At 41.7% G+C, this 287,758-nt stretch overlaps 6 protein-coding genes and 1 non-coding gene across 14 annotated transcripts; 5 read left to right on the forward strand and 2 right to left on the reverse strand.

The window, feature by feature from the left end:
* The first annotated feature begins 11,615 nt into the window (after positions 1-11,615).
* Positions 11,616-42,800, forward strand: B3GALNT2 (beta-1,3-N-acetylgalactosaminyltransferase 2). Of its 4 annotated transcripts, none has more exons than XM_050894316.1 (12): positions 11,616-11,742; positions 22,449-22,596; positions 23,922-24,022; positions 25,142-25,335; positions 26,710-26,805; positions 31,138-31,248; positions 31,932-32,010; positions 33,295-33,478; positions 35,163-35,288; positions 39,126-39,285; positions 39,705-39,761; positions 40,153-42,800. In XM_050894316.1, exons 1-12 carry the CDS (start codon positions 11,616-11,618, stop codon positions 40,225-40,227), a joined length of 1,458 nt encoding a protein of 485 aa, XP_050750273.1. In that variant the 3' UTR covers positions 40,228-42,800. The 4 variants fall into 4 exon arrangements, with proteins under 4 accessions (XP_050750273.1, XP_050750275.1, XP_050750276.1 ...); XM_050894318.1 differs by having other exon boundaries at positions 11,616-11,718; positions 31,929-32,010; XM_050894319.1 differs by having other exon boundaries at positions 11,616-11,718; positions 22,503-22,596; positions 31,929-32,010.
* On the reverse strand, positions 41,542-72,490 carry TBCE (tubulin folding cofactor E). 2 transcript variants are annotated; one of them, XM_050894315.1, is made up of 17 exons: positions 72,450-72,490; positions 71,588-71,721; positions 69,627-69,711; positions 59,057-59,245; positions 57,875-57,963; positions 57,083-57,182; positions 54,014-54,116; positions 48,659-48,735; positions 48,299-48,394; positions 46,804-46,868; positions 46,649-46,713; positions 46,020-46,172; positions 45,127-45,280; positions 44,486-44,554; positions 43,337-43,396; positions 41,887-41,978; positions 41,542-41,635 (listed from the first exon to the last, which is right to left on the reverse strand). In XM_050894315.1, the coding sequence occupies exons 2-17, from the start codon at positions 71,685-71,687 to the stop codon at positions 41,543-41,545; spliced, it is 1,590 nt and encodes a 529-aa protein (XP_050750272.1). In that variant the 5' UTR covers positions 71,688-71,721; positions 72,450-72,490; the 3' UTR covers position 41,542. The 2 variants fall into 2 exon arrangements, with proteins under 2 accessions (XP_050750272.1, XP_050750271.1); XM_050894314.1 differs by lacking the exon at positions 72,450-72,490 and adding an exon at positions 72,185-72,241.
* A 5,662-nt stretch (positions 72,491-78,152) lies between these two features.
* Positions 78,153-99,081, reverse strand: GGPS1 (geranylgeranyl diphosphate synthase 1). 4 transcript variants are annotated; one of them, XM_050894321.1, is made up of 4 exons: positions 99,038-99,081; positions 94,231-94,323; positions 84,931-85,001; positions 78,153-81,066 (listed from the first exon to the last, which is right to left on the reverse strand). In XM_050894321.1, the coding sequence occupies exons 2-4, from the start codon at positions 94,295-94,297 to the stop codon at positions 80,305-80,307; spliced, it is 900 nt and encodes a 299-aa protein (XP_050750278.1). In that variant the 5' UTR covers positions 94,298-94,323; positions 99,038-99,081; the 3' UTR covers positions 78,153-80,304. The 4 variants fall into 4 exon arrangements, with proteins under 4 accessions (XP_050750278.1, XP_050750279.1, XP_050750281.1 ...); XM_050894322.1 differs by lacking the exons at positions 94,231-94,323; positions 99,038-99,081 and adding an exon at positions 83,229-83,402 and having other exon boundaries at positions 84,931-84,990; XM_050894324.1 differs by lacking the exons at positions 84,931-85,001; positions 94,231-94,323; positions 99,038-99,081 and adding an exon at positions 81,462-81,481.
* A 713-nt stretch (positions 99,082-99,794) lies between these two features.
* Positions 99,795-190,787, forward strand: ARID4B (AT-rich interaction domain 4B). The gene is made up of 24 exons (XM_050893220.1): positions 99,795-99,824; positions 100,960-101,021; positions 129,985-130,095; positions 134,928-134,993; positions 135,581-135,671; positions 139,883-139,962; positions 142,272-142,363; positions 144,690-144,828; positions 148,553-148,632; positions 150,012-150,085; positions 150,939-151,084; positions 156,958-157,030; positions 158,070-158,164; positions 159,286-159,383; positions 159,595-159,862; positions 160,882-161,054; positions 170,721-170,969; positions 177,558-177,642; positions 178,509-178,701; positions 181,093-182,304; positions 184,234-184,344; positions 187,114-187,329; positions 189,447-189,593; positions 190,614-190,787. The coding sequence occupies exons 2-24, from the start codon at positions 101,016-101,018 to the stop codon at positions 190,742-190,744; spliced, it is 3,936 nt and encodes a 1,311-aa protein (XP_050749177.1). The 5' UTR covers positions 99,795-99,824; positions 100,960-101,015; the 3' UTR covers positions 190,745-190,787.
* Positions 190,788-195,926: 5,139 nt separating this feature from the next.
* RBM34 (RNA binding motif protein 34) lies at positions 195,927-204,060 on the forward strand. The gene is made up of 11 exons (XM_050893211.1): positions 195,927-196,025; positions 196,358-196,477; positions 197,041-197,183; positions 198,288-198,507; positions 199,095-199,154; positions 199,741-199,784; positions 200,246-200,329; positions 200,532-200,595; positions 200,694-200,736; positions 202,389-202,507; positions 203,250-204,060. Exons 1-11 carry the CDS (start codon positions 195,927-195,929, stop codon positions 203,556-203,558), a joined length of 1,305 nt encoding a protein of 434 aa, XP_050749168.1. The 3' UTR covers positions 203,559-204,060.
* A 341-nt stretch (positions 204,061-204,401) lies between these two features.
* Positions 204,402-212,533, forward strand: TOMM20 (translocase of outer mitochondrial membrane 20). Its single transcript, XM_050894950.1, has 5 exons — positions 204,402-204,529; positions 209,691-209,737; positions 210,451-210,532; positions 210,818-210,960; positions 212,124-212,533. The coding sequence occupies exons 1-5, from the start codon at positions 204,406-204,408 to the stop codon at positions 212,166-212,168; spliced, it is 441 nt and encodes a 146-aa protein (XP_050750907.1). The 5' UTR covers positions 204,402-204,405; the 3' UTR covers positions 212,169-212,533.
* LOC127015361 (small nucleolar RNA SNORA14) lies at positions 205,328-205,462 on the forward strand. Its single transcript, XR_007766339.1, has one exon. It is a non-coding gene; the product is annotated as a small nucleolar RNA SNORA14 (small nucleolar RNA).
* Positions 212,534-287,758: the final 75,225 nt, after the last annotated feature.

The following is a 287,758-nucleotide window of genomic DNA, read 5'->3' on the forward strand; positions in this document are numbered from 1 at the left end:
CAGCTTATTACAGTATTGCAAACAGCTTGCTTTCTGTTTCCTGTTGGCATCTGAGGTCCTGAGATTGAAACATTTCACAGTAGTTTTGAGCATCACTAGTTATAAGAGCTGCGTTTACAAAAATCTAGTGTTATTTTTCAGAAGAGGTGAATGTCGTTGTTTTGGACTTAAGGTTTTTCTCCAGAATTTTTCCTGAAGTAGTAGTGAAGGTGTTGGACCCCTTATGTTTTTAATAGCTGGCTCCCATATTTGTGGTTTCTTTCATTGGTTCATAACTTAATCAGGTGAAAAAAAATTGTAGCTATTACAATGGTTTCATGGTTCTAGTTTTAAAAAAGAAAACACATGGAATACTGTAAATTGTGTATTTATTTTAGCAGATGTCTATAATATATCTGAAGAAGTTGAACTGTATAAGCGTAACTCCTTAGTGGAAAACAGGACAGCTTTCTCTGATATCATTGGGCCTTATTTACCAGTTCCTGGAATGAATATATACTACTGGCAAATTGTTAATTCAAAAGGAAAAAAAAGGGGGGGGGGGGGCAGGGGGATACCTGGAAGATCAGTTCAAAATAATTGTAACAGCTTTGGATCACATAAGAATATATGCCTTTATTCAAGAACACCGTCAAAATATTGACTCTCTGAAGAGAATGGCATCATCTGGTTTTTTTATGCCAGCTTGATCCACAAATCAACATTTAAAAGAATGTTCTTTCCTCCAACTCCTCCAAACCATAAAATGTCTTTGTCGTTATATTTTTTTGCTGCTTTGACCTTTGAGGTGGTTTAGGTAATCTGCTATTGATAGTTGAGTTTCATGCTCAAACACCTTGCCTCAAACTCTACACAAAAATATCTGAAAATTCTTGGACATTTTTCTAAAAATAAATACATATTATATCATGAAGTGTAGCATGATTTTGAAAAAAAAAAAAGCCCTCCAAAATGTGGCTTTGTCTCACAGTAAGGTTTCCTGTGTAGGCTGAAGCAATGAGTTTTTATTTTCATCAAACTGCCTGATTTGATTCCCGCTAACTTCAATGAGAACAAGACCAGGCCTGTTACCTTCCTAGCGTTGTACTCTCTCTCAGTTTTATTTCATATGCCATTAAGCTTGTTGCTTTGTATTTCAGGCCCAGAAAATAATGCATGCTCCCTGTTAACAGTGTGAGTTGGAGCTGTCATCTCACAGAATGAGAACTTTGGAACACAACTTGGCTTCAAGGAGTTTTTGACGTATTATTAGCAATCCTTTCTTCATACCCTAGTGCTTGCTGCTCTGATGAAATGAGACTTCCCAATGGTGCATTAATGGTAAATTATAATGTATCGGTTGCACTTGTGGGACCAGCTGTTTTGCATTCCTCAGACTGATCTCCTTGCTTTACCTTGAATTTAAAATGTTATAATTTCAATACTAAAAACTATTTCCCTCCTGTCTATTTTCCTCTATGTACCAAGTTCCCCTTCTTTGCTTCCTACACCATGTATTAAATTAGTAGCAGGGTGCTTGGCTGGTGCTGATAGGCAAGATTTTTCACCTAGCCTCTACAAAATTATGGTTGAAGGAGGGGGAAAATGGAGGGAAGTTTAAATTAAGCTATTCTAGGTCACACCATAGATTAAAATAGATACAAATTTTGCTGTCAGTGACACAAAGGTGAGTACAGGAGGTGTTGCCAACTGATTCGGAAGGACGTTGTAACAAAGCGTTTTTGCAGTGACTTACAACAGGATCAGCTCCAGCATAAGGGAAGCACACTTTAAGAACAACGGTCTGTAAAGATGCATATTACAGCCTGGAACTTTAGTATAGCAGTCATTTATCCAGTTGGATTTCTGATATCAAAGGAGTAACAAAAGATGTACTTTGGGAGGACCTGATTATATAGCTTTTCCTATCTCTTCATTGTATAGGGGTAAAAATCTGTATACATAATTCTCCTAGAAAATGCCATGGTTGTGGCTCTCCTTTGGGTCTGCATCAGAGTCTGGATTTGTTTCTTCAAGGAGACTAAAGAAATCTTGGGGAGGAGTGGTTCCTAAGAAATAGAGGTTTCTTGTGCTGAAAACTAATAATACTTGAAGTCATTAGATTGACTTAAATAGTACTGTAATGTGTGAAAAATAGTGGGCAAAATTACCAGAATAAGTGCTATACAAAATGTTACAGGCACCTGCATATTTAATCTTTAGGGAGGATGATATTTGGAATAAATATTGTACATTTGCATCTAATTGAATTCAGCTTTATAGCACTATAAATTAAGTACAGCCATAAATACCAGAACTGGTATGGGAACAACTTTTCTGTCTGTTAGAGGAAGATGTATGTCTGAGTTTGTCAAGTACATTTACACCGCTCACACTTGTGAACAAACAAAACGAGCAGCTTTACCCTAAAATAGGGTCTTTCCTTTCCCAAATTCCTGTTACAAGTAGAAGTTGCACAGGATCGTCTATTACTGCCACCTATTGATAAAGCGATAAACAGCCGACTGAAACAAAAAAAAAAATCAATGTCAACTGGAAATGACTTCAAAGGGGGATTTTAAATTAATACACATACTCTCAGAAACAGAGTGCCAGCAATTCTGTTTTCATGGTCTGCATCCGGTAAGGTATTGCCTGTCACTGTGGTACTGCTGGGGTGTGGTTCAACCTCACACTTCAGTTCCAAACTTCTCAGTTTAGGAAAAGACAAAAGTCAAATACATGGTTTGGTTAAGTAGGTCAGGTGTCTAGCTAAAACACACTTAAAAATTTGTGGAAATCTTTGAGTGCATCAGTGGGAGTTGCTGTGTACTCCCTTCTTGAATTTCATTGTCCAGTTTCACGTGAAACTCAGATGCCTGTTCCTCATTGCCACCGTGCCACCAGTTATGCCACCACTTACGCTTTTCCCTTTTGATCCCTTGAGCAGGTGATGTGACTGCTAATGGCAGTAAGGCCTCTAGAGCCGAGCGGGCCCCCAGCACAGTGAGCTGCTAATAGTCTCTCCTGTTTGCCTTCCTCTTTGCAGAACAATGCAACAGCTTTCATGTGCCTGACAGCTGCACTATTCCTTCACAATCAAACTTTGCTCCTGGCTGCTGAGTTTTTTATTTCAGGGTGGGGTTTTTTCCAGTTATTGGAGTCTAGGCCAAATACTTCCTCGTATGGCACAGCATAAGTATACAGCCAGAACAGAGCTTAGGCCACTGCTTACGCTTAGAATAGCATTTTACAGAAAACGCACTAGGCATGGCATAAGGACGTGTTTCAAAAGACCACCCATTCCACAAAATCTATTTGTTGCGTCGCCTCTCACTGTACCATATCCTGTTGTGCCTTTGAACTTTAGGCTGCGTACATGAGCCCTTCATTCTTTGTATAGCATGCTCTAAAGAGATGCGCAATTTTTTTCAGCGAAAGGAAGGAGTGAGCCAAACTTTTATAGAAAAGAACTATTGTGACTTTTTAAAAACCTTTCAAGTAGCAGTGACTTGAAAGATCTTTACAGTGTAACAGCCTCTCTGACAAGTGTGGCTCACATGACTTTTGGCTGTAAAACTATCCCTAACTTTCTTGTTGCAAAGCCTGTTCACTACCATGGTTCTTGTACTGATTCTTGTCTGAGAGGTTCTCCCCTCTGGAGAGCATACCAGCTTTTATCCTACTCATCAGAACACAACAAACAGGTTTCCAATATATATAATCTGCAGTGCTGATATGAATATGTTAGTCATATCCTTAAAAGATCAAGTGAAAAAACTTCAGATGTGGAGATTCTCATGAAAAAATACCTCAACAGAAGCTTTGAGACTATAAAGAATGCTAGAGATAATAGCTTCTCTGAGGTCTTTTCTTCTTTCTAAGACAGCACATGCATGTTTTGTTCTGGGAGTTTGCTTCAGACTCTGGAAAATAACTATAGAGAACAACTATGAAATACCTATTCATGAGAAATTAGAAGGCTGTAAAAGTGCTTATATTTCTTTACAGTTCTGCCCATACCAGCTAAACAAATACTTGCAACACAGATGTGAACACATTTGAGGATATTTAAACAGAATCTGAATAAATGCAAAAAATACATTAAAAGATCATTAAAGAAGCTAAGTTAAGCACTCATTTAAGAAATGTCAGAGTTAAATTTGCTTATGCATCTTCCATTTGCCTCTCTCATTTGTATGCACTACTACTCCAGATTGCCATTGCAGGAATTCCCACAAGGCACAGTATAGGCAATGCTCAGTTAATGAGCAGTTACTCGATACTATTTTGGTGTCTTTATTCATTGTGTAGCCCCGGGCCTGATTTACTCACAAATTCTGCTTTCAATGTAGAACTGTTCCCTGATGAGCTTCTCTGTGGTGCTCATCACGGATTGCTTCACAAAGTATCTCCACAGTATCCTGGAGGAATGCAAAGGTGGAGCTATTCCTATCTTACAGTGGGAAGCCGAGGCAGAGCCTGAACAGAACGGGTGAGATTGTCAGTACCTGCCTCTTCAGGGTTGTTAGGTCTTTCAACATCTGAAACGATGTTTCCATTTGCTCAAGCTTCAGCTATAAATCCTCAACTCTACAAACTGGAGTGACTTTTGCAAGTCAAATGCCCAGAAACTAAGGGAAAAAAGCAACGCGAAATGTTTAATTTCATGATTTTCCTGGTATCGCACAGAGGCAATGACAGAACCCAGTTCTCCCAAGCAGCAATGACCCTTAGCCTTGTAACGCTATTTCGTGGTCCCACCTCATTCACCTCGCATCTTCTGCAACAAGTGAAGCAGCCCTCTGGTGCATTCTCCAGCAGAGCACATCCATCCTAAAGCAGAGTAAGCGCCATGAGGGGAAAATAGCACCAACTCATGTAAATTTTTTTTTAATTAAATATAGCCTGAATATTATCTGTCCAGTGATAGATAATAATGAAATGATAAATAATATGTGGCCAATCTGCTTTGTAATTCCCCCAACAGCTTAACTCTTTACCAGGCATGTGATTAAAAAGTGTATTTGCTGTCGTACGTCTCAGCAGGACTCCCTATAAACCTTATTCTCTTCTGTACCCGCATCCTGAAGTCTTTGTGCCACTTGTTAAAAATAGCTGTATACTAGCTGCACATGAAGTAGCTAACCGCAATAGCTGGCTGTTGCCTGATTATTGGATATTTGGTGGTGTTCCACATCTCTACAAGACATACCCCTGTTTGCTCTCTGAGTTGTGCCTGTCAAGATTTAGCTGCTACCATACAGGCAGTTTTGAGTCCATTTCTATTTTTGAGTGTCATGAACTGAGTTGACAAGGAGTCAACTAAGACTGTGAAATTTATTATTGCTGTATTGGTATGTTTGGATAACTGTGATGTCCTGCAAGCCAGTTGTGTATGGTAGTTATCAACTCTTGTGCAGGTTAGGCTGGGTCTGATTAAAAAACAAATCCAACTGAACACCTTCTTCCCAGAAGATGACAAGGATATTCTAATTTACTCCTCTCTAGAATAAGGGATGGTGACTTGGTCATCCACCAGGATGCTCAAGGACCACTTTGTGAGAGGACATGAAACTTGAAGCTCCACCTTTCTGTAAAGGAAAGTGAGTTGAGGAAAGTTGGGTTATCTTTGTCTGAATACAATGTCAGAGCTGTTTTGGTTGCTAGGTTCTTGCAATGCCAGTGAAAGGAAGACCCTACAGAATATCCCTGGACCTCAGAGAAGTCAGTCTAAACTGTGGCTTCTGCCACAAATCAGAGCCATGTGCCAAAACTGTTAAAACTTCTGCACAGAAAACATGGGGGAAGAAGAGCAAGTTAGAACACTGGTTTGCTGACCTAATTCAGCAAAACTTAAAGCCACTGCTCCAAACAGACATGAGGATGCAAAGACTTCATTTAAAAAAAAAAGGGTCAGCAAAATAATAGGCAAATAATTTTAGACCAAACAAGAACATTTTTTTCTTAATGTTCTTAGTTAACTTCCTTAACTGGAAGTTAATTTGGAAAAATTAGCTGGAAAAATTATGGAGAATATTATACTGGGTACTATTGAAAGGCATTTAAAGAATAATGCAATCATCAGGCACAGTCGACATGGGTTCACAAAAGGCAAGTCCTGTTTAACTAATTTGATATCCTTCTATGATAGGGTCACCCGCCTAGTGGATGAAGGGAAGGCAGTGAATGTAGTTTTTCTGGATTTTAGTAAGGCTTTTGATACTGTCCCTCACAGCATCCTTCCGGACAAGTTGTCCAACTGTGGGATGAGCGGGTTCACGGTGTGCTGGGTGAAGAACTGGCTGAAGGGCAGAGCTCAAAGAGTTGTAGTGAACAGGGCTACATCTGGCTGGTGACCGGCCACCAGCGGTGTTCCTCAGGGCTCAATTCTAGGGCCAGTCCTGTTCAATGTATTTATCAACGATCTGGATGCAGGAGTTGAATGCACCATTAGCAAGTTTGCTGACGATACCAGACTGGGAGGTGCTGTTGACTCTCTTGAGGCACAGGAGGCCTTGCAGAGGGATCTAGATAGATTGGAGCATTGGGCTATGATTAACGGGATGAAATTTAAGAAGTCAAAATGCCGGATTCTGCACCTAGGACGGAGTAACGCTGGGCACAAGTATAAATTGGGAGAGGAGTGGCTGGAGAGCAGCCCTGCAGAAAGGGATCTGGGGGTGCTGGTTGACAGCAGTCAATGAGTCAGCAGTGTGCCCTGGCAGCCAAGAGGGCAAACCGCATCCTGGGGTGCATCAAACCCAGCATAACCAGCCGGTCAAAAGAGGTGATTATCCCGCTGTATTCAGCGTTGGTGCGGCCTCACACCTTGAACACTGTGTGCAGTTCTGGGCCCCACAACTTAAGAAGGATGTTAAGGTCCTTGAGTGCGTCCAGAGGGCGGCAACAAAGCTGGTGAAAGGGCTGGAAGGAATGTCCCATGAGGAGTGGCTAAGGACTTTGGGCTTGTCTAGTTTGGAGAAAAGGAGGCTGAGGGGTGACCTCATGGCTCTCTCCAGCTTCCCAAGGAGGGGAAGTGGAGAGGGAGGTGCTGCTCTCTTCTCCCTGGTATCCAGTGATAGAACACGTGGGAATGGTTCAAAGCTGTGCCAGGGGAGGTTTAGATTGGACATTAGGAAGCATTTCTTTACCGAGAGGGTGGTCAGACACTGGAACAGGCTTCCTAGAGAGGTGGTCGATGCCCCAAGCCTGTCAGTGTTTAAGAGGCATTTGGACAATGCCCTTAACAACATGCTTTAACTTTTGGTCAGCCCTGAATTGGTCAGGCAGTTGGACTAGATGATCATTGTAGGTCCCTTCCAACTGAAATAGTCTAGTCTATTCTAACTTTTCAGAAACTATTAAATGATTTTAGCTGGAACTTACCAAACATTGCAGTGTGAAACAGGTCATTGTCACTGCAACCCTCAGCCCAAAGAACTAAAGTGTGGAATAGCTTCAAGAGAGTCCATTCTTCAACTGGGAAGCACTGGGCAGCCTTAACAACAAAAAAAATCAGTGCAACTTATGACACCCCATCGTTCTCCAGGTTCAGAGCTTCTTACAGATCCCAGCTACAGGCTATTTTATGATCAGCTGGTATGAAGGGGTTGCAAGATTAAGTTCCATTGCAACCATGCCCTGAAGCGTTTAACCATTATGATGGAAAGAGTCAAGTCCATGTGGTTTCTCTGAAGGAAATACTGCCTCCTTGACCTTTTTAGTTCCTTGAATCTCTTAATAAAGGAGAATGTAGAGTAGAATTGGTAGTCATACCGTATCTGGATTTTTTTCAAGTGACCAGTTAGTAAGTCTCCCTTAAGAGATCGTTAAGGAAGATTGCCATGGGCAAAATCTTGTTAGATTCTTGCCTCCATTCAGTGTACAAATGAGCACAGGCTTCGCGCCACACCGGCTGCATGCTGCGTGCTGCCCAAAGCTTTCTAATAGCGTCTCTCTTCATGCCTGTCCATCACGGTCCTTAGAGCTGGCTCGTCACATACCATTGACTTTTCTTTGCTGCTGCTAATGATATGAGCTGGCAGGCCCGTCAGCAAGCCAGCCCGCTTTCCAGAGATCAGTTTTTGCAGGATTCCCTTGTCTGTCCTCAGGAGACCCCAGTGACACTGACGGCATTAATAGCCCAAGCCGAGGAGTCTGGGAACTCCTCTGCATCTGCACTTCATCCGGATTGGAAAGCCAAAAGGGGGGGCAGGGAAACATCTCTTCTGTTTAGGAAAATAAGCAAAATCTATTTCTTCTAAGGATCCTAAGGAAGGTAAGGAAAGGATTGATAATTCCTCAATACAGACAGTGAATCTCTTTAGGTTATGAGCACTGGAAAAAAAATATGACACACTCTCAGGATGCAAATTTACAACCCTTTAAACTCTAATACAATCCTTCGTACCCTGATCTGTAATCTCTTTTAATATTTTTTTCTTTAAATAACTGAAGGCACGATGATTTTGTGAAATGTAATGTATCAGTATTACTGCAAGGTGTGGAGAAAGTTAAGCCCCAAAGCCCTAAAATGGAATCTCTCACCAGTCCTTCCTCTGCTTTCAGATGGAGCACACAGAGATCAATAAAACACAACTCTCTGGGGACGAACTCTGCTAAAACACACGCAGCTCTACCCTGCTTCTTGCTCTTCTCGTCTGCTGCTAGTGTCCTAAAAAAATCCCAGTCACCCACTCGGGGCAATAATTAGGTGAACAAACATTAAAAACTGAATGCTACAGACTGGCTAGCTGTGGTGCGTAACTACAGCTCTGGTATCCATCACGTCTTCTCTGTGTCAGACAGGAGATGCTTATCCAGAGACATTATGCAAATTTAACAGAAGCATCTTAAGTTTGCAAGCAGCCTGGGGACTAAAATTTCTGTCTCTTCTGTCTCCAGCTCTTATGCCCAACATGTTGTGCCTGTACTACACTTTGTGTGCCAGAGGTACCACCTGAGTTTGTAATGTCAGAAGAGTAAATCTGCTCAGAAAGCGCAGAATGAAAATGGTGTATTTTTGTATAAATGATACCTAGAATTGGCATAACCCAAATCAAATCAAAATTTTCTGTCTTCCAGGAAAATAATTCAACATTATCTAGAAGTTATATTCCAGATCCATTTGTCTTTTTGTAGTATACGTATTCATGATTCTTAAATCTCTGGAAAAAAATCTCATTTTTATATGGGCCAAGACTTTTCAAAAAGTGTGCCTAAAACTTAGTGCCTTGAATCCGCGTTTAGACACTCTGATATCAGCTCGCTTCCTCAGAATACTAGTCCTCATAAAAGCCCTCAAGAATGCAAACTGAAACTGCTTTGCTAACAGGAACTTCTAAAAACCAGGTTAATGGATGGGTCTGATCATCTCACGATTTATACACAGGTGCACACTTTCAGTGTCATACACAACATGAGAAGTACCACTGCTTGCATCTTCTACAGATGATGAAGCCGGGAGGCTTAGGTTAAATCTTTGGCTTTAAAAACCTTGCAGAGAATGTGATAGAAAATGGAGTAGCAAAGGCCAGTCCTCTACAACTAAACTGTATTTTTAACGATTTCCTACATGACTAACAAAAATGAATATATATATCCTTTTGACCAAGATAGCCTGTTTCTGTAATGTGGAGAAACAGATTTCTCCTGTGTTGTACATTATATAGTCTTCTATCCTTGAGCATGGTAGGTAATACCATATAGAAAGCAAGATACGAAAGAATTGGTTCCTCTGTTCTGTCTGCAAGGAAGTAATCACTCCCAGACATGTTTATAAGATCGATCCCCATCAGTTCACCTGGCCTGGGGTAATGCTTGGGGAGAGAACCTGACATGTTGACTACAAGGAATATAGGCAAATATAGAGTAATATTAGCAGTTGGACCAGTTTTTATTTCTGCAGCTGAACCTGCTGAAAGGCAAGTCAAATGTAAATAGTGATTAATAACAATAGCATTTTTTGTGTAAATGCTTTCCCTAGTACTATTATTTGCTGACAAGTACACACTCAATTGCATATTAAATATGTGCAAGTATGCAAACAAGCTAAAGGTGATGTATTTCCAACACATTTTCCTTTTGCTGTTTAAACCCAATATATAAAGTCATCGGTTTTCCTTCTAATATCTCACTCCAGTTGATGAAAAATGAATCTTAATTAAGCAGTTTGAAAGGACTTCAAGCATTTTCCAAACACTTTTCATGGCTTGGGGATTTTAAAACACATATTTTAGTCTTCTTTTCATAAAACCTCAATCCTTTCTTTCAATTATACTTCATACATATCAGGTTCTATTACTAAATTATGTGTTTCTGCTAGAACAGCATCAGCAAGTATTCATTTAAGCCTTACGGCTATTACACATGAACTTCTAGTTTATACATTAACTTCTAAGAAGCCTCTGCTTATTTATCCATATCACTTTTTCAGGTAGATTCACCCTGCAGGAGTTCAAGGGAACATTTCTCTTCGTTATCTATGTTCAGAGGGACCAGAGACAAGTAACTTCTCAAGGTGCCGATAATCTCGTGCCCTCCTCCATCCAATCCTATTTAAACCTCTTTAGTCAGCATGGTGTTCTGCAGACGGTTGCCCTCTTAGCGGGTCAGTCCGTAGCCACCCAACTTCTCAAAGTGGTGGCTGTCAGTAAGATGCGAAGCTGAGCTTGGATTATTAACATCTCATAACGTACTTCTGCAAGAACAAGAATGCTACCGTCGATTCTTGGCCGTGATCCAGTCGCAGTTAAGGATACTTTGATTGTCTAAAATCCCCTCTGGAATTTCAGTCGAATAACACGTTCCTTGCTGGAATAAAATACTCCAGGAACAGTTTGCAATGCCGTTGCAGTTCTCTGCCGAAGCGAAGGCACTCTCTCCTCTTTATTGGACTAGTAAAGGATTGTTCTGGAAAGCTATTTTGTGACTATACAATGACTTTTTAGAAGGGGCATTCGGCAGATAAGCGTTGTGTTGCACAAAGAACGATGAAGCGGGGGAAGGGTTTCCCCTAGCCGGTGCCCCGGCGCAGCCCCGCGCCTCAGCCCTCCGCCCCGCCTGGGCCGCGCTGCTCAGCAGCGGGAGCCGCGGGCACGGCCAGCCCGGCGGGAGGCGAGGCCGGCGGCTGGGGCCCGAGGGCAGCCCGGGCGGTCACAGGAGAAGCCCCGTGGCTCCCCGGGGCGGAGCAATCGGTAAGGATAACGTGCTGCCGCCGCCCCCGGCGACTCTCCCCCTCCCCCGACGTCTACGCTTCCCTGCCGTGCCAAACGTGAGGTAAAGCCGTGCTTCCTCGGCATTTCCCCGCGGGGGAGAACGCCCTCTCGGCTCTCCCCGCCGAGCAGCCGCCGCCGCCCCGCCGTGCGCGGCAGACCCGGCCCGCTCGCCTCAGCCTCCCGGGGCCGCCCCGCCCCGCGGCATTGTGGGGGCTGTAGGCGGCCGCCGCTGCCGCCCGCGCCGCCGCTGCCCGCCGGGGCTGGGGCGGGACTGCAGCTCCCGGCGGCCGCGGAGCCCGGCCCGGCCAAGCGGCGGCGGCGCGGGGAGGAGCCGCGGGCGGCCGAGTCGGCCAGTCGCCCCGGCGCCGCTGGGAGAGGCCGGCGCGGAGGGGAAGGGGCCGGCTGCGGCGGCGGCCAATGCGAAACTGGCTGGTGCTGCTGTGCCCGTGTGCGGTCGGGGTCGCGCTGCACCTCTGGCTGCTGCTCAGCTGCCCCGGCGGCCCCGGGAGGCACCCGGCAGGTAGGGAAGGGGCGGGCGGCGGGGGCTGCCCGGGGCACACGCACCCCGGGCGGGCAGGGCTCCCTCACCTCCAGGAGCCTGGTGAGGAGAGGTCGGGGGCCGCGGGGCTGGCGGGGCAGGGTGCTTGTGGGGCTGGGGGAAGGAGGGTGCCTGGGACCGCGGGTGGCTGGGGCAGTTAACGAGGCCGGGAAGCGAGGAGCCACTCGGCGGCGGCCCCGGGGAGCGGCCCGGGCGTGCCGCCGCGCGGGGAAGGGGGGAGTGGGGATGGGGGGGGGGGGGGCGTGGCCGTTAAACGGTGGGGGCCGTCCGCCTGCTGCCTAACGCCGTGGCGGTGCCGGCGGCTCCGGCGTTTCCCTGGCTGTGGGCAGCGCTTCTACCGGCGGGTCTGCCTGCCGGCTGCCGGGCGAGGAGGTCTCGGGGGGAGAGGAGGGGCAGCCCGCCGGGGAAAAGCGCCCGGAGTGCCTGCCTGGGTTCGTCGGGAGGTGACGAGTCGTTACGCCGAGCTGCGGGGGGCAGCGCTGGCCCTGCGATTTAAACTGGAGGTACCGACGGCGGTCGCGGTGCGAGGTTGTCGAGGGCGCGTCGCAGGTTTGTGTGGGGCAGCAGCCCCTTCTGGACGCCTCCCGCTCCCACTGAGGTGTGTGGGGAAGAAATTCCCAGCGATTTCAGTTGTGTCGCGTGATTCCCAGTCCTAGGAATAGCTCTTTGCACTGTGCCGTGTTTGCTTTAGTGGTCTTTAAAACCCCTATGGTGCAAAAAGCTATTCATAGAGTCGGGTACGATCCAACACAAGTGAAATCAGACCCCTGAGGGCTTACGTTGTGCTCCTCATAAAACGAGTTGTAGTTTTCACGCCACAACTCTGCATGCCTGGTAGAAACGGGCATCTGTTGGAACAGAAACTTTTGTCAGCTACCCGTAGGTGCTGTTTGAGAACATTAAGAAATACTCTACAGGACATCTGAAAAAATGATAAGGAAAAAATGGTGGTTTTTTACTTGAGATCTGCTTAGAACTCTGTTTAGCGACCCGGTAGCCTGTTCACTAACAAAGCCACACGTTGTGACCAGTGCCTGTTGCCTGTGCAGAGTGTACACAACTGTGAGGAAACGAGAGTCTGCTGATTTCCAGTGGTAATTAATAATGCAGGTGTGAAAGAAGCAAGGTTAGTGCATTTGCGTAGTCTGAAGGCCGCAGAGTTGTATGGGTGTCTCTGTGTCTGTATTCTGGCCATTGCACACTTGAATTATAAAAGAACGGGAGTTCTAGTTGTTAGCCTGAAGTGCGTTTGAATTGTCTGGTTGGTTTTGTTCCTCATCTTTCATAGTGCTGCTTTTATAATTCCAGTGCATTAATTTGGAGTTGGAAGTGGCAATGGGGAATCTCATGATGACCTTCCCTGGAGAAATGTGTTTTCCACTAACAAACATTTCTGAAGAAAATCCAGACATTTCTCAGTTGGGGAGGGTGGGAAGAAGCTTTGCTCTTCAGAGATTCACTGTTTCAAGCAGTTGTTATTGGAGTTTGTGTTTGTTACTGTGAAACTATGTTGCATTGGATAATGTTAGGATAACTAGGATTAAAAAAAAAAGTGCTTTTTTTTTTAAATACTGAAAGAGTAAGTGTACATTTTGTTTGTGCAAGGGTTATTTAGTTGTAACCTATTCAGTAATGTATTCACACTGAGGAGAGAAAAACTGATGCCTCTTATAAAAAGAGAACTTCCATCATCCGTAGGAAAATGCTCAATACTGTACACGTGCTGTCTCTTTGTAGGCCTGAGCCCTGCATGATAATTTAAGGAAGAGTATGCCTCTCAACCTTAAAAGTACTGTGAAATGTACAAGCTGTAGGTATGGCCGCCTTGGCAGAGGAAAGAAGGATGAGCTAAGGGACCTCTTTTATCTCTGATGTCTTCTGTGTTATATTTTTTTATTCTTCAGAGTGTTTTAGGAACATTAATGAATCTGTATACAAGAGTAAGAAATGTCGCTATTTATTAAAAGGCTTCTTGAATCTGCAACTATTTAAGAGGATCTGGTACTGCCTGATAAAGCCGGTCTTGTTCTATTTGATTATTGAGTAATCTCCCCCCCCCCCCCCCCCCCTTTGTTTACTGCTCCAGCGGCTCTTTATTACCTATTACCTGGAATCACTGGTATGAATAAAAGTTAAATCTGATCATGGGACAGTGTTTTACAATAGCCATGGCATAAAAATGCGTTATTTGTGTATTCTTTGGTATTTCTGTGTAGCATCTGTGTGTCTCAATAGTTGTGTAGTGTCTCAACAGTTGCAAAATTAGCTACCAGTGGAGGTCAAAGGCAGAGTGAACAGCAATCCTGGTTTTTGAGGAGTTTAATTCCCCTCTCAATAGTCATCGCGCGCGCACACACACAGAGAAATGGGAATTTGTTAAAAAGTTGATAACCTGTTTTAGTGATTATTTACCTTGACATCATTGACTTGCTAACACAAGACTGGAATAGACATCTCTGGCCATCAGTTCTGCTTACTTTTCCTAATAAGCAACTCCTGATCTCTGTCTTAAAATGGCAGCTGGGCAGCCTACATTTATTTAGTGAAGGTTTGGGGTGGCTTTTTGTTTGTTCACTTGGATTCCTAGCAGTCTTACAAAGAGGCTGTTCCAGAAGCTTGTTGTCCTGATTAGAAATGTTTTCTCATTTCTGGCCTAAAGTTACTTGCAACTGGTTTATGCCCTTCTGTTCTCAAGCCTTTCAGTTAAAAGGGTCTTTCTCCTCCTTCAAGTGCACCTCCATCATGTAACCATAGAGATCAAAGGTATCTGTTTGGAACCTTTGTTTTCTTAAGCTGAGCAATTCAGGTATTTCTAACTTCTACTGGCTAAACAGGCTTTCCATTTCTGGAAAGCAGTTCATTTTTGTTGTCTATCGGTCAGATGACTTTAAATGTAAACAGTGTTCCAGTCTTCACTCATTCCATCTACTTCTCTTCCTTTATTGGAAGCACCTCATTTAATAAAACCTTCTTTTTAACTACCCCATGTGAAAGGCCTGTGGTCTGCCTGCATGCTTTGGCCCTCGGTTGTGTCTCTCCCTGTGCAGTATTCTGACTTTCTCTGTGTTCATGATCACTTTCACCTTGGTGTCACAGAAGATAGAGTACACTTCTTGTAGGCGGTACTCATTAACTGGAAAAAAAGTAAATAGGATCAGTTCAGAGACCAAAGGCACTGGCCTTTGCTTCAGTGTCCTGACTTAGGTGGCTCCCTGCTTTCTTTTTGTTCATCAGTTAATGGGACTGTAATTCACACTTCTGAGCAAGACTTGTGCAAGAACATGCTTTTAGGTTTAATTGAAGTCCTTGTCTAACTCGTTACAAACAAGTGCTATCGAAAGGAAGTTTGTGGGTAGGAAGCTTTCGTTAATTTTTGTAAAAATCTTAGATAAATGCTAATTATAAAATGACCTCAGAAACTTGAGAAAGAACAGACAGACCTGCTTTTAGCACTCCAGGTGGATTCATTGCTAATTGTGTGTTTTAATTGATGGCACAAGTCTTATTGAGTAGGAAATTACTCACTGTAGGGCTTCAGTTACAGTGCCTGATCAGAAAGCCCCACACATTCAATGTAATGTGCTGCTACTTTGCTGATGCTAATGCCCTTTAAGACGTTATTCCTGTTACATTTCTGGGGGTGTGTGGCAGCTACAAATTGGCCCTTTTGGTTTTGTTAGAGTCAATCTTTTACTAGTGAATAATTATGCAACAGATTAAAAAACGACCATTTTCTAGAAACTGCTTGCATGCCATCTGTTGTCCTGTGGTTCAGGATGTACTTCTTCAGGCACTGGCCTAATGAAACTGTATACAGAGTTGGTTAGGCTGGCGTTTAGTGATCTGCCTTGCAGAATTAGGGCTGTGTCCCCCCCCCCCCCAGACTAGCCTGTGTACATGACGGGTGAGAGAGACGGAGGGAGAGCTTAACCTGCTTTTGGCTTTTCAGTACTGAAATAACAAAATGTAGAAACAACCTCGGAGGTTATGAGTGATGCCATGCTCTGTAAGGAGAAATCCTGCCAAAATGTGATACTTTCTTAAGAAAAGGTGTGGTCTGAAATCTGTTAAGCCTGTCTGTCAGGGAGTAGTATGCTTGGTCACAAAGTTATTTCATCTTTTGTAGGCACGTGAAGACTAATAGGCTGGTGGCCTTGGAAATTGAAACCTTCCATCAACAGGTCAGGTTTGGCATTGAGAGTAGCTGTGCAGTTCTGCCTAAAATGCCAGTTGTTCCCCAGCCTTCATCTGTGAGATCTTACTATAACATTGTTTTCCAGGGATGGGCCATCCCCAACAAAAAAAATCCCCTCACCTTTGATGGGCATGAAATAATTGACAAAGAATCTACAACGAAGCAGACAGTATTTTTCAACTGAATTGGGATTTTTTTTTTAGAGTTTGCAGTTATTCTGTGGACTGATGTCTGAGACATTGCAAATTACTAACAAGCAGCACTGGAGTTGCATTTTGTGTTTTGGCATTGGAGCAGGGGGCAAAGAGTACCCGTTCTGCCAGAGCTGGAGAGCAAGGCTTGTGGCTGAAGGAAGCTCTTCACCAGTTGTCTTCTAAATTGCCCCCCGAGTAGAACAGCCAGAAGGGAGCAAGTAGCCTTCCCTGGGAGCAGGCTTTTTTTCCATGGCATCAGGTATTGGTAACTATGCAAAAAAGATTTGCTTTATTCCTTTTGTGTCTACGCTTCTGATGCTTTGGCCATTGTTCCCAGATTTGTCTAGATGTGTGCAAGTGTGGTATCATTAATGGTGTTTAGAGCACCATCATCCCACCAGTATTACTACTGTCACTTCGCAACTCAGAAGGACCCTGCTGTCCTATTTCTTTAAGGGAATGTTGTTGATGTAAAAAAAAAAAAAAAAAAAACCAACTCTGCTTACAGAGATTTTCCTCTTTGAATCTGTAAAGCTTGTTTAAAAGCTTGTCTAAAGGCTTGCCTGTCTCAAGGAGTACTGTGCTCCTGCAGAAACCAGGAGTGCACATCTTGGTGATTTTTAGCTCTCGTATAAAGTAGGTGCTGCAGGGGAGTCATGTAGCTCTGCTTGCAGAGAAATGTGTAATGTAGATGAGCTATAGCAGATTACTTTAAGTGAAGAAGAATAGAGAGGGGGAAAGAGCTGCTTTTGCTCTTTGTTTTGTTCTTTTTCTGCATGTGTCAGCTTTCTGTGAATACAAACCTTTATATTCAGTTAATTCCTTCCTTCGTGTTTGTTTGGATCTTTCACAAAGCAGGACGGAAGAAAAGGGCATTAAAAAACAGGAATATGGTTGCAAAGTCGCAAGAATAGGCAGAGATAATAACCTGGAATGTGGGGGGTGGTGGTTTTGGAGCGGTGTTGTTCCTTTTTAGTCTTATCTTAAGAAGTGGATTAGTTGAGAAAATTCCAAATAACTTCTGCCTGGCCTACTTAGTTCTATTCATTGATTTTTATTTTTTTAATTAAGAAAAAAAAATAGTAGCTGCATGGGTAGCAGAAGATACAAAGCCCAGCCTTCTGTGGAGCTCACTTATTCTAGCAGTCTCCAGTGGAGGTTCTCTGGTGCCTGATAGTGCAGGTAAGCCTACACGGCTGTGTTTGTCAGTGCAGGCACTAACGACGAGTCTTTTCTCTGTCCAGTCCAGTTCCCTGAAACGTGGGAACTTAATCGCTTTGGGGACTGCACACTATGTTAAACTTGACTGAAAATGACTGGCAAATTTAGTAGTTGGTAGGGGACTCATCAGTAGAGATATGTGCAACAAGATCATATTTACCTTGTTTGTTGACAAAATCAAGCTAAATGATCTCTCAATCTTTTCATCTTTTTATAATGACAGTAAATATAATTAACAGCTTAACTTGACATTTTACTTGAGAATCAGTCTCACAGGAAGAAGAGATGCTTGTTAATCTTTGTAGTTTGGGATTTTGAAAAACTTCAAGAGCTGTGTCCTGGTTTCAGCTGGGATAGAGTTAATTTTCTTCCTAGTAGCTGGTACAGTGCTGTGTTTTGGATTTAGTATGAGAATAATGTTGATAACACTCTGATGTTTTAGCTGTTGCTAAGTAGTGTTTATGCTAAGTCAAGGATTTTTTAGCCTCATGCCCAGCCAGCAAGAAGGCTGGAGGGGCACGAGAAGCTGGGAGGGGACACAGCCAGGACAGCTGACCCAAACTGGCCAAAGGAATATTCCATACCATATGACATCATGCCCAGTATATAAACTGGGGGGAGTTGGCCGGGAGGGGCAGATCGCTGCTCGGGAACTAACTGGGCATCGGTCGGCGAGTGGTGAGCAATTGCATTGTGCATCACTGGTTTTGTATATTCTAATTCTTTTATTATTATTCTTGTCATTTTAAAATTATTATTCTTATCATTATTTTCTTTCCTTTCTGTCCTATTAAACTGTCTTTATCTCAACCCACAAGTTTTTCATTTTGATGTGGGTTCCCCCCCCCCCTCCCAATTCTCTCCCCCATCCCACTGGGTGGGGGGAGTGAGCGAGCAAGCAGCTGCGTGGTGCTTAGGTGCCGGCTGGGGTTAAATCACGACAAGCTGTTGACGGCTGCTGAGGTGGTTAAAATCTGACTAGGGCCAGCAGACTGCCTGTCAGCAGTGACCTCTTTCCATGGCCAACTCAGCAGGAGACACACCTCTGCATCTTTAGCCTTGTCTTCTACCGGCACAGCTTTGTGCTCTATATATGCACTTGTTTACCTTTTCCTGTGTCTCTCCCTAACTTTGATCTCAGTCAAGCTTGACAGACAGGTGGAGGTCCCAAAGACCAGTGTTTTCACCAAATTTCATGAAAATTGGTGACCGAGAATCCTGTGAAAGCTTACTGCAGCTCATACTGAGGTGAAAAACTGTATTAATAGAAATACATGTATGGTCAGACATCAGAGAATTGTGTGGGAGCCTGTCCTTACAAATATCACAGCCCAAGAAAGCTTCAGTAGGAGCTTGTTATTAACCATGTGACACAAGACTCTGGCAGACTGGACTTCAGTAGTCTTAGAGCTGATGGAAGTACTCCTTACAGTTGCTGTACAGAATTAAATGGATCTCAGCAGCTGAGAGAGGGCTGCTTCCTTTCATGTTTTTGTAACTTTTCCTGTGGGTTAACAGCCTCAAGCAAAACAGCAAAGTGAAAGCAATTTTGTTCCTGATGCTAAAAGAGTGTAGGGTAGGTATTGCACATTTGGCTACTTATGTTCCACTGAGAAGTCTTGGGCTGCGTGATGCAACCGAGATGCAGCTTTAAGACAGTAAGAATTCAAAAGCAAGGCAACTAGTGATAGTGTGACCTTTGAATTGGAAAGGCTTCCTCTCCTTCTGCATCCCTTCAGTTAGCAACGCTTTTAGGGTTTATCGTGGAATGTGATATGTAGCTTTTTTCTTCTTCTTTTTCTTTTTTCTTCCCTCCCCCCCCCCTTCACAAACCACAAAATTTACAGGGTTTTTTTGTCTTTGTAATTGGAAAATTTAAAGGCTTAATTGTCTTGCACAACCAGTTCCAGGTAAGAGTGATATAGTATGTATTTTCTAAGCCTGTTACCAATGCTTAAAATTTTGGCCTAAGAATGCACAAAAATAGAACATAAGATAAATAAGCTTAGTCCCCAGTGGCAATTATTGATTGCTTGTATAAATTGTTATTGACTTGGAGGTCAGCAATGTTTTCTCTTAAATTATGCTGTGTCAGAGCATATATATGCACATATCTGAATTATCCTTATAAATGAGTAATAGCCTTAGGGTTTTTTTGTCCCCGTGCCTCTCACTTTATCTCCCATTTTTTTAATAGTGCTAGTTCAGAGAGAGACACATGAATCTCTTTTCCTGAAAGTTTAGCAGGTGTTATTCCTACTTTTCCATAGGAAGTGGAAACCTTTGCTAACAAGCAGAGAGCTTATTCATTGGGTTTTGTGAAAGTAAGCTTTCTTTTTTTTTTTTTTCCCATTTTCAGTGGTTTTAAAAGTAAAAAGGCATAACCCTTGGGACAGAGAAGACAATCTTCTGACTATAGACCGCTGTAATGCTACCTTACTAAGCCTGAAGTTGGCCTAAAACAAGAGAGCTGTCTGTTCTAAGAGCAGTAGGATATGAATTCTGAAGCATCTGTTACATTAATGTTGTTCCCACGTGAATGGTTCATAAGGAAAAGCTTCACTCATTTTAAAATATAAAGTAATTAAAAGTATGTATATTTGATTTGAGTAGCTTATTTTTATGTTGGTTTTTTTTAATTGATTCAAGCCAACTTATGCTATTCTGAGTGAAGTCACCCCATAGACTTCTGCTCTTAGTTTTATTTTTCTTTAATTTTGATTTAATGAAATGGTTCTGCTTCTAATTAAAAGTGGTATCTTAAAAACCAAATCTGTGTAAACAATAGCTCATGTGCAGTCTACAGACACGTTAGTCCTATGAGATTTATATTGGAAGGCTTGCGGTTAAGGCTGCAGAGGCTGTTTAAAGAATAATCAAAGGATGGAAGAAGAACAAGTAAAGAAAAAGGATGTGTGAGAAGGAATTGTGAGACTACAGAGGAATTTGCTATAAAGCTGTAGTCTTATAAATATGTGGCTGTCTCATGTACCTCTGCTGTTGTGGAGACCTGGCGGATCTTGGCTATGTAATGACCTCTGAAGACATACAGAGCCTCTGGATAGTTGGTATTTACCAGCATAAAGGAAAACTAAAATTGTATTTCGATTGAGCAATGTGTTTGATTTACGAGTTTCTTCAGATGTTATGTAGGGCAGTAGGTTTGTTGCTCTGTTAGCGAACAAATCGTATTCCTGAATCTTGCAACCAATTCAACGTATGGTTGTTATAAGAGATGTAACTGTTGACTTCAGTGAAAAACCGAGGGATGGAACTGATGGCTTGCTGCTTGGATTTTTAAGTTGTTCTGAGCATAAGTTGATGTAAACTTCTCTTAATGGGTTAATGTTCAGCTTAAGTTATTGATAAGCTTGTAGCTGTTGTCAGTACAGATTCATTTAAATAACTGTGGAGCTTAACCTTTTTATAGAAAATCAGCGTTTGCATGCTTAGAACCAAAATATTTAGTGGGAAATAGACTGGGAAAGGTTTGCCTGTGGAAACATGTTTCTCTACTTTCCCTGCTCTTGTACTGTTCTGAGAATCAATTGCAGAGCACTGTTTTTTTGGCTTTGGGACTAGGGAGTCAGGTGCAAGCCATTATCAATAGCTCCTAAAGCAATTAAAAAAAAAAAAAGTTCTGAAATATCTTGATGTTGATTCAGCACAGAGCAGAGCAAGGCCAAGGCCTTTCCGCTGCATGCTGCACTCTGAAGGTGGAATATAAGGCTAGATGGATGTCTGTCTGGTGTGATTTGGCACAGCAGTTCTTGTGGCAGGTCCTGTGAGGTCCTAGGTTAGTGAGCAGTGGTAACAAGACCCATCTATCTTCTCCGTTTCAAAGTGGAGAAAGGGGATGCTGGTACAGAAGGCAGAATCTGGATTATAATTCAACTCTTTCTAGTGGGAGTACACAATACAAACTTGGTGATATTTTTGGTCTCTTTAAAATCAGATTTTAAAAAATCTTGTCTATACTGTATGCAGTAGTTTAGAGGGCCCTCACTTTTACATTTGTTTTCTTTATTTGCAGCCTAATGAAAAAAAATAGATGAGAGAAAAGCAATCCTTTGCTAAAGCTAAATATAAATCTCTCTTAACTCTAGAATGTCTGATAAATTAAACTAAGCAAATTCACTTTAGCTACCTGCCTGACTGTTTGCAGGCTCTAAGTCAGAGCTTCGCAGGCCTCTGTCTGGTCATACTTGAAATCAAGTCCAGCTTTCATGATCTCTAAATGAAAACAGCACAAGCTAAATCATGGATTACAAGTATTGGTGGTGACATCCAGCTATGAATAAAGCCAGAGCATTCCCCTCTGTAGGGATGTAATACCTTCTGTAAAGGCAGAGTGGTGTTCAACTTCAAAAGGTTAGAACCGATAGGCCTTGACATACTAGATTGACATGGTGAGGCAGAAAGGTGGTCCAGCAGTTTTAAAAAGAAGGGGGGAAATGGGCATATTTCTGAATCTGACAGGCCTTGTTTAATTTTTTTTTTTTCCTAGGTAGAATAATGGTGAATTCTAATAGTGAAGGCCTGGTACCAGTGATGACAAGCCCGCAGGCTTTAGGATAAATCATGCTGGAGGAGGTATCAGTGAGCAAGCAGAAGGCCCAGACTGTCTCAAGAGTTTTGCAGAGGAAACAGTAGCACAGTGTCTTGCCCACAAGGTTTCTGATGGCTGATAGGAAAGAGAAGCCCAGCAAGAGCATGTTCGCAGGGGGCAGTTTGCTCATAAGACAGGCAGGCAAATATTTAAAGAATGGAAGATGCTGTCAGTCAAAAACAAGGCTTATGTTCTTGCCTGCTTTGTGAGTCAGTTTCTTAGTTTTGTTTACCTGCAGTGACTTACTTAGTTCATTGCAGTAAAGTTTTCCTAGATTGCTAGTGAAGGTTTTGGCGTGTAGAAAATGTTTCCCTGATTCTGAACTAAGAATGCAATAGTAGTTCTGCTTCTTGTTTTTAGTGTTTCAGGTTCCCAGTACTCTTGCTTTTGAGATACGGTTTAATTACTGCTTGCAACTCAGTTTTGTGGTAATATATGCATATAATAAATCTTTGTCACTTTATATTTCTAGGTCCACTGGCCTTCTTTCCTCAGTGGAAGCTGAAACATTATGATGTTATTGTAGGTGTTTTGTCAGCTCGACACAATCATGAACTGCGCAGTGTTATAAGGGATACTTGGTTCAAGCACCTGAAACAACATCCTGCACTGAGCCAACGGTAATCTCAAGTGTTTTGTAATTTGGGGCTTGGGAGGGGAAGACTATAATGCTTAAATATCTTGATTTAATCCTTTTTTTTTTGGAAAGTATTTCCTTTTTTTGCTTTATTTGTGAGCGTCTTGTACTCTGATAATTTTTTTTTAATCTGCTTAGTAATATATAAGAATACTTCTTGTTCTGGGCTGTAACTATTTTTTATATAAGGAATAAAATGTAATTGACTGTTCACTGCTGTTTGTTTTTGCAATTAGTTGCCACTGTTCATTAGTGATGTATAAGACTTTCCCTTTTTTCTGTTGCAATGTACGCTTTGTATGGTATGCAACTTGAAATGCTTAGTAATCCGGGATACTTGAAAGCAGGTAGGATTGCATTTGGTGAGAGAACCACAAAAAACCCTTACAGCTGCCTCAACTGTAAAGTTCAGATTTATTTCCCACTGAACCAGGTGCACCAAACTGCTGCAGTGTGAGTGACCAGCAGAACCCTTCCCGATTGCTTGCATAGACCTGACAGTCTACAGACAGCTCTGTTCTTGCTGAGAAAGTTCTGCTGCTGTTCATTCCTGCAAACATTGTCATCTTGATAGGCCTCACATCTCGGTACTTGCCTTGCACTGAAAGCCATTTACCATTCACAAATTTGGTGTCAGCATGCAGTTTGGAGGGAAGCATAGCTACTTCAGTCATCTAAAAATGTGACTTCTCATAGCTTATATGGAGTTCCAGGAGGATATGTAGCTGCTAGGTGAAAGATTAGACTAAGGTGGACCCTCTTGCTCTTCGTACTGCTTGTTGTCTTCTGACCGTGGCGCAACCATGACTGGGGCTGGAAAGAGCAACCTGTTGTTTTGCTACAATGCCACATTGAGATATTTCATTGTAATGGATAGTCTGGAGTCCTTGTTCCTCCTTTGATGCTATGTGTCTTTTTTCTTATTTTTTTCATTGCCTTTTGAATGCAGAATATTTAAACAATCTTGAATTAAATAACAAAGCCAGACAGGGAAAGGCAGGTCTTCAGGATCCTTCAGTGTTGCCTTAGGTCTTTTTCTGTTTAGCATGCTGGCTGTCTTGAATCCCATTCCTAGTTGCAAATCTTCCTGTGTCCTCATTATGAAATGTAAAATGTTAACGTGGGTTTGGAATTGAGCCCCTATGAGGCGATTCACATGGTTGCTCTACATGCAGACTCTCACTGCTGATTTTTAAGGGGTTCAAAATCTTAATCCTGTGAAAGACAGGCCGTTGTGATGAAATAAGTTTATTGAAGATGGAGGGAGGAGGGAAGAGAACTGGTGTTAATAAAACCAAATTATTTTAGTGTCCTTGTGAAGTTTATAATAGGTGCGCATGGTTGTGCTGTGCCAGTGGAGGACAGAGAAGACCCGTACTCCTGCAAACTTCTGAACATCAGTAACCCAGGTATAGAAGTTAACTTTTAAAAATTCTATGATCTGAACTGGAACTAATCATCTTTTCTGAGAGTAGTTTGGGGTGCTTAACTGAGGCAGCCAGTCTTGAAAATAAATGCTGCCTAGAACTTGCTGTCTTAACAGTTGCATAATCTTCCTGTAAGTACCATGTGCAGGCATGAAAGGGAGAGATCTTTGGGGGTGTGAAGGGGAGGCCGTTGACTTCTAATGGATTTGCATTTTCCTTGCATTGGGGGAGAGTCTCTCCCATATAACATACGTTTTTACTCGATCCCTGTGTAAAATGAAGTTGGAGAGAGTCGGAATGACCCAGTCTAGTGTCACATGTGAAGAAAGTAGCAAGGCACCAGAGTCTTGAATGTCAGATGGACCTCTTTGGTGACAAAGTGAATTCTAAGCAAGGCTGGCTGATAGTTTTTTTCAGATTCCGCTCTAGAGAGAGAACAATTAAGAAATGTACCATGGGGAAAAAATGAAATGCTGCCATACAAAAATTCCTAACTAAAACTGTAAATTCTTCCTGTCACCTTTTTTTTTTGTATTTAATTTTTGCTCTTTAATTGCAAATTAACTAAGGACTGCTTGGCACTTAAGCCATGATTCACCATAAAATGAAACTTAAGTTACTTTCTCCTTGGATGGCAACATGCACTGCTTAACCAATCTCCTAAGAATAAATGGTACCTCAGGGCTTAGGGAGGCGATAATGCCAAAAAGCAGGCAGCCAAATTAAGTGGAGGTGTATGCCATTTTGATACATGAATAATTATTTTAGTATGCTAATATACAGATATTCATGCAGTGAAATAGCATTTTTGTCTTCACTCTGTGGATTTATTGTGTTTCTAGTCTTTTCCCTGTGGATATGTAGGCATTGACTTGCAATTGCTGGTAGCCTGCAGATTGCTGCATCACTCTGAATTTCTCCTTGCTGCAGTCTGCAGCCAGTTGTATTTTCTTCTCCTCCAGTGTTTGATTATCCTTATGCGCTTGTGAGCTGTGATAATTAATCAGAATGCTTTGCGTGTATGCAGTGTGCTTTGTGTGTATCCAGTTCAAGAACTATGAAGTCGTCTTACATTACCTCTGTCCTTTCTTTTTCATACAGTTTTGAATCAGGAAATTGAAGCATTCAGTCTCCCTGAGGATGTACCTTCTGTGCTATCTGAAGACAGAATTGTCAGTGTGAACTTTCGTGTACTTTACCCCATTGTCATTACCAGTCTTGGGGTATTTTATGAGGCTGATGGGGTGGGTTTCCAGAGGAACATCACTGTAAAACTGTACCAGGCAGAACATGAGGTAGAGTATTGTAGTTACCTTTTGAAAGTGGACTAAAGCATGTTGTCTCTTTGTTGTGGATTAAGTTCTTACAGAAAGTGACATGCTGTGTTGATGACTTAGAAGAGAAGTACTTAGCTGACAAGCATATGAATTATATTTTTCTTCTGTTGCATTGTAAATTCTTATTTCACAGATATATATACACAAACACACATATCCCGGATGAGGAAAAGATGAAATTCACAAAGTAGTATGAGTTAATTTAAATGTCCTTTTGAAAGAGCACTTATATGTAATTCCAAGACACAATTTTGATTGCATTTGAGGTTCTGAAGTATTGATAGGTATTAAGGAATAAAAAATAAACTGCTGAATATATTTAAAACACATTTGATGCCTTCAAGCAGAGAGATGCAGGACAGCTGTAATTTTTTCTTGTCTGTCTTCTGGCAAGACATTTTGAGATTTCTAGAAACTCGTATTATTTATAGGTATTATTTACAGGTAATAGTCAAACTTCAGTGATAATTCCTCCCACTCCCAAGCTATTATGCGTTTGATAGAATAGCTTAGTGCTAACCTGGAGGAAAAAAAAAAAAATCATTGAGCATGATTGTTGCATTTGGTATATTGCATTTATCTCTACCAATAACTTGATAGGCCAATTTCAAGACTTCTGGCTATGCTACAGTAGAAAGAATTTTAAATTTAAACTAATAATTAAAATTAAGTACAGAAAATATACTGAAGTATGGCTTTTATGATGAACTTCCGAAGAGTTAGGTTTATAATAGCAAAAAAAAAAGTATACTGTAATCAGGTTTGTGTTTCCTAAATGGTAGAATTCTAAATGTTGAGAGCCTAATAACTTGATCTGCATTAGCTTTTTAGTTCCAGTGAAGGAGAAAAATTAGTATCATAGGAATGCTTGGGGACTGTTTTCAGAAGATTGGGAATCTGGCAATGCAGCATCTTTATGTCATTTGTTATTATCTAAGAGCCATTTGGTGGCCTGTGTAATATAGTAGCAATAGAGTTTTACGGGTCAGCATCCTCTGTTGCAATTAATAGCAGTCAGCTATTTAAACAGAAGACAGAAAGTCTGTAAACTGGGAGATGAGTCTGAGTCCTCCAGATGATATGCTCTGTTGGTTGGATTCTAGTTGAACTTGCACTCTTGTTCCATTGTTGCTTGTTTCCACCATATCAATCCAACACTTGAATTCTGTGGAGTCTGAGACTGTTGTGAGAATAAAACTTTCACTTAGTTTTATACAATCAATAAGCCTCTTTCTATTGTAACTGAGATGATCAAGATTGCATAATCTCACACCACTTCTAATGTGTGGTTTGTTGTTTGTGGTTTTTTCATTTTCTTTCTGTTGTTCACAGGAAGCTCTCTTCAGTGCTCGCTTTAGTCCACCAAGCTGTGGAGTGCAAGTGAACAGATTGTGGTACAAGCCAGTAGAGCAGTTCATTTTGCCAGAGGTATGTGCAGTATCGGAACTGCCTGCAGTTCTTTTAAGTCAGCTGGAGAGACTGACTGATAAAACTGGCCTTTGCTTGAGGCAGAAAAGGGCAAGTGAAAACCTCTAGAATGTTAGTTGAGGGGATATGCTGAAATCCAGAATTTCTTTTTCACCATCTCATTATCACCAGTAGTTATAAAGCAAAAGCCTGAAAAATACAAATTGAAGAAAAATTACATTGACAAATAGTAGCAATTTCAGAAACCTTTTCAGTTTCTGAGTGAAAATTGTACCTGCTTCAATTCTGTGGGAGAGTTTACCAGAGAATGGGATGCTTCTTTCTCCCTCCTGCTTTTTCAGACATCAGTACACAAGATAGGGAGGGGAGGATGGTACAGATTTCTAGGGAACAGCTGGAAAAGAGGTTTTTGCTTCTGATGTCTTAGACATAACAGCAAGATGTTGTGTGTTAAGTTTGCAATGACAGTATTAGTTGAATAGTTGTAATCAAGAAGCTCTTACTGAAGGCTACTGAGATTTTGGTTATTCCTTTTCTGGCAGCACTAGTAAGGAATTTTTCGTTCATTGAACCATGCAAGGAAAGAAGAATTAGAACTTCAAGAAGATCTTTAGTAGGGTCTATCTGTACTATACTAGGTGGAGTATGTAGCGCAGAAGACTGACATTTGAGTTTTTAAAACCTGTCAACATCCTATGGCAGAAGTGGTTTTTTGGCTTTTTTTTTTTTTTTTTTTTTAAGGGGCGCCCCTCAGAGATTTGGGAAAAGACTGCTTTTTGGACAGTAATGAGTGTTAGTGTTCTTGCTTGTCCTGAGATACCATTAGCTAAGCTAACAAGGCAGAGTCTAAAGTCTTTTTTTTTTTTTTTTTTTTTTTTTTTTTTTATCCTTTTTGGGATTGGGGCTGCAGTCCAAGAGTAGTGTTTTGGTATAGGGATATACAACCTACTTGTGGCTGCTTAGGAAGGAAGGTGATTAAACACAGAAGGAACAGAATATAGGTGGGAAAAACCCTGATATTGTTACAGTGAAGATTTAGTGAATACAAGTTGACTCGGAATGAGAATTCTAGTTCAGCAGACTCTCCCAGGTACAAGGAATTGTTCCTGGTGGACCCATGATCTCTCACTAGATGTCAGCTGCCATTTTAGGCTGTTTCCCTTCATTTAAATATTCTCCTATATGACTGGACCCTTGCTGTTATTTCTGTAAGTTGTCTTTGGGTCTGGGTTGTTTTGTTATGCAAGAAATTAAGTGTTTTATGAAAGAATGGAGCAAGAGAAGACTGAAGGGGGAGGAGAGGACATTTGGGGCCAGTTTAATCCCTGATTTATTCCCCTGGCTCTGTAAGAACGAATGCATTTGGAAACCTGCTCTTTTTAAGGGGAATCTGCAGCTGATTAATTGGTTTTTCATCTTAAACAGTTTTTACTGAATACTATGCAAGTTTGTTATGCTGGCAGGAGACCTTTCGGGTGAGCAGACCTCTTACAGTGTTTTGTGCATATGTTTTGACAATCTAATTTGATACAAAAATGATTCGGGGTTTTTTACTCTTTTTAAAAGAGTATTGGTTACCCAGTAATTTGGTAGTATAACATGTAAGCCTTTTCCCTGTAAGACTTTGTTCTGAGATACTAAAATTCTAGGCAGTTGTAATTTTGCTATAAATGATTGCATTTTTCCTGAGAGGCAGATGGGAAGTATTTCATTTAGAAAGGGGATATTAGTATTCATATATTTTTTTTGTGCAGGCTTCCTTAATCTGATACGTGTCATGTGCTGAATGCTTACAGGATAACATGATGTTTCTAATGTAGATTAATAGGGGTTATGCACAGCATGTAGTCTTCTGTGATACTTAGGATGCTGAACCATACAAGATGATTCAGAGGAGACAGAACGCCCACGTGTTCCTATCTACTTGTTTGAGAGCAGTAAATTTAGTGAACTGTTTAATTGTCACAAGATGGTTTCTGAGACAACATCTATTCTCTGCCTTTCCACCTTCAAGAAGTAATGGATTGTACAGACTGCTGAAGAGCTTCATTCATCTTCCAGCTGAAGTGCTGCACTTTCTGCTCATCTTGGGGAAAGGGAGGGAAATGCAGCATTAGAATAAGCATCTGGCAGGCCAGATTGTGAAAGACAGAATTGATCATTCAGCCTTGGAACGACCGACAGCGCAGAAGAGCAGAACCACTAGCAGATAACTAAAACTCACACAGTGGCTCTTACAGCCAAGTCTTAGCAATGCACTTATTTTGTCAAAAAGCCACAGGCCGCTTGCATGAAAATGGGGCTCCATACTATGCATACTCTGTATTACTAATGGGGAGTAGTTGGAGAAACAAAAAGCACAGCACTGTTTAACATTAGGAAAGGAGTTTGGCAGGGCTGCATTATGTCAGTACACCTGTTCGGTATTCACTGTAAATGCCACTGCACTCTGGCAGCAACAAGGCTGGAATTTAAATGGGGAAAAACAGATGATGTAGTCTCAGGTGTGCCACTAATGTTTTGCTTTAAGCATTTTCAGGCCTCAGCTTTCATTAAGCGGCTTAGGGTAATAATAGCTGAAGGCTAAAGTCATTAGAAAATTTGCTTACAAGTCTCTCAACCTGGAAAATAAATGATAGTTTGCAGCTTTAGGATGCCTTGCACTGAGGTTCACTGGTAATAACTGATTAAGACTCTTGGTACATGTTTGAAGTCAGTATCAATAATAGTCAGTGGTGAGAATTTTAATGTTTCTGGTTGCTGAGGAGGGAAAGGACTCTCAGGCTTGCTAACAACTTACCAAAGGCTGTGTCTGTAAACAAGGCACAGAAGTGGGATTAAAGCCCAGTCCCTACAGCAAAAAACATTGGAATGGGAGATGACAGCCACTGCAAATAGGGAAATTGAGCATGTGGGTTTTACTGTGCAGGGTGTTCAGGGGTTCTGCCACTAAAAAAAGTTTTAGTAGTGGTCCATTTGTTTTGTTAACTGACAGGTAATTAAACAAACAAGGGGGAGGTATTGAGCATGCAAGTCAGGCTTGAATAAACACTGACTAGCTCCATTATTAGATTATAAAGCTGACATTATAAATAATAGGTGGGAGATTTCTGAAATACGCAGCTGTCATTAAATACTGAGACTGCTGCAAATGTTAAGACCTACTTCGAGGAAAGCAAAGAATTGAGCTGAATTCTAAGCTAGACTTCATGGTGTGTCAGTAAGTGGAGAGTCTCTGGAGAAGGTTTCTGGAGTACCAGGAAGCTAAAATGGGGAATAGCCGAGAGGTTAGTACAAGTAAACAGGCTTTCTACAGCAACAGAGATGCATCTACAAATAGTTGAAACAAATTGTTTCTCTGTTCCAAGGTCCACACTAGCTACCAGTGTTTTTCCTATGAAATTGGGAGAAACAAACCAGAATGCGCTCCTCTAGCAGTCAGGAGTATAATAACCCTACAACTACTCTATACTACCTTGTCAAAAGGGTGAAATTACTTTAAAAAAATTAAAAAATATAGTACTACCAATACTCCTACCTGTACAACATACCGCTTGTCCCTTTGCATGTTCTCAGGGGTCTTCAGGAAAGTCTTATATAAAATGGGTAATAGTTGGACTGTTAGGTGGATTAGTTTCAAGTTGAGATGAAATGCTTTCAAATGCAAGAATTTACACACACACACACATATATAAAAACCATGGAGTGACATAACTTAAATAGACAGTTAAAACCAGAAAATTTTAAAGATATTCACTTGTCTTTCTCCTCCTTTCCCTACCAGCCAAGATGCGAGGTCAGAGTTCTGTGACTCTCCTACAGTAGCTTGTGACAGCTTTGCCAGGATAAAGGTGGCTGCATTTTCCTTTGAGTTTTGCTGGTGTCAGGATTTAGTCTCTGATCTCTGGTTTTGGCAGATAACTAAAAAGCAGCACTTATTTCCTAACCTGTTTCAACGTATTCTCTTTGTCATGCAGGATTTTATAGTCGATTTTTAAAAATTCACTTTAGGTCACCTTTAAATGCCATCTTAATGATGTTAGAAAGCTAAAGCCTTTTACACTAGACTTCTGTTAAAAGTTTAATGTTCCTAATATAGAGATTTATGATTAGTCTTAAAAGCATGATTATGTGTTACTGAGTTCTGCAGATGTATCTCTTTTATGTGTAACTTATTTTTATTGAAGTGTAAGTAAAACATCTATGTTGTGTGTTCAAGCTGTATGTTGTGTGAAGTTGACTATTTTAAAATTAAAAGAACCCCAAACTGTTTGATTTTCATCCTTTGAAGTCTTTGAATACCTGCATAACAGTGTTTTTCTCTCTTGCCAGAGTTTTGAAGGTACCATTGTGTGGGAAAGCCAGGATCTTCAGGGCCTTGTTTCAAGAAACCTTCATAAAGTGATGGTGAATGATGGAGGGGGTGTTTTCAGAGTCATTACAGTGAGTCACCTCACCTTCCCTTCCACCATGTTTCTATTTTTCGTATAAGTCTTGGGTATTTAGCATTTTGCTTTCCTGTGTTTCGCTGTAAATCGTTAATTCAGCTGGGCTTCTCCTGTTGTCTCAGAGGGGAAGTTTGCTTTGCCTGGGAAAAGGACAAGGGCATGCAAAAAATGATGCTAGTAAAGTGGCGTTTTCTTTTATTTTGAAGGGAGTAAAGTTCACCTATTGTCTTTGTCAGGTGTGAAGCAGTATCAGTATATCAGAGATGGCAAAATGTGGGTCAAAAATCCTGTGCTAAAATCCCAATTGATGGGATTAAGCCTGTTTTTTTGCTTTTTGGCAGTGTGTCTCTTTTCCTGTCAAATCGTTGCTTGCTTCAACATGCTGTGCTGTTGTAATTTAGCCAGAATAACTTTACATCTTGCTCTCAACTTTGAAACTAATTTTCTAAAAGTTTCAGTGGTACCGCTAGTTTTAGGTGAAACTTCAAAAAATGCCACAAAACTTTACGGTTAAAAATCTTAGTCTTAGTCTTTCATTATGCAGGTACCTAAACCAGAAGACCTTTAAATTAATTTCTCAGTTGCCAGAAAACTTCACACCTTAAAATCATAGGGAAAAACACATCAGTAATGAGAGATGAACTAATTTATTTCTTTCCATTAATCTGTCTCTAGCAGGCAGGGGAAGGGTCACTGCCACATGAACTCACAGAAGGTGTGGAGGGAATAGCAGGTGGTTTTATCTACACTATTCAAGGTAAGTCTGCAAAACGTAGCATCACATTTGATGTTATGATAAAACAGGAACTTTAAATTACATTTCTAAGGTAAAATTCATGCTATCTCTATGAACTTGATCACCTTAAGTTTTCTTTTAGTAGAAACAATTCATTTCTTTCTGGTTTTTTATGCCTAATGTCAATGTCCTGATGTGGTTTCTTTGCTTGCCCTTTGTCAGCCACTCCAATTGACTTGCATCCCTTTGTCTTTTAACAGAAATACCATTTGCATCTAGACTTTCTTCTCTGTCCTTGTTTTTTGTTACCCAAACCGAAGTTAAAAAATGTTGTGCAATGAAATCTTTCCCTGATAATTTTCACATTTTTTTTCCAGTCCTGCTGCTGTTAGAAATACTGTGTCATGATGTTTAATATTAACTACTGACAAACAGTGACTACCTTATGTAGCCTGCTTTTCCACCCCTGTTGTTGCTATTTTACACCTATTTCAGCAGAATGTTCAGAGACTTTATAGGAGCCCTTTCCAATGTCTAAGATTTTGGCCACGTAGCACTATAGTTAATGTATTCTTATTGGTCCATCATAGCCAACATAAGCAGTGACTTTCAGAGCGTTATTCCTGTATTTTTGTAGCTAGGCCTGGCAGATATAATTGGGCAGTCCTGTTGTCTTGTCATGTGTGTAGGAGCCTAAACTGAGGTGTGCTAAAGCCCTTCCATCCTGTTTGTCAAAAAGTTCTTCAGTACCACAAACTACCTCCTTACCAAGAAGTTCAGTATTCTTGCAATATTTTTTTAGCTTTTAGCTGCAGTCAGTTATGTGATGTGGTTCAGCAGGGACCACCTATGCTACATCAAAGCAATGCCAATTTGATTATATTTAGCATAGGATTTGTTTTGTTTGTTTGGGGGTTTATTTTTTTTATGCTAGATATATATGCTTAGGAGTAACTGATATAACAGTAGCCTTGTTACTCTGCCGGTAAGAGTAATAGTGAAGTCCCAGACAGCTCTTTATATTAAAGAACCTTAAGAAGTTGAATCTTTTTATTACTGAAAAGGAAGAGAATACTTTTTTACTTTCTGTATCAGACCTTATGCAAAAATATATTTCTTTCTTGTTCTGCAACTTTTAACATTTCATAGAAATTTTTAGATTAATTGTAGGATTTTCATAACCCCATTGAGTTGAACACTTCTTCAGATTCATTTTGTCTGTATGTCGTGTATGATGCAAGTGAAACATGTGAAATAGTATGTAGGTATGTATCTTTGTTTAATGATGGGTGCTGTTTCTTTCAGAAGGTGATGCTCTTTTAAAAAGCCTCCATACTCGCCCAGAAAGGTTTACAAGTCACATAAAAAATCTTGAAAAAGAAGATGCTTTATTGAAGGAAGAAAGCAGTACCTATGATGATATTGCTTTTGTAGATGTTATTGACACTTACAGAAATGTTCCAGCCAAACTGCTGAACTTCTACCGATGGTAAGTTGAAAAGAAAGTATTTTCTCTTAGGAATGTTGCTGTTTGTAGTGCAAGATGATCCAGCATGTTACGTTATCTGACAGGTTCCATGAAATATATACCTTATGTGATTTATTTCATTAAGTTGTATTTCTCACAGTTTTGGGGGCGTGTAGTGAGTAAAATAACAGGATCTATATTTCTTGAGTGTTGACCCTTGGTGCCTCAAATAAGCATGAGCTGGCAAGACAGGCTTCTGCTCTAAGAGTCCAGGTGTGAAAATTTTCATGTCTCCTTGTAATTTCTTTTAACTTGCTTCTGACTGAAAACTAGCAGCTTTAGCCTTTACAAGCTGGCCAAAAGCCATCCTTTAATACTTAGTGTTTCAGTTTGTGGCCATTGACTCGTCCTGTCACTGGGCGCCACTGAAAAGAGCCTGGCTCCATCTCTTTACATCCTCCCTTCAGATGGGATGTATATACATTGATGAGCCCAAGCCGTCTTGTCTCCAGGCTCAACAGTCGCAGCTGTCTTGGCCTTTCCTCGTAGGAGAGATGCTTCAGTCCCTTAATCATCTTGGTGGCCCTTTGCTGGACTCTCCATCCAGTATGTCCATATCTCTCTTCTACTGAGGAGCCTAAGACTGCACTCTGTACTCCAGATGTGGCCTCACCAGTGCTGAGTAGAGGAGAAGGGTAGGAAGCTTGTGTACAGGGAGGACGGAAGGTTGAGAGGAAGAATTTTCATAGTGTATTACATTGTCTGTGGTGAATCTAGTAAGTTATTACCTCTAATTTGCAGTTCTTTCCATTACTCTGAGACAACTGTTTCAATTAATTGATGTTGCTGTGGAGTAAGAAATATAGCTGACAGTTTTAGTTGCTTGCAAGATTATGCACTTATTTAACAAATTTCATGGTTATGAATGTAACTGAAAAACTAAACCATGCTTTCAGTTCTAAAAAGGGAGTTTAAATGTCAAGACTTAGATCTTTGTGATCATTTCTTACATGGTAGTAAATTTTTCAAGGTTTAGTAATAAAAGGCTTAAGGGAAAATGCCTTTCTTGTTAAGAGAAATTACCCTTAAAAACAATGTTTGTTAATCAACCCAGGAATAATCCCTAGAATCTTAAGCTGCTTTGGTTATTTTACAAGTGACAGATATTCAACTATTTCAGACCATTAAAGATTACTTTTTTTCATATTTGAAGGGTGCTTTACTGAGTAAGTACCCAGTTGTTTCCACAGATGTTTCTTACAACCTTCTACAGTTGTACTGCCCTTGAACTGTCTGTCTCATCCTGAAGAGTAGGCTACTGACATGTAGCCACTGGCTTTTAACAACTGTGCTGCCATTATCAGCAGGGATTCATATCCTTCCGAGGTCAATACTGTTTAAGACAGATTCATTAGTAAATCCACCATCTGTCCTGGAGAACAAAACTTCAAGTTTGTTTTCTTCAGCTCATACACAAATCCATGTTGTAAGATCATCATAGGATGCAGCTGCATCTCCTTTCTGTAGGAGAAGCAGTCAGCCTTGGTCAATAGCGAAAACATTTAAAAGTCAAGGGTAGGAAAGACATTCCTTCCCTCTTCCTTCCCCCTCTGCTTCCCAAAAAACCCTTGCAGGGTGTTCTGTTGTGTAACTGTAGTTTGTGGGCTGCAGCTCAGCATCTCATCGCTTTTCTTTTTGGCTACAGGACAGTTGAATCAACGAGTTTTGATTTGTTGCTGAAGACAGATGATGACTGTTACATTGATTTGGAGGCTGTTTTTAACAGGATAATGCAGAAAAAATTGGACAGGCCAAACATTTGGTGGGGAAAGTGAGTTGTTTTTTTTAACTTGTCTTTAAGAGATACCATGTCTTTAGTGAACAGTTTATTGCTTTAAGTCTGTTTTGGAGTGCGTTCCCCTTTTCTGCCTATGGAAGCTAGTCTTAAAAAGCAGGACTTTTGTATGTGTAGAACTTTGAATCTCAGAAAACAGAAATCAGTCCTTTACAATAGCTTTCCAGAGTGTGCCCTTACAATGAGTTGAACTTGCTGAATATCTTACCTAGTTTTAAAATGTGTTGTATATGTCTTTGTCATGGAATACTTTTATTTACTTAAGTACCAGCAGTACAGTAAAGTTAAAAGGCAAGTACATACTAGAATTGTAAACGTTACTTTTTTTGAAGCCACTGTGATTTTTCGGTAATGGGGTAAACAGGAGAAACAACATTGCCTTTATAGTCTGCACTTTATTTTGAAGTCTGTGAATGACAGACATTGCTACCCGTTTTGCTGCTGTCTGAAATGGTAGATCTGATTCATGGATACTTGAGTGAAGTTCCCCAGCCTGTACTACACTTGCGAATAACTAGGAGGATCAAAATAGCCCATCTCTTCCCTTCCATCCATGGAATGCATTGCTACACTGGTGTAACGTCCGATACAGCAGAAATGCTACGCTGCTGTAACATTCAATATAGCACAATGGCACAATGTGTCTTCCTGTTGCCATCTGCTTACTGAAGAAAAGCTGGCCTTTGCTGCTAAAGGTGTCTTGCTTCACAGATCTGGTACTGACTGTTGCTTACTCGTAAGGTGATTTAATAAGGCGTGTGGAATAGCTGGCTATCTAGTGATGATCTCAAAGATCTGAGTGGTGGGCATGCGTTCTCTAGCCTGTACAAAACCCTTGATTGCCTGATGCCTGTGAAATTTTCTTTGGACTACCTTTACCACAAGGCAAGGCTAATAGTGAAGGTAAGATAGGTTCATTCTAGCAATGTAGAAGGTCAGGAACTTGATGACAAGATGGAAACGAACTTGCAAAAGGAAAAATGGCACTATGTATAAGCTGCCTGGGCTGCTGTTCCAGCTGATGTAGGGAAAGCTCTTCTGGAGTATGTTCTTGGCTGTAAGAGCTGAGGATGTGATACCAAAGAGATTGCCCTCCTTCTGCCTGCTGTCCCTACCTATGCAATGGTAGGTGTCCCTACCTTTGTGTTGCTGCCTACCATGGGCCTGCTCCTTGGCCAGAGTTTTCTCGTTATGTGTTCAGCTTTGTGGGTAACCACTGAGTGTACAGGAGTCTTCTGAGTGGTTTAGGGGGATCCTTCCAAGCTCTCCTACGTTTCAACTCCGTGACATCTTGTACATTTAGACTTGAGTATTGGTGAAAGTGCAAATGAAATGCTGTTAGGCTTCTCTGAGAGCTGGTTCTGGTGTGTGGAGACTTAACTTCCTGAGCAGAAGGTTAATACATCTGGCCCTTGAGGTGACTTTGTTGATGGTCTCCCTTCCTTCTGCTCCTCTGAGCAGGTGTCTGAGAACTCAAACTTTGCGTTCTTCACCTAGACCTTACTAAGCTCTCTCTAGTTCAGACAAGTTTCTTGTTGTCCAATATTCCTTATAATCTGTTAATGCTTAACTAATTCCTCTATTCTTAAAGAAACTTATCAGAGTTTTTGTGGATTCTGAAATTATCAACTTCCTCTGGCAGAAACCAAGGATGTGATCTCAGTGAAACTGGGAAGGGAATGCTTTGGATTGAGCAGTACTTACGTGTGCTGTCAGTTAATAGCCCTTTTCTGATGCCATTTCATATTGTGTGGTGGTTTTATTCACTAATTTAAAATCACCATTTAAAAAGCTTATCTAGCTCATCTAGAGCATTTCAGGACTGCAGGCTGGAAAACCAAATGGTCCAGGTATCTTACTTCAGAACTTTGGCTCATCTTGGAGAGAATATACTTAAATTACTGCTGTTCTGTTCTTTTAAAACTGCAGTCAAAAGATTAGTCACCCTCAGGCATGAGAGAGCTGTCTTTGACAGATCACCGATCATGTCTGCAAATGACCAAATTTATGATGGGGTAGAATGTACCAAGCTGTTTCTGAGGGAGACTGAATCGAATACGAATGCTGTAAATGAAAAGGCAGTTCACTGAAGTTGGCTCATCTACCATGCTGTGGAAAGCAGTGGGAGTTCAGAATGGCACTTTCTCTTGACCTTAATTAAGCCAAAAAGAAACTTCAGGTACTTGAAGTTTTCTGTGAATATATGTTTCATTTGTAATATGAACCTCCCCTTTTCCTGGGGTGTAAGATACGCTGTTGAGTGTAACATGCTTCATAGTAACATATTTCTAGGTTTGCCTTAGAATAGCCATTGAATGAGCTTACGAGGATCGATAATGCTTTCTTCTGCAGAATGAAAAATGAGTTTTGCCAAGTCTTGCTGTAGAAATGGTGTGTTAAGGTATCAAGTAATTTTATTAGGCTACTGACAAAAGGAAGTGACAAGTCATGCTGGGAGAGAAGAGTTGGACAAAACGTCGTCTTTTTGTATGTCTGTGGAGAACTTTATGTAGGGGTGACGTCTTCAAGTGTAAATTCTGTAATAGTCACAGTCTTCAGGTAAGGCAAGTGTGAGGTGTAGTGAACAATGCTGAAATCACTACAGGAGTATAAAATGATTAGCAAAGCAGGTGCCCCTCAGTCTGGAGGGGCATGTACCCTTCCTGCTGTGACTCGCTAGAGTGGAAGATACTGAGTCTAAAGTGAATTCAGGTATCAGATGTGACTTTTATCTACTTGGTGCTTTAATATGTCAGCTTCAGCTGTGAACGTGTAGAGTCTGATAACAGATCTGCCACTCAACTGTAATTCCTCCCCTACGGGGCTGTTGTCTGAGGTGACAATTCTTAGTAGCTCACTAAAGCTTTCAGCCGCTTGTGCTCATGATCGAATTCGGCAACGCTTGAACGTTTGCAAGAAGGGGGAGAACCTGCTGCATTGACATAGTTATGTCACTTAGCTGTGAGTGCATGAAGTACTCCTAAGGTAAGAGGAGTGTCATGCCAGCCTGTTCCTGAACAGGAAAAGCAGGGCGTTTCTCACTGCCTGACAGAGCAGTTTAACAGGGTCCGTAGTGCTGCGTGGTGCGGCAGCGTGTTAAAGCTAGTTATGCCACACTGCCTGGGGACGGGAGTCAGTGTGGAGAGACTGTGCAGACAGAGAGAGCACTGCTGGCTTTCTGCAGGCCTCTAGTAGTAAGTACAATCTTCCTTAGACAAGACGACTGCCAGGAAGGTTTTTTGTAATTCAGTGATGGCAGCCTTTGTTGAACATCCACTTTGTTGAGTTTCATTTGGAAAACAGCTTAGAGAAGGTATATAAAAACCACTACTTTGCCTTGCTTCCTGGTTTTTAAGCAGCCACTAGTTTTATCAAGAAAATGGGTTGTGTAACATCACTGTAACTGCATGCCTGCTGGCAGCAGTGACTTTGTGTTGTGTTGATTAACCAAAGGGGGTTGGACACAGACGTGCCTGTTACAGAACATAGGTAAGGACGCTTGTGCTTACCTGGATTAAAGCCCAGCAGCGGGCGCAGACATGCTGAAGACCTGATGGTCAATGTTGCATTTGTTTCTGTTCTGAGAACCTTCTCTTATTACCCAAGATTGAGACCAAACAATAGCTGCACTTTCAGCTGTTGTGTTGGATTAGATGTGTGCCCTAGAGAAATAAGGCTAGGAACTATAATTAGGATCACCTTCTACTTCTTCCTCTTAATATTGTTTATTATCAGTTACTTCCGTTGTTAGCACTGTTCATAGGTTTCACAGAGGCCTTTGTATAAACACCTCATGTCTAACATGGTCTTCAGTTTCAGACTAAATTGGGCAGTTGATCGAACTGGGAAATGGCAAGAGCTGGAGTACCCAAGTCCTGCATATCCAGCCTTTGCTTGTGGGTCTGGCTACGTCATCTCCAAAGACATTGTTCAGTGGCTGGCAAGCAACTCTGAAAGATTAAAGACGTACCAGGTAGTAAAGCGTTGGTTCAGTTTTTCTATCTTAAACTGGTCTGGGGAGCAGCATGTGTACTGGATGAGTTGGAAAGAATATTGCTCAAGTGTTGGGTTCTCCTGGTTAATGCTGGCTTTTTGCAGTGCTTTTGGTCACTACACTTAAGTATCTGTTCTAGGTCAAAGCACAACCGTACTGGACTGAGAACCTCTGGAGCTGTAATCTTGGTTTTTGTACTCTCTTCTTTTAAGAACAATGTATTATCACAGGAAAGCTGGGAGGATTTATTTAACACCTCTAAAATAGTCAGACATAGGTTTTTGTAGTTCCCATTTTTTACTGCGGGTACAGGATGCAACTTATTCTAGTTCACAAAGTCATGTTTCATGCTTTCCTGGTGCTAATATCTGTATTTCTTTTTTAATGTGTTGTCTCAGGGTGAAGATGTGAGTATGGGCATCTGGATGGCAGCTGTAGGACCCAAGCGATATCAAGTAAGTCTGAAGAAATTCTCTGATCTTATGGAAAGAGAATATGCCTGTTGCTCCAAGTAGCATAAAATAAGGGAAATGTTTTTTCTTTAAAAAAACCCTGAAACAGCCATTGGATTAAAATCCAGAAAAAATTTGTTAAGATGTATTTAAAAGAAAAACCACAACAACCCCACAAACCAGCCCCCTGGCCCCCCCAGCAGCCCCCATCCCCACCCCTCAAGTTCTCTGAATAGGTCCAGCAGATCAGAGAGGGACATATACATCTAGTTGGTGACCTTTGTGTGCAACGTTTGTTGCTAGAAACAATGAAAACCCGATTCTTGGAAGTAAAGATTGCTGAAGACTAAATTCTTTATAAGAAAAACTATTGAAATGGTTCTCTCTCTAACAGGATAGTCTCTGGTTGTGTGAGAAGACGTGTGAGAGTGGCATGCTCTCTTCCCCCAGTATTCTCCACAGGAACTGAGCGAGCTCTGGAGATTGAAGGAACTGTGTGGAGATCCTTGTAGATGTGAGGAAAGATGACGGACTTGCCTTGGAAAACAGGGTAGCGTACAATGATCATGGAAAAGTATACATTTGGATTCATTCTTGGAACAATAAGGAATATTAAGGTATCTTTTAATGTTGCATTTCAACTAAAGTATAACAATATTTGCACATCCCTTTTGATAATTACAAGTGGACTGATACTATTCATTTTCTATAGTATAGATGTTGATCTGACAAAAACCAAAATGTTTAAGATAAAAAATTTCCTTTTTATAAAAAGTCAAAGAAAGACCTACTTGTAATTAATAAATGCACATAAGAATGCCAACTAGCCTGTCTTTTGTAAATTAAAGTACTACTGATTTAACTCAGTATAGAGCCGTACCAGGACGCAGTGGAGAGCTGTGCTCAGCACCAGGGCATCTGGTACGTCTTGCTGCAGCAGGTTCTGTGCTGTCTGAGGGGCTGCCCTCATCTGTGCAGGGGCTGGGACAGCTAGGGGTTATGATTTATGTTTAGTTTGTTTATACCATTGTCATTTTAGATAAAAACAGTATCGAAGTTTGCTTATACCAAATCTTGAAGTACTGCAAACTTGGCCTGACTAGGAGGGATTTCTGATAGCTCGATGTGAATCTGAGGGTACACAAGTGGAAGTAAAATAAGATTGAGGAACAGAGCACTGAAGAATGTAAAATAACTAGCAATGCCTTGCAGTATGCTGAGAACTTATTTATACTGTGGTATGTTAACGCTGTAGGGTAGAATAAAGCTCTGTCAGATTTTGACCTTAAATAGTCTAAGGCTGTGTAGATACTTCGACAATTACTGCCATTTTACTTTTGTTTGCTTTAAGGTCTTTGGAAGTAGGTGAAAACAAAGTAGCCTCTTTCAGTGCAGCACTAATTTTGTCCTATTATAAGCAAAGACATCACAACTAAATCATGTACTCAGTTCAGTAAAACAAATTCTCACCGCTGCAGTGGGAAGGTAGTATAAAATCTTGGCAAAAGGGTTACCTTGAGTTCTATTTAATTGAAGCATTTAAGCACTGTTTGGTGTATCTCAAGTAAGACAATTCAGCCAAAAGCAAATGCTTTCATGGAGACTGATGATTAAGTGTAGGAGCTGAAAGTATTACTGTATAGCCCCCTGGTGCCACATATGAAATTCACATTCTCCCATACGTGTGTTCAGGCACAGGCCGTCCATACTGTTTGCGGGCAGTCTGTAACTCTTCTGCAGTTCCAGTGTTGGCTTTTCCTTCAGTCTATCAAGAGAGTACCTTCTCACCACCGTACTAACACACAGTCTCCATTTTCTATTGAGTAAAACTGCAAAGGCTTTAAGTCATTGTCTAGTTCAACTTCTTTTCCTTCCAGCTAAAATAAGAAAGGAAAAAAACCTGATCAGACTTAAACTGAAATCTGTTCATGTAAACCAAATATAGATCAGGCAGTTGCAGTCAGGGAGGATCTGTCATCTTACAGGAACGAAATTAGGTCCTAGATTACAGCATGAAGACTGCCCCCCTGAAGTGAAATCAATTTGATTAGGTAGTATTTTAGAACATGCTATTGACCTTTTAGCAGCATGCAGTATTTTCTTGTTGAATTACCCATTTTTAACTCACTTTTGAACTTTCGTAGGACAGTTTCAGTTCTGAACCAGGAATTTTAAGTAGGCGATACAGCAATCCTTTGACCCTCTGAATAGTCATAGACTCTGTCAAGGGGAAAGAAAGAAAAGTTTTTAGAAGGATGCTGCTACCACTGAGCTGTAGCAAAGTACTAGCGTTTCAACTATACTTGCTTATAGCAACAGTGAAAGGCTGTATTGCTGCTTCAGTTCTAACACTGCAATAATGTCTTTTGTACCTGAAACCATAACTGCTAATATCAAATTGAAAAGGGTTTAATCTCTGGTGGATAGGACAGGATATGCTACTACGGTTTAAGTGCTTTGATCCCATATACCAAATTAAAGTGTTACGGCTTCATAATTTACCTTTTTTGAGTTCATATTTACTACATGCTAAACTAAGTGACCTTTGGGACACATACCAGCCAGGTTCTGACTACTTGCATCTGGCGACTGTTCCTTGAAGTTTTCATTACCAGGAATTGGCTTTCCCAGCACAAATAAATGAATGTCACTGTGGAACTAGTACCATTCTTAGAAATGGTATTACATTAATTAGTCCCAAACAACTTGCCAGCAGAGTTGTAGAGCGGTTTATATTATGAAGTCAGTTACACGAAGGGATATTTTTTGTAATGGATCTTGAATGAGTAAATGTAGTTTGTTCCAGAGGTGATACCTGTGTTTGCAATAGAAATACTCAGTATTTTGGTTGAACTTTCACTTCTTTTGAAGCTTTATCTAAAGGCACAGCAATAGTGAGTTATTCCTGTAATACCACACATTGTACTTAGACAAATATTTTTCTATCAAACATTTTTGTAAAAGCTGTATCTATCTGATTTTATGCAACTTGTGATAATAAATGTGATTTTTATTTTAGAATAAAGCTTGAGTAAGTCTTTTCTCACAGACTCCATTCTGACACATCTTTCCAAAACATCAGTTTCATTTAGAACAAAGTCTATTCATTCTAGTCTCACTACAGCACTAAAACTTCAAAAGACAAATTTGATACAGGTCAGAATGAGATTTCTAACTTAATGTATTAGCTATTAGACCTCAATATCTAGAACTGCAGACTACACAGTTGGCTCTTACAACTTCATATTCTTGTTATTTGGTTAACACATCCACCAGATTTCATACCAGTTAATTAGCCTTTGATTGCCTCAGACACATTAATCCCCAAACTAGCAGCAGAGGTTGTTAAGACAAGCATCAACTTTCAATCTTCAAGCTGGACTGAAAGTAAGTATGAAGGTCAGAAAAATAATGACTTTTTCAAACAATTTCTACCTTTGTCATTTCTTTATATGACACAGTCTTCAGGGGAGAACCTTCAGGAGCTGACAAAGCCAGAGGCAGCTGCCATTCTTTAATACAGTTACTTGAAAAGGAGCTACAAATGAATTGCTTAAACACAAGCCAAGACTTCTTACCTGGTAGCTTTTTCTCTACTGGCTTCTGCTCAGGTTTCTCAGGACATTTAATTGTCAAAGCTTAAGGAAGAACAGTGAGACATTAGTGAATGAACGTTAAGTCCTGTTCTGTCAGGAGCACAGAGGCTTTCTAGTCTGTTTTTATTATTACAAGTTGTTTCCCCCAGCTCAGCCTGATCTTCTAAAAAAATCAGGATGTAGCCTGTATCTGAGCAGCTAAGATAGTACTGAGTCATTCTTGAAAACTTAAAAGTAATTTTATTAAAATAATCAAGTTTTTATTCACCTTTGGTAAATTAGGGAAAATACTTTAAAAGTGACTCCCTAATACTTAACATGGATTTTTGGTCAAAAGGAGTATTTACCTAAAAATGCTTAAGTTCTAGTTAGCTTTTCAAAATAACCTGCAGTAGAATGGAAACTGCTTACTCAGTTTAAAGCAGGTTTTTGACCCTCAATACCTCAAAAGCACCATACAAGCACATTTTAAGGAAGCTAGTTATTAGCCTAATTCATTTACAGAGATTAAAAAGTTTGTTATGTCTAGCCAACTAGATTCCTTGTTCTATTTAGTCTTCCACCTAAATGCATTAGAATGTAATGCCTTAAAATACTATTTTGCCCATGGAGTAAAAAAAGGTTCAGTTCTTCTATCAACTGGGAAACAAAGCTAAGTAGTGAATTTGTAAGTAAGTCTGGGATATAACCTAGTTTAAATATGTAGACAGCCCCAAATACCAAAGCTACCCATATTTTTCTTGACTGTCCTGAAGTTAAGAAGCTCTTAAAAAAACCCCAACCCTATCAGAAAACAGTGCAGGTATTGAGGTTAAAACCTCAAATGTCTTCTGTAGAGAAGCCATTCACACTGTCAGAATGGAGTTTGATTACCTCTATTCTCCATGAAGTCTTAATTAAGAAAATCATTCAGCTTGGGTTGAGGGGGAAATGAGAGAGAGTACACAGGAGCAGGTATCTAGTCAAACTTATTGATACACACAGTTCAGAGAAGCAGAATTACAAGCTGGAACTCTGTGATGTCTCAAAGGCTTTTGAACCTTTCGTTCTCCATATACACCCAGGAAACACTAAGCTCGTAAAATATTTTAAATGCAGAAGACACAATTTTGACCATTTCTGGCCTCTTACTCAGAAGCTGATTTTTCAGAGTCAAAGGCTGCAGTCCCTTCAGTTCTCCTTCTTCAGGTGCACCATATTCTGTGAGAAGGAAAGTGCACATGGACATGAACCCTTCAAAGACTAAAACTCAAGAGTAGATCTAAGAGCACTGTGGTGGTGGATCAGGCACGAGCCTGCTGCCTCAGTTCCCTCAGCAGCTAGGATACTGAGTATAGAAACTGGTAGGCTCCTGCAACGCAAAGTGCTGCAGACATGAGCCTTGATCAACTGCTAGAGCATTTAGGATAGTGCACGGGCACATGGGATGGGGTAGAGCAGGGGACAGGCACATGGAGGTGCTGCTTAACATTCCCACTTTAAGAAAGCTGCAGGTGGAGAGAGCTGCTGCCCGCTCACCAGTAGAGTTATGAGGCAGATGCTCACAGGTGTCATCCCTGAGGCAGCAGTGCCTGGAAGGGTGCAGTACCAGGCGGCTGCCCCACAGAAGCAAGAGCCATTCGCATACGGGCCTGCCAACGGGTGGGCCTTCCTAAGGCAGTAGAAGCACATGGAAAAAGCATCAAGGGGAAGGGAAACTGAAGAGAGACCGAACCAGTGCTACCATAATGCCGGAAGTGAGGAAATGCTAATTTTACTGTACTTGTACTCACTAAGGCAAAGCGACGGGTATCTGGGATGGGCAGCAAGAAATTCTTCACTTGGTTTGTTTTTCTCTGGGTTCCAATTCCCACCAGCTGCTAACCAGTCATTTCCAAATATTTTGCGATAATCAAGCTCTGCTCCTTTTCTTTCAGCAGGAAGGATCTGTACTGACACAGGAATGGCACGTAATATAATTATACAACTTTCCAGAGAAGAAAATCTAATTAATGACACTGACTCCTTGCTCTTACTTAGGTGTCCAGTATGTTTTAATGCTACCAAGAATCTTACAAACCCTATCTCTGACTACCGACTGATCCATATATTCAGTACATTTTAAAGCTATTAAGAATCTTACAACCCCTACCTCCATGTACTGACTGATGCATAAATGAATATCTAAGCAAAGATGTTACCGTATATGATGACGCAAGGATGTTTTTTGTAGCTGTGGAACAGATGCTGCTTCTGCTCTCTTTTATGATAAATGTTTGCTGAAAGTTTGATTTGGTTTAGATAATGCTATTTTCCTATTACAGAAGGCAAATGCTTGTATTACTGTCACTGAAACACATTCAACTATGCTGCTTTTTCTTTTTTTTTTTTGGCCAGAGTATGTTTTTTGTTAATAGTCCTGCAACTTCAACACAACTCGTGCACTTGAAAAAAACCACCATTCCTCCATCTTGTCCTAGGCCCCACTGAGTTAGCAGCGTTCACAAACAGGGCTGGATCTTGTAGCCCTGCTGAGTACCCCGTTGACTAGGTGATGGAATAGTTGGCACTTTACTTTTCCTGCACCCAAACAAACAGCAATCTTAAAAGAAACTCAAAACAATTCCTCAGGCAGTGATTTAATGTTTTTCCCCAGACTCATGCAATTTGTTGAAGTATCACGTACCTCAGACTTGTTCAAAACCTCCAATTGACTTATCTTGGCAATAATTAGCTGTCTCAGGGTCTCTGGGTTCTTCTCTGTGTCCATGAAAGGGTTATTGTGACACTGCAGTGACCGCAAACTTGGCAGTTTATCAAGCTCATTGATAGATGACCACTGAAAAGGAGGGGAACAGTCTTTTGAGGAAACATAAAACATACTTCATTTCAGAACAATACACAGTAACATTGACTTTTCCTGTACAATGACCATGACTGAAACTACTCTTTTGGTCAGCAGAACCAAGTACTTTCATCCGGTTCATTTAGCTAAGGAAAAGACTGCATTACATTTAATTAAGTAAAAAATAAACAAATGAGGAACTACTCAGCATTTTAGATCATTAGAATTCTGCGAGAGGAAGTATGAGGTAGCAGAGGGATATGACTAGCTACCATAAACATGTTTAACTGAGACACTAGGAAATGTTTTTAAATTTTTAAATTATGCCTCTGTGTTGATCAAAGTATTCAATAGTTACCTCAGGATCTTACACATACAATCAAAGAAATTTTAAAAAAGCAAATTGCAAGTTACTCTTAGACAAAGATACACATATTTATAAAATGTGAAACTATCACAATCTAACCTACCTGTGATATTTTATTGTCATTTATCGCAAGGCGTTTTAGTGAAGGAAACATTTTAGTCTTGCATCCTAGGAAAAAGAGTAAATTTACAAGACAATAGTGAAAACTTTAACTAAACAGAATTATAAAGCTATAAATAAATTACTACTTCTACATACCAAATCCAGCATCAGGAAAGTGTATAGAAGATATTCCAGTGTTTCTAAGTATTAGCTGTTCTAATCTGAAATTTAATAGATACAATGATTACTGTACATGGCACGGGAAGTTTTTTGTAAAGAAATACTACCTCAAATGTTTTTTTTTTTTTAAACAACGATCTAATAAACTTTTGCCATGATGCATAATTGCTGACAAATGAACAGCAGCTTCACAGACAGTACCCAGACTTCAGCGGAGTGTTCAGGGAATAAATTTTTCAGAGAATAAGTGCAATAACTTCAAGCTTTCAAAATGGCTCCTGGACTTAAATGGTGTGATTTTCCAAATTATTTTTTTTAAATAGCTTGTAGCTATTTAAAATCATGGCTGCTATTTTGGTGTACAGTGCAAGATAATAATTCCACAAATTAGCAAAACTATTGTATTAGTCCCACAATTTTGCAGTCACTGTAATTGAAGTGCTTAAGGAACACACACCTACTTTCCCTGGATGGTAACCCCAAAGCAAGGAATCATAGCTCAAGCCTGTAACTACCATAAAGATGCTACTACTGAGAGTGCAGTAAACCAGAAGAATCTGTGTAAAGCATATTACCACAGACATTCTTTTGAGAAAGTGGAAATACATTTACCCAATACCGTATGGGAATTATACTGTTTGGGGTTTTTTGTGTTGGTTTTTTTTTTTTTTAAATTTTGAAGAATGTCTCTTTCAAAGTCTCTAAGCTACCCCAAAAAAGCACTGAAACTTCCAAAAGAGAGTGCCTGTGCAGAGGATGTGCCACACGCTTCTACCAGTAGAGTAACAACAGTAACCTTCCCCACAGTTAATAATCAAGAGCAGATAACAGAGATGGGGAAGAATTATCACCATGCTTTTTTACCTCCCTCCAACCCCTCTTTGTTTGGCTTTCTTTACAAAGGACAAATAAGTAGGCACCATGGGTGTAAAGTGCTCGTGGCAAGCGTCCACCACCAACGATCTTTAGTGTGTCAGCCTCAGGAGTGACACCTTCCAACAAACTGCCCAACGGCTTTCTGCAGGCTCAAATGACCCTGAGATGGCTGTGCAGCTGCTGTTGAACCTGCATTACACCGTCATGGTCAGAAAACTGTTCCTAAGAAACGACTTCCATAGCTCCTTTGCTTTGCCATTCCACACAAACTCTACAGTCCTGTCATCTTGGATAAAAACCTATGCATACTAATATGTAAAGAACTTAGCAACATGGTAAATCAGTTTCATAAGTATATGATGAAAACCTAATAACATACAGCTTAAGAATGTGGTACTATACAACAAAAATAAGATTATATTAAAATACCTCAATTAAATAATTCAGTTACTCTCCTCAGGAAGGCAAAATGCCTCTATTTCAAGATTCCATAAATCTTCCATGCAACATCAATACTATCGTATTTCAGCCAACAAAGACTATGGAGATGAATATCCAGGACAAAGAATTTCCAGCAAATTTGTTTAACAGCTACCTGGGGAGATGTGCTATTAGATGCAGCTGATTTCCATCCAGCAACTGGTTGTCTGAAAGGTCTAACAACTTCAGAGTCTGCAGGACATTATCAGGCCTGCCACATTGGAAAAAAAGAAACACAAACACAGAACATTTAAAGTTATTTGTTAGTGACAACACTAGTTTTCTAAGTATATAACTGCATGCAAATAATTGTGTACATTTATATATGTTTTGAAGCACATCACGTGAAGTCTGCATCATTCATTTTACTATTATGTCATGGTGATGTAAATATTACAGGAATGTAACTTTATCTGCTATATAACTTTGCAGTACATCAGTCACAAACGACTGACTTTTAAGTTACTCATCTTACCTGTCCAAAACTGTAATATTATTAGAAGTAAGGTACAATTCTTCAAGTGCTGGCCATCCTGGAGCACAAAGAAGAACCTAAGAACAAAACTTCATTTAATATAACAAAAGTTGGGAAAAATTATTCCAGAAATTATACTTTATGCAGATTTCCTCAGAACATGTTCAGAACAAGCCATAGCTCCCAAAAACAGAGAAACAAGTATTACGGACTGCCTAGCCCTCCCTTTCTTCCAGCTGGGTCTTTCCTGTGTCTGGATCTACCAGCACAGGTGACATCAAAGGGGTTCTGCACAGTCACAGGACTTGCAGTTCCAGGCTTGAGGCTAGTAGCTGCCCTACCTCAGACTGCGTGACCTGGAAACTGAGTTTATTTTATTCAATAGGGTTGGAGTGATCAGATTTTCCCTATGATGAGGTGAGGAAATGGCAGTATATACTCAACTGCTAACAGTTCTGGAACTTCTGCACATCTCATCAGGTCTGACAGACTTTTAAAATCTCTTCATTTATCAGAGCTTGAAGGCTTCATACCTTCATGCCAGCACATGAAACCACTAAAACCCAAGAATTGCATTAAGTCAGCACATATCCTGAAGTTTTCAAGTACTCTAAAGAAAACAAATTAGTTCAAAAAGGCTACAAATTGAACAAAGATGCATTTGTTTCAAATCTTATGTCCTGAAATAACATAAAAATTATTATTTTACTTTATAAAGATTTATTTTTTACAAACATCTACAGCAGATATCACAACTTTTAAAAATAAACACTTATTACAAAGCAATAGAAATTGCTGGCATAAAACACAGTTTTGTTTGCAATTGTGACAGTGTCAAAAATTTTGCAGTTTTAGCAAATGGAGTTCCATAAGCAGTGGAACTGACTGGTTTTCTACAGATTTGTGCCTGTGAGTCGCAAATTATTTTTTCGCTGTGGTTCTTCTTGTGTGTATTCTCCACAGTCAAATTAAGTGTGGGCTCATCCTGCTACTCCTTCCTTGGTTAGGAAACTTAGAGGGGCTCTTTCCTCCATCTACATTCCTATTTTCTTGGAACTTGTAGGTAATAAATTATTTTTGAGCCCCCACCTCTTTTCAAAATGTGTTTGTAATTGGCTAGCAGATTCAAAGTTTTTGAGATGCAAGAACACAGACATACACATGCACAGCATAATTGCCTAAAGCCTGTTTTTTCAGGAGGTTACAAAGGTTACAGAGCAGTGAAGTTCAGCAATCTGGACAATCAAATTCAATTTGTTATGTATATAGCTAACCGATTCTCCTATAAATGTCCACTATCCTAGACACCGAAAAGCCTCCTTTCATCAAGTATTCTTCATTCTCTCTGTTACAGCTGTATGAAGTTCTACAGCTGGATGTATATATAACTGTCTCATTATATATACAATACGATATATTAACACTGAGATCTCTTCAAGTGGTGGCATGATTTGGGTCTCAACTGCTTCACACCCAAAAATATGAAACATCATCCTGCTGCCATATCTGCAACACATGTAAACTTATGAACTCAGATATAACAACTTTTCCTGCTCCACAGCAAGAGCAGGAAACACCAATATTTTATCTCTTTAATTTGGGTAGCATTTTCCTATTTCAATAAAACAGACCAAAATAGTTTATCTATTAGTGATGAGGAAGCATGAAAAGAAGCCTGCAGAGTCAAGAGAAATTAGGTGCATGTTCACTACAGAGAACCTTTGGGGGATTCCCCCACAAAAGCCCTGTGTTGTGATGGATGGCATAGAAAAACTGCACAAAACTCAAGTATCAGAAGACTTTTTAATAGACTGACCAAATGACTAGAAAACTGCCAAAACCAAATGATAGTCACATCACAATTCTAAGAAACTCAAATTGCTGAATTTTCAACTATTGCTTAAAACAGCTTCCATACAGGAAAAAAGTTCCCAGATATGACACTGAATTAACACTCAGGAAAGATGGGGGGCTTGTTGTGGATAGCTGGTGGGGAGGTTGGGATGAATAGCCAGTGGAGTAGCCACTGCTGATCAAAAAAGAAAAATGGAAATCCAAGACCTACTGCAAAAGAAATAAAGACAACAAGAAACAATTGTCACCATGTAAGTCCATGATGTTCCTATATTTTTACTCTCTTTATCCCAGGAAGCAAATGGGAAAGTGTCGTGGTTTAACCCCAGCCAGCAACTAAGCACCACGCAGCCGCTCCCCCCTTCCCCCTCCCAGTGGGGCGGGGAGGAGGGAAGGGAGAAAAAAAAAAAAAAAAAAAAAGGTAAAACTTGTGGGTTGAGATAACAACAGTTTAATAACTAAAGTAAAATAAAATATACTACTAACTAATAATAATAATAATAATAGTAATGAAAAGGAATATAACAAAAAAAAAAAAAGAGAAATAAAACCCAAGAAAAGACAAGTGATGCACAATGCAATTGCTCACCACCCGCTGACCGATGCCCAAGCAGCGATCCACCCCTCCCGGCCAGCTCGCCCCAGTTTATATACTGGGCATGACATTCCATGGTATAGAATACCCTTTGGCTAGTTCGGGTCAGCTGCCCCGGCTCTGCTCCCTCCCAGCTTCTTGCACACCTGCTTGCTGGCAGAGCATGGGAAACTGAAACATCCTTAACTTAGGATAAGCGCTACTTAGCAACAACTAAAACATCAGAGTGTTATCAACATCATTCTCACACTAAATCCAAAACACAGCACTATACCAGCTACTAAGAGAAGAGTTAATTCTATCCCAGCCGAAACTAGGACAGAAAGACACAAAGAAGCTTAACAAGAATCATCAAAGCTATGAAACGGAGAACAGCTGTTCTCAGTTACTTGCATATAAGATATTGGGAATTATTAAATGAAATTATCAGGCGGCAAGATCAAAAACCAAAAATGGTATTTGGTTTACAGCACATAATTAAACTGATGTTAAAAGATGTGGATATCAATATTTTCAAATGGGTTCTTAATACAGTTAGATAAATCATGAAACAAAAAATCCACAAAGATTAATTAAATACAGATATATAGTCTCCAGCTCAGGAAGCCCCAGAATTCTGGATTACTTTATAAGAAGCTCTTACCATATGCTTGCCCTTTGCCTACAATTTTTCCCAACTACCTGCTACTTGCCAGTGTCAGAAACATGATCCTGCACCTCTGCTCTAACCCAGATTTTTCTTTTACCCTGTATAATAGTAGATTATTTTATAAGTGTAAGATCTTAGTTTGAAAACAGAATGACAAATATAACATTATGATCTAAATGCTGAATAAGAAAAAATGGTTTTGGAGCCATAAACATGAATTCATTACTCTCAAATGCATTAGTTAAATTTCTAAGTCAATGGTTTCTAACTGTAAGATATTTCACAGGACATCTTGCTCCCTTGGAGGTTATATGTTATGTTTTGAACAATCAATCGACAATTATAGAGTAATAAGCTCTTTTACTGATATATTAATAGAAATCTCAGATATATTTAGATATATGCATATATTAATGAAAGAACTTTTTGGAAAACTGATGCTCAAGGCATGTAAATGTGGAGTTATGCATAATTGCATAACAGTTAAGCAGTCCCTCTACTGTGAAAAATATTTCAAAACAGAGGAACAAATGAAAAAACCCCACAAGTATTCTCTTCTTTTTTAAAACTATCCCCATGGCATATATTCTTACATATGGCAATAAGTTATTTTGAAATGCTGTTCACCATTAAATTGGTTTAATTTTAATTAAAAAAATTCTAGGATTTTCAGACTTTGCTTATAGTCCCATTGACAATCACTATATTTCTCTTTTGCCTGGATCATATTCATTATTATTTTCTATTAAAAAGTTGACTTTTCAAAGTAACTCCCCATATAGCTTAAGCAGTAACATTTTCAAGTGGTTTGTTCACAGAGTATTAATGTCAGGTAGGTCCCTTTATTTCTTCCCTTTTGTTTGGCTGCCCTGGAGCACCACTTCTAAGCACACGCTTATGTCTCCCCAACTTATAAGGGAATGAATTGAAAAAATTTCAATTTTATAAAAAAGGTTTCTGAACCAAACATGTCTTTACCGCCTATGATGAATCGTCAGAGCAGAGTGTCAAAAACAAATGCAAAAGCTACATAATTTTAAACTGCTCTGACTAACCTGGGACTTTCCTCTGAAACTCAGTTACCCCTAGAGGACTCTAATCTGCCTGAAGCAATGGCTCCGACCAGCCCTTCAGCCACCCTGGTATGGGGGAGAGCTGCTGGCAGCTGCCAACATTTTAAACACCACAGATTTACTCTGATGAGTACTAGACGACATTTAAAGTGTTTGTAGCCACTGAATTCTTCCATTCGCTTCACCGTTCATATTGCTGCTGTTATGGAAGGATTATCAACTGTCCTAGCATAAAGCCCACTGATGGTTTAAGAGCACAGTGAATGGAAACTAAACAGAAATATAGCACTGACCCTCCTCTAGCCCTGCTGCAAGAGAAGAGAATGAAGCAGCTTCTTTCTACTTAACTCAAACGCCAGTTTTGGTAAGTGCTCTATTACTGGATAGTGGCTGGCAGCAGAAATCTGAAAATTCAGGTAATTTCACAATGCAGTACATACAAAATCTGCCCCTGAGAAATCCAAATAATGGGCTGGAATTTACAAGCCATTATAAGTAACATGGCACTACTGAGACGTGCTTCATAAGGCCCATCTCTGAAAAAAGGCCCACTGCTAACATATGTGACAGCAGGACTTCATTCTTAATAAGACATCATATTAGGGGAGAGTCATTTAAATGTCTGCATGTTTTAGTCCCTGAAACAAGTGAGAGCTTTGTTTATTCTGTGCTGTATCTGTGTTGCATATAACCAGGCATCATGTGTTTCAAGAATTGTCAGTAAGTGCAAAGATACTAAGCCAATCTCCTGCCGATGCAAAGTGATGCCAAAACAAGTACTTTGTGTGATAATGACATACGTTCTTTCCATTTGCGTTTGTTCTATTGCATGCGTAAAAATACAGATAAACCTTTAATAACTACAAGGAAACAAAAAGTCTTCATTCGCACAAATCTTTGGGACGTGAAGTTATATTATACTCCAACTGCTTTATCTTGACTTAGTAATTTACAAATGTAGATGAAGTTAAAACGTTTCTTATTAGACTCCTGTGCCAATATACTTCCTACATTATGTAGGAACCAGGTTAGTTAATACATAACTAATACAGTTACGCCACAGCACCTTTTCTAAGGATGATTACATTTCAGTAGAATAATATCATGCATAAATGTTTATTGTGCTTTCCTTGCCTCAAAAACCTAACAATATAAATAAAAACAAAACCAGGAAAGGTTATTACCTCTGTCCATGTTATCTCAGTTTGATTAAGTGCCAGAATCCTCAATTTTGAAAATACACTGGATACAGAAGTTGATATAGATGGAAATTTCATTTTGTTTTCACTGTGTAAAAAGAATAATTATTAGCATAATGAATAATTGCATTTATTTAAGTCACTGATTTGGAATTACATATTAAAGACAAAAACAATTTACACAAAAAAATTTAAAAGTCACTGCCAAGGTGTCACATATTTTAAAATATTATAAAATATCCTTCTAGTTACATTCAAACGTACTCTTTCCTAATTTACTTTCTTACTTCATGAATGCATATTTATTCATCTGTGGCCTCCTTCCCCCCTTTTCCTCCCCTAAGTTTTGACTATGAAAAGAATGATTTTCATTAACATTAAATGAAACAAAGTCAGATTTTGGGCTTAAACTCCTTAGTGTCAATTGAAAATAAAGAGCCTACATAACTAACCAGACCCCAGTAAAACAAAAGGATGTAAAATCCACTCTCAATAGCAAAATATCACTATAAAATAGTTAAGAGTCTCAAACTGCAGTCTTCAAATTAGTTTTCATTACTCACCCCCAAACAAAAGCTTTTATTTCTTTTCTAAGGACTGATCTACCTGCATATTATGATTAAAATCTCTCAGTGTAGTTATACTTACATACTTCTGGGTTAAATTTCCCCATTTAAACAAGCTCTTAGAGAGCTGGTGGATGGCTAATCACTTTTATTCTTCTTCCAACATTCCTTGCACAAAAAATTCAGTATCAGACTTACCTGCTAATGTCTTTTTTAAAGTAAACAGAAGGTTAAAACAGTAAAAAACAAATTCAGACTATTTCAGTTTGTAGTCATAAGTGTCAAATTCCAGCATCAATCCCATTTTGCTTTCCAATTTTATCACAAATAACTTCTGAAAACCCTTCAGTCTAGACTACACTTCTCAACAATGAAAACTGAAAAAAATATTCTCAGTGAATTAAAATAAATTCTCTGTATTCTCATGCATGCTGATAATAATAAATCATGACAACATATGCTCTAGGCAAAGTTAGATTTACAAATAGCATCCAGGTTGCAAACAGCTGTTCAGTGCTAAATATTGAAGAAAATGGAACACCTACAACTATGTAAAAAATACATTTTTGTCACATTAACTGTAAGAACAAATACAAAAACTGGGGTCACATTTTATTACATTAATTTGGTATTTATTTCAATTTAGCTTACAACACTTCCAATTGTTTTAGCTACATTGTGTGTATTGTACAATGAAGGCTTTGGAAGCTGCTAATCTCAACACAGATCTCCAAGACTCTAAAAAAACAGTTGTATTTTGGGTTTCTGCCTTCAGTCCTTTTGGCCTGCTGCTGTCTTCAATGACTAGTACGACGTCCAAAACACCTGAACAACTCTGCTTAAAGAGTCAGCAGTCAAGGTGTTAACCTTGACAATAAAACAAACTTCCTAAAATTGCAGCTATAACATTAACGTCTCAAAATCAGTGGTTTAGGCTGCTACCTATTTACAAACTTTAATCCACTATATTAGTTCACATCAGAAAATTATTCCGGCATGTGCCAGCTACAGTGTATAGGTGTGTACTAGAAATGTTCTTTATTTTGAAACTATTTTGTGAATTCTTTCTTGTTTTGATGGAATTGCAGCTTTATTTAACAATATCCTCCCTCCTTTTTCCAATGTCATCACTGTAAAAGAGATTTTCCCCTATGTCTGTCACCATGATGCACAGTTCTTATCAGCACCACTTCAGGACAGGAATAGACTGGGTCTTGGGATACTTAAGGTTTGGTTAAAACATTATGGATATTTTAGTTTGGTGTCAAGACACTGTTGGTAAAGCATCATTCTTAAACAAAAGTGGGCTCCTAAATAAAGACTTGCCTGGGCAGTCAGAATATATCAACAATAATAAAAACCAGAGACGAAGTCTTAAGACACTTGGAATGACTTTAAAAGAAAGTAAAAATATGTTTACAGTTTTTCTATGCAGAAAAAAATTTCTAAGCTCATGAAAAAAACCCAAACAGGTTTGCAAATCCAGAAGGCAAACAGATAGCTACTGCTAAACCTAACTAAAGAATGCTAAGTGAGATTTTTACGTCATAAGGATGCGTTACTAGTGCTTTCACAGGCAGGCTGCGAACTCCTCCAGCAGTGCCACCTCAAGGTCTTGGCTTCTTCTGAGGGGCCCATCTGCCAGCAGAGTCCCCACACCCTGCCAGTGCCATGCAGACCCTACGCACAAGTATCCAGAGAGTCTGACCTGCTGCACATGCACACAGCAAATTTGGCTGTGTCTGCTGTGAAGCTGGACTCCTTGCTGTAAACCAGACTCACTGCACACGTGCAATGTGGATGCATAGACATGTTAAGTCAGTTCTGCGATGGGGCAAACTAAGCTTTAAAATCAAGAGAATTAATTGTCTTATATGTCACAGAAGTGTGTAAGGGCATCTTACGACACTGTAAACCTAAGTTTCTATACTCCCTTTTTCCTCAGTTCTATAAAAGTACTCTGAGTAATTTTTTTTTACCTTCAGTCTAACTGCTTAAAAGTCTACAGCATCCTGTAAAAATCTGTAATGCATTTTAATGCAGTCTTCCTAGCCAACAAGCCAATTTGCATAAAAATGCTGAAATCTGTTATGTAGAACACATTGACAAATGCCTAAATTGCTGTAAATGTTTAATGGCTGAAATCTGTATTCTATTTTTCAGACAACTGTGATTTTTCTAATTTTACAAAACTCCAGTCAACATCCATCTGTCCCAAGCACTTCTCCAGAATTTAGTTTTACATAGATGCTCAACTCCTAGGGCTCTAGTCTTTCCTTCAAAAGGGATGTCTGAAAAATATAGCACACACACGAGTTGTTTAAGGACAAAATTAAAAAAAAAAAAAAGTATTAAAAAACGTAGCTCCCATTAAAATGAGTATTGACGCATCCAGTTACCTTTATAAAGCTGACCCCGTATCTAAAAGAGCCTCTTCTTTTTTGTCCCTACCCCAAAGGAACAGAAACCCAAATATGAATATTTATACCTGATATTAAGTGTTTCCAGATTTTGAACTTGAGAAGCAATAGCTGTTACTGTCTCCCAAGATGATATCAGATTTTTTGATAGATTTATATGCCTGATATCTGAAATTTCACGTTAAGAAAAAGAAACTTATCTCAAATCTGAACTTCCTTTTTCAGAAATTAGAATTAGGGTTTGTTTTGAATCAAATAAACAGAAATAGATTACACTTGTTTGGGCTAAGAGATACTACTGCTCAGTTACAGAAAATTTTATTTTGATTTATGGTATGGAAATGGCTTATAGTTTTATAAAAGAGCTTAACTTTACAAATCCTAAAATGGATTAATTTCTGTATTGACAAGAACTCTTACCACTCCTTATAAATGAACAAATAACACCTGCTTTGTATTTCTGTAACATCGCTACAACGCGCAGTATATCGAATACATTATTTATTAAATATTGGAAACCTCTGGTGCCTACAGAACATATCAGTGGTATTTTTATGGGGTTATCTATTCCAGAGTTAAATTTAAAAAAAACCCCATTGCTGGAGCCTTCTGAAATTGCAGTCACAGTAGCAACCTATGACAATATTTCTATTTTTATCCACAATTTGTATTCCCTCTCAAAAATTGTAGGCATCTACTTTTTAACTCTGTAAACATGGCATTAAGCTTCTAAATATAAAGTGCAGTTTTAAACATTTTTTTAATAAAAGGATACAAATATCATTCATTGAAGTGAACACTTGGAATGCTAAAATATGTACTTTATTTGTGGTATCATGCAGTATAGCAAAAAAGGATACTAGCACACGTTCTGCTGATTTCCTCTTTCTGACCAGCATGGCTCACTGCACACTCACGCACTGAGATATCTACCAGTTGGTTCAGTTGGCTAAATGAGAAAGAACATTCTGTTAAGTAATCTTCAAACAGAAATAGGTACGTTATATAAATACCTGGTTGTTACAATTAAATAATATCCTTTTCATACATAGTGTCTCCTTCAGAATTAGCAATGTGCAGATTGCTACATTGCAGTGTCTTTCTTACTCAAAACCAGACACATCTCCTCTATTTTTTGCCTTTACATTGCTACTACAAAACAGGTCTGGTTGAATCACAACCTCCAGCCCCCCCCCAAAACCCAACCAACCCTCATCCAACTGAAAAAAAGAGTGATAAAACAGACAAAATACAGCTATGCAAACTGGAATTTAATTAGAGGTTCCAAGTTAAACAGGTTTCTTGTAATACTTTTTGCAAGAGGTTCTAAGTTCTTTGGCATTCTTTGTATCACTTATCAAAAAAGACCAAAAAAAGAGTATTTTTGACTGCTTAGTTATGTTCTGGGAGACAAAGGGAGAATAGTTGTGGAGTATCAGCTCAGAAGGAGACTGCCACCTACTGAACTGATACCTCTCTACTGCTGAAGGTCATTAAAACTGCAATCCATTACAGGTCATTAAGTTACTTCCTTTCTTACCCTTCCAGATAAATGAACATGACATGAATTGACTGAAAGACTTCTTCACTAGCAGTACAGTGACTTTCTGCCTTCCCTCTCTTCGTTACAAAGTCATTACTGATATGAGTAAACAAAGATGAAATAATACTGTACAATATTAAGAAAATATTAAAATACATCTATTTAAAAAGGACCATGCATGTGTATAATGATTGCTAATATCACGATAATTTATCTCACTCATTCCTCCCCAAAGATCATCACCTCCTACTTTGTGAAATCAAAATGAGCATTGTGAGCACTGAAACTTAACATAATCCCAGTTCCTATCAGTAAAACAGGTAAATTATGAAGCCACAATAGGAAGACTTCTTGTCTCTTCCACCAGAGCAGTTTGGCTTACTTTTAGAGATATGACAATATTATACGCAAGGCAGCCAGCTTCCTTTCCTTACAGCTGAACTACTACTTGACTAATCAATCGCGGAGTGTATCTTAGATTTTCATATATAACACTTGCCTTTGTTGTTCTGCAATAGAATCCATGCCAACAAATTCCACAGTTTTCTTTCCAAATACTAATGTATTCTCTGTCCCATGTTGAACATCTTGCTCATCATTCAATCCGTACCGATCCTTTACTGCAGTAAGAAAATCTACTCCAAAATTTGCCTTGTTTGGCCGGATAAACGATCCTCCTCTAGGATGCCTAGAACAGAACAGCCAGGAAAACGTGAAATATGAAGAATTATCATAAAAATTACTAGTCTCAAAAGTACTAATTATTCCTTTTTTAAAATACTGGGAACCAAAGCAGTCAAAAGGCAATTCTACAGGCTAACTTTAGACATCACTGTTCCCACTCAGTGAGACCAGGTAAGACTTGCAAAGTATCTTTGATAGTATTCGACCTAACAAGTTCACATTGTGAGATGCCACGAGGACTGAAGCACCAGATCTCCAAAAGTACTTACACATCAAAATTACAATGTCAGTGCCATTATTAGAAATAACTGCTCTGTTGTTTCCAAACTCATTATGAACTCAGTTTTTCCAGAAAATTAAGTTTCTACCTATGGATAGACACAAAGTTACCTAAATTATACAACAAATGTGTCTGGAGTCTTACCACAGCATAAGGCCCACAGGAATACTCAGAATAGTCATTGCCTCATTATATTTGACTTGAATAAGCCACTTGTAATTCTAAGAGAATGCAGCCTTGTCCTTCCATCCACACAAATGACACAAGATGCAAATTGTACCACTTGGAACTCTTACACAAACTCAAACTTTTAAAATTCTGACACTAAGTTGGTAACAATTTTGAAACTGAATATTCAACAGAATCATCCAGCTAATGTATGTTCTACACAGTCCTATGGAGTTTCTCAGTTTTTCTTGAGCACTGAAAAAACTTTATTGCATGACAATTTCTTGCCATACAATTGCTTTGACAATTTCTGTCAAAGTTAGCAAGGAAACACAGTGTCTAGGAAGAACTGGCAGAGACAAGTTGTGGGAATAGTATCACAGAGCAGATGGAAGATCTGATAGGAGGATCAGCCAGAAAACAGCAGGAAGAAAATTGGTAGTTATGATTACCTGTCTGCCTTCCAGCTGAGAAGAGTACAGACTTTAGTTGGAAAGTACCCAGGAGGAAGAAATCACTTATGTAAATAAAACTCCTCTTTTCAAAACAGCATGTAAACATCAAGTGGCTAATTAGCAAACCATAATATAAACCACCAATGCTACGGAGTTCAAAATTCTCTCAGAAAAACAGTAACTAGAGACCCTGAATCCTATGGAACTATTACAAGTAGATGGAATAGCCTGGGCACCACATATTCACATTTTTATTAAAAAATCAGTACTGGAAGTTGCATATGCTAGTTTCATTCATTAACATTTCTAATATTTAAGTACTCTCATATCCTAAAGAAGGATCTGGGTAGAAACTAGATATTATTTACTTTAAAAATATTTTCAGTCTAGTTTTGTAGTGACTAAGTTTAGAGTGCAATGATTACAAAACAAGCAGAAAGGCATACTCTTAGAGAATGTAAATCCAGTGTGTACTTTAATGTTCAATAAGCATTTTCAATTCTTTAAATTTTTAATCCAGTAACCTTCTCTTAAGTCTTTTCTTCCATTCCTTTGAAGTTCTTCATAGCTTGCAAACATCTGGCTAGTTTAAAATGTTAAACCTCCTCAAACATAAAATTATGTGACTCTTTCTTAATGCCACTTCTTAAAATGGTAAATCACATTTTCACCATCTTAACTATAACATCTCTTATCTGCGAAGTATATCACTTTTGCATTTAAGTAAGTCAAACAGCTTCCTAGATGGCAGATAGTGTAGGATTCTACTTGGGGCTCTGGAAAGAAAACTTGTACTCTTGTGTATCTGTAATTCACCCTAGGTCCTGCTGTATGTTTATTCTGACATCTCCTGTCCTTTTTCCTATCACCTTGATTCTCCCCATTTTGTCATTGCCATCCCTCTGTACTCAACAGTTCTGCTACTTTTCTTCCTCTGCTCTTCCCAACCCTCTCACCAGAGCTCATCTAGACTCCCACATTTGCATCCCTCCTGTCATGCCATTTATCCCCGGCGTAACCAAGCCCTTTGGGTCTCTCCATCACCATCCCCATTCCTAAGCCCATTTTTGTCCTCTCAGGTCACCATTTCTATTGGCATCTCCTTCCTCATCGTCTTTGCAGAAGCCAGTTCTATCCCTAGGAAAAAATGCAAAGGAAACTAGCTACCTTGCCCATTGTCATTTGAAGCTATAGGAAAAGTATGGTGCATTTCTCTCTCAAGATCCTTCTATTTTTTGTTTTGATCATAGCAAGATCAGAGGGTTTCTCTCTCCTGTTCCTATCACTTCCAAGCACTATGCATGCTATCTTATCTAATGTATACTTGTTGTGGTTTAACCCCAGCCAGCAACTAAGCACCATGCAGCCACTTACCCCTCCCCCCTCCTAGTGGGGTGAGGAGGAGTGGGGGAAAAAAAAAAAAAGGTAAAGCTTGTGGGTTGAGATAAGAACAATTTAATAACTAAAGTAAAATAAAATACACTACTAATTCAGAATAATAATATAATAATAATTGTAATGAAAAGGAATATAACAAAAAAAAAAAAAAAAAGAAATAACACGCAAGAAAAGACAAGTGATGCACAATGCAATTGCTCTCCACCTGCTGACCGATGCCCAAGCAGCGGTCCACCCCTCCCGGCCAACTGCCCTGAGTTTATATACTGAACATGACGTTCCACGGTATGGAATACCCCTTTGGCTAGTTCGGGTCAGCTGCCCTGCTCTGCTCCCTCCCAGCTTCTTGCACACCTGCTTGCTGGCAGAGCATGGGAAACTGAAAAATCCTTAACTTAAGATAAGTGCTACTTAGCAACAACTAAAACATCAGTGTGTTATCAACATTATTCTCACACTAAATCCAAACCACAGCACTGTACCAGCTACTAAGAAGAAAATTAACTCTATCCCAGCTGAAACCAGGACAATACTCAAATCCATTCCACAGCCTAAGTTTCTTTTTCAGTTCCATTCTATTAATTTGATCTACTTTTTCAAGAACTGTCACAGAGAAGGACAGAAAAGGAGACTGCAACAGGAACCTATTTTCAGGCAAAATGATTGTGTGTTCAAGGAGAGAGGTCACTTACCTGTAACTCGTTTTCCCTAAAATATACTGCCTGTATTAACTTTCACACTAGGGAATATGAACTGTACAAGCCATATGTACATATCTAACAACTAACGTTCAGCACCTAGACTCATGAAAAAGCACACCTATTGGCAATCAGTTGCCATAACTGGGAACTAAACAGATAAATCCTAATCCAGAGTCATCCAGCATGCATATCATGAGATGGAAGAACCTGCGGACTACTGATCAACCTGACTTAAGCTGAACATTCAGAACTCCGAGAACAGGGATTTTGCTCCCATGTGTGTAAAATGTCCTGCAGCCAGGACAATACACTGTACAGAAATGAAGTGGTAGAAGATATGCCTCAATTTCCTTATGCAGAAAATCTGGAATATGCCCAAGTGGGGCTCTGACAAACAGCTGGCTCTGGTTAATACTGACACTTCTTACTGACTTTTAAAATAGAGAGGTTGACCCCAATCTCAGAAGTCAGCTTGTAGGACACTTCCTCTTCATGATTCAGTAGCCTGAGGCAATACGGCCCATCTGCTAGCATGCCCAGGACCCTTGAAAGATATCCATTAAAATTTAGATTAGCTATCAGCTTCCACTGGTTAACCATTTCCTTGAATAAAGAGGAAATTTGGCATCGTTCTTCTTTGCTAATGTAAAACAAAGTGGTAGCACTGCTCATCGTTACAGGTACATGATGGCTCTTCATACACTAGAGAAACGTCACGCACATAACACTTCTCAGTACCTGAAGAATAATGCAGTAGTACATAAACTGTGTTCTGCCAACAGTTACACACTTGAGCTGTCTGACTGCAGAAGCAAGCTTCTGAGCCAAGGAAAGAGATCTCAGCTTTATCAGCCTTGATAGTAAAGGTGGATAGAAGGGCTTCTTTGCCCAGTACCGGCTGTTTGCAATGATTATCTCAAGGCAATTATCATCATGACCAGGGCACACACACTACAAAGCTCATAAGGTGTCATAAAATATAGCCGGTTGACTCCATGCACATCTTTTCTAGATAGGCTCTGAACAGATCTCTTCCTTTTAGGGGAAGGTGCTCAACAGACCAGTCTTCTTTTAGAAGAAACTACACACTGCAGTAAAGAAAACCCTTCAAGTTTTAGAACAGTCTGTGGAAGCTGTGGCATCAAACCACGCTTATAAGTGACACCTAACACTAATCTCCTATGGTGCATCAAATTCCTGACTGCGCAGCAGAACCTTTGCAAACATCAGTAAGTACTTGAAGTTCTTTCAAGTTTACCTTAGTCAAACAGACACAAAAACCAAGTCTGAGCTTTCACAAAACAAGGAAAGAAAGACAGACATCTACAGTTCCAGATGCTATCTTAAGGTTCTGCTGGTGCATAGGACACGTTTGAATAGTGGTTAGGGACAAGAGTTTTGTTTCAACACTGTTCTATTGACAGCAGAGAGCAGAAGTCTCTGATGGGTGCAGTGACACACAGTGAAACAATCAAAACTTCCTAACCGAGACCTTCTGAGGCTAAAAGGAATCTTGGGAACGCATTCTCCTCTTGCTAAATGGCAATCACTTTTTCTTCATAGACACTAAAATGGTATTGACATCTTCCTGTATTTGAAGAGTTTGTTTGTGCTCTAAGTAGATATTCCTGAAGGTGAATCTGTCATTCTTGAAAGAGAGATAGTCTAATTTAATATAAACAGATCTTCTTTTGGGCAGGAACACAAATTTCATGCAAACAGTAACATCTGATTGGTCACAATTGCTGTCTTTAAATTTAAAAACAAGTCCAACACAACTTATAAAACTCACTGAAGAAGGAAAAACTGAAAACACATAATGCCTTTGCCAGGATAACTTGGCATTTCAGGACTACACAAACATCGACGTTCCCACCAGAAGAAAACCTAATATAACAAAGGGGGGAAAAAGGCCACAAAGACCTGAGAAGCAATTGCAATTCTGCCAGGCTGAAAACATCACAGAAACAAGCTTTACTAGACTTCCCTCTGTTTCTCTGGCTTGCTGTGAAAGTCAAACCTGGGGAAATGGATCACAATTTAGTATGGTCAATACTTCTAGTAACAGTATCCGCTGAAATATCAGGATTCCTCTGGAAGGTGATCTGGGAAGAACAAAACATTCTTTTGTGGGGGGGACGACGTGTTCCTAGTACTCTAAATGTGTGATACAGCAGAATGTTACTCCCATCTTGTGAGGTAAGCAGAGAAGTATGTCAGCTACTGCCGGGGAATCCACACATCTTCCCCAGCAAAATGGCAAGGATAAAAACAGCTGCTAAAATAGCAATGCCTGTGTAAACACTATGCGTGAATGGAATACCCAAAACTGACTGAGAGGAGGGCTAAGGAGGAAGATGACCCTTCTGCCAGATTAAACGGGGGCAGAGAGGACTCCACTTGATGGGAAGCATAAAAGAAGCTTGACCATCTGTAACTGTGGGGAGAAAGAAGAGGGTACCAGAGCAGCAGCCAAAAGCTGGTTGATGCCATCAAAGTCACCCCACCAGCAGCACATCTCTGCCTAGGCCAGACAGAGCTGTCTCCTGGTCAGATGCCGAGGTGAGCCCATGCCCAGCAGTGACAGACATCGTGGGGAGCAACATATATGCCCCACATCTCAGTGTGCTTGTGTGACCTCTGGGGTGCTTTCTACCAGCATGCACATTAATAGACTGCAGGAAGCAGTGCAGGTACACAGAAGCTGGAGCACCCATGTCTCCCACAGGAGGTGTGTGCAGCTAAGGCACTCACATTCCCAGGGGAGGTGCGTGTGCTTGTAACCCACATCTCCCAGGGGAGCACATGCGTGTAACTGTGTGAATGGGTCTGTGGGACAGGAACTTCTCTGAAAGCATACTCATGTTTCAAAAGCTGTATATAAATTTTAACAGTATTTTAAGGCTTGATTACTCCTCATTTCTCTTGAAGGACTGTAGAACACAGCTTATTTTAATTACATGACACACTACTGCAACTGACAGCTAAAACGATAGCTTCCTCAGTTATTAGGAAACAAGACTTTATTATCAGGAAAAAAAAAAAAAAAAAATCACAAAAATGCCACTAGAGTATGCATTGCCATTTCCAGCTCATCCAGAGTTGATGAACATGCTCGTGATGTCAGTATATTTTGAAGTACGGCTGTTTTGTTCTTTGGTTCTCATATTCTTAAGAAGCTTAATTAGCACCACATAATATATGACCCAGATAAACATACTGCCATGAAACATAAAAGTTTAGGTCGTATTTCCAAAAAACTTACTACAAAGACAACATACAGCTGTTACCAGACCTACTGATTTACCCAAACAAGGACTACAAAGACAATCTTCTGGTAACGTGTAGTGATTTAACCCCAGCTACCAACTAAGCACCACGCAGCCACTTCCCCCTCCCCCCTCCTAGTGGGGTGGGGAGGAGTGGGGAAAAAAAAAAGTAAAACTTGTGGGTTAAGAACAATTTAATAACTAAAGTAAAATAAAATACACTACTAATTCAGAATAATAATATAATAATAATAGTAATGAAAAGGAATATAACAAAAAAAGAAATAACACGCAAGAAGAGACAAGTGATGCACAATGCAATTGCTCACCACCCGCTGACCGATGCCTGAGCAGCGATCCGCCCCTCCCGGCCAACTCCCCCCTGTTTATCTAACAGGGGTTCGATTCCCCAACATTTTTTTTTTTTTTTAATATACTGGGCATGATGTTCCGTGGTATGGAATACCCCTTTGGCTAGTTCGGGTCAGCTGTCCTGGCTGTGTCCCCTCCCAGCTTCTTGCACACCTGCTTGCTGGCAGAGCATGGGAAACTGAAAAATCCTTGACTTAGGATAAGCACTACTTAGCAACAACTAAAACATCAGCATGTTATCAACATTATTCTCACATTAATCCAAAACACAGCACTATACCAGCTACTAGGAAGAAAATGAACTCTATCCCAGCTGAAGCCAGGACATAATGAGAATCTCAAATTCAGTTTTAGTTTCCTTATGTGATCTCATTTTGAAATGTCACTCTGAAAGATTTACTATTTTTTTAAAAAGCATTCTTGTCAAAATTACCTTAAAAAGAATTTAAAAAATGTCCTTTCATTGCATTTGTTTATAGTACAAGCTACTCCATCAGCTGCTTCTGCTCATGAGAATTCAGGGAGTGAGCAAAGTAGGCTTGTAAGCAAAGGATACTACCGATAAGGTTTGAGGAAAAAAAACCAAACAAAAAATAGAAATTTTATATAATGTATATACATATATAAAAATAAATAAAGAAACATAATTTCCCCCCTGCTCTGAAATGGTAGTAGTAAAGAGGTGACATTTTAGGTTGTGATTTTTTATTTTTTAGCATCCTTTTGATAAAATAAGGTAACCATTTTTTACTTAAGTTTGCCTACATCTTCAAAATTGATACATGAACTACAAACCACAGAAAGTTATGTCTGTGAGTCATGGTTGACTGCTCGAACTGTTACTTATTCTCTTAGACTCCAGAAGGACTTTCTCTGATTGGAACAAAGCAGAGTATAAAGAACAGGTATTGTAAGAACAACATGTTTAAAGATCACTACATTTAAATTTCTTATGGGTATATGCAGCTTCACTCAAAAAGTTGATTCTTACAACAAGAATTGAGATCATTATGTGAGATCTCATCTCCTGGGAGCACACTAATGGTTTCTAGAAAAGCAAGAGTCTATACGCATGTATATAAATATTATACACACACAAATGTAAAGCACTCAAGTTTCTGAAAAACATCCGCAACATGTTCAATTGCTTCTTCTGTCCAGAGAAATTAATAATGGCCAGCCAATTACTTTTATTATTTCTCCTACAGCAGAATATAACTAGCTTCAACTTGGAAACTGCTTCAATTAAATTCAAAGCATTTAAGCAGCAACTTCTGCTAATACATTCATTCAAAAGACATGGTTGCTCTAAGACCATAATTTCCAATTCTGTAGCTAAGAAAAATCCAACAATGCTGAATTTTTTTTCTTGCATTAAGTGTACTTATCCTCCTTAAGCCTTGCTTTATTATTATTAGATACAAGGCAAAAAATACCCAGTCCTCACAGGTGGGTTTTTTTTCTTTATTTATTCTTCTAAAGAACAGATTTTGTTTTATCATCTCATTTTCTGATAATGAGGTCTCTAGGGCTTCCACCTTACACAAATGTAGAAGTTAAGAAGATACAGACTAAGAACTCTGATTTGCACTACTGAATGTAATCTACCCCTTCCCTGTTTATGCCTGTTTGGCTACAGGTAAGAGATAGTATTCCCAGAAAGGATTTCAAAACAGCTACTTTTTAATTTTGAATTATTTAATAGATAATTTCTTCCGCTGATTCAGTCTGAGACCAACTTTCATCTGAAGTGATAATGAAGTATATTCTTTAACAAGCCCTGAACTGCTGTCAGGTCTCAATACAAATACAGCAGCCTCCTTTGCTACCTCAGGGAATTCCATTTGTCTCCAGAAGAGCTTTTGGCAGATACAAAACTAGACCTACTTTCCCCACAATTCAGAAATAATAATTTTAATCTCTCTTTTTTTTTTTCTTCTATATGACATTTTACAGCAACAGTTCTAAGTCCCTTCCATAGCATATTCCTATATTCAGATAGGAGAAAGTGACAAGACTCATCTACTCATAAAAACTGATATGATCGCAATTTTTACAAGCGGAAAACACACGCTCAAAGGTTAGCAAATGCACGCACTGTTACTACATGCTTTTAATTATTCTTTTGGAGGAAATTCTCACAACAAATTTTCTCTGTTGAATCATCCATTGAGAGCAAAACAAAGTACATGTACAAATACATCACCTCTGGCTCTGGAAAAAAAAATCTTTGAACCATGACTAGCCAAAGCTAGGGAGCCTGTGGAAAACTGTTACTACATACTTTTCTTGTTCTTTCACACTTCTCAAGTCATCTGCTATTAGCCAATGTCAGAGGCAGGAAACTAAGGAAGACAAATCTTTGGACTGACTTCATCCAGCTATTCTTGTGACTTTCATTTACATGCAAGTTGAAAAAAAAAAAAGATTACTTGCTTACCCTCTCATCGATGGCTTTAACTTTTTCAAGATAATTAACATGAGGAATTAATTTCAGAGAAAAGTCTTCTTACATTTTCCAACAAACCAAAGCAAAAACACATCCAAAAGCAAGACCACAGACAACTTTTAATTTATTTTCTTGGTTTGTCACTTTCTTTTACATTTTCAAAAGCCTTCTATTAATTCTGAGTGCTCACTGTCACAGGATTTGATCTATATTAGATTCATTGCACTTGAACGAGCAGTTGAACAGTTAGGAACAAACTGTAATCAAACTGCCCTTTTACAGTTATTACCAGCCTTGGAAAGTAGGAGGTGGAAAAAGACCTAGAAATCTCTCCATTTCATCTCATTAACATAAGACTGGCTGTGATCCAGTGGTCAAAACAAACATCCATGTAACACCACATCCTTTCTCCAAAAGCTGCCAATAGAAAATGGTTGGGAAAAATACGACAACAAGGCAAGTATTTTAATGATATAGCCACAGAATATTCTCTCATCCTTCACCACTTCAATGCTCAGGAACTTACTGAGCTAGCAGACCTTAGTATTTAAGGGCCATTGATGACTCTCCTTCTATGAATTCGTCCAGTTATTTTTTTTAACTCACAAACTTTTAGCTGCTGCAGTGTCCTCTGACATGGAAATCAACAGCTTGCTGCTGTTAGCATCAACCCCAGAGTCCTGCATTCCCCAATTTCAAACATGTTAAGTGCTCTAGTCTTTAAATTTAAATGTAATGCACGTACATACTTAAAAGAAACCCACACAGCTACACTGTGTTTTGCATGTATTAAATGCAAGCGAACATACTTAACAATTCCTCAGTGATAGAAATATAATCCATATTATTATCAGGAACTTGGTATTTTCCCTTAACAAGATACATGCAGTCATCTTAAGTCCAAATCTAAACTGCATTTGAGACAGTTAATATGGACCAATATTTCACTTCAGAATTACCTAAGGAAGGTAAGTAGGACATACTGATTTCCTTACTAAAGTAGAAGGTCAAGACCTACTAAAGGTAATAACATCCAAAAGTCACATTTTATTACATACCTCTGAAAACATGACTTGTATTTTCTAAGTATTTACCATATTCTAATCCCTGTAACTGGATTAACAACAACGCAACAGCCTTTATGGCATAGCTAGGCACAGAATTCAGATTTATTATCTTTTTAATATTAGCCAACTGATAACAAAAGGGTTTGCCCTAAAAATTGCAAAAGGGCATTTTCCCATGACCATCTTGTCAATACAGATGACATGCCAACACTGTGATTCAACTCACCTGCACTTAAAATACTGTGTTCCTTCATAGGTACCATCATGCTTTCCTCTCTGAGGATCATCCCATTCCACGCCAAGCCACATTCCTGAAAAATATGGTAGATACATTCTCATATTTATGGCATCATAGCCATATACATCATGGTTGGAAGGAACCTCTGAAGTTCATCTTGCCTAACCTTCTCTCTCAAAGCAGACTGTCACCAACACTAAAACAGGTCAGCCAGGTAAGTCTTTACCTAGCCAGATCTCGAAAATCTCCAAGGAGAGAAAGATTCCAACTTATCTGGGCAGCCTGTTCCAGTGCTGCATTACTTCTGTAGAGAAAAAGGTTTTCCTGCTGTCCAATTTGAACCTTTCCAGCCACAATTTATGGCCACTGTCCCTTATTATATAATCTAATACTAGTAAGAAGAATTTGGCTCTGTCACCTTTGTAACTGTCTGTCAAACAGCTGCAGGCAGCTACCAGATGCCACTTTATCTTCTCTTCACCACACTAACCAAGCCCAGATCCCTCAACCTCTCTTCACAACACACATACGTGGTCTATGCCCTTGACCACACTGGCAGCCCTCCACTGGATCCTCTTGAGTTTATCCACATCCCTCTTGAATTGGGATGGTCCCAAATCAGATATGTTATTCCAAGTGTAACCTTATCAAGAACCCCTGCCCTGAGAGGGGGATAACAGCTTCCTTTGATTTGTTGGCCATGTTCATCGTTCTAAGGTAACCCAGTACAACACATATCTTGCTTGTGACAAGAGCTCACTGTTGGCTCATATTCATGACAGTATCCACCTTAACTCCCAAGTCCTTTACAACAGACCCTGTGGGTGGCTAGTGCTTCCCAGTCTGTGCTGATACATGGGTTTATTTCACACTACATGTATAAATTTATCCTTCTTGAATCTCTTAGGCCCAAACCTAAAGATCATAAAGCTTGCTCTGGATTGCAATTCTACCTTTTGTCACATCAGCCAGCTGAGGGTAAATGCTGTTCATTATCTGAGACACTGATGAATACGTTAAACAATACAGACCCCAGCATTTATTTCTGTAGTACTCGCGCATTACCAGATATCAAGTCATTTCCACTTTTCTACTTGACAGACCTGCGGACTTTCAATCCACTTAACAGTCCATTCATCCGGCTTGTATTTCTCCAGCTTCCAAATAAGATTCTTTATAGAGACACTGTTAAAAAAACTTATTAAAGTCAAGGAATATTACATCCCCAGTTCTCCCTTTGTCCACATTCCCAGTCATATCATCACAGAAGGTAATTAGGTTTGCCAAGCACAACTTGTTCTTCTCTACAATTATCAAGTATTCCCAGCTACAAGGGTAGGACAAGTCTACAGTTCCCTAGTCATCCTTCTTGCCTCTTCCAGAACTGTATGCAAGGCTAGTCTCCTTCCAAGCATCAGCAATCTCCCCATCCTGTCACCACAATTTTTCAAAGATGACATATAGCGCTCTCACAATCAGACTGGTCAGATCTTTCAGCAAGCTGGGCTGAGTCTTATTTGTCCCCATGAATGTCTTATCTGTCCCCATAAATTTGAATATGTTACCAAAGGAGCGCCTAGTCTGTTGATCTGCTGCTGCCTGTCCCTCTCCTTCCCAGATTATCCCAGTACACAGAGATCAGGGAACAGACTGTTCATGAAAACTAATAGAAAAAGGAAGGCACTAAGATCTTTCTGCTGTAAGAAAAAAATGTAACCAATTTCAACCAAAAGTACTTCTTACACTCCTTTTGACAACTCTGACTTCTAAAAAAACCCAACAACTTATCTAGATTAGAAATTGCCATATTTACACAAGAACAATGAGGAAAAAAAAACATTTGTAAATTGCCACATTCTACTTGACAATTTTTTTTAAAATTAAGAACATAATTAGAATTCTGAAAACAACCATTAAATGTAAAGGTTATTTATTATTGCAATGTTTACCTGCTGTAGGAGGAACACTGCCAACATAGCGCACAGTTGCATACTCCGTGCCACACAAGACTCTTCGACCCAGCGCATCAGAAGGCACCCAAGCAGTCATCCTGGGAAAACGGAAGCCTGAGCTACTCACAGACCTGCAGAGACAGAAGCAATACCCTTAACACACGCAAGTCACTGCTTTCACAAGCCCCCTACCTTGAGTTGCTTTTTTACTGCCTAGCAGCATGCTGGACTCCTGAAGCTAAGGTTTGCCTCAGCCTCCGCGCTACTGCCTGCAGCTCTCACATGCCCTCAGCACTCCCACTGCCGCTGCGGGAGCGACCCCCATTACGGAGCAGCCTCCTCTGGTGGTGCTTTCAAGCCACGGGCCGCAAACGGCCCTCTGCCCTCCCAGCGGCGCTCTCCGGCAGCGCCGGGCACCTCCGTCACGGCACCGCCAGCGAGAGACCAGGCAGCCGCCCCCCACCCCCGCAAGAGGCCGTTACGGCGCGCGGGCTCGGGCGGGCAGCGCGCGCGCGCGGCAGGTACAGCCGTTAAAGTAAGCCACCGCCTCTCGGCCGCGGGCGAGGCAGCTGCAGGCGGAGGCAGCTAACGCACCGGGCGGGAGGAGCAGCCCCGGGCCGGGCCCACACGCCGGCTCGCTCTCTTCGCACCCGCGCCTGGGGACGAACCGCCGACACCAACAGCTGCAGGCACAGCCGGCCCCACCAGCCCCTCTTCCGCCCTGCGCGGACTGACAGCTGTCAGTCCACCCCGCCTGGCCTATCGGCGCGCTCCCATTAGCCCCAAGCCCCCCCCCAGTGCCGCCCTAGCTTGGCCGCTATTGGCCTACCCCCATCTTCGACCCCGCTCAAGTCACCACCTTCACGGGCAATCGACGTGCGGCGTCGCCGCCGTAGAGCTTTCTGGGTTCTGCAGTTGGTCGACGCGGCCACGCCGCGCGGACTTGCCGCCCCTGGACTACAACTCCCAATATGCCGTGGGGCGAGAAGAGGGCGCTCTGATTGGGCGAGCAGGGCCTGCGGCGCGGCGCCCAGCCTCAAGGCCGCCGGGGCGGGGCTGGGAGGAGAGGCTGCGCCGTGCGAGCTCGCCTGCCGGGGCGGGAGGGTGTCCCGGCCCTTACCGGCCGCCGCCGAGGGGATTGCGGCTGCCCCGCGCGGAGCGCCGGGTCGGCGCTGGCAGGCCCCGTGCGCGGGCCTTGGGGCCGGGGGGCCTCCACCAGCCTAGGAGTAGCCGCCGATTTGCGGTGGGCTTGTAAGGAGGCAGGGACGTCCCCCGAGGAGACTGCTGCCGTGTTGGTGTTTTAAAGCAGCGCGTGGTAGACGAGCCATACAAGTGCAGTCTGATATCGAGCAAGATATTGTTATAACTGATTCAGCATGTGGCTCATTAATGATTAAAAGAAAGCAATGGATTCAGCATGGAGCAGCACGGGTTCGCAGGACCTGATCTTGTCAAGCTACGCTGGCTGGGCTTCTTTGGGATCACACTGCCGGTTTGTTCGATTCAAGTAATGTCAGTGAAATCTGACTTGCGTAGCATGTTTAGAAGCAAGCAAGCAACATACATTTTTCTGCCTAAATGCAAGTTGTGCATTGAACAAAGGCAGTAAGGCCACATTTAAAGGCTGGGGCGCTCTCCCAGGAGACAGCGACTGAGGAGAACGTGGGCAGACCAGTGAGCAGCAGTGAGTTCCCCTGGCGCAGCGTCTGGCCAGGAGAACTAGTGTGCTGCTTGGTTTTACATAAGCAAGCATACAGAACAGAGAAGCTGTATTACCTCAGTATTTGGCACTGCTACAGAAATTTAGTAAGAGCTCTTCAGCTTCATAGAGACAGATATGACAAGATCTAATAGCTTTCACACAGTTCTGTGGTTATAAAATCAACGTATCCTAGTTGACATTTTCCACATTTGTTCATCTCTGATGTGCTTCATATTTCAGAGTCTCACAACAACTTAATCCAAACAATATCATTTGAATTTTGTGACCACAAAGGCTGAAACAATCACGATAGTAAGTAATCAAGAAGCTATTTCAGTGCTGTGCCTCTGCTTCTATTACATTAAATAATTCTGTACACTCTTTTGGCAGGCAGCATATTAGTACTCTTTGCTCTGATTCTGTGATATTGATTACAGAAATCAAGTACAGGTATTTGGTAGCACTAGTATATTCCAATCAAAGTAATCTGGATAACACGTAAATTCTTTGGCACGCTGATGGCTTGCATCTTCAAGCAACAGGCTTTGAGGGGCATGCTTTACTGCATGGCATAAAGCAGCAGCTCCCCAAAGGGGCATTCCAGTGAGTATCTCCGTGCCTTTACCTTAGAGTCTTCCGTTGCCAAAGGTAATGTGTTTTCCTAGGCCAACTAATGTCTTTGGAAAAAAAATAGATACTCTAGTCCTTCTTCCGCATCTTTGGTGCTGTTGCTGTCTTGTCTGCATTCCTGAGCCCATTCATCTCCCACAGAGGGCACCCTTCGAACGATCTGTTCCAGTCTTGAATGATGCTGAAGCTACATAGATAGTGGTACAAGTATGACAGCAGAAACAGCGGCAGTAAGCCCTCTTGCTCTCCTTTTCTGACTCATTCACTGTTCCCGAGTACAAATCTGAGAGCATGCTCCACTTTGTTTGACTGCATGTCAGGAAAGGTGTTGAAAACAAGAAAATACTTTTCACTATCTTTCTGACCCTGTCAGCATGTTTGATAGGTAATTCAGCCATTCTCAGAATCTATGTGCATGTTGTTGAATTTGTGCATTTGGTATTTCTAAAATGATAATGAGAATAGCATAACTTACTGTTTATTCTTTCTATTTCTTTGCATTTCTTGTTTCTTCTGTTTTAGCACTGTAATCAACAAATAGCTATAGTTCATCCAATGTACTTGACAAGAAACAGGACAGTCCCAATGCCAATAAAACAACTAGACCAATTTAACATTTTCACCTTGTTACCTAGAATTGCAACTTCTGCGTTTTATAAGCACCTAAATGAAAAAGGATTTAAGTTCAGAATTTATTGAACATTCAATTTGGTTGATGTAAAATATAAGAGATTAGGTTTATAAGCACAGTTTTTACATTTCTGGGAATAGCAATGACAATTCCTCCGTATGGTTTTTTACTTTGACCTGTACACCCCATCCCACCCCCAGAAAGAAGAGAGCATAAGTAGCAATAGGTTCTTCAGTTAAAGCAACAGAAAAACTGTAGGAGTTAGTTCCATGTTTCACGTATTAACTCTGCAATTATCTGAAATTCTATTTTTAAAGAACTTTGTGTTTTTTTCCTTGCAAACACTTCTATTTTTTTGCCTTTTAATTTGTTCACATGGCCTTGGTGTCAGCCTGATTTTAATAACTTAAGTTGGTGAAAAGTTGTTATGCCTCCCTCAGCTAACAGAAGTTCACTGCAGAATAACATATACTAGATTACAGCAAGAGAACAGGCCAGTTTGTGTATTCCAAAACAGCATAATCAAAAATGCATGTTTGCCATTTTTCCTTTTTACAGACTTCAATAATTTACTGAGTGATTAAGTAACTTATACCATATGCTCCAGAAATAACAACTGAAACATTATGAAGAGAGTGAAAATAATATACTGTGATCAAGAAAAGATGCAACTGCTTACTGACAGCATATAATTCATATACCAACAGAGTAGAGAGTATTTTCATGCATTGTTTTGGAGTTCAAAAGCAGAAAATTATCTATGATTTCCCTTCACATCAGAGTTAGTCTTCCACACAAATTCATGTCAGGTTTTGCAGTGCTCTCCCTGGAAGCGTCATGTTAGGCCTTCTTGGGGTATCTCCCACAGTTCTCTATGCTGTAGTAAACCGAGATGCTCAGTAAATGCCTTTTCAATGAGCTAAGTGAGAACTTATTTGTTCCATAGGGCACACAGGTGAGGAACACTATCAGGATTCATGTGGTTTAACCTGCATCTTTACTATAAATTTTGCAGATAATATGCTTGAAAGTGACTTAATAAATCATGGATTACTTCTAGCCACACCTCACAAAGGTGCCTTCTAACGTAATAAAAAAAAACGCTGCAGAAAAGGTGAACACTGGTGCTCAGCTATGATAAAAAGTTATTCAGGAAGGAGGTTAACCTGAGGTAACAAGTCAAGTAGGCATGTAGCAGATTATGTTTCCCTGGCTTCAAGAATAGAAAAATTGTTAAAGAAAAATACAGTAATGAAACAATGTACTCTTTATCTGTACCTTTAATCAAAACCTTAAGATAATATATGCAAGTTATTTAAATAACTATCAAAATATTTTTTAACTTTAATATCTCTTACATTCTATTTGGAAAGCAAGAAAGGAAGTTCAGGGAAACTAACCATGCTCTTTAGCCTTTCCTAACAAAGTGAAGGAGATGCTGTAAAATAAGGTGAAACTACATGAGGCAGCCTCAGGAGCCTAAAATGGGTTTTCTTATTCTCTCAAATCCTTTCCCTGGCTCTGCTCTTGCCTCTGTCCACCTGCCAATTCTGACATTCATCAGGCTCTTGCTGAGTGGGGTAATTCATTAACCCAGACAAAAATTAACTCCTCTCCCGCAGGGCTAGTGAGTTAAGTTGTTTCACAGAAAGGCCTAACAAGCATTACCACCAAAGCAAAATAGGTGTTGAAAGCAAATGGGTAGCAGAGAGAAAGGAGCTCAAGCTATATAGGACAAAAATAATTTATGGCAATATAAAATATGTTACAGGCTTTAGCTTCTCGGAAAAAAGTTTCTGGCATTTCAAGATTGCAGAAAATCTTGGATTACTTTTGTGAAGGCATACGATGAGCCAAGACTTAATGTTTCAAAAGCAGACCCAGACTATTTTGTTTGTCCAGGATCAAAAACGAGTTTGATGGTATTGCGCACGCTATGGTATTAGTAGCAGAGTAGAAATATAGCTGAGAAAAGAATTACAATGAAAGTACTGAGCAAATAATACCAAGAACACAGTAAATATCAAACCTGAAATGTAAAATGATAAGATTAAGACAGAACAAAGAGGAGCAACAGATGCCTATATAGCTCTTGCACATGAATAAAAGCCTGGCCCAATTCAGTGGTAAAGACATATTAGAGTTCAAACCAGTTTTGTATAAGAAGGTGAAAAAAAACCCAAACAAACCAACCCCAACCACAAATCCCATGTTTTTATACCATGTTAGCATTTTAACAATAACTGGGGAAATAAGCCATTAATATAGGAAATTTCCATAGCACATGGAGGCATTTAGATCTTTAATAATTAGCAAAATCAACCATAAAGTTGAAAGCATAAAGAAGTATCACAGCTACTTCCCCACTGCCATTAACATTTTTGGGCTGTTTGTATCAACAACTGGCCAACACATACAAAGTTGCTCTTAGTGGGTACCTGAACAGCCTGAGCTCAAAGGGAGAGGTGGAAGACAAGCTATCTCCTCAGGAAGGTCCTAAAATGATGCAATTTTCACTGTAATTGATGGGGATAACATCAGCCCTTGAAGAATGAGAGAGATATGTCCCATCCAATGGCTGGCCACTCAAAGACAGACAACAGCATTCATTTACATCCAAGCAAGCACACAATCAGAAAACAGGTTAGGTAGAGGGAAATGCTGGAGGCTGATGAGTATCTTTATACGCACTGCAAGAGCTAAACCCCCAAGAAATGCACTGGTAACCTGATCAAAGTAGAACTTGTTGGCAATGGTAGGAAGATAATAAGGGTAACAGTTCTGGCTCAGAGGGACCCACATTGAAACCAGCAGCCCCTTTGTTTCCCCATGGGCATTTCCACTTTTCCACATTTCCAACTCAGATTTCCATCCCACAGCAATGCATCTCTTGTGAAGATCAGGAAAAAACCCTACTTCCTGTGTTGTGGGAGGCATAGCAAGAGAGAGCAGCACTTACACAACTAAACTAATCCTGCAGCCACCGGAACTCTCATGCTGCTTTAAGGAAGTTATTTTCCTAACATGGCTTAACACCAGCAGCTTGTACCAGAGCCAATATTGGAGAATATTGATGAGTATGCACAGTCTTATCTTATGGCACTGAATATAAAATCTACCTTGACTATGGAGCATCATCACTGGTGACACTTAATACTTAAAGATGCTCTACCTGCTTAACAGATGAAGGGGAAAGATCCCAGCCTCTTGTAACTCCTGAATACATCAAGAAAAACCCTCAGAGGCCTCAGTTCATCCTAACCAAAGTGAAGAGCAACGATACTCTGCTTCTGGGCCTTTTAAGATATACCTTCAGGGTATGCTTTGAATACTGGTATCAAAAGCCTTGAAGGCAGAAGAGTAAGACAGAGCTGTATGGTTTCTTGTTGGTCCAGCTTGCTTTTCCCGGGGTACTTTCTACCCTTCTTACCCATTTGTGGTTTAAAGGGCCTGCAGCTGGAAAACTTCCAATGTACTTACTCCTAAGTTAATGGAGGCACATTCTACAAGATACGGTATTAGAATAAATGGTATTAGAATAAATACTGGGGTGAGTTGCCAGAATGAACCAAAGTAGTGACGACATAGCAGAAGCCTCAGATGGTAGAGAAGTTTTATACAAAAATAAGAAAGCTACCTCATCAGGAAAGTTTGATTACACAAAACTGTTTACATCCAGCAACAGAGCAGACATGAAATGGCACTAAGTGCAGTTTGCATTGTATATGTCAGTTACAATATCCTAATAGGCACAAGGATATCTTTTACAGTAAGACTAGGAGATTCTCCTGACACAATAGTTCTTCCAGTGCTCTCCCCCATTCAACATCAGCTGCAACAGTGCTTAGAAACTCCCAAGACATGGCACAAGATAAACATTGTGCTTTGCTGCAGATAGTATTTTCTCATAAAACATTAAAGACTTACAGGTTTACTACGAAGCACTGCAAGTTATGAAAAAGGAATTCAATTCACTGTCATTAACATTAAAGAAAAGACACTTTTCACCAACTTTAAGCTATTCAGTCCTGGCAACCAGGTCCATTTAGTGAAAAGGCTATTATTCTGTGCCTAATCACAGAGCAGCCAAAGATTCCTCATCAGCATGCAGATAAAAGGGATAGGCTATCATCCATAACTACATAATGTCTCTGACTGAAAGCAGTCATCCAGAATTTTTTCATGCTTGATCACTTTCAGAAGAAGCTTAAGGCTGCCCAGGGAAGACATTACAGCAGCCTTCTTCAGTTAGTTTTCTCAGTGGGTTGAGACCATGACTCTCCCTGCTTTCCACATACAGTAAATGAACACCTGCATAAAACTATCCTTTAGCTGTCAGAAGCCAGATACCTCTGGCCATTTCTTTTGAGAGTGTGCTTGAGCTAACACCACTGCTGATGGCACCAGTCCTACCTTTGATCCAAATCATTACCTCCCTACACCAAAGTAATGCTTTATGTGGCTGTGAAGACTAAGGGAACTTAACCTGATTAAAGCCAGCCCAGCCAAGAAGAAACAAACATCTCTGCTTACATCTTGTTCACCTTTCATATATATATTTATATAGATGAGCAGAGGGTTTTGTCACTTATCAGCCCACCCCCCTCAATCTTGCTATCTGTTCCAGTTCTATTTCAGTATGTCCGTGTACATAGTTTTAAAGCACTATTTAAGCAATTAACAAAACTGAAGTGGTGGAAACTGAAGCTTGTAGAACAAGATGCTGTACTTTGTTTTAGCAAAAAGAATTACAGAACTTGTCTCTTTGGAGAGACCTATAACATGCCTCCAGATAGCAATTCAGAACAGGAATGCAGTATGAATTATGAATCAACTCCTGGAGAAGCCCCTCTCAATTATAAGCAGAGATTAAAGAGACCTATACTAATTACAGTGTCCTAAAGTTACCTGGTGTGAATCCCACTCCATTTCTAGTAGCAGCTTACTATGTTGCTATTTACAGTTACATGTATGAGCTCTAATGCATAGATTTAAGTTCCTGGCCACAAAATATTTGACAGTTTAAAAATCTAAAACAAGGCAATCAAAATTATTCACTGCAGAGCTGGAATCAGCAGCAAATTTATGCTTTGCTGATGCAATGGAATCTTTTCTCTAAGGTACTTAGAAATCTTTATAAAGCTACAATTTCAGACCAAACATTAGTCTTATTTGCATATAAAATACTATCTTTTATAATTTGCATTCCCCTGAATGTATGCCAGAAGCTGGATAAGATATTCACTTTAGAACTTAGTAAGCTGATCCATCTGATCTTCACAAGTCTAACTTAGAAATATCACACAACAGTTTTATGTGCATTGTGGTTGCAAGTATCTTTTGTTATTTAACATGGTACATTTTGGTTTACTAGAGCATTGTTTGAAAATGCAAAATACACTCAGGTCAATCTGATTTAATTTAACACAGAATTTCAGCCAGAAACCTACAGTAGCCTGGTTAAAGATATGAGAGTATCTGATAATGCTGATTGTATAAAGATGATCACATTTAGATTCAAAACTTGTTTCAGTTCTAGTACACCTGCTTTAACAAAGGCATCTGTAAGCAGTTACAGTTAAGACTGTGTAGATAATAGGGTATATATTTCAATACTCAGTGACAAATTGTTTTTAACAGTAATTTCTGTAACATGGGTACAAGAGAAAGACTGATTATCACACCTCTCAGACAGTCTGGTTATTTTCCCATTTTAAAAAGAGTTTTAATCCACCCCCAGGGGTTAAATTTTTAATTTTCAGTTTCTTTGAACATTTTGCTCAGCTGTTCAACTAGTGCTACAAGCTCAGGATTTCCCCCAAGTGATTCAATTTGTTTATAGGCTTCAGATTCAAGCTGTTTCAATGTATTCCGAGTGTACTCAAAGGAACCCACATTTTCAAGGTAATGTACACAGTATTTTTTTATATCTATGTTCTCTGTCCTTTGACGTAAAATGTTTTGCACCTGAGTACTTTCAGGTCTTGACCAAATTGCATGAATGGTTGGGAATGAGAACTTGCCCTCAGTTAAGTCTTCACAAAAACTCTTGTTTTCACTATATTCTTTGGAGTGCAAGTTGGCATAGTCATCTCTTATTTGGAAGAAGAGGCCAAGTGTGTTTAGAAGTGGCTTTAAGTCTTTTTTATAATTTGAGAACAGCTGCATGAGGCCTACAGCTAATCCAAAGAGACCACCTGTCTTTTGCAGTACCATAGCTTTATATTCAGCTTCTGTAGGACAGGTGTAAGTATCCCTCCAGTAAATATCCAAGCCTTGACCTTTATGGAGTTCCAGAAGTTGACGGGTAAAAACTTTAACAGCATCTGGATGATCAAGGGTTAAAACCTTCTCTAAGCCAAGGAAATACACATAATTAGCACAGTTGATTACAGATGGAATTCCATAGATACTGTGTGCCACTGGAAAGCCTCGTCGTAGCTTTGAGTTATCTTCAATATCATCCACAAGTAGGCTTGCATTGTGCAACATCTCTGTCACTTCAATGATAACCTATTACAAGAAGAGAAAATTATTAACTCTCCCACTGTAATTTAACCTCCAGTTTTGCAAGACTTTATTTAAAATGGATAAGGTTTTAACAAGTGATATTCTCTATCACTGAGGTTCCCCTTTAGACCACTTGCTTTTACTATTAATACAGATTTATTATTCTCTTCATCAGCCAGTTTGCTGGAAGTCCTGGATCATGTGGTCTGTCTTGTGTAATGTTTTCAGATTCAGAGCAAACTTACTGCCTGAAGTGTTTCCACTTATATGCTCCTCTTCATGTTGCTATAGTTCTAAAATATGCCATTGTCTAGGAGTCATGCAGTAACTGTTATCAGAAACATGAATAGAGGAAAAGAAAAGCAACACAATGTTGTGACAAGTTTAGATTCACTAACCTGAGATCTCCCAAAGTCAGTTCTTGAGAGTGTCAGGTATCATCCATTAACACATTTGTCTTGTAAACCTTGTTTTGGTAAGTGGAGAGAGTTCATCTTTCTTTCCCCACACTTTGTATAGTTATCTTCAGTACTGAGCTCTTAAAGGACAGACTATTCTCTCTGAAACATCATTTGGACAATTCTTGGCAGAAAGGCAACAGCTACAACTTCTTTTGGGAAGCTTCCTACACACTTACTACTTGTTACTACGTAGACCAATATCATACACCACCTGAGGTACGCAATAAACTGTTCAGAACATCAAGGTTGTAGCTGACTACATTTGACTAAAAGTGAACCTTAATTCCAAAGCAGGACAATTCAACAAGAAACAAAGAATGTTTTTATATATACTATATACTGTTTTTATTGCAGTGCTGCTATGCAAGGAACAGGTATATTCAGCACCTGCTTAAATGGAAATAAGTTTAAGCATGTAAAACTGCATACTGTATAAACTCACTGATTAAGATACGATTTTAAAGCTAATGAACCAGTTACACTTGCTAGCTACAAACATTGCACTCAGTCAACATTCATCAAAACAACTGCTTCTAAAAAATACTAAGGCCACCATTAAATAGTGGCAAGTACCTAGTATGGTCCTATTTGGTGGGTGCTGTAGGAAAAAGTAAAGGCGACTTTGCTGCAAGGATTTTCTTGAGCAGCAAGCCACCTAGTGTTCAGTGACCACTGTCCCAAAGATTAAAACCCAAAACCCAGCAATCTAATTGTTTGTCCAAGATATGACTGCAAGAACAACCTACTTAAGAAGCCCTAATGACTCATCTACCAGTTAGAAGTGAGCCCTACTTTGACCTGTAAAGATATGTTGTTGCCCATTGACTTTAAATCAGAGTATAGAGTACTTACTGAAAGCAATTTTGCATACCTATTCGTCTGAATATTTTTTTAGTCCATTATGTAATTTTCATTCTCAGTACTATCAGGAAAGTTTCCCTGTATTCTGTGGATTCCTTGGATAAGCCTATTCTAGCATTTCTCTTGCCAACATATTTCATATCACTGTCAGTTTCATGAACTTTTGCAGCTTCTAGACATTTAAGGTTTAATTGAAACAGTGCTTCATGACTGTGTTTGAATTATCTTGTGAACTTAAGAAAAGACAGCGTCAAACACACTTCAAAGTTGAAAGTAAGGAGCGAAAAAGTTCAGACAGCAGAAAAAGCTTATTTTAGAAGACATCAGGAAGTAGCCTGAGGAAATGAAAAGACTGCTCTTCATAATGAAAGCTGAATAGTCAGTACAGTGTTATGCTTTCTTACAACTTAAGCCTATCTGATCAGTAGCTGCTGTGCTATCACTCCAGCACACAGATTTCTACCTCCTTACCTGCAATAGCTTTAAAATTTGATTGGCCCTGTACTAGGCCATTTCAGTGCCGCCTTAGAAAAAAGTTCATCTGACAAACCTAGCGTTCTCTAATTCAACAAGCTGAAGTGTCTCAGTGCAGCGTCAGATGGGTACTAGAGATGCAGTAAGTGGAAAAAAAAAAAAAAGACTGCTTGGCTGGGAAAAAAGTGAAATGGTGGCAGCCAATAGTAAAATCAACTACCAAGGAACAGTAGCCTCAATTGTATCATCTAAATAAACTACATAAAGACAAATGATCTAAGGTAAAAAATGTCCCATAACGAGTGCCAGAATTCAGATTTTTAATAAAAGAAATACAAATAGCTGGAAGGGAATCAGGCTGCTAGATACCTGGGACATCTTAAGAAGATTATGAGAGATGTCAGAAAGATGAATAGAGGTGGTCCTCCAGACTTCAACAACATTAAGTTATTAAAATTAGTACAAGTATGCACAAAAGCAGTAATAATTGTGTCAGGATGCAGATTAAAAGATGACAGGGTCTTGGTTTTGTCCTCAAATGACCTGAAGAATAAAAATATTAAGCTCCATCACAAACAGCTTAAATGGTAAAGGAAACATTAAAGCATCGGTTTTCTTCATAAAGATAACCAAAACAAGTGGTCTAAGTTTTCAATAATGGCTACATGATTATCAGTTTGAAAGTGACAGGTAGAACTAGCAACTTCTGTTCATACAGAGGCACTGCAGCTTTAGTTTACTATAGTACATGAGAGAAGATGGACCTGTACTGTCACAAGTGCTCAGCAAAAGGGCAAGAGGCACCAGTCAGACTGCAGCATAAGAAATCCCCGTTGGACAGAATGGAAGAGTTTATCACGGAAGGGGTTCAGCATGGGAAGACAGTCCCTGAGATGCTGCAGAATCTACATCCTCAGATTTTCAAAACTCAGCAAGGGCCCCAGAAGCCACAGAGCAAGCCCTGCTTTAAGCAGGGGGTTGTCCTAGATGACTTCCAGAGGCTTCTTCCAGTTTGAATTCTCATCTATGATATTAGACTAAACCCATGCATACAATATACAGGTTGCTATATAATACATTTTATTTGGATATGCAGCTGAGCACAAAGGGTAAGATGTGTCTAGCTGGAAGCCAGACTAAATCTGGCTAAAAAGTTAGAGACAGATTGGAAAATAGAAGAGTTACTAGATGATGAATGCAGCCTGTTCCTTCATTGTTTAAATCACTTAAACCATTTTGCTATTGAGGACTATGAAGCATCACTCTTAAGCCACCCTAAAGAAGACTCCTTCATAAACTCTAAAGGTACAATTACAAACAATTAATGAAATTAACTAGGGACCAGCTGGGTAAGTGTCAAAAAACATAATTCGTTATTTTAATTCCTTACATTGTCTTAGACAGAGAATCTTTTGCACTCTCTATATGCAGTTTAGCAAAAATGTAGTCTAACCAAGAGGATAATTTTTCATTTGACAAGCTACAGTGTTTAAATACACAGCCACGCATCTTGCACAGATTTGTCCAACAGAAAAGCAAAAGGAAGGAGAATTCCTAGTTTTATGTTTCTCATTAGAGAGTAAGGACTCTAGACTGTACGATAAGAAGTCCACAGTTTTAGGTCCAGAACAAGAAGTGGTTTATAAAGTTGATTTAACTGCTGTCTTTGATATTCTTGTACCAAAATCATAAGATTTTATTTTCCAGCACTATATTTGTGTACTTTACAAGGTAACTGTCTAGCTTCTTTCGTAAGTCACTGAAAACTCAGTGTTAATAACTGAGTTATGTTAAGTGGGTAACAATGGTAGCTGCTTATCTACAACTTAAAACGTTGAGCACACTTGGAAAGAAGTAACTGTTCTACATAAGACAAGTCATGGAAGTAATTTCTTTTGTTACACCACAGTCAAAGCTTTGCATTAAAGTTGTTTTCCTGAAAGTTTACTTTAATACATTCAGAAATTAGTGCATTTAAAATTTCTGATCATTTATACTATGTAAGAGAATCATCTGTTATCAGTAGTCTCAGAAGAAAGATAACAGCCCTTTAAAAATAATTAGCCAGTACCTGTATTTTATCTTCTGGAACATTCAGCCAGTGATTAAAGGCCTGTGACAGTTTGGTTCTCACTTGCTTACCTACAATAAAAATATTATAGGCATTTATAAAAATCACAAAGTTCATTATTAGGGACAACAGTTTGTCTTAACAACTATATCCGATTTGAGACCAGTAAACTGAGAAGTGTGATCACCTGAAAGCAGAAAATATATCATAGTGTGTAGCTTGTTTCCTCACTGTATAAACATCAATTATCAGCAGCTTCAGTTTTAAACATTTCACAGTAATATGCAAAGCACATTTACAGGTTACTGTATTTAGTTTTGGCAGTTTAATTAGTAGGTGATTCTGAGTATGTTGGTAACGTGTACAGATCAGCTCACTACTTCTGAAAGTAAGCCCTAGTTTGCCAGGCATGTTGATTTTGTGTATGTAACAGATTAAGAAGTTTCAATTATGATTCATTATTAATGGAAGACACAGATATTTGTTGAATATCTATTTCTCTCCAGGGCTTTCTCCTGTAGTACTCTTCACTTGCTACTGACAATTTGTAAAACAGGAAAGTGACATTTGATATACTTACTAAACTCTAAGAAAAATCTGAACAGAACATTCTGAACAGAACTTTCCACAAATTCAGACATTTATCTTATACCTGAGAAGTCTACCCACAAATAACAGGATTTGTTCTGCTTTAGCTAAATCTAGTTTGGTGGAGCCAAGCAGATGCCCTGTTTCACAGGAATAAAACACAAGATCAAAAGTCCAAGTTCAGTGTTAAAATAAGCATTACTATTCAATCCAGATACATTTTACATGACAGTTAATTTTAATAGAAGTTAACCTATGTGCCTATAAATTATTGATGCCAGCTTTCTTTAATAAATTGCTAGGAGTCACGTACAAATATTTATTCAGTGTCTACTGATGATCAATATGAGATAAAGTCACCCCCTACCCACACTGAGACAATGCTGCTCTGAACTTTGAGAAGCTCAGCTACATATAAGATCTTTGAATAACTGCAAGACAGGTTTAGACAAACAGCTCTGCATATGTAGCTCACATCAACAAGGCCTTTGGAAAAAGTTTTAAATAAACTTCAAAGCAGTGCAACCTAGACAGTGGGTTCCATATGCTCAAGATCTACTGAGACTTAACTTAATGATTCTGCAATATTAGTCCTCATATTGATGATGCCATCTTGCCCATAGCACTGAAGAAATTTCAACATTTGAATCTCTCCCTAAGGCTTCTCTATTGCTGTGTGACCAGCACATATAGAACAGAATAATAAAATGGGTATATTCACTTGCAGTGATACACGCTGGAGAAATTGGACTGAGGATTTTTCCTTTTCTAATTAAGTGACCACCAGGTAAGCAATAGCTTTGTGGTTTCAGCTCTGTAGCAAGGGTGATAACCTTCCTCCTTGGCTCAGCGGGCTTCAATTTCTGTCTCGGTTCTCAGAGATTTCCACTGCTTCCCATCACCGCCATCTTTTGGTTTTCATTAGAAGAGACCAATGAAAAGGTGCTTCTTTTTTCCCCCAACAACTTTGTTCTCTGGCTCTGTCCTGTGTGAAAGGGCACTCTTACCTGGACATACACTGTCATTGGCTTGTGTTCTCCATTTTTGTTTTCTGTGCTCAGTTTTAAAAACTAATAGCTTTCTGCAGGAGGGAGCGACTGTTTTCTCTCAAACAGCAGAACAGATATTTTAAGCTCCCCATGTCAGGCTTGCTCTCTATCAGGAAAGTACACAGATGGTTCTAAATTATTTTTTAAAAATCTGTTTATTTAAATCAATAATTTGCTGACTTGCAAGTTCACTATTTTAACACAGGTAACCAGAGCTCCAATTTAAATACAAAATTAAAGTAGTACCCAAGAGTTTAAAAACCTCTTACGTTAACTAAGCACCACCACTAATTCAAGTTAGACCTGCTTCTGACAACATCTGCAGATACGAAGGATTTGAAACACTTCAAACACTCAGACTTTCTCCCTTTTGCCCATGTGCTTAGATCAGACTTTGGCCAGATTGGTTCCCTGATCTGACTCACTACACACTTGTGACCACCAGTACTGCGCAAGGGAGGGTCAAAATGCCCTGCATCAGAGGTTCAATATTTTATCTTAAAATAATTGCATGAGTTAACTGAGGAGAAACGATTGTTCAAAAATAGAGAATAACTGTTACAAACATCTGCCAAACTGTATGGCTTGCCAGTTAAGTATTAACAAATATTTCAGTACATCCATAAAGAAAACTACTCAGAGAAAATATCACATTAAGGAAGTGTACCTTATCTACAGCTGTTTATTCACTTCTAAATTACATTGATACAGGCAATGCCTACTTTTTTTTTTTTTTTACATTAGGCAGCTAATTCTGTTTTTCTGAATGCATTTCCTGGAAAATATGCTTATGGAATGCTGGATGTTCAGCAACAAGCGTTATTTCATCATGAGGAACACAACTACTAGCACACACTCTAAATGGATTATTAACATGCACAATGGATTTAGCCACTTCAGTTCCTTAGTATAGACAGCATTTGAACTGTTAGACTTGTCTACCTTGACTAGCAAGGCTGTCTAGACACTGACTATTCAAGGAAAAACCACTATCTGTATAGTGAAGCATTCATCTTTCCTTTTATAAGTGCAGATTTGCTTGTGTGAGCCCCTTTAAAGGAACATTATTGCTACATAAATGCTATTTTATCTTGTTCTGAAGTCAATCCTACCCAGTCTATGTGACATTACAGCAATTTTCTGTATGCATTTTTTTATGCCTACAGCCATGCTATGATGGCAAAAGACCAAACCCCTCTAATACTGGTCTCAAAAGCCCAGATGCAGAAGTCTCCATTCCTTGCCACACCTCTCCTCTCCCCAAACTAGAAAAGACAACAATCCAGGGACACTAGGAGAAAATTAAAAGGAGTAAAACTTAACACTGGCAGAATTTCCAGTTTCTTCACTGTCACATGTCACTGCTCTGTTAATTGTTCTAAGCAGGCTATTGTAAAACTGAAGAATATAGAGGTCTAACTTCCAAAATTAGAAGCTCTACCTACTGTATAAAGCTATAATAATAGACATTACTGCACCAAGCTTTTCTCAAAGTTATGCTCAATACTTTCAGTTTAATCTGCTTAAGATCCCAGTATTACCCCAAATCAAACAGCAACTATGGAAAGCTTTTCTCCTTAGTAATGCTGGGTGGAAAAGGTGAGAAAAAATATTCAGAACAGATTCACTCTGATGAAATTCCTTCTACAGATAGAATGTAAAACCCTTATCTTTGAAACAAAGATCAAGTTACATTAAAGATGTTGTACTGAGGACAATCCCTCCCACCTCTTCAGACAGATGAGATGTTCTCTAAAACAAGAAAAAAAAAAATCAGCTTGACTTACTCTCTATATACACAATTGTTCTTGTGACAGGGTACAGACCCAAAACCCACCAAGACCTCCAGCTCTGGACAGGCTCCTGATTAGTATTTCTTCACCCTTGCTGCATTAAAGTGACCACAAATTATGCCCTCAGGGCAGCACCCCACTTACAGTGAGAGTACATAAAAGGGCTAGAACAGCATGGGAAAGAGCAGAGGGACTATTAACCTAGCCCTCATTAGAGCCTCACTAAGCTAATTCAACTCATTACCCCAGCAGAAAACTGACCGCTTTTTGCTAGGTTAGCTTTCTGCCAGCTTTATGTACTGAGTCAGCTTATGAAGTGGATCTGCCAGAGTTAGTACAGGGTAAGCAGCAGATGCTGAGAGCCAGGGGAAGGGGGCATTGCCCTTCTGGAGGAAGCAAGCTACTACATTACCTCAGCTATATTGTACACTTTCGTGTTTAGCTCTGTCCTCTGATGGATTAGGCCTAAATGGATAAATTCCCTAAGCAGACCTCCCCACACAGCTACAAGAACAGTACAGACAGCATAAGTGAACAGCAGGAAGACAAGCAAAGAGAGCAGGCATATACACTTCTAAACCTGGGCAGCCACTTGTGACGGATTAAGGTCACTGTAGACTTGTCTAGCTTAACTCCCCTGTTCAAAATAGGCTTAACTAGCCCAGGGTTGTGATCCTGATTTTTGCCTTGCTCCTTCTCAGGATCCTGAATGCCACCATCCCATGGTCACTGCAGCCAAAGTTGCCCCCAGTCTTCATGTCCTAACCAATTTTTTCTTGTTTCTAAGCATGAGGTCCAGCATAATGCTTTCCTTCATCAGCTCCTTGATCACCTGTGTTAGCAAGTGATCATCAATGCATTCCAGAAACCTCCTGGATTGCCTGTGCCCTGCTGTGTTGCTTCTTCTACCAGATACTGAGGTAGCTGAAGTCTCTCATGAGGACCAGGGCCTGTAAATATGAGGCATCTTCCAGTTGCCTGAAGGCCTCATCATCTTCTTCCTGCTCAGGTGGTCTGTAGCAAAGACCCACTATAGTGTCACCCCTACTGATCTGCCCTCTAATCTTAACCTATAAACTCTCAACAGGCTTATCATCTGACTGAAGGCAGAGCTCCACAGTTCAGCTGCTCTTTCACATAAAAGGCAACTCCCACTCCTTGCTATCCCAGATGCCTTCCTAGGCAGTCCATATCCATCCATTGCAGCACTCCAGCTGTGCAAGCTATCCCACATCAGACACCCCAATAAAACTGCAGCCCCGCAACTGCATGCAGACCTCTAACTCCTCCTGTTTATTCCCCATGCTGTATGCATTTGTGTAGAGGCACTTCAGAGGGCACCCAATCTTGCAGATTCCCCAGAAAAAGTGACAGCTTCCCCCATCACGTTGTCCTGTTCACACTTCCTTGTTTGAGTGCATATACCTGGGATGGGCTGCCTTCAGCTCTGCTCTGTTGATTATAAGTTGTCTCTTGTCCACATCAGCCGACACCCTTTGTTTGCAAGTTCACTGTTTCCTTACTTGATTGTGTGTAGTCATTCCTTTCTATTGTAATTTCTAGTTTAAGTCCCTTCTCACCAGGTTGCTCAGCCTGTTGGCAGAGACACTTTTGCTCTGACTTGGGTAGGTGGATGCTATCTCCTCCTGGTAGTCCTTGATCTACAAAGAGAGTCCCATGGTCATAAAACCCAAATATCTGCTATCAATATGAGCTGTGCAACTAACCAGTTGTTGACAGGCAGGATCTGTCTGTTCCTCTTCATGGTGAGGGGAAGGGGGTTGAGGATCATGGAGAAAAGCCACCTGGCTTCCTGTGCCCTTGGCCCTCATTCTAAAAGCCACATAGTCATGCTTGATAAGCTCCAGGCATCCCCGTGCTATATCCATTAGTGCTCAAGGGGAAGCGCTGCAGGGTTAAGTAGTCTGAGTGTGAAACGCACCTTGGCAGTCCCTCCATAACATCCCTGATCAGAGCTACCCAGAAGAGGCAAACCTCCCTAAGACAGAAGCTCAGATGGAGGCCTCTGTCCCCTGCAGGAGCCAGTCTCCCCACTACTATCACTTGCTGCTGCCACCAGGTGCCAGTCTGATGCTTTGTTGTGTACAGAGCTTCCAGCCATGTGTCTTCTTCCAGTGCAGTGAACCTATTTGGCAATTGCACATCTGCTCGAGGAACAGGAATCTCTCTCCTGGTGCCAGAAGCCATCAGCTCCCAGCCTTCACCATTGTGGGAGTATTCATTTCCCAATCTGATATGCACAGACTGTTCCTGCCCCTCCTTCAATATACCTGCAGGTTTCAGGTTCTTGCTCTTTTTGTTATTTCTGATGCTGTGCAGCCTGCTGACCCCCTTCCACTGCTCCTTAGCTTGGTGACACACATTTTCCACCACTGCACACCTTATAGGGGCAGGGACATCACTTGCTTCTGGCCCAGTGGATGCCCCCAGGCATTCCTGCAGCTCAGAACCTGGAGAGCTGCAGCCTCCCTCAGGAACTTGGCCCAAGTTGAGGCCTCTGATGTGCCAAGTGTAGTTGTGCCAGTGGTAGGGATCATGCCATGTGGTGCTGAACTCCTTCACCAAGCTGGTCAAGTTCAACAACCCAGCAGAAAAAGCTGAAAAACAAAAGCCAGCCTTGATTGTTTAGCTTGCTGAACAAGCCAGTAAAGACTGCAGCCAAGACCAGAGGGACATGAAAGGGAAGATGCACAGTCATGAATGGGATCAGATTCTACCCCTTTCAATAGCAAGCTGTTGACCATATCAGTTTTACTGCAACTGAAATGCCATACACTCCTTAGTGCTGCAAAAACAGCTACTGCTGTTATCTCTGAGTGGCTGAGTTAAAAGATTCATCATGTGTGAATCGGGCCATTTTTGAGACAAACCACATTGAAATCTGTGAAAGTTAATCCTGTTTATTGCACTTTGTTTACAAGACTACAGGACAGAATACTAGATTAAGTAGAACACCGCTACAAACTAGTATGGCAATGTTCTACTACAATGAGATTTTACAAGGAAAGTTACTGTTTCAGAATGTATGTTCTCCCAAGCACTAAATTCTGCTAGTGAAGAAATAAACATTAATTCCCATACTAGCAGTTAAAATAGCAACATAGTAAAAAAACCCTTAAGCCTAGTAGCTTCTCTATCCTAATGCTGTTGAAGTCAAAGGAATAGACAAGCTTAGTTTAAGTATCACCCCCAAACTGTTACCGTTAAAAGCCCTATTTCATTAATGGGAAACAGAGTAATCAACTTCTTGCATTCAGTGATTAATCCTTAACAGTTACAAAAATTTGTGTTCTTACACTACAGACAACATTAGCAGGCACTTTTTTTTCCCCAACCAACCTTAATACTGTTTACATAAAAAAGGATTGTGTAACAAAGTTTGATATGTATCTAAATTCGTTCAAGTTCTCATAGGTTACTAAACAGTTTGCAGAGTTTGTTTTTTAACTAGTCTTAAAAGATAACCAACTGGACTATTGTAGGGCCATAAGTGTATGTATTTGACACTCAGCCAAGCTTTCTGCAAAAGCCCCTCAGAGCTCAAGCTGATACAACACAGAAACAGCTCCTTGTCCCCACCCTTGTGCCAGCTCACTAACAAGACATGAGAAGATTAACTAGGGAAGTTTTTAACAGGTTAGGTGATTGATACTACCTAATCATTTGGTTAGCAAGCTGAGAACTGGCACAAGTTAAGAAGCAGGAGAATACTGCCAGAAGCATAAAGAAGATGGAATGAAACTGCCTTTCAACAAGAGCTTGTTAGATTAGCTCAGGCATCTCATTTGGGCTCCACCATAATTATGAACTGCTAGCATATACCCCATTTTTCCCCCTCACCAAGCACTGGTGCTCATATCAACTCCAAGGTTTACACAAGTAACTAGCTCCTACTCATCTGTACTTGGCATAGCTGACTTAGGGCAAAGTCAGTGTTTCAAAAACAGTAAACATCCAGCTCTATGATTCTGAACCCTCACTGCTTCACCTGTAACTCAGTACAAGCTTTCCACAGGTACACCACTTTTACCTGCCTAGTTTAAGAGAAGTCTTCCCTTTTGAATCATACCACCATTTCTGCAGAGAGAGAAGTGTATCTTGTCTCTCACCTTCTCCAAAACATAAACTAAATTAACAAAAGATCAACATGTTAAAGTGGACAATCAGATTTATGATACTTTAGCAGGACAGGATATAAAATACTTGCACTGTCAGTAAGTATAACATTATATAAGCCATCAGTATAGAGTGATCAGGGTTGAACTCACTCACAAAGTATAAGAATTTAGCCACAGGAGTCAAGGTGGGAAGGTTAAGTGTATACCCTACCTGCATCATTTAAAGTGAAAGCTAACTGAAGAGCTATTAGTCAAGCATTTTTGCCTACGGAAGCTTTTTCTGGCACTTTTTGTCTATTGTGTATTTCCTACTAGGAAGCTGAGGGTTTTTTGCTGGTACCTACAATAGCTTAAAAAAATAATTAGCAGCTAAAGATGCAGAGGTGTTACAGTGTACCTTGGTTATACGAGATAATCTAACCAAACAAAAAGTACACTTAAAGATGGTGTTGGAGGAAAGTAAATTTCTTCAGGACTAGCTCTTAGAAAGCTCTCTGGAATATCGTAGACTCATTCTCAAGGTAGTTCTCTAGCAAAAATCACCACTCAGTTCAACATACCCAAATGGAATATACTGTGAGGAAACGGGAAACGAGCTTTCTGGCATTAAAAAGGCACGTTACTGCCAAATTCTTTCCTTTTCTTATTTTTCAGCTCAAGTAGTGCTAACTGCCAAGTCAAATGAAATCGCCAAGGTAGATAAGACAATCCTAGTTATTTGTAGAGATTAATAATGAAATTCATTATACACAGGTATAATGAATTAGGACCCACAGGACCCACCCTGCTAATACACAGGTCTTGTTGCAGATGTGCAAAAGCCACTTAGTACTGTGCCCGTGATTCATCATGCTACTTGTCTAGACAGGTCTTCTACCCCGGTCAGACATAATTTTGGTCAGAATTATTTTCCTTAATATTTACCATATTTTGTATCTTTCTTAACTCCACCAGTATGCAATATAACCCGGACAGAAGGCAATCATGCAATAGTCCCAATGACAAAGTAGTTCTGCCACTATTTTTACAGAGTTAGTCACTTTGATAGCTTGTATGGTCTTCCTTACACTTTAGGTGTACAAGTAAAAGCCACAGCAAACAATCTGACTGTTTAGTCAAAGAGGCTTCTGAAAGGCATATCCATACAGCAGTTCTCTATCAAACTGCCCCCTGAATTCTGCTAAAATAGGTACTGTTCAAGACTGAAAACTTCATCTGAATGTGTTGCTAGGGACCTGATACCAGACAAGGACTGGCTGATCCTCTGGCAAGTGAAACAATCCAGGGACAGCCGAAATTGGCCATAAGAATGCCTGGCTCTACACATACAAGGGAGAAGAAATTACACAAAAGAAACCGGCTATTAAAAACCCCACAACCCATTGAGTCCAGTACAGCAAGCAGATAAAGAACGAAATGTCAGCCCTGAGTTTAAGAATGGCATCAAGTCTTCAGTACTTGCCCGTATCAGTTTCAAAAAGTAGCAAGTCAGCTACTCTGAATGGAGACCAGAGTAACTGAAATACTACTTACACTGCAACAGACAGACTTAAGAGCTATTGCACCAATCTCACCAAAAAGGAAGAGCAAATATTGAAAAGTGTTACTTTTAATTACTCTTAAATCCACAAATCAAGAATGTATAAACTTCTTGGCTTACACTTCCTGAAACAAAAGTTGTTATAAAAACAATTTTGATATTTAAAAACACCACAGTGCAGAGAAACTTGCCTGGTAGTTGAAGTAAATACTGGTATGGCTCTAGGATTCTTTTAGATGTTTCATCCATCCCATTCATTTCTTTATTTCATAAGAGGTAGTTCACTGTTAAAGAAAGCGTTATTAACACTACTTAGACCAAAAATTAGGGAAGTAAAAAAATAGATGCATACAATTAATAACAAGTCAGCTGACTTCAAGGTTAGGTGCAAATACTCCGATTTTGAACACAATACCTTCACAGTTAATACTACATTCACTACATAAAAAAGTTTTCCGGATGTCATTTAGAAAAGAAACAAGCATATGTACTAAATACAGTTTTCTTTAATTATTCATGAATAGTTTAAATCAACTCCTAGACTGTTTGCTCTTTTATATGTATTAGAGGGCTTACATGACAGTATTTAAAACATTAGCATTCACAACAATGAAGCTCTACTGTAAGTCTTTAGAGAAGACACTCAGCACATACAAAGCCTCTATGACTAATCTGATTAGACCTCCCTAAATGCTTTCCCCATACAAAAGTGGAGATGCCTAAGAGCAGAAAATACACCTCACACCAAGACAACCTAAACAAGTTGAACACTAGCTTCAGCCTTCTGATAGAATTCTTCAGTCCTGTTTTAGAAGGCAGAACAGGAATATAGCATTTTCTTACCTCCGTTTAAGCATACAGACATCTTTACACACTTTCCCCTATACTATATACATCACAGACTCTTATGATAAATCTTTTAGGATCCATTCCCTACATAGCTCAACATTTTTCTATTGATTATGTTTCAGTTCACATATTTTTGGTCATCTATATCTGCATTTTTTTCAGACTGTTTTCTATAATAGCTTTTCTGTCCTTTCACCTCTAGCCTTCCTTGCTGCACTGCAGATGCAGCAGCTCAAAACAATTCTTCTAATGTCATTTTAAGACAGGAACTGCAGCAGCAGCATAAAGTCTTATGCTATTTCAGCATCATTTCTCAGCTACTTAGCTAGCATCCTGGAAAGGATGTACTTTTTGCCCCTGGAGCAACTGAATAGTTATATAAATTATCCATAAAAATAACTATTTTAAAGTGATATTTATAAGTATGGACCAATGCATTTTTAATGTAGGTACATTAAGGGGAGTGGTTAACATGAGTGGAATAAACTGTGTTCCACACTTGCTCAAAATAATCCAGCAATACTTTCCCATCAAAAGCTCAGATCAGCCTTAAGATCACTACTTCCTCTTAAGCTACCTGGACAAACTGGTATTCCTCAACATTCATGACCTTTCCCTTTCAGTATAGCTCAATCAGTTCCTGTCTACTCCCATTCCCACCCTCCACACCCATAAATATTTGTAGCAGTCCAAACCTGGGGACTGAGCTGCATTAATAACTATTTTGCAAGCTTAGGTTTGGATCAATTCCTTTATTTGCTTCACTGCATATGTTAATCAATTGTATCAGCACTTCAGGGGCAAGACAGGCTATTTAAGCAAACACAGTTGCCAACAAAATGCTCGTAAGAGTGCACCTTTTGGGAAAGCTTTGCATAGTTTCTTAGCAGTAATGCCACAATAAGCAGTACAGCCTTTCCATCCTATCCCATAGTGTGCCAGCACAACCAGCTGTCAGGCCACACAGTAATCTAAATCGGATTTTACACCCTCGACTCCCCATTTTGTTTTCAGCTTGTTGGTATAACTGAAGGGATAGGAATGGCTTTTAAGCCAGCACTGCCACTGAGAGTCAGCTGTCAAAATGTACCCTTACATATCAAGGATAAGCCTCAAAGGACTTCAGTCAGGAAGTGAAATCAAAAAGATTATCACAGTCCACCCCGAGATGTTTTAAGCAGAAAGAAGCTGGTAGAGATGGACATAAGGACACACTATCAACTTAACTCTCCTGTGACTATTATTTGTCAAAAAGCCACACAGATGGTTTAGAATTGAAAGTGCCTAGCTATCCAACAGAGCTGGGAAGAGATGTTAGGGTTGGAATTGTTTCTCTGTAAAAGTTTCTGCTTAAAAGTAAATATTAAAGTTCTTCCTCTCCCCTCAGGGATTTAGGAGGTTTCTTGCCTGTCTGTAGGACACTAAGACAATATTCAGAATCCCCAATTAACTTGAAATTCACTGGTATTACATAGCATGAAACTAAATATTTGCATCTTCTGACACAAAACTAATAGGAGTCCACCTGAAATGCTACTTATCAGCAGAAAATTAGTCAGGCACTTCTCCCACAAGTGCCAAGATTTTTTTTTTTTTTTTTTAATAAAAGGGAGGCAAAAAAGCTCTAACAGACAAGGAGTGGACGGTAACTTAGCTTAAATCACTATAGTTAAACTTTTCTAGACTGCTATGCTACCTTTAAATGAAGTGATAGATAGCCTCCACTAAGGAAAAGAGAAACAGTCTATTATCAGACAGCTACATGTCTAACACACACACCAAAACAAGAACAGTGAGCAGAACCTCCTCCAAACTTACACAAAGAAAGAAACACTTGATAAAGAAATATGTAAATGAGGTTGCTTATAAAGGCCTGTAAGCAAGAACACCATGATATGAGACTTGTAATATTACTGCTCTTTGCACAAAGTTACCACATTTGACGCACTTGGGAAATGCTTGATATTAAGAGTTTCCTGCCTAGGTGACTGACCAATTTACTACGGAAGTTACACTGTTGCAGAAAGTCTTCTCAGTTAAGACATTTAGAGACAAGATCTCAGCCAGCACCTCCTAATAAGAATTAAAATGGCCAGGAGTTAAACAATAAATGAAAGGGAATGCAAAGCCTTTTGTTAGTGAAAGTGCAAGAATTGATTACACATACGCTTATTCAAAGGATTAAAGCAGTTAAGGCCATTTGGCCTTTTAAACCAGTTTCCTTTTAAACCAGTACACAGCCTTGCTGCATTTCAGTTCACACATGACTAAGTTATTTTTCCAGTTATTTCTCCGTATCCCCACATAAGCATACAGAACAGCTGTTATGGGCACAGGCCACGGAATCCCAACAGAGAGCCCACAGAACTGTCTTCTGGACTGCAACAAACCTTCTCTCTAATGATCTCTTTGAAAACACACAAGACACTAGAATAAGACGGTGACATGGGCTTCCATAAGTTGAAACTACTCTAAAACTATACTTGAAGCTGTGATCTGTGTCTAGCTTTCTAGAGAGGATGCAAGTAATATTAATTCTAGGTTACATGTCAAGAAAAATCTTCACTTTGGAACTTCATAAAACAGCTCACCCCATACCTTCCATCCCATTCTGCAGAATATTCTCCCCCTCCTCCAAATTAGGGGAATATGATCACTGAAATAGTCCAGGTTAAATATACAGCTGGTATTTTAAAAAGCATCATCATCTCAGTGGCTCCCATCACAGTACAGTTACACAGAAAATAAAAGAACCACCAAAGGAGCAGAGAGCTGTAGTGCAAAAGGAACCATCCAGAAAGTTCTTAAATCAGCTCCATCACAGAACTTAGTGCACAGAGACACTGGTTTCATTGTAACCAGTGGGGGGGGAAGGCCCAAATAGGGGGATGTAGGGGTGAAGAGGTCCGTTTCAGAAGGAATACACAGAAACTGTTGTGAGTGTGTATTGTTTCAAAGAGGCTATCAAGGCTCTTAAATCCAAATGTAATTTGGACAGGATACTTGTCACCCTAGTCCACATTCTCATTCTAATTAGCAGAGTCCTCTTTACAACCCCTCCTAGGCTGATACCAAACAAAACCTTGTATTCAACTTAAGGGTGGGCAACTTCCCACAGGTGGAAGGATAGTCATACACTTTCCCCGAAGATGCAGCTAAGTAAACAAGCAGCTTTCCATAGCTGCAATTTCAACACTAACGCCAGAACAGCAAGAACATACTGTTGCTGGAATTGTGCTTCGATTTGAACAGGATTTCCAGATATAATTGAGCATGAACTTTACAGAAGCCAGACAACAATACCTGGGCTGTCAAAGTCCTGGCACTATGCTGTGACAGCACACAGACAGGAAGGGTTTTTAAGCTGCAGGCTGACCCGAAGATAGAAAACGAGTGGGCAGAAACCGTGACTACTTCTAAATCGCTTCTCAGATTAAAATTCACATTTCACAAAGAACATGCTACCCTGCTTGCAGATGCCTAACCCCCGCCCAAAACATCACAGTCAAACCAAAGGAAATAGGATTCGTTTTTCGGAATTCAACATAAGAGCTGAAAACGCGACGGCGGCGGCAGAGCCTCTCTAGCCGCTTCCACAAGCCAAAGGCAAGCAGCCCAGCCTCACCAGCGCCATTTTAGATAAAGCGAGACCGAGAGCCGAGAACTCCTCGCTCCCCCTACCCGCCGTCCACCCCCATTTTCTCATCTGCGCTCTCGGCAGCCGGGCTCAGCCGCCGGGGAGGGAAGCGCCGCCCGCCGCGGCGCCGCCAGCCCGGCGCAGCCCCGGCCCCCGAGCGCTCAGTCAGCCCGCCCCGGCGACAGCGCCACTGCCCGCCGGCGCCGCCCAGCACTAACGGCGGCCGCCGGCTCCGGCCCCCTTCCCCTCAGCCCCTTCCCGGCCCCCTTCCGGGCAGCCCGCCAGACCCTCCTGGGCGGGGCGACCGCGGGACCCGCTCCCCCCCGCAGCCGGGCTCGCCCTCGCCGCCCGACCCCGCGCAGAGAGGAAGGACCGGCTCCTCCGAGGAGCGCGCCCCCCTCCCCCGCCCGGACCCCGCCAGCGCCTCCCACCAGCAACGGCCGGCTAACGGGCAGGCGGCGCGGGGCAGCCCCGCGCGCCCGGCCTCAGCCCGGGCAGCCGCCGCCGCTCACCTCGCCTCGCCGCCTCCGCCGCCAGCCGGAGCCGCGCCCCGCTCCCCCGAGCAGCCTCCGCTCCAGGAGTGGCAGCGGCAGCGGCGCTGGCGGCGACGCCGCTCGGCGGGAGGAGCGCCGCCCCCTTCCGCTCCGCCGGCGCCACCTTCCCCTCTTGGGGGAAAATGCGCCACCAGCGCCCCACCGCGCAGGCGCCAGCCTTGCCCCCTCGGCTCATTAGCATTCGGCGAGGGCCCCGTCCCCTCGCGGCGGCCGCGCGCGGTGCGCCCTGGGAGCTGTAGTCCGCCCGCCGCGCCGAGCCGCTTCTCGAGCCGGCAGGCGCGGCGAGCGGGAACAGCGTCACCCATGAGCACCCTCGGCGCCGAGTCTCAGTTTCCATAGAAGTGGAGAAAAATGATGTCAGTATTTCCGATGCGGCGGCCAATGGGGCTGAGGGAAGGGCGGGCTCTGCAGGCCGGGGCCCAATGGAGGAGGCGGGGAGAGAGGCGTGCCCTGGTCCGTCCGTCCGTCCGTCAGTCAGTCGGTGTGGGAGGGGGAGGGGGACCGAGAGGCTCCGAGCCGAGCAGTCACCGCCGCCACCGCCGGGTCCGCGCAGGACGGATCGGCCCCTCCGCACGCCGCACAGAGCCGCCGCGAGCAGAGCCGTTGCCGGAGCGTTGAGCGGGGGCCGAGGCCGGCCGAGGGGGCCCGGAGCCGAGGGGAGGCTTCGCCCCGTTCCCTTCCCTCCCCCCCGCCTCGGGTCGGGGGAGTAGCGGGCGGGCGGGCCGGCGGGCGCCGCGGAACAAAGGTAACGGCGCCGAGCCGGAGAAGGAGCCCCCCCGGCCCCGCCGCCGGCGGGTGGGGAGGCGGCGCGGGGCCTCGGGGGGGCGCGGGGCCGGGCGGCGGCGGCGGGGCGTGCGTGCGGGGGGGAGGGGGGCGGTTGTTTTTCTCCTCGTAGCGAGGCTGCGGCGGGACTCGCCGATCCTCCTTCTCCCCCCGCCCCAAACACCCAGCGGCGGGGCGGGGGGGGAGGGGGATCGGGTGCCGCCTGCGTGCGGGAGGGACCGGCCGCTTCCCCAGCCCCCTCCGCCGAGAGGGGACGGAGCCCCCTCCTCCACACACACACACGCTCCGTGTCCCCGCCGAGCAGGTCGGGCCCCTTTTTCTCCGCCCCCCTCCCTCCCCGTCCCCGCTCCCTTCTTTTCTTCTTCCTTTTCTTCCCCTCCGCCGCCTCCCGCCCTCCCTCCCCCCGCCCGGACCCGCTGCGCCGAGCCGGGGAGTTGCGGCTGTTGCTGCTGAAACTCCTGCCGCGGAGTCAGCGCTTTCCTTTATTTGGGGGGGGGGGTAGGGGGGGGAGGAGCCGCCGCGATCCGGAGCCGCAGCCCCTACAAAAGCGTGTGTGTGTGTGTGTCGGGGGGGGACTGCTACCGACACCCCGCTCCCCCGCCGCGCACACAGGCACTCTTCCTCGTACAATGGAGGAAGAGCCTCCCTTCCTCTCTCCTCGGTCCCTCTCTCCGGCTCCCCGCGGTAAAGTGGGGAGGGGGGGTTCCCAGGGCTGGGACCCCCGCAGGTCCCCTCCCGCCGCTTGGTGCCTGGGGAGGGGGCGCAGCGAGCCGGGGAGGCAGCCGGGGACGCCTCCCCCCCAGCGGCAGCCGGGGAGGCTGGAGGTGGGTTGTTGTTGTGGCAAGTTTCTCCTCCTCTGACAGAAATGGCGTCAATGGCAGCGAGTGTAGGGGAAGCCGCGGTGTGTGGGAGCTGGAGAGGAAACAGCGGCCGAGGAAAGAGGGGAGGGGGTTAACCGGCGAGAAAGGGGGGATCCGGGGAAAGAAAGGGGGAGTTTCGGGAGGAGCCCAGCGCCCCCACCCCGATCCCTGCCTCCCCTCCCCCCGCCCCGTGCGAGCGGCTGGTGCGGTGCCTTAGCGCTTTGTTTTAAATTCCAGGTCCAGCCTCGGCCGCTCAGCCCCTATCGAGGCTTTTACCGCAGCTTGAGCTCATCATGAAGGTAAAACACTCGCTCGTGTGCCTGGGAGGGGAAAGAAGGGAGGGTTGCATGAAGAAATGCTGTCCTATCTGTCAGTCCATCTGTCCCGACCCCGGTGCGAGGCTCGGTGCTGGTGCAGATCCAGACTGCGGGCTGCTTCGCCCCCACTGCTGTGTTTTGGTGCCTTAGCTCGTTTGCTGACGGTGGGGCAGGCTTTGCTCTGCCGCGTTGTGCTGGGGGAAACTGCAAGTTCGCTGAGCGGAGGTTGTTCTCCTTCAGAAACATTGTTTGTAGGAGAATAAGGACATGGCTGCCTGGGCTGAGCTTGTTTCATGGAGGAGCAGGGGACAGTCACCCTGCTTGAGAAAGTAACGTTGCAGGGGAAATGCTGGCTATACAACCGTGTTTACTTGCATAGAGGGTAAATGGTAGATTTACTTACTTTCTATTTGTTAATAGGAGTTTTGTTGAATGAATAATCTTGATATGATCAGGGAGGGTGCATGTAAAGATTCTCTGCAGTGAAATGATTGCTGTAAGGTGCAGAAAGATTTTCAAACAGGTTCTGATTTTCTTCTCAGTGCTGTGTAGTACTCACATACCTCATTGTCGCTCATTTTTCTTCTCTTAGGCCTTTCTAGACTATTTATTTTCAATACATGATGGAAGTTTTATAGAAAAAAAATCGTATCAGTGGAATAGAATTCTGTGTGTGGCAATGATCTGTGTATCTAAAAGTAGTTTTTAACAATGGGGTTTGTTAGGTTTTTTTATCATTTTGCTGATATGGCTTGCTCAAACTGCCATTTATGTTACCATGACCCCCATGTAATTCAGCTCCCGGTCCAGCTGGGCTGCAGTAAATCTCATTTCAAAATACTGTAAATCTTATAAAAAAGAATTGTTACAAACCTGTGATACAGCATCTCTTTGGTATTTATTAATAAAAAAGAGCAGTCTGTATGTGGGGTCTTGCATTATCAGAGTTATGCCTACTGTCTGTGAATGAGTATTATGTAAAATGTGTGCCTAGTACTATATTCACTGCTGGAAATGGTAAATGATACAGACTGTTTTAATTTCTAGATTGATCAGAGTTGCTGAGCTGCAAACTAAGTCTTTCTGTATAGCTGTTAAAGGTTTAGCATGTTCTTTTTTACTTTGGTGACTTAATGACAGTATATTTTAAAAAATGGTATTTTAATTGCCCTCCCTATGATCTTTCTTTAACAAGTGTTAAGATCTAAAATACTGCACACGTCTTTCTCATTAAAAGTAAACTATTTATGAATTTACAACAACAGGCTGTTGGAGTAGTATGATACGGAGTTTTACAAATGTGGCTCATTGCCTGGTGGGGATGCAGGAGATGGAAGCAAGAGAAATAGGAGGCAGTATAGGGAGCTTTTTTCCCCCAGAAGGAAAAACACTTATTTAAATGACAGCTAAATTTACATACATTTCTAATACTCTTTTTCCATGTAAACAAATCTTACAGTTACCATAGAGATTAGGTTCAGATACTGTGGTTATAGAGCCGTATAAATATGTAGATAGACAGTTGGGAGGATGAGGAGGTCGGATCACAAGTGGAATGCAAAGTGTTCTGTGAAATAGTGATAGAGACCCACTTCAGGCTGAATTGAATGTGTAACAAATGCTTAAATTTAAAGTAGCAAACACAGAAACCTGTTAATAGAGCCATATTTAAAAAAAAAAAAAGCTCCCAGCTTACTTATTCTTCGATAAGGTTTGTGCTACTGTTGCATTTTTATTTATTTTTTAAATCTGGATTAATTCTGCCAGGTTGTTCAAATGCTAGGTTTAAGTCTGCAATTTTGCAATTTGTGTGTGTGTAGCGTTAAACTTACATATGCTTGAGATAACCCCCCAGTACTTTACTTACTGTGCCCTGTAATGTTAAGTGAGGTTAATCTGTAAGTCATTACATTGAAGCTTTAGTTATTACAGTGAAACTTTTAACAGAATTGTAGCTCAACAGATGTTTCTAAGATTCAACAGTCTAACTAAGACTGGTTTTTAAGATTTTAGGAGTAATACAGTCCTTCAGTCTTTCTGCCTGGCTTGAATTTGTAATTTATTTTCTAAGCTTACAAGGATACAAGTTAGTCCAATAAGAAGCAGTGAGGGAGAGTGCTTAAGAGAATTATTAGCTTTCTGTTCGTATCACCACAAGGTAACATTGACTATACTAGATCAAGATACTGTTTAAATATGACTGTATATTTGTGTGCATTTATTTTGCAAGTTATTGAAAGAGTATGCCTCAAGGACACTTCAGCATGTAGAGGATTTAATGCTTTAAGGCCTAGTCTAACTCTGAGTCTGCTGACTGCAGACTTGCTGCTGACTGCACGATTGAGGCCTCTGTTTTGATTTATGCCTTGGTCATTCTTTTAGGTGCAGAGTTGTGTGTTCCGGTGCATAGAGCATTAGCACTGGATTCCTTGTCAGTATCTTTATCTCTTTGGGTGAACTTGAACAACTCATTTAGCTTTACTGACTCATTTTTCCCATCTGTGTAGTATGGATAGAATGTTTATCGTTCTTTGTAGAACACAGTGAGGTATATTCAGGAAGAGCGCCAAGTCATATTGATAGAAAGCTTTAAGTCACTCATGCTCTTGTATTTCGGAACCCTCTGAGACAAAAGAGGTGTGCTGCCTGCTAAGAGATTACCACCTCCAAAGCTGTTGGTGTAATTGTTCTCCCTGCAATAACCTAACTTAATCCAAGTAAATAAAGTCCCTTGTATAAACTAGTAACTTTAGCCTATTAAGTAGTCCTCCCATGGACTGCAAAGACCACTTGAAGGCAGTCTTGAAATATCTTGAAATATATCTTACAAGAAGTATTCAAGTCTTGACATAATTGTGCTCATTATTGTAGTGTTCTACTAAATCAGGCTTTTTCCTGTGTTGAATGACTTCTGCTAGTAGTTAATACAGTTGTATAGATAATGGCTAGGACAATTTGTATGTTGTAGTGAAGCTTTATTTTTTTTGTTTAACTTAGGCACCTTCTGCATAAGGTCTTTTTGCATTAAGTATGCTTCGGAAGCACGTAGAATCTGTTTGGTTATTTAAAAACTAATTGTGTGCCATCAAATTACTACCTACTAAGTAGGTAACAATATATATAAAAACATTATTATAGTTTGTTTTTATTTTTTTCCCCTGAAGTCAGGAAATAAACTCCAGGAAAGCAGAGTCTCTGCTTTTAAAGAAAGAAAGAAACACAAGCTCAGTTTCACCAATGATTTGTACTAAGAACTATTGTAAATGCTCCTGAGATTTTTAATATGTATCACGGCATTCGCTTGATATTTAAATATGTGAATGAGGGTAATATACCCACTGTAGTTAAAAAGTTCACTGCTGACTGGAGATAAAAATAGTGGATGTCCCAGAAGCTAGAGCGATGCACTATGAATTAAGTGATCTGAAATGATTGTTTAAATGTTTTGATGCTATTTGCATGTTAATGTTTTTCAGTTTGTAAAATATGAAATATTTAATGGTTGTAGATATTTCTGTTTGGTAGCCCTAGATGTTCCTGAGTGCTTGCTCAAAGCTGCCTCACTTACAAATTAAGGAAGCCATGTGTACAGTTGATGGTGGATTTTTGTTTTGTTTTTAATTCATCCTGAATTTCCATTCTGGTTTCAGTAGTCTTTCCTAGTGACCTCTCTAGCTATCAACAGAGATCACTGGTGCACACTGATGCTGTAAGTGCTTTCCCTTAAAGCCAGTCAGTCTGTTGCTCGTATTCTCTGCTGGCATGGCAGAGTACAAAAGTGAAATATCTAGTAAACTTTTCAGTCACTAATTTCCAACTTCGAGCACAAGTCAGCTGAAAGTCCTATTGCTCTTATGCAGGCTGGAAACCAGTCATGGAATGTAGTGACCTTTCACTTTCTGGTTAACTATTTGAATTACAGCAGAAATGGAGATTTATAAAGGAAGAGTACCATTAGAGTAGGTTTTGTGCTGGGGGTAGGAGAACAGGTAAGTCTTAAGAGATGGTTTTCCTCTATCATTTGTTTTTGCATTATGAAAAATGATTTTAAATTCTGTCCTGATGTTCCAGTTTGAACAAGTGATCAGAGGCAGTTATTGACTTCCTCATGCTTGCATAATTATGTAGAAAGGAAAGCAAACACCACTTGCACCAAGCAATTACAAGTCATGTTGGAATAGTCTATGTTATTTTGAAGTTGGTTATCTGCACTTTTGAAATGCCAGTCTTAGTATATTTTACAGTGGCTAAACAACATGGAAGTCTTGAGCTTAAATCTGCATGTTTAGTATGTGACTATTCAGTAGTTGAGTGTGTTGATAAGGATTCAAAGTTAATTAGACCATCTAGTGGAAAAAAGGCTATGTTAGACTGAGAAAGACTAAAGTTGTAATAAACTATGAGCATTAGAAAAGTTAAGTTGCTTGTATTATTGTCTTCAAAGTTGGTGAAGGATTTTTGGATCAATGCTCTCACAGCAGCATGACTATTGTATCAGGATACTATCTAAGAAAAATGTTAGTAGAATAGTGAATATGCATATCTTCACTAGAACACTTTGAGATGGTTATTCAGTTTGCTTTGTAATCTGAAACAAGTATTGTATACATGTAGTGCAGAAGCATGCTGTCATATGCATTGTGTGTCTGTGTTTTCAAAGAAATTCTGCATTGTAGTTGAGAAGTATTTTGAAACAAAATGCAATGATTTTGAGGTATTAAACTTTACAATCACTGTCAAATACTTAATCTGAATGCTTCACTGGTCATGTAAACTGAAAGAAAAGGGCTAACTTCAAGAAAGGTGGAAATTATGCTGTTGTTGCAAATTGGTTTCAAATTTTTGTTTAAATCCTACAGATACACTTTGATATTCTATACTTGACATCTGTTTTCCTTCTGAAGATTAGTTTGAACCAGGGAAGAAATTCAATAAAGCACTATTGTGCCTTTTTTTTGTTTTGGTTTGGTTTTTTTTGTTGGCTTGGAAGGCAGCATATAAAGCAGTCATGACCTGTTTAGCAAGAAGTGTTTGTAAGCAAGCTCTGGAAAGGCAGCTGTGAGACTGGCAGAGTAGGGTGGTGGAGGGTGTTGCTGAGTTACCTGCAGAAAACTAGGACTGAGGTGACTTGCCTGCATTATGTGTGACCACTGTGTGACAGTGACTTCCTGAGTGATTGTGTATTAGGTAATTGAATGTGGAGTACTATTCTGGGGTTTCCTGAACCTGTGGGGAGTGCTATGAAGAAGATTTTTCTTAGGAGCTAAGCAGAAACATTTTAAGTACCTAACTATGAGGAGGCATTTTCCCTACTGTGAGCAAAAGTAGTAGTCATCTCCAGTTAACCTGGAGTTACTTGCTCCCATTGCTGTTGTCTTTGAGCCTGTATGTGCTCTGGAGTGAAGAGGGTAGTCAGTATGCCAAAGAAAAGACCTTTAAGCATCCAGACCTCCCAAATTATGTAGTCTTTGATGGTGACTTCTGCAGACTGCCTTAAAGAGTACACTATTTAGAGACAGCATTAATTAGTTGTCATTTAAGCTAAGTGTGAATGCAAACATCTACAGAGCTCTGTTGCACAGCAGATCACCCAGGTTGGACTAACCGGTGAATAACAATGTTCTTGGGCAGAGGAGTGAGTTTGCTGTTCTTCTCATTGTTTAATCTGTTGGTTTGTCCCCCAACAACCTACAGCAAAGGATTTGGTTTCCTAAGTAGTTTGTCAAATTAAGCTTGTATGGTCGTGGAAGAATGCAGTCTTGTCTCCTTCCACTCCTGGCTGTTTATTTTTGTTGTCTTTTGTGCCAGCAGTCCATTTGTGTCGTCCCAGGGTGGACTGAATCAAACTGAAATTAACTCAGCAACAATCATATATATATACTCTTCAGTTGCAGCCAGCCCCTGACCTGGCTGATCCCTGCCATTGGGGCGGAGGAAAGAAGGAGAGGAAAGCAGAAGTGCACTGAGCCTGATTTGGATTAGTTTAAACTGCTTGTGAACACACGTTCTTCCCCATCCCTCTGCCAAGTTAGCAGCTTGCAGTCATTAGGCTAAACATTTTGTAAACTGTCTACACGTGAAATTGCCATAGAGGTTTTTCTAGGCTTTCTTACTAGCTAGAACACTGCACTTTTCTATAGGTTTGAAGTCCATGTTTTCTAGAAGGTGTTGAGTGGAAAGATTAAATGGAATTGATGCTGTGCCTTGAAGATGACAAATAAAATTTAATTTTTGATATGATAAACATTGATTTCAAGTTCAAAAGATGGAGAGGTTTTAAAGAAGAGATAGTATTAGACACAAAAAAGAAAGTATTTAAAGCATTTTTTAAGGAGGCCAACATAAGTTTTGCTTCCCTGCCTCCCCCAAGTTCTTATTCAATACTTGGAAAGAATACCATTAATAATAATGTCTTTTTCCCCCCAGACTAGAGAAACATTTGGTATTACAGTTTTCTACAGAAAAATATTTATAAATATTACATTTCTATCCTGTAAAGGTGACAATCTTCATGTAACTAATACTTATATTAATACAGTCTGACAATAGGTATTTTTACAAATGGGTGGAAGAATTAAGCAATTGTGCTACCTTTATTCCTAATTAAAACAGTCGGAAATGATAATTTGGGGAGAAATTACATCACTGTTAGTTTGATAAGGAAGTCAAGCTTTTGGTTCTTTGTATGTTAAGAAGGCCCATATATTTATGGGTAGATTAGTGGAGACCCAGTGACAGGAGTTAATGCCAGTTGGAGATGGTAGAGTAAGGTGTATGACACTTTCTGCTTATTACCAGAAAATTAATGCAAAAATTTGGATGACATTTGTTATCTTCCTTTCCAAGAACTGGGGTTCTCATTTTGTCTGGGATTCTTTCCCTTTTCCCTCTTAGATGCCCCTCTAACTTACTGTTGTTCATTGTTTACACCCTCCTTCTAAGGGCAGGGAAGTGGGATTTGACTTCAGCAAAATTCAGAACCAAGTGTATCTGATGCAAGGTTTCAGCTGGTAATAAATAATGTAATAGGGAGTAATTTTTTTGTTTGTTTGTTTTTTCACATTCTCTTCTGATCTGAAAAAAGCATTTCAGTTTGTGGCAGGGCAACCTGATCCACTGTGATAATTTTTTTCCTTCAGATTTTCAGCTGCCCTCTCAACAGCAGATTGCAAGTGCTAAATCTCTTATTTGTACATTTAAAATAGTCCACTTCAAGTTTTCTTAAAGATAAATGTAGAATACATTCTTCTAAGTTCACAAAGAATGCTTTAAATTAATTTATAATGGTGGAAGATAGACTTTCCAATATCCTGTATGAGTGTTCAAGTGAAAGAGTGTTAGCTTAATCTTTTTGTTAATGCTGTGGCGCTTAGGTTAATGTAACTTCTTTTCTTGGGAGAAACAATAAGGGGTTGAGACATTTTGGAAATTAGTACATGTTATACCAGCATTTCAGAATTCAGGAATTTCTAATGGAATATGTGTTTTCACTTTTTAACTTCTTTTGCTGCACTGCTTATTGAAAGATAGATGTTGCTGTAATATTAAATGAATGTTACCTCAAATTATATAACTAAACTTAGAAATAAAAGATATATAATTCTTAATCTTTGTGCTTCCATAAATATAAAATCATTTTTGAAAACATAGCAATAGTTTTATAAATTTCCACTTTAATTTCTTTAGAAGGTTGTCATGCTAGATGTGCATCAAGGGAGATAGTGAAGTACTTTAGCATAAGTAAGACTGCGCTAGAGTTTAAAAATTAGAGTATGATATGTACTACTACCTTGCTGCCTGGAACAGAGACACAAACGGAGACAATAATTCAACTTTAAGTCATTTCCATTTTGTGAATGCAGATTTATTCTGAGGTGCTCTTCCAGAACTTTATAATGACAATCCACATACGTTTACCCATAGAACATGATTTGGGTAACTGTGCAGTGTCTTTGTCTTCTTTGCAGAATTTTGTGCCTATTTTCCTGCAATGTTGGACAATTTAAAAGATATTAAAGCTTGGATTCATTCCTTTACTAGTGCAGCTTTTACATTCCTAAAAATCAAGTAGTACAAAAGATGATGTCACCTGGTGATGGACAGTATTGGATACATGGGCTGGAACCTGCAAAGAGTCCCACTTCAAATATATTCTAATATTCTTGATCCATTTTGGAATTGGACTGCTGAGGCTGCTGTTTTAACTGTGTTCCCTGGAATAATTTAACGTTAAGTTCCAGAAAGTATTAGTATGTATACTAGATGTCTGTCTGCAGTAATTCAGTTTTTCTATGATGGTAATTCTTTGGCTGTTGAGCTAAAATTCTAATTTCAGTTTACTTTGCCTGATGCTACCCAAAATGTTTGGATTGATAAGTTAAACATATTTCACTGTATTAAAATAAATCTATTTCATACATTGACTTTTCTCAGATAATACAGTGTATATATTTATATGTACACTTACTAGTGTAGGGTGATTCAGGTTTTTAGAGGCAAGTAAAGTGAATGAGTTGCTTTTGTTACATTCTATATAGTAAGAAAAATCCTCTTTTGATGACAGCATAATAATAGTATATCAGTGATAGAGAGATAGGTGTATGTCCCGCTATGACAGACTTTTTTCACTGGTAATGTACATGGCATCGATAGCATCTAGATAGCAGCTCAAGTGGTAGTAGGTCAGCTTTAAACAAGTGGAATGTTTTTATTTATATCTCTTCAGTAGCACTGATTTCAGTTCAGTAAAATTATACTTACTCTATTTTGCATTAAAATAGAGAACAATCCTACCTGTTTCTGACTGGAATAACTTGTTGTGCAGCAGCACTTAACTGAACATTTGAAATGGTGAATAAAATCTTAATTATGGTCTGACAATAAATATCAAGCATAGCATCTATTATGTGGAATAAAAATCATTCATGATACTTGAGCTGGCCTGATCAAGTTTCTCTAGTTGTGTATATTGTATTCACTCAGTTGGAATTTTGAGGAAGCAAATCAGCTTTTATGATCTTCATAGAAAAAAAATATATATTAAAAAAAAAAAAAAGAGAAAATGGTAAACTTCAGGTGCTTGATTCCAGACATATCCAGGTACAGTTCCAGAACTTTGCTACCTTATTGCTGTAGCTGGATATCCTTACTACGCTTGCTCAGAATTAAACTTGGGAATTAAAAAATACACTGCAGTACTTGAATGCCATCTGCAAATGGGACTACCCTGTGTTTACAAGAAAACTCCTCAGTCTTAAAGGAACTGCAACATCTTTTCTTTTGTCTGGCAGTTTCTCTTAATACAGCTTTTGTGCCCACTGAAACAACATTCCAGCCAAGTACAGAAACAAGTATGTGGGCACACATAATTGCTTAGAAGGGCCAGTGTGAACTCTTCAGCAGGGTATTCTGCTTCTAGCAGTGGTGATGCACAATATTTCCGTGAAAGCAAATACTACAGTGGGCTGATTAGTCATACGGTAGTATTGGAAGATTAGGTTTATTCTTTAAGCTGTGTATTTCAGAATTTCTCTTCAATTATCTTCTTAGGGGAAAAAATGTTGATCATAAAAATATAATTAATTAGAATTTCATTGACATATGTAGCTGATACTGTAACCTGCTGATTTGACAGAGACACTGGTATTTTATTGATAGGCGTTGTGAGAATGCTGCAATGTCTTGGGTACTGAAGACCTCTTGGGATGCCTCTTGTTGAAATTCTGAGAACAGAACGAGGTTTCACGTGGAAAGTAACAATAGAATTGCTGACGTACAGAAGACTATCAAGTAAAACTTGGATAGACTTTTTCTCTTTCACTTTAGTAATCCTAAATGTTACTTTTTGAAAAGAGGCTAAAAAAATGAAGGTTTTAGTATAAGAGGCTTAAAGACTTTTAAGAAAAAAAACAGGCTTTACAGAATAGCTTCAGCACACTTGAAAGTGGTGAATAGAGTCTTACATCACCTATGCAACTTCAAAAATTTTACTCTCTGTTCCTTAATATGTTGAAGAGTTTTGTGGAATCAGAGCAAGGATCTTTCCTTAAATAGCCACTCCCTGGAAATGGCTGCCATTAGTCACAGGCTAAGCCAGCTGAAGATGTTTTGGAAACAGGTGCAGCGATGAATAGCCAAAGAAACTGAAGCTTTCTGGGTAGTTAAATTGGATAAAAGGTATGAAACAATTAGTTTAGGTCCTTTAATTCCTTAACTTTTGAAAAGTAACCTAGCTGAATACTAGCTGTTTGTATATTGTTCTTATTGCCTATAGTAATGCGGCGGCACTTTTACTTTCTGTGTAGCACACATCTAAAATATGTTAAAACTATTCGTAATTATGCAGCACTTGACAAGTCTCCTCTTAAACTCGTCTTCAACTGGTTATTTCTCTTTTCTTAACATCTGTGTTACTTTTAATGCTTGCGTTCTTGGTTTGCTATGAGTATTTTCTGATGGAAAATTCTTGAAAGGGTTTTCAAATAGTAGAACTTAGTTGAACAGGAAAAGCTTGCATCTCTGCTTTGGATAATTGCCATATTGATTATATTTAGTTTTTTTCCCAAAACCTTCTTTCACAAACCTAAAGCTTAAATACTGAACTCTTACATTTGGGTAGAGAAGAACTCTGGAAGACATAAACTGTTGTGGAGAGGGATAGAAAAGAGAAATAATCAATTTTCTTGTAATACCCTTGCTACTGACTATGCAGGAATATTTGATCAGTAGTATTCTCAGAAAATGTCTTGAGATGGGAGAGGAGTTTGTATGTGTGCTTAGATTTGTTAGATTTCTACCAGTTATGAATTGTGTTCCTACAAGTTAGGAAACTTGTAAAACTAGCTCATAGAAGAATAGTCTTAAAGGAACACTGTAGTTTTTATGAGGAAGAAAGGCAAAAAATAAAAATTAAGGACTTAAGATTTTAGTAATAACTTTTTTTTTTGTACCCATGTAAAATTGTACTAAGTTACATATGTCTTCCTTCAGAAGACATAGTCCTGGCATTTCTTTCTATTAATCTGAGGAAAGTGGGATATGCAGATAAGTTGTTGGCTTTTCACAGCTTGGGGGGTGGAGGGAGGAGTTACAATTTACTTAACAGTTTGAGGAACTGTCCGTCTGAAAGAAAAGTGCACTGTGAAAAATAATTGTCTATATTTTTCTGGCAGAAGATTACATTGGTGAAAACAGAGTTTATTCAATAGAATATTCTGCTGCAGCAAGGCTCTTTAAATTTAACATTACCCATAGTAGCTCAACCAGAAGTTGATTTGAGGTATGGGTTGTCTTGTGCTACGATTTGGGAAAGCAGCATTGCGATTTTTGCTGGGATAACTTCAGGTTCACTTACTTGCTGCTTCTCTTGGGAAGTTTACAGTGCAATGTTGTGCAGATATACCTGTGCCAATATAAAAGTAGTCCGCTTGTCAGTACAAAGCGCAGCGTGAGTTATAATTTACCATAGTTTTTTCAGGTAAAGTACTCACTGTACTAATTTCTGTGCTGCCCTAGCTATCCAGTGTCCAGCTTAGCTAAGGCATCTATATTCTGCAAGGATGTAGATATATCATATGTCAACAGTGGCCCAATAGGTGCTGATAAGAAAACACCAGTAGATTTAACAGAAAATAATGGTCGTTCTTTTCTCTTCCAAGCTCAGATAATTGGTTATGTGGATTATATAGCTACAGTCTTAACCGATCTACTGTCTGCTCTTCTTGACTGTGAGCTTTATGTAGTCTTAACCAACCATTTTATAGTAGTGGCAGACTAAACTTAATTTGAATCTGTTCCAGTGCTGCTTGGATGCTTCTGCATAGTGCAAGTATGTGTATAGTCATGCTAATACTTCACTTCTCTTTAACCTTGCTTGCGTCTGACTCCAAAAACTGTCTTCTGAGCATCTTTAATGCAGTGGTTTTCAACCAGTGATCTGCAGGTGCTGTGGGTTCTGTACCCTGCTTCTAAGGAGATCTGAAGATATCATTAAGACAAGCAAGCTTGTTGTTGGTAGGTCTGTTCATTATTCAGAGACCTATAGCTCCACTAGAATTTTGGGGGAAAATCAGTACATTGAAAAGTTTTAAAAAAACCCCTTTGTCTAATGCAACTGTCTTTGTAATTATATTTAGTTGCATATATGTATTCCCCTCTTTCTTTGCACACATAATAGTAGTAGGTACCTTAAATTCCTATGTTGGGTTTTTTTTCCCCCTCCCCTTTTTTTACTGGGAGAGGAAGCTGAAGAATTATTTGACTATTTTGAAAGATGTAATATCTTTTATAAAGATGTATCTATATAGAAAGATATTATGCAGATATGTATTTGTATTGTAGTAGGACTTACAGGCAGTTCAAGGATGGTAAGACTGTACTCCAGACGTCATAAAAAGATAGCCTCTGCTGGACTAAGCCTAAGGTGCTACTGATGTTTTGCATGTGTATAGTTATTGTATGCTATTTGTATCTTAACTAATGTAATGTTAAATAATTGTTTATTAGGAAGAAGAATCCTCTTCATAGGAAGCTTGGAGAGAAAAATCAGTATTTGCTAAGTGTAAAAGGGAAAAAACATAGGAAAGGATAATCTGCAGGACACTGAAAAATATATCTAGAATGTATTATGCCAAATACATTGCAAAGACACCAGTATAGAGACACCTACAAAGCGTAATACTTTTAATCTCTACTTTCCAAAATTTATGCTGCAAAAGTAATAGTGGTCAGGGTGACATTTATTTATATATCCCCCCCCAACACATATGTATATATTTTAATATCTAGAAATGATCTACAGTTCTTTAAAAGGTTCAGTTTGTTGGCTAGCTTGCCTTTGAATTTCTTTCCAGTTTTGTTCTGTTACATTAGCTGTTTCAAATGAATAATTGTGGCATAGGGAATTCCAGGAAAGCAAAAAATAAGGGCTAACTATTTTTAAGCCAAAATATTGCACTTTTATTGTATTAGTTGTTTTATACAAATGAGACGTGTTTTGTTAGCTCTTGTGTAACGTTTCCCCCTGGAGACTAAAGAATAGCAGGTTACTGACTAGGACTAAAAGGCTCGTTTAGACCAGGAGTGAAGATCTGCCAAAATGTTCCAAATAAGGATTCGCTTACACTAAAACCTAAGGAAAAGGCTAGGGATTAGTGTATATCTAGTTGAATTCAAAGATTGTCCAAAACCCAAAACAACTGAAAAATGTTTGAGTTTGGCTGGTTTGCAAAATGAGAATCTTAAAAGTTATTGCTGGCACTGAGCTAGAAAGGAAGAAAGACTGTTGGTCTGTGTATGCTAAATCTGCTGAAGCCAGCAGAGAAATCTGAGGACAGTTCCGCAGAGCAAGTCACTGGAAAGCAAAGGAGAGCCTGGTTTGACTGTTCTGAAGTGCATCTTCAAGTTCTATTACTTGTGTTTGGATCTTAGTCAATCTGAGCCTTATGCTTTATCTGAGATGAAAACAACCTGTTTGGAAAAGCAGGAGAAAAGCAAAAGGCAAGTTGGTGGAGAGAATAGAACTTTTTTCTGTAGGTTAGATATCTTTGTGCTATATGCTTTTAATTTAATATAGTCTGAAATGGGGACTTAGATGACTATATCTCCACCAAGTCTGAATTTTGCAGAAGAAACTAGATGCCAGAGGTGTAACTGACTGAAATGATCTTTGTAGTGATATTTAGCCTTCCTTTAGTTGAATTTTTTTAATAGCAATGTCAGGCTCTGTGAAGGGGGGAGGAAGTCTGCATAGCCATATTCCTGTAACTGTAGTGTGTCTTTGAGTGCGATGTGCTGTGTCAAACGGTGCTAATGGGCTCCCCAGGTTAAATCCACACAAGGCCATGAGACTATTGAAAGAATATATTTTCTCGTGTTTTGATCTCTTTGCCATTATGGATCTAACCTGAAACTCAGGTTTTCTGGATGCAGTGCACTTTAGTGTCTGCCATTGCTGTTACACTCGATGGAGTTAAGGTTTATCCTTCCCTGTGCAAGGCAGTGACTTGTTCTGAGGAATCTTGCTTGTCCAGCCATATGGTTCTGGAGAGTTTTCTTCTACTGTAGATCTCTGCTCCTTGAAGGCCTTTTAAAGATTGTCTCAACACTAGGTCATCATCTTGGTACAAGTTCTCTGTAGTCCAGTCATTAAATGTCACACTTTCTGGAATGTCAAACCAAACATATTGTTATTTTTGACAGGACTGATCCCATTTATAAATGGAATTAAGCCAAGTTTCTGGTTTTTTTGAAATTAGTTCTCAGTTTAAGATTGGACTTCTTATTTTATAAAAACAGATTAATAAAAAAATCTATTTTGTTTGGTTCTGTAATATAGTGTAATGTAGTGGTAATGGTGCTTTGCTAGTTTCCTATAAAAATCAACACTCAGTCTATTCCTACAGAATGCTCAGTTGAATCAATATTTTTTCATCTGAAAAAAAATGTTTCACTGGAAAAGCTAATACCTGCTTTGTTTGCAAATAGTGTACAGTGGGTATAAAACTTAACATAAACTGGTTTTTTGAGCGCTATCCAAGTAGATTAGACTTTGAATACAAACTTGCATTTGACCTTGCATATACTCCAGTACTGAAGTGCTTTCAACCAGTTTAAAGCCACTTCAGGGATTTAGTGGAGATGTTGGACTGAAAGCTGTTTGTTAGACGTGTGTTTGTCTGACTTGCATTCAGGGATGAAATCCAGTTTAGATGATCATTTGAAGAAGAAATGGTTAGCTTGATTATCTAGTTCTTTAAAAAAAAATCAAGTAGTGTGGTAAATGTCATCTTCCTTATCCAGCTAGGGGCTTCATACATTTAATTTTTAGAATTTGGAAAAAAAGAAGTTAGAAATCTAGAGTGTGCCATGAAAAGGTAAATATAGAAAATGCTATCACATACACATGTGAAATGGTGGGGAAGAGAAGGGGAATATTTTCTAGTTTTTGAAATTTCTGTATTTTTTGCAGGAACCGTACAAATTCTAAACAACGATTATGGAGTGCTACTTCGTGTTGTAGTTTGAAGCAGACTGCCAGTTCACCCATTGATTTCTCCTCTTCTACTTTGTTAACTCTGGTGTTTGATCTTACAGTGAAATGATTCAACTCACTAAAGTGGGAAGAAAACTAGTTTAGCAAAAGTTACAGAAACAAATAGCTATTTATTGAATTGGTGAGTTGAATCGCTTTAGCCTTTAATCAAAGGTGTACCAGAACCAATGCAAAAGGGAGGATGGACGGGGAGAGGCATCCTTCATGTAGATGTGAGTTTGGAGGGCCAAGGCCTTCCCCTTTTACACTTGTGAGTTGTTAATTCAGCTCACAAAAGAAACATGAAAGAACACACCATCTCTTTAACTGTTGGTGGTGATCCTGTAGCAGCACACACCTCTCCCTCCTACCCCTCTCCCCCCCCAGTTTCAGAAATGAAGAACTACTGTTGGCAGTAGGTAGCATCTGTCACCAACTCTGTTTAAACCCATTTTATTTAATTTATTTTTGATGGCTACATTTTTTTGTAGTACTTATTTTTGTACCAGTTAGGTCTTAAAGCACTTAAGTTGTTAGAAGTTTCCTGTCGGTTCTGTAGCATTCAGGGCTGTTGTGATGCTTTGCTTCTTGCTATTTATGTTGTCAGCTCATACAGTTCTACACAAGACAAATTCATATTTTGATTCTTACACAGGTAGTTGTATATTTTGGGTTGCGAATACAGCAGAAACTCTGTTAGTCATTTCTCACTTAAATCAGATTCTTTTCTCGTTAAATAGCCCCCATTTTTCTTCTTCCCCTCCCAAATTTAAATGAAGGGCCTATTCCATCTGTTCCTTTTAACAGATAAAGCATTATGAATATTGCCATTTCAGAAATCTAATAAGCAACTGTATTAACTACAAGCTATGTTACTAGGTTTTTTGTACGTACTAAGAAAAATGCATTATGAAATTCTAATCCATTATAATGGTATGCCTTTGAGGCTAAAAAAACCACAGCTGTAATAGCCACAAGATTGCAGGATTTCAGAGCAATGAATATGAGGACAAGGCAGCCAGCTTTGGCCTACATAATTTGTTGAGAGGAAGTGGGGACTGACTGCAACAGTTGAGCTTTTAAAACTAAAGTGAACAGATTGTTGCTGAGCGGAGTTGTGTACAGTGTATTTTTAAAATTAATATTATGATAAGTAAGTTGAGCTCTAACCAGAGATGAAACCATGTGCATACTTCCTGTCTGAGACATCGCACAAGTGCCTGGGGGTGGAAGAATGAGTTTTGACACACATCAGCACATATCAGAAGTGGTAAAGCTGGTATTTCTTTTTGCTGGAAAAGGATAGAGTGGTTTTCCTGATCACTTCAATTGGCTATTTAGTATATGGGGTAATTCACAGAATCTTGAAAAGCACAGATAATTCTTCTGAAGTCTTTCCTGTTCTGTAGCTGCCTGTATCACAATATCTTCTTTTAATTGTGGGAGTTCCTTGTTGATTCAGAATTTAAGTGTGAATACCTATAGCCAGATTAGGCTTAGTCTGAACTACTACTTTGAACTTTGCTTGATCATTCCTTTAATGTGTATTTAGTAAGACTGTTGACTTAAAGCCTCGAGGAGATGGAATATTTATTTCAACCTTTACGATCTCTTCAAGTAACTAGTTACACAGAATATTAACATCCTTTTTTAAACCTAAAAGCTCTGTTCATCCTGAAGCCATGGGATTTTTAATGCCCTAGACTGCAAGATTAAAGAACCTTGTAATATTGCTTCTTTCCTATGCAATGAAAGAGCACTTCAGTCTGACACTATAGGCCAAATCTGGTGAAGGACTGTAGCTAGCTAACCTGCAGGTGTTTGTGATGCTTCTCAGCACAAGTGATGGCACTGCAGAAGTCTCCTTTGTATTATGAACATGCAGGCACGTGGCACTGGATGCTCTGTCTGCTGGGCAGAAAGAGAATTAGTCAGGTAAGAGCACTTTATGAAGTAGGGTAGAATCTGTTGGATGGTTAGCACAGGACCTATCTGCAAGCACCTATGACACGTTCAGGGATCCCATTTCCTTTAAGGTGGTTCATGTCATGGATTTGCAGTATTCCAGATCCTCTGGAGGAGTGAGATGGGTGCTTTATTCAACAAGCCAAGATCCCCAGGACATAGAACTGAGAACTTTGTGCTAGCTGCCTTTTAATCTAAGGTTTTAGCATCTGGGATTGAAGACAGCCAACAGGCTAAGCTCGGGAGCCATCAACAGGCACCACACTTGCTAGCGTTTCATGGTATGGTATGTGCCACATTAACAGTTTGCTGCTATTGAAAATGGGACGTGCTGCATGCTATTTCCTCCTCCCCTGGGGGGCAGTTCTTGGGGAAAAATAGCCAAAAAATAAATGGAACATGAGGCAATGTCATAGTCGTGCCAAAAAGGCAAATGTCATGCTGGAATGTTAAAGTATTATTTGAAAATTGTGTGAAATAATCTGTTTGAGTCTCTTGCAATCAATTAGGCCATACCTGTGTCCATTTTTGGGCACCAACTTGAAGAAATATGTGAGGTAATTAAATCAAACTCCAGAGGAAAGCAATTAGAAATACAGTGTGTCTTAAAAATAAGTAAAATTTACACAATAACTTGTTTGTTTTTTGTTTTTTTTTTCTTTTAGAGATGAGATTACTCTAAGGAGTTGCATCTCTTGAAAGCTGCAAAGCAGAGGCACACTGGTCTCCATGTGCAGTCTTGATAAGACAAGAAATAACAGCAGCAAGGAATATTTAGATGAGATATTATGGAAAAATCTGTAAGCACTGGAATATGTTGTATGCAGAGAGTGCGGAATATTCACTTCTGAATTTAAGAATAGATATGACAGACATCTGTTATGAATAATACAGCTAAAATGATCCTACTGAGAGGAATGGCCTTGATAACTTTTTATGTGTAATTAAGGTTTTGTTTGTTTTTCCGAGGAATCTCATCCATCCTAATTGAATCCTTGATAAAGTGGTTAGATTAAGTTACTTCAGTCTCTTTGTAGGTATTTTCTAAACTCATTTTCCTAGTTCTTTCTGAATGTCTTGTCCCTGGCCAGCAGTTTTACACTGAATGATTAGGCAGCAGTTGAGGGAGCATGGCAGAGTTAAAAATGCCCTCTCCTGTCTAAAATTTCTTGTGTTGCTGTATGGCATTAGCCATTTTATACTACCATGCTTTCGGTAGACTCTTGTGTACAGTTGGCTATCTGCTACAAACACATTTTGTCTGTAGAACCACGGTGTACACATTCTTAGTTCCTGAATGCTTGGATTTGTGCATAGCTTTGAGTGTAGATCGGTTGTGCTTAATTTACTAAATAGTCTGTCTTTAGGAGCGATTGATTCTTAATCAATAAGAAAAATGCTGTATTTTCACTTTGTTTCATATTTACATTTTTTGTTTCATATTGGTTGACAGTTGCATGTAGTTTTGACATCACTTTTGGTACTCCCCCATAGTTCTAGTTACCAACAGTGGCAAAAACCAAATCCACAGGCTACACATGATTTTTTACTAGAGTAATAACGTAATTTAATGTGTTATTCTGTTATATTTTTAATGTGATATTAAAAAAAAGTCCTTTATATTAAATTACAGATGAGCTACAGTCATGATTTCATACAAATATACAAAATAACATCTTAAATGCTTAGAATTTCAGAATGTAATTTTATCAATACATATTTAAACATCATAAGACTAAGAAAATCATAGCTGTAGTTAGTGAATTGACTTGGGTCAACGTTTGAGAAATCTCATTCCGCTGGGAGATTTTGAATTAGTACGTCATCCCTTCAGCTTTCTCTTTCAGTTCTAATCTAGGAAAAAAAATAAATCCTCCCTCCTTTTCCTTCCCAATAATTAGTTTAGAAAGTGTTGCACTACGTATGGAAATAAACCAAGGCAAGAAATTTTATTTTTTATTTGCAGAAAAGGCAGTCATGGTTTATGGTTTGTTTTGTTTTGGGTTTTTTTTTTTAGGGTTCGGTTTTTCAACTTGGTATGAATTTGCTTCTGAAGTTTTACACAATAGAAAATAGTTTTGAAAATAGATTATAATAAACAGAAGCTTAATATGCTACAATTTCAGTGAAAAAAACCCAACATGCTTAGATAATGATCTGATTTTAATTTCTATTCACCATTCCTGTTCTTGCTATCAGTTTTAGTATCTAAAAATATTGCTGCCTTTTTCTGTCAACCAAAATGGCAGTATTTTTATCAGTTATCTAGAATAGATTTGCTGTAGAATACAAACAATTCCTGTCACATATATAGATTTTCCTGTTCTTTATACTGTTACACTGAATTTTTTTAGACCTAACTTATTAAAAAGAAAACAATCATTAAATTATTTTTGACTGGGACTAGAAATACTGCCAAAGAATTATCAAATTGTTTTAAAAACAGTGGGTTTTTTTCTCTTGAGATTTCATTGATTGTTGATTTTTTCAGACTTGACATAGTCCTATATTAGTCACTTCATTATATTGCTCAGGAACAGCCTGGACTGGTTTGTTTGATTAAACTATCAAATAGTCTTTGTTCCAATCCATTTGGAACACAAGCATATCATTATCATATCATTCTTTTCAGTGCTTTGAAACATCCCAAGTTTTTCATAGCATAAGCAGCGTCTCTAGACAAAATTGTGGCACATTTTAAAAATTGAGGCAAGTTATCCAGACCTAGTAATTTAAATAATGCTCCCAAACATTATCTGAAGCTTTTAGTTGGAAACAGTGTGTTTGTCAAGGGAAAGATTTAATCTAACTTATTTTCAAGTGCAAAACAGGTATCAAGGACATCCTTTTTACTAAATTATTTTACCTTCTAGTAACAAACACATTATTGATTGCTTCCTTGTTTTGACTTAAAATTCTTCATACCTGAATGTATTTTGGTTCTTGCACTAAACACATGAAATCTGAAAGAAGTCTTTCAAATATCTGTGACTAAAAGAGAAGTCTTCATTGAGAAGCTCCTTATTTCAAGTTAATTGTTACTTCTTTATCTGTACATATGTAGAAACTGAATGTTCAGACTTCACATGGAACATACAAAAAAAGTCTTGACGAAAATTAATAAAGTTGCACCATTTGCAGTACTAAACTATAATGCTAAATAGTTTGACTATTTGGTTCAACCTTACAGAAAAATTGCAATCTAGTAGCTATGGCAATGATTGACTTCAAAAAAGATTTTATATTCAGGGGGATAAACAGCAGGAGCAGGCATTCAAAATATTTTTCCTTCATGTGGTCTTTCACCAATATAGAACAAGAGAAGAGACATACAGAAGGAATTGTAAAGAATTGGCATTATTTTTAGAGACTGATCAGCAGTTCTGGAGTGTTTGATTAAATAAAACATTTTATAGAGTGATATGCTATACTGATAGAAAGAATACAGGTTTCCATTCTTAGGTCTCAAAGTACTAGAGAAACATCAAATGCCTGCTCACCTTTGACCAAGATATGCATTAGCCCCATTCTGCAGACTTGAAAGTTGGTACACGCCTGCTGGGTTGCATCGTTGTGCAGGAAGTCTGTGACAAAATTAGGAACAGAATCAGAATTCAGTGGGTTTTATTCAGTGTGGTAGGGAAAAAAAGATCTAAATACTGTATTTTTTTTTAAGCATAGTCACCTTTCTGGATTTGCTGTTTTGAATAGGAAATGAGGTAATTACAGTTTGAATGGAAATGACAGTACTCAGGAAATTTCTGGATGGAGAATCAAGTTGCTTTTTGACAATGATTAGATAGACTGATGTTTAAATCTTTTTCTTTGAAATCTTTCTCATTTTCTGAGTAGAGTTAAAACATTTTTATAATTCTGTATCCATCAACTCAGCGTAGTTCCAAAAACAACAACAAAAAAGTAATGGGATTACTAGTTCCATACAAATTCAACTTTACACAGTTAAGTAAAAATAATGAAAATCTATTTTGCATTTAAAACAGATACATTAAATAAAGGAAGTATTACCTGTGGTTACTGAATTGAACCTCTTATTTTGGGTCACTTGGTCCTTCATGATCTTAGAACCTGTAAATCCTTTCCACATAGCTCATTTTTATTCAGAGAGGAAAATCAGCTTTTGCACCTTTTCAGGTCTTTAAGAACTTTAAATAAGCTAGGCATTGAACTGATCTGAGTAATTTGAAATAAAGAAAATATCCCCTTTGCACCTGTGGAGAACGCTAAAGCTGTCAGAAGTTGGTTTAGTACTTCCAGATATCTGTCCACTAGGTTCTGGTAACTTCCAACTTGGGGGGGGGGGAGGACACGAACCCTTTTTGCCACAATTATATGCTGTATAATGTTTGCGTACAAGACTGGTGAGGTGTTACTTGAAACTTCCTGTAGATTTTCAGTTGAAACTTGAAATAGGTTTCATTACAAGAAGCCCCTCCCCTTTTTAATTTAGAAATGTTCAGTTTGATCATGATGCTCCTACCATAATTTTGATTTGTGGGCAAAATGTTGATAACACTGAACCATTTTCCTTCAGAAATTTCAAAATTCTTAGTTTTGCCTTTCTCTGAAATGTACAACAGTAACAAAACCAAAAAATCAAGCCAAAATCTGATTTTCAGCCAGAAGAAAATTTACCCGAAGCACACTCTTACTCTTGGGCTTTCATGTAATAGCCTTTTCATATGAAAAACATCACTGCCCTTCATTCTGTGTTGTACTTTGCAAGTTTCCAGAAAAATTCGTCCTGTTTCCTGTTGCGATGTTCTCGTTTCTGGGAGGTGGAAGATGGGCTTTACTTTGTTAAAGGAGTTTTTTACTTTCTGGGCTTCAGTCTTTGTTTCAGATACTCCATTTGTCTCTGAGGAGGTATGTGCCTCAGTAACATAAGGTTTGTAGAAAGGTTTAGAAGTTTCTTATGTTTGTCACTCTGAAAATAGATGAGGAATGTATTTGAAATGAAATATAAATATATTAATATCTGCCACATTGAGTATATTAAATGTGCTGTAGTAATAGTTTTTTTTCCTGAAGATGCCTGCTATTACTGTAAAGTTGAGTGTCCTCCTAACCACAGCAGGTTGAGCTGTAAGCAAAATCTTGCACTCTTAATAACACTTAGTAATTTTGTTTATTAAGAGATTGATTCTGCAGTGTGTGGGCATATCTCTGCTATTGGGTGGAACTTAGTGCAGTTTGAAAATATTTCAGGTAGTAACCTTTATTTAAGTTAAATATCTTAGTAATTGGGGAGAAGGTTTTTTGATCGTTTGTGGTTTTTTCACCTGTTTTCATGAAAACAGTTCTTCAGAACTTGTCTAGGGGATGTTGGATTTACCGTTGTTTTCCAAAAAACGATGCTATTTTTGAAAATTGAGTCTTTTCAAGCCTTCATTGCCCCAAAAGTTTCTGAAACCCTGTTGAATGACTTTGGGGTGGCTGCTGATTCTGCAGGATGGAATGGGAGTTCAAGTTACCAGCTATGTGAAACTTTTGCCTTTCATTAGAAAGCTTAAGGATCTGGCTGGGTTTTGGGTTGAAGTAGTGGGGTATTATTGGTGGGTTTTCCCACTAATTTGTGGGACTGAGGATGACTGTAATTGGAATAGTCAAGTATGTATGTGATGGTTCTGTTTGCAAACTGGGTGCTTCCATCTTAAATTATGGAAGATGTGCAAACCATGAGAAAACATTTCCTTTGGAAAGATAACTTCAAAATACCGTGGGCAGTAGAAAAAAGTTTTGCCACTGTTCCTCTTGCTTAATATGGATGAGAAAAAAATTAGATGTTGAGCCTTATGTTGTTTCTTTTTTAAACTCAAGAATGAATTTGGATGCCTGGCGGGGGCAGGGAGAGAGGGTCTTGAATCTTTAACAAGCTTTTTCTGAACCTTGGTTATTGAAAATATACAGATGTTAAATTTCCATTAAAAAACTAAAACCAGTCTTTTCAGTAGTTGTGGGATTGTTCGGGGGGTTTTTTTGGCTTCTTGAAAATGGTTCACTAGTTTCTTGACTCAGGAGTCTTGTAGAGTAAATAAATGCTGAATTTTGAATGTTTAATACAAGCTGAAATCCTGGCTCTTCAAACTTTGTATATAGGAGAGACAAAGGGAAGGTACAGACCCAGTTTTCTCTTCGCATGTTAATCTGAAAGCAGTCCTGCAGGCTTTCCTACTAAGCATGTCTGCTGTGTTTCTAGATTGAATGCTTAATCTTGTTTTCATGTGGTTTACTTGGAACATCCTGTGTGTGGTACAGAGGAATACAGATTAGGAGATAGAAATAATATATTCACACACACTGTATTAGACATGCTTATAGGCAAAGGACAATGTAAAGCAATTTTATCAGCTGCTGTACGGCATGACAGACTTTACAAAGGAATTTGAATATAGGAATGCAGCACAGTTGAAAGAGGAGGTGTGAGGATGATTTAATCCCCCATAGATGGAAAATACCTAAATGTCTAGAAAAACTGGAAAACTGACCTCTTTAACAGCCTTAAAAGGTATGTAAAAGCATGATGCTACCATTTTAGATTGCAATGTTAAAGTGTTTGTTCCAAAGTGCTCTGGAGGGGTCTGTGTGTTTCCTCCCTCACACTTGGAAGACGAGAACTATTAATACCGATGTGTCCAAATTCAGAAGATGTGCAGGTTGTTTTATGATGTGGGCATCTAGCCATTTATCAGTCCTTCCAAGTGTAATCGGCTCGAAGGCTGGAGCGGAACCCTTCCAGCAGCCTGCTTTGCCTGCCAAAGAAAATTCAGCCACTGAATTGGTGGAAATTGCTGACTGGTCACCTAGAGACTGCTCCTTATTTAAGTGGTAAACCAGCTTTTCAGCTGCGGCAGCCTGTGCTGCATATAGAAAATCCTGTCCGTCCACAGCAGTTGTGAATTGAGATAGCAAAGAAACTAGTCATCCTATTTCCTATTCATCCTATTTCCATTAATAAAACAAAATTTAGTAGTAGTATGGCGGTTGCCTAACGGAAAGTGCCAAACTGCATGAAGCCCTTTTCTTTTTATCCCTTTTTGCTCACCCAAGAGAATGCCAGGAATTATTAGAGTTTCTTGACTGTTGATTTAGGATATTCAACATAGTACGCATTTTAGTACTGTTCCGGAGGAGCTGCATCCACAGCGGCAGCACGCAGGATTGACAGGTCCCAGCGGCAGCTCCGGCACTCAGCAGAGCTAGCGGAGCAGCGCGGCCGGGACCGACCACGTTGAAGGCGGCGGCAGCGGCTTGCCGTTACCGCCTGCGGCAGGGCCCGCCCGGCGCCGCTCCGGTTTCCCCGGGCGAGGCGGGCCGGGGCGCAGGGTAGGAAGCGGTACCAGGCGGACCGCGGGAGCCGGCCCTGCCGGTGCCCGGTGGCGGCGAGGCACAGCCCCTGCAGCAGCCGGCTCCCGGGAAGCCTTGCGTGCAGCTTTACCCGGCAATCGCTTTAAGCGGACAAATTTAGTTTAACGGCAATCCGCGCTTAATCTGCCGGAGCCCCGGGCGCCTTCGGGGAGCGCGGGCGGGCGGCAGGGCTCGGCGCTGCCACGGGCAGCCAGAAACTTCTGGCAGCTTCCCGGCTCGGGCCCCTCCTCTTAAAGTGGCAGGGCCCGCCGCGGGGCTGGCCGGGCTGGCCCAGCACCTGTGCCCTGCGGCTCGGAGGCAGGTCCCCGGAGAAACGCTGGTGCCCGTCTGCTCTTCTGCCGTCCCTAATGAGCTAACCAAAATCACCCGGGCTCTGTTTTCTTCCGGCAGCCTTATCGAAGCTAGATCATCGGGCCGGCTGCCTGCAGCTCGTTGGGGAGCTGCTCAAACCGCGGGTAACGTTCCGCTTTCAGTAGTCAGCACCCCACTTCAGCGAATGCTGGGCAAGGTCTCGCTCCAGTCTCTTTCCAAAACAGCCCTTCCGTGCCCCCAGCCTGGCCGCGGCCCCACGCTCCGGGGGGAGCAAGGCCTCGGATACAGCCCTCCACCGGTTTTCATTTGGAGAAGTATGTCCATCTCCCGTTACCATCCAGCAGAGCCTGCTCCCCTTCTGGTAGCCCAGCCTCAGTCATTAATGCAAACAAAATAGTGATCCCTCATGTAAGTGACTGGTTGGTGTGTGGTTTCGATGAGGATCTTAAATACCGGTCGTCTTCCAATAGTGGCAGAGGAAAAAAAAGCAAACCTAGAGATTACCATCAGCTTCACTTTTCCCTTTCTTCTTCCTGTGTGAACTGAAAGATGTTTTGAGCGAGTATAGTGACATAGAAACATTGAGAGAGAGGAAATCTAGGATGCATATTGAAGCTGCTCTGAATGAAAGAAGTTCATTATCTCATTATAAATTAATGATGGCATGTGCTGGGCATACTTTTCCGTTTTCCTGTTGAGCAAAAGTTTACTGATGGTTTTATGATATGCTACTGAAAAGATGATTCTTATCTACAAATTGCAAAGTGCAAGAGATTATGTTCAGATATAAAATGTAAATGCAAATTCAGATTACCTTGTTTTAAAATAAAATGAAGGCTGAGACTGCAGCCCAGAGATTTGGATACAGCAACATATGGGACTAGTAGAGTTGTCTCAAAATGAAGTCTTTAATAATTTTAAGAAGCTCAGAACCTTTTATTGTGGAGTAGTCCAGCGTTGTGTCTCCCCCTTCCCCTTAAAGACCATTGCAGTGCTTCTTGTTAAGATAATTTCAATATGCTTGTAATACCTTTTCCAAGATTACTGAATTATGTTCTCAGATTTTAGCTGCGTTTTAACTACTATTTTTTTTTCTGCGCTGAAAAGCAAAGGAAGAGTAAAAACAAATCCTGCCAAAGCGTGTCAGAATTAAATAGGCAAGATATATTCACTCTGAGTGTAAGGATGTCTATTAAATGACGTAAGCACAAAGCAGAGAAGGGATAACAGGTAAAAATAGCTGTATACTTATTTTTAATCTCTTATCTAATTTTGGTGGAATTGAATAAAACCTGCTTGAGAACAGGTGACATTTAGAGTTGGTGAAAATGACAAAGTCATGGTAAGGATTATTTGAAACTAAAGCCAGACTTTGATCATTACTGTTTACTTTTCTAATTTGCATTCTCTATGATGCATCACATCTTGCTAGTTGTTTTAACTTATCGCTTTCAGCTGATACTATCAGTCAGAATGAGGGAAGTATTTTGAAAATTTCAGTTAAGTGATTTGTGGAAAAAAGTCCACATAATTTGTGTTTCAATGGAATAATAAAATTGCAGAAAAATTTCCTATATGTATCCACTGAAGATTTCACATGGTTATTTTAAAATGTATAATGATTCATAATTAAATGTAATTAGTAATTAAAGAAATGCATTTCATCAGTATAAATTTTCCTCTCAAAAGCCACTCCTGTACTGTATTTTTAGTAAACATACCTACAGTGGTAAGCAAATGGTCCATATGTTTGCTATTCTTTTGAAATTACTCTATTTACAATGGTAAATATTAACTAATTCCAGTGAAAGGAGTTGGCTATTGGAAAAGTAACTTCAGGAGATTTAGGCTAGGGATTGAAATTAACTTGTGTGATAGTAACAGAAATCAGTTCTTACAGATGTTCGTTCTTCAAATGAATATTCTTTTGGGAAGAAGCTTTTAAAAATAAGCCAGAGTAGTGATAAAGTAATCACTAACATTGGTGATTCTACTCTTAATAAGAATTTAAAATCCTGTTTTAAAGTTTGATTGTTGACTTGCCTGTTCCTCTGCCACAGACTTCGAAACAGTCAAAGACCAGAGCTTCAGCTTGTCTTGGTTCCCAGTATTGTAGACCTTTTTTTTAGTTAATGTTCAGTAATAGTGAAGAAAATGTGTTCTTTATTTTCTGTAAGTTAAACTTAACATTATGAGTTCGTCTTTGAGATAATTTGGTTGGCTGTATAGGGAGGTATAGACTGATACTGACACAACCAGCTCTTGAAGTGTTTGTTTATAGGAGAATTCTAGCTATGTGCATCTGTGTGGACCCATCTGGGATCTGTCTGTCTTGTTAAAGTAATCTCAATACTCCACGCTTTCTTTTAAGTTTGGATGATCAACTGGCATGAAAAACTACCAACATTGTAGTGCTGAAAGACACTCTTCACTGAAGAGTGGGGGAGAGCAGGAGGGATGCTCCCCTCTTAGAGCTTCACTGGCTTTGCAAGAGAATACATTGCTGCTTTCCCCTGTTCAGATTTATATTGTGTGAAGCAACCACTACTTAGTACACTCTACTGAGAGTACTAAGCAAAACCAAGTTTATCCCCGAGTCCCTGTTTTAGCATCCTTCCAAGTGGAGTAAGAGAAAAGCATTGCAGCCTGCCTTGAAGGCAAGTACATTTACACTGTTAGACAAGCAAGGAGGGAATGAATTTCAGAATCCCAACACTCTTAACAGATACCTCATTAATCTCAGTTGAGTTTTTTGGTTAAGTCTGGAATAGGAACAGATATGTGTTCATGGATATTCTACTACCAGAGTAGTAAGATATACTACTCTGCATGCAGTCACACACCATGCATGCAGAGAGAGAAAGAGAGGGAGGGATTCATTAGAGCATTCATGTTTCTTATGATCTTAACAAGTGCAGATTGATAACAGTTTTCTAGTACTCTGAAATACATTCTATTACCTGAAAATGAGAGGTAGGCTTGAACAGAGTCAAGGTAAAAACATCATTAATATGGAGTTAACACTGTAGCATCTCATGTCTCTCAATTTCAAGTTTTGCAAAACTTAAATTTCTGAAAAATCATGCATTGAAGCACTCAGGTACATATTTGCATGCCTTTACTTCTGATGTATTGGAGCTGGAAACAGCCAGTGGGAATTACCTGATGCTGAGTGCAAGCACCTCAGTATCAAGTAGTAGCTCTGAGACCTGTAAAGGAGATTATCTCTATATTCTGCCCAGAAAGAGCCTGGATGTGCCAGAGTTGCCTCTTGTAGGCTGTGTTTGAATCCATAGGGGTGCAGAAACATGATGTGGGCTTAGACAAGGGCTTAGATCTCTCTTCCCAGCTCTTGTTTGGGGCTGCATGGAGACTTGCAGCTCTTGGAAACATACTTCACTCCTGTTGCTTGTCACCCTCTGCCTTCTCTCTTCTGACCCACATTCTATGAAGTGATAGTGGGCTGGTTCAGTTATCTAGAATCTCCTCCCCCAGATTACCCTAGGAGAGGTTGTGTGAGAGAAGATGGACCTCCTTAGAAGGAAAAGAGCTTTCATGAGCTCACTCTGCGTACTAATTGGACCCATGTTCTCCTCCTACCCCCAAAAACACTTATTTCCCTCCTCTTCTATTTCTTGTTTCCCTGTTTGGGTGTCACCTGTTCCTCTGTTGCTTGTTACAGAACCTTGTCTTTTGTCTGGGCCCTTCACCTTTACAACAGTTTATCCTACTGTTATTCTCCTACTGTACTCTGCCCCTCAGGCTGCTCTCCTGGCGAGCGCCCACCTATAGAATTTACTTTATTCAAAAGTGAAAAAGCAAAGTCTCTTCAGAGTTGTTCTACTTACTAATGAAAAATGAACCTTAATTATTTGAGGGAAATAAACACCAGTGTCTTCATGAGGCTCACCAGATCTTGAGGCAATTAAAGGAGAAGGTAGAACACTTGGTTAGCCTTCACCATTGCAGCAGAACTGGTTGTCTGCTGTGTCTTCAGATGGTGCAGAGGTTGGAGGCTTATGTGGTGCTTGTTGCAGACAACTGTGGTATCAGTTTATTATATTTATGGTAGTCATTGTATGAGCTTAGTGTTGTGTTCTGTGTTTCTACTGCTGTGATACACATATGCTGTCAAGTTAAGTTTTATTGGGCTGTTTAGTAATGCTCTGTCCACAAAAGCTAGCGAGACCATGACAGCTATATTGCCAGTGGCCAGTAATTAAAAAACAGTTGTTTTCCTTTCTATTCCAGGCCATTGATGAGCCTCCCTATCTCACAGTGGGCACTGATGTGAGTGCGAAGTATAGAGGAGCCTTCTGTGAAGCCAAGATCAAGACAGCAAAAAGACTTGTCAAAGTCAAGGTATGTGGTTTTCCTGCAAACACTCTTTTGGGAGGGGAAAAAAGTCATCGATGTTCAAAATAGCACAACATGAAACTTCTTTATAGTCTCAAGACAGCTAAGAGGCTCTCCTTTCCTTGGAGGCTGGCAGTGCAGTCTTTGAAATAACAGTAAGCTTATTTTTGTTGGGAGAGGAGGGGTTCCCCCCACCCCCACGCAATTGTATGTGTTCTGTTTCTTTCACTGCTTTGTCATCTACTTGCATCCAGTATTTGCGGCCTTCAGTGCCATAGGCTGACCTTAAAGTAATTGATCAAAATATGACAAATGTAGGCTTATGTATGGGAGAATGTTATAAGAAAATAGCTAAAACTCCTAAAAGTAGGTTTAATACGGTTTCTTTTACTTCAGGAGCACATCACTGCCATTTGGCAGTGGCAACTAGATAATGCTTCAGGAATGTGATGAAACCCTGCTGTCTTCCAACAAAGACTTGGCATATTGAGTCCTACAGAATAGCAAGCAGGGGATCTCACCTAATCTTTGTGATGACTAGTTAATGACTGAATGAATCAATATAAGCCACATGCAGTACAAATAAAAATTGTGGAGAGGGAATACAAGAGATACATTTTAACATCCCTTGGAAATTTAAAGTATCATTTCTAGAAATAGAGAGAACAATGTTTGGGCTTGTTTTTATTATATAGTAAGTCTGCACTGCAAAATGGTCTTATATTTCTGTTTGGATAATGGTGCCCTAAAAGCTTCTAATCTGGGAGCAGGTACTATTTTTCTGCTTTGCCTCTTAACCTCATACAGAAATATAACAGAGCAAGGATCAAAAGCACTTATGAAAAATAAATTAGATTGTTGATCTGGAACAGAGTTATAGTGGCAGAATATTTTTCTTATATCTACTGTAAATATAAGTGAAAATGTGTGAATTGTGAGTGGTGATAACCTGTTATAGAAGAGCCTCCATTATAAACTGTCATGCATTGCTTGAATATGCCCTCATGCTATGGCCGATTTTTGCCTATAGTATATATGAGGGAGAGAGCAGGCTATCTCCAAAAGCCCTGGTGGGAAGGGCTATTGTCACTTATTTGATAATAATGTTAACTATAACAAGAAGATGTTAGTCTTAAACCTGACATCTTTAAAAAGCCTTTAGAGCAAATTAGTGGTCTTTTCATTTCATTAGTCATAACTCTTAACAGCATCAGCTGGTCTATGCTTTACAGCACCATTGAGTTTAAGCGACTAAGTATTGGTATTTAAGCTGTTAACTATCAGTATTGAAGTACATAAATTGTGTTGTGCCTAGATCAGTGAAATCTTAACTCCTTTCAGCTCTTCAGAGGGCTTTCAGCCCACCTTTTTAGATGGCCACTTGCACTTATTCATTGATAAATATTTTATTATGGGTTTATTACTTGCAGTTTGGTCACTGCAATGTTTTGCAGAAAGATCTTGAAATAGAATAGAATTTTTACTGTAAGTTGTTTGTGGAGGCTGTGCCTAAAGCCCTGTGGATTCAAGTTTGTGTGTGCGTGTCTTTGCTGTTACTCTATAGCTTCCGGCAGTTAAGCCCCAATACTGTTGTTGCTTTGTGGAGTAATGTGATTTGTGGTTGAGTTTTTTGCGTGTGTGAGTGCAGTAACAATATCTGTTTACATTGTCTTTTTTCCACCAGGAATGTATATTGCCTAAACTTAACAGTGACCCCTTGATTTTTGCTAAAAATCTTTTCAGCTCTTTCTGGCACATGCAGACTTTCCCCAGTATTAGCTCTAACCAAGATTCTTACTATCAGGTGTACTTTGTCTGGAATTTTGGTAGTTTATCTGCTGCATTTATTTTCCACTTGTTTAACAGTTTCTTCTGGCCCCAATATATTTTATGCCCTAGTCTCCTAGAACTACTAGAGGAAAAGGAAAGTCAGTTAACTTCACAACATTAATTTTAGTTTGAAGCTTTCATTTGAGTTTTATAACTAGATGCTCTGCTGAGAAAGGAGGATGGCAACAAAATCTTTTCAATAGGGAATATGTCATCTTCAGGCAAGTAAAAGACATTTAATTGTGTCTCCTTTTACCTGCTTTCTTCTTCTGTTGAATTCTGCTTCCTAGAATATTTTGAGGGATACCTTCATAATAACTTTTCCATCACCAGTATAATTTAATAGCTTTATTCAATTTAACGCAAGTGCTATGTATTTGTCATTTCAGTATCAATAGGTACTGTATTTCACAGGTTAGCAGTCTTTGGCAGGTTCTGTACATGGTACAGAATTTTACATTAACAATGTAACTGCATTATGCGCTTTGTCATGGAAAGCAGTAAAACTTAAGATTTGTCTGGACTTGTACAAAGTGTTGAAGGCAGTACAAATTAGACTAAAGGGCAAGACTTTTGGTGTTAGAAGAGAGGTAGTCCACTTCATAGGATCTGTTACAGCTTTTCTTAGAGAGGTATTTAAGCCAGTTTATTTTGACAGTGTCTCCTAAAACAATTAGCACCGTCATCCACACCCACATGTATTTGGACACCCTCCACAGAAGTTTCAGAAGAAGCTGTTTTCTGTGTAGGTCTTTATTAAACAGAAACTAGTGAAACATCTGCTGTATAGAGCCTACCAGGACTGTCTTTTCAGGATGGTGAAGAAAATGGAAATTCCAGCTGAATCTAAACAGGTTGATGATGTGCTGAATGTCTTAATCTTTTGCCTGAGACAGAAAGGATCCACACTGACAAATACTATGGGAATTAAAACCCACACTAACAGATACTGACATCACTTTTGTCAGCTTCAAGAAAGGCTAGTGGTGTCACAGAGTTTGAAGTTTGAATATTTCTGTTAATAACCAGTATTTTTTTGAGTACATATGAATATCTCAAGAGGCAAAAACTGTTGGTATCAAAAATCTCCCCAAAAAGAGTCAAAGCCCCAAGGCATCTTTAAAAAGAAAAACCATTCTGGAATACACAATAGCAATTTGCTTTGTTTACCTTTCATCATAGTACATTGTGGCTGGCTCATGGTTTTGGATAGAGTTCCTTTTTGCTGTAAAATACATTTAAGATAATTACAGAAAGTAAATAAAAACAGATGTCTCTAAATCAGAATTGATATACTGGATGTTTCATATGAACCAATAGTGACCACAGGTTTCAGATTACTTTGCATCTGAACTGAACTTCTGATTTCTAGATAAATCCCCCAAAAGAGAGGAATAAATATCTTTATCTGTCAGGCTGAAGTTCAGAAGGGCAGTCTTTGCTCAATTCATTCCTAGCCTGAATCCTTTGTCTGGCTTTCATGATTTTGTCTGTCTGGTGGACAGAAAGTATTTGCCATCAGTAGGTGGGATGATGCAGCTCTAAAAAGAACATATTTTCACAACAATATGTATTGCTGTCATTCTAACAGAAGATGGACAAGGTGACTATTTCATGAAGTAGCACCTGGAAGGCAGTAAAGCATTTTAGTGCATTTGTTTTCTAATCAGCCAGTCAAGGTAGGCTCTCCTTAGTCCTGGTTGTACGTGCTGTTCTCAGCTGTTTGCTCCTTTCAAGGTTTACAAAACTCCTTAAACTCTCCTCCTGAGGAGGCTAAGGAGGAGAATTGGTGTTAGAGAATACTGTTGTTCTGAAGGAAATTTTGCTATTGCTGTGTGTTACAGGGAAACTCTCAACAATAGTGAGAACATAACCTTGGGTACACTTGTGCACCAAGCCTCAGATTTAATGTAGGATGGCTGTAGTTGAGAGTTACTATTACGTGGCTGAATCTCATGTTACATTGTTACTTATTGTGAATACTAAATAAAACATCATATACTTACACCAGGTGAGCGTGTTCTGGTAAACATTAGAACATGATTTGTGTGTGTTAATAAAATGTACATATGTACATAAAATGTAATGCCAGAAATTTCTCAGTTTCCCTGACTTTTAAAACCAGCGTGGAAATAAAACTTCGGGTGTAATTGATAGGAGGATTCTGTGACTTTCAGTGTGACCAACTTAATTTTGAATGAAATGAATGGTGAATATCTGTAGCATCTGATACAGATAACTTAATTGTAAGTTTGAATTTCCAGATAATTTTTTTTTTCTGAGGACAGCATGTGTAGGATTAAAGACACAGCCAATGACATGGGAAAATACCTGGGAAATACTTATAGGACTGACTTATTCCAGTTTTGAAAGACTGACGTGTTAGCCGCCTGTACATTTACTTCGCATTAACTAGGAGCATGTAGGCTAGGCTGACATTAGCTGAAAAGCTGTTTGGCTTGTTCATTTTGTTTAGTTGGCAGCAGTGTCCTGTACTCTTTTTGTGTGAGTCTTCAACTGTGAGTGAGGGAAATGCACTTTAATCAGCAAAAGCAAAAAAACCTCATGATATGGGGTTAGATGTAGGTGCTAAAACTGTTTGATTTCAGAGCATTGAAATATAAATGTTTCTTAAAAAATTATTTATGCTCAGAACTCTTGAAACCTTCTCCTTTCTTGGTGTGGTACTAGAGCAGTACAATTCAAATCATTAATAGAACTGCAGAGATCATTTTGAGCCATTAAACATTGTTGGTAAACTGTTGTTTGTCACTTCCTTTAGAGGTATCGGTTCTATACTGAAAGATAAAAAATATTTTAGAAGTTTTGACGACTAAGAAATTGTCTGCTCGTGTTTCTAAAATATATGAATGAAACAGTTTTCAGCGAGTGGAATGATTATGGTGACTAACTGTAAAATGAGAGTTAAGAGAAGGGCTATTGACATCTGCATGTGCTTATGCTGCTCAATTGTATCAAGTGATTGTCAGTTGAATTATATTTTTTAGGTAACTTTTAGACATGATTCTTCAACAGTGGAAGTGCAGGATGACCACATAAAGGGTCCCTTAAAGGTAATAAATTTCTTCTATATTTTGCTAACACTTTGAAAAGCATTCTTTTTCAGTATGTATGTGCAGTATGGGGTGAAAGTGGAAGGTTCAGTTTATTATGCAGGCCAGATAGGATCACGAAGCATAAAAGGTAATGCTGCAAAGCTAGAGTTAGTATACTCTTCATGTTAACTTTTCCTTTGTAGTTAAAGGGGATGCAGCATACAGGCTGATGCAAGCCTCTTTGTTCTTTTTGGCCTTAAAGCTAAGAAGTTTGGCTGGCTCTGATTTTTAGTCACTGTTGCTTTGGAAAACTCAGCTGGAGGATTTGATGGGCAAGCTCTTACACAAGAGAATGACATCACTCAAATTGGTTCTTGTTCCCCACCTGCTGGCAGGAAATAATCAGCTCAGTTAGTTGGCTTATTTTAGAGGAATGAAAGAAAGAAGTTTTGAGGGATACAAATATATTCAAGTGACACTGGAAAAGTATGGTATGTTTAACATAGAAATAGGTTAGAAATTAACTCTGTTTGCTAAATATGGAAGTGTTAACTTCATTGCCTGTTTTAGAAGCTCTCCAGTGCTAAGTGGCTTTTGTATTTTAGGTAGGAACTGTTGTGGAAGTGAAGAATCCGGATGGAACATACCAGGAAGCAGTTATCAACAAATTAACAGATGCAAGTTGGTACACTGTAGGTAAGAGAAATAGTTATGTATTTGAATAAAACTCATGACTTAAAAATAAGCCTGTGACCTGGACATGTCTTAAGCATGGTGAGAGAGATTTTTTGGAGATGCTTAGGTATCCAAAGTTTGTCTTAAAAAAAACCCCAAAATAAACTTCTTATTTTGGGTTTTTATAAGAAACTTTACCCCTCACAATGTGGAATTGGGACTCCAAATAAAGACCTAGTGAATTGCTCTATTATTAGTAACTGCTTCTTAGATATTTAATATACTATTGTTAAATGTTCTGAAGCAAAGTATGCTGTCATACTTCCTTAAAACAGGAAAAGAAGTGCTTTTAAAACACAAGTTGCAATACTTATTTTTCCCTACTCTCAGACTTAGCCCTGGTAACAGCTGCTGTAAAAAGACATAGCTTGTTTTTTAAAAAAGTCTTTTCCTGTTCGTTTTCCCTATTTTCTAATCTGACATTTCAGACTTTAGATGATGTATCCACATGCCCACAAGCAAATATAGCTGCCTCTCTTTTTTTTTTTTTCTTTAAGTATTTTTTTAAAGGCTTTATGTACATGGGTTTACTCTTTGATGCTATGAACCAGTTGATCAATCTGTCTTGGGGAAAACTGGTCAACTGTAGAATAATAACATACATTCCATCTGTGCACTGGTAGTCTTAAAGGTACTACAGGAAATTTATTGATTCTGGAGAAACTACATATTCCTCTCCTTGGCAGATAACTGGGACATGAGAAGATGAAGACGAGGTCTTGAAAGAACCTTAGCAAGACTTAGTTGTTTTGAGATGTTAAGGGTTGTTATTGATGAAGTGATGTTGAACAACTAGGGAAAGACTAACTTTCCCTAGTCATAGTTCTTTTAGAAAGGAATAGAGCTGTAAGTTTAGTAAGACCTTCCAGATAAGTGTTGCAGAAAATGTATCTGTTTTGTTGGAGAAGTAGAATGTATGAGTAAAAGAGAGACCGGGTTAGGATGGAGTGAAACGTGAGGTATAAAGACAAGAATTAACATTATCGATAGTGTTTTGGTAATTAAATATAGAAGTGGATCAGATATGAGAGCTTTTAAGAACAAAATGCTGTAACTGGTGTTAGAACTATATTGTATGTATATGTTTATGCTTCTGAGAAAGCATGCGGTTAGCAGTGCAGCAAGAAGAATAAGGTAGGAGTCCGTGCGGATTACATTTTGAAGGTAGGTGTCATGGAGTTGCAGTCTGTAAATCAAAGTAGATGGCTGTCAAAAATTCTGAACTTGAGAAATAGAAAGAGGAGATGTAAGAGTTGAGACTGAAAACCGTATTTTGTAGATAAAAGTAGACAAAAGCATGTTGACCTTGCAGAATCAGTAAAAGTAGCACAGCTGCTGGCTGTGTAATGCACTTCGAGAGAGAAGTGACTCTAGCAGTGGGTGATTAGAATAATCTTTGTCAGGAGGGTGAGTGGAATGAGACTGAAATTATCTTTACAGATAGTGGTGACTTTGCAGATCTGAGTGAAAGTCCTACTTCAAGGGATAGTTGCCATTTACGAGATTTCAGAATTAGCACACATCTTAACCAGCAGAGTTATCTAATCTTGTCCTTGCACTTGTTGAGAAGTATCTAATTACTTGCATTGTTAATGATTTTGTGAATAAAATTACTAAGATTTGGTGAAAAACTTTGTGAAGGGACAGATAGATCTGAAGTAGTACCTTTCCAGAAGTTGTTACTTAAGACCATTTATGCCGCTGCAGCAGTAGCATGCAGAATTTAGAGGAATAAACATTTTGGGGCTGCTTGAGAACTCTTTTAACACTAAAGTACAGGCAAGGTTGCTTTAAGAGCATCCCTGTCTGTCTTATAAGGTGTTGTCTGAATAGAAACTGTACATCAGTTTGTGTATATGTCTGTCTTGGTGCTACTACTTTCCTACCCAAGGAAGATAGGAACTGAATTAAATTTAAAAAAAACCCAACTGGTATAGCCTTTTAAAATTAGTATAGCACAGTTATATAAATACATGAAGTGTCCTTAGTTTATTTGCCTGTCCTATAAAAGTTGCTCAAAAAGCTCAAGGTATTCCAGTTCTGGTAACTGGATACTGTTCGTATAAATGTGTCTTTAGAAAGTTTAAGTGATATCCTTAACATTTAACTCTGTGTTTACTGTGAGGAAAAAAAATCATAGGATTGTTTGCTTTACTAAAAATGCAGAATTGTGCATGTTCAAAAGCAGTCTTATCCCCTTCTGCACTTTTTTGTCATTACATTGCTTTTTCTCAGAATTCGAAGTGGGTTTATTTGCATTAAGTTGCCTCTTTTTTTGCCTTTTCCTTGCAGTTTCAGAATAGGTGTTTTTAAATGCATTACACTCCTGTATGTCTGCTCAGTAGATTGTTTTGAGGATGTTCCATTAGATTAGAATGTCATATGCATTACAGCCATATGTGCTGTGCTGGCCACACACGCCTTTCAGGGAGGTGAAGCTTTTCCTTTGAATGTATTCATGTTATGGAACAAGATTAAGAATCCCTCTGGCAGGGAAGAGGCCACAGGCAGATTACCATATAGGATACATAGTGTGGCTACCTACCTAGCTCTGAATAGGTTTACCTCTATTGTAGTCAGCTTATCCCTTGAAGTGGATAGATTTTTTTTTTTTTTTAAGCTCTCATTATGTAAGGAGACTTATGTTAATTAACACAAACTGAATTAGGAACCTGCTGCCTTCTACTTCACTTAACCAAGGGGGGGCTTAATTATGTGTTGACCATTTGAGATGCAGCTCCAAATCTATGTGTTTTCTTGTGCAGTTCTTGCCCTTGATAATTTTCAACAAATTTTGAAGTGACAGATGTGCATCTATAACTGATATTTTATCACTAAACAGTACTCAACAGTTACTGGAGTGTAAAACAGACTGGGGAATAGTAGTCGCGAGGGGAAGTTTGTTCATCAACAGTACTGAATTTTATATAGGGATGAAAAATTCTCAGAACTACCAGACGTGACTGAAAATGAATCTCTCTAATCTTGCCAGGCATCTTTTGCCGGTTGACAGCCATTCTCCTAACACTGTTATTTTGACTCTTGTTTGTGCAAGTGATTACATATTTTTAGTTTTCTACCACATGATTGAATTCTAATGAGACTGACAGAATCAGGCTCGGCAGTACTGTTGATGGACAGAAGAGAAGATTTGAATGAAGGTGAAAGAGACGTTAAGAAATTGCTGAAACTTTTAATGTAATATTTTAATCTAATCTTGGAGTTGTTTCTGTGCCCACAGAAGTCTTCAAGATCACTGCAGTGTAGGGACAAGAATAAAATGGTTGTTATTGTTGGGGAAGGGAGAGGAGGTCAGTTCTTGTCTCGCTGAACAGTGCAAGCATAGCCCAAGAGTTAAAACTTGTCACCAAGTTTTCATCTGTTAAGTACCTGTGGAAGACTTGACAAAAGCTTACTTTTTATATGCCAGTTTATCAGCTTCTAAAGATCCCCCTTTGAATGTGTGCAGTACATTTCAGGATTCAAAAGGATAAAGTATGTAGCTGAAGCCAACTGTATTATGAACTCATTTCCAGTTGATCTAGTGATAGCAGAGGTAGCAGAAAGTCTAGAAACCAGGAGTTCCATAGTTCTCTCGCTACAGCTGGTTTTGATGATTGTCTGACGATTGTTGTCTTCCTTAGGCTGATATAACTTGTTTTATAGCGTAGTTGAATGAAGGCAGTAGAGAAAGTTGTTGAACTTTCATATAACATTAAACTGTAACTTTTTTCTCAAAATATCCACTTATGTTTCTGTGTAGTAAGTATAGCTTCCATTTGAATATTGTAGGAGTTCTGGTTTTGTAATAAAGTTCTGTAAAAATAGAAAATGCTTGAAGAATAGTTTTTCAGTTCTAGCTTGCGTTGATTTTAGGTTTGTGTCCTGATCCATGAATTGTCTGCTCAACTACTGATTACTTAAGATTCCATTTAATATATGCAAGCATGGACTAGCTATGGTGAGACAGCAGCTTGTGTATTTGGTCGATCTGTGCAAATGCTTTACTGGATATGCAGCAGTATCCAGGTATAGCTTTGTTTTAAGGACTGGCTACAGGAATATGTATCTCATTCTTTCTGACAACTAAATCAATCACTTACTGATAACCTGATTTAAAAAAAAAAAAAATCTTTTTTTTTTTTCTTGCCTCACTTCTTACCTGATGACAGTATTTGATGATGGTGATGAGAAGACTCTTAGACGCTCTTCCCTGTGTTTAAAAGGAGAAAGACATTTTGCTGAAAGCGAGGTAATTGAAGAATTTTAATATGACAACTTTTTATTTAGAAAAATTTAAAAGTGATATTTTTAGTATCTCAGTCTTCAGTATGTTATGTACATCCATGCTACTAAAAATGGGGATTATGTAAAATACAGTCTACAGGGTCTGGCTTATTCGTTTTTTAAATCAAGAAACACAATTAAATTTCACCAAATTGTGTAAGTTAAACAAAACCAGCATTTCATGCTTCTCATTTTTACATTATTAATGGTTCATAGATTGTAGATCATACAAAAAACTGTGATCACACAACTACTTTGCTTTATATAAAAAACTCATCTGTAAGTATTCATTGGAAAAAATCAAAATATGGTACGTGAAAAAATTACTGTACATCTTTCAACATAATTAAGGTCTGCTCGATTTTAGGTAGATGGTCAAGTCTAATTTGTAATAGCTCATAAACTTGAAAGATCAGTACTTTTCTTCTAAAAGGCAAATTATAAGTTGCTGTTACCTGTTAATTTGAAGACAGTTACCAATATTTTGAAGCTGGTTCATGTCTTAAAGCTGCCTTGCATATTAAAGTATGCAGACATTTGTAGCAAATTTCAAATAGTTGAAATTCCAGAATGAAGGTTATTCCTCCTTATTGTGTAAAACAATCTGGACTGATTGGCAGATTTATGTAAACATGTTAGCTTATTGGAAAGCTCCTGAAGACAGGGTTTTTTTGCTATACATAAGTATGCTTTATTATTGTAGTCAGCTGAGCTTGTTGCCTGCTTACTGCGTTCTTGTGAAGGTTCAGATACCTTCTAGAATCCTAAGTCAGGATTGAACACATGTAAAGAAGAGGGCCTAAATCTGGATTCAGGTATAAATGCCATAATTTTAAAGATTGTGTTGTTCCTTTGATTAGCTCTTTGTTATTAATGATCAGCATTCCTGCAAATTAGATTGCTTCTGTTCCATAAATACTATTTTAATATGGTTTCAGGAGTATTACTTTATAGTAAGCAGGTTAAAAATTTCAGTCTATATGTATTGCTTTGCAACGCATTTGGCTGAACAAGAGTAATTTCAGATTATTTTGTCAGAGTCAAAGAAACCTTATATTCAGGTGACTCCTACTTTTTATTTTATCATCATTCTTATCTTAGCTTTTGATGTCTTGCCAGAAGTCACTGGTATGCAATTCATTGTCACCAGCCTTCAATGAAATGCATGTTGTGCATTTCTAGTAATTACCTCATGATTGCATAGCTCCTCAGCAGGGAAAATTGCATCTCCAGTTTCTTTTGTCATTAGACCAGTGCCACACGATTGTCTTGTTCTGATGTTGCTTTAGCTTCATCTGTGACTTCCCAAGTGTGTGGGATCTTTTAGGGTGTCCACCACACTCAGAAGTAATCATGCATTTACTTTAAGATTTAAAAAGCCAGTTTTATTGTTTCTATGTCCAGTTCTGTCTGACACAGAATACTTTTGAGATTCTTGTTGGTATTTCATGTGTAAAAAGTCGTACACAACTCGGAAGTGTAATTCAGAGGACCGTGTTTACTTTGGAAGGCTTTATGCCTTCTTTCAAAGAACAAGTGCCTGTACGAAAAACTCTGTGTACGAGGAGCCTTCAAATCTGGAATGGTTATCATTTAAACAGATAACAGCAGTCTTAGGGAAAGAAGACACTGCAGGTCCATGAAGTCCTTCTGTTGATGCTTTAGCATTCTCCCTGAATGGAGAAAGTTCTTTCTTTCTCTCCCTCTCTTTTTGTTTTGATGCTAATATAGCATCAATTAGCACCCTCTCAATTATCAATATAGCACCCTCTTTAAAATTATGAATTACTAACAAAAGTACAATTAACTTGTCATGTTTGCTGCTACTGAGTTGTCTTGCAGTTTCATCTCATAAGGGGACCTTTGTTCATTTATAAGTAGATGATTGGGTGTTTAGTCTGATGATAGGACAGGCAGAAAATTCATCCTGTAGAGATGGAGTATCCCAGGTCAGCAGAATACCTGATACTTAATTCTCTGTGTTTGAGTGGTCCAAAGGCAGGACTTCTGGGAAGAATTGTCTATGTGTGTTGGACAGAAGTTAATTATTTGGAGGTGGGGAGAAACCGTTGGAAAAACCCAAAACGAAACACATTACTTTTTAAAATTAAAGCAGTGACATCTCTGCTGTACTTCTGTGTTTCTCTTGTAATGAGAAAGTCTCTCTATTGACAAAAATTACTTTAACGAGATTATACAAACTTATGGTTTGGAGAATAATTTATGCCAGGTTTTTTATATCTGTATGTATATGGTTTTTTTTCATTTCAACAGACATTAGATCAGCTTCCACTGACAAATCCTGAACACTTTGGGACTCCTGTTATAGGAAAGAAAACAAACAGAGGAAGGAGATCCAATCATATGTAAGTTTAACATCTTTATATCTGTGCTGTCTGTATTCAATTCTGAAGCTCTCAGTGTGTGTGGAGTTTTATTAGTTGTATATTCAGGCTTCTCTTATTCAAAAAACAGGAAGCTATATGAACAGTGGTGTTTAGCACTCAGACTGAAAGTCAGTTTTACGTGTGTTGTTGCATGCAAGAATTACAACAAGTCTTCACGTAATCAGTATTTAAAATAGCACTGGGTATAGGCAAGAGGTTTTTTCTTGTTTTTGTTATTTAAGTAAAAAAAGGAAGTGGCATACCAAGTGGAACGTGTTGTTAAGCTATATTGAGGAGCTTCTCTGTAGTAGAATATTAGTATTACAAATGTGTTGGACTCAAACTAAAACCATTACAATGCAGTCTTTGTCCAGCTGATACGAAGTCTTTGTAGAAGGTACTAGAATCCTCATGTAGATCTTTGGTTTCTCATTACAAGGTCTCTGAAGGGCTTTTAGAAATAGATGAACAGTATTATGGTTTGCAGCAAAGCTTATTAATAGAAAAACAAAGTTCAGGAGTGGTGACTTGATTTTGTAGGTGCCAAAATTCTTGGTAGTTGTGATCTTGAAAAAACAGTGTTAAATACTCCACTGACTGTTGTTCTTTGTTGTTTGTGGGTGGGGTTTTTTTGTGGTGGGGAGGTTGGGGAAGGGGGGGTGTGGGGTTTTTTGTTGTTTTTAAAGTTTTGAGGTGGTAGTGGCTGGGGCGGGAAGAGAGTTTTCATACTTGGATTACCCTTTCACGCTCTGTCTTTTTGATAGCTTAAAATAAATATTGCCCTGTATATGTAGAGGCACTATAAATTTACTCAATTATTGATTTACTAATTTGTGATGTATTGAAGGAAAAAGATGGAAAAAGCTGTCATATACCACAGATAACGTGATTGTAGCATCCTTGGTGTCTGTGACTGGGTTGTTGTCTTCTCTGTTTCCCTAACTGTACAGGACATTATTATGGCAGAAACAACACACTTCTCTTTATCTTATGATTAATACTGACTGAACTGAGTAAAAAGACAAATTGCACAGGTACTGGTATAACTGAGCTAGGTTGTAGTCTCTCTAAAATAGTCCTGGCTTTCTCTCCAGTCCTTGACTTCTTTCTCTTCCCAGAAGATATTCTCAAATCCCAGAAAGCAACCTGAAAGACTTTCATACTGTATTTTAAAATAAATGACTACTTTAAAAAAGGATGTTGGAGGAAAAAACCACAATGCTTTATCAGTACTGCAAATGATGACATAAAATAAGGGTGGGGAAAATGAAACATAATAATTCACCTTAGACTGTAAATCAGTTGTCTTCTGTTACACAAATGCTACCTGTGAGTCTTCTGTTAGTATTGAACTTTGTACTCAAAAGTAGTTATGTGAAAAAATGGAAGATAGCTTTTAGAAATCTGCTTGTTGTGCTCATTAAACATGCTGTGTATTTTCTGAGAATTAGTCTTCAAAGTGACTAGTAAAAAAAATATATATCTAGAGAGAGCCAGGAGTGCTGGGGTTTTTTTGGTGGTGGGTTTTTTTTGTTGTTGGTTGTTTTTTTTTTTTTTTTTTTTTTAAATCAGTTGCAGGTAATTTTAGTTGGAGTAGTTTTGTACATTTAGACTCCCCATATGGTTAAAACTAGTTGCAGCCTTGTACTGGAACAGTCAAAACAATACGCCAGAACCTTTTTTAATCAAAATGCATTTGCACCTTTGCCCATCTGCTTACATTTCAACACTTCATTCAATGTGAAATTGAAACAGTCATTGAAGTGCTTCACTGCACATCTTTAAAGAACTGTTTCAGGATAAATAGACTTCTTTTTCTCTTTGCTATTCATCTTCATAGCTGACGTTTCTTCTTCAGAGATTTGTCCTCTCTCAAAATAGCTTTTTATTCTGTGTGGCTGTTAAAGTAAAAGCATAGAGAGATTAAGAGGAAAACCAAAACAGTTTAGCTTAATGTTGGTCCAAAACTACAACTGCAACAGTATTTTTGAACAGTGCTTCACTAGGGCAGAATTCTCATTTTGAATGTCCTGACAGTGCATTTCTATTCCCTCATGTGGATACACGGTGGTGTTTTGTTTGGTTTTGGCATGTATTACATGTAGATGTGCATTTCTGAGTTTGTAACGTTTGAGTTGTTATTATAACATCCTTAAATACTTCTATTCGTTTTTATCCTAAAACACTTAACAGGCAATTCAAGTAACTATTAGTTATGCCTCTTTGACAGTTAGCTTTGGATCTCCTGTAATTATAATAGGCCAGTTTTGAATAGTTGAGTTTTAAGTCTTTTTCTGTTGTTTAGTCCTGAAGAAGAATCTTCATCCTCTTCCAGCGATGAAGATGAAGATGATAGGAAACAAAGTGATGAGTTACTAGGAAAAGTTGTGTGTGTGGACTGCTTCAGTGTGGATAAAAAGAAAGCTCTGTGGTTTCCAGCCTTGGTAAGAGTTTCATCTTTATTTTGATTTTGTAAAGTTTCATTCATTTTCTAGGCACCAAAGAAAGGTGGATTTTTTTCATTTTTGATGGATTAATCTATATTTTTATTAGCATTTAATATGTTTCTTCAAATTGGACTGTATCATAATAGTCAAAGGAATTATTATATATGTAAATATGTTTACAAAAAGTGATTGCTAGTTTTTTCAAACAGCCAGAGCTTGTTGGCCTAATTCCAGCTCAACAGTGTGTTTAGTACTATTGAACTAAAATTTCAGGGCTTTTTTCCTAGGCTATTGCATGTCATTTTTCTGAACTACCAAGTTTTATCAAGGAAGACAATATAAAGAAGTGCAAAAAGAGGGGAAGTTCAGTGATTACATAGATATTATTTTTCTAGGTTCAATATAAACACATTTGATAATAAGATCAAATGTTTTTTCTTTGTTGCTATGGTAGGTGGAAGAGAATTGCCAATAAATTTCCTGTAAAATAACATTGTAGTCTTTTAGTATCTTCCTTTATTCTGGTTTAAAGACACTTTTTTACAAATAAACTTCTAATAAAATATCACTGTTAGTTTAAGGATTGCATATAGACTGACTGATATATTTGAAAATTAATGTATTTCCATATGTGGTACCTTCTAGTACCATGCTTTTTAATTTTTATTTTATTCTTAATTGTAAATATTTGAATAATTTCTCCCTGGCAATGAAAGCTTAAAATGTTTATCTAATTTCAGGAAGACTTGTGCTCTGCTTTTGAAAAGGTGCCATACAGTAACATTTAACTCTTCTTAGTGTGTGCAATAGCTCTCTGTTGCAACTTTCTACTTGTCACCTCCTGTGTCTTGTAATGCAGTCCAGAGGCTTTCCAGCAGGACTTCTTTTGGAAAAGTTGGTGTGAGAGAATGAGTCATTGAAGTTTTTTTTTTTTTTTTTAACAAGGGAGAGGGCAGAATATACAGCAAGGAGCTATCATGTTAATGACAGATAGCTTTGAGAGGTTTTCAGTAATAGACAAGAAAATCGAGCTGTTTCTTTACTGAAAGCTGTCATCAAGATTGATGCAATATCGCCTACCTCACAGTTGCACTCTGCGAAGTGGTCAGTTAGACTGGCTTGAGCTGTTTTATGTCACACTGTTGGGTTAGCCCTTCTGGTCATGCACATGACAGACAGCAGTTTCCATGGCAGCCGCTCTGGTAGGTACTGGGCTTGCACTGACTAATGCAGTGCTACTCAGGATAGCTGTGGGTCAGACCTTAAAGATTAACTGAATTGTTGCTTATGCTCCCAAGGTATACTAAAGATATACACTGTTATTTCTTTGGCTTTCATTTGAAGATTGGAATAGCTCATTCTTCATGGAAAGCTTCCTGCAATGAATGGGAAGCAGTAGGGGGATAAAGTTTGAGGGTGGAGCTCATTAACTCTGAAATAGTTTATCCTAGATTAACTGTTGTTTTAGTAATCAGATTTATAGCTCTGCAAATAAATATCATATTGCATTTAACCAGAAAGGTTGTGCCAAAGAATAGATTTATACCCCAAATTGTTTGTTTGCTTGTTTGTTTTAAATCCCCTCCCCTGTAGCTATGCCTCTCCATTCTTTCACCTTGTAAGCAGGTTACCTCTACTATGTCAACAAAGTAATTTTATCTTATTACTGATAAATTTTGCTTTAACTTTATATTATGCTAATTGTAATGATGTGAATAATGAAATGAACATTCAGGTTTAATATGCTGAAGAATACGTATCCCAGAATTACTTTGTTATTAATGATATTGTACACAGATACGCTTTGTGTATAAGCACAGAGGACATTGTGCAAGTTTATTATGTGAAAAGAAGTTCAGGGATTAGTCTAAACCTTTACAGCAAATGACAGTTAAGATTAGTAGTGGAAACTGATTACTTTGGATATCAGTCCTATAACCAGATAGCCCGTCACTTATAAATGTAAAACTGTAGAGGCCTAAATTTGGTAAAAATTATTCTGAGAACTCAGTGATTGACTACATTGTTTTAATCCTGCATGCACGGGTTTTTTTGTTTTTTGGTTTTTGTTGGTTTTTTGGAGGAGGTGGGTGAGTTGAGAGCAATGGCTAATTGTAATTGTAAAAAGGCCTGGCAGTTGCTCCTTATGTCAAAGAGTGTGATTTAGTAAGCCTTATAGCATTGCTTAGCTTTTAATGTGTACTTAAAGGCTTTTGGAAGGTGCAGTGAGGAAATCTGCTTGAAGCATTTTCAGAAAATTGAGTTTACATAGTATCATCTCTCTCATCCTCCGATGACTCCAGTGGAGTTTGTTTTGCAAGGAAATCAAGAAAACTTGATTCAGGCAAAATTGAGGTGACGTTGCTTGATGTAAAGGCACTAGATGAGGTTGTGGTAAGCTGCTTTCCACCCTCTGAATTGATTTCTGACTATTAAGAACTTGATGCTTCTAGAAAACCAATGGCTAAAGCCAGAAGGGCCTTTCTCCATCTTTAGAGAGCTAGGAGATTGCACCTCTCTCTTTCAAATGGGGGATGATAATCACTGTCTTTTACCTTGATATTAAAACACTGTTGCAAACTATATCTCAAACTGCGTTTCAATTAGTAAGTTGTAGTTTTGTAAAGTAACTTCTTTGGAGACTGTAGAATGCATTGAATTTGGAGACTTAGGCTGTTAAGTTTTATTTTTCTTGAGAAGCATATTTAGCCTATGCTCTGTGATACACAACTCTGTTTCCAAATAAGCTGGAGCTTTTGATTTGACATTCTAAAATCTGATATGTCTGGTGACCTATGTAAGGAGGAGAAAACCCTTTTGTCATGCAGTATCTTTGTGTTTGGTGCAAAAAGTAGGACTGAAAGCAGTTGGTGTGAGAGAGAAGAGGTATTTACCAGGGCTGAATTAGGGCTGCAGTCATTTGGTGCTCTTCAGGGTTTCGTAGCATTTTCTTAACTGAAAGAATTAAGTTAAGAATTTTCTTAACTTTCAGGGAACTACACACATTTTGAGAGAAGAGAGATGAGTGATGGAGAGGGTTGCTTTTCTGTTCTGTAACTCTGGAAATTCAATATGTATTTTCTATTAAATTCCTGAAGCTTTTTAATTAGCGACTTGTACACTGCTTTAACAAAACTTAAATAGCTTTTAAAATTGCAACAAATAATTAATACGTTGTCTCAGTGCTAGACTTGATTAGGCTACTTCTTGAATTAAGGAACCTATCCTAATACTTGTACTTGAGGCACTCTTCTCTCCTAGGTAGATAACTTATGAATCCTCCATTATAAAATTGTATTCCATAAATCCTATATGCCTTTGTATTTGAAACTGTGTGTGATTACAGCCTTGCAATTTCTCAAAATTTTTCAGAAGAGGTCTCTCACTCAGGTGGCAGTACTTGGTGGAAGTTCTGTCCTTTTAGGATGAGGAGTAGAATAAGCTGTAGTGGCATGATAGGTACTTAACTTTTGTCACAATGCCATTCTTACTTATGTGTCTAGCAGCAACTGTCAATTCCTTCCAGGAAGCGAGCATGAACCCATGCATTCAGTAATTTAAGGAGGTCATCACTCCTGTGTTTTGAGGGATCTCAGTTGCTCTCATCTCAGTGTTGCTAAAGAGAAATGAGCCCAAAAGGCTTTTGAGAAGCATTGGTATATACTATTACTCTTGTTTTTCCTTCTTCTCTCTAAACTTTGCATTTCTAATATCTTTGCAGGTGGTTTGTCCAGATTGTAGTGATGATATTGCAGTGAAAAAAGACAATATTCTTGTTCGCTCTTTCAAGGATGGCAAATTGTGAGTAGGAATGTAGAGGCTGATAATTGAATAAAATATATACCAGTCAAGTGAAATGTAGTATGAGATGTGTTGGGTAAAGCATTAATAACATCAGTAAGCTCAGTAAGTTTCTGCCAAGATTTTTCTAATGTTTAGAAAACTGTTAACAGCCTACATTGTGATGAAATTAGTTTTGAACTTTGTCATTATTAATAATGGGATGCATAAATCTATCTGTCTTAGTTTTAATTTCATTGTTACAATGGTGGCAAACAAAGCAGTATTTCGTGACTTCGGCCTGAGACTCTTTCCTGCTCTGGTTGGAACAGTGCACTGCTTTTCAGAGACATGGTCATAAGTTTATTCAGCTACAGAAGGGGGTGGGTGGGGGTATGTGCATGCATGCACGTACACCACACACACACACAGAAATTCTCTTTCTTTTTTTGAGGTAGTAAGGCATATGTTTATCTCAGTCTAGACTACAACTGCATATTATCATGTTCTTTGAAAAGAGTTGTAATACTACTCAAAGTAGGAAAGAAAGTAGAGAAACCTAGAAAAACAGACTGTATGGCATTTGCAATAGAATAAGGAACTTTGTGTTCTTAAACTCATGTTGGTCAGGGAGGGGGGTTGATGAATGACAATAGAATTCTTTTTTTTCTAGGTTTTAGTTTTTATTTTAGAAGTTGCAGCTATTTATTGTGCTTGGTTCAATTTAACAGAATGCTTTTGCAGAAAGGATATTGCAATATTTAACAGTTTCATTGTGGTTTAATTACCTACTAAGTCTAGGCTATCACTTTACCATTTGATAGTTATTCAGGCATCAATGCACTTCACCGGAGAAACACACATAAGCATGTGCGCACACAAGGACATACCTCCCACCCCGCAAAGCTGCAGTTCAGATTTGCTTCCTTGGATATAGCCACAGCAGAAATTAAAAAGTGCTTTGTTCTTTCAATTTGGAAGTCTTTCATTTCATATTGACAATTTATACTAATACTCATTTACGTTTTAAGCAAGGTAGGGTTTTGTTGTTTGTGGGTGAGTAGTTACTTGCTAAATTAACATGAGGTTTTTGTTAAGTAATGTATATTTCGGAGATTCCAGAAACTACCTGTTAGTGGAAGAAGAATGCTTTCTTTAATGTGCAGTGAATGCATATGGATGGTCTAACCAAATTTATGTGGAAGTTTTGTTTTTAATCCACTAATTGACTATTACCATACCAGACCAACACTATAGAACTGTCAAGATATACTTGATGTGATGCTTCTGTATGTTTAGTAAGTGTGTTATAGTCTTAGTGATAGCTCTGTATTATACTGTTAATTTAGCTTTAAAATATTTAATTTTTTTTTTTTTTTAACACTTTCTAAATTATCTAGCGTTTCTGTGCCAAGAAAAGATGTTCGGGAGATTAGTGAAACTTCACCAAAGCCTGACGCTTTGTTAAAACAAGGTAAAAATAACTTTCTATGAGAAAACACGTGTGTGTATTTACTTTGTTACTTAAATTGGACCAAATATATGGTAGATTGGTTCATGTCTTAAAAATGCTAAAATACAGGATCTTTTCCTATAGCATAATATATTGAAGGAGAACACTTCTGAAAACCTAGAGGAACTTCTTTAAAAACAAACAAACAAACAAAGAAAAAACCCAAAAACCCTCGACTCTGCCACACTTGTTTTAAATGTAGACATGCCAAACAAAGGATATAATCATACAGCACACATTGGCTTTATAGATTATTTAGGATTCGGCCTTTTGCATTAGACCTTTATAGAGTTATTCTCACCATAGTACCCCTGATAGTTATAAGTAAGTTGCCTTTATGCACTCTCAAGAAACTGGAATTGTAGATTCATTTGAAAGTTTGTTTGTGTGATCAAACTCTTAGAATTAGCTTGTGCTTATTTATTCCTCCTTCTCCTCCCTGTTCAATATACGTAAACCACAGTGTAAACCTGTTGAAATAGGGGTTCTCTCAGTTAAATTTTCACATATGCGCTAATACAGAAGATCCTTATTTGTGTCTATAGACACTAACATGGTAATAATCCTAATTATAGCTCTGAATAATTTGATGTGCAGAGATCACTAGGCCAGTTTGGCTGGGTAAGACAAATAAGGATGGACAACATGGGGTTGTTGTTGAGGTTCTTTGAATTTGGGGGTGGAATTGTTAATTAGCAGTCTTTCCTTCTCCCCTTCCTCCCCACCTGCCCCACCTCTGACTAATTTTTTTGATTAAAACGTTTGGTCAAACTGATACGTCCTGCAGTGCTAACAAATGCTGGTCCTTTTACAGCTTTTGACCAAGCCCTTGAATTCCGTAAAAACAGAACTGTTCCTGGTAACTGGAAAACAGAATTGAAAGAAGACAGCTCCAGCAGTGAAGCTGAAGAAGAGGAAGAGGATGAAAAAGAAAAAGAGGATAACAGCAGTGAGGAAGAGGCAAGTGGAGTTAGTGAAGGGCATAGATACACAGCTGATAACAATTAGCGAGACTGTAATATTTAAGTAGGTCTTTTTAATGTTTGGGAACATTTAACATGTTAACATAGGCAACATTATTGCCCCTCAGCTTTCAAAATCTTTATTCAACAAAGATCAGTTAATGTGAAAATACAAACTTGAAAATCTAACAAATATCTTTGAGTCACTAAGCAAAAAACACATAGTCAAAACACTGAGTCATTAGGGACTAATGAAAAATAGAATTTAAAACTCCAAGGAAGATCCTGTTTTAGAATCTTTCCCATGCTGATCTTAATACAGTGGTAGAAGGGGTTGCAGTACCTACTAGGGACTGAGCAGGATGAAGAAGGGTAGATATTGGTGTCTGCTGTCACATGTGTATTTTTTTTTCTAAAAGAAAAAAGGTTCCCTTTACTTGTGTGTGTTTCTAAATGGAACTTACATGCTAGGTGTTAAAGGTCTGGTTGTCTTCTAACTGGGAAGATCTGTGTAGCTAAAAAAATACTTAAGTTGTTTCTGATAAAAGGGTATGTGGTGCTTAAATTATTTTTGATAACTTTAAAACAAAGATCTCTTTCTGTTTTCTTTGAAAACATCAGCAATTATGTCTTGCAACTGTATGTGAAGCTAGACTGGCCTTTTCTTTGCACATGCTGTTTCAGTATTGGAAGGCAAAGGCGGGGTTTTCTTACTGATGTAGAACTTTGGGTTTCTTAGGGTGATATTAATTCCTGGGCTATAATGTCAGTCATGGGCCAGATGGGTTTCCAGTTTGTAGTTCACCCTCCCTCCAAATAAACAGTTGTTTGCCCTTCTATAATAATGCAGTGTGTTGTAGTGTGCAGAAGGGTGTAGTTTCCCTCTGTAGTTTGTCTTGCATCTGCTTTATTATGTATGATGACAGTGTTGATTTATTTTCCCCTTTGTGGCCATGGAGTGAGTTCTGTGCATGTTAAAATCATGCTACTGTAAATAGCTGCTCACATAAATGGTGATAAACTTTTCTCCTGGCTATAGAGCTGTTACCCAGTATGTATCCGTGACTTACCACACATTCCAAGACACAGGGAAGTTTGCTACCTTTTACACAGGAGCTCCATCTGAGGAGGCAGCTCTAAGCTGTTACAGACCTGTGTTCTTGACATATTTGAAAAATAAACCAAACTAGGCTGGCATGGCCCTGCTGTTGTCGTCTCCTCCCTTGTGTCTCTGTCACCCTGTCCTCCTTCCCCTTCTACCTTACCCTTTCCTGCCCCCAAATTGCTATGCTAGGCCTACAGCTGCAGGTCCGCTTATAAAGCAGATACTGCAAGTAGTTTGCAATGTTCTTTCCCTGCTTCTAGCTGTAGAAAATGGAGTTTCCTGGTTTTGGAGTGGTGAAAAGTGAGACATTTTGAAACCTTTAGATAATTACCAAGAAATCTGAGTTGTTGTACCTCTCTCTTATCCTGGTCTACTGAAGAATTGCTTCACTACAAGCTCTCTCTCTGGCTACCCTGATGTAAAGAAGCAAAAGAGCTTTCAATTGAGGCATTAGCCCATGCAGTCCTCTTCCACCTTTCTTCTCTCTTGTCCTGGAAGTATGGAGTTCTACCTCATGCTTGGTTTTCTAATTATCTGTTCTTTACTCCCAGCCTCCTGTCCAGAAAGAAATGAAGGCAAGAGGAAAGAAGAAAATTAATGGAAAGAACTTTATTTCACAGCTGGCTGTGAGGCTGGAAGAGGGGCTTTTGAATCTTTTACTTCCTCTATACCTTCTGGTGGTACTCAAAATCTGTATCTGCCCATTATCACTTTTTCTCTCACTAGGATTTGAGAGCTGTTCTCGAATTTGTTATGCAACTACCAGTAATGCAGTAGACTAAAATTCCCGTCAATAGTGCAGTTGTAAAGGAGAAACTGAACTGGTTTGGGTCTTAAATGGTTGTTATGGCCTTTCTCTCAATACATCCTCCTTGGAGATTGTGGCTCTGGCACACCGGAAGATGGTGTTCTATATTTTGTTTATTCATTTCTTTATTTTAAGATTTGTTGGGAGACTGCAAAGATGTGAAGTAAAAACTTTGCCACCTCTCCATGCTCATGAGTTCGTTCTGGCTCTTCTTTAAGCTCACAGGAGACTGTCCAGCTCTGATCAAAAGTTATAAAGCCCAGTTTGCAAGAGGCTATGCTCTGCTTAGTATTTTGAGAAGCAAGCCCAATTCCTTGGGCTCAGCACAATTCCTGAACTTTAGAGCAGGTTCATGTCCAGCCATGGGCATGATGAATGTAGATAGATTTGTACCTATGCAGGTTGACACACAGTCTTTATATAGTGATCGTACCCTCGCTACTTCTAGGTGAAAAATTCACAGTCTTTAGCTACAGTGTTTGTAAATATTTGACCTCGTACCGTTTGTACACCTTCTCTCTTGCTCCTCTTAGTTGCATGTGATGTTGTATGAGCTAGTCTTTCTATGTGCTAGCCATGAAGATCTCATCTCAGGCAAATATTTTGGGATTTACTGTGACATCTCTTGTGATAATCTTTTTTTCTCCAGTATCCAATGTTTCAGTCACCTGCTGAACTAGGAGGTTTCTAAAACAGAGGCAAAATCTTCCCCCCCCCCCTTTTTTTTCCTTTTTCTTCTTCTCCTCTTTCCTCGGTGGTCAATGGCATGTGTGCCTTCTCTCCACCTGCCTTTGAGCAGTTTCTGCAGCCTCCTCTTTTTTTTTTCTTTTTTCTTTTTTTTTTTTTTTTTTTTTTTTTTAGTTTGTGCCTGTAACCTGCTGGCTATGAAGCAGCATCTCTTCTCAAACAGGACCTGTGGGCCTGCTCTTGGGACTTCGTCATCCACCTGCAGATTGTCCTAGTGCTTTCCAGGACATGAAGAATTCTCACTGGTGGCTCTCAGGCCATCCGTGTGGTCCTGGTACCCATGAACCAGAACGAACAAAAAAAAAAAAAAAAAAAAAAAAAGCTCTTACATATGTCACCACAGGCTTCATATATAGATGCTCCTATCCTACATATATATTCACACACACTTCTATAGATGCATAGATGCTCCTATATATATCTATATAGATATATAGATGCTCCTATCTAATATAGATAGGAGTTGACATGCAAATCCTCTCTGCTTGTCTTCTGAGAAGATGAGTTGCCTTTTTTTTCCTTTTTTTCCTTTTTCAAATGGAAGAGACTAGAAAACGGCCTTCCTTTCCTTTACTAAATCTGACGGTAGGTAAAAGAGTTGACAAAGACCCTCTCTTCTATTGCTGGGCTTATAATACTGTGTGAATTTTATGTGTTGCAAAAAGCTTGTTGCTGCTTTTCTGGATTTCATTATCATACATATAAGCCACTTTCTTTTACCTTTGTGACATGGACAGATACATTAGAGACTGCAGAGTGACCTGCTAGCACTATGGTTGTCTAACTTGGAAATAAGAAAAGGTGACAGAGTATGACATGCCTGCTTCAAACCATTATCTAGGAAACCTTGTTGTCTAACTTCTTGATTATTTAACAGATTCAGTAAATGTTTGGAGATTACTAACAGATATTATTATCATAGTATAATATGTACTGATTTTGTAGAGATTCACTTTCTCAGAAAGTGAAAATGCTTTTCAGAGGCATGCAGAGTCTTAAGCTTTCCCCCTTAGCACACTTTCTTAGAAGGCTGGTTTGGTCTCTATTGGGAAAATTAATAAGGAGTATCCACTTGCCATTCTGGCACCTCTGTGGATTATCGCATTTGAGAGTACTCTTCAGGCATTTGGATCTTACAGTGAGAAAGGAGTGGCACTGTTTTACTCAGCCTCTTCATCACCTTTACTTTAGTTCTCCTAATATTTAAAAAGCATACATTCCTTCTTAAAAGCTTTGTTGGGTTTCCTGAAGGTTTAGTTCAATGACACCCACCCCCACCCCCACCCCCATCCCCTAAATGCTCTGTGGGACCATTTTCCTATGGTAAGCGTTCTCTTGTTGGTGAGGAACATGAGAAACCCAAGTAGGTGCTTGTGATCTCTTTGCCATGATCCAGCGTGTCCTGGTGAAAGTCCTTTCCAAGTTCCTGTCATGTGAGATTAAAACAAACTCCAAAACGGTATCGATTCCACTCAAGTCATTTGTTCTCTGTAGTCATATTCAAGTTTTATGATTGCAAGCTGAATCCTTTGCTTGCTAGCAGTGTTTCCTTTGCCACCTTTGCCTGTGAAATGTGAGTGTTCTTAACCAGGCATTTGTCTGTACTATATGCAGGGCTGCAGCATCACCTCATGCCAGTCGGTGAAGAATTGCTAGATACGCCTGATTTCTGATGCCCCCGCCCTGTGAGGATGTATCTAGTATACTGGTTGCAGTTCTCTACCCAGCCTGTCCTCCTTGCTCATTGAAGTAGCCTGCTCTGAGCTCTGCTGGTATACTAGGTATCAGATAGATGCTCATCACGTAATGCCCCTTGCAGAGACTTTCCTCTTGCATTGCCTCTGCAAGACTGCGGAATATTTTCGTTGCATTTCTGTTGATAATTATACCTAAATGACAACTGTTTCAGCATATTGTGAATACTGGTTCTTCATTTTTTTCCCGTTTGCTCTGATATGTCCTCCAAGTGCATTTAATGGAGGAGAGGAAGTATAGAATAAGAAAAAAACCTACTCACTGGCAATAGTTATAGCCTTCCTTGACCTTATTTTCAGCCATCCATCTCTTTATTAAATAGCTTCAGCAGATGTTGTGGGGTTTTTTGTGTTTTGGGTTTTTTTGTTTTTCTGTTGTGTTTGATAATGATACTCTTTGTATTGATTTCTCAGCTGTCTTGCTATAACTTTAAAGACAATACATTTTGTCCCCTTGCTTCAGGGTAGGTGAAGCTTTAATATTTAGTACAAGGAGACTGTTGGAGAATGGAAAAGATAAACATGGAATGAAAATACCCTAAAGAAAAATAATTTCTTTTAAGTTTACTCAATAACTTTTATTAGTTATTTTTGGAAACTTTACAGGTAGTATTAAAAAAAAGTATGCAGAAGATTAATCAACTTATATTTGTCGTATTGTTTTGAAGTAGCTTAGTCATCAGAATTTCTAAGAATTCTGATTATATGAATATCTTATTGCCACTGGTTGTGGCAAGTCGCATTTCCTAAGGAAATTATGAGGTGTTATAAAATAAGCCATAGTGCTTTGTTATGAAACTCCACTGTTTATTAATCTAAGTAAATTTAATACAAAGGTTTATTAGTGCAATGAACTGAACATCCAAAATATCCATTGTTATTTCAGTTCTGGGATTGATCCTGCTCACCATGCGTTCAGCCAGTACCCCATGGCAGTATGCATGCAGTGCCATTGGCTGCAGTTTGCCAGTACTGTGGATTAGAACTCCTAAGAAAGTGCAAGCACCATTTTCTCTCTCACTTCATCCCTGAAAGGGACATAGTGTATCCAGGCATCAAGGAGTCACTTAACTACAGTAGAAATAGACCTGAGATTTCTGATGCAATCTCTTGATCATTAATAGTGGCGTCTCCTAGACTTTCTGCGTAAATGGACAAAATTGAGAATACATCTTGATTTATGATATTGCTTATGATACTTCAATGATCAATCAAAAATCAATTTCAATGTGTCTTTACAGTTATTGTTTTATATGTTTTGAAAAACTTTGTAGTTTATAAAACTAAATTTATGTGGCATAGCACTGAGAGCATGTGTCTCTGTATAGTATCCTGTTGCTGACTACAGTAAAACAAACTTGAACATTTGAACCTAAATTATCACTGCCGTATGTTTCTTAATGAAGGACTGTAGCTCAAAATGGTGATAATTTTCTTGTGTGCATTACTTTAAACAGGAGGAAATAGAGCCGTTTCCCGAAGAACGAGAGAACTTTCTTCAGCAATTATACAAGTTCATGGAAGACAGAGGTAGGCATTTTAATCTTCGACTTGTAGAAGCTGAAGATAGATGTATTGCTTAGCAGTACTTTAAAGAATTGAGTCTGTAAACTAGCAGTGCGTTGCAGTTCAGTTTTGGAAACAGTGAGACTGTATTCATCACTTCTGACTTCCCTGCTATTTAGAAGATAAGTCTGTCACTTGACTCTTCTCTAAAATACAGTCACTTATTCCTGCTTTCAGAAATAAATGGATAGTACCTGATATATCCTAGTATTATTTTCTACTGTGTACTTACAGTGTATATAATCAAACATTTAATATCCTCAATCATATCAATGTATATGCGCAGTTTAGTAACTTTTAAAATACTTAAATAAAATAAAATTTAACCACCCCCCTACTTTTTAGGATCATGGAAAAAAGCATTTACTCTGTGCTAATTTTCTTGTGTGAATCCTGATCACTTTAAATCTTTACCAGGTATTTATACACTGCAAGAAAAGTATCATGTCTGTGGAGGCAGGGGTGAAGGTGTTTGTATTTAAATTAGTATTGTAACTAGTTAAATTAGTATCTTTTTAATTACCTGTGAAGGTATGTTGAGGAACTGTTTACAAGAGATGACAATGTGGTACCTACTGCTAGTACAGTAGCATAGGAAGTTTCAGCTCTTTGAAGCATTGTGGGATTTGTTCCTGGGGAGGTGGTTTTTTTTGATTGTAGTGAAAGGACTACGCTGGTATTTTTAGATGTAATTGTTACAGCGGGTGAAATAAAAGTACGTATAATATAGGTAGCAAGAAAAGTTGCATCATTTGTGCATGTTCAGTAATATATGGAAGATGCATATGTGTGAATTAAATTACATTGCTGAACTACAGGGAAAATGGGTTATTAAGACTTGAGTTTGCTTAGTTTCATGAAGAGAAAGTACCAGATGCGCGAGGTGGTCAGAGGGAGGGGTTTACAATACTGTATTTAATAGTGTAGTAGTGCATATGATGTGGATTTAATCTTATTCTGAAAAAAATACTTCAAAAGACTGTAATACTGTCTTTTTTGACAGGGACTCCTATTAACAAACGACCTGTATTAGGATATAGAAATTTGAACCTCTTCAAATTATTCAGACTTGTACACAAGCTTGGAGGATTTGATAATGTGAGTATTAGTATGATGAGTATTCCAGAGCCATAAAATCTGAGGATGCCATTTATTTTTGTTTAAGTAGTGATAAAGAAGAATCTTACACAGGCGCTTTAGACATATGAAAATTGAATACTACAGCTACGTAAGACACCCTGTAGCTCTGAAAAATGTGCTTTAATAGGAACCAGAAACTAATTATATTCTAAATAAAGTGCACATGTACTCAGTGTGTTTAATTATTGCTGCATAGAATCAGCCAGCATGTGTGTGTTTGTGATATTTCAAGAAATGTTTGTCTGATGAAGTTGCTACCTCAGAAAGTGAAAAGAGTCACTGCTCAAGAAAATCTCAAAGATAAATAATCTAGTTTAAGGTCTGATGTGAGGCACTTAATTCCTATCTATTCTGTGCAGTATATAGAAGAATTTGCTGACTGGGATTAGTGGGATTGGTCTTGGAGCAGTAATTGAAGCATATGGAATTTATGGCCAAGCAGATTCTGTTACTGCTTTGGACTGCTTCCCATAAATTTAGCCTGTCAGTTGAGGAGGTATGTTTGTTCAGTGACATCTTTCTGATATACAAGAGAGGATCTTGTACTTGGGTATTGCAGTACATCTGCTTTACCTTCACAGATGGTTAGAAATGAACATACCACACTGTCACAAAACTTTGACACCAAGGGGCATATTACGGACATAATGAAAGACCAGTAGCCACTGTTATCTGGTGCAGTACTGCCAGGGTTGAGTATTGTTAATGCTTTGAATGACTTTTTTCTTTCCAATTTAATTAAAATTCTAGCTCTGATAGTTAAGAGTTAGTTTAAATATAAAATAAAAATGATGTACTGATTTTTCTGATCTTTGTATTTTCTTTCCTTTGTTTTATTACCACCTGGAGAGGAAAGCCTGCTGTGGCTTTCTGAAATGCAGAAATGCTAAATTGCTCAAAGTAGTTACATTAGACTACAGTTTGCATTACAGTGAAATACTCTGTGTGTGATAAATAGTAATTTTATAGATCAGAGGAAATTACTTATAATTATTTTCCAAAGTTGTAAACTTTGTCGACTTAGTCTTTTTTGTGTCAGTGAATTAATTAAAAAACCATGACTTCATTTTCTTTAACAGATTGAAAGTGGAGCAGTGTGGAAGCAAGTTTATCAAGATCTTGGAATCCCTGTATTGAATTCAGCTGCAGGATATAATGTTAAATGTGCATACAAAAAGTAAGTAATAAAGCTATGAAGTTTGTCCTAAAACAGCAATAGAACAAACTGAAGTGATCCTGTTGTAGTGGTAATATGCTTAAGTCCATAACTTTTTGGTTGTAATACGGTTTTTTAGGCTTTAAACATACCGTTCATGTTTAGCTTCTGCTAGGTAGCATGTTCTTTCTTGAAACAAACTTGCTTATCGCAAGCAATTTTTTTCTTTTAGATATCTCTATGGTTTTGAAGAGTATTGTACATCAGCTAACATTGAATTTCAAATGGCATTGCCAGAGAAAGTGACGAGCAAGGCTTGTAAAGACTGTGAAAAAGAAAAAGAATTGAAGATGCGTGAAGAACCAGAGCAGGATGTAAAAGAAGTAAAAGTGGATAAGGAGGAGCACAAGCAGGAGGAAGTAGCAATAGTACAACAAGAAGAAAAAAAGTTAGCTGAGAATGATATTGAAAGTAAAGAAAATGATAAGCCCTCTGTTCTGGTAAAATATTTTAATGTTCATGTTATATCCTGTTTATAAAGTCAGGTGGTGTGTTGATAACCATGAATTCATGTCAACATTGAAATCTCCATAATGGATTTAAAACAAGACAAAAAGTGTTGTAAACGTAATTCAGAACAACACATTTGAGCCATATTTATCCCTAGGTGCCTGTTTTAGGGGATCATGATGTCAAAATGTCTGACTTGTTAGGAAGCAGCTGCAACGTTCCACTTGCTTGGGGGCCTCCCAGGTCAAATAGAGACTAGTGTGCAGCTTTATCCTGATCTGGGTAATGCATGCCCACAGCTAACTACAGTGCTGATACTTTTATTTTGCATTTAGCCATGCTTTTAAGCCCTCATAAATCTTGCTTTTACTCCTCTGCTCCAGTGAAACCAGTGAAGCTCTACAAAGACCTGGGCCACATGATGTACACAGTGGTCTAATGTAGTTCAGTGGTCCAGAGACAAATGTTTATATCTTTTCAAAATCCAATGTTGACTCAGTGGTTTTAGCAAAGGAAGTCCAGGGTGGTAAGCTGATGTGCTGCGCTGTGCAGGCATAGCAGCTTGTTCTGGAAGCAGTGTAGCTCCTCCAGTCAGTGTGCAACACAACTGTAATGCTTCTGCATGTAAGTGGCAGCCAGCCCTGGTCTGTCTGTTGGTACTAACTCCAGGGTGAATACCAGGTGGGCCAGTACTGATATCTCTGCATCTTAAGTGAAAATATACCCTGTGAATTGTTCATCTTAGGGATTGCTTTGCAGTTCAGGTCTAAGAGCAGCACACCTATATCATTGTGACAAAACTAGCTAGGACACTGGCTGCAACTTCGAAGTCTGTTAAGTTTAGCTTGAGATTGTCGGAAGAAATTACAGAGGTGCTGTAATTTTAGAACAAGCCCTAGACTCTAGATTTTTTTGCTCATATAACTTCAGTGTGTTGTGTCTGCCTTTTCTTAAATCCCTTGTATTTTTATTTCACCTTGTAAGTTAACGAAAGGTTTTATTATCCTAGGGAAACAAAAAAAATTTGCCAGATTCTGTGTATACTCAGCCTGATCAAGAAAAGGACTTAAATGTAATCAAAACTGAAGATGAAACCAAACTAGAAGATAAAGAGGAAGAGAAGATTAAAGAAATGGAAAATCCTACCGTAAATGCAGACACTGAAGAAAAAGAAAAATCAGGGTAAGTTAACGCTGTTTATAATCAGCTAAGGCATCTGATGTGTGTTCATTAAATTTTACTCTTGTAGTTTGAACTTCAAATCACACATCCCTGTTGTGAACTAGACTTGTATCTTCCAGAGACCTGTGTGTTCCTAACTTTGTCATGGTTAGGGCCATTGAAGTTTGTGGATCTAATTTAAAAAAAAAAAACCAAAAACGCAGCTTAAGTTTTCACAGGGTCCAGGCCTAAATATTTATAAGCCGAGTGAGAAAAGAACATATAAAGGATAGGTGACTATTTGATTTGAGACAAAAATATTGCAGCAATTACCGGTAGTATTTGTCTACTTAATTTTGGTACAAGTGTATCACAAACTTGTGGTTTCCAGCTTTTGCTGTTGGACAGTGGTGTGTTTTGGGTAATGTGGGAAAAGATGGAAGTACCTTCCATTGCTCAGTAACAGCTTTGCCATTGAGTAGACATGATACTGGCAGGAGTCTCTTGTGCAGTCCTTCAGACAAGAGTTTTGGAAGTAGGAGATTGAAGTAATAGGGATGCTTAGGGCCATGTAATCAATGGATGTGTGCAGGTGATCTCTCATTTCCTTTATGGAATGGGCAGGTTTTCCTGTTGCAGTGCAAAAATAACCCCCACAAGTGTTTTTCGGCAGCCACGCAAAAAACCAGGAAGTTTAAAACAGAATATAGTCCTCACTAATCACCAGTGTGTTAACAATTTATATTCTTGCAATTAGGACCCACCCCCCAGTATGATTTCAAGTGATAAGAACATAAAAATGGCCATTACAGGTCAGATCGAAGGTCTCTTTTAATACAGTATCTTGTCTTCAACAAAAAACAATAACAGATGCTTAAGGGAGAAGCTATTACAAGAGGGAAAGCAGATAATGACACCTCCTTATACTTTCACAGCAATCTGTATATCAGGGATGGGTTTTTTTGTGCTTAATACCAGCTGTTTCCTGACCACTAATCCCTTGTTAATTCCAGCAATCTTTGCTATTTAGTAGATCAGCTGTCTTAATCTTCTGTCTAAATGTCATTAACTCTTAATGCTTTTTCTGGCCCATTAAGAGTTGTGGCAGAATGGCGTAGTTCAGTATATTGATTTGTGATTCATTGGTAATAGTTCTTTTTTATTTTATTAAGGGTTTTAATTTCCATATAACAGATTCTGGAGGGACCCTTCTGTAAAATGTTTTTGTCTTCCTAAATATTTTCAGTGAGACGATGCTGGCAATTTCTGTAACTCAGAAGTGCGGAATACAGAAAAATCAAGTTTACCTGAACTCAGTCAGAAGAACCTTTTCTCTGTGCATGTGATTTCATTTGTATCCTATGTGAATTTTTCTTTTTTAAAAGACCAGTTGCTGCAATTTGTTACATTTGCCATTTTTAAGGTGAACTAGATGAGTTGTACTGTAACAGGTTTGCTAGATTTTCAGAATTATTAAAGACTGATTTTGCAATGCTGCTTCAAAATATATAACTAAATAGATGGAAAACTTTGCACTGCTTAGAGAATAGCCGTTTTTAAGGTTCCCTAAATTGTATATTTGTATGTGTGTATGTTTGTGACATTACTTTGTGTTTATTTGTATACTTGGAAAGTACAGTGGCTTAATACTTACCATGCTGCTATAGTAAATGGTACATAAAATTATAAGCTGCATTTGCTTTTCAGTAATCCTTTATTGTTGTTGTTTGGGTTTTTTTTTTATCCTGATTCATGTCCATTTTGGTTATTTATGACATTAAAAAATGTTATGAGTTTTTTTTATTTATGAAAGCAACAAAAAGCTGTAGAAAATGCTATTTCCTCTTAATTTTCTCCACTTCATCTGGTTGTAATTGAGTTCTTTTCTCTCTGCTTCTCTTTACTCATCCAGTAAAAACTCTTGAACTAGTATTTTGCTATTGTGATTCATGAAAGATTGAAGATTGTAATGAATTGCTTAGAATAGAAAGCGTAGCTCTAAAAATAAATGTAGGTGGTGATGTGGTCATTGCTGGGGATATGTTTCAAAGGATAATTTAAACTTAGAAAAACAAAACATTTGTAGCAGTTAATAGTCTGTAAGTATTTATAAGCAGTAGTACTGTAGTAGTGCTGTTAGCGTGATTACTTTTTCTTTCTTCCCTCAGGGATTGATAGGAAGTAAAAAATGCACTTGTATCAGCTTTAAAGAGTTTTCAAGAATGTCACTGTCACCCTAAATGCTAAACAATGTTTTTTAGTGTTTATACCATAAAGGCATAAAGGGGTTTTGTGAGCCTGGTATGCTGGTGGGGACGTTGTACTACACGTTGTACTCCCCCTATCCCCAGCTTTATGGGTTAGAAGTGGCAAAGGTTATACAGAGGGGGAGATGCTGTGGTTTGAGTTCTTTGTTGAAGTGAAACACAAAATGAAAAATGCATTTTTGTAGGTGGAAAACTAATCACACACACAAAAAATAACCAAAAGGTAATCAAAATAGATCACTGTGGACTGAATTTTTGTCAGTGTATTTAAAATGTATTCCTGGAACTTTTTTTAAGCTATGGACCATCTATCTTTCACAGTCCTAACCAAATAGCCAAACAAATGAAATCTAATATTATATAAAGCAAACCTGTAGAGTTTGCTATTTGAATTTATGTCTGTAGGACTTCAGGCATCTTCATGTAGCTTATTTGTATATAGACACAAGGAACCAAGAGGACAGAAAAACTTATGGGTTTCTTCTTGCTGAATTTCTGTTGCGTGGACTAGATCTAATTCCCAGCTTCCAGATCTCAGGAAGTGCTACTGGAAGCCAGGATTGTTTATTTTCCACAGGTTTTGTTTCTCTCTGCAATCCCATGTGTCTCAACCCTTTGAGATTTGCTACCACTTGAATCCTATGGTCCCTTCTGCACAGACTTTAACAATATGGTGAAGAGGAAGAAAGGCTGAATGTGGTTCTCTTCCTGTCTTCCCCACCATGCCTGTATCTTGCCTGCTTGTGTATCTGTGAACACTGAGAATACAGATTCAAAGGCAACTTGCCCCTTATTGTATACATGCTTTTCTTGTTTTTTTCTGTGGCTAGTGGAAGATGCATGTGCTAGGTACGGTTTTGTGCAACTTCTAGTCATAAAAACAGTAAAAAATGGCCAGTAACTTTTTATTTCTCATTGGTCTGTTCCAGAGAGATCTTTACAAAAATGACTTTGTAAACCCGTCCTTTTCCCTAATGTACAAAAAAGTATTCATTCTTAGTCAATGAATAAACAAGAAAGTTTAAAATCCTCCTTATTTTGAAGTTCCTGCTAACTTCATGTTGCGGAAGTAATGGTCTTCAAATGTAGCATTGCACAGTTGGTGCAATTTTCCTTTGTAGCATCTAACATTAACTGTTGTAACTATTCAAAGACTTGAGTCAAAGCCAACAAATTGAGAAAGGAGGGGCTTTTCTACACAATGAACAGTGTAGACACTTGAACATGTTCCCAAGGGACTGAGGCCAGGAGCCTAGCGGAGTTTTTAAAAGGTGTGGGGTTTTTAATATAAGTTAATAAAATAAAAAGTAAGTCCTTAAAAATTTCATAGTAGATACAGTTTGTGAACTGAAGTGTAGGTCGATTGCTAGTTAACCAATATTAGTAAGAAAATTTTTTCCCAGATGATTAATTCAACTTCAGGGTGGTTTTGTTGGTTTGTTTTTTGTTTTGTTTTGTTTTTTTTTTTAAACACTTTGCTCTAAAGCACCTGGGGCAGGCCACTGTCAGGAACTATATACGGAACTGAAAGATTAAATGCTCGGAATCCGGATAATGATTTTTGCCTTCCAATAAAAATTTGCATCAGACTAGTATATTGGTAGTACTTGAATTTTTGAGGTGACCAGGCAAAATTCTTTGAAGTAATCCCAGTTACAGTACAGAAAGATTGCAAGAGGTTTTGTTCTTGTGTTTTCCTTCGTTTGGCTGAGGTGCTGCCTTAACCCTAACACCAGGAGGGGCTGCCATCTCTGGATCCTTACCCTGCCCTTTCTCACCAGGCTGTCATTTTCAGTACTCACAAATAGTTCTTACTTGGTCTTATGAAACTTCTTGGATTTTTTTTTTCTTCTTCTTGAAAACTGCGTGCTTTTTTATTTCCTCCAAGGAATGCGTGAACAAATGTTCTTAAAGAATACTTCACAAACCTAAACACTTCTGGTTGTCTCATACTGCCGGTTTAGGTCTTCATGGTATGGTTTTCTGGGAATTGGTACTGTCATATTTCGACAGTATCAAAAGGAGAAAATGCTAAACCGCTTTGGCTAATAATCTTGAATGGAGTTAAACCATTCATTCACATGCAAGGGAAAAATCTTAATCTTAGAGCTGTTCTATACATAGTTACATGCAGTAATAGCATTTCCCCTCCTATAAGCAGTAGGAGGGAGCTAGGAGTAATAAAAGCAGTAGTTGAGAACTAGGTTAAGATGGGCATTGTTTCACGTGAAGGGTTTTACTAGGGTTTATTACCCTTGTAGGCTAGGGTGACTACCTGCTGTGCCTGTGCTGGTAATGGCTTCTGTATGTACAAGTGTTAAATTTTCTGGAAACACTTGATGGGGATTTTCTGAAAGCAATTTACAACGGGATTATGTAATAGTCAGAAGCTCCATTTCACATATGGGAGATAACAGATTGTTAGAGGCAATGTTTTCTTCAGTTCCTTATCTGTTAAAATGACATATCAAAGCTTTATGGTGGTGAATCTAAAATGGTAGCAGGAAGGTTAAAATGTTTTGGAGTGAAGGAGTTTTGATACAGAAGGCATATTTTCTAGCTTCTGGATTAGTGTTGAGAACTATATATTGAGCTAAGCTTTCTCCAGTCTGATTTAGGTTTATATGGAATTGATTAGCTTGGGAGAAGTGAGAGAAATGTGTCGTGTTCATTTCACAGTTGGTGTGAACATCTGCTCTGAATCTTGAACTGTTGGTGTGTATGCAAAAAAATACATTTTTAAGAAGCGTACTTGGGTAGTTTCATTTATAGGAACATATTTCTATGCTTTTATTTGTGATGTGTGTTCTGTTTATGTATTCCAGCTGCCTTTGTATTGGGAAGGAAGTTTTTGTATAGTCATGTTTTCAGAAAAAGAGTCTAATTGATTTATTTTTTTCTTAATATAGAACACGCACTGATACATACATATACATAAGGATTGCTTTTGATACAGCAATAAGCTGCTAATGACACAATAATAAAGTGTAGAGTGGCAGCATAAATGTACCAGTCCTGTTCATGCATCACGTTGAATGGAAGGGAGGAGTCTTTGATGTGGAAAAGTGGTTCTGTCATCACATTTTACATAGCTTGTGGTCACTACAGAGGTTATTAACCGTGGTAGCTGTCACTGAGACTTATGTGCGTGGGTGAGCCCTTAAACATTCATCAAATACTAGATATTTTCAAGCTGAGTGTGAACCAGTGCTATAAAAACGAAAAGTGCTGTACTCCTCAGCCAGACTTCTGAACCATCCATTATCCTTTCGAGGAAAGTTTCAAAATACTTAGAAAAAAAAAAAAACTTGGCTGAATGTAGAAGCAATAACATGAGGTCCTTTCGTTTGTCTTCTCCATAGCAGCAGAGGAAAACACTGGTTGCAGAGTTCATGCTTGCATGGTTGAAGTGTACTGTATTACTCTCAGATGTGATTCAAATCAAGTTAGTGCCTTTCCCCTTCCCTCAGAATGATGGACCATAACTGTGCATTTATTCAGATTTTCTGTGCTGTAGACAGAAGTCCTTGGAGCTTTTACTTTTAGGTTTTCTTTGCAACTTCAGAGGGAAAACAAATACTGGTGAATTTTGGGGTTTTTGTTGTTTTCTTTCATTAAAGATGAGATTCTAGTGTCATGGCATAAGTACAGGTCTTAATGGCCTCTCTGCCTTAGAACTTAAGGGCATCTTAATACAGCTGTGATTGAGAAAGTCAGCATATGAAGGAGACTCGACATCTTCCAGCTCTGTATTATGTGAAATAGAGGTTAAATAATGCTCTAGGATGAGAAAAAGGGAAAAAGGAGGGAAACAAAAATAGAAGCTAATTGCTAAACCTGAAGTGTCAATTACACTGGAGTTTATTTCTGCTAGTGGTTCAATTAACTGTAATGACTTAATTGAACCAATAATTGAAATACTCTTGCTTCCTCAAGTTTTAGAATAACCCCTGAAAAAAAATAATCTTGCATTTGCCATCTCACCTGCTGTGTGTGCCAGCATGGCGTGTCAGGGGAAGTGTATTGGAGTAGGGTTAGGTTAGCTGCAAAACAGGGATCCTAGGAGGCAGATCTAATGCTCCAAATCACACCCTGTCTCTTAGGTTTCACCCGGGCTTTGTGACAACGTTGTGTTTAGTGCCAGAGATTGTAGGTTGGAAGACGTTCGCATGATACTGCATTTCTTTTAGTGGTGTAATAGCATGCGCTGTTTCATCTATTAACAACATCTATTCATTGATATACATACCCTTATTATGGGCTTGTTGGCGTTAAATCTTTATATTGACTGAGAATTACCTGCCATATGTGTATTTTTGAACACTTGCAGTATTTTTAGCCTTTTAATGATTTCACAATGTCCTTTGGAACTAATGATAAGCAATATTTGTATGATCTAAACATTTTAATGATTTTACTTTGTTAACAAATATTTTTGCATTTTAATTCATTAATTTCCTGCTTCTGAAGGTTTATGTTCCCATTCCATGGAAGATGGGGTGAGGGTATTCTTTAGTCTGCAGTTGTAATTGGAAATACTTTCGAGTCCTCCTGATAAGCTTTCTGGTGGTACTTTGGTTTCTGGAACACAGTTACACTTGTATTGCTGAGTCACTAGTACAGTGTGCATGCACATCTGCTGCTGCCTTGTTTCATCAGCTGCTGCTTGGGTTGTTCAAATTGTTGCAGCGTTGTGGCAAATATTGCTTGGTACTGTTTTTAAGTTGACAATTATTGTCTGCTGCCAAGAGGCTTGTTTCTTTCTTTCTTCCCCCCTTCCCCAGGATTTTGACTAAACAGCATTAGAGGAAATCCGATGTTCTCATGCATACATACATGGACAAATGAGGTTATAACTGTGCATGCTGGATGGCTATAATCACAATTTTCTCTTACAAACCTCTGTTTCATGGCAGTCATGGCTTCTCCTTCATCTGCACTGCCAGGTTTGAGCTTTTTATGGCCTTGTAAAACAATATCTTTTCTTCCTTGCAACCATTGGAGTATGTTTTGGGTGGGGTTTTTTTGTTGTTGTTCCATGAGCTATACGAGTATGCCGTTTTTTCTGCTCCAAAACGATGAATGTTCTTTGCTTTTGTTTGGTTTCCTAAAATCTCCAGCTTATGATTGCTAACCAAATCACTCCTTAGAACAATTTTCAATTGAAGCCATCTCTGCTTCCATTTTGCTTTTGCTTCCTGACATTCCCTCCACCTGTGTACACTCTGCTCTTCACATCTACTTGACCATCCGAGTTACTCAACTTCACAATGAGGGTTTCACACATCTCTTCCAGAGAAGTTCTGGTTTTGTCATGGAGTCTGTAGAATATGTGTTGGGACACCAAGAAAGCCATAGGGTGATGAAGGTGAGAGAGACTCCAAACTTGCTCAGCTTCCAAAGAGCCACTGGCACCATAATTGGCAGTGTCTGGAAAATCCTGAATCTCCCTCATAGGCATGCCTTTCTTTGCAGACAGCATTCAAGGATTGTGCCACTAGTTCTTGGGGGGTGGGGGCAGAATTCTGGAAAAATATGGTGTGTTACAATTTTGAAAAGTCTTGTTATTAATGGGAAATCACAAGCTCATCTTGTTCTCAGAGCAGTGGTGGCTCTGCTCCTGATGCCAAGTTTTTTTAGCTTTTGTATGACAATAACTGTTAAGCTGAAATTAGCTAGGAGTTTTGACTTAGTGCAGCAGAGAGTATAATTTAAAAGCATTTAAATTACTGCTTGGTGCTTTCTGTTGTTAGGTGTGGAATTCTGTTCAGGAATTTTTCATCTGAGTCTTTATGGACCTTTATTCGTGATTTCTTTGGGAAATGAATTTTGCCATATGATGTGTAGTGGAGATGAAGTGAGCTTTCAAAGCTTGTTCATTTATGTTGCATTTTTAACTTTTAACTTGACCAGCAAAGTAGCCCACTGAAAGTATATAATAAATTGAAAATCTTGGCCTTCCAGAACAAAACTGTCTGGTTCATGCCATGTATACCTGAATAGATGTATCTTCTGTGATTTGATTTAGTTAATACACCAACAGAGGGAATTTTGGGCATTTGTCTCATGGTACATGCACATACATACATGTATTTATATATTTGTGTGTGGCAACATTCATTTCTGAAGTAATTTCATTAAATCAGTGTGGTTACGGTACAGTTGAATTTAGCTTATTATTCTGAATTCTCTTTTGTCAGCTAATTAGATGATAATACTGCAGTTTTACTTCTACAAAGAAGCATTTGAATAATTAAAATGCTGTTTGATCCTTTCACAGAGAGAAAGTAGCTTGGTTTATCTGAGTATTTTCTACTGAAAATTTCATGGAAAGATTTAGATTAATGCAGACTTTTGTGAGGTTAACTTCAATATTGATGTGAATCAGACTTGGAGCAGCACTTATCTTTTCTTACCCAGTCTGTAATACATCCAGACACACCTGTTCCACGTCTCAGGTTTTTAAATCATTAGTGGTCTGTAGTTACTGTGAATTTAGTAAGTGGCCCTAATCTGTTCTGTATTGCACAGAGTGTGGGATTAGAATGATGTGAGGGCCAATAATATTGTTTTGTAAAGCTATTTAAGATTAAAAGATATTTTTCCCCCATTAACTTTTGTAATGTAGTCTGCCTCTTTAAGCTGGTTGGAGATAATTTTCAGAACACTGAGCAGCCCATAGCTGCCGTTGACTGAGACTAGGAAGATTTGTGGGTTCTTAGTGCTTCTGAAAATTGGTGCAAATATCTAAAAATGTATTCAAAATTAGCTTACTTTTGAAAACAGTTTATATAATAATTAAATGCAAGTTTGACTTATATTTAGAAGACTTTTAGCATAATTGGCAAGGAGTGACAAGGTCATGAATTAGTACAGGTTGCTTGATTTGCTAAATAATCTTGCATAAGGTTTTTTTTTTTGCCTAAAATCTGGTTTTGGTTGCAGTCACTTCAAGGTGTTGAGATAGAGATTATTTATTATAATAAAGCAAGGATCTTTTGGGGAAGCAAGTTTCAAGAAGCACTTGTAAAACTTGTAGGTTGAAAAATAGAATTTAGGGAACTTTCTCTATATTGAGAAGGATGAGTTTGAACTGAAAAAACGATATTTAAAGAGACTGCATGAAAGAATCATATAAAGATGAGTTTGAACAACTTCTGCTCATACAGATTTTGATGGATTTTTTTTTTTTTTTTCTTTTAGTCAAGTCATTTTTGCATCTTACAGTCACTGGATTTTGTGTGTATTGCTATATCCTATTTTGCTGATATTATTCGGCCATAGTGCAGTTTCACATATTTGGAGCCTGCTGTTTCCCAGTCTCTAATGCATCCACAATATTTATCAATATATGTGGTTTGGAACTGAAAAGCTTATGAAGTTTCTCATATTAACTCTACAATTTTTTAAACCTTTCAAGAGATGACACGAATAAGGAAGAAGATGAAGATGATGAAGAAGCAGAGGAGGATGAAGAGGAGGAGGAGGAGGAAGAAGACAACAATAACAATGAGGAAGAAGAGTTTGAATGCTATCCACCAGGCATGAAAGTCCAAGTGCGGTATGGAAGAGGGAAAAATCAAAAAATGTATGAAGCTAGTATTAAAGATTCTGACATCGAAGGTGGAGAAGTCCTTTACTTGGTGCACTACTGTGGATGGAACGTGAGGTAACTTGAGTTTTAGTTAGTGATTACTTCTTGAATTACTTCTAAAATACACTTGTGTATTTTAAAAACTAAATTAATAGACATCTGGAGTCCTAAACTTTCAGTATTGGTGTTCTGTGAAGGTCATTGTACTGTATGAAACTATTAGATTTTTAACACTATATAAATGCAGTACTTTAGTTACTTAGAAAATCATCTTAAAATGACTTGTTCAAAGAAGGCTTCCTTCATTCCCCATCTTATTTTTAGATCTCTCCACACAAGTGACAGCTCACTCTTTCACAAATTCCTCCTCTGGCTCTCTTAAGCCAGTTTTATCTCATACAATATTTGAATAGTGCACTTAGCTGAGTCTGTATACACACTCTTCTCAGCGAAGCAGAGAGTACACTAGCAGTGTGGTATTTAACAAGAGAAGTACAAGATTCTTAGTGGCAAATTAGTGTGCAGCAAATAATTGCATTTCATTCAGATCCAATTTCCACCTCTCCCCACCCCTTCTTCCCCTGTGGCTGCCTCAAGCTTCCAGACAAGACTCTTCTTAGCCTAGTGGCTTCTTATTGCTTTTCTTAATATATGCAGATGTATATGCTTTTTATTGTCTTTAATACAGCATTAATAGACATAAATTGAAGTATTAATATATTTTTGCCATTTCAGACCACTTTTTTGCCATTTAAAGCTTAAAGCAACTTTGAAAACAGTAAACTAAAGCTTCTGAGTGACTTTGAAGCCAATTAGCAAGTCTCCTGCTTTTTTCCTCAGTTTCAACATATCTGCTCATTGTCCTTATCATCTTTTAAAAAATTTAAAAAATCTTTTAAACTTTATTACTGTGTTTATAGATCTGTTAAAAAAACAAGTCTGAGGCAAATCTGCTATACTTTTTATTTACTTATTTTCCCTCTTCTGGAAAATCTGAGGCTCTTGTGACCTTCTTCTGCCATCTGGACTCTGATTACTATCCTACCTCTGACCAAGAGGGCAGGACAAGTCTCATTTATTCAGTGCTAGCAAGATCTGCTAGCAAAGGTCACAATTACAGAAGCATGATACTTCTCTCTCTGCCTCCTTTCAATACACCTCTTTGCATCTAGGCCTGGTGACTTCCAGGACCACCTAAGCCACTGCTGAGGAGGAATGTCTCGATATTGCTGGTTTTGATACCGATCTTTTGTAGAATTTTGATCTACATATATATTGATCTACAAGAATATGATCTTTCACATAAACTGTCTTCAGGCAACATTTGTAAGCATAGTGGGCTATGAAGTCAAGATACTAGGGGAGATGCAGCCTGCTCAAGGTGGGATTTGGAATGTGACTAGCATTTCAGTCATTATTGGGGAGGGCTTTCTTAGGAGCGTAAGTTGCTGAAATTTGCATCCTACTCGCGGAGGATTACTGTGTACCATTCCAAGAGGTTTCTTGCTTTTAAACTCTTGTTTTGGAATTCATGTGTAAACATAGAAGTTATTTTCCTTTTTAAGTAACTATTATGCTATTATACATTCTATGAGGTGAGATGATCAGAGTTTTATTTGAGCAGTACCACTTTAAATCTGAAGAAATGAGAAGACAAAAATGAGCCTTCACCTTGGAGATCCCAGCACCCTGGTTCTTAAAGGAGAAATCAAGATTCTGTTTTTTGAACTCTGCATCTTAAACAAATATGTGGATTGATAATCAGAGGCATTATTTCTGTGACTAGGATATATTTGATAAGACAAGCATTTTTGGTAAACTCGCACTCATTTGAGAGGTGAGGAGAGTCGTTTGATCTTTCTGGCAGCAGGACTTGCATTTATGTTCTTACCTGGTGTTTCAAAAGAGCCCTCTGAAAGGGGCTGGGAGGGTAGGATTCTTCACTGAAAAAGATATCAGTGATTGAGATTTAGCTGTGGGACTGTGTGTGGACTCTGCTAAATGTGGCTAATTTTTTAAATTCAAGTAAAATTACTTAAATTTTTGGATTTGACAGTAAGAGTGGGTAACCCTGAGCTCAAGGCAGCATCTAAACGCTTTGATATTTTAGTATTGTGAAGACGAGTCTTGTATGATGTAATAACTTGATTTGGCTTTCAGTCAGTCACAACCTGGAAAAATAACTGCTTTACTTGGATAGATAGCAATTCCCTCCTCTCCTTATTCATTGTAGCTTACTTTTAGTGTTTAGCAGGGACAAGTACTGTAACATTAGGTCATGGGATGTACTGAACTAGGATTTTCTAATCATCCAGGATTTTTTAAAATTCTGTCATTCTCCTACCCCTTAAAGTTGACTCTCCTGTTTCCCCTTTTCATCAGCATGCCATTTAATGGCCTGTTCTTTAAACCCATAAGTCTGAGCAGGAATTGTAAATAACTACTGATGTTTCTTATCACAAGGTAACTTCTGTATTGGTCTGGGATACAGCGTAATAGTGTGTGTGCGTGCACGCACAGGCTTTGGGGTACTTGGAATGGAATTTGATAAACTTGGTGTTCATCTTTGTTAGTTGTTTTTTTAAACGCTCTGGAACCAGTGACACCACTGTGGAACTTTTTTCTATTTGCTATTTTAAAAAAAATACAGAAGTGGAATATAGCTTAACAGCATTGTACAGCTGCACTACTTTATGCTAAAGGATCTTGTTGTTAGCTCCTGAGATTCAGGTGATACGTGTCTCTGATAAAGGTAAAGAATTGTAGTGTTCAGTGGAGCCTGACTTGTAGTGAAAGGGAATGGTAAAAATCTCTACCCTGTTAGAGGGAACTGTTTACATGTTAACCACGTGTTAACCAGAAAAAGCTTATGAGAGAAACTGTATTTTTTTCTAACAGGCTGGTCATGTTCTGAATTGTGTATGCTTTATATGGAACTAGAACTTCCCTGGGGCCTACAGTGCCAGTTCCTTCTGCCATAATTTTAATTTTCAGCTGCCAGTGCAAGGAAAAGTTCATTGTGTAAATGTTTGAGGTGAATTTCTTCTGCAGTGTGTTCCCAGTAATTAAAGATGGAGGGTGCATATTCAAAAAGAGTTTAGGTTGTTTTAACTCTGTGTCATATGGTACAATATCACAAGACATGTTATTCTTGAATGTTTCAAGTGTTTAAAACTAAGACTTATTATTTTCAACATTTCTTTCTTTCCTTCAGAAATCTGAATGTGAAAGTGCTAATGTCTGTGTTGGTTTGTTGAAGCATTAACAATATACAAATTTTGTACTTAACAGTCAACCAGTGAAATTAAAGAAACGTGTAGCCAACTTGCAGGTTCTTGAGAGTAGTGTATGTCATGGGGGAAGAATTATTAAAAAATAAATAAAATTTAAAAAATCAGAGTCCTCATCTGATATTCCAGTATTTGGTTATAAGACTACATCTCCTTTCTTTGGTCACAGCCAAAGAAAACATTTGATTCTTCCTTGTTAGCAGATACAGACAGTATACTGGAACTTTTCAGTGAATTTGCCAAGGCTTGCTAGTCCCTTGAGGTCACGTGTCTTCCTGAGAAAGTGGTACCTTTCTCAGGATCAACTATGCAATCTCTGAGAATATGTTGTGGTTTATTTTAGGTTGCAATCAGTACCTATAGATGTAATAGAATCAGTACATACTCTTACGCAAAGTGCCAATTATTTTTTCTGCTATATAGCTATTCATTTCATTCTTCCTTTTTTCCTTCCTTTCAGTTCAAACCCACCTTTCTGGCAGGCATTCATTTTAACCAGTAAGGCAGAAAAGCTTCTCTCCTTACTGGCTCATCTTTGTCTTCATTTTGGTAAGGCAAAGGGGATGTTTCTTCTGAAGGCATTCCAGGTTTTCATATGAAACGTTATTTAAAAAATAAGTAAATAATAACTTCTTATTAAATCCCTTCTCTTTGTTCTCAAACAAGTCTGTGCAAACTCTTTTAGGAACACCTCCCCATCTTACCTCCTTCCTCTCTACGCCCAGCTGCTCGCTTTAGGGAGTTGAGGTAAGCAAGTGTGGAAGACAGCACTGCAGTAAAACGACCCAGGTCTTCTGGAAGCATGTACTTCTTGTAATAAGAGCTGAAGAACTTCTTTCATAATGTTTTTGGTTTTCTTTTGTTTTGTGAACAGGCTGTCTAAAGCAAGATTAGTGATGAAGTAAGTTTTCCTATTTTAATAAGGTGCAGTTCTATGAAGAAAGGCTCTAGTCTGAGTCATACATACTGTTCAGATGCAGCTTGGCATCTGGTGCGCTGTACAGCTTTCAGGGTGCTTCTCTGTCATGCAGTAGAGGAGAATGTAATTTAGGGTCAGGTTGTCAGCTGTGGCTTGGGATGTATCCCTTTTGCAGGATCTGTTTGAGCCTGGGGTCCAGTTGTCACAGGTTTAGGGAAAATATATGCATCTGATGTGTGAGTAGTGAAAGGAGCTGTGCCATGCAAAGGTGGGAAATGTGGGCATCTGATTCCCTGGAGAAGATTCAGGATTTCTGTGACACTGGGCCTCCTTGCAGGGTCTGACTGCTGTTCCAGGTGCAGTCAGGAGTAGAGCTGGATATGCTCTGGCCAGGAACTGTGGCTGTCACACATAGTTTTCAATTTGTGCTCCTTGAGATGAGGAGTTGACCACTGCTTCTAATATGTAACATTTAAGACCCTGTGGTATCTACAGATACTCTGTTAAGATTCTGCACTTCCTCTCTCCTTCGCTTCGGTATGCCCCCTAGTCTATCAGCTGTCACCCCAACAGGCACTACAATTACCTTGAATCACGGACAGTATGTGCAGTGCACAGACTTTGCATAGGGGAAGATTGTTTTCTTACTGGAAATGCATAGAATGAGTGAATACAAATTCTGTGTTTATAGCAACATGGTTGAGGCAGAAAGGACACTGTCAGAATAATTGCTTTTCACCATGTGTTTGTCCAGTCCTAGTGCTGTTTTCCTGCATGCATTTAGACTTAATGAAATACTCTTGAATTTATGTGGGTTGCAAAGTCCATTTGGCAGTCAACTTTGCAGTATTCCTTCTGGAAAGCACGTCTTTGACTTGAAGAAAGATTACTTCAAATAGAGTTTCCCGCAGTCTCACAGAATATGGGATTTTTCCATACTGGAAAGTACTCCGCAGAGTTGTATTTCAGTTTTGGAGAGAAATCTGAGCCTATTCACCTACATGTCACCTGGTAATAGAACAATTACAGCTGTATCTGCAGCAGTATACGTAATCTTGGTATGTTGTAGTCTGCATGTTCTGCTGCTAGATTTTGTGATTTTTATTGTCACATGGAGGGGAAAAAAACCCAAGAAATTGTTTTGGAAAACTATTTTTCAGAGACTACTGCTACTTCATTTTTCACTGTATTATTATGTGAAATTTAAGTTAATAAAATACAGTATTTAGCTTCTGGAATCCCTTGCATAGATCTTAACTTAGAGTATACAGGAAAGCAAGTTGGAAACTTGCATATTTTTATCTGATCCTTTTTAATTTATATGTCAGTATTGTAGATGTAATTGGCAGCAGTTGCAACGAAGCTGAATTGGGACTGTAGCAGCAGTTGTTGTATATATCAAAAGGGTGGTCAAGTAAGCCCAGCTGGAAAGCCAGCATGGTCATGAGTGCATTGTGCTTGGCTCCATCTTGTACTAGTTCTCTGGGGGTGTGTGATTTGGTGGTGGTGGTGGTTGTTGTTGTTGTTAAAGTTGGTTTCTTCCCATCTGTGTTCATGTTTGCCTAGGGGGATCAGAATTTGTGTGGCTGTATGTTGAGGCAAAAGTTAATACATACTAATTTTTAACTGACCTATTTCTTATTCAGACGATTCTTGAATTCACAGTTGAAGTACGACAGTGGACTATGCTTATTGGGGGGAAAAAAAAAAAATTGTTTGAATTGATTCTTGAGGTTTTTCAGACATACACAATGACACTGGCAAGTACAGTACCATAGTTACAGTATATTCTTACTAAGAATGTACTTCTCTGGTCTTGGATTTGTATTTAACAGGTCCAGCCTTAGATAATAAGACACCTGTTGTTAATATCTTGATGCTATTTAGTATGTTTTTGTCTAGTATCATTCTGATATAAAATGGAAACCTTTAACTGAAAATGAATTGAAAAGTGTTATTAAGTTAGTGACTCCTCAGTGTTAGTCACTCCAAATATCACTTTGCAGACACTCAGGCTCGAAAGACTTTATTTTTGTTAACTGGTCACATTTTATGTAGTTGTAAGAATTTCTTTTATTGTTAAGATTTTACAGTATATGTACAAAGTGTATCTCTTGGAGATCCATAGAAATTATCATTCTGGTAGTTTGTTTTACCTGTATACATGGATTTCCTGCTGTTCAGTGCAGACTGGAAAAATACCAGCTTTCACTCTTACCCATCAGTGTAAAAAAAATCCGTCCTATGTGTCCCAGCATGTGAAGAATCGAACCTTAGCTGAAACTTCACATACTGAAAAGTACACAAATGACTTCTTTATTCAAATTCCAGTTCAGTTTTTTATATGGCTAATAATTTTCTTTTTCCTCCATTAATTTCTCTTATGATGTCGTGATTATCTGCTGAAAACCATAAATGTGTATGGTTTTGTTTTTTTTTTTTTTTTTCTTTTAGGTATGATGAATGGATAAAGGCAGACAAGATAGTGAGACCAGCTGACAAAAATGTACCAAAAATTAAGCATCGAAAGAAAATAAAGGTAGTTTCTCTCCCTTTTTCTCCTTTATTCCCCCCAACTTAGGTTTAATATATTCTTAAGTACTCCCCCCGCTTTTGATTGGCCTACGAATGCTTGACAGTAAAAGCGACTTCCTAGCCTTTTGAAAACTAAAATTTTTTTCATCAAGGTTTTTTTTTTTCACTTCGGGATGGGGAGGAGAAGCTTCTCTTTCCTTCTTTTCTGTATTTTTTTGATGAAATTTATGTATGCATTTATAGAAAACATACGAGAAGGATCCATTTTATCATCAGTGGTGGGAGCCAGCTCGGGGGGGAGTGAAATTTGGGAGCTCCCTCTGCTGATTCTGGAGCGCAAACCTATGACTAGACCATGTGTATGTGACTCATTTTATTTCATAGCATTTCTTTCAAAATTCATTCTTTTAAAACTGATATTTAGGCTTAGGTTATGATATATTCCTTGGGCGGTGGGATGCAAGGAAGCTTTTCCTTCTGCCACAGATGTCAGCACTCCTCCTGCCCCCTCCAGCACCGTGGCGCCTCTGGAACCTGAGTTTTGTTCTAGAGCTCCCTGCTCGTTGTGACAGAGCGGGGTGTTATAGCCCTGCCCTGCCACCACTGAGCCTGGCATTCTGCGGTGCCACTGCTCCTAGAGCACTAGCTGTGTTTGCTTTCCCATTTGTTTTAGTGTTGACAAAGTTCCTGTCTTCGATATAAAATGTCTTGGCATGGGCCGTAGAAAGGTATTTGTAATCTTTTAAACAAAGAGGAAAGCTTTCCTTTATATGTTGAACGTTTAAGAAAACTGTAAGCATTGTTTAATTGTAATCTATGTTAAGATGTATGCTCAAATGAGAAGAGTTTTTAACCTTTTCTTTCACATAGAATAAAACTGACAAAGAGAAGGAAGAGAAGTATTCTCCTAAAAACTGTAAATTACGACGTTTGTCAAAACCACCCTTTCACACCAGCGCATCACCAGAGACTGGGTCCAAACTTGACAGCACTGAAGCCAAAAATACTGAACAAGCTCCAGTTAAATCAATAGAAATTACTTCTATCATTAACGGGCTACAAGGTATTGTACTTAAACTTTTTCTAATTCTGTAAATGGCCTTTAAACAGTGGTAAATGACAATGTAGAACAACTAATGCAACTGTACACTTGAGTCTGTCTGGCTAATTATAACATCATCTTCAGAAATAACCCTTGAACAAAAGCAATATTCGCAGTTTCTGAAAACAGGTATTGTGGATTCAGCGTATGTTAACACTCTTAAGAATTACGTCCTTTGTTTTGCCATCCTTTTTTTGTTTGATACACAGCAAAGCATTTTTGCTTCCTATATTATTTCTAAATTTTTAATTTTTTTGTTTATGTAACTTTTAGGGCCCATGATTTTTTTTTTTTTTTTTTTTTTTGCCTTGAAAAATGGAATTAATAAAGCTAGGTTTCCTATCAGCATGTCTGTTGTTCCCGTTCCCACACATTTACAGCAGCATTATAATAACTAGTTGCTTCTCTTCATCCTTAGTTTAGTGCGTGCCTCCAGAAAAAGAAATCATATATGGTATAGGTAGTTTGGGTAACCACCAATTTTTGTGAAAGTTGTATGACTTCAGTAATCTTTCAGACTTACTTGAACTCGGATGACATTGGCCACTGGGTTCCAAATTTGTAGGTAGAATAACAGTCAACATAATCTATTAAGCTTCGTTTCCTTAGGAAATGAGAAACAAAAAAAGCAATTAGTGGTGATGATAATGACACTATTATTAGTGCTATAACTAATCTGTAATTAACTTCTGATTACAAAAGCACAATTTGACATACACCCTCTAATATTTTGGAAAGCTAAATGTTTTCCATATTACGTAATTAATTTCCAGAAATGCTTTTAATTGTATGCAATTCTTTTATCATTTAAGTCCACATAGCTTCATGCTGAGGATTAACTTTTTTCTGTTACTTGCGGGTTTTTGTTTTTAAGTATGAAAGGCTCTAATGTTTTACTATTTCTTTTCCCTCCTATTTTAGAGCTGCTTGCTCAAAACTTTTTACAGGGCTTTTTTTTTTTTTCCTGAACTGGAATGATTAATGCTATTCTATTCAACTTTCCTTTGAAGGGCACAGCAAAGTAAATAGGTTGAGAGGAAACTTTGATGGACCTGATTTTTTTAAATGTGGTGTTCTTGGCTTTTATTTCAAATGGCAAATTTTGATACCTCTTATATTATAATAGTAGTGTAGTTTTGGTCCTCTAAGGTATGAGAGAGCCAAGTGTTAGAAGTCCATTTTAAGTGATAGAGTTCTTGGAACTTTAGGCCAAAATGTCTACCATAAATGTTTAATTAGAAAAAAGCAAACAACACTGAAAGGGTTGTGTAAAACTTGCTTTCAGATTGAGTGTTAGAGTAGAATTTAAGATCCTGCCTATCTTAAAACAAATAAACCAAGGAAAACACCTGAGGCAACATTTCTGAAGGTATTTTGTCCTGTACATCTCTTCTCTCTGTTTGTGTGCTCTTCTCTAAGTTCATCGTATTTCAGTAAACCTTTTCTTAAAAGGTTAATTCAACTTTGGTCATTTCAGTGAATTTTGTTGACAGTATTATTTTTCTTCTCTGTCATTGGTTACATTATCATCTTTAAAGAGATGGTGAGTTTTAGTGAGGAATTGAGAATGAGAGATGGGAAGTAGGATGAGAAGAGTTAAACTAGCTATGCCAACAAAAATGAATGAGTTACAAATCAAGGAGTTAGCCATATATTTGAGCCAGTTCTCATTGTTTCTTTTTGTATCCATATCTTTTCCCATTGAATGGGCTTGTTGTTGATTCCTTCTCCATTATATCTTTGTTCTTCTTTTCTCACTTTCTTTATTCCTGACCCTGAATTTTCTTACTGTTGTCCTACGCTCTTATTGTTCATATATTTCTCGAAGTGCCTTTCGTTATTGCTTTCACTTCCTTTTTCCAGGCTTGTCATCAGATTGGTTTGTTAGAGATTATCCAGTGTCTCTGTTGTTGTTCTGTCCTTTTAGACTGTGGATTCTCCAGGGAAAATACCGTCTCTGTTCTGGGCTTTGGAAAAAGGGCAGACAATGGTAGTATTTGTAATGCATAAGAAATATTTAGTTTTTATGTTAAGCACATCTTTCAATTTCTGTTTTGGTTAATTATGCAGAAGTTTGTATTTTATGGATTGATGCACTCTATGCTTTCTCCATCTCTTCAGAAATTCCTGGAGATGTACTGTATAATACAGAATTTTCCTAGTTCCTAATCTAGCCATTATACCTTCTAATAGAACAGGAAATAAATTTTTGAAGTCTTAGAGATCCCTGTAGCATGTGTTCATATCTGTACAGTTTTCTTTAGTTGTTTTTTTTAAGAATTCTTTGTAACCAGAATCAAGACAAACTTTTCTTGTTTTGTTTTTTTTATTTATTTATTTATTTTTAATTAGCTTCTGAAAGTTCTGATGATAGTGAGCAGGAAGATGACCAAAGTGCCCTGAATGTACATGCTGATGGCAAAGAGGAATCTCAACATGAAGCTGTAAGCCAAGATAAAAACGAACTCTGTCTAAAAGAAGAACAGAACAGTTCATCCCTCCCAGAAGAAACTAAAGCTCTCACAGATGTAGTAGTGCCCAAGTCAGGATCCAAATCTCCTGAAAGACTGCGAAAAGAGATGGAAGAGTTATCTGGAGATACTGACTCCGATGGAGAAGACGAAGCCACAAAGAAGAGAAAGGATGTAAAAAAGGAGGTAGCAGATAAAACAGCAAAACCACAGGTAAAACGTGGTAAACGAAGATACTGTGTTGCAGAGGAATCTTTAAAGACTGTGTCACCTAATAGAAAGGATGAGAAGTCCAAAAACAAAGACTCCGTTAGTTTAGAAAACAGCAGTAACAGCTCCTCCGATGAAGATGAGGAAGATAAATCTAAACTGAAAATCACTCCAACTAAAAAGTACAATGGACTAGAGGAGAAAAGGAAGTCTTTACGGACAAGTACTTTCTACTCAGGATTTTCTGAAGTGGGAGAGAAAAGAATAAAGCTTCTAAATAACTCTGATGAAAGACTTCAGAACACCAGAGCAAAGGATCGAAAAGATGTCTGGTCAAGTATTCAGGGACAATGGCCGAAGAAAACGCTGAAGGAACTGTTCTCGGACTCTGACACTGAAGCTGCTGCCTCCCCTCCACACGCTGCTCCTGAGGATGCTGCAACAGAGGAGCAGCTTCAGACTCTTGCAGAAGACGACATTTCTTTGCCTAGCTCTGAACTTGAAAAATCTTTGCCAGCTAGTGTGGACGTTAAACCTGTTGAGGAGAAACCGACTGAAGTGGGTGAAAAGAAAGTTGAATTTCCAAGCAGTGGCAGTAATTCAGTGCTAAATACTCCTCCTACAACTCCTGAATCGCCTTCATCTGTAACCGTAACGGAGTCCAGTAGACATCAGTCCAGCGTCACTGTCTCTGAGACGTTGCCACCAAATCAAGAAGAGATACGAAGCATTAAAAGTGAAACAGATAGCACAATAGAGGTGGACAGTGTTGCAGGGGAGCTGCAAGACCTCCAGTCCGAGGGAAATATTTCTCCAACAGGTTTTGATGCCAGTGTCAGCTCCAGTAGTAGTAATCAACCAGAGCCAGAGCATACTGAAAAAGGTAAAGGAAAGGGTAAACAGAGCTGTCTACAACCTAACCAGATCTCATTTTAGCATTGCTGATGTATTTTCATTCTGTTATGGTTACACTGCTGGAAGATTAGTTGTTGGAGGAAGTAGTAGCCTGCTGTCTACTTAAAATGTGGGGAAATGGCATAATCATCTAGTGAATAAAATATAATCTGCCAGGAAGTTCCTTGGCCTTTCATTAGGAATTGTGATGGTTTCAATGAGGAATAAAGTATTTAAGAATAAAGTTTATACCAGACCTGGCAAGAAAAGCCCAGAGCAAACTGTAATACATTGTATAGGGAATATTTATTGTAGCAAGACGGATACATTTTGAGTACCTTGCTTACAAGTAGAAGATACTGTTTCTTACATAAAATTTTGATTCTCTGTCAGCTGTTTATTTAGGGGGAGAAAGTGCCAATTATTGCATGCTTAGGCAACCATTTCAAACTTGCATCTTATGAAATTAAAATTTTTTAAAAAATACAAGTCAAGCTGATAACAAGCATTGACCTTATTAGCTATGTTTCACTTTCAGATGTGATTTTGCACATTGAAGCTCCTATCCTGAGACCACTAGAGAATAGGAGACAATAAACACTGCCAATGCTTGTGCATGTGATGTCAGTATACTGCTGCCTGCTTTTTTTAACTGTTTGCAAGGCTGGATCCAAAAGCTTTTTTGTGAAAGTCACTGGCTCTTTTCCAGCAAAAGTACAGCTACTTTCACTGTGTTAAAGTGCCTAAAAAATTATTAATCAAAGAAAAAAACCCAAAACCATGTCTGAACATAATCCTGAGATGACAGAAGTGGTTTCTTCATCTCCACAGATTTCAGTTAATAATTAACTGAATTTTCTCAAAATGCCTTTAAGGTGCGTTATCTTCGTTCTGTTTGAATTGTTCTCTTGAAAGAATGCAACAAAATGGGTTTCCTTAGGAGACAAAATGTGTCTCCAAAGGAGAGAGGTTGGCAGAGGTAAACATGTAAACCTCAATAAATACACCTATATTGCTTTGTCAGTTATAGATGTGTAGGTTTAGGACTCAATTTGTTTGCTTTTTTATATAAAAGGAAATTATTGCCACATGAAAAAAAGTTTTTACACTGTTGCACAATATTACTTTTTACACGCAATAGACTTTAACTTCCTCTATGATTTTGTCAGCACACTGCCTGTTTTAGAAAATTGGGTTTCTTAATTTAAATGGGTTTGTTACAGGAGTCATTTTTAATCTGTAAGTCAGGTGGTTGTGGAACATTTGAACAACTGCTAAAACTTGCTCTTTTAACAGGTGTACTAGAATTCTTTTATCTTCTTTTTCTACTTTTTCCCATTGTAGTCACAAATACCAGTAGACTTCTTCCTTTAGTTTTTTGTTTGCCTTCTTTTTTTGTTGCCTTGTTTTTTAACATTGTCTAAGATTTTTTTTTTAATAGTTACAATTAATGTAATTACTGATCACAAGTGATAGTTTCAGTTTTTTCTCACAGCTTCCAAGTGTGACAGGCTTTTTTGAACATTTTTCAGTTCCAGTAGTTCTTGATAAGTTTTTCAAATAAATGTATTCTTATTTAATTTACAGTATTAAAAAAATAAAAATCCATGTGGTTCAAGAGAAATTCTGATGATGCATAGGGGAAAGTTATTTGCAATCATCTTACAGGTGCACTCTAACCAACAAACTTTGTCTACCTTCCATCCTCCTTCACCTCCTCTTGTTGATATAAGTAGAAAGCTGAGCCGTATTAAGGATAGGCAGGAACAGTTGCATTGTTGTCTACAAACTTAAGCTCTGAAATGGTTTTTTTGAGACTTTGAGAAAAACACACAGAAGTGCAAGTATTTATTTAATTTCTGTTTCTTTCTTTTCTTTTCTTTTCTTTTTTTTTTTTTCTTCCCCCCTTCAATTATAGTCTGTACAGGCCAAAAAAGACTTAAAGATGCTCAGGGAGGAGGCAGCTCCTCAAAAAAGCAGAAAAGAAGCCACAAAACATCTGTGAACAACAAAAAGAAGAGTAAAACTAGTAAGTACAGCAGCTCAGTGTGAAGTGAAATGTGTGAAAGTACTCTGTCATTTGTTTGAATGATTGTAGGAGATGAAGTCTGGAAATAAAAAATGTATTAGGACAAAATGTTCTCGTCGGGGAATTCTTAATACTGTTTAAATGAAGAAACTACTCTTGCTGAATGCCAAAGTGTTTATAAATGTCTTGTGTTATTTCTGGGCCTATTTTTAAGAGGTCCTTAATGTCGTGTAATTCAGGAAGACTAAGAAGAGTGAGTATTTCACACTTGATAGAATTGGGACAGGGATCTCTGTGGCATGATAGCTGCATGTTTTAGAGGGGAGACTGGGACCTGGATGAAATTATACTTCGTATTTTCTGCAAGATGAGTTTTTACAGATTAATATCTCTTCCAGTAGCAAATACGAGAATAATTCCAGAAGAATATAGACTCTATTTTCTTCCTGTATCATCTGTTACATCTTCAGTAAATAATGCAGCTTTTGCAGCTTTTTTGTAGTTGTAGAAGCTAATTGGGATAGAAACCACAGTACTGGGAAAGAGAAGCTTAATAAAAGCAGAGGTGTATTAGAGAGACATATGCACACATGTTCAGGAGACCGCAAGATCAGTTACTGCCTCGTCTCCCTGTTAATAAAAAATACCAGGGAACAGTCAGCTGAAGAGTGAAGCTGGGAGGATAGCTGTAAAAAATGCAGTTAAAGCAAGGATAGAAAGCACATGCTATGCCTCTTTTCCTCTCTTTTCCTCACCCCCACCCCTTTTCTTTCTTTTAACAGCTTTTACTAAAAGTCTGTACTTTCTGGTCTGGTATTTGCTTTCAGCCACCTGTCCTTTATGTTCATTGATCTCCTCTTCACATTCTCTCATCCTTTTTCATTCCATCTCACTATCTCCTCCTTCCATAACTTTTATTCCTTCCCTCACCCCAGGAATTAAAGTAACAAAACAAACTGAATTTGCAGAACTAATACACCATTTTTAGCCTTGCCATTGTTCCCTTTGATTTGGTGAATTTATCCCTTTTTCTCAACCTATGTCTTCGTCAGGATGCAAGCACTTCACAGCCAGAATTGTTTCTTGTACCATGTACAGTCCTTGGTGTGTATGTGCTCTTTTTGTTACGCTTCAGGCGCTGGTGTATGTAGTAAGGGCAATAAATAGATAAAATGTGGAGTCAGTTGTGAGCAAAAAATGCTTTTTGCAAAATTCAGGTATACCAGTTAAAGCTGCTTTTGTGGCAGCTTCAACTCTTGCCTTTGCATTAAGCCAGCAGACAACAGCAGCTCTGCAGCCAGCCGAGTTCTTTCATACCACATGTGTCTTGGTGTTTGGTTTCTCCAGTGTAGATCACCAGATCATAAAGACCAGAACCAATTTCAGAGTTCATTTTGTCAACACCTAGGGCAGGTACAACTGAGGCATAAGTTTCTCTTGATAAATATTAATTGAATATGTTTTTTACAACAACTCTAATGATGGAGATTCTGCAGCTTCCCTAGCCATTTTATTCCAGTGTTTCACAAGACTTCTGTTGAACTATAATCTCTTGCCCCTGCTTCCACCCCAGTTTTATTTTTGTAATGCTGAACAAGCTTCATCCTTTCAATCATTACTCATAAATCATGTCTTTTAGACAGGTAATTTTTTCACTCTCCTTTGGGCGGTTTGCTTAGAAAACTGCATTCAGTTCAGTCGGTTGCTTTATAGTTAAAGTTTTTTCAGTGTGAGGTGAAGTTCTTCCATTTTGGATCAGCTGAAGATGTTTCTCTGCAATTAAAGAATTTGATCATCATGTCTGAGGATTTTTGTAGATGATGTCACACAAATTCAGATTATTGCTAGTCATTTTAGCACAGAAAACCTAAAATAAAGGTGACGTAAGGCTAAGAAAAAGGCCAATTGTTTACTCTCATTTCTGCTACATGTGTCCTAGGAGTACAGTGAAAAGTTTGTCTGTAACTGTTAGCTCTGAAATGGGATGGAGGTTTGTATATATCGAATGCTGTATTAGAAATTAATATTAAAAAAAGATAAACAGGAGATAGGACATAACAATCAGTCTTGCTAACTGTTTTGGGAAAAAGTATAGCCCCATAAGCAGAAATATGTGGATAATTTTTGCACCAATGTTGACACATTTGACTGCCTCTTTGCCTTATTTTCTAGTGTAGGCAATTTATTTATGGATATGGTTCTAAAGCAACAAGAGTGATGCTGTCTTGAACCATTCAGTGTGGAGTGCAACTTCCCTACACAGACCTTGAGCAGTTGGATTGTATTCAAGAATCTCCTTACAAGAAGTGTGTCCCTACCCCACCCCCTTACATTCTTGCACACCCACTTTCAGCAATATACTTATCAGTATTCAGGATGGGTTGTGGAGCCACAGTCTGGTATGTTTATCCACGCTCTAGCTCTGTAGGATTTTGGTTCCCATAGGTCCACATAATAGCTATGAATCTACCTGCACAGCAGCTAGCTGGATGGTGTTTCCAGTGCAAGGTTTCCCTTTCACAGCATGCCAGAATTAGAGGGGCCCCATTACATACCTGTTTTGTGGTCCTGTATTTAGGCACTAGTGATGCAAAGAGCTGTGTGCCAAGCTTCTGTACCAGAATGGATTATACCATTTTAGAGTAAAAGGATTTTGGTCAAATAAACTCCTGTTATATGAAAATCAGCACAGGGGTAGCTTCTGATAAGCTTTGGTTCGGGCAGGAAGGTTGCTTTGTTTTGTAAGAATATATCTCCTTGTTTCTTCAGCAAACAGCAGTGACAGTGAAGAGCTATCTGCTGGTGAAAGTGTGTCCAAGTCTCAGTCAGCAAAATCAGCTTCTACTGGCATGAAATCTCACCAAACCAAATCACCTGCAAGAACACAATCTCCAGGAAAATGTGGGAAAAATGGAGAGAAGGAGTCTGATCTCAAAGAACAGAATAATCGTTTGCCCAAAGTTTACAAATGGAGTTTTCAAATGTGTAAGTATTTTCTTCAAAACATGCCTAGTGTGGTCTTGCAGTATAGTATAAGAAGGCTTTTTGACTTTTGTGTATTTTGGTTTTTTCCCCTAAAATTATTCCATCCTGTTAGCTTAATTTTGTGATAAATCCTGATTTTAAAAAATAAATCTATCTTCTCCCCCCCCCCCCCCCCAGTTGCAATGCAGGAAACTGCCTGTATCGCACACTTCCAGTACTGTTTTTAGATATGGCTGCTGCACTGACTTGCTGTTCTTGCCATCCTGTGCAGACCTGTCATTCTGGCATGAATGTTATCCACTATATGTGCTTCTTGCATTGATATTTTCTTGCTGTTTTACTCCTCATTCTCTAGTTATTGTTCAGACAGTTACATGATTGATTTGTAACTTTTTCCCCTTCCATTTTGCCTTAGTGAACCAGGACATGTTTACTATTTCTAGTAATAAGAACTTTCAGTGTGTTTGTGTCAGTCAGCTACAAGTACACGTATAGCTAGGCGTGAGCAGTGTTGAAAGGATCATGCATTTGCTTATCTGAAAAACAGTTCAGTAGCTTATTAATGCCTCGATATTAATGCAACTTCTTAATTGCCTCTGTGTGTGTGTGCGTATGCTATTGCAGCATTATTTGCAGTGGGGAGAAAAGAGAAGTAAGATAAAATATTAGGTGATTGAAGCCTCCTTCCTCAATATAACAATAAGCAAACAATTAAAAATAATTATTTATAAACAAAACCATGCTATTTTTTAGCCCTCTCTCTTACAGCATCTGGGTATTCAGTTGCACTCTGTCCCAGGCTGTGTGAAGGCTGCTGTTCCTCACATAAAGTGGGAACAGGAAAGAGCTGGCACGGCACACTGTGCAGACACGTCGTCTGAATTTTTTTTTTTTTTTTTTTTTTTTTTTTGCCAGCAGCATTCTTTCATGCCCAGGGAGTTCTCCACTTAGCCAGCTGTTTGTGCGGTGAGAGAATCTGACCCTGCATTTTTTTTCTCTCCAGCCCTGAATCTCAGTGTTACTCTACTTTAAAAGTATTTTTCTCCTAGTACTTCTTCACAGTCAAGTTACATTCTGCTGCTCTTCAGGACTGTGTAGTGTAATAGGTCTTTATTGTCACTTACCGGCCTGCTGAGATTCATTGGGCAGATTTCCTGTGCAACACATTTAAAGAGCTTCTGCTCCTTCCTTTCTTTCTACGTTGGCTACGTTGCACGTGCTACATTTGCTTGGCAGAAGTTGGACTTTGGAGTGCTGTTTAACACATGTCCTGCTGTTGCAGAGGTCTAAGGCACTTGCAATGTCTCTGAGCTTTCCTCATCTTCCCGCAGCCTAATATAGTTGTGACTTTTGGTCCTTTGGTGCTCCCTTCATTATAGGTTGATGAAGTGCATTCTGTGCCCCACAGTAGTTTAAATGATTCTTAAATGTCTTTGAATGGTGTGTCTCCAGTGTGGCTTACCTGTGGCTGAAAGGGACCGAACTGACATAGTTCCTCCTGCCTGTGCCCCCCACAGCTGTGTGCCACGCTGTGGAGAGCTCCCAGCTGGAAGCAGCCAGAGGGGCAGCTCCTGTGCTGGCCGTGTCCATCGACATCCCCATGTGGGATGCCAGCAAGGAGGTCCTGTATAGGTTATACCTTATGGCCCATACGCCATGGACTCGATTAGAACCACCCCACAGCTATTCAGATTCCTGTTGCAACCTGCTTCTTCTGTAACAACCAAGACAAGTCGGGCAAGACTGACCTTCCTGGTGTATTAGGCCAAACCGAGCTCTAGCAACGACTCAAAACAACAGGCTCAAAGCTAGTTTTGGCCCCTATGTTTTCACCAGTTGTCTTAATTTTCCTTCCTATGGGGAGGGGAATGCATGCGTTTTCTTCCTCTCCTACTTCCTTAAAAAAAAAAAAGTGTTTCTATGTATTTTAAAAAATAATAGAAAATGAACAAAGTTTGTGATAATAAACAGCAGCTGCTGTTGCTGTGTTTCTTGGCTTTGCTGTCTGCTACCTGAAAGCACATCACTAAGATTTGAGTACTTCCCACTTCACTGAAATTCAGAAGTTTTTGGAAATGCTGCAATGCAATAATTAACAGAGATTGTTTAATTTGCAGCTGACTTGGAAAATTTGACTAGCGCCGAGCGCATAACAGTTCTCCAAGAAAAATTGCAGGAAATCAGGAAACATTACCTGTCCTTGAAATCTGAGGTGGCTTCCATTGACCGAAGAAGAAAGCGCTTAAAGAAAAAAGAGAGGGAAAGTAAGTGCTGGGAAGTAAATTCTACTTTTAGAGGGCTAAATTGCACGTCATGTTTTTAAGGTGTTAACAAGAATTGGATAATTTTTAGGGAGGTGTGTGCCATTAGGGCTGTGGTTTTGTTTGTTTTTTTTAAAAAACACTGTATACAGTTATTTTATGATCTTTAGAAGGTATGGTTCAGATATCCAGTGACTATGTAAGCGGAAAAATATTAAAAAGGCATGCAATCTGTTTAATTCTGTTCAGGCAGAACTACTTTATACAGAAAAATAAACTTTTTTAAGCAGTGAACAAAGTATCTAAGGTTATTAATAAACTTAAACTTTTCAAGTTACACAATAATTTACTATAGTATTGCTTGTGTGTCTAGTTAGTGCTCTCCCCTTAGGATAAGTGATTTATTTTATGAGTTTAAGGGAGACCGTCAATTAAATCTGTCATTTCCCTGAAGCTGCTTTACCTATTGCTGTAGGGAATGTTCTAGCATGCCTGCTTCTAGCAGCGTTAAAAGGATTATTTTCTCCATGTCTTGTTTATGTGCACATTTAAGAGTTCACTGAGTATAGGAAGAAGGACTGAAATGCCACGTGTAGTAAGATTTTATGGCTGCAGCCATCACATGGGAACTGCAGTTGCTTCTTGGTTGCCGGAGCAGGGTATATGTGTGGATTCAGTGCTGGGACGAGGCCCTACCTGTGCCGATTCCCACAGGAAAGAAAGGGAACAGCTGACTGTGCTTGCGGGTCAGGAATGAGCTCTGGCGTCCTCTGGCTGGGCCCTTGATCTGGGTGGCCAGTGAACCAGGGCTGCAAGGGGTAATGCCATGCTGTCTTGCACACGGCCGAGGCTGTGTCTCAGAGTGTTTCCCACAAAAGCTAGGGAATGGAGGCTTTTTTCTTTTAATTACTGTGCAGTAGTTGCTGCAGTCAGTATATACCAATGCTTGTTGTTGAATGGGAAAACCTTTTTATTGCTTAATTTGTAAATTTTTATAACCTGTGTTTTCCTCTTCCTGTGCAGGTGCTGCTACTACATCATCTTCCTCCTCATCACCTTCCTCTAGTTCCATTACGGCTGCAGTTATGTTAACTTTAGCAGAACCATCTATGTCAAGTTCATCACAGAATGGAATGTCAGTTGAGTGCAGGTGACAGCAGGACTTGCCAAAGCACTTTGCACTTAATGGCTGCTGAGGGCCACTCTTTTTTTTTTTTTTTTTTTTTTTTTTTTTATACTGCACAGTGGCACAAAATTCAGACAAGCACTATTTTGTATTTAAAGTTGTTTCTTGACAAGCTAACTTTGCACTTAAGTGCACTTTTATGAAGAAAAAGTACAACAAACTGCTTTTCCTCAAGCAATAATTGTTTCCAACTTGTCTGGGAATTGTAAGTCTAGTGACTCGAAGGCCTTCCACTGTGGCAAATGGAGGCTGTTCACTGCCTGTAGAGACAGTACAATAAGCATATAGTTGTTGGGTTGATCTAAATAAATGTGGTAAGGCTTACTGTATTCCCTGGTATTTTGTTAAAGCTGGAACATTTGATATTTTTCCATTTATTTATGACAAATATTGAACCTATTTTCATTTGTACAAGCTAATTGTTTTTTAACTGCTAAGTCACCTTATAGTGGCTTTAATTGTATACGTCAAGCACATGTATTCAATTCAAAACCTGCAGTTAGTAGGATGTTTGACATCAGTCCTGATAACCAAATATGAGGATTCCTTTAAAAAAACAAAAAAAGACTGACTAATGTTTACAGGTTTGAATTAGGCTGAAATAGGTTACTCTGGGTTTTAAGAACCCATTAATTGGAATGAAACTACTGTACTTTGCCATTTTTCTATAAAACAGTATTTTTTTTTTAATTTTGATAAAATACATTATGAAAAAGAAAGAAAATGGCTAACAAACTGTATTAAATCTTAATGTATAAAGATTGTATTTAGCCAGTTTAAAGTGTATATTTATTCATAATGGATTATAACAGTTATATTTTTGTGTTTTCTTGTAAATGTTTCTTTTCCCTTAAAGCAACAAATATTTCATTTGTAATGCTTATTTTATTACGAGCTTCAAGGAGAGGACTTCAAGACGGAGTAAGGCGTGAGGTTATAATTTGTGGTTGCTGATATGAACACTGCCACAAAAGGGTAGTTGTTTTTAAAATAAATAGCTAGCTGAGTGGTAGACATTTAATTTTTTAAATGCCTTGTACAAATTCCAAAACCAACTTCAAACTGTTTTCACTTGTATTGATTTTATGTTGTATGGATCCCAAGCTCTCTCCTGTTAATTATATACCTTTGTAAGACATTTGTATATTGCGGAAGTGTTCATTCAAGCTATTTAATACCTGGCACTGTTAATACACAGTACTTTATTGTACAGGTTGTTTTACTGTTTTAATTGTAGTTCTGTGTACTTCTTTTGCCTGGGGAAATAGGGGCTGGCATGTTTTTCTTTGTTTTCTGGCAATACAACATGTAAGAATTCAAAGCATTTTGTTTGTAGATGCTAGAGTGTCAGAATCCTTTACATTTGACTTTTCTAAGAAAAGCATTTTCAGTCTTCGTAGTGTGTGCTTAAGGTTAACTGATTTTATTGAAAATGGTTTCAAAGTATTCAGAATTGTACAGGACTGTAAAAATTTGTTGACAAACATTGAAGGAAAAGCTTATAGAAAAAAAGCTATAAAATATATATTAGGTTCTGCAGAAAATGGAGAATTATGTAATATATTGTACAAATGTAAGCAAAGGCCTCTGAAATAAAATGCCATAGTTTGTGAATCCCTGATTTTGTTTCTAACAGTTTAATTAAGCAACCATAGTGTGTTCATTAAAATGACATCAAGCTGCAGAATCAGTTTAGTAAATGATCTTTGATATGGTGTAATAGGCATATAAAGATAAGCTAGAGCAGGTACATTGGCCTAATTTTCCTCTTAGTGATTAATTCAAATTCATCCTCTTTTTCAGCAGAAGGGGAGAGCTTGGCCCATTGACATCGTTCAGGCGGCACCGGTTGAAATAAAGATGAATTTTAATTCATGTTAATTCAGGTAGTTTGAAAATGTAAAAGCAAGCTCCCGAAGATATTTGCTGACTTCTAATATCAACTGCCTCAAGTTCAGATTCGGTGGAAGTGAAACTGGAATAAAACTTTTAGTGTTACCTGCTTACATCATGTCTGGCTGTAGTTCAGTTGACCAAAATACTGTTACACCTGCAAAATGATAGATTACTGATGAGACTGATAAATAACAAACTATGATAAGCTTTGGAAACACTGACGGTGTTAATAATTACCAGTGATCTGAGACTGACAGGAGTAATTTTAATAATTTCAGTGGGGCTGCTCAGAGGATATTTACATACGTTTAAGTTTAGCAGAATCAGTCTCGTAATAGTTCAGTTCTGCCTTTCAGTCTCAGTAGGCGTGACTGGTATTGATTTAACTGGGAACTACATCTGGGCAAGCAAGAGCAAATTCAGCTCTCCACTCACTACTAGTTCTTGATCAGCTCTCAGTTTTAGTGCCAGCATTTTTGCTTTGATGTGACAATTGTTGGCTCTCGTGTTCTATGAGAGGATTTGTTGGTTTACTTGTTCAAAATGGGGATCACTAGTCACCTCCCCACTTCCAAATTGAGTTTTTGCATAAATAGGATTTTTTGCTGTTCTTTCATACAGAGATTATTTAATTTTTGTTGTATTTCTCATGCAGTTTAATGACTAGTCAAAAATCTGTTCTGGATGTTTTATATTGCACCTCTTCAGTGAAGTATGTCTGTAAATGGTACTCTCCAGGTTCATGTTACTTGTGTCCTAGTGGTTACAAAGGAAGGTGCCTTTGGCAAACTTAGCCAGGCAATTTCATCCCATGTTCCAGTGAGTCAAATCTGAGCTGCTTTTCAGGTTACATATTGTAATGCAGCTTTAAACGTGGGTGTGCTCCCTGCTTGGCATGCACACTGTGCTTACAGCTGAGAAAGTTTCCCACTAGCAGTGATTGCTGGGCTGTGCCCGCTCTCTCGAGTGCCTGCTCGGACCATGACCTGAAAGGCGAAGTGAGACAAAGTACCCCTCCTCTATCCTTTACACCTTGGCTGAGCAACAGAATCGGTTTTGCGTGTCTCATGTTTGATCGTGTTGAGAATAGCTGAGAGCGTAGACTATCCACATATGCTGAGAGAAAGCATGCCTTGCTTGAAGGCTGTCTGCATTGCTCCCGACTCCCTTTATTTACAGTCTCCACCAATGCTTGTACGTACTTGTTACTGTGCAGTTTCCATCATGCCGTGAAATCTTACTGTCGCCACAGGGCTCAAACTCACTCTCTGGCAGAGTTCCTGGCGGCTGTATGCCTTTTGTTGAGCTTCAGCAATTATGAGTCTCTGAAATCAGCCAGCTGAACGCTTGTCCAATGTAATGCTGATGTATTTTGATGGTGCAGCCTGTTCTGCCCCACCTGTGTCGCCTACAACACCGCTCTATTCTGTGAAGGTAGATTGGAAAAGCCAATGCAAGTACTGCAGCAGCCACCTGCCAGTTTTTAAGAATTTGTGTATTCTCTTGGGCTGACCCCATCAAAAATCCCTACCTTTCCCGGCATCCAGAAGGCCAGACATGGGATGCCTGGTGCATGTGTCAAGACTGACGCTTTACCTTTATTCCATAGCTGGATTACTTCTTTGGCCTTCAGTTGGACATTGGTGCCAACAAAACGGCTAATGCTCGCAGTTCAAAAAGTGCATAAAATGTTACAGCAGAAGAGCTGTTCGTATTTGCTTCAGCCTTTAAGTGCCTGGTAATTTTCTATGCCTTTCCAATTACTATCACATCATCTAGCATTTAAAATTACATTCTGGACAGGCAGGTCCAAAAGGAGATCCCAATTAGGTGCCTAATTTCAGAGAGTTAGTAACAGATCAAACTTCCTTACGCATCAGCTGCACTGTGTCCTGGGTTGGAAAACAATCTGTTTGAGAATTAACCTAACAAGAAAGGGGTCTTTTCCAGTTGGATCAGTTATCCAGTCCTATCCATGTAGCTGCAGCAGCAGGATGATCCAGAGCACTTGGCTCTACTGGCTACAGAGCGAAGCTGGGGGGAAGAGGTACGACTGGTTTTTCCTTTTCGTGTCCCCCAGGCTACAGTCCTCGAATGTACAGACCCCGAGAAGTACTGGGTTTCAAGGATTTTTCGTCAGAAAAATCCTTACATGCTTTAAAAGCCTGCCGCGGATCCCAGGTACAGATGAAACAATCCAGAAGGAACCTGACTGCCCAAGTGATGCTTTGGGATGATCTCTCTGGTGGTCTAATAACTTAAGACTGTTTAAGCAGTAACTGCTTAACTGCCTGTGGCTCCGTGCTCTTTCTATAACCCAGTTTTGTTTGTAATGTGTACCAAGTCTATTTCAGACTAACGAGTCACGGAAGCCCTTCAGTTTTGGGTGCTCTTTACACCCCTCCCCCCGCTTTGCATTCTCTAATCCTTTTCCAGGTTTGTCTCAAGGTGAGCTGCTTTAAAAGGGGCTGCACGAGCACCAGCAGGATGCTTCTGGCCTATGAACTTTAAGCGTGAGGTCACCTGCCCCGGCGAGTTCGTGAAACGGTTCATGAACCTTCATGAAACGGTTTGAGTAAGGCCTTTTCCATAGGCTTCAGTCCTTCAGCAGCAGCGCTGCCTGAGCGTGAGGCAGCCTGGCACAGACCCAGCTTCTTGATGGTTTCCATTTAATCTGCGCTCGAGGACAATGAGAACACCTTGCACAGACTTTAACTGGGGGCTTGGGGGGGGTTGTGTGGTTGTTTTTCTGTTTGTGGTTGGTGGTGGTGGTTTTGGTTTTTTTTTTTTTAAACTTCATCCTGGATGTGGGCTGGATAGCAATCATGAAGATACACGCGGGGGGAAAAAAAAGGATGCTGTAAGAAGTACTTTCACAGCAACATGGGGCAAAGAAAGTTATTCTCTCTGTAGACAACAGCAACATTATTTTTTTAACCACTTGTGGCACTCTGAACCACTTAAGTGATTTTAAGTAGAAACAGCTTGAGAAGATAAGTAATCAGAGTAATTTCCGTCTCCCTTCTCAGATGGAGCTGAGCACAGCAGGCTTGGAGCTGAGGGTCTTGGAAAATAAATGAAACAACGTATCACACGGTTTTTCCCCCAAAAAACGTGCGCAACAGCCACAGCTGATGTTTTTATGTTTTTATATTGCTACTACACCCACACAAAGCCAAGGGAAACGGGCACACGCACCGCACTGTAACGTCGCGGCGGCGAAAAGCTGACACCCCGCCACCCCGGCCGTGGCGATGCGGGGGCCGGGGCAGGTTTCCGACAAGCGGCGGAAGAGGGAGGGAGCGGGCGCGGAGGGGCTGCCTCCCCGCACGGCGCCCGTCCCCTACGGAGCGGTAGGAAAGCGACCCCGGCGACACCCCCCGTCCCCGTTCTCCCACCGGCCCGCTGCACCGCCCTCCCTCAGCGCGCGCCGGAAGTGACGCGCCCCGAGCTTGTTGCCCTCACCTCGTGAGCAGCCATGAGGGCCCGCCGGAGGGGCGCGGAGCCGCGGGGGGTGCAGGACCCGGCGGCGGCGGCGGCGGCGGCGGCGGCGGCGGCGGCGGCGGCGGCGGCGGCGGGCGATGAAGCGCCCCGCCGCCCTCCCCGCGAGTGGGGGCGAGGCGAGGCGGCCGTCGCCGGGCGGGCGCGCGCTGACGCCGCGGGCGCGCGCGGGGGCCCGGCGGAGGGGTACGTGGTGGGGCAGGTGGCGGACAGCCTCTGGCCCGGTGCGGCGCCCGCCGCGCCGCTCGCGCGCCTCTTCAGCGCCGCCGCCGCCGCCCCGCCGGTGCTGGTGGCAGTGACGGGGGTAAGTGCGGCGCTCCTCCTGGCCTGGCGCGGGGTCGGGACGGTCAGCGGCGCTAAGGGCGGCCCTCCCGGTCGGGCGGGGGGTGCTCTGCCCCCAGAGGCCCGGTCGCTGCCGGGGCGGGGGGTGTCGGTGGTCAGCGGAGCGGTTCCCTGCTGCCTGCGCGTTCGTGCCCGAGAGGGGCCGAATAACGGCCGTGGGCGATTGGCGGGCGGGCGGGCAGGCGGCTCGCCGAGGGGCAGGGTTAGCCGGGAGTGCTTCCTCGTAGGAGCCGAGCAGTAAAATCGCTGGAGTGCGATTTAAATAGTAAAACCGCCGGTGGCTTTTCGCGACGTGCCGTCCCCGGTGGTCCCCTCAGGGCTGGAAACGCCCCGTCGCGAGGGTGAGTGGGTGGGTGAGACCAGCGGGGTGGGCGCCTCGGTGAGCAGGCAGGTCTGGGTGTGGGAAGCACCACTTCTTGCAGTCGCTGGCTTCGGTTAGCGGCGCTCCAAATAAATGACAATATATAAAGTAGCTGTAGAGCGTTTCTGGAATTTTGTTTTTCAAGTTAATTTTTTTTTTTAAAGGAAAATAAGAAAAGAAAGCATACAGAAGAAGTGGAGAAAGTGTCAGAAGACCAGAGCTCGTCTGTCATACAAGAACCTCCTATAAAACCAAAGAAAGCCAGAAAGAAGGAACTTTCAAAGGCAGAGAAAAAAATGGCAAACAGGTGAGTAGATGATGCCTTTTTATAGTAAGATTAAAAAAACCCTAGATTAATCATAAGATTATGAGTTCAGAGAAATAATAAAGTTCTATTTTACTATTTGTCTTGAACCTTGTGTTTAAGAAAATTATTTTTAAGAAGATTGTGAAAATTTTCTGCAGTTTGCCCCAGAAGGTAGTAGACACTTCCAATTTCTTGAAGTTCTAGGTCTGTGAAGTGCAAATCCCCTGTTAGAGAGCTAACAGGTGTAGAGGTTGTAGATTTAGACAAAAAGTTCTCTCTGGCCCAAGGTGGTGCTTTCTAACTGTAGTTGGCTTTGTCCAGCAGACCTGCAGTCAAAGCAGCAGAGGCGGTTTCAGCAGCAGCGAGGTACCAGACAGAGTTAGTTGTCCTTATCATGCTTGCCCTCTGCTGTGGCACAGAAGTACTCTGTTAACACTGTCCGTTCTCGTAAATACTCAGGGTTGAACCAAGACGCTGCCCGTGCAGGCAGGAAGCTAGTCTCTGTACAGTGAAGTTTGGATAATGAAGTTTGCTCGATCGTAGCTCGAGGCTAACACCTTGTCCTCTCTCTGGCACTGTGCGTTGTTGCATCTTCCATGCCCATGCGACTTGTTTGCTGTTTTGGTGTCGGTAGCCTTCCAGAGGCTTCTTCAGATCTGCTTATTGTTCACGCTATTATGGCAAGCTTGGATAGGTAGAGATTTGTTAGTGCATGGATGGATCCCAAAGGATTGTTTGTTCTGAGTGTCCTGGATACTGGGAAGAAGTAAATCTCTCCTTAGTTCTAGCGTGCAAAGATGATTTTCTTTTTTCCCCTTCAATTTTAGGGGATATCAAATTATTTAATTCTGAATTCTTTCTTTATTACTCCTACTAAATAGTGAATGCAACGTCCTGGGGACAGCAAATAGTTTTCTATGTTACGGAACTCTCAGATATGTTTGTTTAATGCATAATAAGCAAAATAATGTTTGAAATTTTATGTTGAACATAATAATTTAAAATGTAAGTTAAAATATTTATCTTGGAGGCTTCAGTTCTTTGACCTCAAAAACTGTAGTGTTTTTCCCATCAATTATAATTTGCTTGTCTTTTTCTGATAAGAGAGAGCGCTTTGGAGCGGGCAGATGAAGAGGAGGAGCAAAAACTGTTTGAAAACAAAGAGAAGCAAAAAAAAAGGGCTTCTCATGCCATCACCAAAAGTGTTGTTAATTCAGATACAGGCACTACTGTAAAACAACAAAAGGGAAAAAAGGTGGCTGACGAAATGGTAAACAGAAGAACAGTGTTTGTTGGAAACTTGCCTGTCGACTGTACTGTTCAGGTATGTGAGCAGATTCTGTCAGCTAAAGGAATGAAAAGAATTACAGCAGTCCTTAGGTTGAGGGGATGTTTCCAGCTGAGAAGTCACACACATTTGTGACTAAAATTGCTTTTTGGGAAAGTAGGAAGCAATGCTCATTATCAGAAACCATTAGAGGCAATCTCTCTTGTTTTACTGGAGGTAGGCTTTTTACAGCAGTGGATGCAGTTGCTCTTTCTTTAGTAGAATTGGTTAGTTTCTTTTTCAATGAAAAATGACTTAATGAGACCTACAATAACAAAGTTAGTCTGCTTCTAATTTTGAACGCAAATAATACTTCAGATTGTTGCATAAAATATGTTAAATTTATACTTTCTTCCATAGTAAGGGGTACGAATTAAGTTTTGGCAATCTGTAGAATAAGAAGCTGCCACAAGAAACACACAAACAGTTACAAATTACTTGCATATTTTTAGTAGCCCTTTAATGGACCTTGTATAAGTAAAATGAAAATAGTGTAAAAACAATCTTACTAATACATATTCAACAATAATTCTTATTACCAGGATGCAAAAATGTATTGAATATTTGTAATATCTTCTGTTTAGGCACTGAAATCTCTTTTTAAAGAGTATGGACAAATAAAATCCATTCGATTCCGGTCTTTGGTACGTTATTTCCTCTAATGTTATACAAGATAATTATTTTTTGATCTTAACGGGTAGTATTCATAAGGCTTCTATCTTCTTTAGTTCAGAAGCGGGTTTGGGTGTGTATTTTTTGCCATTAGAAGAAGCCTTGGAGATTTTACCACAGAGGCACCACAGGATGCATCTTTCCTTTCATCACATTTTACTCTTCCTGTAGCAGCAGTTGATAGTGTCAGAGCTGTATTTTCTCTGGAAGAAGGATGCCTTTATTATTGCTCGTTTAGCTAAGGTGGTATTTACCTGTTTCTAATCATAGTGGCAAAGACACATTGATTGTAAATCAGTGTACTCTGTAAAATAGTTGAAGATAACAGTCTTGGAACTCAAGAAATGTAACAGATGAAGTCAAAGCAAGCTGTCTAATTCTGAGGTCTTTCTAGATCATCTCTAGGAATAGCCACTTCCATCATTCACTCGCTGTACTGGTGGGATGTTGCTGTGGGTGGGAATGGTACCTGTTCGAATTCCTGTGTGTCTTCAAGAACAAATATTTGAGATAAATTGACACTAGGCCCACTTAACTAAAGCTCTTTTTATCTTAAAGGTTCCAGCAGAAGATACTTTATCCAAAAAGTTAGCAGCAATAAAGTAGGTTCCTCTTGTGAGTTTTGTGCTTTATTTTTCAAGGCAAAAATAATTTTTAAGTGTTGGCTGTTACGTGTTTGGCTATATTAATTTTTTTATTTTGTGTTTCTTTGACTTTTGTAATTACCCTGGTGTGTGAAAAAGAATTACGTGCCTCGTATACTAGTAATTCATTGTCTTAGGTTGCATTTCTTATATTTTAGGAAGGAGGAAGATGCTAATCGTCTTTAATTCCTTTGGATGTATTTATGAGCTGAGGAAGCTTGATCAGGGTGCATATACAGGCTGTATAAGATGTACAGTGAGACTCCCTTGGACATAAGAGGCTAGCTTGACCTTTAAGAGAAATGAAGTTGTTACTGTGCAGAAAGCAAGAGGAGGCATAAATGTGTTTAACAAGAAGTGCTTGTGCACTGCACACCATCAGAATTATTTAAACAGTATGCATCTTTTTCATGTTCCAGGCATAAGGTGCACCCTAATGCGAAGTTCGTTAACGCTTATGTTGTATTTAAGGAAGAATGTGATGCCATTAAGGCTTTAAAGGAGTAAGTCTCAGTTTTGTTCCGCATTCCCTGTTGAAGAGGTAGATTTACAGATAAATTTAAACTACCTCCTCTCTGTTGCTTGAATGTTTTTTCAGACTTAAAAGTAAATTTGCTTTTGGAATAATGCTATGCAGTGACATTGTAAATTAAGTAAACGCTTACTCATTTAATTTTTAAAACTTTTTGCTTTTGGCTACGAAAGAAATGGAACAGAAATTGCTAGTGGATTTCACATCAGAGTTGACATTGCATCAAAAACTGGTTCGGTAAGTAAGATGTGCGACTAGAAAACCCCTTTTCTGGTTTGTTTTGTTTTTTTCCTGTAACAAATAACTTACTGTCTTGTATCTCTTGTTTTCTTTAGCATGACAATAAACGATCTGTATTCTTGGGAAATCTCTCGTATGGTAAGTCTAAAATGGATTGTTATGCATCATTAGTTAATATTTATGGAATATGTTGACATTAGGGGTTTTTTATTTATTGATATTTAGGGTAACATGTTTACGTAGCTAAATATCTTTTGCTGGAATTAATTTTTTAAATGGCAGTTTCATTTTTTAACTGAAACACCTAAAGGGGTTGTAAGTTTCTGGCAAGTTCTGCAGATTAATTGTTTTCTTTATTGTAGCTATTTCTACAAGCACTTTTAGTTCTTGTTGTTACTTTATGTTTTTTAAATAAATGTCACTAAAACTGCATAGGCCATAGCTTTCTAAACTGTTAAACGTGTGCTGGTACCTGTTTATGAACTACTTCCAAGTGATACACAGTGATGGCTTCTCGTTTTGATGCTGTCTGTGAGCCACAGGGTGAGTGACTGTCCAGGCAGCTGCTGACAATTGGTTGTTACCCGTGTGGAGGTGCTTACTGTATAGTTGAGGTCAGTGCTTGATGAATATTCAGCTGCTTCTGAGTAGGCTGGGGAGCAGATGGAGGGATCGCCATTGGGTGTGGTCCATATGAGGGTATTAATGGGGTCAGGATGCTTGGGACGAGCATCTTACTTGGGGGTGGTGTGGACATGTAAATACACAGGATGAAGGCATGCCCTGTGCCTATGGCCTGATGCAGAGCCAGTGTCATGTACTGCTGACAGTAATGCTGAAACAAACAGGCTTTGGACTTCAGCCTAAAACTTGACCTGTCTGAAAATCTGGATAGGAGACAAATCTGATTGTGGTGACGTGACTGATGCCTGTTGTGTAGAGCTTGTGTCAGTACTGTATGTTCCTCTGTGCATCCTGCAGAAAAAAACAGTTTGGACATTTGCAGTGCTCTGAAGATGACTTCAGCAGCTTGAACCTTTCTCAGCGCATCTAAGTCCCCTGGCTGTAATTAAACCTGTACTATTAAATTCGGCCCCTCCCCTTAGCAGAGATACGATTATATCTGTGTAAAGGGATTTACCATAGTATGAAGCGTACCTATACAGAAAAGAGAATAACCTGTGTTTTTGTATTGGTACCTCACACTTGTCTGTTCACATAGGCATGAGACTGAGAAAGCCTGACACATCCAGCCACTATCAGAATAATCGTACAGCAACTGTGATTGGAAACTGTAAATCCCTTCTCCCCCATTCAGCTAAAATTCACAGCTCAGTCAATGAGCATTAGACTTCAAGAACTGCCAGCTCAAGCTCATTATCATCAGCACTAATTCTTAGAAAGAGATTGTGGCATTAGAAGGAGCTACAGAAATGTAGCACGAATCTTAATTTCCACGATGTTCAAACCATAAATGAAATTATTTGAAAAATTTGGTTCGGTCTTTGCCTTCGTTCTTCTTTGTGATTTATATTGTACTCTTCAAAGCTAGAGCATCAGTAACTGTCAAAGTAAGTAGTCCTTTATAAAGTCTGCATTGTTAACTTGCTGGAATTTTTCTGAACCACTAATATTTGTGTACCTATATATTTATATATTAATATAAATATAATTAAATATGTATGTTTGTGTACCTGAATTGGTAAATATAAAATATTTGGATTTGGGCCAGGCTTCTAAAGCTGTGTGTCTGACTGAAGAGGCATCTGTGTCATTGTGCTTGCCTGCAGACATCAGTGACGATGCTGTGCGAGAACACTTTTCTGTCTGTGGAGGTGTAGTAGCCGTGCGAATTGTGAGAGACAGAAAGACCGGTTTGGGTAAAGGCTTCGGCTACGTTCTCTTTGAGGTACGTATGAATGGCGTGCTTCAGGACACTGGGAGTTCTTCAGAATCTGGATTGGGATTTGCCTTTATAGCCTTTTAAAATTTTTTTTCTTTAGTAATGTTTTTGGATTTGTGTATGACATTAAATGGTAGCATTGTTGTGTATGTTAAAAGCTGCTTGGAAGACCAGTTCTGTGGAAGCAGATACAAAGCAAACTGTTTTAGGTTGTGTACAAAGAAAAGTTGTAAAACATTGGGGTGAAAGAAGTGAACTTTAAGGGAAAGACTTAAAGGAGGGACAGATGAGTTCGCTTGGTATAACTGCAATGTTCTCCCGTTTCTTATGTGTCAAAATATGAGTGGAATTCTTTCCTGCAGCCAGTTTTCTTACTGGCTCTCCGTTTTGGATTCAGTACAGCTTGCTTTCTCCTGGCAGTCTCCCAGCCTCATCTTCCTTAGTTTATTTCCTGCAGCCCAACACCTTTTCCCCCAGTTTCTCTTCACCTCTCTGCCTCTCTCTTTCACGTCTCACGTAAGCTGTTTTACAGCTCACTTTCAAGTATCTGTGCCTGGATGCGTGGGCTGCCTGGGTGTGCTGGTGTTTCTGAGCAGCGCAGAGATGTTGTGTCATTCAATAAATAGAGCAGGTCGAGCGCTCTTTATTGTAAAATCTTGCTTGTAAAAATTAAAGAAAGGCAACTATTTATTTGAAAGCAATCAGCTGGAAGTAATGCTGCTTTTAAACTGAATGTCTGTTCTTGTAGAATACGGATGCTGTGCATCTTGCTCTGAAACTCAATGAGACTGTTCTGATGGGAAGAAAGATAAGAGTGAAGCGCTGTGGAGAGAAGTGGAAAGCACCACAGAAAAGTCCAGATCAGTCTCGTGCTCCTAAGGACAGAGTTGACGCCACATTAAAAAACAAGAGGTGCTCTAATGATTCATTTGTTGGTGAAAAAGCAATCCCGTTAAAGAAGAGCACTAAACCAAAAAGACTAAAAACTATTCCTAGAAATAAAGCTGGGAAAAACAAACAGTCTTTTGATAAAAATCAAACGTATGAAAGCGTCTAGTATTCTTATAAAGATTGATGTACGCAAGAGCGTTGTGTCATAAATTTTGCTTGCTAATACAGCTGTAGTCGTTCTCCGCATTCACTCTGGGGTTTTTGGCTTCTCCCAGGTGGCCGTACGAGGTACGTGTCCCTACCCCGGTCACAGGGCAGGCACCGCGTGCTTTTGTCACCGTGTCGCAGGAATGCATCTCCCGGTGAGGTCTTGCTGCAGAGGTTAACTGCATTCTTTCTTCCGGCGTTGTTGCAGCATCGCTCAAAATGACGGCAGAAGAGGCGGCGCCTGCGCAGACTTCACGCCCGTGACGATACGCAAATCATTACCTAGCTAATTTGTTAACTGCTGGTCTTTTGGGTGACGGAAAGCCGGCGTTACGGCTAAGCTAGCCTTTCCCGGCCTTGCAGCAGGCGGGTCTCTCCCGGCCGGGCCCGGTGCTTCCCGAGGGCCGAGCGCCTCGTGTGCCCTCCCCGGGGGCCTGCCCCGCCTTCGCGGGTTACCCCAGCGCGCCTCATCGGTTTCCTTGGCGGCCTCCTCCCGCCCGCCCCCCCCTCCCGCCGCCCCCGGCGCCCCTCCGGGGCGCGGGGGCGGCGGGAGGGGGGGCGGGCGGGAGGAGGCCGCCGTGGAGGGCGGGACCGGCTTCCCCGCAGGCACCGGAGGAGGCGCCCTCTGCCGCCGCTGGCTGATGACGTGAGCGGAAGCGAGGTGGGGTCCTTTCAGGCTGCCCGCTCGCCCCAAGGTGCCTGCGGAGCTTGGTGCCGGCCGTGCGGCGGGAGGGAGGGAGGGAGGGGGCGGGGGGCGGCGGAGGCGGCGGCGGCGCGGTGGGATCTTCCCCTCGGCGCCGGGCACGATGATGGTGGGCAAGACCAGCGCCATCGCGGCGGGCCTTTGCGGGGCCCTTTTCATCGGTTATTGCATCTACTTCGACCGCAAGAGACGGAGCGACCCGAATTTCAAGAACCGGCTGCGGGAGCGTGAGTGTCCGGGCCGCCCCCCTCCCCTCCCCTCCCCGCCCCCCTCCTGGCGGTCTCCGGTGGCTCCCGCGCGCGACCCGCCGTCAACGGCCGCCGCCTCCCCTCCCCCGCCCGGCCCGCGCGCGGGGGGCAGGAGGGCGGCACGTGGCGCCTCCGCAGCGCCCTCCTGCTCCCGGGCCCGGCCGGGGCTCGGCCGCCGCCGCCCCCCCCCCCCCCCCCGCTCCCAGCCGCGTCGGGGGGGAGCGGCCTGCTCGGCCCCCTCCCTGCGGGGGAACGGCCTTGAGCCCCCCCGCCGCCTGCCCGCCCTCCGCTTCAGCCCGCGTTGCCGCGGTTACCGGGCGGGAAGGGCGGGAGAGGGGGCCCGGGAGGCTGCGGCAGGGCCTGCCTCGCCGGGCCGCGGGCTGGGGGCTGGCGGGCGGCATTCGCCCAGGTGCGGTTGTGCGAGGCAGGCCCCGAGCCCCAGCTGTTCGTTGCCTCTCGTCATCCCTTTACCTAAAGCAGGGGACGGGTCTTCTTGTCGGAGCGTGTTTTCTGCAATTTATGTAGTTATTGGGTAACTTGCGGTCTCTGTATCAGAAGCTTGGTTTGGCAATAATTCACCTCCCTCTTTTTTTTTTTTTTTTTTTAAATGTTGTTATCCTACGTACTCAGCCACACTATTATCGCCACTGCATTTACGTGGTGACGTTTATTTTTTTGCTTTTGGAAGACGATCAGATAAAACAACGCAATCTCTTGTAGCGAAGTTGTTGCTGCAATAAGGCAAGAGCCGGTAGCAGCCCTCAGGTATTTCATCTGCTGCATTCTTAACCCTCCTGGCAGCTCTGTTATTAGCTTCCAGGATAAGAATGAATGCCAGAGAAAACTGTTGATTAATCCAAAATGTAGAGCTCTTCTCCTGTGGCTCTTCATTATTTCACATCTTCAACATTTATTTAAATGTTTTAATAATTAATGAAGGTTTTAAATGCAACTGTAAGCGTCAGTATGCAAGGTACTCGAATGAATCATGAGAAATAAGCTGATATTTGTTGTGCTGGGTTGTTTCTGTCATGGGAATGTGTATAGTATTCCTTTGATAACTAATCTGAAGATAAGAAATTACCATTAAGGTAAACTTTCCCAGCAGGTAAACATAATGTGATCAGCCGTTTCATGGATGGAAGAGTCAATAACTAGATGGGTTAAAAATTAATATTTACCTGGTGATGTTTAAATGTAACTTGAACGCTTTGATTCTGTCTTAATGGATTGAATTTGTTGAGTGACCAGTGTTGACGCTTAATGGCTTATTAATTCCGCTTTCTGTAAGCTCTTCCAGAGCAAATTATGTCTTTCAAATACTTCATCTTCACGCCTTTGCTCATGTATGTAGGATCTCAGACGCATACTTCTTGTGCGTCTTCCAAGTACTTTTTGCCCTGCAGTGCAAGTCATTCATTGGGATTTTTTAGTATAGTGAACTGGTACGTGCTTGTCTTGCACAAGCAAACTTGATTTTTGGCAGTATAATCAGCCATGTTCTTTTTATGATGTTGAATATGTAGTAGAGAAAACGCTGGGTTACATAAGATTTTTGCAGAAGCAGTGAAAATGATTTTTGCATCCCACTGTTCTCATTATCTGAGCTTCTATCCAGTAATGTTCTGAATAAACCTTAGACTCGCTCTGATTAAGAATTAACATTTTCTTTGAAGTGGAAAAAAAATCTATTGTGGTTTGATAGGGGATGGCTGTTATTTGGAGGACATCACTGTATGACTTACAGTCCTTGGACGTGATACACTGGGCTGCTTTTAGTTGTAAGGCTTTAGATAATATTAAGGAATTTGGTTTTAATTTTATTTTTTAGTACTGTAACTGATTCTTTAGTATGGATGCTTCTGTAGTGGTGCCAGTGATCTGATTATTACAGCGTTTTTACTGTTGGATAGTAAGGCTTGGGCTGTAAAATATTTGACCAAAAAAGGTCTATTGCAGCAGCCAGTTGCAGTTCTTTAGATGAAGATACACTGTTTCTCGGGCAATAGTAGGGGTATTTGATGAAAAACTTGTAGAAATCACCTGTACAGCAGATCTTTTCCACTAACGTTCTTAGGATAAGATTGTTTTTCAGCCTCTCTGATGCAATGTCACCAAAATTTGGGAAGGACAGAGATCGACATGTCAGTGGATTGCCTGTTATATTTGGTGAAGCACATGCTGACAAACGAAGAACCAATTTCTTTTTTGCTGTCCCAGTTACATTGTACATCTCTTTGGGCTGTGTTAGGACCAAAGTTTATGTTGCAAAGGCCCATCGTAAAAATGAGGTGGCTAAATTCAGGTTTCAGGAAAAAGAATTGTGATTTCCTGGGAGGCGTTGAAGAACTGCTGGACTTTGGTTTTCCAGATGTCTTAATCTTACTTATTTAGCAGGTTTTTGGGGTTTTTTTAGGTTTTGCTGTTGCTAGTTTGGGGGCATGTCCGTATTTAATCTTGGGATCAAAAGATAGCAAAGCTGTAAACACGTGTAGCTGCTTAGCTTCCACAGCTATGCTTTAAGATGATAGATGTTCTTGAGTGTATAAAACAGAACTGTTCTGTATGCGAATGTAGACACTGATCTCTTCGTTCAGAGACAGCCAGAATTTCTGAACTTTGCCTCCGAGTACCTTCTGCCTGGACAGCTGAGTGAGAGGAGAGCAGAAGGCAGACTTCACGGATGGGGGCTGAAGATGCAAACGGCTTTTTGGTCGTTCTGCTCCTTTGTGGGACTGGTGGTGAAGCTGCTGGGGCAACTCAGGGAATTTTGCAACCCATGCCAGCGCAACAGGTTATCCCTTGGTTCACATTTGAAACTTACTCCCTGTGTACACGAGCTGTGCCTGGAGGACCTGCAAGTCACGTGCAGTTTGAGAGCTGTGGTTTAGGTTTCTGTTTTGGATGGATGCACGTGCATTTCTGTGTTAACTAAGATTCCTTCTATGAACAATTGCCCTTCCCATTTTTAAATGTGATAATGTATTTAGAAAAGAGGGAAGTTTTTCATTTTCTTGGAGGTCCCTGAGGGACAACAAAAAATTTTTTGGTTTTTTTTTAGGTGCTTTTTTTTTTTCCCCCAAAGCCATTGCTTTTTGCTTGTCGGATTACAAATGTAACTTTTGGCTATTGTTGCAAAGATATTTTAAAACTAGTGTTACCAACCAGTATGGGAAGAATTCCTAAATATCCTTTAGACCTATTTGTTTTTTGTAATTGTTTTAGCTAGTGGACTTTTAAAGAGACTTGTAAAAACATATTAAGAAGAGGAAGAAAAATTGCATAGTAATCAGACTTGAAAGATTCTGTACATAAGTGTTCAGTTTTAAAATCGTGGTGATTCTTCACATTCCTTTACTATTTTCAGGTTAAAATATATGATTTCATATGTGTGTGATCAGTGATCAAAAGCTTTTATTAAATAGTTACAGTTACCAGCATGTCTTTTTTTCTTTATCTCTGAATGCTGAACCTGGTGAGTGATACCTGTTGTAGTATTTTAGAAGATGTCATAGTCACACCAAGAAAACACAGTTTTCTCCTGAAAATGATGTACAAACGTTAAGCTGTTACTCTTTGTACTTTTCATTGATGCTTTCACTGAATGCACTACAGTTGCAACATGGCTTGTTTTGATAGTGAAACATTTCAGATACTACTTTTCCTTTTTTTTTCCCCCATTTCATCTTTCAGATTTTATGTATTGGCAAAACTCGTTTGCATAGTAATGCAGTTTAAAGTTTTGTGCAAATTAATGCTTCAGAGAACTTGGAGTGAGCTAATTGAAGGCACCAACTTTCAAAAGATAAATTCTTCTTTAATATTGTAAACAACCATAATGATAAAATTATAGTATGCTACAGTTCTGTATGACACATTTTTCTGTATATGATGTTGTAAAATAACGTACACAGATCAATAAGTTGTAGAAATTCAGATGCTAAGGGTTGTTAAGGTATTGTAAAAGGTAAAAGGGTGATCCATGTAGTTAGAATGTGAACTCCCTTTATATAAAGAACGCTTGATCTTGTCCATAAATCTCATGTTACATTATCACTACTAGGAAATAGTATTCCTGAATGGCTTCATCATGTGGACAATTGCAAATTTTTAACTCATTGCCATTGAAACTGCTAGTCGTATTTGGAAGTATTTCCAGCTTGTAAAATTGTCTCAAAAGAAAAATCAGGGCTGTGTGACAGTTGTTCTTTGTCAACATAGATGTTTGCTGAGCAGACACTGAGGACAAATAGTAAGAGTACAGTTGTTTAACCATAGGCTGTATTTAAAAGTTATATTGGTGTAACTATTTCAGTTGATGAACTGATGACTTACAAAAATGATTATTCTAAGGAAATCACCGGTATCGCTATGATTATTCTTTCTTGTATGAATAGCTGCTACTATAAAATATTTTTAGACCTGCCTAATTGTATTAAAAGCAAGCTATATATCATTTTAATTACACTAGTTTTGCTGGACTGGTACAACTTTATGTTGCAGACCAACTTTATGCCTTTATGTTGGGCAATTAAGACTGTAAATGTTTGTTCCATCTGTAAATGTTTGCTTTCCTCAGATTTCAGAAATGTACGCTCTAGTATTGCTCTTGCTGTGGGATGATGAGATACTGCCACCTATTTAACTAGTTCCCAAGTCTTTGCTATAAAGTAGCTGGGAAAGTACACTTATGTACTGTGACCTGCTAAAGTTCCTGTTGGTGGTGCACCATATAGTTCAAAATTAGATAGCCTTGACTTGTAGGCAGTTCTTTTGTGGCTTATCATTGTTAGAAATTGTGTAGAGAAATCCTGTATTACTCTTAATTCTCTTTCTTCATGCCTCTAGTGCATGAGGTATGCTCTGCTGCAGGCCCTGCACAGTTGGTGTTTACCATAGCCAGCAGGAGAAGAATTGCCATTTTGAGTTGGTATGCTACTGCCAGCCCTCATTAGACCTCTAAATGATATTCTGTTGCAGAGAGTGGGTTGCAGTCTTGTGTTCAGTCTTCAATATTATTTCAAATATATTAGCAGTTTCTTATTTTGAAAAGAACTTTGATTTGTTCACGGTTTTGAACTATAATCTGAAGGCTTTTTTAATCGCAAATTAAAAATGTAAGATGTTTTTGTTCTTGCAGGAAGGAAGAAACAGAAGCTTGCCAAAGAGAGAGCAGGGCTTTCTAAGGTAATACTGTGTTCAGTAATGCAGTGCTATTTTGAAAGATGTTTCATTTGTATTATTTGTAAGGTTTGTTTAAAGATCTGTCTTGATTCCAGCATTACAAACACTTCTGCAAATATGCAGTCTTTAGTTTTTTTAATGCTCACAAATAACCATGTGAAATGATTGTTCCTTTTTTGTGTCAGATAGAGGCCTTGTACTAGAAAGTACATTTACTGTGTGATTTGATGGTGTTTTCCTCTTTGTAGTATGTGCAAGGACTTTTCAGACTGAAAAATCATTGATGGGATACACCTATGACTAAACATGATAGTTTTTTGCTATAAGTATTTAATTTCTCTTTCCTTATCACCAGTGGATCCTGGAAGAAAAGATAGATTTATCTTAACCAATTGTAAGAAATATAGTTGTGATAAACGTAACACACCGTAGAATTTATATTTGCTACAAAATTGTGTACTTAATAAACTGAGTAGAGGTGTTTCAGGCTCTGTCTCTCTACAGATTTGTGATGCAATGATATGAGACCTGAGTCTGATTTTCAAAAACATTCTGTGTACATTTAACTTAGTGGTGACACTTTTAATTTTTTTTGCCAGTTTCAGTGTAACAGTATGGTTGTGTATGTGTTTGATTTCAGTTGAGAATGTTTTCTGCTAACTTGTTTATTAACTGATGTTTAAGGGCCAGCTTCACTTTTACTGTCTGTGTTATAGTTGCCTGATCTGAAAGATGCTGAAGCAGTTCAGAAGTTTTTCCTTGAGGAGATTCAGCTTGGCGAGGAACTACTAGCTCAAGGTAATAGCATAATTTTTTTTGAAGGGTAAGTTGTAAAATAATTTTTCTTTACCTTTGCTAGAAGGTGATTTTTATATACTAAGATCTTTTGGGCAGTCAAATTCACCTAGGAAAATCTGTTTTCTTGTTTCTAACCTTCTGTGTTCAGAAGATCCAGCAAGGGAGGAGAAAAGAAAAGTGTGGGTTGATTCTCAGTAATTTAATCCACTGTTGATGGATGTTTTATGTAAATACTTTACAGTGTGGAAGAAGGTTGATTTCAAAGCATTATGATTTGTCATACAGGTGAATATGAGAAAGGTGTTGATCACTTGACCAATGCCATTGCTGTGTGTGGACAGCCGCAGCAGCTACTACAAGTTCTACAGCAGACTCTTCCACCACCAGTGTTTCAAATGCTTCTAACTAAGCTCCCTACGATAAGCCAGGTATGTGATACGTTCCCTGTTGTTTTAGTTTGAAAATAATTGAACTACTTCTCTTATCCACTATATCAGTCTCGAGGATTGGTTTTTGTAATATGTTTTTTGTATATATTCAGTTAGAAACATATTAAATCATTAGAAACAGTTAAAAGAAGCTTTTTTTCACCTGAAACACTAAAAAGTGTATATGAAAAATACCATGTAGCATTAATAGCAAACAGGGTAAAATAGAAATACAAAACTTCTCTCATGCGTAGGGTAAGCTAAGCTCTTCTAAAGTAGACACATCTGACCGCAGCTCTGATACTATAAGCGGATCCACTGTTTCCCAAATACAAGTTGGGGGGATCAGAAAAGCGGTAACTTCCTTGCACTGGGTCTTGAGGTGTGGGTTTGTTTTTTTTTTTTTCTTTAGTTATATATCTACAAGTGTCTGTAAGTGCTATAAAAGTCCATTAGAATTAATCTGTTGCTTTTGCTAGCCTGTTCCTTCTGGGCCAGCTATAAACACAAAATGTTAACTAGCGCCAGAACACATGACAGTTTTGGAAGCTTGGGGGTTTCCCTGATGATAAAAGTGTTCATAGCTCTGTGTATAAAATGCCCTCCCTTTTTAGCCTGACTACTGTGCAGGTAATGTTGGTAATATGCTAGCAGGTGAGTCTATTGTAAAATAAATAATATGTTTGACGTTCTTGGAAATGCAAGGGTACTCCCTAACGGTGTTACCTCACATAAAGCAGAGACTCAGTGCTGTGCATCAGTCAGCTCTCTTTACCGCTCAGGCCTGGTTACATTTTGGTTTAAGGTCCATATAATTAGTAAAAACACTGAGAAGTGTCAGGTACACAAGATGTAAAGGTCTGGGGAAACAATGGAGCAAAAATGTTTCCGTAGAGAGCAGTGCCAAAACCCACACCAAGGTCATCACTTGCGGCTGATAGGATATTATTTATCTGACTTTGGCTTTGTTAGGCATTGCACAGTAAGTAATTTCTGCGGAACTGACTTCAAAAATTACGTCAAATAGATTACCATTTTTAACATTAATCAGTTTGCTCAGTAGTTACACTGCTTAATGTTCAGTGTAAAATTACATTGCTTGATAATCAGTTGCCTACTGTCAATTTTATGTAATTGTGAATGAGTTTTTCTCCTTCTTACAGAGAATTGTAAGTGCACAGTGCTTGGCTGAAGATGATGTTGAATGAGGTCACACCACAACAGGGGGAAAAAATGTTTTCTTACCCCAGAAGATGAGCATCAGTAGGGGGATAAAGGGGCAAACATAGTAGTTAATGGACTGTGTACCACATCGGGTTCTACCAGAGTTAAAATTAACTTTGTGTAGGTGGGTTTCGCAGGATTTTATTTATTATCCCAGTGAAAAGTGTATTTTGATAAGAATTCATTTTATAAATACACTGTGTTGAGTTATCAAAGTATCACTAACTTCATTATTATTAAAATATGCAGTTGTAATGTTGTACATATAAAGACATAAAACTACGACCTATTAAAAACCCAATGCTCATTTTTGAAAAAACAAAGTTATGGCAATAAAGATTTATCTGCACTTGTGTGTCCCTATAGTACTACTTTAAATTTCAGAACATTTGGGTGTCAGAGCAAATGATCTAAAAATGACTTAACATTAACATTTATTTTTAATGTTATGGCTGGTCTTCCAATGCTTTTAATTCAGTTTAAAACTTTGTGTCATTTCCTGAGAAAATAGACATGTGATCATTTAAACAGTAACCGATCACCTTAGAAAGAGATGCAAATCAGAATGGTAATAGATGACTGGCTGCAGAAAGAATGACAAATCCATTTCTGTCAGGAACAGTAACATCTGAAGTGATGCAAGTCAAAACTGTATCTGGCAAACATAAAAGCTCTGTTAATGCAGGTGTCTGAAACAAAGCTGTTTGGAATAGAACCTGGGGCAGATTGTAAGAGCACAAAGGTTTTTTTTGAAAGCTTGAAACCTTTTTGCAAGATAGAGAGTTAACATTTCAGTCTCTAGTCTTCAAGACCATAGAAAATGGTTGTTAACAGTCTTTGGCATTCGCCTTAAAAAAAAAAATTGCACTCATAAGGTAAGATGATGATATCCTCAGGCTAAACTAGCTAAAGGTAATGGAATTAGGAAGATGTTGTAAAATTTCGGCATGGTGTGATACTGTAAACTTGAATTTAGGTAAGTTTTCCTTTGCCAGTGAAGAGGAGGCAAATAATATACAGACTCAAGTGAGAAGCAGAAGCATACTTGTGAAAGCAAGTTTTCCATGGATAGGATGTTCTAAATGTCAAAACAGATTGGCTTCTACTGTTCTCTGGTTTTGTGCTATCACCACTCAGGTGGCAGAAGAAACAATTAAAAATGTAGTTTCGTATTTTTGGCATGGTGATTTGTTTTAACTAAAGGAGGAGAATGCTTCGAGGTGTCCATCTTTCAGACCAGCTGATAGTTTGTGCTAATGATGCCAATACATTAATAGTAAGGTACTAGGTGGCATAGTCCAAGTAGAAGTGAGATGCTCTGAGAGCACTTTAGCCAACATTCCCATCTGTCTCTGTCTCATTTCAGACTGGTGTAAGTTTCTGTAAAGGCAGATTCTTCCAGACCATAGGTCTCAACATTTCAGAAATTGCCTCACACAGCATTTTTGAGAGGTTAAGTGGATAGTTCATGGTCACCTAGCCATCAAATACCTGAGTTTGGGAGTAGAAATGGCTCTTACTGAGTCAGTCTGCTTAGACGGTTTGCCATGGAAGAGGTATTACCCCCTTAGCCCCTTGAAAACATAATTTCCCAAGATTCGAGGTGCTGTTGAATCTTTCTGTAGTGCGACAAATACTGAAGTTAATGGCTGGTACAAACAAAAATTTCTTGAACAGCTGGCTGCAATTTAGTCTTTTTGTTGTGCTTGAATTGTTCAGGTAGCGTAAGGTAAAAGTAAAACTTAGTAGCCATAATCTTCAGGTGACAATAGCTGGTTTGCTCGTTTCCTTTTAATTTATTTTAGAGGGACAAAGTTATTCTGCACCTAGAATACTTAATAAAAATACTGTGAAACTGCAGAAGGTTCTGTTTTTAATGAGTACAGTGAGGCTTTTGGAGGAGTGTTTCTTTTCCTTTCTAACCCTTAAAAGTAAAAAGTAAGAATTCACAGGTTATGCTGACAGAACTGTTAGCAAATTTACCTGCTGTCCTTGCTGGTGGTGGTCGCTTCAGTGTAATATCTTTTTGGTTCAGCTTTTACCATTGTCTTAAGGTAAATCAAACTTTTCCACCCTGCCTTGAAAAACAAGCCCAAACAGCATAAGACAAAAGTGGCACCCTTCCTTCAAACCTGAACAATTTTCTACACTCTTTGGTATAATGATGACAATTTGAATTCACAGTTTAGCTTACAGCAAACCTCTCTTGAAAAGCTCTCCTGAACTAAGTATGTTTTAGCAAACCTGGGTGTCAATTCTGATTTTGATGGAAGACTTGGTGATAGTCTGATTATGTCTACAAGTGGTCATTGCTTTAATGAACATCATAGACACACATAATACTCTACCCTTTTTTAGTTTTCTTGATCCTGCAAAGTTAGATGCAAACAAAATTTTAGATAGCATAGGTTTAAATGAAGCTTTAAGTACAAATTTGTTCTCATATCTGATAACCCAGAAGTACCTGGTTTGTATGCTAGAGCAAGCTCTGATACCTGTTTTGAGTGCCTTGGCTAATAGGGTGGGAATGATGAATCCTTTTAACAAGACTTAAGATTCCCCGCCCCCCGCCCCCCCCCAAGATCTCCTGATGAAGCTAATACCTTACAAACTGTGAAGACTTGAAGATAATTGTCTAGAATGGGAATTTGCTGTTGCTCCAACAGTGGCAGGCTGACACTGGTGCAGGTAGCATGCACAGCCCACAGATGTAGGAGGCTGTAATTTAGAACTGGTTTCAGACATAAGCAAAGTGCAGGTCATGGGAAGTGCAGTGGTAATGATGGATGTTATTGTATCAGTAGTAGTAATGCCATTGCATTAGCTGTGCATAGTACCATATTTCTTTTCACCTGTGCAAATGAAAAAAAGGTGGAAGTGAGCCATTCCAGTTGTGGATTTGCTGCTGCTGAGCTCACAGCTGCTGGTGAATAAGATCTGTAATCTTATTTTACTGCAGGTAAAACTACTAATCTTTCTCCCAGAAAGATCCGTCTTCCCTTCTGTGGTGCTCCGAGAACAGGGCACTTGTTTTCAGCACTAAGAGGATTTCTCATAAAGGAAATCAGAGGTCTGTTAGTTTTATGTTGGGAAGTCTCCTATCATCAGTTACGAGCTTCTCAGGCAGCTTTTATGGAAAAAAAACCCGGCTAGTTTCATGATCATGCAGGACCACCTTTGATGTCTCACCATTAAGTTTTCTAGATAATGGAATCAAATCCAAAACCAGAGTGATCAGGCACACACTGAATCGTCTGGTACTAATTTCCTTACCCTGGGGGATGACAGAATAGTATTGTTGCTCTTAACTTGAAAAATGGAGAAGTCCCAGCCCTGCTGTGTAGGAGGCCAGCCAGCCATCATCAAAGTAAAGCTCCAGCTATTTGTGCACCCAGAAGAATCTTTCTAAAGTTTCATTTGTACATCTGTTGATGGTGTGTTTAAAGTCCCTTAGGCTGAACAGTGGCCCTACATGGCTGTTGTGTTAAAATTAACATGAGTTAAACTTCAAGGGAATCTTTGAAGAGGTCACTAAGTGCTTTTAGTGAGTGTTTCAAAGGCATGTTTTACTATACACCCATGCTTCTGCATTTTTAAACATATGGATATGAAAAGGGCTGATGTGAAAAAAAATAATGTCTTCAAGGCTTCTGTTGTACCCATGTCTTGGTTTGGTTTTTAATGTGTGTGTTTACACTGACCAGTATAGCTTATGGTCTCCTTTATGCACTGACCAAAAAAAGCCTGTTGGCACAGCAGTCAAATCTGACCAAAAGCTTGTTGCAAAGAGTGGAAACTTGTGCTTAATTCAGGAGGACAGGGCTAGCTTTCATCAGAGGCACTCTGGAAACTGAGCTGCTGGTGCGGGTAATAGTACTTGTTTTCTGCATTTGTACCAAAACAGAGCTTCCCAAAGAAGAAGATGTGGACATCTGATGCTGTTCTCGGAGGGCAGAATTTGCCACGTCCTATGTATGAATGTGTGAGTGAAGCCATAGAAAACAGCTGGCCCTTCCATGATGTTTCTGTACCAAACTGTCCAGCATACTGGCACTAGATAATGGGCAGCTTTTTCAAAGTACAGTGGTTTCCGTATGTTCTTGAAAAGAAAATCCAGGTTCTCACTTCTTTCCCTGCAGTAGGGGCTTACAGGTGCTGGTTTTACAGAATATTTACTGGTTTTACAGAATGTTTACTTTTGATAAGGTCACTACCCTGTTTTCCGATCACTGCTGTAATAATGAACTCTTAAAGGCCTCTGTGCTATAAGCTTTTGACTCCAGACATATAGTTCCAGTTCCTGTTTTGTAAAGGTCAGGCCTTGATTTAGTGGGTTGGCAGATGTATGTCCTGCAGTGCTCGCTCACAATTACCTTCATTTGCCTTACACCCTGAGGATATTCTTGACGCATCTTTGGGGTGAGAGGATGTCCGCTGGTGCTCACCCACTGCGTGACAGTTTCTGAATGGAGTGCTGTTGTAGCTACCACAATGTTGCCACAGCCTGCAAATCTGTCTGGATGGTCCGTGCTGCAAGACGGTTATGAGGGACTTTCATGTATGAAATTTCTACTGCGCATGGAGGCAGAAAACAGCTGAACTCAGATAGTTCTGCCTCTTCACAGCTTGGGCCCTTACAACTAAAAACTGATTTGGTCACAGTGTCATTTATTTGAGCAGGTCTTAATCTAAACAGCAGAGGGCAGTTTTGCACACACGTTCTGTGCAAGCTCATCCTGCAAAATCCTAATTTTTCGAATCTTCCTGTCTGGTGAGGTGATGCAATGCAGCATTTTGTCCAGACAAATTTGGTACAGTGTATAAGACAGGATCAGTGGGGCAGCAGTGGCATGTGTTTCTACTGATACCTAATTTTGGCTTTTTAAATCCTGTGTGTTTGGTTTGTTGTGATGACATGAGTAGAAGGATTTCCCTTTTCTTTCTCTCCATCCCTCAACACAAAGCAGGTATATAGATAAGCTAGCTGCATTGTACAACTTAAACTCTGCAATGAAATGCAACTGAATCTCATTCCCAGGCATGCGAGAGAAGAGTTTACCCCTGCTCGGCTGTGATTTTTCTGGATGAGCTTTGCTAGCTGCAGTGAAAGGAGAGCACCTGTTAACTGCAGTAGGGGTGGAAGAGAAATCTGCATCTTGAGATTCTGCCTGGAGTTGGACCCTGGCTGTGATGGCCCGTGTGAGAAGGGCCAACAAAAACAAACAAACACAAAAAAAGAAACCGGGCAAGATGTTGTAGGTTGGTGACAGGATGCAGTTTCGGTGCTGGTTGAATTTCAGCTTAAGGTGGCAAAACCTACTCACCCTGTTGCAATCCTGTAGCTGACGTGAAGTGAGCTGGTGGGGTCTCTCTCATGCCTTGGAGGCAGCTATTTGTATCGTGGTGGCACCCTGGCTTGAGACCAAACCTTAACTACTCCTGCACCTCAGAAGTGGTTTTTCTCTGCTTCCTGGGCTGTGTTTGCAGGGGGAAAGTGTATGTTTATGCCATACAAGCAAATGGAAGTTTTCAGCCCTTGTAGCTGTCGATCAGCATTTTTCTAAACATTCAACTTGTTGGTAAGAAATTCTTCCAAGTCTGCTTAAAACATGGCAAGTATCTAGGGAAAGAGAGCTGTTTAATAAAAGATACTGTGTCTGCAAGCCATGCTTCTCCTTCCTTAGGTCAATCTGGATATGTTACACCCTGTGAGATAGCCTGGAAGATACAGAAATTTGCTGTAACAAACCCATCTTTGCCTGTTTTGGCATGTACGTAAACGAGCATTTCCTGGAGCTCTGAAACAACCTGGTTAGCATCTTTTGTTGTATTTAATATTATTTAATGAGAAGGAATGTACATTCAGCTTTGATGATTAAAATGACAATGATTATTGCATGAATTTGTTAATTATAATGAAATGACTAATTAAATGGAAAAATGGAGAAAAGGGATTCTTGAGCAAGCATGTTCTTTGAGAAACTCTCCTCTGGTGTTTTTAATTGATAGTACATGCCTAATCAATTCATAGGAGTATCTCATTATTGGTGGGAACAGTCTGGTTTTGATGGAAATTTACTTTCACCACGCATTGACCTGGTATAATGTAATTGCTTGGTCCTGTAAGTTACCGCAGTGAAGACTTACCAACTCCTAGAATTATGGAGGTGGAAGGTTTTGTCTATATGAAGAAGAGAAGCCCCATCTGACCCCAGGTTGCAGCCTCCATGTTTATTGAGTTTTTCTAGTTTGGGTGTTTGCTATAATGACACTCAGCTGAATTTGCATAACCATGAGGGGTTGCTATTTGATTTACATTTCATTTGCTTTTATCTCTCCATCTGAAGTTTTGAGTTTTAACGTCAGGCCCCTTGGCTTATGTTAGAAGTTGTCTGACAGAACTAAGGGCCCTTTTTTACTTCTCTGTAGGGATATTATCTACTGGCCATTGGCACTGGCAGAATTCTTAGCATGAAATTATTATTATTACTTCTGTATCAGCAGAGATGTGTGTGGCACTCTGAAGAATCTGTCGAGATGAAGTCTCTGCTTCTGCAAGCTCACAGCCTGCGGTCCTGATCCTGTAATTTACTCTGCATGGTCCTTTCCTCATGGAAACCTAAGCAGTCAAGAGCAGGACATTGGGACAGTGACACAGGAAGGGAGAAGGTAAGGTTTAGGATAGTATGATTGTTTTGGTAGTTATTGGGTGGGTGTTTGTTTATCTGAATTATGCATGAAGCCCTAAAGCTTGCCCCTTTTCTACATCACATTATTTTTAGACTGGTTGGCTAATCAGTGCTAGTTACTAGTATCATCAGGAAAAAGCAGACCTCAACCAACCATAGACCTGCTTATAAATCCTGAAACCTACCAAAAGAAAGAAAAGGTATTAAAGACACTCTATAATTGAAAAGATTTGAAGCACAACCCCTCCCAAACTGAAATCAAATAACATGAACTGTTGAGCACTGGGTTAATTACTCTGCTGGCAGTCCTGCAGTTCATAATTGGCTTCTGCATTGCAAATGTAAGAAGCAATCTTTCAGAAATCTGGCTTGCTGTTTGATAGCAACTTTAAAAGGAACTCTGACTGTTCTGTCAAAACTTAGTAATCAGCCTACATCATAGTGCCTGAAATTTGGTGACATCATCATGCAAAAAGGAAAGCTGGGACATAGGTATTACGGAGGCATAAATAAGGCAAACACCTTAAAAAGCAATGCAGTGAGTCAGCATCCATCCTAGATGTTGGATTGCAAACTGTGAATACATGACAACCTGATAAAATGGTTGAAAACTAGAGAGCTACTTTACTGAGAGAAAGTTGTAGCCCAGTTTTGGACAGTTGACCCATCCTTAAAAACAATGCAGCCTTCTAAGGCTTGCTGCTGATGCTCTAAGTCCTCATGGTTAGAGCAGATGTTATCTGTTGACCAGGATGGCTCTATCCTCCTTTTTCTGCTTTGGAGCCGGTATCTGGAAAGGAGAGGAGGATATGCCTGGAAGGAGCTGGCTACATGGTAGCCATATATCCAGAAGGTCGGGTGATCAGACTGGTGTGTCCTGCCACCCTCAAGAACCAACAGACTGGCTGGTTCTTGGTGGGAGCTTGAGCTAACCACTTGGGCACCTTGGCTTCTCTGGGCAACCGTGGAAGTAAGTGCTGATAAGTTAAATAGGTTTTCTAAAGGGCACAGAGACACTGGGATGGAATGTATTGATATTGGGGCAGTGCTCTCCCCATGCTTTTTGTCATAAAACGTGAAGCAGGGAAAACAATTGGCTCCTGTGTAGAATCCCTCCCTTTGTTTTGGTTGTTTCTTGGATGGTGTTATGAGACTCTGCCAAGGTTGGGAGCAGTGTTTTCTCTGCTGGGTTGCCCTCAAAATTTTTCAGCAGGCCTGATAATATTTGTCATTAGACTGTAGATCTTTTCACAGATGGATGTCTCCTACCTTGGGCAGCACATTTTCAATAAAAACAGTGATCTCACCCTGATTTTAAAGGGAAAAAAAAAAGAAACAGATTGCAGTCTGACAGAACCAGCAATGGCTCAGACTCAGGATCCTTCATGGCCTTTCCTTTTTTTTAATCTTACTGTTGAAATTCTGCCTCCCCAACTTCTGATAATGTTGCAGGTGTTGTGTGCTTGGTCTCAGGGGGTGACAACACAAGCTTTGTTGTTGATTGATGCAGCAGGGATTTTGTAAATTCGAAGTATTTGTAGGTCATCAGTATTCGTAGTCACCAAAGTATTTGTAGAGGTCATCACTCTGGGCTTTTGAAGAAATGCTGCTGTAAGACTGATTCACTGGAGCAGCATAGATTATCTTCATTTTGGGGAACTTAAGTGCATTTTCCTTTCTTCTTGGAAGACCACATTATTTTTGCTAATATCAAAGAATATCACCCTTGTTGACATGGCTGTTTAGGGCACATGCAGTACAGCTGTGCTCTTGTGAAGCTTCACAGGACTCAGGGACCAAAGACACGGAGCTAATGATTAGCTAGACATACCATCCTTTGCACCAGGGCCAAATGCAGTCTGCTGCTAATCACCTTTCATTGCCCATAAGGTGTGAGAGTGGTCATTTATTTCCAGTGGGCAGTGCAAGAACAGAAAGCACTTTGCCACGAGGCAGAGCTTTGTGGGCAGTCTTGGATGCCTGATGCAAGGCTTCTTCCATTGCTTCCCAAAATGATGGTTTCTTCTGGCAGAGTTCAGGTACTGGGAGTGTTTTTGTTTTCTGGCTAAATAGAAGTCTGCTGCAGCCAGGACCTTCCAATTTAACATCTTTCAATGAACGTCAGAATTCACATACACCAAAGCTCTTTTTTCTTTTTAACTTGCTGTGAAGGTCATACAAAATAATTCATTCGTTGCCCTTTGCTGGGTGTCTTCCAAAGGTGGAGTGCCTGCCTTTTGCTGTCTAAGGGACTTAGCATTTTGGCTTTTCTTTTTTTCAGTGTTGAAAGGTTAACATTTGTATTCTTTTCGGAATACAAAGGAAATGTGTCATCGCAGAGGCACGTAGCAGAGTTAAATTTTCAGGGGTGGCACTGCAGATAGCATCTGGGCACACAGGTACTGAGGCGTTTGGTCCAACGTGATTGGGAACAGGGCATCAGCTCTAGATTCAGGACTGTCCTTGGGACAAGATAGCGCTCACTGTTCCTGCCAGTCCATCATTTTGCCATAGACGTCCATATGACAATCACAGAACATGCTGAGGCTGTGGTAGCTTTGTCTGCAGCAGCAAGGAAAGACAGGAGTCTGTGGGCCTCAGTGTAAACACCAGCTTTCCCCAGCAAAGCCAAGTTTGTCTTAAACTTCCTGTTGGTGGAATTTTTCCCTTTTCCCCTTGCCTTCCTACACCTGTCTTTTATAGAGCAGGCGGTTTTGCAGTTGTCAAGCTTGGTTGTAAAGCACGGAAAGGAAACTGGGCCCCATGTTCAGGTAGCATGCCTGCTGCCCAGAAACCGGCACTGGCGAGGGGAGGCATGGAGAGCCTGCAGAGCCCTAGGTGTTCTGGCTTCCCAGAGCCGGTGCCACTAGATGGCAATGTGGTACTCCTGCAGCTGGGACTCCCCTTTTCTTTCCTGTAAAATTTCTTGCTTTTTCTGTATTTATCTCTGCCAAACTGATGATTGCACCCACCACCCCGGCAAGAGAACAGAACAAAATCATTTCATAGAACATTACAGCTGTTGTGCCTTTTTCTTGTCTTTCTTTTTTCCTTTTTTCCCCCCAGTTCTTTGTCCCACAGCAGGGTGCAGAGGTTTAAAAACCTTCTTTCTTAATCGCTCTCCTTCTAAAAACAGAGAAAACACAGCCTCTTGGGAGCAATTAGCTGTGAGAAAAGCATTTCTCAAACAATTGCCAGGAAATATTGTCTTGACCGGTATTCCTGATGTAACACTGTCGTTCTCAGTACTGTTATTCTAAGATACTCAACTGCAAAAACAGCAGGGTACAGATCTGTAATGTACAATCTGCAGCTTACCACCTACCTTACCTTTTTATATCCATTTACTTTCAGTTTGTGTCCTCCCTGCACCCCATGTAGCTATTCTGTTTAGGAGAGTGAAGAATTATTTGTGACTCTCCTCTAGTGACTAGTGTATCAGGCCAAGGCTGTGACAAGACACGGCTGAAAATTAAGGTTATGCCTCTGCTGCCCGGGTTCCTGATTGAAATTCAGTGGCAGTGTGCTGCGGAGGAGGTCAGGCTGCACGCTTACAGTGATCCCTTCCAGCCTTAAAGTCTGGCAGCCTGAGAGTACGTGAGGTTGATGAAGCCTGAATTTCAGTGGGAGCAGCTGGAGACCAGGTATACGTGAAGCAGGCAGCAGAGGTACACTGAGACCGGGGTCTCGACCCTGAAAGCCCTCTCCTCATCATTGTATTCATGGAAGATGGACCGGGCTGTAGGGTGGGGAGAGGTTGAAGGAATGGTGGTAAACTTCAAGTGCTAAAAGCCAACGTTAGCAGTGGCTAGGAACTGCTGCTAGCTAGCCAGCTAGCTAGATGTACACGCATGCATGCCCATTTGCATGCACAGCCGTAGCTGTTTGTATTGTGCGGTTCAAATTTTGTCCCTCTTTACATAAATTCATGGAGGTTTGAGAAACGAGCCTCGCTCTGTGGGACAGGGTGTGAACTGAAGCACCTTCTGGAAGACAGACAGCAGTGTAATCCTTTCATTCAACCCTGTCTGCAGCTGCTTTTTATAAACTTGGCATAAATACGTACTTAGTGAGGCCAGGCCTGTGTAGCTGGAAAATATTTTCCACCATCCAAAAAAACAGAAGATTGGAAAAAGAGCCCAGAAATTGTGCATAACATGGAATGGCCTCGCTTGTGGTTTTTTTCCATGACTTCCTCAGCTCATTTTTCTGCTGCCAATTTTAGAAGCCCATAAGTCATACTTGTTAAACTTTCTCAGTTAAAATGTAACTCTAAGAACAAAGTCATATGATATGTTGCAGCCAAATAATCCTTCCAGAGCCTCTGACTGGAGAAAAGCTACCCTGATCTGGCTGGCTTGCGAACCTGCATGGGCTCCTGTCCCAGGAGAGGCAGGGCTGAGGGGGCAGGTTCGCAGCGTGAGGCCCAGCTGCGCCGCCCTCCCGGGTGAAGGCTTCCCCGTGGACTTCAGCAAGAATTCCTCCCTGCTTTTGCTAGGGTAGTCAGGCCCGTGGTGGATTATGTTGCAGGACGGTTGTTGCAGAAATTTCAGCTCCTCCTCTCGAATGGCTTTAAGCAGGAGGCGAAGCAGAGGAGGGAGTGAGGGGAGGCAGCGCAGAGGCTGGCGGGGGTCCAGCAATGGAGGGCTGAGACGCTGTCGTAGCAAGGTGCTGCTGCTGTCAGGGCGAAGGAGCTGAGGGGTGAGGAGACAGCAGGTTGCCAAGAGCGAAAGTGAATTTGCTGGAGGGTTTGAAGAAAGGGCATCCTCACTTCAGTGCGTTTTTAAGCGTTGAATCAGTGTGGAAGTACTTGCATGCCAGGAGCAATATTTTCGTTTGCCAGTTTTGCTCTCTTTTATAAGGTAATTGTGCTTACACTGGGCCCCAGATGGTTGTCTTGAAGTGCCATCCGTTGTCTAGGGTCTGCTCTGTCCCCTCGCACAGAACAAATGCCCGGTCGCTGCTGGGGGGGGGGACGCTCTAAATTTACACGGGGGCAGTAGCCTGAGAGCGGGATTTGGCTGTTGGCCCTGCCGGCAGCGGTGCTCCAGCCTGCCTCCTCCCAGGTGCAGTGCACAGCCCCGGGGCTGGCAGTCCCGGCCTGGGCCCCTGTGACCTGGCGGCTTGGGAAGGCAGGGAGTACTGGTCTCCCACCGGGGCTGCCTTGGGCAGCCTCTGTGCCAAGGGTGTGCGAGTCCGGCAGGGCACACGAGGGTCCAGAGCAGGCAGAGGAGAGGCAGGTGAGAGGAGGGAGTGGAGCCGTGAGGGGCTTCTCAGTCTGCTCACCCTTCCAGCCCTGCCTCCCCCTTGTGCTGGGGGTGGAGCAGCATGGAGAATCTCCCTCTGGGAAAAAAAAAAATAAAAAAAAGAAAATACCTACGTTTTTTCCCCTAAATATCAGCTTTTGAGTTTGGTTCTGGCCCTCGGTGTAAACTGGGAGAGCGTCTGGAGGAAGTCGGGGAATCACACTGCTGCAGAGCGGCTGCCAGGAGCGGCGGGCCCCAGAGGCTGCCTTTCTGCAGCAGGGCAAAACGCCCTCGCGAAGCCTGTGTGGTCTTCACGGGAAGGGAGGAACTGAGCAAACCCACTGGAAACCGGCGAGGGTGTTGTAATGTTTTTTGGACAGCCGGTTTCAAAAACCAGCGACTGCCTCTCTCTCTCTCTCTCTCCCCTGGCAGCCGCTTCCCGTGCCATGACATTGAGGGAGGTGGTGGTGACTGATGTAACCGCGGCCAGGGAGAGTCACTTGCCCAACGCGCGGAGGCTGGCCAACGGCCAGAGAAATTTGCTAAGGCTGGGTTTTCTCACAACGGGCTCCCTGTCCCTGTGCACATACCTGTAACTGGGCCAGGTGCTTGGCACAGCCACCTCCCCAGCCGAGTACGCGAGGCGGCGGAGCTACCCAAGCCAGGAGGAGGAGGAGGAGGAGAAGAAGAAAAGGAAGAAAATTTTGTTCTTGTGCCACGTGAATGCAGACCCGATAACGTCCCTAAGCGTGTGTTGTTTGTGTCACCATATTGTAATTAATAATGATGCCTGTTCTTTGTGCTAATGGTGGGAGGCATGGGGGAGAGGGTGAGGAGAGGCCTAGTAGTTTTTTTGGTGGATCACTACCTTTAAGTTATTGTGACAGACCTTTAAAAGAATCTCTTTGTATGAACTGGAATATAATGCTCAGCTGGGCTTTTAAATTCTGGCTCTGTTGAGAAGAGAGATCTTTTCATATCGATTGTCATTTCGTATGCAGTTCAGGCACCGACTTGTAGAAAATCTGGGCCAGGAGAGATATCATTAGGTATTTATAGGGGTTTGGTTGGCTCAGCAGTCAGTTTTTCCATTGTCATGCCATGACAGTAGTGCGTTACATACACCCTCAGGAGACATCCTTCTGCTTCCACAACAATAAAGGACTTTTTTCTTTTTCTGACTCATCTTCAGCTTGAAAAAAAAACCCAACCACCACCAGTAAATATAATTAGCAACAGGCAGATATACTGTACGTAGCTCTCAGAGCCCATTGGGATAGTTCCTGTTAAAATGTATGCTCGTGGTTGTTCACCCCATGCTTAGACCTCCAGCTGCATTCCTGATTATACTTAGATGTTTTAACATAGCCTGGTGATGTTGTAGGCTGAGGAGCCATTTCTAGTTTGGATAAAGACGAGGAATATATTTAATGCTGAGATTGTCTTTCATGCACACACAGGAGCTTTGGCCAGACTTCCAGCTCACAAGGCAGGGGAGTACAAATGGCTGCGCTGTGCCGGATGCGAGGTCCACTTAGCTCTTTATCCTGCCTCTGACGGGGCCAGCAGCAGATGCTGTGGGAAGGAGGACAAGAAACAGAGCAAGTCTAGACTGATCCTGCCCCAATGTGCCCTCTTGGCTCCCAGCACAGCTCTTCTCGCTCACCAAAGGATGGGGGAAGAGGCAACTACTGCCTTAGTCCTTCTGTTCCGCAGCCTCCTCGGGCCCCCGCTGCACAGTGGCCCCTCTTTGTTTTGCTTCCCAGATGTGACTCCGCGTGGGATGGAAAGGAGACCCAGGTCTGCTCTGCTTCGCTTTGGATCCACATGGTCACGTGAGGATTTCTGGGTTAAATGTGTCCTGGCCCCCTCAGTATTTCCCTTATGTAAGCGTGATGGAGCCGGGAGCAGGTGGCGTGCAGCTGGGCTCTGCTCTCTGCCAGGTGGGTGTTCCCTTACACGGCAAGCCGAAGTCCACGCCATCCCAGTTAGGGGCTGCTGCCTGTCCCGCGTGTGCCATTGGAGCGCTGTGAAGCCAGGACCCAGCCTTTGGGTCCATATTTCACCTCGGGGCAAAGGCTGACGCCAGTCACATGGCTGCAAGTGGGCCAACTGGGAGATTAGTATGGCTTTGTTTATTTATTTATTTTAACCTGTGACTAAGATGGGGGAGTATTTGGATGGGAGCCGCTCCTCCCAGAAAAGTGCTGTTTATATTTCAGTCTCCTGAGCAGAGTCAGTGGGATCTGAAGTGCTCATAACCCAGCAGTGGTATTTGGGCTCTGCTGGCATGTCCTCGTGTAACCCGGCGTTCACACTGCTGGACAGAGTGTGGGCTGGTTGTTTGCTCATCCCGAGTGCAAATGGCCAGAAGTTTTCCTCTGTATTCCTGATTGCTGAGCTCAGACGGGTGGAGGAGAGGAAGAGCGAGCTTTCATCTGAAAGCGGCCAGGCATTGCGTAGGGCCGTACCTGGGGTTATGCTGAGAAAAACGTGACAGTGTGGGTGGGGTGATGGGTCTGTAGCCACAGACAATATTGCAGGGCTCACCTGTGCAGCATGTGTTTAGCACAGTCACTAGTAACACTGCTGTGTGTGTAAGCAAGTCAGTACCTGCTGCCATGTGATCAAAAGGAGAGTTGCTTTTAGAAACATGCGAGGGTGGCATGAAAAAACAAGTCAGCTGAAGTATCCTTAGCTTGTAGGGCACCTATGGGCTAGTAGACACAAGTGAAACAGTGCACAGAAGCTCCTCAAATATTGAGCTGGTGTTTATTTCCATTATCTCTACCTAATTCCACCTGTGGAAGCTACTTACTTCTTTGAGATCTTTTCAATTCAAGACCCTGGCTGTAGGCACACCTAATCTCTGGGGGAAGGGCAGAGCCAGCTCAGCCAACTTTGATGGAAAATGATTTCCCAAAGCAAGGGTCTTGTTCCCTATGGCAGGGCAGAGGGCAATGCAGAGAACTAGCCAAGAAGCATTAGTAGGCTTTAAATAGCACCTGACTAGGTGGGTAGTGAACTAATGATATATGGGGAAATAGGATTTCGTATTCTTGAGCTAAGGGAAGTTTGGAGAATCTGGTCCCCATATGTCATCAGTTGCTAAAACAAGTCTCCTGGAAATGTAAAAAGTCTGTCTCTCTCCCCTCCTTGCCCTATAGCAATATAAGTAGCACAACTTCATCTGAGTTTTGTGATAAATAAGTGAGTAATCCTGCCTCCAAGGCTGTCTGGGACTTCTGCACCACATCCTTGCTCCAGCTTGTACCACAGTACAGTATTTTACAATGTCTGGGATGGAGAAGATTTATTCTGTGTAGCATGCTGCGGTATGTTCACTGGTCACAGTGTTGTCTGTGGGGTGAGAAAAGAGGCAAGACTCCTCTCAAGCCATCGGTCTTGAGTATTTTCTGTTTTAGCACTCTCTAATTCTTCAGTGAATCACCTGGACAGCTAATGACTGGGGTCAGGCCTGTTGGCAGTTTGGTCAGCAAACTAAAACCTGGGTTTTTTTCTGAGCCAAGTTTGTAAACAAGGCATAGGCCAAAACTTCTTTTAAGCTGTCATGGCAAGGGCTAGAAAATAGGAAGAAACCAATGCCAGCTCAAGTGCAGTGTATGCTGAGAGTGGTGCTCTCATTTCTAGCAGGGAGGACTTCGACATCCTAAACCAGCAGCTCAGCCATGGCAGTGCAGCAGAAACCCTCCAGAGAACGGGGACTGTGGAAACTTTCCCTTGTGTTGGTGGTACCTCCTGGTCAGGGCCTAGCAGCTGTGGGACTGCAAGGAACGTTTGCATGGTGCTTGCTCATGTGTTTAGTGAAGGGTCTGCAGGCTCCAAGCTGCCTGTGCCCTCCTGTTCATGAGCTTCTTGAACTATATCTTCAATGGAAAGTAACTGGGGGAGAGGAAAAGCAGCTTTCTAAGCATGTTGAGGTTGGCCTTTTGTTGGTGAAGAAAGACCACATTGGTGGTGCTCAGAGGCGCTGGCTGCGCCAGGTTTGATCTTGGGAACACTTATGTAAAGATAGGGTATTTCCCAAGGAGGCAACTGTGGAAAACCGGTGTAAATGAGGCCAGGCTCATGGGGTTCTGTTCTCCAAATATGAGTTTTATATTGAGGTCAGTGGTGGATGTCTTTGGGTGGATGGTTTTTTTGCTGCTGCTTGAGCACGATGGGGAACCTTGGGGAAGCCCTCCTGAATGAGCTGACTGCCTGTACCTCGTCTGATTTACGTCCCTCTGGCTTGTGCTGATGCACAGCCTGGCATTGGCAAGCTTTCTTGGTGTCTAGGTCACTGCTTCCATTTGGTTAAAACATGCAGAGTGTCTTTCAGAGAGAAGGAATGGGGTTAGGAAGAGGAAACTGTGTGAGGCTTAGTTTGCATTACTGAATCATGCCAGGCTTGTTTTGGTAATTCCCTCTCTCTAGGCCCAGAGTTTCAGTGGTTTCAGGTTTCAGCCCAGCACAGCATCAATAAGTCCATTCTTCCAGGAAGGTCAGACTTACTTTCACTCCATCCCTCCTCTTCTCCTTGGGAGAGTAAGGCTGTTTAACGGCAACAAGGGTTCATGGTGCAGTCTGAGCAGGAGGAAGCACCTTTGCTGTTTCTTGTCCTTCTGCAAGCAGGCAGGGACAGCTGTCTCCTTTCCCCACGTAACTACTGAAGTGTCCAGCTTCCCCTGCGAGGGTTTGGCTGCCTGTACCTTGAACGGAGGCCAAGGCCAGTTGCAGGTGCTCAGGACGTCCCAGGACCGGCCCTCAGCTTAGTTTTCCCTCTGGCCCCACCAGCTCACGAGGAGCCCCGTGCAGTCGCGATAGATTTGGAGGACGTGCTTTTACTGACAGTGCCTAAGGAAAATTTGAGGTGTCTGATGACAGCGTATTTGTGTCTTAAAGCTGCTCTGTGGTACTGAAGGACAATTATTGAAATGAATAAATAAATGGACCAAAATAAAATTCAGGAAAGAAAACAGCTCAAAGGGAAAGTTATGAATGTAGCTGTCAGCCTGGTTTCGTTCATTTTGGGCTGGGTGACAGTCGCAGGCGCAGAATTCAGTGACATTCAAACCTTTCTCTACAGGTGAAGGGACACAAAATGGGATCTAATTTGTTCTTCATGGGGCATCACTTTCTGGTACTCTTTTTTTTTTTTTTTTTGGCAAGAAACTATAGGTAATTTATGTCAATGTCATCAGAGACACATTCTTGTTACTCTCACAACTGTGACCTTGTATCCAACTAAAAGAGTTGTAGCGGGTAACCAGTGAGATGCTCAGCTTACATCCACAGGGCAGATTTTCCAAGCAGCAGCTATGCTGGCAGGGCTACCTGCCATGCTGTCCGGCCACGTCAGTGCCAAGTGATTCTGGGAAAATGAGGACAGTGATGCCACAGACCAGTAACGACGGAGGTGAGTTCCTGGAAGACGCCTACCAAGAGCAGCAGCCTATGGTGCGGCATACCATGGGATGCACTACTGTAAGGACAACTGAAACATGGGAGGAGGGGTCAGACCAGTCACACCGGCACGTTCCAGTGTCCTGCCCGCACAGCAGGCAGCAACCTTACTGAACCAGTCACAGAAAATTGGCTGCCTTGGCTGGGAGGAAACAGCTTAGCTGTCACAGCTTTCACTCAGAATTAGCTATGAGCTGGCCAGGCATAAATTGCTTTTAGAGTTAGTCCTGCCAGCTGCATTACCAACAAAGCAAAAATTGTCTGAGGAACAAGGCTTGGGTTCACACGCTTAAACCCTACCTGTCATAAGGTTGCTAAACTTTTCCCTAGGGCTGGTACTACAATATTTACTGTATTGGCTTTTCTGTTCGACTGCTGCAGGATCGTATTATAACATGTCCTTTTGACAAGGACTAAACTCAGATCAAACTGTGTAAAGAGAGAACTGTGGCCTTGATCACTCCATGGTGAAACTAGAGTAAATTACGGGATGCCAAATGAGTTATTCCCTGTTTATTTCAGAATAAACAAGCTTAGAATCTGGCCTTCAGATCATGTTATTTCTCTAATTCAACTGGGTCATACTTATAAATTCATGTAGTGGTCAAAATGATCCAATAAATGCCAGCACACAATCCCAGCACTTGCAACACATCGAATGTATGTATTGGCGCTTTTCCTATTTGCTGACTGAAGAACAAATAGGTTTCGTATTGGGACATCAAAGTCTGTTTCAGCAACTGGATGCATGACAAAGCCATGTTATAATCTGGGTACCGATTACGGCATTGAAACATGTTGGCTCAGCATGTGGTAGATTTGGATGCGTGGATAGATCAACTTTTTAGTGGCCTGTGGCTTGATTTCAGCATGGAGAAGGTTGTCAGCATGTTTGTGCTAATTAAGGAAACGGCATGGGAAACTCCTTTCCACTGCAGATACAGCCAGAGCTCAGGAAATGTCATTGCTCCTCAATGTTTTTTGTAACAGCCAGTTTGTCTTGAAGTAGAGAAGCAGCTTTGTGTCTTGACTGTATTTCTAAACTGTGCTGAAGCTTGTTTGGATCTTGTCCAAGTCTTGTGTTTTTACCTGTTTCTGGAGGATGGATTGAATGGTTAGGTCACAAACACATTAGAAGAGCGTTTTAGCTGTATTTGGGGCCAGCAGTGCCGGGTTAGGTTCTCTGCCTTGATTGGGTTTATTTGTAATGTTGACAGTAACTGAACACCAAGAAATAAACACAAGTTTGTGCTCATGCTTCACCAGAAGAACTTCCTTGCTGCTGAAAATAACGCTTTTGCCCAACAGTAACTCTTTTTTTTCATTCAGGCAGTGTTTTGGATATGTTATACTACTCTTAACATATTCCCATGTTCAAGTTCCCGAGAAGGCAGGCTGAAATGTTGCCAAGTCCTTTCTGTTACACTGAGTCAGCTGCTGTGATTTTACCTTTGCTCTTGGTCAAAGTATTACACTCTATTATCTTTTTGTTCTTTTTTTAAACATAAGAAATTGCAATACAAGTGTTTGTTCCATGTGCCTACATTTCCTCCTACTTCAATGACAAAACCAGCACATTACTTTTATTATTAATAAGACAGGTACACCTAGAAGCCCTTGATGTTTTCCCAAGGGATTCACAGCCCAAACATAAAGGACAAACACAAATGGGAAAAATTAAGTGCTTTTATTTGCATTTATGAACAGGGAACTGAGGTAACCACAATTAAAGGGTCACTTAATTCCTTCTTATTGAAAGACCAAACAAAGAAGTCTTCAGTGAGGCTAAAAATAGACCCAGGACCAGCAGGTCTCTCTTCTGCAGATGGCTCTGAACATGGTTCTGCTCACCGGCCCCAGCAGTGCCCAGTCCAGCACAGCCATACGTCCTCGTGCCCCTCTGCCTGAGCTCAGGCCAGCAGCCCAGGTCTTTGTCAGCACCTTCACTAGGTCAGCATAGTTCTCCTGTTCCTGGTGCAAGGTTCTCCCAGAGATGCTGGCCTTCTGCCCCCTCTGCTTTAGTAAGAATTCTTGCTGAGTCAACGTCTGCAGTGAGGGCTTGTGGTGGCTGCTTGCATTGACCGTTGAAGGCCTCCAGAATGGCAGCTGCTGGGAAACGGCTGCCACGTGTCGGAGGTCATGGCAGACCTTCCCCAAGTGCCAGTCCATGGGAAGAGTTTTGCAGCTCTTACAAGTTGAAGGTGGAGTCAGCTATAACCTGACTTACCTTCCTTGGCATTTTGAAGTCTGGTGAAACATGATGCATAATGACACTTATTCTGCCTTTGCAAGTAGGAGACTGCCTTTATGCCAAAGTGTCTCATCGGTGAACCTCACCTCAATGCAGAGTGCTTATTCAGATGTAACCATGAAAATGAGGGCTGCCTAAATAATGCCTCCAACTGAAAGGATCCACTGAAGCTCATTATAATGATCTTAATGACTTCCAATTCAGCTGTGTCTGTGATACCAGGGTGCAAAGGTAATTACGGAAGTGCTAAATACTATTATTATTTGATATTAGTGACAGGGTGGGGGTGAGACCTGGAGAGTCCTTCCTCTGTCTGGCCTAGAGAGGAATGAGGGTTGCCCCCTTCCCTCCACCTCTTTCAAGGCCTGGGAGGGAAGGACTGTGCAGGCAGGGTGGAGCCAGGACTCTGCTCCCTCTTCCAGCTGCGGCAACCTTGGCTCTTACTTGGCCTCCGTGGTGTCAGGAGATGGCTCCTTTGCACAGCAGGAGCTTTGGTGCATGTGCAGCAAACTGGGAGAAAGGAGAAATGCCTCCACAGCACCCTTCCTGCCTCCATCTTGGCAGCAGAGGAAGCAAACGTGCCGTCTCTCTCTCTTCCCCGCTGGTTTTGCTGGTCTTTCCCTCAGTTTACTCTGTCTCTCCTGTGGCCCTCTGGTACTACCTGATGTTGCTGGATTTTCCCTTCGTGCTCTCTCCTTACCTGTTTGATCTCAGCTGGGCCCCACCAGCACAAGTGCTCCTTGGCTTGCACGGGATTTCCATTTCCTCTGTGTTGGCGGCTCAGACTTTGAGGATGAGGAGGGGGGCATTCAAACCTGGCTTTTTAGGGGTCTCAGACCAGATGACCTCCTGAGGTTCCTTCCAGCCTCAATTATTCTGTGATTTGGAGGCCCTGGCTTGCTACCGACATTGTTCTAGTCCAGGAAAGTGCTAACCCTTTGACCCATGAGGAGTTTTTAAGGAAACAGTGATAACATATGGTTAACAATTTGCTGCCTGACTTTTGTGTAGGGCTCAACAGACTACATGATCTGTGGGAACCCTCCATGCTGCCAGGGTCTGTACAGCAAAGCTGCAAGCACCAGCCTTGCAGGCCCTCCCGGATCATGGGTGAAACGGTGAGAGCACATTCAGTTACCTCTGCTCACTGACCATGCCAGCCTGCGCTAGGAGAAACCTGTGCAGCGATGATTCAGACTCAAATGATTGCTTGACCCAAAGGAAGACTTGATGATACACTGAGGCTGGGACACACCAGCAGTGATTATTAGATGATTCACTGCCTGTGCTCTGCCATTCAAAACATCCTCTGTATTGCACAGGCAGGGCCATTCATGGAGACTGCAATGAGGAAGTGATATTTGCACCTTTAGCTACCACCTTCTCACCGAACCTTTCAACCGCTGCCTCTGGCGTGGCGCTTGTTTCCCTCCGGTCATGCTGACACGAGAGAGGTTTGCTGGCAGGGGGCAGCTCCCTGATGCTGCCACGCGACAACAGGCAGGCACCTCCTGCTGATAATGTCCATCCTCACCCTAGGAGGGTTTGGCCAAAAAGTGTAGTGCAGCCAGGCATCCCAGTGTCCCCCCAACACCATTGTGTGCAGTGTGGAAGCACATCATTGGACTTTAGTGCTAAACTGAGGGGCAGGTGGGAACTCAGAGTCAAAAAGTCCTTTAATTCTTTGTGCTCCAGCCCGTAATTTGTACATCATTCTTTAAAACTCTCATAAATTCTTTGCACTGCTGTTCCCACTTCCATTTTTCCTGCTGTCAGAAATGTGGAGCTCACACAGCCTAGACTGCTTCTGTGTTTCTTTTATAGAGGGGCACATAGCCTGCTGTCTCTTTTCTTCTCATGCTGCTGTCTATACTTTCCTTCTTCCTGTTCCACCCACCTTTTTGTCCTTCACTCTTCCTCTCCTCCAGATTTTCTCCTGCTGGATACGTGCACTCATATGGTTTCACCAAAATGGTCTGAGTGCACTGACTACATCTATCTCATCCTGCTAAATGCTTCCCAAAGCATACAATTTTTCCTAACCCAGGAACTGATACTGCTTGTGGCAGTTTGCTGGAGGCACTGGTAAGATCTGAGGCACGGAAAGTTTACTCATGTTGGCTGGGACTCACAAACGTGTTGGGGCTAATAACGCACATGGCTTGTGTTGTGCTTTCCCTGAAGCTAAGTTGAGCAACGTATTAGTTAACAAGTTAGGCATTACTCAGAGCTCCTAAACCTCGTGTTTTGCCAGTGACAAAGTTGCAAACTTGTAGTACAATGCTCCCAATGTTTTCTGTGTAGTGTAATGGCCAAGCTCCAGTGGAGTTGTGCTCTATCCTCTTCGTCTTACAGTTCTGCCTGGACCTTTTTCAAATCTATGTCTTCAGCTGTCATGCACTCTTGCCAGCTATCCTATATGTCTAAGTAACTAGGTGAACTATCTCTGGAAAATAATCTATCCGATGAATTTATCCCTTTCTTCCTGTGAGTGAACTGTCTTCAGACTGTCTCTCAAATGTATTTTACGTGCAGTAGTATTATTTGTGCTTTGTCCAAGTGTGTGCTAGCTATGGATTCTCTGTGTGCTTTTGGATATAACTGTGGTTTTAAGTACCCACCGCTGGTTATTCATAGCACACATTCAGTCATTTAACAAACATGGTATTAGTTCTGCTCTCTAAGTGGATGACTAATACTCTTATAAATAGGAGGAATGTGATCTGAAAGATCACGTGAATGTTCCCAGTGTGAACATATCCCCAAACTATGAGACTTCTCATTCCAGGAGCTTGCTTGCAAAAAAGAAAATGCTCATTATTAGGAAGAAGAAAAAGTGTTCAAAACCCATTCAAGCAATTTCTCTGCTTTAACTCAATTTGCAATTGTTTGTTGAGTTTTGCATTGCAAAAGGTTTTTGCAATGTTTGCTTTTCTTTGCAATCTCTTCTGACCTGCTTGGGAACATAGGAATTGCCCCATTGGAACAGTCCTGATCTCTCTCCTGTGCCAGTGCCCTCCCTTGGAACATAACAGGACCCGAATGTTTCTTAAGTAGATATAAGAAACATCCTTTAACTTTCTTCCTAACCTCTTTCACATCCCATTGGAAAGCAAGACAACGCCTAACACTGGATTCCAAAGGAAATGAGAAGAGTGCACAGTACAGGTTTCTGCACTGCCTGTAAACCGACGGCTTTCCTCAGCTCAGTACTGTGGAGAGAAGATGTTGTCCTGCCCAGGCGGTGGAGGAGGAATGGGGGGTGCTGCCTCTGAGGTGGGGTGCTTGCTAATGCAGCCTCCTGAGAGGTCGGGTTTCTCCGTTGGAGAATGCAGGAGGTAAAATGCAGCAGATCAGCTATGCAGACATCCTCGTCTTTTCATTTTTATCAAATGAAAACAAAATAACTGAATGCTGCTGCTCTCCTGCCATTGCAGGGTTTGGTTTATATTCACAGGAATACAAGGCTAAGGAAGGGAGGACTGGTCGCCTCAGGACATCCAGCTTCATTTCATGGCTGTGCCACAGACTCGCTGAGGGTATGTCTGTAGCATACACTTAGCCTGGGTTTGAGCCCAGTCTATCTTCATGCACTGCCTGTTTGGGCAATTAAAGTCCCCAGCTGGCCTGAGGCACCCCCTTGGCCAAGTCTGAGGCCCTCCTTGGCTGGAGCAGTGAGGGGAGGGCCATGATGCTGGGGCTGGGGCAGGAGGGTCCTGCAGAGGCCACGTGCTAGAGGTTGGGCTGCTGCTGCTGCCACTGTGATGCCAGCCCAGTGAGGTACCTCTTCCGCTTGCTGCGGTGTGAGGTCAAAATGAAGCCCTTCTAGTGGAGAAACAGGCAACCACGGCACCATCTTCCCCCTTGTCTACAACTTAGGTACACCCAGGTGCTCACCTGGTGGGCTTTGGGCTGGTGGAGCAAAGCAGGGTGAGATGCCCCTGGGAGCAGGTTCAACTTCCAGCTGGGAGGTGGTGCTGGCTGCATCAACACTTCTCCTCAGCTCAGCCTCTTCAGCGTCAGATGTGATGGTTTAAGCCATCTGTAGCCGATGTTAGTTTGACCTTGCACTGGAACAAAGTGGAGGAGAGGACTTGCACGGCTGGCTCAGAGATGTGTCCTGATGAAACCAGAGGCAGGGATGTTGGGTCGCTGGCCAAAGCCTGAGGCACAAGCCTGGGTGGCATGTGGCTATGTCTATGCTAATAAACTGGGCAGGGGCAGGAGCTGCGCTCTGCTTTGTGGCTGAGCAACACTGTTTGGCCATGGTGTGACAGATAAACCCTCTTGCCCTCCAAAACCATGTGGACACATACAGACTACCTATTGGGAACAGTCCTGGCCCATGCTAACTCCTGGACTGCGCTTGGGAACGGTTTGGGAGAGCACTGTTTGGCCTGGGCCAAAACTGTACCTGGGACCTCACTAAGAGCTGCAGAGATGGATGGTTGAGCTCCCTGACTTGTGCCCTGATTCACTGGCTTGATTTTCTGCTCTAGATGTGGCCAGTCTGGCTGGTGTCAGGCAAGTTACGTAGTGCATGATATCAGAAGGAGAAGACTCTTCCAGCTTCATTTCTAGCCTTTGTCCCTTCGTGTCCTCTCTCATGTGGGGGTAAGAGTACATTCTTACCTACAGAGTAGTGAGACGGCCAGAATTGGGTACATTGGGAAAGTGGGGTGTGGTACAGGTGAAAGTCCAAATTCACTGCAGTGGTTTATAGAAATTTGATTCAGTGACGAGCTGGGCCTGTGGTATACACATGCCATAAAGATGGTATTCCCAGTTCACAGACCTATCGTAATTTTGTCCATGCTTATTATACAGTTACAGAAATGCATTAGCATTAAAATATGTGGGCTAAAAGCAGTCAGTTGTGTCCTATAGTCTCCTCCTGCCAGCCTTTGTCTTGACTTCATGTTGCAGTTTAGAAAGGACAGCTGAGGATCTGGGTCCCCCCAAGCAGTCTGTACACAGTCAAGAAGTCCCAGAGATTTGATAGACTATACATGATGTTTCTTTCTGAGCACAAGACATGTTTCCTAACCTCAGCAGTCTCAGAAGTTTGATTTCAGTGGAAGATAGTATATATAAATGATACTTGATTGAGAAATGCATATGCAGGGCTTATGAAACAGTGTGCCTGTCTGCATGTGCGTGCATTAAAATAACAGGGCAAAGGTGACGGCAATATATTATTTACCTGCTGGCTCAGATTTATCTGCCTGCCTTAGGGACTCCTGGCTCTTGTCTCTCAGATTTTGTTCCTAGTGAAAATTTCGGTGCGAAGAACTATGTTTGAGGGTGCTCTCCTACAGCTAGTGTTGGGGGGCAGAGTGGTACATTTAAACTGAAATCAAATGTTCCGCCCCGGTTATTTTGGGTGTGCTGATATTTGCTTGTTTGTGGGTGCATCTGGATTTCTCCTCTCCCTTGATCAGTAGTGGAAGCATTTTTCTTATTGATGGCAAGGAGGTGGTAGTGGTGGGAGCAGGTCTTGTTTGTGGCTACTGGCCAGCTGACAATGGACAGTGATAAAAACACAGAAAAAGATGGGAAGAAAGGAACGGATAGTGTAATTACACCTGATAAGGATCAGCACGACACTACATGTGCTATATACATATTTGAAACCTACACACATAAACACATAAAAGAAAACATTCAAGACATGGAATCAGGTTCTTCCACAGAGCAGCCACAATTACATAAAGAAACAAAAAAGGATTTTTTTATACTGTGGTGCTGGCAGTCAGAGCCTCCCCTCTGACTGCGCCTGGGAGATGAGTGTGTTAAGTGTGAGCAGAATAAATGATCCATTTGTAACCAGCATGGCAGACACCTGTGTAGCACCTCACTGCAGCACCTTCCTATGCGGCTCGGTGTCAGGGGCAGGCATCATGACTAGTCAAAAGCAAACCTAGTTACAGTCGATCTTGAGCAAGATCCTCAGAGGTGACTGTTGGAAAAATGCACCTGTGTGTTCCAGATAGATCTTTTTGCAGTGCTGTTCAAATCTTGCTCTCTACACTTGGACAAATGCAGACCTGGTTTTGCACGTTGCCGGGCAGTTGCACTTCTGAACAGGAGCCATTTTGCAAAGGAGGAAGGAGCAGCACCTACCCTACTCCCGAGCTGCCATCTCTCTCCTGGGGTTCAAGAAAACCAGAAAGCAAGCCCCCAAAGCTTTCTCCTTTTCCACGGTGGCACAACAGAACAAAACAGGATTTCCTATGAAGCAGTAACAGGACAGGCTTTGCAGCATTCTTACAAGGGTGAATTTAGATGCCAGAGAGTGGAATTTCCAAATGCATTTCCTTTCCTACACCTTTTCTTTTTCATCTCCATAAATCTGTGTCAGTTTTTAAAGAACCTATTTTGGGGGGAGGGAAAGGGGACAGAACAAGTGATGAGCTATTCAGAGCTAAAAGAAGAGATTCATGCTGCCAGAGGTAAGACTGTAGAAAAATGTGTCAGCGTAGCAGACGATAGTTCTCCTCTCTTAATGCCTCTCCTGAAGCATCAAGGTGTACGTGTTTCTCAAAGGGGCTGTACATCTCAGAGGTAGTCTATGAACTGCATGTTGAAATGGTTGCCATGGCAGTGACTGAGTATAAGTTAGAAAGCGTGATTAGCCAGAGCTGGCCTAAATAGCTGAAGGGAAGGAAAAAAGAAAGAAAGGGAAAAAAAGGCCAAGGACTTTCTGTTATTTCTAATACAGATCCATCAGCATTAGACCGTGCCAGGAAGAGGAAGCAGTGCTGATGGAGAGGAGCATGCAGGAGAGCGCTCCGCACCCCAGCCCCAGCCGGGGTACCACCAGCAGCACACGTTGCAAGGGGACCTTTGCCCCCTTACAACGTGCCAGCACAGCGGCTGCGCACTGGGGGGGGGCATTAGTACAGACCAGTCCTGTTAGTGTTGATTTGGTGAAATGGTACTTCTCCAGAGTCGGAGGTGAGGCCAGGGCACTGCTCGGCCTTCAGCGACCCAGAGAGCACGGTCACAGCGCTCTCCTGGCTGATGCGGGGCATAGCCACATTAGAAAGTGGGAGACTGGCCTGCAGAGAGGTTGCCAGGCTTGCCCCAAGTGACACAGAGGGCTGCTAGTCTGGGTGGGGTGTTAATTGGTGAACTCCCTGTCCCTAGAGCCATTCCAATTCTTCTAGCCCACTAACCTATGTCTGCTTGAAGCATGCCTCTGAAAGGTATCCCATCTTCATTTGGAGCCTGAGAATTGGAGAACGCAACCCTTTTTGTTAATTCATTGCAGTGGTTAATCACACTTGCTTGTTAAAAAATAATTGCACCTTATATCTAATTTAAATGTGTATGGTATTAGCATTCAGCCTCTGGTGCATGCTGTGTTCTTCTCTGCTATATTTAAAAAAAAAATAATCACTTCTTGAGATCCTGTGGGTTTTTGCTGTGAAGGTTTCTTATGCAGTAGAGTCACTTTCGAGCTTGTTTTTGAAGAAGTGAAGAAGCAGAATTCTTTCTTTCAGAGGGTTTTCTTTAGCTCTTCTCAGGGAAAAGTGGAAGACTGGGAGACTAAGGTGAAGACGTCTCAGTACCAGGTCTGGATGGAAAAATGTCCTCTCTAGGAGCTGTAGAGTGCCACGTAAGGGGCCAGATGCCCAGTGTAAAATCAACAGAAGATATTTATGCAAGCTGTGAGTATGCAGGTAGGTGTTTGCAGGAGCAGAACCTGTTAGCCCGATTCTCTTCTCTCATAGCTTTCTAAAGTAGAGGTTTGATTTACATTAGCCTGGAGTGCTTCTACTTCTTAGTCCTTTGAGTGAGATAAGTTATGAATATACTCAGGCCAGTCCATAACATTTGACCACTTACCAAGGATCTGTAAGTCCTAAGGGATCTGTAGGTTCCTCCTTTAAGAGGACTACAAACCAGCAGTACTTACTGTGGTTAATGGGCATCTGTTTTGGCTGGCGGAGTTGGGGTGAGAGAGATCGTATGGCCTGCACTTTAGGAGGAAGAAAAGAAAAACCCACAAGACACCTATTTGCCCTGCATATCAAGTTGGCTTTTGCCATTATTTGCAGGAGTCTCTTCCACTTCTTGCACCTCCTAAATCCTTGTCATCCAGATTTGAGAGCTGGAACTATCTTCTTTGGCACCAAGTCAACGGTACGTTTTTTAGCACCAGCAGCCGTTCATATATTACATTAGTGTTCCTCTCTGTTCCTTTCAAGCAATAATCGTAAATATCAGCTTTCATTCCTAGAGCGCCTTTTATCCCAGGGGCTCCCAAAGCACTTTCCAAGCTTAACAAGCTTATTGTAGAGTACTCCTTTAGAAAGGGTGAAACTTGCTTCCCATTAAAGCCTGATTTTGGGAAGAAAAACCCTGCATTATAACATCTTCAATACACGAGGCAGCCTTTGCAGCTGTTATTTACTGTACATGTTCCCTTACCAAAAAAGATTGCTTCTTGCTCCTCCATTCCCCCTGTCTCCCCTAGCTTAATCCAGCAGTGCTTAGTTACCTGGGGGAGAAGAGTGCAAGTAATGAGAGATGATCGTCCCCTGTGATCTGAGGAAGTGCTTTTTTTCTGGAATCCTATTGCTGCTCTCAACAGTTTCTTCTGGCAACTCCATTTCCATCCAGTCTATTTTCTCTTTATTGGGGCAAATGTCCTAGGGCAGAGTTGAATGTCCTGTGGCTTTAGCCAGAGAGGTCACCATCCATGTTTGGGCTATGCTAAGGATCATGTGAGAAACTGTAGTCCTCTTCAGGACAAAGTCAGCTGGCCTAATTTAAGTTACATCCCCTGCAATCAAAGCAAAGCCAGTTGCTTTGCACTGAAATGAATCACGACCTTTCAAATGGTCCTTTATTTGGCTCATCTGTGGGAGCAGTAAGCCCAGAAGAGAAGATTGTTGCTGGTAATTTCTGAACTGAAGAATTTATTTGCTAATGAATCATATGATTAATTTTAGGGCGGCTTAAATCTGACCAGTGTCAATTTGTTTTCATTGGTTTCAGGAGGACTCAGTATGGTGGGACCTGTCCATCTCGTGATGCACAGAGCTTTCTTCCATGCCGGCTGTGTGGGAAAGTGGTCTCTCCTCTGCTTGGCTGAAGGAGGCCCAGGTGAGGCACACAAACTCCCATTGCTTCTCCAAGGACACACCGAGAGTCTGTGGTAGAAGGAGGAACAAAAGCCCTATCTCTGGTTCAGTGCTTCAACCGCACAAACATAATTTATCAATATAGATAGCTTTAGATGAAAGATACATCAAAGCATATTTTTGGCTGCTGCCTTCAGAGGTAGTACTAAATCTCCTGGGGGAATGCAAGCAGTGAGATATGATCCAAGTATCAAAATCCTCATCTTCTTACTGTCTCTCCTCCTCTCTCACACTGGTCGGGTTCACAGGGAAGCCCTTTCTTGGGGTTGTTATGTCATCTGTTCCCACCAGTAGATTTTGGTTCAGGAATGCATTTTCATTCTTTTCCAACAAAACGCTGCCTATTTCAACACTAACTCTGAAGATCTGTAAATTGGCAAAGGATCCAAAAAGAATAATGAACCAGCAGTTACTGTTTACATTGGCCACCTCGTATAAGTGCTGATATTAGCATTTCTGAAAGGATTCATTCATCACTGAAAAAAGGTTTGTACTTGTGAATAAGAGCTTGCTTGGGAGGGCCTGTGTGCCTCCTTTCCTCTGTCAACAAAGCTTACAAACGTCAAGAGGTGGTTTTGCAATGGATGTTAATGCATACCTATTATTTCAGGATGAGAATAAGCCACTAAAATATTCCATGCCTATTTCTGATGGTGTAATGAAAGCAGCAGTAAATTTAAAGAAAAATTTTATTTTCATGTGTCTTATTTATTTGTTTATTTAGAGACCTGAATATATATGTTGAAAGTGGCTCTCTTGCGCTTTTTTTAAACTAAAATCCTGCGATACAACCTCAAGCCCAGTGATTAGTTCTCATGTCACGGAAAATCAAGTAGACCTGCACTAGAAAGAACAATGGCTGTTGAAAACATTTTGCCCTTTCCAGACTATGACGTCTTCTGGGGATGTCAGCGAAATAAACATACTTTTATGAAGTACCCTTAAGTCTTCCTTACCTCCTGCTGTTTGTCACGCTTGTTGCAATTTGCCTTAAATTAGTTGCCTTCACACCGAGGTACGTGATGCTGTTTTGCTTAAAAAAAGAGATTTGTATGTTCTGCACTGGCCCAACTGGCATGCCATGAGCCATGGCTCAGAGGTGGAACAGGTCCTCTGCACAGCCAGCAGCCAGCATTCGTTCCATCCTCACACTGCAGGTCAGGGGTCTCTCAGCAATGGAGGACACGTAACAGCGTTTGTGTGGGCGACAAAAATGTTCAGTCTCTGTGGGATGCCTACATTTTGACTAGGATTCCTTGGGATTCTGTAGGATGAAGATCAAACTCTTTTTCAGGTACGTTATTATGTTGTAACCCGTAGTATACCATTTTTCTTTTAACCTTTTGACTGCTTCACTTTTAGGCTGGAAGCAGCGGAGGGCTAGGCCTCTTCATGGGCACTTACACAGCTCCTGGCACGGTACGGCTTCAGTTCTGGCAGGAGACTTAGGCCATTGCTGCAATCCGAATGCACATTTTAAAAAAAAAAGAAATGTCTGGAAGCTAACCTCCTTGCAAGTGCCGCTTTCATGTGAAAGATGATGCTTTGCGAGCACTGTGTTTATAAAGCAGAGGAAGAAAGCAAGCGTGAATGAAACGAGAGACCAAGGACCAGCCCACTGGCTTCTGTGGGAAGTCCTCTCAGAGGGGCGCGAGTCTCTGAGACTTCCCAGGTGGAGTTTCTTCTCAACCCTTTAAATTGTCGGGCAGGGGAAGCTGGGCCGATGGCTGACGAGGAACCATGAAGGTCATCCCTCCACCCAGAGGGGTAACACTCCCTGCCTCTCGGGGGCCGTGATTCCAGCACGCAGCTCTGTTGCACGGAGGGAGCAGAAATAACGCTAGGAATCTCTAAAGGGGTGAGTAGGTACGTAAAAGGCCAGCAGTGCACATAAGGGATTTCATCGTAAGTGGTCAGAGAAGAGATGCCTGCTTTGCAACAGGCAAACATTTCTCTGCACAGAACCAGGATAATTTCCCTTCAATCCGGGGCGGATTGCCAGCAGTCTCAAATGTAATCCTCACGGTATTACTTCCAAAGATGAAACAAGGGTATTATGGGCACCGCCACTGAGGCAAGTAATCTTTAAATATAGCTGCAAATTGCCTGGTTTAATGCTAACAAACCCTAATGGTAAGGAAGACAAGACAGGTAGCAGCACTGATACAGCATAACATAATGCGATGGCTGATAGAAATGTGACTCATTCTAGCCAGAGGCTTTAGTATAGGAAGTCAGATAAAAGATAGAAAAACAAATCTGAATTTTTTTTCCTTCCCGGTGAAGGTCACCGCCAGGAATAGCATGGGAAATAATTAATGGAGGAAGAAATGTTCCCCTTCAAATTAGGAGTATTGTCTTGCTTCACAGTTTTGTTCTCCTCTTTGGGCTCCCGTAACAAACACCGGCAAACATGCGGGGCCTTTCTCCCTGAAGCCGCTGACGGATATCCCACCCGGTGGGTAGTGAATGCGAGGGACTGGCTGTGCAATGCTCACGGTGTCTGTTAATGGGCGTCCGCCTCGCTGGCAGTCCACCCACCAGCAATGCGCTGAATGGGCCTGGGAGACTGAATGGGGCTCTACGCAACGGCGGCCGGTTTTCCTGGTCAACACGGAGGCGCAGTGCCAAGGCTGTGTGTGAGAGCCCGTGCAGCCTGCTGCTGAGGGGGTTTCACCCCTTTCCCTCTGCTCCTGAGCCCTGGGGAGGTGGGTCTTCTTTCCAGCCCTAGCACAGGTCCTGCTCCCTCAGTCCCTATGCTTCACGTGGGAGGACATGGATGACACGGCGACCATTGCACTTGCGGTGGGTGGCATGGGCTGTTCTCTGCTCATCCCGCGGAGACCTGGGAGGCTCGGGGCTGCTGGTTTGCTCCCCGTGACCAGCACTGCACTTACACATGTGCAAGGGCAAGGGGAAGGCACGCAGCTGGGCCTGCAGTGCAGTGTGCATGCAACGCTACCCGGGGCAGGAGCGGTCCACGATGCAGCCCATCTGCTGCACAGGAATGTGATGCTGCAATTTAATTCCCATTCCTCAGAGTGCTTTTTGAGCGGGGATGGGCGAGGAGAGGAGCGAGTGCCTCTGCTTCATGTCACCACCCTGCAGGCTGGAAACATGGCAGCTGCAGGGGCTGAGGGGCTGCTGCTCCCTGGGGCACTGATTTGTTTTCTTCCAGGCAGCCGTAGCAGGGAGGAGTGCTGGTGGGAAGCTCTGAGCTTCACACTCCCGACTAAGATCTCCTGCATGTGACTCTGTCCCTTCTGCCACGAAGGACTGGTCATGTTTTCCGTTCTTGACTCCATGTGGCTGCTCTGAACATCCCAGGTTATCTGTGCGCAAACCAGCTGCCTTTCCCACTGCTCGGCTCTTGACAGCTCGCCAGGCCTTCATTGCTGCTCGGTGCCTGCATGCCGGGGTCATTAAGGCAGTTAGTGCAGTGTTAGGATACATTCATTTTCAGAGGGCTTTTCTTTTGGGAGCCCAGGAGGTGAGAGTTCAGATCCTCCCTCCCTCAGCAGGCTCCTGACCCTGCAGTGGACTTTCAGAGGTAGGAGCACTGCAGAAGTCCTGAGTACCCCGGAGCTCCCATATGGCACAGGAAAAACCTGTTACGGGAAAGCTGCTAATAGCAGAGGTAAGCTCTTACCCGCATTTTCCACTGGTGTTACAGACTCTGGAGAATCAGCTTGTTTCGGCCAGGTTCCCAAACTGCTTTTTGGTGTTTATCCAAAACAAGCCTGTGCATTGAGGTTTCCTACCCCAAAATTGTCTAACCAAATGAAAGGAATGACCTCAGTTGCACAGATGCTCCTCCATCTGGTCCTACAACTAGAGTGGGGCCAGGACACAACCCCAGCTTGACTCCCCTCTTCTCCCCCAAAAGGAGCCATTTGAGGACGTTGGAGCTCAGTCCAGATCTGACTTTCACAGCTGACCCCTCTCTGTGTAGCAAGTAAAATCCTAATGCAGAAAGCTTTAAGGCAGTTCAGAAATGTGGCCGTGCATAAATGTTGGGCGTTCGGTTGGTAGTGCTCATAATGCTGTTCAGTCTGGAGTATTTGGGGAACAAAGATCAATCCCATAAGGATGATCTGTCACTTGCATGTCTTCATGTTGGCTTGAAGTTTGGCCCTTTCATTCTGCTTGCTTTCTCACTTTCCAAGGCATATGTGTTGCTCTTCTAGGCATCTCCTTATGGTCATGAGATTTGGGGTCACACATTCTCTTATCTGGGGTTTTTACAGCTGCTGTTCCTTGAAATGGTTGCAAGGGATGCTGAGTTGGGTGGCATGACCTGTTGCTCTCAGGTTTATTTCTTTATAGCATCTCTATCAAGAAAGACTGTAAGACATATAATTCAAATAAATACTTCTAGATCACCATAGTCTTGTCAAACTCAAATGTTATGACTCCTTGTGAATGTGGGGTTTGTGAGCTGTTTTACCACAGTTTTTATTCTCTTTTTGGTGAAAAAAGAAGTTATGTAATTCAAGCTTTTCCTTCTTCCTTCTCTTTTTTGCACTCAAATTTACCGTATTTGCAGATAAACTGTGCCTATGTTAGCAGTTGGTGTGGTGCAGCGGGAGCAGATCCATGGAGGTGTCTGTTTGGTGCTGAGGACTTGATATGTCAGGGGATTTACATCAGACTGCCTCCATTCTGGTTCCCAGGGACCGGACACTCATTAGGGGTTGGAGCTCAGGAGGTGCGCTCCTGGAGTCCTTCTCCTGGTTTCCTTTCACTCAAAGGGAATCCAGTTAAAAAAATTGCTCCCTGACGTAAATCGAAACATGGCAAGTGGGACAAACAGGAGATTTGCCTCATAAACTCACTGCTGATGCAAACAAAAACAGGGACATAGAAAGACCTGCCAAGAGACCAAGGTCAAGAGACCAAGCCCAGAGACATCGCTTTACCCTGAGGTCCCACATGGTTCAAATGTATGGCAAACGGGTCAGTAATTTGGCTAGTGAAACAGCTGTTTAGCTTGGCTGAGCAGCTCTCTTATTCTGTCTTGGATATAGCTGCTAATCTATTCTTCCCTGCTCGTACACTTCCCCAACCTTCCCCTTTTCCAAACCCTCACTAAGCATATATATATATATATATATTATATATGTGTGTGCGTAGGCAGTTGTGTCTGCTGCCGGGATTTCCTCCCAAACAATACCTGTTGCGCTGGCCACAGCGGTTCTCTTGGTTCCCATGCTCAGAGCAGTTTGAGTTTCCTGCTGGCTCAGCAGCAAGACTTTCAGGGCTTTTTATACTTATTCTTCTTTGGGAGCCAAGCAGAGGAGCGCGGTTTGCCTGTGAATAGTGAGCTGGCTGGGCAGGCGGCAGGAAGCTTGCATACTAAACCGTGTGAACTTTCAGGAGGGGAGGAAGGGGGCCAGGGGCCGCTGGCTGGGCTTCGCAAGGCATTTGCTGCAGCCCTCTGCCTTATAAACTCATCATCTCAGCATAAGGATGCTCCCAGCCAAAGGAACGAAAACATCTGTAAAATGGGAGTGGAAAGAAGCGAGAGAGCTGAAAATGGAATTATAGAGGAAACATGGGGAGGGCTTGGAGAGCGGAGAACAGTGAGGAGGCTTGGGTTTTAATTATTCACGTGAAACCTTGTGCATGGGTTCCCCGCACAGAGCGATGCCACAGCACCTCGTGCTGCACTGCTGAACTCATGGGCCTGCTTGCTCACCCCCTCGCTGCCCTGACAGTGGCCGTACCGTCTTCTCTGGGTAGGGGCAGCTTTTCTGTATTGCCAAGGCAAAATCAAAAGCACAGAAATGAAAACACACTTCTTGCTTCCCCCTGCACTCCCCCCTCTACTCCTTTCTGTTGCTGTCAGCAAAAATTAATAAATAAGCAGGTTCCCATTCACAAGGACCAGGCATCGTGGTGGGGCTATGAATGAGCAGCACCGTGAAACACTGGCGCCTGCTTGTTGGTCACAGGTGAAGTTGTCCCTGGAGCAGGCAGAGAGGTGTTTCGGCAGGTGCCGTGGCTCTGCTGCAGGTGCAAGCGTGCTGGGAGCATCCTTGGAAAAAGGCGGGAGGCAAGAAGGAAGGAAGGAAGGACGGGCTGAGCCTGTCTGCCCACAGACCAGCTACCTGCCTCCTGCTCGTGTCTGCACAAACAAATGAGGAAGAGGCTTTGCCGTGCTTTGAAAATGAGGCGGCAGAGGATCGCGCATGCCGCGTAGATGCTTCCTAAGCAAGAGTGGCCTGATGTGGGCATGGTGCTGCGGCGGGTGTTGGCAGGATGGCCCCGTGCAGGGAGAGCTGCTGCACTGGCCTGGCAGGTGCTGCCGGAGGGGTGGCAGGGGCTGCGGGGCAGGCACGAGCACTCTGCATGTGTGTAGGATCTATTTTTAGGGTGACGGCATGATGGAGAGAGCCAGCGGGAGGTAGAAATGCTCAGCAGAGTGACAGACTGGGAGATGGGGTGCGGCTCAGCTCGGTTAGTCATGCTGTAGCATCAATGTGAAGTGATGCGACCTTCCTGGCCTGATCCGAAATAACAACAACCCACAGCTTTCCCTCTGTTTGGCAGCACCCTTCTCTGAGGGTTTTCTAAGGTGCCCATTACTCCAGGCTCTAAATAATCCACAAATACACAGTAAATCTGAGAAGCCGGGGCCCTTGCTCCCTTGCCCAGCTCAGCGGCACTCTGTGTCTAGCTCCCAACCGAGTGCTGAGCAAGGCGACACGTCTGCTTGGCACCTGCATCCCCCTGGTGTCCCCCCAGGACGAGTAGCCTTGCCTGGAAGTCCCCAGGCACTGGGGAGATGGGGAGATATGGCTCTGGGTCCCAAAGTGGGCTCGTGGGGAGCCAGTGGAGGTCCTGGGGAGAGCCACCCGCCAAGCTCATCTAGATCCCAAACAGCCTCTGCCTAGGCAGCTTGTGGCAGAGCACAGGCACCTCCAAAGGTAACCAGTGCCTTCACCATGGTCTTAGAAAGTACAAAAGCAGTCCCAAATTTGGGGAATTTACCGTCAAATTCATGCATTTTCTGTTCATCTCCACTCCTGGCTCAGCAGAAGCTCAGTTTAAATTACATGTAATTGATGACTTCGGTGCCTCTGTCTGTTTTTAAGGCTATCCAACATTTCTTCTAAGACCAAATGTTTAGTTGCCTGTAAACCCCTGAAAACTAACCATTTACCACTTAGCTGTTTTTTTCTGTGCTGAATGCATCTGGGAAGCTTCAGCAAAAAATGTTTTTGCTTGCTTACAAAAGAGAGATGAGAAACAATTTTTTTCTTCATATTCAAACATGTTCTTAAAGTGATCTGTTGAGAAACTCTAGCACTTTCTGCCTTTGGAGGAGAGGCTTGAAATTTGGCAGATATCAGGAATGCGCCTTTGGTTGTTCTTCATGGGGGACAAAAAACGTTGAACTAAGAAACCTTAGGAAAAAAAAAAGCCTCAGATCTCAGACACTCAACAGAAACTTCTTCAGAGTTAGAAGCGGAATTCTCTGAAGGCACTTGCTCAGTGGAGACTTGTTTAAGTCTGGCGGCTAAATCACAGATGAGAGTGTGGCAGGCACACTGCAGCCTCCTGCTGCAGGTGCAGAGCAGCAGCTCTTTGAAATTGTTTTTCCATACTGACAAGGTCGCTGTGGTACTGGGGACCAGAGCCTGGAGATGCTCTCGGATGTGCTCTTTTGCTGATACTTAGGTCAACATGTGGGAAGGCTGATGTTGACTAGGGCTAGGACCTGGCCGAGGGAGGGAGGGAGCCCTACTGCAGTGCAAAGGCTGAGGACCCCCCGCCTGGAGAGGGGGACTGATGTCAGATGTGGAGCTGGATGTGGGAGCAGGACCAAGGCAGAAGACAGGCTGGAAGGACCAGGAGGAGCAGGAGGAGTCAGGTTTGGGAGTATTTCTCCCCACCAGATCATACCTCCTGCAGAACCTGGGATACAGCAGCCCCAGGGATTTCTGCTGCGCAGTAGTTGTCTGTTGTCAGCAAATATTTGGGGAGGCCATTGGCACAGGCCGTGACTCATTCCTGCCTGCTCCCTCAGCAGAGGTTGATGGGCTATCAGTATTCCCAGTTATTCTGCTTTTCAAGCACGATGGAATTAACATCTGAGAATAAGAGCCAGTCCTGCCAGTGAGTCATGCGGTGGCTGGTGTGATGCCACGTGATGGGATTCCTGCATTTTTGTTTCAGTTTGCCTTCTGCAAATTGAGGAAATGACACAAACCCAACGTAGACTGAAAGTATGGGAAGTTTGTAGGGTCAAGCACTCGGCGGTTAAAAATGTTTAATTTAACACTGACCCTTGCCATCTCAGTGCGGCTCCCATCTGCGCAGGCAAGGTGATAGTATTGCTTTTAGCTGCAGGATCAAATGCATATGTAAATATTTTTTTTTCCCACAACAACTCTACCTCTTTTAATGCCCAGGGTGGGCAGTTCTTGGCAGGTGAGTGGAGGCTGTGTGGGAAAGGGTCCTCATCCTGCCTCGTTGCAGCTGTGTGGACGAGAGGATCCCCGCTCCGCCTTCAAGCCACAGCAGACTCCAGCCCTCGGCAATGGTGACGGCAGCCAGCGTCTGCGTCCCTGGCCTGCAGCAAGACCAAATCAGATGGAGTCCTCAGATAAATTATCTGCCAAACTCGAACAAGCCCCCATCGGGCACGTGCAGAGTGAAGTTTTGTGTAACTTGTAACTTCACCACAGGTGAGAAAGCTCAGGACCCTTGCGAAGGCACATCCCCCTTCCCTGGCTGAGTATCGGTGCCAGCCTCTGAAGACAGGGGCGCTTAATCTCTCGATTTGAACAGAGCAAGCTAACATATATCTTGCTAATCTTATTCTAAGAGACAGTTGAATTATTTTAGCTAAAAATTACCAAAAGAGTCTGCCTGAGGCAGACATCCAGCACAGAGTATTTGAGCTCGAGCAGCTGAGCTTTGGCAAAGCTGTGCGTAGCAGAAAGCAGTCATTAATGGGAAGTGTTAAGCAACTTTAACTCCAGACAGCGCTCACAGGAGGAAATGAGAAACTCTGGCTCTGTGGATGGCCCCACCAGAAAAGATGTACGTATACGCATGAAATCCTGCCGCTTTGCATTCCGTTAGCTGATCGCTACAGATGAATACTGACCTGTATTTGTAATACGGCATTTGCAGGCTCCAAGGGTGGACCTGCTGTTTTGCAGACTTACCGGTTACTTCGTGATTTGAATCAAATGCTGAGGAGAGATGGTATTTTAGTGATGGTAAAGCGTGAAGAGAAACACGTCAGATTTCTCTTTCCCTGCAGGAGGAGGAGGCGCAGGGGGACGGGGACGCTGGCCCCGATGCTGCTGGTGCGTGGCACACGTGGCGTGTGTGGCAGGTTGCTTTGCGGGAAGGTCTTGTCATCGCGGCTGTGAGCGGTCCTGGGGACTCCTCCCCGCTCACCTGACAACCTCTACACCGACGGAGGTTTGGGTAGGGTGTTGAGAGGGCTGCGAAGGTTAGTGGCGGGGGGCTAGCAGCTCTTACTGCCAGTCGGCATTTTCCTTTTCTGCAGGAAGAGGTATTTTCCTTTCTTGTTACGCTTCATCTAGAGCTGTGTAAACAGCAGTCTCTCCTTGATGTTGACACCTTCAAATGATTTTATCTCCCTCTCAGGGATTTATTTACCCAAACTGTACTATTTAGTTATTTAATCTTCCCTTTACTTATTTGATTGTTGTTCATTACTGAATTCTTTCCAATATACCAACGTCTTTTTGGCATGTGAGTGCCTGCAGTTGCTTTCTCTGTTTAGAGGACGGCTCAGTCCCAGCAGCACACTGCAGAGAGAAGCCATCTTCCTTCTGCTTTATTATACGATGCTCTTCACCTCTCTGCAGGTCAAAATCAGGCCCTCTCATTTTATAAACCAGCATCTAGTTTGCTACTCACTCTTATCCCTATGTTAGGCCCTTTTCAGCAGCTGCTACAGATTATTTTTCCAAATATGTTTCCTTGCATTGCCCATGTCCCAGGCAGGAGCTGTTAGATGGTGTTTTCCTTCCCACTCCCCCATCTCAGAAACATTTTTTGTGAGCTTGAAATCATAATGAGAAACCGAAGCTCGCGCATTCTTCTCTTCCTCATTACTAAATCCAAAACGATCCTTGCAAAAAAAAGAAATGCTTTACAGGTACGTAATTCTCCAGCCTGGGAAACAATTCCTTCCCATTCACAGCCGCACTGTGCACTCCCTGGGACTGGGCAGGCTGACAGGGGCAGTTTGGTTACATGGAAAGGAAGGGGCACTAAAACGGTTAGCAAGGCTCTTCTGGAGAAGGATGGGCCAGAGCTGTCTCAGTCCAGCCCTTGGTTATTCTGGGCACTAATGCATTCTGCCAAAACTCAGGCAGAGGTTTTAAGAGCTGATTGTTTGGACAGGTAAAAGCTTTGGAATGATATATGCACTTTGTATGTGCAGGCGACGCTTCATTTTTATATTCAAAGTGCATTAGGACATGAAAGGAGCCAGTTTCAACCTAGTCTGCAAATAACACCTAAGCCCAGCCTGTGAAACATGCACTACCTGAAGAGCATTTACTAGGATGTCTATGCAGATTTCATTTTTCTTAAGAAACCTTTTTGACTATTTCTTCCCTGCAGGCATTAGAGGTGGAAATAGGATAGGTTTTGGACCTAACCTCACAATCAGGGAAAGGAGAGAGGCAAAGGGCTTTGTCCGGGTAGCTCCCCAGTACCATGGCGTTAAACCGGCAGTGAACTGGAAGCTTCTCCAAAGCTATGGGAGCCAAATGTCCCACCCTGTTTGCCTGTGGCTGCCGGGTTAATTTTTCTCCTTTTGAGGTCTGAACCCTTCAAAGCTTTGTTTTGTATGGGTAAATAAAAACTAGCTACAGCCTATGGAGGGACCTGGAGACCATTTGGTGCAGAAAGATCACAGGACTCTCAGAATGAATGCAGACTTCTTTTTAACTGAAAATAATATATACGTTTAAAGAGCAGAACATGCAAATACATTCATAATGGCTGCTATCAGGAACTGCTGGCAGTTTCTCTGAGCAGAAGAGTCCTTGTCTTGGAGATTTCTGCTACCCCTCAGGCTTCTGTCCATTTCTATGTTGTTACTTGCAGTGTTTAAGCCCCATTAAGTTTAAGTGCATAAATTTTCTTCGGCTATTCAATCCCAGCCACTTTTGGGAAGGAATTGGCCAGAATCCCTGAACCTAACATAATCAAACGTCTGTCTTTCCACTAAAAAGGCTGCCATTTATCTGACAAGCAGTGCAAAATGGAAGAGGTAGCTCAGTACAAGCATCCTCCGAGAAACCTGTTGTTGCAAAACCAGGCAAGTGGCTTGCACGTAAGCAGATAAGGTACCTTTACCAATACCCAGGTTCTTGTGCGGCATGTCAGTATATTTGGTTTCATAACACGTGTTACTTTTATTATCAGCCTCTTGGTTTCTACCACTCTCTTTAGAAATATTCCAGCCACAACTTGTAACCTTTACAGGCTCATCCAAGGAGCATGGCCTTTCAGACACTCCCTTCGCGAGTATTTGTTGTGCTCCACGAGAGGATGTCTTTGTTTCAGGATTGTTCTGGGCATGAGAAATAAAAATCAAAATGGAGATGGTGGCCAGCACAAAGAACCAAGCAAAGTAATTTTAATGGATTTCTTTCCATACCTGCCAATCCACCCTCCCCTGCAGGAAAAACAACTCTCAGACGAATAAAGCATATGGCATGGAAGATGGAGCGCTGATGCCAAGTTTGTCTTTGCCTTAGCAGAACTCGCTGCAAAATGCTGAATCTGCAGATCTTCTCCTGGAACATGCTCTTCGAGAGAAAGGGGAAGGCATATTCCCACCGCCTCTTTAGCTGGGCTTGTGCGCTCTCACTGTTTAAATCCTCAATGGGTAGGGCATTACTGTGGCTGCAGTGTTGGGCAGTCACACAGTACTATATTCAAACTAGCTGCCATGGATAGCAGTGCATGTGGCAGCAGCAAAGAAAACCCATCAATGAGGTGGGCTAAATATTTGAGAAGATCTGAAGCCCACACTAACCTGCCTTCTGCATGCATGTGGGCTAACTAGCTGTGACGACTGTCATTTCGGCAAGCAGGCATGCCTGCTGGCGTGTGGTTAGACACCCTGTTCCTGGCCATGGTTTTTTATCCAGTTGGTGTTTATGTTGCTGGGAATATTTGAGGACACGATCGTATTTGAGCTGTCCAGAAGTGAGGCATTCAGTGTAAGTCCCTCCATCATGACTTGCTCTACAGTGAGCGGAGAGACAGCCACCCCCACAGGTTATTTATCCTAAAATAGGTGTGGAGTGCTGTGAGAAGGTGCCTCTCTCTCTTCATAAGCTCAGAGAAAACCCTCAATGCTAGCTCAGCCTGTGGCCAGCCGTTACAGGTCTGTCTGCTCCCAGCTCAGCCCCATCAAGTGAGGCTCTGGGGGGACACATTGCTGGTGGGTCCTGATATGGCACAGGTAAATAGGACCTCACCACCAGCCTGCTCAGCTCTCTTCTGAAGGAGGTAGGATGCTGGAGGAACTTTCATTTAAGTGCCTCTCAGCAGTACGCCTCTCCACGGCTGGGCGACAGCTGAAGAGGAGGTTTGAGAGTCTAAATTAAGAAGTTAGGCATCTAAGGCCTTTATTGGACCTATCTCTGCGGGGACTGAAGCTGAGCAGACTTACGTAAAAGGAAAAAATCCCCTGCTGAGTTACTTTAATCTTCCAGACAGCTATGGAAATGTTTGTGTTGTGTACTCTTACAGACGTGTTTCTTCTATAGGCGCTCTCAGACCTGAGAGATGAGGCCATCATTTCACCTGGACGTGTGCCATGGGGATACACCATGGGCTGGGCGAGGGCTGCTGCTCTCCCAGGACCTCTTGCAGCACTTTGGCTTGGAGATGTTTCATAAGGCGGGAGGTGAAGTCCCCACCTTTGGACCCACGTGTCAGGAAAGCCTCCCACTCTGGGTAAGCAATGCCTCTCTTTCCAGAAAGTAGAACATACCTGACAGGGTGATGAAATTAATGGGCTGGGGAGCTCCTTTGTTTAAATGAATGCTGGGAGAGGCAGGGGGAGGCTTGATTTTTCACATGGTTAATGTTCCCAATCTTCTTTTTAGTCCTCTCATGGCAACCTGTGTACTTTGCAGTTCAAAGTCACATGAATCTCTGCTCAGCAGAAATGTAAATGTTTTGATAAAACTGTTCTTAACAAGTTTGATTCGTTTAATCAGCTTGATTAACTGCAGAGCTTTATGGTCTTTAATTGGGAAGAATTTACTACAAATTACCATTTTTTGTAGTTTTGTAAAGAACGTAGTGGTGCGCAGGATCTTGCTGCCTTGGCAGTAGCGTGGGAGGTGCCCGTCTCTGGCACCCAGCTGCTCCCCTGCAGCTTCACATGTTTCAGAGCCCTGGAGACCTTCGGGTGCTGAGCCTGCCCCCGAGGCCAGGCAGATGCCAGGCTTGGGGCAGGATGGACGTGCAGCTGGAAGCATCTCAATAGACGCTATTTCTTTTCTCTTGTGTTTGCATCTCCTAGATGATTAATCTCCCCTTCCAGTAAAAATGCAGCATGCCTCTTCTGCTGACAAGTCCCACAAGAAAGGAAGCACGGTCATCCACAACAGCCCTCTCCTTGTTTTGGTTCATAATCAGCCTCAGCCTGCACTGGGTTTTCAAAGGCTGGCTGAACAAAATCCCCAGGTTTACCAGTAGAAAGAGAAAAAAAGGGTTGATCAGAAAATCTCAGTTTGGGTACACGTCACAACTGGTCTTTCCTCTCTTCCATTTAACGTGGCAGACTGACAGGCTGTAAAATACGTCCAGCTGGAAAGAAGACAATTTTGTTTTGCTCTGCCCAGCCTCATTTTTCAGAGCTGAATGTCCAGTCATATACCTGTGTGAAACCTCTGAGGACCTGGAGGCTTAATGCAGCAATATTATTTTTTTTAATAGGCAGTTTATTGTCCACATTACATTTTTCTGTGCCTTTTGGTCAATATCCCAGACTAGAGAAACCAAGGAGAGACTGAAAACAAATGAACTCTCCCCTTAAATTTAGAGTCTGCCCAAAGCACCGGAGCAACTGGAGCATCGACACAGTCTTGGCAGCAGCAGGTTTGCTCTTTGCTCGGCGAGCACCGTTCTCCCGTCGCACTGCTGTGCTGCAGGGTTGCTGCTCAGCAGGTCTCGGAGGTCTTGTCATCAAAATGCATGGGCTGAGCAACATGGTTTCGCAGCTCTCTTCAGACAGCTTTGCGCTTTTACTCCCGTCTGACTCTACAGTGGAATGGCCCCTGAGAAAACGGTGTATTTCATAAGAAAGGAATGTTTTTCATCCTTTCCTAGCACTTCCATGGTCCTTCTGCATGTACGGCTCTCACGGGCCAGCGTGATGTAGGAGGAGGCATTTCTAACAGCAAACAACCCAGTTCCTCTTTCACCTTTCACATTTCTACACGATACGAAAAGCTCTCGGCCGTTCACCAGAAGTTAGTATTTGACGCTTCTTTTGCCTTTTTTTTTTTTTGCACAGACTAAATATTCACATGTCATCTCCTGTACGAGCAGTTGTTTTAATGGATGCGCTGCCAACAAAGACGCTTGGGTTTAAGTGACTGACCCTTTGCGACCATAATGGCTTTTTATGAAAGGTTTTGTCTTCGTAAGGCCAAAATGTTCTTTACCCAGCTTTGGCTTTTGAAAGAAACACTGCAAATGTTTTTGGATTGGATGTGAAATGTTATGTAAATTCTGTAATATCAAGGTGGAAAATCTGTCCTTTCCTTATTAATAGACTATATATCAAAACAGAGGGGGTTAAAGCCTAAATAGTTTTATACACTATGAATTCATCAGAGTTTTACATCCCCAGCAAGGGGAATATTTAAAAACGGAAGAAATGTGTAAAAATAAATTAAATATGAAACGAAAGAAATATTTGTGTGTGTTTGGTGGGGTTTTTTTAACTAGATTTATCTTTTCTTTTCAACTCCTCTTCTCTGAAGTTGCTTGCACTTCGGGGCTGTGCATCCTGACCCCCGGAGGCCTCTGGCAGGAGCAGGCAGGGACACGGGAGCCCCGAATGACTCTTGACAAAGGCAGAGATTCAGAGCTGTCCTTCGAAATGATTTCAGTTCATGCTGCAGCCGCTGCGGTGTGTGCTTGAGGCTGAGGAGGCCACAGCTTACTGGTGCAGTCAGAGGAAACAGCGAAAAGCTCCATCAGTGTTCAGGATGCAGCATGCTTTGGGTGGCTTGGAAAAAAAAAGTTATTGCCAGTTACTGGATCCAAGGAGAAAGCAGCTACATGTTGCTGATTACCACCTGGGAGAAGTAGCAGATGACTGACAACTTTTAAATTGCTCTTTCATTGTGCCGTGTGAACTGCACATGGGGACTGGAGCTGCACTGGAGGCTGTTGCATCACAGATCATGCTTTCAGCAGAGCTTTGCAGAAAAAAAATGAAAGTAAACGGTGTTATTTTCAGCCTGAACAGTGAGCAAGTTCTCAGTATCTAAATGAGAAGTAAGCCTTGAAGTAAGCTCCAGGTGTTGCAGGAAGTGGTGGAGGTGACTCAGTAAATGTCACACTTCCCTCCAAGTCAGTTCTGAAGTGGTGTCCAAAAATAACATTTCATGGGCATCTGGCTGTTTGAGATGGCCCTGCTTTTTCATGAAATTCAAAACTAGTGCTACCTGGCACCTTCCCGATTTTACACCACCTTTCATGTCACAAGTGTCTGCCTTTATCTTCCTGTCTTTGTTCTTCCCTATAAAGCCAAAGATAGGACAAGTTAAGTCCTGTAGGTCTCTAAAAACAAGCATTAACCCCTTTCATCCTCATTCCATTGCTTTGATGCATTTTTTAAAATATTTATGCCCCTTGACTGACCGGTATTTCCTCCACTGTTTTAGTCCAACATATTTTTCTTTGCAACTGCCCTATTCAAGCATTGATGGGGGCAACTAAACAGCTGCCGGGTTCAAGAGGGCAGAGAGTGGTGCAATGGAAAAGAAAAACCTTTCATGTCTAACAGTGCAGACTTTCACATGCCAGTGTGTGTTATATGCAGGCAGTGGGAGAGGGCAACTGAACCCCACAGCCTCCAAGACGGGGGTTGAGGGCAGCCAGCTCATCCCAGCCCACCTCCTCAGCGGTAAGCAAATGGCTGGTTACTGTCATGCCAGGCTCTGGTCTTTATGGCTCTCCATGTGCCTGTAGGCGTGCTGGTGGGGAGATGCTTCACGCTCAGCCTGTGGCTTGGTGATGTGGAAACTTCAGCAGCAATGCCGATGCGGGATCTTGTTAATCCATGGCTCAAGGGTTGACCCCTTCCCTGGGGGAAAGGGGAAATGTCTTACCCCACAGCAGAGGGGGTCAGCAGGGGTAGGAAAGTCCGGCTCCTTACTTGTTACACTGAAGACTAAGAAGTCCCAGGAAGAAAGGGGAAGGGAGGTTGGAATACAAAGAAGTCCTAAAGGTTGTGTTAGGGTAGAAGAGAAAGTGTGGGCATGTCATCCCAAATCCTCTCTCCCTGAAGGCAGACTTAGGAAACCGGGTGATACATGACGGGGCCGTAGCCAGAGAACCATCAGCTATTTGTGCATGGGCATTGCAGACTGTGGGTGCCAGGCAGGCAGAGGCATCAGGATCTTTGCTATTCTTCATGGACAAGTCCGATAAACTTCTGTAACCGCTGTGTAGTTTAGATTTTGTAAACTAGCACTTCTGTTTTTATCTGAGCATCGTCTGAGAGTGTTTTTAAGGTAGTTGTCTAACCACAGGGTGTCCGCTCCTGCAGCTACAGCAATGCTTTAGACCAGGTACTGGTACCTCCTTAAAGTTAACCCTAATGCACTACTACAAGGAGGGATCTCAACCCCAGACCACCCCAGCCCTGAAGGAGTTGTCTTGCAGCAGTTGGTTAGGTGCTGGGTCCTGGAGACGGCTTTGGCCATGCTGTTAGCTGCCCTGGCTGGTGGAGATGGACAACGCTCCTGGAGGCTTGCCGTGGCCGCTGTGCCAGGGGGAGAGCTCTGTGGAGGTGCAGCAGGGCGGGCAGGCTGCCTGCCCACACCCCAGCCCTCCCGTGTGGCACACAGCAAACTGCATCTCATGCCGGCAGTGAAATCACCCCGGAACCCCTTGCCTTAGCATGAACCGTCACCTCCCGCTTTCACAATGACGAGGTTTCATATCCTTCTTACAGCAGCTCTTTTCTGGAGCTGCCCGGGCTGCAGGCCAGCCCGCCCAACTGCCTTCTCCTGGTGGAGGCTGGGGCTGAGCTGGATGCCCTTGCCGCGCCGCCTCCACCCCCGTGGCCAGGCCTTCGCACAGCTGTGGGGCAAGCGCTTGGGTTTGAGGAGCACCTCCCTCCTCCGTCGCCGCAGTCTGCGGGAGCACAGTGTGGGCTGGGAGTGGAGATGGGGATGGGAGGGCAGGGAAAACCCTGTCCTGTCCTGCAGGATCCCAGTGTGCACAGGCAGGGACCGTCCCTCTGTGTCCATCCTCCTCCGCAGCATCGGCCAGCACGTTGTCCTAAATACGTTCCCTCTCCTTCCCCTTCTCAGCCAGTGCCCTCTGTGCTTGTGCCTCGTGTCAGGGTGCCTGGATCCACCTGGGCCGCTCATACAAGTCAGTTAGTAGCTGGTGAGCAATGGTGCTGGGGCTCTTCCACTTCTGTGCCCAGGGCAGACAGATGAGCTGGAAGTGCCTGTGTTAATGGCTCAGTTCAGGCTGGGGATGCCCTTTGAAGCAAACCTCCTGGTTGCTCCCACACACTCTGCTTTTATTCACCTTGTGGGGTGGCCTTGGAATGCATAGGCCAGGTTCCTTGTGGAGGAGACTAAGCTGGAAGATGCTCTCCAGGAGCACTTCGTCTGCTTCCCAGCTCAGTCCATAGAGCCAGACTGCAGGTAGTCTGACGTAACCCCCCTAAAATGTGTGTTACGTGGATGTCATCTCCTCAGCCCCGCGTGCTTTCCCCTACAGATCTGCTCCTATTGGGCTGCACGACTTGCTCTTGTAGCCACAGCCCTTGTGACTGCTGCTGGGATAAGTGAGCAAACCTGAGCTCTCTTGGTAGCGGCCACGGTCCAGCCTTCTGGGACGTTATGGTACACTGAAATTGGTACCAGGCAACTTTGACACACCAAAGTGTGAACTGTAGCAGTTCGGCAGTGCTGGCAGAAACCCACAGTGCCCGGCCAAGGCAGATAGGTGGGATGGGAACCACTGCAGTCGTCCCAAAGCAAGCCCTTGGGGTCTTTGTCTGCGGTTCTCTGCTGCAAATGGGGGGGTCGCAACATTTCTGTACCTGACAGGGGTGTGATGGGGGTCAGAGGGATCTTACAGTCCTTGAAAGACGCAGGGGCACTACACTGAGGAGCATCGCAGAAGCACTTGGGTGGCAGCACCCGCTCAGCCATGTCCCTGTGCTGCACCCGCGGTCCCCAGACGGGATGCAGAGGTGCGGGAGGGCAGGCAAAAGGCACAGAGGCCAAGGGATAGATTTTGTTTCTGAACACTCAACACATCACAGGTGGTGGGGTTTTTGTCTGTGGGTCATTTTAACCCCATAAGTACAGAAAATGGGGGCTGTTTTGCTTCTTACTTATACTGAGGGGATTGTGTGTGTGTGTGTCCCCATTATGCATCGCATTTCTTGGCACACAGAGCAAGTTTTCAGGGCTTCTGTTGTTCTGCTTCAAAAATTCCTACCTTTTTGTTGACTTAGATGAAGGAACCCTTTGGAGAATGATGTCACCTGCGCCTCAAATACTCAGAAGTTTTTGATCATGAGTTTTGGATGGCTTCAGGGTCAGGCTTGCTGATTTACAAAGCGTATACACCTGCTCTTCAAAACTTGTAAAATATGGAAGCAATTTGTGTATGGTTGGGAGAGGTGCTCACATGCTTGAAGTTTTGGGTTTTTTGCTGTGTCTTTACAATTTCTGAATCCCTGGGGCTTTTTACCGTTTCTTTCAAGCAGACCCAAACGGCTTATAAGGAGCACAAGGCTTTGGCCCTTTGAGCGCAGGAGTAGGTACCTCCGAGAAGCGGTCAGCCCTAAAAGCAGCTTCTTGTGCAGACCCTTCTCAGTTTTCTCTGGGAAGGAGCCAGCACAGAGCACCCTGCCTGCCCCTGCGAGCCCATCCGAGACCACAGCCTTACAATCTCCAAACTCTTGTGTTAACAGGATCGCATGGGTACCCTTTCCAAGCAGCGATGGCAGCCGACATCCACGGGAAGATGACAGCTGAGTTTGCAGGTCCGGCAGCCCCCTGAGCGGCAGGGGCAGGCTGTGCCTCTCTGACCTTTACAGTGAGCTCAGCCCTGGCGAGCCGATCGGCCCAGCTCCCTCTCTGCTGAGGCTGCGAGGGGGACAGAGCCGAAACGTCCAGGCAGATTTCTCTGAAAAGGTCAAAGTGGTGCAGCTCGGCGGTGCTGGCAAGGGAATGGTGGAGGGGGATTTCGGGCTCATTCCTGGGACAACAGCTGTGGGGTGGGAGCTCACCCTGGCCCCCAGCGCTGGCTGTGGGGGGACCCCGACTGCCGCCCGCCCCGGCGGTGGCATCTGCGGGTCTGGCGGGGCACCCCGGCACGCTGCGTGGCTCGCTCGGGGTCTGGCAGCCGCGGTTTCCTGCCAGGGCCGGCGGCTGTTGCAGGGGATGATTCAGAGCCGCTCAGCAGGGCAGCAGCTTTCTCACGGCGAAGCGCAAATAGCCCCTCAGCAGGCAGGCACAGGCGGGTGGGAGCAGGGGTGGGGGGCACGCCGGGACCCCGGCTGGCACAGCAACGCAAGCGGAAAGGCACACTGGACAGCCAGTTACGCCGGTGCTCAGCATGACGCCCGGGAGGTGCCGTGGGAAGCGGCGTGGGGCCAGTTCTCCTTGCGCTGGCTCAGGGTTTACATCAATCCCCCCAAAACCCACAGAGCCCTTGGATGCGCTGGCCCCCGCCGGGTGGCTGGGAACCATCCCCAAGCGTTTCTGCCGGGCATGAGCAGAGCTGTAGGGTGTGGGCGATATGGCTGTGCCTGCTGCCCTCCTTACAGGTACGACGCTACTTAGCAGGACTTTGCGTAATTTCTCAAAGGGAAGGATTTGGCAAGACAGAAAAGAGGAAATGCAAATTTTTTCCTTTATTTTTATTTTTTTGCTAGGAAAGCCACAGCCTTACGAAGTCACCATTCATTTTAGGAGCCGAGGCAGCTGCACACATCAGATTCAGTGACCGGACGCTGCGGTCCGGTTGTGTGTGTAGTCAATGCAACGCTTGGAAAATAATAAACACAAGCTTCACCGAGCAGGGCATGTCCGTTATTGCGTGCACGCTGTAATTCAGGAACTAGCAGATGTCTGAGCTTTGTGCCCAGCCTGACAGAGACACAAGAAAGGAACTGGTTCGGGGTTTGTGCACAGCTGCGCTGGTCAGATGACTCTGTCAGCTGAACCTGCCCCCAAACCAGCCCTGATTTATCATAGCAGGGACTCTGACCTTTGTTTGGTCACAAAAATACTATCTTGGAAAGCTCTCTGAAGGCTTTGTAAAGAAGGAGAGTGGTGGTAATAATAGTTCAGGGGCGTCCCTGTAAAGGACCCTTTGCCTGCCGGCTGAGATGCGCAGCCCTCTCCCTCCGTGTGCCTCTCGCCAGGGTTGGTCAGAGGCAATCACAAAAGACATTTTCAAGGAGCCTGGCTCATGGGATGGTTAACATTTTTGTTTGCATTCGTCTGGGGATGATGGGGCATTGCTCTGCCTGGTGGTCTTCCCACCTTCAGGCAAGTCGTGCAGCCTTGCCCGCAGCATGGGTGGCTCAGACCCACGACCAGCCCGTGGCTGTTTGGTGGCCGGGGTGACAAGACTTGGCAGCTGCCATCGGATCGTGTGCCACGAAACCAGTGTACGTTGGCAACCTCAGCCCAAGCTGAGCAAGCTGGGCTCAGGGCCTCCTTGCTTGGAACTTAAAACCTGGGCTCAAGCTCTGCTCTCCACATGGTGGGGTGGCCAAAGGCTGTCTGAAGATAGCTCTGCAGATCGGTGTGGCAGGACTCGACCACATCTCTAAACATAGCTGAAAAAGAGAACCGGAGAGGCCTGTGGATTTCCTTTCAACCTCATCTGCCATGGCTGGGCACATGGTGCTGCAGACCGTTGCGGCCACAGCCGAGTTGTTAAAATGCTCAGTCGGAGAGCCTGAAGCCGTGTAGGCAAGGCTCTGGGGTGCCTTTCCTATGCTTTGCCGAGACCATGGAAAAAAGCAGGCTACCGCCTGGGCTGCGCCTGTTGGGTGTGAAAATGGGAGAGTGTTTTCTTTCAAATGAAAGTGCTGCTTAGCAGAGTTACGTATTCACCAATGCTCCTTTTCTTTCAAAGTCCAGGGGGTAATTGTCTTTGCGTACTGTGTAAAGCGATAGGGACTTTCCATTTGCAGGAATAAGGGAGCATAGGTTGGTGGCTAAAACTCGGGAATGGCAACTTGGAGATATCAGCTCCATTAACCTGCGGGCACTGCCACGCTGAGTCGTAATTACGGATAGCTATTAATTCCTTCCAGTTTTTTTCTCCAAAACGCACTGATGAAGGTTGCGAATGAATCCTGAAAGACCCTGTTGTCAAAGGGACCTCAGCAGGCAACTCTGCAGAAAAGGCTAACATTATGCAACACTTCTCTGTAAAGATCTGTGACTTGTTCCCCGAAGGCAGGCACATGAGGAGGCATACGAGGAGGCACGGTATTTGCAGCAAAGCCCAGTCTGTAGCCGTGGCTCCAAGGCAATCGCAGCTACTCCTGCCAAATATGACTTTGTTCAAGACCTTTTCCTCAACCTTTACAGCAGCACGTTAAGTTTCATAGCTTAACTTTAAACAACCAGCACAAAACGCCCCTCAGAACAACAGGCAGAATGCCACCAAGTTGCATGGGTGACCATAAGGAAATCAGGAGATCAGGCTATGGAAGGACAAGAAGAATGTGCCAAAGTCGGTGATCACATAATTTGTTTGCAGTGAGTCATGGTCTTCCACTTTCACACATTCCCCTCAGCCTCCTGCACAACGATGTACTGTCTGTCTTTGTGGTCTCTCGACTTTCCTGGACAGTCCTCTTTTCCCTTGCCTGCCCTGGTGATCCTGCAACTCGACAACGCCTGCAGTATCGTTTCATTAATGCATCTGATTTTTAATGCTTCAGTGATATTTACTTAAGTCCTGTGGCCACACTGAGGAAAAAACTGCTCCTTTTACCAAGAGGAGCCTAATGGAAAGGGTGTTTCATGAAAGGAACAACATTTGGGAAGAGGGGAAAAGTCAAATGAGTGCAAACACCGATCAAAGCTGTTCTCTTGCTCAAAACGAATACTAAGAAAACTTGCTCAGTGGGTCATGATGAGCTCATTCAGTCCACTCGATTACTGGAAAAATTTTCCACTTTGAGAAGTATGCATGTGTCTGTGTTGAGTCAGAACCTGGCACAGCAGCTTCAGTACACATTTTTGTTACAAAAAAGTCCCCTTTGTCTTTTGCAACCCTAAAAAATTTCTGGCTCAAACACTTTCTGTGTTTCATGTTTTTAACATAGAAAATGTGGATGCTGTAGTGTTACGTTTCGCCTGGAAGGTGGTATCTTTGAGCCTAGGGTGAGTCCATTTTCCTACCTGCAACACTTCAGCGTTGTGCATCCTTTTATTTGCTGTCCAACCGCCTTTTATTTAGTATACAAATAACGGTGTATGAAAAGGTTGCAAGTGCACACCTGCACATGCTCGTACGCAGAAATCGCATTTTGAAAAGTTTGCTGGAAGCGTAGCAAAATTTTTCTGCTGAACTTCTTGGCATATTTTCAATGCAAAGCTGGCAGCTATTGCATAATGCCTCCAGCCTACAGTACAGGGGCCTCAGAGAAAATGATGTGTTCGGTGAGACTGAGAAAACACAGTCACAGACACCACAGAGCTATGCTGGGATGGGCAGAGCAGTTGTGAGGAGGGGTCATGGTCAAATACGCTATTTCAAGCAAAATCTGAGATGAGGATGTGTTCTCAGCCACAGGAAGAGTGTTGTCTTTGTCAGAACGGTTAATCATGCAACATGAAGAGAAATACGTACTTAAGTCCTCATGATTTCTGTTTCCAACAGCTTTTTTCCTCCTCTGAAATGACTTGCATATATTTTGGTGCTGCTCATTGGCAATATGGTAGCATCTGCACTCTGGCTTTGTTGATGGAAAGCTGGAGGTTCTCTGCGTGGTATGAGCCATGCTTCTGTCACAGAGTTAACCTCCATGTGCCTCTTTTCAGGAGGCAGGCAGGCAGAGAGAAAGAGAGGAAAAAAAAAATGTCCTGCTGACGTCAATGAAGACCACACTGTACTGGCTAATATTACTGTGTACCTCAACCGCCCACTCCCTTTAATTTACTAGAAACTAAGCAAGCTGTTTTGAAACCCATCGCTTCCAGCGTGTTTGCACTGTTCTCCCTCGACCAAAGGCTATTAATTGTCAGGACCTTGAAAGCTACCTGATTCCTTGTTCAAAGCACTGAGGCAGAGGGGATTTCCATGAGTAATAATTTCAGTCTGTGCCTGTGCAGCGCACCGTAGGCTAGAGTAAATTGATCCAGCTGCTTGCAAGACTAGATGGAAAAGTGCCCGGGGGGGCCGGGAGCACATCACCAGATGGAGCTGGATGCTGTTGTCATCACGTGGGGCTCCCCAGCTGCTGGGCATGCTCGGGCTCGACTTCCATCATGAGCAGGGAGCGCTCAGCCTTCCTGTCTGCGCTGACTTGCAATGCGAGGCAAATTCGCCAGCACATGTTGCAACGTCTTCTCTTGTAATAAAAAGGATAATTTTAGATTAGCCAGAACTGTAGTCTCTTTTTTTTCTTCTCTCTTTTCCTCCCTGCTCAATGTCCTCACCACGCTGACCCCAGTATTTTGCGCATGTGTTTTGCTCAGCAGCAAACTTCCCTGTGACAGAGACTATAAAAGCTTCCGAGAGGCCAGCTACTTCTACAAATAATAAAAATTGGCAGGATTAACCTGTAACCCAAGGCGACGAAAATACAGATTCCACTAGCCAGATGGCAGAGTTCAAAGATCCACTCACTTCCTGGCGGAGGTTGCACAAGTTAATTTTTATCCTTGTTAAAAAGAAGTAAGAAGTGAAAACATAGCAATAAAATGTGTGCTGCTTGCTATCTCTGGTTTTAATCACATTTATTTTATTCCTTTGTGTTTTGTTATTAGAGATGTTAGGAAAATACATTCTTTCTCTCTTCTGGAGATGTTTAAATCCTGCTTGGGTTTTTTTGTTATTTTGCTGGGGTGTTTGTATGATCAATTTATTTAGTCTGTTGGAAGAATAGCACTATATAGGAGGAACTAAATAACATAGCAGGAATGCAATTCACTTGTTTTTTTAAATGAACAGTTCAGTTAGAGTTGCAGGGAAAGAAGGTGGCACCCTGGATTCGGTGGCCGCTTCCTTGCGGGAGAGCCCAGGGCTGGCAGCGTGACAGCGGCTGCCCGGTGCAAGCTGGGCGAGAGCCCGGCGTGCTCGGAGGGTTTAAGGGCTGCCTGAGCCTGAGCTCTCGGGGGAGTTCATGGAGGGAGAGATCCCCATCGCAAACGAGGTGCAAAACCATTAAAGAGGTTGCGCAGTAGTGGGGCAGGGGGGGGCGGGGAAAGGCATCCCTCGAGTGCTGGCACTGCGTGCTGGGGATAAGAAATAAGGCATGGAGGCTTTCCCTCCCAGCTGCAGAGCAGCTTGCTTGGCAGGAGAAAGTCATTTCACAGAGGGGGACACTGGAGCAGGGAAGCGGGATGTGGTTTAACCAGGCAGTGGCAGGAACAGGACTAGCGCAGGGATGTCCCGCTCCGTGCCCTGTGCACCATGCTCCTGTGGCAGGGCTGGCCAGCCAGCGCTTTTCATGAGCAACAAATCCAATCCATTTCTTTGCCTTTCCTATTAGTCCCCTCTGACAAAACCAACGTATGCGGACAGTGTTGCAGCATGGGGACCTTACCGCACCCCTACCGGATCCGCAATAGTAAATTTACTGGAGAGAGAGGATCAGGGTATGTTAATCTGAGAGCAGCTTTCGGTTCTTCTTTCTCTGGGCCTGACCATAGAACTTTCTTCACAAGCTAAGTGTTAACTGTGAGAAGAAAGGCTGCAGAGTGTGAGGTTTAGATAAGAGCCTGTGTGCCTTGCTATCATGTGGCTGTCATGAAGTGTATGCAAAGGTAAACGGCTCAGCCAGCAGATTGCAGAAGCAGGAGTGGAAGAATAAAGTTCATGGTTTGTTTTTGTGACGGTTTGTCCTCCCTCGCCGGCTGGGCCATTAATGAAAACAAGTTGAGCTGCTGGCAGGGTTTCGGAGCCGGCTGCAGGTACCCTTCAGGAGAGCAGCACTGGGAGTTCCAGGCAGGGAGTTTATGATTAATTTTGCAGGCATTTATTGTGCAATGCGAGATGGCCACTGGCCAGCTCAGAAGTTAAGCCAGAAGGTGACTGTCAAATGAAACTGTTACATTTGGCAGATCTTTCCAAAACTGCTGTGCAAAACAGGCATACTGAAGTTGATTTCTGGATTTTCCAGACCCTCTGTACGGCATATTCTTGTACAGCAGTCTTCTTCATTTTCCCCTTTTCAGCGGAAGAATTGGGTTTGACTTGCAGGCCGCATGGATTTTAGGTCACGATTTGTACTACAGGCAGCCCTCTCCATGCCTTACATTTACCAGCAAACCTCTCCTTCTGGTAATTCCTCCTTTAATGATCTTACAAGGAACCAGCTCTACTTCACTTGGCTTTCTGAAAACAAAACCGTGTTTTCTTTGAAAAGCCTTTTTAGCCCAGATGAAGGTGAGGAGGAGATGAAAAGGCTGGTGGTGCGAAACGAGCCCTGCCCGTGCAAGCAGATTGCGATAGAAATTTCCCTCTTGTGTGGCTTACCCCAAGCTAAGGTCAGTCAGTTAACTCTGTTTGGACACCGTCTGGCATGAATACTTCAACGATAAAGCTTAATGTGTAACCGAGGGCTTTTTTTCTTCTGTGTCAGCAGTTGGCAAGAAGATACTGTAAATAAGGCTCCCTGTGAGTAAATAGATATGTGTGGAGAGGGGAGAGGAGCACTGCAGTAAGCAGTTTTGAAATTCATGCCAGCGTTGCTTCAAGTGATAAGGTTATTTGAGTAACCTGCAAACCATACGGATGCACAGGTTTCAAAAACAGGAAAGCGTCTTGTTTAAAAACCTTCTGAGGCAACCCGAGGGCTTAGAAAAGAAACTGGCTTTGCGGTTAAGTGATTGTACTTCCTTATTGATATCAGGATTGAGGCAGTGCAAGGCCTGACGGGACGGCGGTGCTGCAGCCGGCGAGCGGGCTGGCTGCAATGACCACGTTTGCACCCGGCCGAGGGGCTTTCTGGAAGGATGAGAAATCTCAAAGTTTCCCTTTTCATTTCCTCTTTGCGCGAGTCGGGAGGGTTTTTTTCTCACTCTCTTTTTCAGTAATGTAGTAAGAAATAAGTAAATAATCCAAGCGGGCTGACATCCTCAGAGGACACTGTTTCTGAGCTCGCCCCGTCCCCGGCTCCCGGCAGATATGGCCTTGCCGCGGGCCGTGCCGGGCTGGCTGGTGCTGCACCGGACGCCTGGCTCCTGGTGCTGCCAGCCCAGCGCCCGAGCAGGGGTGCCTTTGGGAGGGCAGGGCGCAACGCTTTTCTGAGGGGTTTAAATGTGGATGTGCAGAATTTGCTGATGCTTTTGGAAAGTCTGATGGCTACATTTCTCCATAGATAAACCAAAGCCACATACTTTCTGTTTGACCTTTGTTTTGGATTAAGAAAATCAGCCCACGAGATCTGAAGTTAAGTTTCCACGGGAGAGAGAAATGCATATGCCTGGGCGCACGTGCCTGTCAATGCACACGTGCCTTGCTGAACACAGTGTGACCCCTGCTTGCATTGGCAGCACGCTCCTCGGGGATTTACAGAGCCGGTACCTAGAAAACACAAGACTTTCTTACCTGAAATGACATAGCTGACACAGTTCCAACACACTCTGTTATTATTTATTAAACAGGAGTCAAAGCGCAAAGTTGGGATGCAGCCTTTATCTTTCCCAGTGTGCGTGGTTTCCAGCGGAGGTTGTGCTCATTCCCGTTGGGTTTGGGTATGTTTGTTCTTCAAGCACTCGGGGTCAGGCAGGGACCCGAGCAGGTCCCTTCCCAAAGGGACAGCTCTTCTCCTTGTGGAAGCGGAGGGGATATTTCAGTCCCGCCCCGGCTTCTCCTCCCTACCCACCTTACCTTCCAGGATGTCCACCTCGGCTGGTTTCCTCACCGGTGGCAGCTGTGGTGCTGGCCACAGTGGAGTTACAGCAGAGATGACTTTGGCCCGTCAGGTCCTGTATTTTGATTGCTCTTCAACTGAAATGTCAATGGCTTCTCAGCTGTAAGTCAGCTTACAGCAAAGAAAATGTTTGAAAAACTTTAGGAAATTAATTTAACTAGACTTGGAGCAGAATTTTTTGGCTAGAAATTCAGGCTCCAGCCATCACGGCAGACTTTTGCCAACTCATTGCCTTGGTCCTAGAAGCCAGCAATGAAAAGAGAGAAAAAAAAAAAGAAAAAAATCCCCTCCATTGCCCCTTAGATTTAATTGTGCTTTTTTGTAAGCCTCATAAATCCTGCCCAAATCACGTCATCAAGCCACAGGGAAACTGAAACCTTGCCCAAGGCAGGAGGCAGCAGGGCTGTTCAAGCTAGAAGGGTTACATTCAGGGACGAGTTCAATGCACTGCAATCTTGTTTTGAATGGGAATGCGCTCATCTGTGTGTATGTGAGAGAGGCACCTGGGGGCGGGAGACGGTCCTGCCTTTTTCCTCTGTGGATGTCAGAAAAGCTACAAGAGGAAGAGCTGCACGAGTGGAGGCAAAGCAGACATCCTCGCCGCCGCCCCCCGAGAGCCTTTCAAGTACTTTTCCTCTTGTGCTGCAGTAAGGGGGAGCAGGAAGGGAGGGACGGGGACTCGCACTGAACGGGCCCGTCCAAGCACTTTATTTTTTCCTTTGGCCATCAGACAGACGGAGGCAGGAGGATTAAAAAATAAAGATGTCTAAACTGAAGTCCTGAGGGTTTTCTTCCCCTTCTCTCTTGTGCTGCTTTGTTATAAATTTTTTGCATGTAACTCCCAGCCAGGAAGAGAAAAGAGAGTTTCAGCTTGGAGGCAGAGCCTCCTTGCTGCCTCCGGTGCGGTCCCTCGGTCACAGCTCTCCTGGACGTGAGGCGGGTGATGCCCAGCTGGGAGATGCCCCCAGCGGCATGTCCCCGGGGGAAACCAGGGCCTCCCCAGCCCTGGCCCAGCCAGCCAAAACAACACCATCAGTATTTCCTGGGAGGGGGTGTGCGCGAAAGGGCCTGCAAGGTTCCGGCAAGCGCATTTTTTGGGTTTTCACCTGTGGGGCCGAGAGCAGAGTTTGGCCTGAAGCAGCAGCTGGCACTGTGCAGGGGCACAGTTGCTTGCCCATGAAAGAGGGGCGTCACATCGCGCCCCACTGTGCACCTCCCTTCGCCTCTGCAGCAGGCAGCCCTGAAGTGCTCCCACAGCCCCTCATCTCTCCAGAACGGATAAAGCTAACAGCAGCAGGCTTTGATGGGGGCTGAGCTATCATCGCCAGCAGTGTTTAGTCACCCATCTATGGACTGCAGCAGAAGCTGAAAATGTTTGCTTATTTTTATTCGGCTTTTTTTTCCTGCCTCGCGCAGTAAAATATGTGTAAAAGCACAAGGGAATAAGGCTCCCTCCTGCCAAGTGTCAAGCTGAGCCCCCTCAGCTCTGCAAAGTCCCGGCACCCTGACCTTTGCCTTCAGTCGGGCTTTTTTGAGACTCATCATTATTTTGGCTGCATTTGTGCTGCGGAGGAATGCAGGTGTTTCCTCTGTTCCCACCAGCGTGCCCATGCTCTGATTTCTGAAAGGCTGGGGAGGCTGCTCATGCGTGTCCTGTCGTGCTCAAGGAGGCATTTGAGGAAAATGGGGATGCAGTTCAGGCAAACGACCAGGGAAACGACGCATTTGCATGCACTTGCATGTAAGTGTAATTTAGGCAGGCAACATGCCGAGCTTGCTTGAAAATCTGGCCCATGTTTTTCCATTTGTGGGTAGGTTTTTTTAAGTTAAGAAAAAGCAAACAACTTGTTCCTCCATTTGATCTGTAATAACCTGAGCTGGTTCCCTTGGAAAGCTTATTTATTCTCCTTGGCTGCTGAAGTGGATGCCGAATTTTGAGCATCCTGAGAAGAGACGGTGTGCATATGGGGTTCTTTGTTGCCGAAGCTTTTGTTGGACGATTATGAGACTCATTTATATAGCTGTTTATGTATTAAAATTGTTGGGTTGCCTGGAGCTACGGATAAGCGTTCCTTGTTTGACATATCTCTAAATAAATATAGAGGCACATTATTAATGGATATAGCTTTAAAAGCAAACACCCAGAGATGCACTTACAATAACGGGAGGAAAAACCAAGGTTACATCATGTTGCTAGAAGCCAATTGCTTTGTTTTCTAAAATGTTTCTCTGTAGGACACAGATGATTTTTTGACTCATTCAGTGTTTGAGCATCCAAAAAGTCTCACGGTTGTTCAAAAATTCTTTCAACAGCATCCCAAATGGCATTAACAGATGGTTATAGTATTTTACTGTCCAGCGTATCCTTTTTCCCCAAGGGACTCATGTTTGATAGGGAGGTTTTGGAAGCAATATTTTTGTATTTCTGGAGAACTGTGTCCCTGCTGAGGGAGGAATGAGCATTCGGGGGCTTTTCAAACTACATCATTTTGCAGTCTCAAGAAGAGTGGCTGTCCCTGGGCTTGTCCATGAGTGTGAGTGCAAGTGTACCTATGGGTGAGCGCTGTGGGTCGCCCGGAGAAGATGAAAGCCTACTGCTCCCGCTGTCATGCTGCTAAACCTTTAGGTGCCTAGCTATGGCTGGCACAAAGAAACATCTCCTAAATGCATAGCTGGTTTCCTAACTGGCAATTACGAACTGGCTTGTGTGCTCTCTGCCACCCCTGCTGCACCCCTTCTCTGGAGAGCAGTGTTCCCGTCGCTGTGCCACCTCCTCCTCCCCAGCCCGCTCAGGCTTGGAGCCAGAAGCTCCGACCCGGCTCTTGCTCATGGCCCTGCTGTTTGCTGCTCAGCCCCGCCAGACACTGGTTGTTATTTGTTTTGGACCTGAAGGGCGCAGATTCAAGCAGGGCTGCGACCAAGAACAGGTTGTCCTGCCTCCGCACAGGGAGCTGAACCAGGGGTTCAGGACTGCAGGTCGGGTTGCGAGCTGACAGCTGGTGTCCTTCTGCTGTCATTGCAGAAAGATGGATGCTTTTGCTGCCATTTGTGCCCTGAGCCAACAACCTGCAGTTTTGGATAGAGGAACCACTGCCAACCGCCTCTTCCAGGGGCCAGCCATCTCTCTGCTCAGACATCCATGCTCAGCAAAACCCATGTGATGACATTTGCGACATGGGACTGAAAAGGGCCTGCCCATCTTCCTTGCGGAGCTGCAGCAACGCTTCCAGGGCTGTGAGTGTATCCTGCCTTGGCAAGTTCGATGGCTGCATCCCTGCACACACCTCAGTGACGCTGTTCTGCCAGCAAAAGCCTGCAGCACAAACCTGGCTGTAGGCTGTAGTTTTTGTGGGCACAGACTAGCTTTCCACGGCATGTCTGCTGTGCCCCAGGGGCAGGCCGGGACCCCGAGCCCTCCCATGGCACCCGGGGCCAGAGCACAGCTGGGTGCAGGGATGCTAATGCTGGCCCAAGGGGGACATATGGTTGAATGAGACCCCTCCTGCTCCTCACCAGCTTTGGTCTCGGTCGTTACTGATCACCCAATTAAAAAAAAAATACACTGTGCTTGGAAAACCATTGAAGGAGCAGCTTGGCCGGGTGGGAGCAGCGAGACCCCTCAGCGTGGGCGCGCGGGAGGCCTGCTAGCTATTTAAGCCCTCAGAGGGGGCAGCGAGGCTCCTTGCGGCTCCTCTGGCTCCTTCCTGGGACACACAAACCCCCAGGCTGAGGGCTGGTGGCTCTCCGGAGGGTGGAAGCGGGGCAGGCCTCCTTACTGCCTGCTTAACTGGCCCCTTCAAGTGGCTAGCCTCTTTCCCATGTGGTTGTTTTTATAGCGATCTCATCTGTAGGTGGGTGAATTGTTCTCTTCCTCGCCTGGCGCTGCTCCTGCGGGCTAGGAGGGTTTTGGCTGGGGCGCTCCTGTTTGTTTGCTCTCGGGAAGTGGTGTGGACGCACCTACCGTGGGGAGGGTGCAGGCACGGCAGCCAGCGTGCCTCTGACCCCTGCAGCGGCCACTTTCGGAACCAGCTGTTCACAAGGGCTCCTCAGACTGCTGCCGTCTTCTGGAAACGCGTCCCTCAGCATCGCCTGGGCTGCTGCCACAAGCAGGGATGGTTCCCCAGCCCGACCCTTTGCTCCGTGAATAGCCTCCCCAAGAGGCGCAGCCTTGCGGCTGGGTGGCTGCAGGAGAGCCACCGACCCAGCCAGACGTGGGCATCCCCCTGCGAGCAGCCCTGGCTGTGACGTCTCTGCTTTGCTGGGTGAAAGTTGCTGTCCCCGCTCCTGCCACCCTCGAAGCAGTGACGTGGTGTCCGAGCAGTGACTTCTCCCTGCGGGGCCAGGGGTCCCATGGGCTGGGGACCATGCACAGAGGTGCAACACACGGCAGAAGGGAAAGGAGGGAAGAGCGAAAGAAGACAAAAGGTTTAACAAAGAGTGCAGCCCAGTTACGGTGCTGGACATACCAGCGTTGCACCAAATCTTTACCCCATTCACTTGCCTGTGTTGCGGGGATGTGGTGAGATGGCAAAGGGGAGCTGGCATGGGCACTCGTGGGCTGGACAGGAGGTGTGTGTGTGCGACTCGGCCTCTGCTCAGCTGCCACTCGGATTCCGGAAAACTGTGAGACTGGCAGGAGGGCAAGACACCTCTGGCAGCAGTCTACCATCAGAACGAGAACTCCCGTAGCACCCCTAACCCAGCTCAGGGAGGCATTATCGCCAGTGTCCTGGCCAGGCTCTGGGAGCTTTTGCAATCCACCACCTCCAACCAGCTAGAATTTGGTTGTCCTAAATGACTCCTGCCCCCTCCCGTGAACAGCCCTCTGTCAACCCGTGGGACGACTCTCCCGAAGAAAGGGAACAGAGCTGGCTTTCATCTGCATGCTGTTAAACATTAGCTGCGTCCCTCTCGGCAGGCAGCCACTTCCCACCTTCTTTGCTGCACACTTTGCCACGTGCACTGGGGTGCTTGTGGTACGAGGCGCTCACTCCTTATGTTCCTCAAATGGGCAAGCAAAATCACACGGTATCAAGCTGAATACATTTAACTTTTGGTTAACTTGCAGACTTCCATGGAGGAGCTTTGCGAAGTGATGAAGGAGACAGAAGTGTTGAAAAATACGGAGAGAAAGAATAAAAGGGCAGGCTGAGCTGATCAAACTCCAGCCAAAAAAATCTCCAAAGCAGCAAACCAGAGATGGATAAAGAATTGCCAGTGAGTCAGGGGGAAGGAATGGCAGCATTGTCCCTTGTTTAAGCAAAGAATCTGTAATGGAAGATGAAGTGCCAGGGAACTAATATGCCTCTGCAGCAATTGTTTGATCCCTCCCTTCCCCTCCAAAAAAGCAAGTTGCTGCTGGCTAGCTAACAAGTAAAAAAACCCGGTCCAAAACCTAATCTAGTCTCTTGTGCCAATAAGCGCATCTGTCGGTGTGTCAGTGTTGATCCTCCTTCAGTACATGCCACATGCTCGTTTCTTTACACAAGATGGGCTGGAAGGGCCATTAACTAGATTAGAAATTCTAAGGCACAATTAAAAAACATGCTGCTGCTTTGCTTTAATCTTCTCTCCTTTAGCTTCCAGGCTTGTTTTCTCCCTGGCCTGACACAGTCCTAAGTTGTTTGGCGGTGGTAGGGTATCATTACACAACTGGGGCTGGTTTCTAAACTGTGAAACATCATGCATTACCTTGGCAGCAACACGCAGGTCCATGAGGCTCTCCAAAAAAGGAGTAACCCCACCAACTGGCAAAACAATAGCTGCATTTACCACCTGTCGGGAGAAGATTTGAGCATTGAAGCTGTGCAACCAAGGAGCAAAATGGTGACTTGCGACATCCTTTTCTGCGCAGTTTACTCTCCAGAGTTACCCAGGAAAAAAAGAAAGGAAAGGAAATGTTTGGTGTATTTGTTCATAATGCAGCTATATGTTTGTAGGCCTACGGCAGCTGGAGGTACATGGGAAGGAGGGCGACTGAAAGGTGACTGACTATCAGTAGTGCTCAGCGAGGCAGGACTCATGCCCTCGCAGCCTAGACGAGGGACCCCACGCCAGCAGCCAAGATGGCTGCATCTCCCCCGTTCCCATGCACACCATTTCTCCGGGAAAAGCAGTGATGCTGCAGATAATGCCGTGGTGCGCACTCCTGCAAGAGGGGTCATGCTTTTACACCTCCTGCAATCCCTGCATGGCCGGGGCAGGGATGTGGACTCTCCCCATCCCACTGCGAGCAAGGGGTGTTCGGGCAGACCCTGCCCTGTGGCTGCAAGGCAGCGAGGGCGGCTCTCGTCTGCAGGGCTGGTACCTGTGCCCCGAGGGCAAGGAGAGCCCGGGAGGAGCAGCACCATTTGGAGCATTCCTGATAACACAGGGTAGATTGCAGCCTGTTTTCTGAGACGGGGAATTGCTGCTTAATTGCTACTGCATTGTACAAATGCAGTGGGAATTTTACAGAGGACATAACATATTCTAAAATGACTTTTTTTATTCCTTGGGTAAGTGTTTTCCTCATGCAGAACCGCGTTTATTACTATTATTAATGGCCTCACTGGTCCTTGTGCTAGTTCTGAATCTTTATAGTTACTGTCATTATACAATTTTGAAGGTACAGACCGGATCCTGGCCTACCTGCATTAAGAACAGTAGAGTTTAGGGATTCGATTTTTCACAGGTTTGGACATCAGGATATTTTTGCATTCTCTCGTGTGCTTATTGTGCTGAAAAGCTCTCATCATCACTGCCTATAGAATATAGCAGGAAAACACTTCCCTGCTGTAGAAAATTAAAGACATTATAATTGCCCCATTAATCCCTATGGGATTTTAGAAATGAATGCTATAGTGTCCTAGTATTTCTATAGGACCCTATTTGCTTATCCTTTTTAAATACTGCAAGATTTTTCCATATGGTTATGTTTAGGATGCATTATGGAGGCCTTTCATCTTCCTCTGAAGCATAGGATGTAATACGGGTCACTGCGAGAATAAAGCAGTAAGGCTTTGTTATCCGGTAGTCTGCTGCATCTGATATGGCAAACCCTGTACTGCTAGAAAAGCCATCGTCCTTTTGGGAACTAAATGGCTTGGCGAGGTTGCTTTAAAATTGGAGCTACACCTATTTGATACTTTTTTGGATGAAAGAACAAGATCTTTCACACTCCTTACTGTGGAGTGCCAGCCAGGTTTAAAATTAATATCAACCGACATTGAAGAGGGAAGGAAATGAAAGAAACAGTTCTTCCCCAGAAACAGCCCTGCTTTCCTGCCTTTTCCATAAGTGCATAGACGTCTGTCAATTTTGGCACCAGAAAACATTAAAAATAAGAAGTTTTTTAAATACCGGGAATTCTTCTGCACCTTTAAATGTCGCCCAACAGGAATGCAGAGGCTGTAAAACGGACAAAAGAGAATTGAGCCAGTCAAACAGTTAACGTGCTTCTGCAGAGAGTGGTTATTCCCGCTTAACAAAACATCTGAAATATCCCGTGTGTTTTTGGAGAAGGCTAGAACAAGGTGAAAGGCACTGCCTCTTGCATCCTGGAGCCTGGAAATTGAGGAGAAGCCCGGAGCTGCAGAACAGGGGCTGAGTTTCCTGCTGTCCCAAATTCACTCCAGCTCCCCAGCAGATGACAGGAGTCTGGGATAGCTGTTGCGAGATGCCTGTGGTCTTTTTTGCTAGAAATACTGAGTACCTATCCTAGTCACTGATTCGGAGCACAATAAACTGTGGTAAATCAGGCTCTTGGCACTCAGAATACAGACGTTTGAAATGAGCAGAGGCTCTCTCAAGAGAGATTTTTCCCAGCTATAAAAAGGGGGAATAGCTACATTACAAGAGGGAAGGTTAAATCATGGCGTTTTTTGTAAACTGCTTTGAAGCTTTGGAGAGGAAGCCATTACAGGAGTACAAATTGCTCTTTATTTTTTATTTTATTTATTGCCTCATTTTCAAATAATGAAATTCTGAATGTACCTCCTCGCTAGCTGCTGAAAAATAAGGGAATGCAGGAGGATTCTTAATGATACTAATAAACCCAGCTGAACACTTTGCCAACGAATATTTTTTTAATTGCAAAAATACCATTTTATTAATACAAATGGTCTTTATAGGATTGCATTGGTTGCCACACAGTTTTGTTTAGAAAAATATACAGACCAAATTATTTTGTTCAAAATGTTCCCTTTTTATCTGGTTGGAACGGAGCACTTCATTCCAGAATTTCATTTTGTAATGACTTTTTTGGTTTGGACAGTCTAATTTATATTCCATAATAAAAATATAAAGAATTAAAGTGACGTGATTTTAATGAAAGTGCAATGTATTAACATAGGATATAGTTTTATGTAAGTGGAAACATCAATTAGTGGGAAAAATGCAAATATACTGGTGGTCCACTCTGCAGCCTTGCTGCCCTCCTCTACTGGGGAGGAGATGGAAAGCTTGCTGGAGTGTCCAGAACAGCCCTCTTTGCTTCTTCCGTTCAATCCTCCTTGTTCTTAACACCTTTCTTGGCTGAAAGATAGCATGATTTCAACCGCAGGTTATTTTCTTCAGGCTGCAGTACATAGATTTTTCCCTCCTCTCGCCTGTGTGGAGATCATGGCCATGTGTGACGAGGGGGATCATTCACCCATTCAGCCAGCAGTGGTGTGGGGGTGAAAATCAGTCCCTTTCACTCCGCCCTGCCACTGGCCTCCCTCTGCCCTGCCGTGCTGAGCTCGACGGTGCTCTGTATTTTGATCTCCACACGCTGTTCCGTCTGGTGGGTGCTGTGGGTGCCCACCGGTCATTCTCTTCCTGCCATCCCCTTGGGTAGCACGATGCTGGCCAGACAAATTAATTGCTACACTTCTTAGGGGCTTTTGCCTGCTGATGTGATGTTGCCATTGGGGTTTGGCTGGTCTCTGACCTGTTGACATGCTGATCGTGATGTGCAGTGAGTCCCACGAGCACAAGGAACGCTCCTGCCTTATTTTGGGTAAGAGGGATGTGGAAACATCTGCCCTTGGCAGCCACCAGGAACAGAGCAGGAAAAGGGTTGAGAAAGGTGGGACATAAATTCTGTTAATCAACAAGCGTTGGAGGTGATGTGATGCTCTGAGCAGTCAGAGCCCAGGCAGAGCCCCGTGCAGTGTGCACAATACGTGGTGTACTCACTGCTGAAACCACCGCTGCTCTGTGCTTTTCCAGGAAAAACGGAATATGTGAGTCTCCACAAAATGTGCACTCTGTTAGGCATTGTCTGGAGTGGCTTTTCAGGGAGCAAGGGAGCTCTCTGTGCATTAGCTGGAACAACTCCTCCGCTGAATGTATGCTCAGCTCCCTCGCTCCTCCGGACCACTCCCTCCCATCTGGCTCTTAGCACTTTCAGCCTTCAAAATGTTCGAATAACTCAGTTTATCCTCACAGGACCTCTGTGGGAGGGATGGAGGGATGGGTAAATCCTTAGTTTACCAGTTGGGAAACTGAAAAATAATCCCTCATCCCTAATCTGCAGTGAGACTTCAGTGTGCCAGGCAGCCCTCAGGCCACGCTGCAAGCCCGTGTCTGCGCGTACAGGAGCAAATGCACACTTCTGGGCGCCTGTATACTGATATATCTGTATATTTATGGCTCGGTCAAGCTATGTGGATACTGCAGGCTTTAACATAACTTGCTTTTGGTTTCCCTCACATAATGCTCACCTGCTATGACAGAGTCTGGTGCAAGCTGTTTGTAAGAGATTTATTTCCCTGTTGGGATTGGTCCGCGAGGAGGAGGGCCGTACGACATGCAGTGACGCCTGTAGCGGTGCGTACACGGCCACAGCAATGTGTAACCCACCAGCGGTACTAGCCAGGGGTGCCGACACGTGCGGTAACCGCTTGCACATACCGCAGGGCGCGAGGAGCCAATGGCACCGCTGCCTCGGGGCGCTCCGGGGTGCATCTGCTTCATCTGAGCTGTTGATTTGCTTTTCCTGGAATCGAACTAGAACCCCCAAAGGATGTTGCATGAAACTTGTAAACCAAAGTCAGGCCTCTTTGTCTTGTGATGCTTGTTTTAATTTTACTGTGGGCTGTCAGGAAAATAATTTGTGATTAAAACTGAAAGCTGCCTTGAAGCAGCTGGCAGGCTGGGGGGTGTCGCTGGGGGCTCCGAGGGGGTTAGCTAACTCCAAGTCCTCGGTGTGTTGTTTTTCCCTGCTCAGATCCACATGGAGGATCTATTCCCAGATCTAATCAGGATTTGCACTTGCAAAGGGGTGAATGCTAGAGCTGTGATTGGAGTCTGGGAGGAGAAGGCAGCCCTTGCGTGATTTACCTTCAGGCTGCTGCGAGCTGCTGAAACCCTTTGTAAGAAAGGGGTGAGTCTGATTTAACGAATCTACCAAAGCTCACGGGTTTGTGGTGAAAAGTCAGTACAACAGGTCTTTGTGAGCTGTGGATTTACGACATGTAAATAAGTTAGTGTGCTAATTGTGGCCGGTGTTACAGGTAGCAGGCTGTTAAAAAAAGCCTCCCAGGGTGATTTATGTGGGTTATTTCGCACACACTTGTGTGAAATACGTTTATAGATCCTCTGCCTCCCTTCCCCGCAGCCGCAAGGGTAGGAGCAAGGAGCAGCGTTCAGTGTAGGCTGGCCCACGCTTCCTCCCCAGGGTGCCTAGCTCCAGCAACCAGGAATCATTAAACTGGGGGAGGGAAAATGGCTTTTGGCTGCACCCGAGCCCTCCTGTCAGTGTTGCCCTGCAATCTCTGTGCTGAATGGAAACGGTTTCCTCTCCCCCAGACCTAAGCTTACAGACTGGGTTTCCTGCCTTCCTGTTAGTGCCTCCGCCTACCCAGACAGCTCTGACACTTCAGACTTACTGATCAGCTATTTTCTACCACAGCTCTTTTAGCAAAGGTTTTACGCGGCGGCGTAACAGCTGACTAAGCAGCGAGCCTGCGAGCGAGAGAAATGAATGTAGGGCTTTTTTTATTCGGTGACCTGACAAGGCTCCATCTCAAAATGTTGAGGCATTTCTCCATGTGAGCAGCCTGTTCAGTGGATGGGCTGGCGTTCAGCCGTGCTCTGGGAGCTGGGAGGCAAGCCCTGCTGGGGCCCCCGACGAGGTAAAAAGGCAAGGGGGATGTTTCAAATACAGTACCTAGAAGAGAGGAGCACAGGCAATTTGCATAGTGAAACGACGACGGGAAGATATGCTGAATATGCAACTCAGCTTTGAAAACAGTTATCATACGCAAAAGCAAATACATAGGAAAAATGTTATAGAGAGAGACTCTGTGGACCAGAAATATGAAAGTACAAAGTGATTTTCATATCAGAGAGCCTGTCATTTCAGAATGTCCCAGAATGGGACATTTTGGGGCACCACAGCCAAGCTGGAACCAGCCAGCCAGCTCTGAACTGAATTATAAAAATCTATCTATCTATCTATCTATCTATCTATCGATCGATCTATCTTCCCTCCCCTGTGCTGAATTCCCTCCATACCCAGGGTAGTGCAGCCATTCAGAGCACATGTCCACGGTGCTTTCAGTTTTCATGCTCACTTTTGCAAATTACTCCCAATATATCTCAAGAAACAAATCAACTCTGTCTTCAGTTAGTGATGGATGTACCTTAAAACATTCAAAGCACTTGAAAAGTTCTGATATCTTTGGTCTGATCCTTAGCCAAATGATGTCTAGCCTTGTTGGAGTCTCTGTTTTATTCAGACACTAGTGGCAAAAACATCTGTAGACTTCCATTTTAGCACTGTTAATCTACTGTCATCTATCCTAAATGAGTCTTCAATCTTACCATGCTAGGCAGGTGGGGAAAAAAACTGGGGCATACTCTTTTGCAGATGTTAGGAATTGGGAAAATTTATGTTACTGCTATGGGACCTGGTTTCTGCTGTGAGGTTATCTTATTAAGTGCCCCCTTGCCCGGTATTTGAGGGCAGAGGGGTCAGGGCACCGGCAGGACGTTAACTCTTGCCTGCTGATGAGACACACTCCTGGACAGGGGCTGCTAACACTGGGAGGGCACGTTCCCTCCTCCTGCCTGGAGAAAAGTGAGAAAGAGGAGAGGAATGGACAGTTATTAACAAGGCAAACGAGCAAAGGTGCTAAATGAGTTCATAAGGACTCGAGAAGGAAAACGGAGGATAGATGCTCAGGGAAGTATTCGTGATGAGAGGAGATGAGGTGGATGGGTTTTGTGGGGGATGGAGGCTGGTTCAATGGCAGGACGGAGCAAGATTAGGAAGTCCAGGGCTGGCCTGCGTGCCTGAAGATGAAAGGACCTGGAGGGAAAGGTGACTTCATCTGAAGGTACTCATTCAGGGAGCTGGTCATTTCTTGTGCTTTGCCTTTTAAGAACAGCAGTGGCACATTTCTACGTGTATCTGCTCCTGTCTCCGTGCTTACTGGTACCCCGTTGGTGCTGAACAGCTAACCTGCAGAGCAAAAAGGCTGAAATATCCCTTGATATTGGGAAGAGGTGGCACTGCTGTCATTCAGGAGGGACCTCAGGGGTGAATTTTTTGCCTATGGAAAGTGTTGGGAAGGCAAATCTGCAAAATTGAAACCTCTGTTCTTTATACTTGGTATCACGCACATGGCCAGGAGCAGGTTTGCCTTCAGAGCGTGGGGAACTGAGAAGGATGCTCAGTACCAGAGTTTCTACTGAACGGGTCAATAAGCCCACTGATGTGATGGTGCCTTTCACGGCATGCCTGTAAACCACTGCTGAATGTAATGCAGCATTGACACTTCAGTGAATCGATTTCTCTGAATGCCATGCCAAGCAGATGAGAAGCCTTTGTCAGCCAGTTTGGGTCAAGTCCGTCATCCAATCCCCGACCTATAGCTTGTGGGAATGGAGTATGAAGGATGAAGTCATCAGAAAAGTGCAAAGGTCTCGTGTCCTTGGAGGCGAGAGGTGGATGTGCAAGAGGAACAATGTATTCAAAATAAATCAATAAATCAAAGATGCCAGCCCTGGGCAGATGTGTTTCTGTGCTGATTCTGGTGCCTGTGTAGGAGTGCAGCAGAGCAAGGTTTGGCTGGGTGCCTGGGGGGGACTTTCATGCTGTAGGTTTGAAATGTCCAGTCACCACTGGAGCACCAGAGGAGAATTAGCATGCAGCGCTGCGTGCCTTTACTCCCCTGACCTGGAGGACAAAAGCCTTCAGAGTGAGAAGGATTTTTCAAAAAGTGGTGTGGCAGGCAAGCAGAAAAAAAGAAGGGGATTGTGGTGTTACAGCTATTCATTGTATGTAAATGTCTCTTTTTGTTGTGTTCAGATTCCATTTTCCCCAAGCCTTCCTCTGAGTTCTTCATCTCAGCAGATGTGGGTCAGGCTCATCAGTATGTTCAAGAGGGAGATCTCAACTACTGCCTCTGGATAAGATGCCTTCAGTCAAATGTCACAGCCTGCCCACTCCAGTAAGGGGCATCACTGCTTCTACAAGCATGATAACATCCCAGATCCTAATGCCAGCATTGCTGGGCAGCGTGATGGCTTTTCAGCTTTTCCCTTTCCCTCTCCCTCTCTGTATCTCCACGTTGATCCCAGGATTCGTGAGATGTCAGAGAGGCTGGATGTTCTTGTCTCTGCAGTTTGGACAAGAGAAGGAACAGGACTCATCTGGCTCAGAAACTCGGGATATTAGTTACAAGTTGGTAGGCTCTCCCAGCAGGGCATGCTGACCACTGCACGTACCAAAACAACCTTGGTTGCTTTTTCTGGCATGGCATTTCAGCTCTGTGCCTTAACACGTTTGCATGGTAAGTGAGACAGGGGCAGCATTTTGAAAAGTGAGAATGCAGAGATACGCAGAGACCATTAGTGGGAGAGTTCACTTGAAGAGCTGGAAAATTAAATGAGGAGAGTGTAAGAACAGTGATTTAGGAGTGTAGGGGCAGCAAGATGCCAAGGCTATGGATAGATAAATGGAGCATCAATTTGGAGTAAATTGCAGTGTAACAGCTCTGTGCACACATGTATTATGGGATTTTAAAAGCCAGGCAAGTTTAACCCTTATACCTCAGGGCTAGATGTGTCACTGTTGTGGCTGGACTGGGTAGCTCTCACAGGTTGCAGTGCGTCTGTGGCTTTTTAAAGCTGGGACAGTTTTAGATCTTGTCACAGGTTGATGCATTCATGGCTCCTGGATCCTTGTGTGGGAACAGAAGAAATGAAGTGAGGAGCCAAGAAGAGTCTGGAGAGTGAAAGCCCAGAGACGGGTGAGCGGGAGCAGGAGGTGGGAGGCATCCGTGGGTCTCCGTGGTGGTGGAGAGCAGTTCAGGGCAGTGGGAGAGAAGCCACAAGGCTGTGGCAAGATGACATTGTCAAATCGGTGAGACCACATCCAGGCCAGGAATAGAAAAGCCATGACTGAGCCCAGCGCCTGCCCCAGCATCGGTGCACTGTGGCAGCCCCAAGCTGCTTTGTGGAGGTAGCTTTGGCCTGTGTTGTACCAGCAGTGCTGTGGTGTGGTGTGCCTGTGGCCTGGCTGACCAGCCCTCCCACCGCTATCTCATGGGGGTTTGTTTGACCTGTGCCAGCTCTCCATGGGTCACTATCCTTGTAGGTTGGGGCCACAGCCTGCTCTGCCCATGGGGATGCTTGCCAGATTTCACAGAAACATAGAATCATAGAATGGTTTGAGTTGGAAGGGACCTTTAAAGCTCATCTAGTCCAACTCCCCTGCAATGAGCAGGGACATCTTCAACTAGATCAGGTTGCTCAGAGCCCCGTCCAACCTGACCTTGAATGTTTCCAGGGATGGAGCATCTGGCAGCCTGTTCCAGTGTTGCACCACCCTCATTGTAAAAAATTTCTTCCTTATATCTAGTCTAAATATACCCTCTTTTAGTTTAAAACCATTACCCCTTGTCCTATTGCAACAGACCCTGCTAAAAAGTCTGTCCCCATCTTTCTTATAGACCCCCTTTAAGTAATGGAAGGCCGCAGTAAGGTCTCCCCAGAGCCTTCTTTTCTCCAGGCTGGACAACCCCAACTCTCTCAGCCTTTCTTCATAGGAGAGGTGTTCCATTCTTCTGATCATTTTCATGGCCCTCCTCTGGACCCGCTCCAACAGGTCCGTGTCTTTCCTGTACTGAGGTCCCCAGAGCTGGATGCAGTACTCCAGGTGGGGTCTCACCAGCGCAGAGTAGAGGGGCAGAATCACCTCCCTCGACCTGCTGGCCACGCTTCTTTTGATGCAGCCCAGGATACGGTTGGCCTTCTGGGCTGCGAGCACACATTGCTGGCTCATGTCCAGCTTTTCATCCACCAGTACCCCCAAGTACTTCTCCACAGGGCTGCTCTCAATCCCTTCATCCCCTAGCCTGTATTGATACCAGGGCTTGCCCCGACCCAGGTGCAGGACCTTGCAGTTGGCCTTGTTGAACCTCATGAGGTTCACATGGGCCCACTTCTTGAGCTTGTCCAGGTCCCTCTGGATGGCATCCCATCCCTCAGGCATGTCAACCACACCAGTCAGCTTGGTGCTATCTGCAAACTTGCTGAGGGTGCACTTCATCCCACTGTCTGTGTCATTGATGAAGATATTAAACAGTACTGGTCCCAATACGGACCCCTGAGGGACACCACTTGTCACCAGTCTCCATCTGGACATTGAACTGTTGACCACTACCCTCTGGATGTGACCATCCAACCAATTCCTCATCCACTGAACAGTCCACCCATCAAATCCATATCTCTCCAGTTCAGAGAGAAGGATGTTGTGGGGGACCATGTCAAAGACCTTACAGAAGTCCAGATAGACGACATCTGTAGCTCTTCCCTTGTCCACTGCCATAGTCACTCTGTCATGGAAGGCCACTAGGTTGGTCAGGCAGGACTTGCCCTTGGTGAAGCCATGCTGGCTGTCTCGAATCACCTCCCTGTCCTCCATGTGCCTTAGCATAGCTTCTAGGATCTTCCCAGGCACAGAGGTGAGGCTGACAGGTCAGTAGTTCCCAGGGTCCTCCTTTCTACCCTTTCTAAAAACGGGTGCAGCGTTTCCCTTTTTCCAGTCACCAGGGACTTCACCTGACTGCTATGACTTTTCCAATATCATGGAGAATGGCTTGGCAACTACATCAGCCAATTCCCTCAGGACTCTGGGATGCATCTCATCAGGTCCCATAGATTTGTGTATGTTCATGTTCCTGAGGTGGTCACGAACCTGATCTTCTCTTATGGTTGGAGGGACTTTGCTCCCCCAGTCCCCGTCTTGTGGTCCATCCACTCGAGAGGTGTGGGAAGAGAGGCTGCCAGTGAAGACCGAGGCAAAAAAGTTGTTGAGTATCTCAGCCTTCTCCTCGTCCATTGTTACCAGTTCACCAGTCTTGCTCATCGGGGGTGTACGCTTTCTTTGACCTTCTTTTTCTGGCTGACATACCTGTAGAAGCCCTTCTTATTATTCTTTACATTCCTTGCCAAGTTCAGCTCCATCCGCACCTTGGCCTTCCTGACCCCATCCCTACACAACCGGGCAGTGTCCCTATATTCTTCCCAGGATACCTGTCCCTGCTTCCACTGCCTGTGCATTTCCTTCTTGCCCTTTAGTTTGACCAGCAAGTCTCGACTCAGCCATGCCAGTTTCTTGCCTTCTTTTCCTGATTTCTTACACCTAGGGATCCTCTCCTTGGACCTCTCCTTGCTGTCTGTTGGGTTTTCCATGGCTGGACTGCCCTCTGTAGCAATCCTGCTCCTCCTGTGTGCCTGCCTGTTTGATGAATGTGGCCTTTCTCACCCTCGATCTCAGCCACCCCACATCAACCACTTCAGCCGACAGCCTGGCACCCCACCTGAGTAGAGCCAGTCCTCATTGGAGAGGTGCTGGGAGCTCTCCCACTGTGGTGGGACTTTTGCCTCGCTGGTATTATGATAAGATGCACAAGAGCCAAAGCCCAACTCTTTCCTAAACCATTTGGATATCTTGAGATGAGAAAATGTGCATGTGGGTCCTGCATCCATGCATCCCCACCCTGGGGGCCATTGTCAGCCACTCCCTGACTCCTTTGGTGCTCCATGCAATCCGTTCACCCACTGCAAGCCTGCAGCGAGACCCAGGGATACCAGCTGGGGAGAGCAGAGCCGTGCACGCTCTGACAGCTCCTGGAGAGCAGGAGCTCTCGTTGGAGGAGACCAGCATGGCCAGCTGCTGAGCCAGGAGAATGTGCAGGTGGAAGATTGTGTCTATGAGCTTCTGTTGGGCCAAATTTATGCTGTCAAATGACTTGGCAGTCACCAGATCTGATCTACCCGGAGCCCTCCCCCACGTGGAGGGAGAGCTGCTGGTCTGGGACTCACTCCCCCATGGCCTCCAGCAGCCTGGGGGTTCACCACCTCTCCAGTCATGCCCTACAGCCCAGCTTCTGTCCAGGCGAGGTTGCCCAAGGCGCTGCTGGGGAGAGAGCTTCTCAATTTAATTTGAAGTTTCAGTTGTTGTCAGGAGCACTGTGGGAGTTGTAGTGGGATGAGTCGTTGCTGTTTCTCACTGTTAATACCAGTGACATTGTAATTTTTGTGGCTGTAAAGATGCCCGGAGCAGGGGGCGGGCCTCCTTGGAATTAGTGGCAATTTAATTTTTTTTCATACTGAAAGGAACAAATGGTCTTTCCAGCAAGCAACCTTTGCTTCTGTTGCCATGGTCTGTCCTCCTCCCAGGGAAGCACTCACTTCGGAAAGACTCGGCAGCCCTGCGGAGTGTGAAGGGCTGCTCACAAAAAAGACACACACACACAAAAAAACCCCCCAAAGTAAAAAACAGCTGCTGGAAGTAAGAGCTAGGTTAATGTGGAGATGAAAGCATTTATGCAGAGCAGAGGTGGAGAATATTGGCTCCGTGGAGTGGGCGGAAATGTCCTCATGAATGAGCAGCACGATGTGGGGCTGCCTCGAATAACAAAGAGGGAAGGAGGGCGTTAGGATTTGATAGTACAGACTTCGGAAAAAATGAGAAGCTGAGAAGAGAAGGAAATCATGGCTAATTTAAAACTGCCTTGGAGAAGCAGGTGGGAGGAAGACCTTGAACATTTGCTACACTGTGACTTGAAAGTAAGGAAATGGAAAAACAAGGGTTGGAAGGTAGAGCAAGGGAGGGCTCGTCTCCTGCTCGCTCTTTAAAATGAACAATACGGACTCTTATAGAGAACATTAGGGATTTTCTGAGAAAATGCAGAGTTCCTGGAGTGAACTGTTCTAAGAGAAGGGCTGAGGAAAGAGGATGAAGCCAGTGTCTCCCAGAAAAATTATGACGATATGATGAGTCAGAGACACTTCCGATTGCACTGAAATATTTACTCTTTGTCTGCCTGTATCCTCAAAGCCCACATCAAGAAACAAGGGCAACCCTTCTTTGACAGGTTAGAGTTATGCTATCAGGTGGTGTGCTAAGGAGATAAATAACAGCAGCCAGAGGAGCTTTATCAGCTCTTCCTGCTGTTACTTGCTTTGGACTAAATTCTTATTGACTCGGTTGGGTGCGCGCTGGGGTGACCGAGCGCGGAGCCTGGACACCTCTCCCCAGTGTGCCTGCATTTCCTTTTTTTGCATGCTTAACTTGACAGAGGTGACAACTCCATTATGCAAGGCACATGTGACAGTGGCACTGTGCCCCTCTTGAAAAGTTGCCCAGGTCTGTATCTCACATTTTATACAAAGAGAGCGAGGACCATCCAGAAAAAACAGGCGCAAGCAGCCAATACAATCAGTTTCAATATATTCTCCTCTTCTCAAAAAACCCTGAACATCTCTCCAAAATAATCAGAGCTGTTAAATAACACTTATTCTGTGTGGAGGAAGTACGGCACGATGGGACTGCCAGCCCATGCCAAGGAAAACACTTGGACTTGCTTGGCCTGTAACAATGGACCAAACTGAAGGGAACTGGAGGCTGTGGTGCCTATGGGCTGTGCTGGGAGGAGCGGGGGGAAGCAGAACCCGGTGGCAGTCCCGGGGGAGGATGGGTGTGCGGCAGTGGTGCCGTGCATCCGGAGCACTCACCGGCTCGCTCTCCCCCAGATGGTGTCTCCCAGCGGCCAAGCCCAATTCAGGTCATGCAAGCAGAGCACCGTCACTGTGCAGCAGGTTGGTGGTGATCAATCAAATCACAGTGATTTCACTGAGGGAAGAAGTTCAATTTTATTTGCAAGAGTAAATACATCTCTTTTTTTTTTTCTTTCCCCTCTGCTATACCAAATATTACCTGCTCATATTCAACAAATAGTCAGTATTTCTGAAACACTGTTCATGATCCCAACACCAGCACCGAATAAAGATGTAGCACTATGTATGTAAAAGCTTTAAAGCTTGGAGTACAAGGATGAAGAAATCCTTTAAGAACTGCATCTGATCAATCCCATATTCTGCCTCCACCTTTCCCATGCAGTATTAATAATCCTGTTTCTAAC

Source organism: Gymnogyps californianus, chromosome 3, assembly GCF_018139145.2.
Source record: "Gymnogyps californianus isolate 813 chromosome 3, ASM1813914v2, whole genome shotgun sequence".
Taxonomy (NCBI): Eukaryota; Metazoa; Chordata; class Aves; order Accipitriformes; family Cathartidae; genus Gymnogyps; species Gymnogyps californianus.

Coding starts and splice junctions, on each gene's coding strand:
- B3GALNT2 (XM_050894316.1), top strand. CDS start 11,616: ATGCGAAACTGGCTGGTGCTGCTGTGCCCGTGTGCGGTCGGGGTCGCG. Junction 11,743..22,448: donor GGAAGGGGCGGGCGGCGGGG/GCTGCCCGGGGC, acceptor TTATATTTCTAG/GTCCACTGGCCTTCTTTCCT. Junction 39,762..40,152: donor TAGGACCCAAGCGATATCAA/GTAAGTCTGAAG, acceptor TCTCTCTAACAG/GATAGTCTCTGGTTGTGTGA.
- TBCE (XM_050894315.1), bottom strand. CDS start 71,687: ATGACTGCTTGGGTGCCTTCTGATGCGCTGGGTCGAAGAGTCTTGTGT. Junction 44,555..45,126: donor ATACCCGTCGCTTTGCCTTA/GTGAGTACAAGT, acceptor TCCTTCTCACAG/AATATGGTGCACCTGAAGAA. Junction 41,636..41,886: donor TGTCCTACGAAAGTTCAAAA/GTGAGTTAAAAA, acceptor TTCTTATTTTAG/CTGGAAGGAAAAGAAGTTGA.
- GGPS1 (XM_050894321.1), bottom strand. CDS start 94,297: ATGAATGGGATGGATGAAACATCTAAAAGAATCCTAGAGCCATACCAG. Junction 85,002..94,230: donor GTATTTACTTCAACTACCAG/GCAAGTTTCTCT, acceptor TTTTTATTGTAG/GTAAGCAAGTGAGAACCAAA. Junction 81,067..84,930: donor TTCCAGAAGATAAAATACAG/GTACTGGCTAAT, acceptor TTCTTGTAATAG/GTTATCATTGAAGTGACAGA.
- ARID4B (XM_050893220.1), top strand. Junction 159,863..160,881: donor ATGATAAGCCCTCTGTTCTG/GTAAAATATTTT, acceptor TTATTATCCTAG/GGAAACAAAAAAAATTTGCC. Junction 170,970..177,557: donor TACTGTGGATGGAACGTGAG/GTAACTTGAGTT, acceptor TTTTTCTTTTAG/GTATGATGAATGGATAAAGG.
- RBM34 (XM_050893211.1), top strand. CDS start 195,927: ATGCGGGGGCCGGGGCAGGTTTCCGACAAGCGGCGGAAGAGGGAGGGA. Junction 197,184..198,287: donor GAGAAAAAAATGGCAAACAG/GTGAGTAGATGA, acceptor TTTTCTGATAAG/AGAGAGCGCTTTGGAGCGGG. Junction 200,737..202,388: donor CTTGGGAAATCTCTCGTATG/GTAAGTCTAAAA, acceptor GCTTGCCTGCAG/ACATCAGTGACGATGCTGTG.
- TOMM20 (XM_050894950.1), top strand. CDS start 204,406: ATGATGGTGGGCAAGACCAGCGCCATCGCGGCGGGCCTTTGCGGGGCC. Junction 204,530..209,690: donor CAAGAACCGGCTGCGGGAGC/GTGAGTGTCCGG, acceptor TTGTTCTTGCAG/GAAGGAAGAAACAGAAGCTT. Junction 209,738..210,450: donor AGAGAGCAGGGCTTTCTAAG/GTAATACTGTGT, acceptor TCTGTGTTATAG/TTGCCTGATCTGAAAGATGC.